General features: G+C 37.9%; 1 protein-coding gene across 1 annotated transcript; it reads right to left on the bottom strand.

Moving 5' to 3' along the window:
• Window positions 1-4,985: 4,985 nt before the first annotated feature.
• On the bottom strand, window positions 4,986-161,317 carry P3H2 (prolyl 3-hydroxylase 2). The gene is made up of 15 exons (XM_081235664.1): window positions 160,653-161,317; window positions 47,913-48,065; window positions 46,302-46,491; window positions 35,929-36,060; window positions 33,962-34,104; window positions 33,540-33,629; window positions 28,033-28,073; window positions 26,164-26,258; window positions 19,705-19,832; window positions 19,052-19,147; window positions 18,134-18,284; window positions 17,149-17,266; window positions 16,114-16,189; window positions 11,639-11,779; window positions 4,986-6,043 (listed from the first exon to the last, which is right to left on the bottom strand). Exons 1-15 carry the CDS (start codon window positions 161,124-161,126, stop codon window positions 5,951-5,953), a joined length of 2,121 nt encoding a protein of 706 aa, XP_081091790.1. The 5' UTR covers window positions 161,127-161,317; the 3' UTR covers window positions 4,986-5,950.
• Between the last annotated feature and the right edge of the window lie 127,041 nt (window positions 161,318-288,358).

Genomic DNA, 288,358 nt, shown 5'->3' on the forward strand with positions numbered 1-288,358 from the left:
TTCTTGGACCCACGGGCAGAGGGCAGTGCTGCTGGGTGAGCTCACCGCCCAGCACCTGAATGATGGGGTTCCCCTCAGCTTTTTCTGATGCCGGCTGGGGCTCTGCTTTTCAGCAGGAAGCCTGGTCCTCAGCGACTTCACTCCACCCACTTAAATAAACCTCCTCCCAAGGGAATAAAATAAAACTTTTAAATTGGTATTCATGTGGATTTTCACAGCATTCATTAACATGCTTTCCCAGAAAAATTCGTAGTAAAGATCCTACCCCACCCCACCTTCAAAACACCAACTGTAAAATAAACTCTCCAACTTTTCTGAAAATTTAATATTTTAGAACCCAAGAAACGATTGAGTTCAAATTCAACCACTTTCTCAATTGAGGACATTGTGGCTCATTTCTGCTTATTGGTGACAGACAGGCACTCAAGACCCAGCTTAACTGCCACCTTCTCTGCAAAGCCTTCCCTCTCTCCAGCCACTCCTTCTCTGAACTCACATGGCCTTTTTATTTTTTTTTTGTACCTGCCTCTATCATAACCCTTCTGTCAAAGCACTTACCTCATTTTATATTTTTCATCAGTTTACATCTACTTTTTCCACTGTACTTTGAATTTCTTAAAGGAAGGGATGAAATCATACTCATTTTGGAATCCCTCTCTAAACCCACTACTAAGTAACAAACCGTCTAAGGAATGAATTCAAAAATGACCAGAGCTTTCCTATATACCTTCTTCGCTGTGCCTGTTCCTTTTCTCTGTTTAAAAAATGAAGATTGCACTGATGTGTCTCTTAAGATAATTATGTACTTACATATGACTGCCAAGTGCTTCAAGATCATAAAAGAACTTTATAAATGCCAACCATGATTACAACCCTTTGAAACAATGGGATATATGATTTACAGATGGAAAAAGATGAGACATAACAGGTAATCCTTCTTGTCTGATCCCCACCCACCATCAGATAGTAATTCAGAGGTAACAACATCAGCTTGGGAAGAAGGAGGAGTGTTTAACTGGGGTCTAGATAGGATTTCCAGGGCCTTTTTAGGTACCTCTGTCATGAGGGAAGTTACCTGAACCTGACAAGAAGGACCAAGGGCAAGAGTTCCCAGAAAGATGGATGACACCCAATTCGCAATTTCAAGAGAGGACTCAGATAAAGAAGGCAGTTGGTTGGCCCTTCCAAAGCAGAAGATGGCTTAGAGAAGGACTATTAAGGTGGAAATGTTGTCAAACTCTGCTCTATCCTCAACCTCTGGTAACCTAACAGGGAAAGAAAGGGCAAGACTTACCTTGTTCACCCTCTCTCCAGGTGTATCATAGAAAGTGACCAGAAAAGGTGAGTTGTATATTGAATTAACAGTGCATTCATTTCCTCCCTAGCAATGTGTTTCAGGAGAAGAGGGGGCCGGAACATTGTGTTTGGCTATTTTTCTGGTGGGCTCTTCATAAGATCTTTCAATAAACTATTGCGTTCAAATGCTATAGATTCAGAGGTGAGTCACTGAAAAGCCAGCTTTTCACAGAGCTGATGCCATCCATTGTAGAGCAAGGCAAGATCAGTGATCAGATTGTTCCAGACTTGACGTTGTCTGGCCTCCGAGGTCAGAAGCAGGCACAGAAAACACCGTGATTTACCCGGGGATGTGGGAATGAGGAGACTCTGACAGCAAGAGCCTGCAGCTCCAACCCAGCAGTGAGCTCAAACGGTGGTGGATGTTACGTGTCTCAGTGTGCCTGAAGAAATCGCCCAGGTCTAAAACAGAACAGGCCCTTGTGTCTCATGTTGGAAACATCAAATTATCTGGGGTTAGAAGATTTGTGGGTGGGATGAGGGGCTGTGTCGGGAGGTCACTTCACATCACAGGCTTCTTGGCAGGGTTTAGCCAGGGATCATAACCATGGGCTCAATCAAACTTGCAATTTGGGAGTTTCTGCAAGTGTCTCCTGTCTCCCAGAAGAGTTTTGGATGTGGGAACAGTTCAACTTTTTCTCACTTCTCAGCCAAACCATTGTCAGTCACCTTGGGATGTTTCATTCTTTGGCATCAAGAACTAGTGAGGTGGCCCTCATTACCTCCTTTCTTGACGTCAGTGAGCGAGTTGTTCCCCATGGCTGTCTTATGTGAAATAATTCAGCATTTGTACTTCAATTAAAACTCATAGGTATATATTATTAAATGGTAATGACTCATTCCATGGTTTCTCCGCAGCTGAAGAAGTGCCAGAAAATGCTATGCACAAAGCAGTGATGAAGACTGCGTGTCTCATACATGCAAGGAGATCACTCTGTCCTGTGTCGGGGTTTTCTCAAGAAGAATTTGAAGTTCCAGATTCTTTCTGCCTTGGAGGGAGAGGAAAATGGCACCTGACTAGAACCTTCTTCCCTTCGTCGCTTTTGTGAGTTTCATAAAAGCAGGGTCAGGCACCAGGTATTTGCTTCATTGAATTAGGCAACCATAATCAAAACCTCTCAGAGGAGATAAGCACAGGAGATACGCCTTCACACATCAGCAGGAAAACAGAGGAGGAGAAAAAGTTTAGATTTTATAAAAACCTAACTCTGTTCTTTACATGAATGTGCCATTTTTATATTAAGTATGCCTGGGAGCAAACAAGCTGGCACTTTATTTCTTCCCTCCTGTTCAAAAGACTGTGCTTCTGCCTCAGACATAGACACTCCAAGCCCAGGGACCACAGGCTCTGACTTCTCTTCACTGCTCTCCGTTTCCTCATCTGCAAAATGGGCATCATAATCTGGGGCTGGAACAGCTCCTGGGGTTCCTAGTGTGAGAACCTGTTCTGCGTATAAACATTCAATACAACAATACAGGTGAAAAAAAAACTCCGTAAAACTGCAGGCTTTGGGTTTCCCTGGTGGTGCAGTGGTTGAGAATCTGCCTGCCAATGCAGGGGACACGGGTTCGATCCCTGGCCCAGTAAGATCCCACATGCCACGGAGCAACTGGGCCCGTGAGCCACAACTACTGAGCCCACGCGTCTGGAGCCTGTGCTCTGCAACAAGAGAGGCCGCGACAGTGAGAGGCCTGTGCACCGCGATGAAGAGTGGCCCCCTCTTGCCGCAACTAGAGAAAGCCCTCGTACAGAAACAAAGACCCAACACAGGCAAAAATAAATAAAATAAATTAATTAATTTAAAAAAAAAAAAAACACTGCAGGCTTTTTACACAAGAGATAGTCATCAAGACAAGTGGTTGTTCTCCAAGTGATATCGATGAAGAGTCCTAGACTGGGATTCATAAAAATTGGGCTTCTTAGCCTAGGCTGCCTCAAGCACATACAGTACTTTTAAGTGAATTAGAAAAAGGCACCCCTTATGACACAGTCCTGCAGGTCTGTGGATTGATGAGCAAGTAGCATTTTGGGGCCAAATAGAAAAAGGCACTCCTTCCTCTACTGGATGCTGCCCTGTGCCTGGATTCTTGTGTAACTCAATTCAGCAGCCCTGGCTCTTCCTGCTTAAATTCTGGAACCACACAATCATTTTTATTACCTCTGAGCCTCCTTTTCCTTCCAGACAGAAAGATAGAATTGAATTGTGATTTCTATGACCCCCTTGAGCTCTAAAAACTACAAAAATTCTAATGAGCTTTCCTATCCTTCTACACAAGGGACTAGACATCACATAGATTGAAATTTATGAGCTTGATCTTTTAAAAATCGTCTGATGACACTCCTTAATATTTGAATGAAATTGTGTATGGTTTGATGTGGGGCAGATTAAATTAAACATAAATGCTTGAACGTATACGTGATGTCCCAGGTAGAACCGGACATGGGTAGCCTGCCAAACAAGAATAATGACTCTGTGTTGTCAGCAAGGAAACAAGATGGGGATCTACCCCAATGCCCATCTACTGAGGTCTCTGCTCACTCTCTGTGGGGCTGAATGGCAGTCAGTGCTGGAGTCCTAGCCTCTCCCAGAGCACCCAGAGCATCCAGGAAGCATGGGCTGCAAGGAGCCAAAGACTGATTTCTTTGTTGACACCTTGTTGCCAGAAAACAGAAATTAGATCCTTGGCCAGAACCTCCTATCAGCAAATCTGAGTGCCAGCAAATGCTTCTCAGTAAGAGAGCAGACAAATAGCAACCTCCCTTTCCAAAGCTCAGGGATTTTCAGCCCTAAAATTAGGTTTCAAGTTTTAAAATCACACATACACATAATGGACCCATTCACAATTCTGAAAAAGTTGGTAGAAGTAAATTTGGTTGTGTTTGTGAATATTTCTAAAATCAGTTTTATGGTTTGTTTTGTTTTAGCTTTGTTTTGTATTTAGAGCAAAAGGGAGGGCTTTTGGAAACAATTACAGCCAATGATGTCATTTTCAGAGAAGGAAACTGAAGCCCAGAAAGGGAAAGAGAGTAGCTCCAGGTCACACAGCAGAGCATATTTGATCAGGCTGGGATTATAATCTGATGCTCTTTTCTCTGTCCCATGATGAAAATGAAACCAGAAGGTTGGGTGAAAAACGGATGGCACATAAATCATTATGACTCAATTTTTCAGTCTCAAAGGATGAACGTTCTTACCACTACCCAAGATCATAAATGGCAGAAAGTAAATGTGATTTTAAGAAAATGCTTTTATCTGTTGGTTTTCTTAAGGGCTACAACCTCTACCACTGCCCATCACAGAGGCAGATGATCTCCCATGGGTTAGTGGGGCAGACTCCCTCGGCTAGAACAACCTCAGTCCCCACCCCCCAAAACATTGTCTTTGCAGTGTCTTCCTTAGAATTCACACCAAGGACCAGATGTTCTCTGGGTTAACACCTGTTTGCTAACCATCTCTGTTTCTTCAGAAGTAATGCCCTCACCTTCCTTGCAGCCCCCAAGCACCTGCCAGCAAAACTAGCCATGGCCCAGTATTACCCCGGGTGGTCCCCAAAGCTCCTGAGGGATCACAAAACCATTACCTGGAGACAAACGAAACATTTGGGAGAAGAAAAATAAATGCCAAATATTAAAAGAAGGCTCCCTTTATTTAAAAAATCAGATACAAGCACTAAAATCCATGAGCTGGAGAGCACCAAAGGGAAGGGGCCCCCAAAATATATGCAGATGGAGAGTGGAATCCATCAGAAATCCATTTTCCTCTTCCTGAAGAACAAAACACACCTTCTCAACAGTGGAGCCCATTCTCACGCAACGTGGCCATGGTGCCCTGATTCAGGTGGGATTAAAGGTTTCCTTCCGAAGTCACTGGGATGAAGAGCCATTCCACTTCAACCCCTGTACAACATTTTTAAAGACACAACTCCTTGGACAGTCCTTTCTGGCACCCAGTTCGAGGGCAAATTGAAGTTTCCAGTGTAAGGGTGCTCTCTGCTGAAAACACCAGAGTCACAAACTCCACCCAGGCCCTGGGAAGGCTGAGCTCCCCCGTCTCACGCAGTCCTCATCAGAGTCATTCCTTTTCAGAGCTTGGGGGCCCTCAAGCCAGCAATACCTGAAGCAGTTCTGACCTCACCAGAGACTCCTCAGACTCAAACTCATGGCCATCAGCCCTGGGGGAGATTGTGGCTGAAAGGCACAGAGCCAGGAAGGCCTTCTGAGTCCAAATCACACACTAACTTTAGACGTGGGCATGTCTGGGAGCTGTTGTTTCACTAAGAATGGACTTACTCCTTCTGCTTGAGTTTTAGGATCTGCAGCAAATGAATTGTGTGTGTGTGTGTGTGTGTGTGTGTGTGTGTGTGTGTGTGTGTGTGGTGGGGAGGACATGACTGGGCTTTGAGAGATGACCTGCTGAAAAACCAAGACACAAAGACCGAGAGGGGCAAAGCAAGCATCCTTAGGCACAGAAGGGAGATCTGGTGACTCATATTAACCTGTTAATTTATACCGTGGCTCTGTACAAAAATAAAAAGGTTCTCATAAGATTAACAATTTAAATAAATATCTGATAGAATACTCTTTTTCTCATTTTTATAGCTCATCTTTGGGGTTGATATTTGGTTTGTGCTTCCCTCGCTGTTCTTGATCCAGGATCGCGATCACTTCATCAGCCTGTATTCGCTCCTGCAAAAAAGACAATTCACACATTGCTGTTACAAGCATAATAATCAGTGGCAGAAGTTTCCTCAACACTTCCAGTCATCCATCTGTACATGGATGGGTGCTAAATCTGGCTAAGAATGAAACCACATCTCCATCCCTACCCGGGTGCCTTCTCTTGACTTCCCTATGTCCTGAGCAATTACCTTCCAAGATTTCTCTCTTGCCAAGAAATCTTGTATATTCAACTGCTGACTTCCCTTGCTACTTTGCAGTCCCACAGAGATCTCCAGTTCACGTCTCCAGGTCAGTGTTCAAGCTGAATTCACCATTTTCTCCCCCCACAGGCCTACTCGGTCCTCTTCACATATTTCTTCTCTCAGTAAAGACCACCACTGCTCCCCCATTTGCCCCAAAAGCCTGACCAAGGTTTCTTGGATCTGATAAATCACCAGTCCTCTCTGTTCTGCCTCCTGTTTCTGCCCCCTTTTTTTTTTTTAGTGCACATACTGTTGCCTTACTTTAGGCCAGTGTTTCTCAACCTTAGCACAGCTGACGTCTTGGAGCAGATAACTCTCTGTTGGGTGGGTTGTCCTGTGCATTGTAGGATGTTTAGCAGCATCCCTGCCTTCTGCCTACTACAGGTAATCAGTGGCACATGCCTGGCCCCAAGTTGTGACAACCAAACGTATCTCTAAATGTTGCCAAATGTGCCCTATAGGACGCAAAATAGCTCCTGCTTGAGGACTATGGGTTTACACTCTCATTATCTCTTTTTTTTTATTTTTATTTTTTTTATTAGTTTCTGCTTTATAACAAAGTGAATCAGTCATACATATACGTCTGTTCCCACATCCCTTCCCTCATGCATCTCCCTCCCTCCCACCTTCCCCATCCCACCCCTCCAGGCGGTCACAAAGCACCGAGCTGATCTCCCTGTGCTCTGCGGCTGCTTCCCACTATCTATCTACCTTACGTTTGGTACTGTATATATGTCCATGCCTCTCTTTTGTTTTGTCACAGCTTACCCTTCCCCCTCCCCATATCCTCAAGTCCATTCTCAAGTAGGTCTGTGTCTTTATTCCTGTTTTACCCCTAGGTTCTTCATGACTTTTTAAAAAATTCCATATATATGTGTTAGCATACGGTATTTGTCTTTCTCAAGTATCTCTTAACTCAGTTACTGCGGCAGCCTCCAATTGATCTGTTTCACACCCCCTCCCACGTGCTTCTGATGGACTCTTTGCACTTGAATCATGATCTCCACCCTTTCCTGCTCACTGCTCACAACCCTCACTTGGGTTCCCATTGCTCCACGCTCCAGGTCCAACCTTTTTTTTTTTGTTTTAAAGAAGATATTGGGGGTAGGAGTTTATTATTTTATTTATTTATTTTTGCTGTGTTGGGTCTTTGTTTCCACGCGAGGGCTTTCTCTAGTTGCGGCAAGCAAGCGCCACTCTTCATTGCGGTGCGCGGGCCTCTCACTATCACGGCCTCTCTTGTTGTGGAGCACAGGCTCCAGACGCGCAGGCTCAGTAGTTGTGGCTCACGGGCCCAGTTGCTCCGCAGCATGTGGATCTTCCCAGACCAGGGCTCGAACTCATGTCCCCTGCATCGGCAGGCAGATTCTCAACCACTGAGCCACCAGGGAAGCCTCCAGATCTGACCTTCTTGATGAGCTTATACGGACTCTGACTTTTCTTTCTTCTTCAGCTCACCTTGTCTTCCCCTCTCGCCTCACCTTATATTCCACCTTCCTGACTTACCCCAAGGTTTCTGAATGCAGCACTCTGAGAAGGACTTCCTCATCCTAGTCCAGGTTAAGTGCCCCTAGGATTTAAAGGATGCTTCCATTGCATTCTATGCTTTCTCTTATCCCCACACCAATCCTTCAACAGGCCCAGCTGGTCTACCTCCAAATGGCATCTCCAATCGCCCACATCTTTTCACCGTCTTTATCATGACTCTAGTCTACGACGTGTTAGCTACAGTAATCTTTCCTCTCCTGTAACTCCTGGGGCTGGACGAGGTGAGGAAGGAATATGGCGTCCCCTCTATAGTTAGAGTAGAATTCATATTTCTTGAGCAGCTTGTCCATCTGATCACCGCCTCCTCTGTGTCTTCTTTTCAGCCCGCTCTCCGCCTTGCATGCCCTGTTCTGGCCACCCTAGCTTTCTTTGCTTCTTGACTGTTCTGTGCTCCCTCTTGTCTCTGGGCCTTTACAACCTCCTCTCCCCCTGGAATATTCCTCCCAAGGCCTTTACCATGGCTAGCTTCTTCTTGTCACTTGTCTGGAGGCCCCTCACACTTCACCCCTGGCTCTTTTTTACTCTCAGGTCAGTTGCCTTGTTCTCTTTCCCACACATCATTTTTCACTATCTGAAAATCCCCCAATTATTTATTCTTTTACTTATTTGTTGTCTTTTTTCACTAGAAGGTAAGCTCCATGAAAGCAGGGAGTCTTGTCATGTTTGGTCACTGTTGTATTTCCTGTGTCCAGAAAAGCTACGGACATTTGGCAAAGGAGTATTATAGTTGATGAATAAATACAGAAGTGGATGAAGGGCTGTCTCTGTCTAAAATGTCTCTCCCTAAAGAAATCATGCTCATCTTTTAAGGCTCATGTCAAATGCCATCTCCTCAATGAAGCCTTTCCTGGTTTCCTCTTTCTATCCTCTAAACACCATGCATTTTTTAAAATTAATTAATTTTATTTTTAGCTGTGTCTCGTCTTAGTTGCTGCGTGCAGGATCTTTCATTGCAGTGTGCCGGCTCTTCGTTGCGGCACACAAGGTTCACTAGTTGTGGCCCATGTGCTCAGTACTTGTGGCACATGGGCTTAGTTGCCCCGCGGCATGTGAGATCTTAGTTCCCCAGCTAAGGATTGAACCAGTGTCCCCTGCATTGCAGGACGGATTCTTAACCACTGGACCATGAGGGAAGTCCCCACCATACATGTTTGCATCTAATAATTCCTACTGAACTTTGCTATACTTTTATTACTCAGGCCCCTGTATTATCTCTTCATTTTGACTTTAAACTCCCTGAAAATAAAAGTTATGTCTTATCTAGTTTGTATGTCCTATAGGTAGTCCCTAGCACAATGTCCAGCATAGCAAGTTATATAAAAAACTATTTTATGACTTGAAAACAAAGCCTCTTGTATTCAAGAGCTTGTAATTAAGCATGATGTTGACCAAAAGACACCTACAAGGACCAAATATACTAAATAACAGAAAACTAAACTGTCTTGATGTCCAAATAAAATGGGTGAGTATTATTTTTATACTCATCCATCTTGGGAGAACATCTTGCTGATTAGCAAACTGATGTAGATACAAAATGTTGCAATCTGAATGCAGAGGAGACTGTTGTCATGTACGTCCTGAAAGGAAAGATGTTTAAGAGCTGCAAGTCTCTCTATACAAGGAACTCAAGCTTCTAATATTGGGCATCCTTACCGGTATATGTTGTTATATACTCCTTGAGAATTCAGTGCCTTTAAAGTAATCTATAATGAGCATGGAAGTCTGCCAGTTCTCATGATGTATTGATAGGCAGGCTTTCTTTGCCCAGGGATTCAACCTGAGAGCAGATGCCTAACTCAGGGACTCTGAAGTTCTTTTGCACATTGAAATCACCTGGGGAGCTTTTAAAACTTCTGACACTCAGGTTACAGCCCAAATCAATTAACCCAGAATTTCCAAGGGTGGTAGACAAAATGTCAATAGTTTTGTAAAGATCGCCAATTGATTCCAGTGTGGAGCAAAGTCTGGTAACCACGTCATAGGCAAGATTTTCTAGCAGTTGCCTCAGAGGCTCTGGTCATTTTCTTCTGTGACCACTAGATGTCGCCACAGCCTGGAGATTGAAGAATTTTCCTAACACTACTTTCCAGGTTAGCAAGGCTCAAAGAGATCTTTGTGTTAGCTTATTTTGATATAAAAAAATATATATATCTTGGAAGAGAGGGCTGAGGTAATGAATAATAAAACAGGTTAAATGTTTATTGAATTAAACATTAAAGAGAAAAAAGGGGGAGGCAATTTTTCAACAATGTGATAGCTGCACTGTGTACTCAGGTACCTAGCTAGGTTCCTTAGTCCAGAAGGAGTGATGTGGAGGAACGCTGACATTTTGGATGTGGAGACACAGGAGGAGAGAGGAATTACAGGTGGAGGAGACTGCTCAGTCCCCAGTGAAGTTTTCAGATCTCTCCCTGCTCAGCTCCTTCTGTCAGGACCATTCTTTTCTCTTTCTGTGCCTGGCTATCATCCTCTGCTCTCTTAGGATTGCACTGATATACGTAAGTCTTCCTTGCTATCCCCCTGCAAATGCAGACTGCTGTTTTCTCCCCATTTGCTTTACAGCCTTTCTAAGCTCCTCGTGGCCAAAGCTATGTTTTGTTCAACTGTGTACCCCCAGGGCCTACCTAGTGGAGTTTTCCAGGCACATAGTAGATCTTCCATAAACATTTGTGGAATATATGAAAGAATGCTTAGGGGATATGACCTAAAAACTGAGTCAGGTTTGAGGGCAAAAAGTATATGAGAAAGAGAAACTCATTTTAAAGTTTCTGATGAAATTGGATTCAATTTAGGGATGTAAAGAGGACATTTGGTTAGAATGCCATTTTCAAGACTAGAATTTCATAGCTTCATTAAGACTCAAGGCTGGAGGAGACTTTGAAGTCATCCGGTTTAGCCCTTGCCATGAAGGTTCAGGTTCAGGTTCAGCGTTCCATGCCAAGCAGTTGCTGAGGCTTTGACTGCAGCCATCCAGTGACAAGAAACTCAATACTTCCAAAGAAGACAAGTCCACCAAACAGTGCTGACGATTAGAAAGTTATTCCTTATGCTGAGCCTAGATTTTCCTCCCAGGGGCTTGTATCCAGAGGTCTTAATTCATCCCTCTGCAGCCTCACAGACAGACACCATAATCTCTAGACACCTTAATCTCTTCCCACAGCATCCAGAAGGATATGATCATGGTCTATCACCCAGGCTAAGCATCCTTAGCTACTTCCAATAGAATAATAACAATATTTTAATATTTAATTTAATAGTAGTAAATGATAAACTTTCAGGTCTCCTCACCTTCTTCTACCTATGTTTCATAAATTATTCAGTGAACCTTTTAAGGATTTGTTGAGAAAACAAATCAGTCTTCCCAGTGACCAGTAAAAAATGATTCCTCTCTCTTGATGCTACAGTTTATTAATAAACTCAAGACTAATTAGAGACTGCCAAATATCGTCATGATGTCTATTTCTGCAAACCTTCACTTCTAAGAACCCATCTGATTAAGAACTGCATTCATAGCCCTACTTTTCCTCAAACTCGTCCTACAAACATCAAATGCGTAATTGCTAGGTCATGGATCTGATTAACAAAGTTTGTTCTTGCTTAGAAAACAGAGCCAGTGTTGGAAACCAGACAGAAAGTTTTCTGTAGACGTTTTTGTTTGGTTTGGTTTTGGTTTTGGTTTGTTTTTTTTCCCCATGATCTCTAAGATCCCTGAAGGGTTATGGATCAACCCAAAGGACTCTTCCGATAAATCAGTTCATGAAGCAGGTCTATAGCATGTCTCAGTGGCTTACTGGGTGGGTCAGAAACTCACCAATTCTCTGTAGAGTGGGTCCAAGGTAAACCACAGGGCCACAGCACACCTCTGGCCCTTGGTGACTGCCTTCACCCCATGCGGGTTCTCTCCTCCAGATGAGAAGCTGATCATACGCCCACACTTTGGTTTTATAGAGGCCTGAGAAAGAGAGTGAAAATTTGACTCTCAATTCCTATACTGTTAACATTTCTACAATCCCCCTTCTCTATCCTTCTAATGGAGTCCTGGGGTCGAAAATTGCTTCAATTTCCTCATCTGTAAAACAAAGATAAGGTCAAAACAATACCTAATTCAGAAAATAAAGTTATCAGGTAAAACGGTTGGCACAGTCCATGGCAAATGGTAATCACTCAATACATACTATGTTGGTGGCTGGTAAACTCCATGAAGGCAAAGACTCTCTCTTTTAATTCACATCTCTAATTTTAGCACTAGCATAACATCTGGCCTAAGTAGGTGTATATTTAATATTTGTGGAATGACAAAAACAAATCAATGGGACATGTAGAGTGATGGTAAATTCTTATAATTGATCTAGGTAGTGGTTCCATGGATGCACCCTTTCTAATTCCTTATTGTGCATTTATGGTTTGTGAACTTCTCATAATACAAAATTATTTTTAAGTCAAGTCTAATCCCATGTGATACTTTAATTCCTGTTACAATATTCCTGCCCAGTAGTCCTTAGCCAATGTTTTCATACCTCCAGTGATGAGAACACACCACCCCTTCAGGTGACCAATTCCATGGCCTCCAGGGCTCTGGAATGATGGGCACAGTCCTTCCAAGCTTGGCTCAGATGGAGCTGTCCACTAATGATTAGGTAGGACAGGGTAGAAGGGAAAGAGGCACTGCTGGGGGCCCTGAGCCAGAGCATTAGATCAAACAAGCAGGCTCTCCAAACTGAGTAAGCTGAAGCAATGGAATATTAGGGGTCTTGCTTCCATGAATAAAGTGTCTGCTCTAAGCAAAGTTCATTTTTCTTTCTTGAGAAACACAGAAACCTGACTTATTCCATAGTACAGCTTAGAAATAAAAGCAAGAAAGTGGCACCAATCGTTGTACTATTTGATAAGATGGACCAGTTCTAACTAGCTATTTTCTGAATTGACTTGATACATGACCATTAGAAGAACCTTTGGTCCCCTTCACCATAAAATGGGATGGCTAAGTTTTTCCACTGCCAGCTTCAGGAGGAATATTTGGAAGATTTCTTGAAGTCCTTGGATGCTACTTAACGTAGGTATTCCCAGACTGTGTGACAAACTTGTGGAAAGTCAAAGGTAAATGGAGTAGTCAAAGATCCTGAGGTGAGTGTGTGTGTGTGTGTGTGTGGTGTGTGTGTGCATGTGTTAAAAGGAAGAGCAGAGAAAAGCAGTCACTTTCTGGGTTACTCTTCTGTTCACAATTTGTGTTTGCTAGAGAGAGTTGCTTTTCTCAAGCAGCTTTATCAAAGTGACTTTCTGATGTAAATCTAGGTTCCTAGTTACTGGTGCCTTCAGCATCAATCCGATTTTGTGTTTCTGGAGGAGGAATTTGTTGTGCATTTTCACACAGAAACAGCAAAATAATTAATACTAGAAGACATATGAAGCAGGACAGGAAAGCCTTCCTATACGCATGGCTTTAGGATCTAATTTCAAATTTTCTGAGCTGCTCACTCCCTGGTGCTGGTCAAGGGCTTACTTATCCACATGTGCTTGCCATTGCTTGTATGTGATTAGAGTCTTGGCATCAACATCTTACAATACTAAAGAGAGGCTGTGGGAACAATTTAATGTTTTGTCTCTGATGGAAGAATTGAAAATATGTGTACACATGAAGAACTCTGGGAAAAGAAGCTATCAATTGCCTGAAGCAGTTGGGATTGGTTATAGGTATGTGGAGTCACAAAGGACTAATCTTATCAAATGGAGAGCATCACCTCTCATATATCAGGTATGCGGAGGAATAAACAAGCTCCACTAAGGACATTGTTTCTAAGGGAAAATGTATTCTGAAGTTTAAATGATTGTAAACATACGTTTGGAACACAGCCCCACTGAGTTTAGTTTTTCATGAAGCAAATGGAACTCATTGGAGTTTATCTTTTTCAAACTTGCACAGAGAAACCAAAATAACTAAATATCCATGTTTCACAAATATGCTGCTGTCGAAAATAATCCATGGTTCTTCCAAGTATGATGAAAGAAAATTCCTTTTGATTTGCATGTGACTGATGATTAAAGTCAGAGAAGGCTGTGTGCTGTACTTGCCTTGAATAAATGTAAATCTTCTGCCACCATTCAGTAATTATACAATTTCCAGATTTTTCCAAAGTAAATAATTTAGGAGATTATTCTTCCTTGCATAGCACAAAGCTGGGGCATTTCCCTGCTCCAATTTTCCCTCCAGAATCAAGGGAGGGAAAACTGAAAAGGAAAACTATCCACTTCTCTTTCTTATTGGCACTGGTTAACTAAGAATTTTAATTATCTACAAAATACTCCCCAAACTCCACCATATGCATTAATGTGAAGTAGAACGAATTTTTGAAAATAGATCTCTCAACTTGGAGCTTTTTCATTAAAACATTGTTTAAATTAGTTTTTCTTTTACTTTTTTAGGGGATGGTGGTGGTTAGATTCAGTACTTTTAAAAATAGCTGCATCTTTATCTTAAAAGTATAAATCTCTTAAAGGGGAGTAGTATCTGCTTTCACATCTTTAAAAAGCAGAATTACAGTTAATTTGCATTCAAGAAATGGTGAATTCACACATATTTAATGATTCATTTAATTAATGATTCATGCATAGTATGAATTAATGATTCATACATATCAATAATATTCCCGCCTTACTTATTTTCAAACATTGAACATTTCCAAATATGGCCACTAGATGGCGTAGCAAATCTTTTCAACCACCTGCCTGATTTTCTTTCCAATTGTGTGAGATTCAAGCAGTTTTGAACCTGTTAGTAGAGCTCAGAAATCAAATGCTTTCTGTACAGAGGCTTTTCAAAAGTTGATATTTTTGTATTGGCATTTAAACTGAGCCTGGATCATCAGTCTTGATTTAATTTCCCAAATCATGAAGCATCAAAATACTCCCATGATAATATTTAAGCTTTTTACAAAAAAGAGTGTGGGGCAGGGCTTCCCTGGTGGAGCAGTGGTTGAGAGTCCGCCTGCCCATGCAGGAGACACGGGTTCGTGCCCCAGTCCGGGAAGATCCCACATGCCGCGGAGCAGCTGGGCCCGTGAGCCATGGCCGCTGAGCCTGCGCGTCCGGAGCCTGTGCTCCTCAATGGGAGAGGCCACAACAGTGAGAGGCCCCCGTACCGCAAAAAAAAAAAAAAAAAAAAAAAAAGAGAGTGTGGGGCATCATGACCTTTTAAATATACAGTATATTAAAGTGTATGAAATATTTTTCTTAATTATATCAATGTTTCTGGACAATTTTAACCAGAATTCCCATAGGTTTTCCCTTTAAATCCAGTAATACATCGTTTTTATATCATTTGCTTATACCCTGGTAGTATGCCATGAATGAGACCAAGAAAAGGGTACAAAATATGAGAGGAAAGACATAAACTCAGAAAAAAAGTTGTGGAAATAGCTTATATAATGCAAAATCCTTTAAGTTTATCACATACATGTCTCAACTGTTTTGATTTTGTATAGAGGAAAGAGATATCTCATAATCTACTTATAATTCAATTATCTCCTCAATCAGAAAACCTCTTTTTTCTACCATGGCATATGCTGTTCGGCTAAAAAACCAAAGATTCTGGCTATATGGTTTATATGTGTTCAGTAGGCTGGTTTTCCAAAGGCATTAGTTTGCTTAGGAAGATGGTGGTTGAGTTTAACTTTTGATTTTTGATCTACGAAGGTGTGTTTAGAATCTCATCCAAAGTATGAATATATAACACATGTGTGTCTGTGTGAATGTGTATATATCAAATTCCAAGTATAGGTTTACTTACCATTAGAATTATATATATATATATATATATATATATATATATATATATATATATATACACACACACACATATCACAATTTGGATAATGAGGGGTATGGAAGCCAATGCTCACCTAAACATACAGAGCACCAGGGTACTTGAAAGCCATTCTGTAGAGGCATTTGACTTGTCATAGTCGTGGGTGATTTAAGAATAGGTGTTTTTAGGTTCCCATCAGATTACTTGGCAAAGAATCAGAAGACCTAGGTTCTGGTTCGAAGTCTAGCACAAACTAACTATATGATCCTTAATATATATTCTTTAAATTACCCATCTATAAAAAGGAAAAGAAGATTTTTATTGATGATTTCATTTCTAACATTTTATAATGTATACATTTACTGGATCTCTCTCCACCTCATGAATTCTCAAGCTCAGAAATATTTGAAATCCAGCCGTCTTTGGAAAATGGCAAAATTGAGACTAAAAATGCTAGATAAATTTGCAAAAATAGGCTTGCTTACGGTCACAGTTTTGGCATCCATCTCAGTGAATATGAATTCTCCTCCTTCAAAGTCATCATTCATATATAGGAGAGCACTGTAAGAAGAAAGGGAAGCAATTTGTACTCTTATATGCCTACACAACATCACCGCAGAATACTGCAGACTGGGCATGAACTGACCAGCCTGATTAGTAAGTTTCCTCTGAACTAAACATTAAAATGATTGACCCTCCTAACCCTCAAGAGTAAGATCAGATGTAGGGTCATAACCCTGAAGTATTTATTTATTCCACCCAGGTTAAAGTTTTAATTATATGTCAGACTTCATCTCACATTTCACCTCCTCCAAATAAAACCTAGCTAGGTTTAATCTAGCCCTTTGATCTCGCCCACAGAATCTAAAACTCTGTTCTTTCCTTTTATACTAATAACTCGAAAGGATGTATTTTTTCCGTTAAGTAGCTGGAGAGATCTAAGGGGTGTATCCAAGTCTTGCAGATAGGGGGCGCTCAATAAACATGTTTGTATAGAGCACAGTGTAGTAATAATTAACACTATATACATGATGACTACAACTCCTGACTCTTTACACAGTAAAATATCATTCAATAAAAGAAAACTTTTTTGTCCTGAGTTTTCAGTTTCTTACTTACAAAATGCAGACATAGATAAATGATGTGATGAGATCCCTATGCCTGGTGAGATGCACACCCTGTGTTCTCAGACTGAGATATTAATACATATACCACAATGAATATGTTTAAATAAGAGCCAAGTGAGGAAAACAACCCATAAACTTTACTTTTTATATTAAAACAAAATGGGCATTCTGTGGAATAAAATGCAACAAATCGTACAGGGATTTTTAAGATAAAAATATGATATGCTGAAGTCACTTCTCAGTTGTGGCAGCTGCTTCAGAAGATTATTTGAGCATTTCTGCTTCATCGAGATGAATGTGATGACAAGCAAAACAGATCAGCTTTCTAGTTTCCATGGGGTTTTGATAACTGTTGGGCAAAAAGCTTGGTTCTGAATCAGATGCTGGCGGTACCTATAGTCCCGGAATGTGTAAGCAGGAGGCTCCTTCCAGCATTCATTGGCCTCTGGATCCAACAGGCAGTTATCAGCATGGATGGGATGACTGAGGTCATTTCTTCTATCCTGTTGACCTGCCAGAAAAGGGAACAGGGAAGCATGAGAAATTGAATGCTGCAACCTCCAAGAGCAAAGCTGGCAACCTGTCTTCTCTCATGGCTGGTGCCCCTTGAAAATTTGAGGATCAGAAGGCAGAGCAGGCTAAAGAACACTGGGCAAGCACCGTGAAGAGACTCTGGTCCTGCTTTGATATGAACTTGATGTAAAAAAACTGTAGGCAAGTCACACCTGTCTCTTCAGCTATAAAAGTTCTCTGATATAAATATACATGCAGAAATTCCATGCATTTCATGGGCTGTACTTTGTGTGGGGCAGTCAAAGGATGAGGATAAAATGCAAATGTCAAAAAAAAAAGATTTGATGCAGCTGAAGGTTCACAAGTGGAAAAGTCTACTTCTGTGACATTCTCTCTCCCCTCCTCCTCAGGAGGGTATAGAAGAGAAGATGTAGAGAAAAAAATAGTGATGCCAGGGAATGAGGAGGTCTCTGCCTTTTTAAGAACATTTCTTTCAACAATCCTTTTCATCTTCTATGCTTCCTCTCAATGCTGGTGGGCATAATGGTGACTGTAATTTCCAGGTTCTTGAACGCTGAAAAGTGAAACCTAGAGCAGAAAGGTATTCTTCTGTGTGATTGTAGCAAGCAGAAGAAATGGATTTGAAAGGGAAAATAGGCAGCGTGATGGTCTTCTAATACTTTAGGGGACCAGCAAAGTAGGAAAAGAGGGAAGGGAAAAATCAGAGTGAGTAAGCTTTTGTTTTAGAAATGTAGAACCCTTCTGAACCGTTAGACTGACATGTTCATAGAGCTTTGTTCTGCATTGTTTTCTTTCTCATTTCACTGTGGGTAAAAGGGAACACGTTCAGATTCTGGAATCTCACCAGACAGGGCTGTGCGGCAGACCATGTGTGTATAGGAAAAATACAGGGTTGAGTTCAGCATGAAATAGGATTCGACAATCTTTCGAGCCTTCTCGCTGATGTCATAAAACAGACGGGCACTCTTCAGGGAGACTCGGCCTTCATAACCAAACTGAAGAAAAAGAAGAACATTAGAAACCACTGGGTTGATTGGAACGCTTAAGGAAACCAGATGCTAAGTTTATTAAGCCAATATAGGATGCTCATCTCTCCGTTGGCTCGTGGGAATACTACTACAGACTTGTGGATTTGGTTTAGGAAAATGAGGGAAAGTTGAAAGCTAATTATTCCTCTCCTCTTCTCTCAAAACACTTTCCTCACTCTTCTACAAAAACAACTCTCAGGGCTTCCCTGGTGGTGCAGTGGTTGGGAGTCTGCCTGCCGATGCAGGGGACGCGGGTTCGTGCCCCGGTCTGGGAAGATTCCACATGCCGCAGAGCGGCTGGGCCTGTGAGCCATGGCCGCTGAGCCTGCACGTCCGGAGCCTGTGCTCCGCAACTGGAGAGACCACAGCAGTGAGAGCCCCGCATACCGCAAATAAAATAAAATTAAATAAAATTAAAAAAAAAAACACCTCTCACAGTACAGACTGATAATTTTTTGAGTACGTTTTCACCATTGGATCTTGAGCTTCTTGAGGACAAGGGGGTTGTGTATTATTTGTCAGATGCAAATCTAGGAAATAGAGTTTGATCAATTGATAACCAAATGGAGGAATGATGGAGTGATTAAAAACAATGAAGGTGCCATTTCATACTTGCTCCCTTCAATGACCTGTTAGGTCTATATCTTAAACCCTTCTCTTCCCTGTATCTGCCATTCCCAGAAGATCCTGGGTTGACAATTAGGAATTCAAATCCAAAAGAAGTTAAGTTTTACTTTGAGTGCTTTCAGGACAGTTGCACCTTCAAACTTTTCATTGGGTGTATGGGGTGAAGTTTTTCCTCTGTATCCATCACCAACAAGCATGATTCCCTAGAAGCAAAATACAAGGTGCTTTATTAATGAGGATTATGAATTCATCACATCTCCCTTTCTGCCTTGACTGCCAGAAAGCTGAGAACCAAAGTCAATACTCAGAACCATCTCCATTTTATTCTAGGATTCAGTATCATTAATTCTTCCAACCAAAAGAGGGATCTTTATTTAACTTTCACCCCGCATTTTCATTATAAAATGGTGCCACCATTTTCTGTAGAAATAGGTAGAACATAAATAATTAATATATTGATTAATTATTGATAAAAATAAAGAGACTTTTCCAGCGACTTTATATGATAGGCAGGGCACATGCTGGATACAGTTGTCCTAGGAATTAAGCCTCTAGCTCTTCCAGACCCAAGAGCTATGTCCAGAGCTGGACAAAACTACAATCACCCCAACCCAAAGGCTATGAAAGTGCCTCCACAATCAATGTCCTTGTCCTAAAGAAAGTAACGTTTCAGGCCTGGTTTCCTGGCTCCAAGTAAGTCCAGGACCAAAGCTCTTCCATGCTCAGGCCAGACCAGTGCAGTGGGGGTCCCGGTCCTCACACTAGCCACGCTGTGTAGCTCCCGGCACTGTTCTTCCGACAGGACGTTATCCAGGAGGACGCGCTGAGTCCCGTTCAGCTGCTTGGAGTTGTAGACGAACGTGATGTTCTCATAGAGCAGAGGGCCACCTGCGGGGACAAAACACATGGTTGTCCTTGTTACCTCTGTCCCCAAGGTGGGAAGCACAGAACACCCAACAGCTTTCAAATGTGCAGTTCAGGAGTCAGTTTCCTCACGAATATTTAGGAGTGCAAAGACAAATTACAAATCTGGAAGCCTGAGAAATGCAATATGGATTCAAGAAAAAGGCAGATGTCTGGCTACCAGGTTTCCCCATGATGTTGTAATTAATGTATTACATTTGTATAGGATTTGGGGATTGATAAACTATTTTTTTTCACTTGATTCCAGGGATGCTCCTGCAAAACAGACTGGGCATCTCATAGGATTCTTCTCAGTGAAGACTTTCCAGAATTTTCTCAGCAGTGGGCCCCTCCCTTCTCCACAGCCCTGGGTTCCTACCTCTGCCACAACATCTCATTCAATTACCGGATGACATGACATCACGTTAGGTAAAGACTTTTTAAAGAGATAGCAGGACAACCAAACAATTGAAAAAAAAAAAAAAAAGAAAGAAAGAAAGAGAAAAAAATTATTTGACGGCATGTTTGTGTCCTCAGTTCCAGCAGCATCCAGAGCAAAACCTTCACCAAGTAACTCGGGAATAAATGCCCATCAGGACAGTCATAACCAAGTCACCTGACTCCTTCCCAGTCTTCTTTCCACCACCTACTGACTCTGGATGGTCTGACTTTTGGAATAGCTCTTTTTCTCTGCTCTCTGGGCAAATTATATCGATATATATATATATATATATATATATATAATCTCCCCCACAGGAGAGTTTCCTGTAGGCATCTGCTCCCTCACTGGACAGAACTTACAACTTTATAAAATTAGCTCCATATTGGCTCTTCAAAGCATTATGCTTTGGGGCTATGTTTTAGGTGGCGAAATTACAAAATCTAGACCTGACATGGTTCTTTCCTCATAGAGAATAGGACTGAAGGACAAAGCCTCTGATGGTGAGGAAATCTTCCAATGTAGCAAAGTACAAACACCTTGAACCAGAAAACTGAATAGAAAAGCAAAACTTGTTTTTCTCCTCTTTATAATATTCCTCCTAAAGGACCTTATGCCTGTCAACAAGAGCAGCTCACCATGGAGGGCATGGGGGTGAGGAGGGCTCCTCCCATCCTCCTCAGTTGGGCAATGGTCACCAGCACACTGGTCTAAAACACATCATTGAAGGAGAAGGAGACAACTGAAGTGGATGTCTACTCTTTGGCTTTAAAACAGATTAGTCAAACTAGGGAACAGCACTGAATGTTATTAGCCCAGTTGGGATAAAAGAGTTACTACAGCCCATGATTAATGGAATATTAAAATAATGGGAGACTGTTTCTCAATCTTGAGTAGTGTATTGTTATGTGTTAAAGCAAAAGTTCCCTAAGAAGCTTCAGTGCTGACAAATTATTTGTACTGCAGTTTTACTTCCATGTTTGCAATCAAAAAACTGTAAGTACAGTATTTATTTTTATAGCTTCATACAACTGTCATACCCAAACCAATTTACAAGATTAAATAAAAGCAAGACCATAAAACCAGGTAAATTCAAATTAACAATATTAATAAAATGGTTAATGTTATTTTGTGGAAACTAAAAAGCAGTGTTCCACATGAATTTTCTAATGAGTGATCTGGCCCTGGTTCTTCTGAGCCAGCATTCCTCAGAGTGCTCTTGGTGAGTAATGACTCATTCTACTACAAGTTTTCTCTGTTGAAACTACTGTGAAATCTTAGTGGACCATGATGAATTTTGGCCTTCATCTGGTCTTAATACATTATTCATAAGTTTGTCCTATTTCAATTCTTATTAGTCTTTGACCACTGAAGTGTTATTAACCCATGCCAATGTGATGGTAACTGCATCCATACCCACTGAGGTATGAAATCTCATGGCAGTCCTTAGCTATAAGTGGTTATTCAGATGACCCACTAGTTGCCCTTCTTAATTTTTTTTCCTCTTAATTTTTTAAATGGCCATCAAAATTTATAAATACAGAATTTCTTGGATTCCAGGAATATATCCACAAGCTTCCAGTTTTAGTATCAATCTTTTGGATGAACAGAAAATACATACATAAATGTCTCTATCTATATCCATCTATATCTATATCTATATATCTCCTACAATTCAATGTTTTTCAAACTGTGTTCTACAGAAAAGTTTTTAATGAAAAAAGAGTTTATTGATCAAATATGTTTGGGAAGTACTGGAGTAAACAAAATTTAAGAGGACTTCTTGGAACTTTTAATATGTGAACAGACATTATGAATATCCTAAATATCAATATAATATGCAGCAGTTCTCACCCTTAAATAAACACAATACCCACCATTTCTTCCTTCCCTCTTTCCTCCCTCCCTTCCTCCCTCCATGCTTCCTCTCTCCTTCCCTCATTCCTTCCTTCCCCTCTTCCCCTTCTTTCCTCCTTCCCTCCCTCCCTCCCTCCTACCCTTCCACCCTCCCTCCCTCCCTCCTTCCTCCCTCCTTCCTTCCTATGGCAGAGAGACTCTAGGTTGGTCCCTAATGGTCACAACCTCCTGGTACTCATAGGTTTGTGTACTTTGCTCCCCTCAAGTGTGGGTGGCGCCTGGTGCTTGCCTGTAACTAATAGAATATGGCAAAGGTGATGGAATATCACGTCTTTGATTGGTTACATAACATTGCAACTCCTATTTTGCTGGTTGACTCAGTCTGTTGCTTTCTCAGCTTATAGTCTGATGAAACAAGTGGCTGTACTGGACGGGCTCACACGGCAAGGAATTGAGGGCATCCTCCAGCCAATAGTCAACCAGAAACTGAGAACCACAGTCCAATAGCCTTCAGGAACTGAATTCTGTCATCTGAGCTTGGAAGAAGATAGTTTCCCAGCTTTAGAAGAGACGTCAGCCCTGATCAACACTTGATGGAACCTTGTGACAGACCCTGAAGCAATGGACCCAGCTAAGCTACCCCCATAGTCCTGACCCACAGAAACTGTGAGATAGTAAGCGTATGTTATTGTAAGCTGCTACCTTTGTGCTAAATTTTTTCACAGCATGGAATGGACCTCTTAACAAAAAACACAGTTTGTTTGGGAAAGGTTGCTCTAATCTATATAGTTAAGATCCATAGCCACATTGAGACTCTCCCTCAAATATTCAAAAGTGAATGGCATATTCCATTTCCATTCAGAAACGTAGAGGGAGATGTTCCTTCAACAAGAAAGACAAGATACTTGTACGTTCACTGGAAAGAATTTTCTAGTATAAAATTTGAATAGAAATGGAAGACAGATCAAGGGTTTAGTGGACTAGGTTGGTTTGTACTTTGCCATGTTTTTCTCATTTTCTATATTGAGAGTGTATCACTTTAAATATATTAGTTTATTTTCAAAACATGTCTTCAAAAGTTATTTTAAAACATTCAGAAAAATGTCTACCATGCTTAAGCTCTGTATAAGTATTTTCCATTATTATGATGATCATTTTTGAATTGTTAAAATATGCCTGGTATATTGTGTTAAGTTTGAATGAGATATCTTAATAAGCATATGGCATAATGGATTATATTTAAAAGAGAGCTACTGGGATATTGACAATTCCCCCAACCATGGCATAAGCAATATACAAAGATCAGGTGAAGGGACAGAGAGCAACACAGAGTCTAAAATACCTAAATTCTAACAGGTTTGGGCAGAATCTGTACTAGACATCTGCCTTTCATGTAGTTCGCACAACCACAACTAAACCCAGAGCTTCATACAGAGGTTTCCCACATATCCATTTAACAAAAAACAGGCAACTACCTACCCACTAACCAAAAGGAAAACAAAAATATAAAAGGAAAAATAAATCCTGTCATTCAAAAATGCAAGTCTACCAGCCTATAAATGACTAGTAGCACAACAGACAGAGAAAAACATTAAAATAAAAATAAAAATGTAGTCCAATAAGTTGTGGCTCCTGGGATCTGATTTGACAGCTTCAGCCAACTCTTAACCACAGCCTAAGGAGATTTAGTTAAACAACTTAATTCTTCCCTCATTCATAAAGTATGTGCCTGGCTCTGACTCTCCATTTGCAATAAAGAGGAATCTTACAGGAAAATGCTCTTTTGTGTTCACTGCCTATGGCTCATGGCAAGAAGATATATTTTACCATAAATATGACAAGGTCATATAAGTTACGACGGGAGTGTGCTAACAAGCCCTTATATGAGCACTGCCCTTTACAGTTTACAAAAGACTTTCATATTCATCCTCTCCAAAGAGTTGCTATCCTTCTGTTACAGGTAAAGGACCATAAGGATCAGAGAGAGTGAGTCTCTAGTTACCCATCACTCTGGAGAACATCAGACTAAGATAGGCTTCCTGACTCCAAGTTCAAAGTTATTTCTACTCTACCCCTGCTGACTCTGGGATTATTACTGAGCAGGGCTTTTGGAAAACTGGTGGTTGAAAGAGGAATGGATAAGTGACAGATGTTTTTAATAAGATGACATGCATTTTCCAAGGACTGGAGTCGCTCTGGGGTGCAGTAGCCCTGAGTCACTCCCATCTTAATGCTCAGGAGACATCCAGTATGAATACTACTAAATATTGTTAGGTAACAGAGTAGATGGAAATCTCTTTGTGGAAGATGAGAAAAGCTGAAATATATTCTAATCTGGAAGCACGCATCCTTTCTTGCCTCCCTGACATCTGCTTTCAGCCAGACTAAGATGTTGAAAGTGTTTTCAAATTGGGAACTTTGCCTCTGTCTACCACTGTTCTTAATTTAGACCATATTTTGATCTCTAGTGACTGCACAGAAGGCTTTCCAGTAGGTTCCCAGGGAACATCCTATGATTCATTAGCCCATTCGATGGCAGAAATGATAGAATTTGGCAACCCAGTCAATCATGACCTTTCTCCATCCTGTGTAGTTTTCTGTTCTACTCTTCCCATTAGCCTTCTTAGTCATTTGCTGGACATCAGATCCCCTGGTAGCCAGGAAAAAAATGCTTTGAAATTTGGCAACTGTCCTGGAGCTTCCCAAACGTTTACAGCAAAGTGCCGGCTTACTGGCATGTACTTCCTGGGTGATTTCTCAGCTTAAAAAGCAACTTGAACTCTGGCTGACCATGAAGCTCTCTGGCACTTGTAAAATAGCTTGGGCTTTGTGACTACAAACTGAGGTCCAGGTCAGATTAGATGAGCATATTATCCTGTTTACTGCCTCAAACTGACTTGGAAGCTGAGGAAGGAAAGGGCTGGGAAATGTGAGAGCTGCAGAGAGCCAGAAGTTTTCAAATCAGCTAGAGGAATGTGCTGACATCTCTCTTGTTGGGGAAAGGGGGACTGTATTTATTCTCAATGAAGGTTTTTTAAAAACCTCTTCTTATCTTGCAATTATTTAATCAATAGGGGATACATTTCAGATATCTAGACACTGCTATGTTCCATCATCAGGTGAAGAACAGAAAAAAGGATTTGGATTCAAAAACCTGCTTAACCTATTACAAGCTCTGAGACTTTGGATAGGTCACTAAATCTCTGTGAGCCTCAGTTTTCTTACCTGTGAAGTGGGGGACACTTTTCTCACAGGAGACGCTGCCAGTATTAAAATGAACTGTGGATAAATTTGCTGGGAAAATTGTAAAACATATAGAAGTAATAATAATTGTTAAGGATTACTACTGTTGTTAGTACTACACTTGCTAATAAGTTATGATTACAAGAATGTTTGGCTCTATATAAAACCTACGTTGGCAACACTCCACCTATGACTCCAGTCATTTTGAGGTTATGTAAACAGGCATCTAATATCCTGCTGTCTCCATCTCTGAGCCTTTTGTGTCCTTTGTTTCATCCACTTGAATGGCTCCCTCCACACTTCTGTCAATCTAATCTAAATTCTACTGATTTCTCTAAGCCCTGATCAGATATGTGCCTCAAGGATCTTAAGTTAACTAATATCCCGTGTTACCTGTCTCTTCAAGTTTCCCCGATACACAGTCTATTCCATGCTCTCTAACACTCCCCTCCAATGTGAGAGAAGTAAGCCAGGTAACCTCTCCAAGCCTCGGGTACTCAGCTGAGGATGGCAATGATCATACAGTCCCTGCCTAGCTCACAGGACTCCTGTGAGTGAATTTGGTAGCACTTTTGTTGAAAACCAAAAGCAGTGATATACACAGCTGAGACATTCTTATTTTTGAGACTTGCTTTCAGAATTTTATGAACTGGAGTAGTTTAGTCCTATTCTTTATTTTTTAGTGAAAATGGGTTCTACCCTGATATGGGTAAGAACTGGCCAAGTCCCAGCCTCCCCTTCCCCTCCTTCTAAGAGTAAAAGTGCAATAATACTTACCCTCTCTTAGGTCTCGTTCTATCTTGGGTGATGACTTTTTCCGCGTTGATAATCCATGAACTGCTGTCCCCTCCACATTCACTCCTGAAGGAACCCTGCCCATTCAAAAAAAAAAAAAGTTGAAATAGCAATATCCCATTGAATAAAAATGTTCAAAGGCAAAGGATACGTTACTCAGGTAGTCTATGACTTCATATTGTATATTTTTGTGGTTCACAAGTCCACTTCTTTCAAGATCAAATTAGATGCCATTGCCTCCATGAAGCTCTTCTCTATTTTCCCAATGAGTGTGCTCTATTTCACTTCTCTAAATCTTCTTAGCAACCTTTATTACAGTTCATTGTATCCATAATGTAAACCCCTTGAGATTAGACTTTGAGTACCAACAGAGCATGAAACAATGATCACGTGCATGTTTACAATGCTCAGAGTGTTGTATTATAAGTGTTGAATAAAGCGCATCACTGAAAGATGGTTGAATTGAAATAAATCATGTCCGAGTGTAGTGATTCTCAACTATTCCAAGATAGAAGACATGAGTTTGTGTCAAACCTTGTGAACACACACAATAAACATGATACCCTTTCAATATATACAAACTGAGCAAATCCAAATATGCATATACATTCTTGGATCTCTTGAAATAATTTGAGGTCACCCAGGGGTTGAGCCCTTGAAGCTCAGTGAAAGACCACAAGATTTTGAATAAGAAGGTCTGGATCTGCCAGTCCTTCATGGTGAGATACTGAGTCCTTTGCCTTGTCAGGGCCTCAGTTTCTGATTTTGTTAATAACCTGGACCTCAAAATCTTGTGGACTAAGAATGTCACCTGCCATATCAGTAAATGAAGGACGTTGCGACCATCAAGCCATCAGCCACTACAGCCTCCCCTGATGGTGAGCCCTGAAGGAACTGAGGATGGAAAAAGGATACCCACCATCAAGGAGTCAGGCACTGCAACCTCCCCACAACGGTGCACCCTGAGGGGACTCAGAATGGGAAAACACAGGACACTGGCCCCAGAGAGCTGAGGTGCATATCAAAGGAATGATTTCAATGAGCCCAGGCTCTTGAAATCTTCCCATACATAGAAAAGTGTAAACCCTAAATTAACTAGGGATGTCTGGTTTTCTTTAATTAACAGTAATATTTTGCTATTCTGACTGTCTGCTTTTTGTTACAAAACTCCTATACATCCTGGCTCCTCCCTTAACTCTTGGGAGCAGTCCCTCAGAGCCATTTGAGAGGCTGTCTCCTGGGCTTGAAGTCTTCAGAAAATCCACTGAATAAAACATAACTCTCAGTTTTAGAGTGCATTTTTTTTCAGTTGACAACCTCAAACGTGTAACTCCAAGATTCTATGACTCCTTGAAATGCTCAGAACATGTAAACTGACTTTTGACATCTATCACTTAAAAAATTGAGTTTTCTTCAATTCTGATTGAGTTCATGACACTTAATATTTTAGCTTGCTGTGAAACTTTCTGAGCTTGATGCTTTCAAATAAATGCAGTAAGAAAATTTAGCATGAAAAAGATAATTTAATTGTTTTTTTCCTATTAAAAAATCAAAAACAGCATCCAACTTTCTCTGATTTAGAGTCACAGAACATTTAGCCATTAGAGATCACCTGATTCAACCCCTTGATGTGAGGAAAAGCATGAGACCCAGAGAGGAAGATAAATTATTTAAGGTGCCTTGGAAATAAGAGGAAGAGCTGGGACCAGAATGAAGAACTCCTAATTCCCATTTCAGAGCTCTTCTAATTATATCCTTTTGCCTATTTCATAGAGCCCAAGTTCTTTATAATAAATATGATTCTAAGTATTTCTTCTCATTACAAATAAACATTCTAAATGGAGAACTTACTGATTCTCATCCTGTCGTCCTCCATATTGAATCCAATAATTCTGTTTTAAATTAAAAAAAAAAAAAACTCAGTAGTTTTGTCACTAAAATTCCATGTACAGAAGTAAGATAAAACACTCAAAAGACCTAAAATATTAGAAAACTTGCATATTATATAAAGCTATAATATGGTATTTATTTTAAAATTTTAATAAAAAAGAAGGCTAAGGTTGGTGCAATTTTGGCTAAGACAAACTGGATTTAAAAAATAGCATGGAATTAGCCTGGGCATCCATCCTTTTGTCTAAGAAAGTGATTTAGAATTTGGTAACAAGAAGACACTTAGAAGATAATTAAGTATAACTCCTTTCACTTTTATAAATAAAACAAATAAACAAAAAGTCCAGTCTGGTTAATCATCTGTATAAGACCATAAAGTAAATGATTTTTTTCCCTAGGGTTATTTGGGATAACATAACTTTCAAAAATAGTAATACCGGATATAAACATATTAGAAATATTACACTAGAAATGTACATTAAAATTATCCTAATTTAAAAAGTGTCAATAAAAACATAACTAACAAAGAGACGAAAAATGTGTTATAAGTAGGATATATTATAATCAGTGCTTTTTATATTAACTATTAACATGTACAGTATATAAAGAACTTATATAGCAATGAACAGATAAATGAATAAAATACTTGTCCAGGTAAACCAAATGAGAGGACAAATACTTAATAATAATTTGTGAAAAGTTGATTTTTGCTAGTAATCAAAGGAATACAAATTAAAACAACAGTGGTGCACCATTTTGTACATAATATATTAGGCATATGAATGAGTTCAAGATGTTGCTTCTCATTGTTGAGACGTTGATGGTAAAACCATAAACCTTTATGAACCATTAGGAATAATGAAGGTACCAGAAAACTCTCCTAGAAAAAATATTTCAAAAATTTTAAACCTTCTCATATACTTTGATGGCAGAGTTAACCCACTTCTGGGAATTTATCCTATGGATATAGTTCAGTAGAAAGAAAAATGCTTAATGCATTCATCTGGGCACAAGAAAACAAAAATAAGTAAAACAAATGTTCAACAGCAGGAAAAGGATTAACTTATTTATTGTACGTCAACTATAGATGTAGCTAAAAGTAATTTTGAAAGCTGTAAAGATATAGAAATTGCTTATGCTATCCCAAATAAAAATCAATAAATAAAAATAGAAATCTATATATAGAGAGGTACTACTTCTACAAAAGGGATGTCTTCATATGAAGAACGTTTAAAAGACAACATGGGGGACTTCCCTGGTGACACACTGGTTAAGAATCCACCTGCCAACTAAAAGCTGACTCTTTGAGAAGATAAACAAAATTGATAAACCATTAGCCAGACTCATCAAGAAAAAAAGGGAGAAGACTCAAATCAACAGAATTAGAAATGAAAAAGGAGAAGTAACAACTGACACTGTAGAAATACAAAGGCTCATGAGAGATTACTACAAGCAACTATATACCAATAAAATGGACAACCTGGAAGAAATGTACATATTCTTAGAAAAGCACAATGTTCTGAGACTGAACCAGGAAGAAATAGATAATATAAACAGACCAATCACAAGCACTGAAATTGAAACTGTGATTAAAAATCTTCCAACAAACAAAAGCCCTGGACCAAATGGCTTCACAGGCAAATTCTAACAAACATGTAGCGAAGAGCTAACACCTATCCTTCTCAAACTCTTCCAAAACATAGCAGAGGGAGGAATACTCTTCATTCTATGAGGCCACCATCACCCTGATACCAAAACCAGACAAAGATGTCACAAAAAAAGAAAACTACAGACCAATATCACTGATGAACATAGATGCAAAAATCCTCAACAAAATACTAGCAAACAGAATCCAACAGCACATTAAAAGGATCATACACCATGATCAAGTGGGGTTTATCCCAGAAATGCAAGGATTCTTCAATATACATAAATCAATCAATGTGATACACCATATTAACAAATTGAAAGATAAAAACTATATGATAATCTCAATAGATGCAGAAAAAGCTTTTGACAAAATTCAACACCCATTTATGATAAAAACCCTCCAGAAACTAGGCATAGAGGGAATTTACCTCAACATAATAAAGGCAGTATATGACAAACCCACAGCCAACATTGCTCTCAATGGTGAAAAATGAAACCATTTCCACTAAGATCAGGAACAAAACAAGGTTGCCCACTCTCACCACTATTATTCAACATAGTTTTGGAAGTTTCAGCCACAGCAATCAGAGAAGAAAAAGAAATAAAAGAAATCCAAATTGGAAAAGAAGAAGTAAAACAGTCACTGTTTGCAGTTGACATGATACTATACATAGAGAATCCTAAAGATGCTACCAGAAAACTACTAGAGCTAAACAATGAATTTGGTAAAGTAGCAGGATACAAAATTAAGGCACAGAAATCTCTTGCATTCCTCTACACTAATGATGAAAAACCTGAAAGAGAAATTAAGGAAACACCTGACTTACCATTGAAACAAAAAGAATAAAATACCTAGGAATAAACCTACCTTAAGAGATGAAAGACCTGTATGCAGAAAACTATAAGACACTGATGAAAGAAACTAAAGATGATGCAAACAGATGGAGACATATACCATGTTCTTGGATTGGAAGAATCAACATTGTGAAAATGACTATACTACCCAAAGCAATCTACAGATTCAATGAAATCCCTATCAAACTACCACTGGCATTTTTCACAGAACTAGAACAAAAAAATTCACAATTTGTATGAAACACAAAAGACCCCGAATAACCAAAGCAAACTTGAGAAAGAAAAATGGAGCTGGAGGAATCAGGCTTCCTGACTTCAGACTATATATACTACAAAGCTAGAGTAATCAAGACAATATGGTACTGGCACAAAAACAGAAATATAGATGAATGGAACAGGATAGAAAGCCCAGAGATAAACCCACACACATATGGTCACCTTATCTTTGATAAAGGAGGCAAAAATATACAATGGAGAAAAGACAGCCTCTTCAATAAGTGGTACTGGGAAAACTGGACAGCTACATGGAAAAGAATGAAATTAGAACTCTTCCTAACACCATACACAAAAATAAACTCAAAATGGATTAAAGACCTAAATGTAAGGCCAGACACTATCAAACTCTTAGAGGAAAACACAGGCAGAACACTCTATGATATCAATCACAGCAAGATCCTTTTTGACACACCTCCTAGAGAAATGGAAATAAAAACAAAAATAAATAACTGGGACCTAATGAAACTTAAAAGCTTTTGCACAGCAAAGGAAGCCATAAACAAGATGAAAACACAACCCTCAGAATGGGAGAAAATATTTGCAAACGAAGCAACTGACAAATGATTAATCTCCAAAATATACAAGCAGCTCAAGCAGCTCAATATCATAAAAACAAACAACCCAATCAAAAAATGGGCAGAAGACCTAAATAGACATTTCTCCAAAGAAGATGTACAGATGGCCAACAAACACATGAAAGGATGCTAAACATCACTAATCATTAGAGAAATGCAAATCAAAACTCCAATGAGGTATCACCTCACACCAGTCAGAATGGCCATCATCAAAAAGTCTACAAGCAATAAATGCTGGACAGAGTGTGGAGAAAAGGGAACCCTCTTGCCCTGTTGGTTTGAATTAAATTGATAGAGCCACTATGGGGAACAGTATGGAGGCTCCTTAAAAAACTAAAAATAGAACTATCATATGACCTAGCAATCCCATTACTGGGCATATACCCTGAGAAAACCATAATTCAAAAAGAGACATGTACCACAATGTTCATTGCAGCACTTTTATTTATTTATTTATTTATTTATTTTTTTTTGCGGCATGCAGGTCTCTCACTGTTTTTGCCTCTCCCGTTGCGGAGCACCAGTCTCCGGATGTGCAGGCTCAGCAGCCATGGCTCACGGGCCCAGCCACTCCACGGCATGTGGGATCCTCCCAGACCGGGACACGAACCCGTGTCCCCTGCATCGGAAGGCAGACTCTCAACCACTGCGCCACCAGCGAAGCCCATTGCAGCACTATTTACAATAGCCAGGACATGGAAGCAACATAAGTGTCCATTGACAGATGAATGGATAAAGAAGATGTGGCACAAATATACAGTGGAATATTACTCAGCCATAAAAGGAAACAAAACTGAGTTATTTCTAGTGAGGTGGATGGACTTAGAGTCTGTCTGTCATACAGTGTGAAGTAAGTCAGAAAGAGAAAAACAAATACTGTATGCTAACACATATATATCGAATCTAAAAAAGAAAAAAATTGGTTCTGAAGAACCTAGGGGCAGGGGAGGAATAAAGACACAGATGTAGAGAGTGGATTTGAGGACACGAGGAGGGGGAAGAGTAAGCTGGGACGATGTGAGAGAGTGGCATGGACATATATACACTACCAAATGTAAAATGGATAGCTAGTGGGAAGCAGCCACATAGAACAGGGAGATCAACTTGGTGCTTTGTGTCCACCTAGAGGGTTTGGATGGGGAGGGTGGGAGGGAGACACAGAGGGAGGAGATATGGGGATATATGTATATGTATAACTGATTCACTTTGTTATACAGCAGAAACTAACACACCAGTGTAAAGCAATTATATGCCAATAAAGATGTTTAAAAAATTTTAAAAAAAGAATCCACCTGCCAGTGCAGGGGACATGGGTTCGATTCTTGGGCCAGGAAGATCCCACATGCTGGAGAGCACCTAAGCCTGTGTGCCACACCTACTGATCCTGCACTCGAGAGCCCATGAGTCACAACTACAGAGCCCACATGCCACAACTACTGAGCTCATGCTCTGCAGCTACTGAAACCCACATGGTCTAGGGCTCGTGTGTCGCAACAACTGAGCCTGTGTGCTGTAACTACTGAAGCCTGCGTACCTAGAGTCCATGTTCCACAACAAGAGAAGCCACCTCAATGAGAAGCACACGCACCGCAAAGAAGAATAGCCCCCGCTCGCCACAACTAGAGAAAGCCAGAAAGCCTGCACAGAGCAAGATCCAACGCAACCCAAAAAAATAAGAAAAAAGAAGGCAACAGAGACACGTGGAAAAAAGTAGTCAGCATGATAGGTAGTACGATTGTGACTGATTCTGTTCTTTTGAAGTCTTTTTATTGTTTAAAATGTTTAAGAGAAATGTTTAAAGAAAATACAAAATATTGCATACAGATATTAGGAAATAAAACAATCCTGAGGCAAACATATCATATTCAAAACATTTCTTTCCTATTCAAGTATATTTGCTTTTGACTTTAGCTCTCAGTGACATGGAAATCTGTTAAAGTCTTTTACAGTTCATCACATATACAGGGTAAACACACCCTCCCTCCAGTGTTTGTTTACAAAAGGCAGGGGATTATAATCTTCAACAAAAGGGGCTGGACAATACAATCATAAATAAGAAGTGCGCCGAATAGTTCCTTTAAAGACCTTTTCCTCTCTCCTCTTTGTTCTTACCGGCTCAGTGTATGAAAATCCCAGACCCTCTGCAGCTGATTTTATTAGTTCTGATTCCAGTTTATGATGCTTCACAAACATCGCCAAATCCTACAGAAAAAAAAAAAAAAGAAAATGTATACTTAAATAACAGTTAAAAGGTATGATTAATGTTCAAGTGGAAATAATTTTCTTTAGACAGTAACAAATGAGCTAAAAAATATTCACAGCTGCAAAAAATGTCTCTATCTCTGTAGATTTTCGCAAGCTAGCACATAGGTGAAAAACACGCTTTTAGCAATACTAATTAAAGTTGCAAAGAACTGAGTCCTAGAACTTTTACTAAATTGTTAGCTATCTTTAAGAGAAGTCTTATATTTTTACCAGCTCTCCCCAGAGCACTGAGCAGAATAATGAGTTTCTTCTCAGAACATGGGTCTTACCTCTCTGGCCTGGATAGATGCTGGGTCAGTGCTGTCATCCAACAGACTCTCATAGTAATCCACGTTGTCTCTGACATCCTCGTCATCTGGATGGAGTAGAAGATAGGCCTTGGCACACTCCAAGGCTTTCACATATTCGCCAACTGAAAAACCCAGGAGTTGGGGCATTAGAGTCAGCCTAGGTTGGTCTACAAAATTTTTAAAAGATATGTCAACATGTCCATGAGAGTCAGCATGAAATGATCAGTAAGAGGGAAGATGCTACCTACTGTATAGCACAGGGAACCCTACTCAATACTCTGTAATAACCAATATGGGGAAAGAACCTGAAAAAGAATGGATATATGTATATGTATAACTGAACCACTTTGCTTTACACCTGAAACTAACACAACATTGTCAATCAACTGTACTACAATATAAAATAAAAATTAAAGAAAAGAGGGATGATGCCATGAGGTTGAGTAGAAGCAGCAGAAATAGTTGTAGATGAAAGGAAGGACAGGATTTCAGGTATTCCAAAGGTACTAACTTCGGTCTGCTATGCTGCTAGATGTCTTCAACAAATTATCAAAAGCTCCACCTGAAGATATTTGCTGGCAACTTACATTATTTAATACAGAGTAGAATTTTTGAAGTTAATTCTGATTTTTGTACTGAATTTGAAAACATGATATCTAAGACCAATTTCAGCAATCCAAATTCTATTAATTGCTTTTAAACCTAAGATGCTCACTCTTTCTTTCTCAATGAGATAAATGGAAATTAAAACTTTATTGAGGGGCTTCCCTGGTGGCGCAGTGGTTGAGAGTCCACCTGCCGATGCAGGGGACACGGGTTCGTGGCCTGGTCTGGGAAGATCCCACATGCCGCGGAGCGGCTGGGCGTGTGAGCCATGGCCGCTGAGCCTGTGCGTCCGGAGCCTGTGCTCCGCAACGGGAGAGGCCACAGCAGTGAGAGGCCCGCGTACCGCAAAAGAAAAAAAAAACAACTTTATTGAGATATCAATTTTCACGTAATGATTTGGGAATATTTAAAATTTGATAATATATTCTATTGCTGTGCAATGAAAAGTGTACTCCGTGTGGAGAAAAAAATCGGCAACATCTGTCAAAATTACAAACAAATAAACCATTTGATGCAGCAACTGTACTTCCAGAAATTTATCCTATAGATATTTACATGCAAATGTAAATGACATACAGGAAATATTATTCATTTGATCACTGATTGTAATAGTAAAATATTATAAGCAACACAATGCTCATCAGTAAGGAGACACATTAAATAAATTATAGTATGGTGATATCTAGATATAAAGAAAAATTAATGAGGAGGATCTTTATGTACTGAAACAACTAGATTGAACCATATAAAACTGCCAAAATTTGACCATTTTTGACCAAGCAAAAGGGAATTTCATAGGTCCAACATACTAAAAACAATCTGATATGTATCATTAAGTGAAGAAAACAATGTGAGGAAGAGTGTAAATAATGTGCTATCTTCTATGTGTAAGAGGTAAAATAATTCAGAGACACTGTGTGTGTGTGTGTGTGTTGTTTCTGTATAAAATTTTGGAAGGGTAAATGAGAAACTGTGGATTTTAGGGCATGAAATTGGGTTGTGGGGAAAAGAAAGAGAGAGAGGTTTTTAAATATTTAGTCTTTAAACCTGTGAGTATATTATCTTTTCAAATTAAATCGAAAAATTAAATTTAAAAATCACATAAAATATCAATCTAGTATAACTTTCAGGGCATTGTCACAACATTTGCCCACTTGTGGTTTCACCTTCTGCTCTTGTTCTGAGCTGTAGTGATGTGAGGTGAGAGAGAAAATGCATACACCCCCGTAGCTTGATTACAACTGAGGAAGGCAGAGGACTAACCCACAAAAATTCGATGTCTGTTGTGATGAGCCACACCCCTTCCCCCCAAAGTTTTTCACAGATAATCCACGCTTTACCTCGATAGTAGGCAAACTGTAGGTAGTCATAATGTAGGGGAAGAAAGTTCTCGATTGGTGAGAGGCGGCCAGGGCGGGTGGCAAGTTCCCTCACGCATTCATGCTGACAAACCAGCACCTGCACATAGTGATCTGAAAAACAAGAGTCAAGAAGTGGGTCCCTCTCATCTGCTCAATGTCCAGACTTCAAAGTGAGAAACACGGTTACACAGGGCATCTCACCTCACCATACATTCTTAGAGAGATATCATTATTATCCTCATTCATGATCAGAAGTCCTTTTCACAAAGAAAGTAAGTGACTCACCAAGGCTTCCTAACCAGTGATCACTAGACTAATTACTAGTAGATTCTAAATGTATAGCACTCTTTCCTTCTGTGTATTCTTCTTCTACATCTCCTGAAAGTGACATAGGCCATCTCATCCCACCCATGCCCAGATGAGTAGATTACTTTCTTATTTAACAACTTGGGGGTCTCTTTTTGGACTTTAGATGGCCTGAAGCGTCCTGGAGTCAGGGTGGGAAGTTCAGATCCCAGTTATGTTAAGGACCGGTTGAGAAAAAGGAACTGCCATGTACGTGGGGAGTTCACGCAGAGAAGTGAAACCACAATGCTCTTTTTCCTTGTTAATATTTTCAAGCCACTTTTACTAAAGGGGAAATAAAAACAACATTCTCTTACATCTATTGATCAGGAACCTATTCTACCCAGTTACAAATTAGTCTATCACCTGGACATTATAAATCCTAATACTGAAGGGACTGGTAAAATAGGAGAAGGATGAAAGCTAAAGAACTTGAAGAAGGATTTTGCCTCTTTTTTTTTTGTTCCCCTTTCTTTGTTCCCATTCTTCTCACTTGCAAACAGGCGAGGATCCTGAAGTGCAGGAGTTTTCATGCTCCTTTTAGCTCTGGGTTCTATCTCATACAAGCATGAGCTGAGGAAACACAAGTGGCTAATATCCCAGAAAGAAAACCCTTCTTACATTTTGCCCCGACTCTGATTTTTACAATGAAGATAGAGGCAGTCTTTTCCATTAAGAGAATAGTCCATTCATGCTTGTGCAGAGCAAGTTCTCTTGAGAATAATGATAAAACCACCCGACTTCATGACTGTACAGTCTAATCCACAACTGCCTCTTTTCAAAAGGCTTTCTATTATGCAGAGTCTGGCTTGTATCTAGATGACCTTAAAGAGGGACCCCCAAAACACAACAGAAAGGAAACATCTGTTTCCTGCTGTGTAGGGAAATGTGCTAGTTCTCTTAAAACCTAGCTAACTCAATCTAATATAGTACAGCTAATAGGATCACTATCATACATTGGTTCTTAATTTCAGTTGGAAGACATGAGGAGAAGAATGGGTTATGTTTATTTGATTAGCATGTTATAAATAAATAGCTAGCTATTTTATTTCTTAAGAAAACAACAAACAACTCTCAAGCATTTCTCCTAGTTTCGCTGGCCATTTGCTTTCCTCTTTACCTTTTAATATGCACTACTAATTCAAAATGACAAGCAAAAGGAAAAGGTGGGAAACACACCCAACAGGAATCCACAATCTGAATGAGGTATTTTTCAAAGTACGACATTAATAGCAGCAAAATAAACGTGACAAAATGATATCCTTTAGGGCTTCATTGAGCATGGCTGGTAATAAATAACTGCATTCAGAAGCCATTTGTAGTTTTCTCCAATTGGTAATGTTCTTCCAACTTTAAAAGTAAAAAATTCTGGCTTTCTAAATACATTCTGTATTTTAAAAGCTGGACTCCTAATCGAGAATAGTTTTGAACCAGGCAGGAATTTACATAGTTAGAGGAATGATATCCCTTTTTATTAGTTGTATTCCTTGTCTCCTTTCTATATCAAAAGTTATTGTGAAATTATTATGTTTTAATAGGTTTGAGATTCAAGACACTCGCATGGGAATACTTTTAAAGATTTCCATCTCATAATGAATTGGATATGCTTCAAATTCCTGAGAAGACTTACCATATTCCTGTAACATATAATATTTGATTAAATTTGAGGGACTATGAATTTTTTATCACTTTTATTTACTGGAAGTGGGGTGATGGGGTGGTAGCTGTGTTAGTATTAGGAGCCTGATTTAGGAGACTTCTATTATTTTCCAGCAACCAACAGGCTGTGGTGACCTCAGAAAATTTTGAAATGTTAATTTGTGGGAATTTGTCAGTCAATTCTCTTAAACCAGATCTAGGACATTTGACAAAGCTGTTCAGTGGCCATTGGTAGAGGTAGGTATAGAGATGAATGTGGGAATGAAAGCAGGGAACCTATCCTTAAAAAAAACTACAAGATAGTAAACTGAAATAAGGGAAAAGCCTGCCCATTCTCAAATAAAAGATTAAGTTAAAGAAATATTCAGCAGTTGAAATGTGAAGCACACATAAAAGTGACATTCAAATGAGCAGTGTTTACAAAACTGCAAGTAAATGGCTCTGGTAGAGGCCCAACAAAATAAAACCTTATGGGAAAAAAATCCCCAATAATGCTGTATTGATTTTAAGTGAATTGAGTTGAACTTGGGTAATTGAATGTGTAGCAAATAAATCACTTGACAAATAATATATTTATAATAGCCAAGATATGGAAGCAGTCTAAGTGCCCATCAATAGATGAATGTATAAAGAAGATCTGATATATGTGCACACACAATAGAACAGTACTCAGCCCTCAGCCATAAAAAAGAATGAAATCTTGTTACTTGTGACAACATGGATGGACCTAGAAGGTATTATGCTAATAAGTCAGAAAGAGGAAGAAAAATACTATATGGTTTCACTTATCTGTGCAATCTAAAAACAAAACAAAGCAAAACCGAACAAATGAACAAACATAACAAAACAGAGACAGAGTTATAGATATAGAGAACAACTGGGCCAGAGGGGTAGGTGGTGGGGGAGGAATAAAATAGGTGAGGGAGCTTAAGACATACAAACTTCCAGTTGCAAATAAGTCATGGTTATGAAATGTACAGTGTGGAGAATATAGTCAATAACTATGTAATATCTTTGTATGGTGACATATTGTAACTAGATTTATTGTGGTGATCAGTTTGAAATGTATGGAAATATATATATTTCTAAAATGTAAAAAAAAAAGGCTAAAAGAAGGCACATCGATTTTCAGTTTACTTCTTAGTCTAAATTTTGATAGATATTTCCTAATTATCCCTCTAAAAAACCTCAACACAAACTTGCACAAGGCTCTTAGATAGCCTCATCCACCAGAGGGCAGACAGCAGAAGCAAGAAGAACTACAATCCTGCAGCCTGTGGAACAAAAACCACATTCACAGAAAGATAGACAAGATGAAAAGGCAGAGGGCTATGTATCAGATGAAGGGACAAGATAAAACCCCATAAAAACAACTAAATGAAGTGGAGGTAGGCAACCTTCCAGAAAAACAATTCAGAATGATAGTGAAGATGATCCAGCACCTCAGAAAAACAATGAATGCAAAGATCAAGTAGATGCAAGAAATGTTTAACAAAGACCTAGAAGAATTAAAGAACAAACAGAGATGAACAATACAATAACTGAAATGAAAAATACACTAGAAGGAATCAATAGCAGAATAACTGAGGCAGAAAAACAGATAAGTGACCTGAAAGGCAGAATGGTGGAATTCACTGCTGTGGAACAGAATAAAGAAAAAAGAATGAAAAGAAATGAAGACAGCCTAAGAGACCTCTGGGACAATATTAAATGCAAAAACATTCGCATTATAGGGGTCCCAGAAGCAGAAGAGAGAGAGAAAGGACCCGAGAAAATATCTGAAGATATTATAGTCAAAAACTTCCCTAACATGGGAAAGGAAATAGCCACCCAAGTCCAGAAAGCACAGAGAGTCCCATATAGGTTAAACCCAAGGAGAAACATGTGGAGACACATAGTAATCAAACTGGTAAAAATTAAAGACAAAGAAAAATTATTCAAAGCAGCAAGGGAAAAATGACAAATAACATACAAGGGAACTCCCATAAGGTTAACAGCTGATTTCTCAGAAGAAACTCTACAAGCCAGAGGGAGTGACATGACATATTTAAAGTTATAAAAGGGAAGGACCTACAACCAAGATTACTCTACCCAGCAAGGATCTCATTCATTTTCAATGGAGAAATCAGAAGATTTACAATCAAAAGCTAAGAGAATTCAGCACCACCAAACCAGCTCTACAACAAATGCTGAAGGAACTTCTCAAAGTGGGAAACACAAGAGAAGAAAAGGACCTACAAAAACAAACCCAAAACAATTAAGAAAATGGTCATAGGAACATACCTATTGATAATTACATTAAACATGAATGGATTAAATGCTCTAACCAAAAGACACAGGCTCGCTGAATGGATATAAAAACAAAACCCATATATATGCTATCTACAAAAGACCCACTTCAGACCTAGGGACACATACAGACTGAAAGTGAGGGGATGGAAAAAGATATTCCATGCAAACGGAAATCAAAAGAAAGTTGGAGTAGCAATACTCATATAAAATAAAATAGACTTTAAAATAAAGAATGTTACAAGAGACAAGGAAGGACACTACATAATGATCAAGGGATCAATCCAAGAAGAAGATATAACAATTATAAATATATACGTACACACCATAGGAGCACCTCAATACATAAGGCAACTGCTATCAGCTATAAAAGAGGAAATTGACAGTAACACAGTAACAGTGGGGGACCTTAAAACCTCACTTACACCAATGGACAGATCATCAAGACAGAATATTAATAAGGAAACACAAGCTTTAAATGACACAATAGACCAGATAGATTTAATTGATATTCATAGGACATTCCATCCAAAAACAGCAGATTCTTCTCAAGTGTGCACGGGACATTCTACAGGATAGATCACATCTTGGGTCACAAATCAAACCTCAGGAAATTTAAGAAAATTGAAATCATATCAAGCATCTTTTCTGACCACAATGTTATGATATTAGAAATTAATTAAAGGGGAAAAAATGTAAAAAACACAAATACATGGAGGATAAAAAATACGTGGCTAAAGAACCAAGAGATCACTGAAGAAATCAAAGAGGAAATCAAAAAATACTTAGAGACAAATGACAATGAAAACATGATGATCCAGAACCTATGGGACACAGCAAAAGTGGTTCTAAGAGGGAAGTTTATCACAATACAATCCTACCTCAAGAAACAACAAACATCTCAAATAACCAATCTAACCTTACACCTAAAGGAACTAGAGAAAGAAGAACGAACAAAACCCAAAGTTAGTAGAAGGAAAGAAATCATAAAGATCAGAGCAGAAATAAATGAAATAGAAACAAAGAAAACAATAACAAATGTCAATAAAACTAAAAGCTGGATCTTTGAGAAGATAAACAAAATTGATAAACCACTAGCCAGGCTCATGAAGAAAAGTAGGGAGAGAACTCAAATCAAAAAAATTAGAAATGAAAGAGAAGTTACAACAGACACCACAGAAATACAAAGCATCCTAAGAGACTACTACAAGAAACTCTATGCCAATAAAATGGACAACCTGGAAGAAATGGACAAATTCTTAGAAAGGTATAACCTTCCAATACTGAACCAGGAAAAAATAGAAAATATAAACAGACCAATCACAAGTAATGAAATTGAAACTGTGATCAAAAATCTTCCAACAAACAAAAGTCCAGGACCAGAATTCTATCAAACATTTAGAGAAGAGCTAACATCCATCCTTCTCAAACTCTTCCAAAAAATTGCAGAGGAAGGAGCACTCCCAATCACATTCTATGAGGCCACCATCACCCTGATACCAAAACCAGGCAAAGATACTATAAAAAAAATTATAGACCAATATCACTGATGAATATAGATGCAAAAATCCTCAACAAAATACTATCAAACAGAATCCAACAGCACATTAAAAGCATCATACACCATGATCAAGTGGGATTTATCCCAGGGATGCAAGGATTCTTTACTATATGCAAATCAATCAATGTGACACACCATATTAACAAATTGAAGAAGAAAAACCATATGATCATCTCAATAGATGCAGAAAAAGCTTTTGACAAAATTCAACACCCATTTATGATAAAAACTCTCCAGAAAGTGGACATACAGGGAACCTACCTCAACATAATAAAGGCCATATATGACAAACCCACAGCAAACATCATTCTCAATGGTGAAAAACTAAAAGCATTTGATCTAAGATCAGGAACAAGGCAAGGATGTCCACTCTCACCACTATTATTCAACATAGTTTTCGAGGTCCTAGCCATGGCAATCAGAGAAGAAAAAGAAATAAACTGAACACAAATTGGAAAAGAAGAAGTAAAACTGTCACTTCCTGCAGATGACATGATACTATACATAGAGAATCCTAAAAATGTCACCAGAAAACTAATAGAGCTAATCAATGAATTTGGTAATGTTGCAGGATACAAAATTAATGCACAGAAATCTCATGCATTCCTATACACTAATGATGAAAAATCTGAAAGGGAAATTAAGGAAACACTCCCATTTACCACTGTAACCAAAAGAATAAAATACCTAGGAACAAACTTACCTAGGCAGACAAAAGACCTGTATGCAGGAAACTATAAGACACTGATGAAAGAAATTAAAGGTGATACAAAGAGCTGGAGAGATATACCATGTTCTTGGATTGGAGAATCAATATTGTGAAAATGACTATACTACCCAAAGCAATCTACAGATTCAATGTAATCCCTATCAAATTACCAATGGCATTTTTTACAGAACTAGAACAAAAAACCTTAAAATTTGTATGGAGACACAAAAGACCCCAAATAGCCAACGTGGTCTTGGGGGAAAAAAACGGAGCTGGAGAAATCAGACTCCCTGACTTCAGACTATACTACAAAGCTACAGTAATCAAGAAATATGGTACTGGCACAAAAACATAAATATAGATCAATGGAACAGGATAGAAAGCCCAGAGATAAGCCCACGCACCCATGGTCAACTAATGTATGACAAAGGAGGGAAGGATATACAATGGAGAAAAGACAGTCTCTTCAGTAAGTGGTGCTGGAAAAACTGGACAGCTACATGTAAAAGAATGAAATTCAAACACTCCCTAACACCATTCACAAAAATAAACTCAAAATGGATTAGAGACCTAAATGTAAGACTGGACACTATAAAACTCTTAGAGGACAACATAGGAAGAACACTCTTTGACATAAATCACAGCAAGATCTTTTTTGATCCACTTCTTAGAGTAATGGATATAAAACAAAAATAAACAAATGGGACCTAATGAAACTTAAAAGCTTTTGCTCAGCAATGGAAACTACAAACACAATGAAAAGACAACCCTCAGAATGGGAGAAAATATTTGCAAACAAATCAATGGATAAAGGATTAATCTCCAAAATACATAAACAGCCCATGCAGCTCAATATTAAAAAAACACACAACCCAATCCAAAAATGGGCAGAATACCTAAATAGACATTTCTCCAAAGAAGACATACAGATGGCCAAGAAGCCCAGGAAAAGTTGCTCAACATCACTAATTATTAGAGAAATGCAAATCAAAACTCCAATGAGGTATCACCTCACACCAGTTAGAATGGGCATCAGCAGAAAATCTACAAACAACAAATGCTGGAGAGGGTGTGGAGAAAAGGGAACACTCTTGCACTGTTGGTGGGAATGTAAATTGATACAGCCACTTTGGAGAACAATATGGAGGTTCCTTAAAAAACTATGAATAGAATTACCATATGACCCAGCAATCCCACTACTGGGCATATAACAAGAGAAAACCATAATTCAAAAAGAGACATGCACCCCAATGTTCATTGAAGCACTATTTACAATAGCCAGAACATGGAAGCAGCCTAAATGCCCATCAACAGACAAATGGATAAAGAAGATGTGGTATATATATACAATGGAATATTACACAGCCACAAAAAGGAATGAAATTAGTTTATTTGTAGAGATGTGGATGGATCTAGAAACTGTCATACAGACTGAAGTAAGTTAGAAAGAGAAAAACAAATATTGTATATTAACGCATATATGTGGAACCTAGAAAAATGGTACAGGTGAACTGGTTTGCAGGGCAGAAATTGAGACACAGATGCACCAAGGGGGGAAAGCGGCAGAGGGGGGTGGTGGTGTGTTGAATTGGGAGATTGAGATTTACATATATACACTAATATGTATAAAATGGATAACTAATAAGAACCTGCTGTATAAAAAAATAAATAAAATAAAATTCAAAAAAATCTCAACAATTTAAGACCTATATTTTCACAAATATAGAGTATTGTTAACCCTTTTAATCTCTGCAGTGTGATTGATGGATATATCATCTCCTTCCTTCCTTCCTTCCCTCATCCTTTCTTCCTTCCACCCATTCATTTAACAGATATTCACTAAGCACCTGCTATTTGCCAGTCACTACAAGTAGGCAATGAGGATTAAGCACTTAACAAGATAGGGTAATAACCAAGTGAGAGAAGACAACATTTTCAAGTCTGTAAGTGGAAATGAGCCTGGTGTATCTTAGGAATTAAAATAAGTACAGTTGGAATGGATTAAAGGGATAGAAAAAGAGAGAGGATGAAAATGAACACTAGTATGCAGTCATGAAAGTCCTTGTTAAAGGTTTTGGGTTTTATTTCAAGTGCAATGGAAGCCAGTGGCGTGACAGGGGGGTGATTCAGCATATCTATGAGCAGACTTTCTGTTTTTTGGAAAACTGTTCTGTCTGCTTACAGAGTAAAACCTGATCAGAACATGAGGACCAGCAAGGAGCCTATCACAGTGAATTAGTTAAAATATAGTGTTGATTTGAACCAGGGTGGTAGCAAAAGGAGTGGAGGGAACCAGGAAATCTCAAATGCTATTAGGAAGTAGCATCTTTCAAAGTTTAGTAGCAAGTCGGAGGGGAATAAGAATTGAAGGAAATGTTGGATTGAAAGATAACTTCTAGGGATTTGGTTTTAGCTACTAGGTGAGTGATGCTTTTTATGAAGACAGAAAACATTGGAAGTTGGGGAAAGAAAACTGACTTCATTAATTTGCATTTCTATGAGTATATGAGAAGTTGAACATTGTTTTTCATGTTTTATAACTTGGAATACAATATGCACTCAACAAATATGTGTTAAACGTTTATTATTGAATAAATAAACTTTGCCCATTTTTCAACTGTGTAGATCTTCAAAGTATGGGCTCTAGAGCGAGAAAATCCTAGGTTTGATTCCCAGTTTCACCTTAATCCCATTACTTAATCTTTCTGAGGTCTAAATTCCTCATTTAAAAGGGGAGAAGAGGGTTAATAACAATACCTACAAGGAGTTGTTTATAGGATTAAAAGAGATATAACTATATAAAATGCTCTGTATATTTTAACTGTTAAATAAATTTTGCTTATTTTTATTACTACCAATAAATAAGAAATGAATTACCAGTACTACTAATAATTCACAGTCTGTGTTTAAGTATTAATGATATTAACTGTTTTCCTGTAAACATTCTGCAACTTTTTCCACTTGTTATTATAAATCAATTTGATTAAAGTATCTTTTATATTTACAAATCTTATGTAAAATCTTTTACTTAAAATTTCTTGTCTTTCATCATGCTAAGAAGAGCTTTCCTACTGTTATACAAATATTCTCTTGCATTTTCTTCTAACAGTTCTATTTTTACTCATATTATTAATATAATAGAATTTATTTCATGTATTTTTTCATATGCAGCGGAGAACTCAGTCCCCACCATACATGGTTAACTAGTCAACCTCCCCCATTAATGTATAATGAACTTTACGTACTATTTTAAATTGTGGTATATTAAATTCCCATATGTAACAAAATATTCATTTAAGTAATAGAAGAAGACTATCCAAAGGTATTCACTACTACTTATTAATCATAAGAAAAAACTGCAACTTCCTTAGTATTCATCAGTAAAGGACTGGTCACATAAATTATGCTTTCCCCATATAATGCAATAAGGTAGATCTACAGGTACTTACATGAGAAGTCCACAATATATTGTTAAGCATAAAATAAAACAAAAACAAAACATATACTGAAAATCAATATTTACAGTGTTGTCTTATTTTTATAAAAATGAAATAATAATTATAAATAAATACCTAAATATTTATGTATGTATCTGAAAAAGTTTGGAAGCATAATCAACAAAATTTAAGCTAGGGAAAGTAATCCGCAGGAGAGAGGATGGGATACATATATGAGAATTTTTTTACAATTATACTTTTTACAATATATACTTCTACATTTTTGGAATAGTTTTACAGATGGCATGTAGTATTTCTATAATCAGGAAATCAAGGGAAAAATAAACTTTACCTGCAATGGCTTCATAGAGACCAGCTTTATACCCTAAGTACTCATATTCCTCAAATCTCTGAGGCCCCTCACACAGGGCTCTGCACTCCGTATCTTCATTGAAATATTCTCTTAAAGCTTGTTCAAAGTACTTGATAGCTAGTTCAAAGTCATCTGCCTCATAATGTTTAACTCCTTCCCTGTAACTCTCCTGTAAAGAAACAGAGAAACATTTTTTTCAAAGAGCACCTAAGGGGCACTTGAATGGCAAAATGCAGGCAGACTCTGGATCACTTAGGTAGGTGGGTGTGGGACTCTTGCACTGTGGAAGATAAAGAAGGATCGCACTGGGAGATAAAGGGAAACTTCCCTGGCTTCAACTAATTGTAAATGAGAAGGGACTGACTGAGCAAGCCTACTGCTGTGGCATCAATCAATTTCATTTTCTTCCTGAGCTCACTCAAGACTATATTTTCTAACCCTTTTGAATGCAGGTAGGGCCATGCAACAAAGTGCAGGAAGATGGATGTGGGTGGATGTGACACTCAATTCCAGGCCTGGTTCAAATATTTCTTTTATGTGTGTGTGTGTGTGTATACTGCAATTTTATTTCAATTGCATAAACAAAGTTAGTGTGTAAGAAATTTAAATGAAACAGTATGGTAAAATTAGCAGAGAACCAAAAAATCTAAAAAGAAAGTACACCTAAAATATGAGAATTCAACATTCACTAATGTTTCATCTTCAGTTTTAATTGACACTTGATGCTTGTAAATTTTGAAACAAACTTTGAGATCATGATGACTATTTTGAATAGATTTCAGTACCAGCACTAAGATTTGTGCATTCAGTTGGTTTGCAGTTGACTTGTTAGCCATTTACATAGTGTATAGTACAGATTTGTCACAGATCAGATCACAGCATTGAAGGAAAGAAGTACCTTCCTGTAATTAGAAAGGATCCCCTAAGCTGCACTCAGCTTAAGACATCCAATGTACAAGAGCACGAAAACCATCATAATAATGTGGATCCAGGGAACATAGTTCATTTAAAAAAAAAAAAAAGGAGAAAAGACTTTCATCTAAAGTCTTCCTCTCTTAGCCTTTTCTTCAATCCTCTTGGAGGCCACACATTGAGAATGGTGATGTATCCAATTGAAAAAGAAGCCCTTTCAACACACTATGAATTTCAAGGAAGATTTCATTTAAAGGAATAATTATGTAGCTTAAAAAAATCAAAATTTGAAAAATACAGGTACTGTGGAAAAAGTCACTGGACTGGTTGCTGGGAAACCGTGGTGTGACCCTGAGCAATTCACATGGGCTTCAATTCCAGTGGGTAAAATTGAAGTGCTGGAGTGGGTGTTGAGGCTCAGAGAGGGTTACAGACATTTATGTCACATCTTACTTTTCACCATATCATACTGATTTTCTAAGTTAATTTTCTTTTTCTTTCAATTTTTCAACCCTGAATTACAATACTTCATCTTGGGAACTCTGAAAGTGTAAAAATGATACTGTATTAGACGTTGGAATCAAAGTGAGATATCCATTCATAGGAATTTGCTTTTTGTCCATTGAAAGTTAGGAGCACTAAGTTCCTCATGGTTAGGACAGGGTCCCCAAAGCTCACCAGGTGTGGTCTGGCATCCCGATCTACCAGCTGGAGGTCTTCAACGCCCGCCATCATTCTGTAATTCTTGATGTTCTGCTGCATTTCCATGTGCTCAGGGTTGGCCATGAAAAATGTGTGTGCTGCTTCCACTGCCTTTTCAAGTTGGTTAAGCTATAAAGAGAAAAAAAAGTGGATCAAATGAAGGCAAATATTTCTAAACTGGGTTCAGTACCGGTCCAAGTTCTCACAGACAGAAAGTGTCAGGGCTGAGTTCTAGTTCACATTCACCCTACCCAGCCTCCACACTAAAGGGCAAGAGGTTAATAAGCAGTGTTCCTAAAATGATATGTGGGTATTTTGGCATTGGTGAAAATGGATAAATGTGCTTTGTTCCAAGTTCGTTTTCTTTTCCCTCTGTTCTAAACCATCTGTGTTTTCTGGGAAATTGAATCTACATGCTTCTGTTTGTCTTATGATTGATCAAAATTAAAATCTGCCAATGCTGTGCCACCTCTAATTCACATTTTCTATATTTTTGTCTTTTATTTTCTCTTCTTTTCTTTTTGTTACTTTTGCCTTTAATCCTGACAATGGAAGAATAAACTGTGACTTTCTGAAGGATGAGATTAGGGATACCTCCCACTCCTCCAAATCTGTTTTCAGGCTTTAGAATGTGAAGAACACAAGGTTAAAAGGAATAAATTTTTCCAATCCATAAGAGATGCTAAATACAGCACACAAAATGTTAGACCACATTCCTTTGATTGAGAAATTGATTCCAAACTTACAAGTTGGATTCTCATTAATATAAAAGGAAGGATTTTTAATAAACTACAAAGACACTATAAATCTCCTCTTAAACCACTTAATAAGCTGCTCTCCATGTAACGTGCAATGATGCATTTTTTGGTAACAAAATGTAATTAAATTTACTTGATTTAATACATTTTGCCCTATGCTTTATTCATGGAGAATGTCTATAGACAGAACCTTTTGCCTCATTTCAGAAAAGTAAATATTCACACTAGTACTAGTCATTATCATGGTGAAAAACAAATTATGCTTGGTCTATTTTGAAGTATAAAGAAATAAAACTCACTGTTACTGAACAAATAAATATAAAATCATGGAAGGCATATAAGATTCAACTGATTAGGCTTCTGATAGTCTGGACACTCAAGTATTAGTAAGAAATAGAAAGTAGCAGTAGGTTCCTGAGTTCCCAGTCACTGCCTTCTCATGATGTATAAAGAATCTTATCCCTTACTACAGAAAACATAAACTGCCCTATTTTAAGATCTGATATCCTTAACTTTGTCTAATAATAGTAAAGCCTTCTCCTTTTCTTTTTAACTTGCATATTCTTAGCTACTGGCCTTCCTTCCATTAAATCTTGCCTGAAATCAGCTTTCCTTGCCACTTTTACCTTTGTTCTCCATTCTGTGGTTTCAGAATTATTTTTGCTGTCAAAATCATTAATTTTGAATTCCTGGTTTCTTTCTTAAATTCTCTCAATTTCTCATACACCAACACAGACAAATATGAGTTGTATGGATGTCTACATAGTGACAAGTATATAGCTATAGAGGAGAATGAATAGGTTCTAAATTGGGTAGGTGTCTACACTTACTGATCAAGTGAGCCTGGAAAAAGTCATTTAAACATTTGTGTCTTGGTTCTCCATTAAGAAACCGCCATACCACCACCTACTACATAGGATTTTGGAATGATTTAATTGTGTATTATATATAAATGTGCTTCAAAAATCACTAAAACCCTAAAAAAAAGGATACAATTTATATAAGATCTATTCATTTCAAGAATGTGAATATACTCTCATTAATGCTGGGCATGTATAGTCTACAACTCCCACAGACACATAATTTATGAGGATATAGTGAGGTACTTGCGGTTGGTGGAAACTGCCTCCAGTTAAGGGCCAAACTATAAGTTCTGAACACAGCACGTTAGTACTGACACACTCTAGTTTTATAACACCAGCCATTAACATTGAACGAAAATAGATAAATTTTTATAAATTTTGCACTTTCCTATCTTCATGTTTTGCTCAGACTGTTCCACTGACCTAGAGATCCTCTGACACTTGGATTTTCTTGTTGAAATCTAACATATCCTATAAGGCCAAGCTTAAATCTTGCCTTCTCTAAGAAATTTTTTCTCAACCCTAAAACTACAGTCAAGCACTGCAATATCATCGTATCCCTGTTCTTCTACTGGCACTTATCATACTCTACCATATGTGGCACCTACCTAAGTATATCTGTTACTCCTAGTAGAACTTTCTGAGGATAGGGACCACATGACTTATTTATTTATTTATTTATTTTGCGGTACGTGGGCCTCTCACTGCTGTGGCCTCTCTGGCTGCGGAGCACAGGCTCCGGACGTGCAGGCTCAGCGACCATGGCTGGCTCACGGGCCCAGCCGCTCTGCGGCGTGTGGGATCCCCCCAGACCGGGGCACAAACCCGCGTCCCCTGCATCGGCAGGCAGACTCTCAACCACTGTGCCACCAGGGAAGCCCACTTATTTATTTTTTTTGTTTTCCATCTACTTTACATATATATGATGTCTACGATATGTCTAAGAAAAGAGAAAAATAAATTATAAGAAGCAAACATTTACACACAAATCAAAAGGTATATTACATGTGAGTGTGCTTCATAAGCTATAATAGACTAGATGGATGTAAGTTTAATAACAACATCTCTAAAGTCATCATTCACACTGAGAGCTTCCAATACTGATTCAGTAGCTCTTGAAAACTGTTAGCCAACACTGACAAATTGGTTCCTTCTCTTAAATTTGACCACATTGGTTTTTTGCTTATTTGGTGCTTTCCCCATTTATAACCCAGTATTAAACATAATATCATGTTCCCCAATATAAATATAAAGAAGATTCCATGACTTAAGGTTAATCCATAAAACTTATTCATGAACTGGCTTTTAAATTATTGTGAACCAGTTCAGGAAACTAGAATTGGCTGCCAGAGATTATATATAAAACAGGCCATCATTTTAACTGGAAGCTTGATATCTTTGCAGTCCATTTTTGAAATTAGATACACACACCTGAAGTGGTAGGAAAAGTCCAGGTGAACATGTGTGTGCTACATATAAGCCTGTACTATTAGATGGAGATTATTATAAGGCCGTATAAGTACTAGGTTTCAGCTAAGGAAGGATCTACCTGCTACTCCATTGAAACAAACAAGAAGCTAACTGCCTTTAAAGGCTTCAAGCTGGGGCTTCCCTGGTGGTGTGGTGGTTGAGAGTCCGCCTGCCAATGCAGGGGACATGGGTTCGTGCCCTGGTCCGGGAAGATCCCACATGCCACATAGCGGCTGGGCCCGTGAGCCATGGCCGTTGAGCCTGCACGTCCGGAGCCTGTGCTCCACAGCGGGAGAGGCCACAACAGTGAGAGGCTCACATACCGCAAAAAAAAAAAAAAAAAAAAGGCTTCAAACTGGATTTCCTTTAAGACCAGACCAAATTAAAACATATCACAGGAGAAGGTAACTCTAATGTGAGGGTAACTCTATGCATTAGAAAAGTAAATTGTAAAATAAAGAACAACTGAGGAAAGGGGAATGATTCAACAAGATGGTATCATGCTTTGGGGGAGCTTGCTGCTCTACCGAGTAAGAAATGCCTTCAACAAGCACTGGTTCATTTCATCTCAGGCTGTGAAGAACTAAGGCAAAAATTTTCTCCTGCCAGCCATGCTGCATGAAAAAAGGCTGATTAAATCAACACCCTGCTGATGTTTGGAAGTTACTCAGTCAACTGGTGAGTGAACCAGACTCTACTGACACACAAATGGTTTTCCATAATGAATAATAAAGGAGCATTTCAAAAATGTACATTGACTACTTAAAAACTGTCAATAGGTATCCATTGACCACAGAGGTGATTCCAGAAACTATGTACCACGACATTCAGGAAACTGTAGGATTTGACCCCTGCCCTATCTTTCTAGCATAACTTCCTCCTATTTACCACTATGCAAACTTTTCCCAGGAAAGTTCTAGAAAAACTTCTAGAAGTTTTATAATTTACCATCGCCCATTCAAGAAAACACATGCTCAGTACTCCAGCCATACCAAATTCTTTATTTCACTCATTCATTTATTCAACAAATATTTATTTTGCATTAAATCCATGCCAGGCACTGTGAAAGTCTGAAAGTCGATGAGAATAGCTACATGGCCAAAACAGACAAAAACCCTGCTTTCCAGGTGTTTACAGTCTCTTCCAAGGGGACAAACCTCAAGTAAATAAATCATTAATGAAAATAAGTTTAGATTGCACTAAGTGCTATGAAGAAATAAATGAACAAACAATACAGTAAGAGCTGGCTGGGCTGGGTGAAAGCAGGACTCCTTTAGATAAATTAGTCAAGTAAGGTCTCTTCAATGTGATTTTTGAGCTGAGACTTAAATGTTGAAATCCAGTCATGAACAGAAGAGGAGGAAGAGTGTTCCAGGCAAAAGAAAGTCAAGCAAAAAGGCCCTGAAATGGAAAAAGTTTGACATGTTTTAAAAGCAGAGTAGAAACTAAGAAGAGAGATTTGAGAAGTTGGATAACAATCACTTGTGTGCTACAGTAAAGAGTTTGAACATTATTCTAAGTGCAAGAGGAAATCATTAAAGAATTTTAATTACCTGATACATATTTTCAAATGATAATTCAGACTGCTGTGTGGAGAACAGATCTTTGGTAGCAGGCAGGAGAACACTGCAGTAATCCAGGTCAGAGGTAATGCTTTTACATCACAAAATAAAAATGGGACAGCATAGGTTTGCCCCCTATTTTTCACCCCTCCCTCTTCCATTCCTTTCTCTTCCTTTCCATTTTTGCCCATCCTTGCCATAGCAAAGTTTCTCAATTCCGAAGGCGGACACATAGCCCAAAAGGAAACAATTCTAAAATTTCCAAATTTATTTTAGGAAAGATATACAAGTTCCCTCTCTTCTGAATTAGCATAAATATGAAGCTCAAATATTTTGAGTATGAGTTTAGAACAGCTTGTAAGACATGTGCAAGAATGGAAAGGGACTAATTCTAAAACACATTAAAACATGTAAAGAACACTGCATCCATATGGAAACATATGTATATGTATGACTGATTCACTTTGTTATAAAGCAGAAACTAACACACCATTGTAAAGCAATTTTACTCCAATAAAGATGTTAAAAAAAAAAGAACACTGCGTCCTTTTGAAAGAGAATATTTAAGATCACATTCCATTTTCTGAAGCCTTTTATACAACCAGTATAAAACATCAAGGCTGAAATAAGTAATTTCCATTCTTGTACTCAAACGACTTTTTCAATAAGGAAAGGAATTCTTTCTCTACTTTCCCTGCCCTAACTTTGGGAATTCATCCAATATCATGCATTTTAGTTTGATGCAGTGCTATATTTTTGCCTTGGCTCTTTACTTAAATTTCACAATGTAGCAACTTTAAAGAATTTTTAACCCCATATGAAGTTTCTTACCAACTGCCAAACATGTAAATGGACAGTGAAGACATCCTGTTTCTAAGCCACAGCAGAATTTTTAAGTTCTGATTAGCAACATAATCACACTAGATGCAGGGGGAAGGAAGTCATCAGATTACAGCATGTACATCAGCCTGAACACTAAAAATTCATGGGCTAAAAACTTTCTTTTATGAAGCAGGAGGACTATTTTTATTAATGGTGATACCCAATACCCAACATTTTTGTAGATACTTCAGCTCTTGCTAATGTTTCCAAATTTACCTCAAATTTTTGTCAACCCTAAGTTAATTTTCCTTCACAGAACCACATCAGTAAATAAATAAATAAACTTCAAATAACTGAACAACATATTGAAAGAATACTGTTGGGAATTTCCTGACAGTCCAGTGATTAGGACTCTGTGCTTTCACTGCCAGTGGTTAGGACTCCGTGCTTTCACTGCCGGGGGCCCAGGTTCAATCTCTGTTTGGGGGATTAAGAGCCTGCAAGCCATGGCACGGCCAAAAAAAAAAGAGAATACTGTTAAAATAAAGACCCATCCAATTTTGAAACAAAATTTGGAAACAGTTTGTTTGAACTACTGAATTAAACTAAATCCTACAAATTACAGTGTTCCAAATGTAATGACCAGGCTTTTTCATGAGAATTCAATCTTAGGAAATTCCTAAACATTTCCATATAATGGAGTCAGATTTTTAGAGAGTCCAAAAATAGCCATATGAAAAATAACTTTTCCTTCTTATGCCATAACTTCTGGCGATGTTACCGTCCTTTATGTTGTTAATATAATTTGCAAAAAGCCCCATATATTGAGCTCTTTTCATAATTCAGTTATAGTAAATAATTGGTTGATTTTCCTGATTAATTTATAAAATTAATTTCACCAGACATTGAGGACTACATGATAGACTGTGTTGTCCTTTTCGTCTTGACTACAAGGAAGCTCAGAACTAAACTGTATTTTCATTTACTGTAACTGTATCATGCTGGTTTATAGTATATCAAAGTGAAGCTAGTATATTTCCATTTTTTTCTTTGAGTTTTTTTTTTGTTTTTGCTCCCATTTCAAAAATCTAATTATACAAATAATTGCTTTCACAAGGTAACTCAAAGTTCTTTTGGATACAGAAAATGAGCAATTTACTCAAAAGATAAACCTCTGTAGTAAAGGAAATTTCTAGTCATTAAATTCTTTCCTACATGGCAAGGGAGAAAATTTAGAATTTTTTAGCTTTAAAAAACACATAGGGCTTCCCTGGTGGCGCAGTGGTTGAGAGTCCGCCTGCTGATGCAGGGGACACGGGTTCGTGCCCCGGTCCAGGAAGATTCCACATGCCGCGGAGCGGCTGGGCCCATGAGCCATGGCCGCTGAGCCTGCGCATCCGGAGCCCGTGCTCCACAGCGGGAGAGGCCACAACAGTGAGAGGACCGTGTACCGCAAAAAAAAAAAAAAAAAAAAAAAAAAAAAGAACCCATAGTAATTCACACATTAGTTGTTCATGCTAAATGAAGAAAATTAACTTATCTTTGCATTTACAGAATGTTAGTCTAAAGTGTAGTCATGGTTATAAGTAAATATTTGTAGCTTTCAAAATGCTATTTGGTAAGGATTAGATGAGAAATGACATATTTAAAGAGTAACATTTTCTCTGTGGAGTAAGCTGGAAAGGAAACATATGTCTTTTTAAAGCACTCTCTTCTGCCAACTGTTTGTATCCTTTTCTTCAATTACTTACTGTCCTGAGCCTGAATAATAGACTCCTGTCTTTTCTAAACGCTCTAAGTTTTAATCTGATGTTTACAACTGAACGTTAAACACTGATGGTGCCTTGCCACCGTCAAATGAGGTTACCCGTATGAACTCAGTGGAACGACAGATTCTATCAGTTAAGCTTTCAGGAAGATTTCTTATCTAAAGAAAAACCATCTCTCAGGGTAACAAAAACACTAAAGTGAAGGAGCAAAACTTTTAAACGTGCTACTTCATATTAGAGACTATTTAAAACAAAAAGTCCTTGAGTTTTTGAGAAGAAAAAAAAAAAAACAGTGAACTCAAAGTATTAGCCAAAAAATATGTGTGTGCTTAATTGGACACAGTCCCTCAGGCTGTCTGTGTATTGTCTAAGTCCTAACAAGAGAACAGAAAAGACTTGGATGGCTGCCGGGTAAGGAGAGAGTACTATCTCAGTGATGGAATGTGAGCAAGTCATATCTGCCACGGATCAAATGAAATTAGTGTACGGTTTATTGGTATGTTACTGTTATTTTTGGTTTTAAACATTAGGACAGGGTAGGACTGAACAACTGGGAAGGCATCTTAACCTCTGTGGTATTGTCCAGAAGTCTCCCTTGAGGTGTCAGAGAATGACTAACGTTACCGAAAAGAAAGTTTAGGCTGAGACCTCTCTGACCTTTGTTTCCTGCTACTGTTTTTTGAAACACAGCTTTCATCCTCTTTAAAAATGTCTTTGGAAGATGGCTGTCACTCATTTCATGTTCAGTTTTGCCAACATCCCATGACTGTTCCAGTAATCATCACTTTAACATGTAAAGAATCTTATTTGTGTCTGATTTTGAAAAATAAATAAATAGAAGTCCAATGTCCCTCTTTATGATCTCAGAATTGTACTCTCCTTTGTGACCCCCATATCATGTGAGCATAATTTTGTTTGTGAGCTTGTTAACAAGAATTTACACCCATATACTGTTGTGTAGATTGCAAAGCACTTTACAATACTACTAGTAAGAATTAAAATAATAAAAATGATCATTTATCGAGTGTATACACAATCCTTATTACAAAATTCTTCAAGAAGTTGGAAGATGAACCCCTATACCTCACCCCGGTCCCAGTGCAAAAGTAGTTGATCATTATTTACAAGAGCACATAATAATACAAACAATGAGCTACGGCACCATGGGGAAGCTAGTGCTGGCACAGACTGAGTGGCCCTTAATGAACCTGATGGTATGAAAACAAAGTTTGTTGTTCTAACTGTTCACGCATGCTTAGCTTCTGCCTGGCTTTCATTATGACAAATGGAGATGAATGTTGTCTATCCCTAGTGACCCATTAAAAAGTTCTAGCTGGCCATCACTTTGCTAGAGCCAACAGCCTAATTGCTCACTACCAGAGTTGTATCTCCTCAGCGATCAGCAGCCAGATCACATTCTTCACACCAAGCTGTACAAAGGTGCAATCATTTGAATTTATTGTCAAATACAATTGCAAAACGGCAAATAAACTGGATTGGGGCTTTCTGCTTCTAAGATACCCTTTAAAAATCAGCAGCGAAATAGCTTAATATAGATCTGGCACTGATTTTTCTGCTCTTGAGAATATAAAAAGCTTTTCAAAACTTTTTTGTACATCAGCCACATTGTTTTGTGAAATAACAAAGTGATGGGTATAAAATGCTCGTCATAGGTGAGAAGGAGCGGGAGAACCGAGGACTGAGAAACAAAGTTCGGGTTTAGTTCCTGTTTCTTTCATAAGCACCCACGTTTCCTGAGCGCATGACAGATGAAGGAATATGTGTCAGGGAAAAGAAGTAACACACTGGGCTTTGCCTTCTTAAAAATTGTAACAGTCCTAGGATAACGCTGGAGCTAGCTTGCCAAAATTGATGATTCGGGGAGGGGCTTTAGGGTTTAGTGAGCATATAGAAAAATGCTATCATTACCATTTCTACCATCTTCTTTTCATTTTGGTCTCCCTTCCATTTTGTGTTTATGAAACAAATTTAACATTCCACCCAAACCACTCCACTGTGAGAAATATAAGAAAAGCAAGCAAGCAAATCAAACGCTTTCCCACTTGTACCTTTTTGGTATAAATATGCCACATTCCTCTATGAAATATAAACTTTCTCTTGCTCTTATAAGGGTGGGGAGATTTACTTCAAAAAGTATTTCAAAACCTTCACTTCAGCTCATGTAAAAGAAAGCACCATGGCTGCAAGCCAAAAGGAGTTTCACTCCAAAGACCCCTCTTGGAGGGGACTTCAAGAAGAAACTAAGGTCCTTTCAGGTATTTAACCCATCAGGATGACTAATTGGTACTCTTAACCTGACAGGCTGCAGGATCTTATTAAAGAGGTGGGGGGTTTTTTTGTTTTGTTTTGTTTTTGTTTTTTGCGGTACGCGGGTCTCTCACTGTTGTGGCCTCTCCCGTTGCGGAGCACAGGCTCCGGACGCTCAGGCTCAGCGGCCATGGCTCATGGGCCCAGCCTCTCCACGGCACGTGGGATCCTCCCGGACTGGGGCACGAACCCGCGTCCCCTGCATCGGCAGGCGGACTCTCAACCACTGTGCCACCAGGGAAGCCCAAAGAGGTGGTTTTGATGATAGAGTTCTTTCAATGTTTCCTAAGCTCCTCTGGCATTACACCTGTACTTTGTGAAACATTCAGCCATAGCAATAACCTTAGGCTGTATTGTAAATTAAATATCCCTGCCATATACACAGGTTAAATATAAACCCAAACATTTCCTCAATACCTCAGTCAATAGACTGTATTGGAAAGAAGTTCCAGTCCACCTGAATTTCTGAGGAGGTTAAAGCTTGGAGAAAATCTGCTTACTTACTGAACATTTTTCTGTTACTTTGGTGGAACTTGCATTGGTCTTCTGAAAATTAACTTCCATTAACCAAGATAACCAGGGCTAGAAAGGCCCTTTAAATCATAAAGTACTAGTGTTTCACTTTACAGTGGATAAAACATTCGCATAGAAAATCAGTGGCAAGTCTATGGTTAGAATCTACATCTTTTCTTAAAACATTCACAAACATGTATTTGGGATTTTAATCCCTGTGATTTCAAAGTAGAGGTGAGTTCATGCATATCTGGTTCATGTAACAAGTGTTTCCTGCTCACCTCTGCCATAGAAAGAACTGTGATAGATGTTCTCTGAGGATATAAAATATTTACAATATAGTTCTTGACCTTTTATTAAATACAGTCCAACAGGGCAAGGAGACTTACCCGACTATTAATATCAAGAACAAAGTCTGTACAGGATTAGAGGGCAGAGTGAGTTACAGTCAACACGGTGCTATTGAAATTGAGAGAAATTTGAAACCACAGGAACCTGGAAGGTACAGGAAAGGCCTCATCGAGAACTGAGGACTGAGACTGGATCTTGAAGAATAGAAAACATGTGGATGTCTCAGATGCAGAATAAGGTGAGCAGGAAGAAATAGAAATGACTCAGATGTTTTTATAGAATAGTAATTTGGTTGAACTGGCTCATGTGGAAGGACTAGATTGCAGAGTAATGGAAAGCAAGGTTGAATGCAGCTGGAATTTGGGGACCTTTGAACACTAAACTGAGGTGTTTTTGACTTTTATTTTTGGAAAAAGAGACTCAGATATATCTATGTGTGCATGTATGTGAGTGTAGTTATGAAAATCACCCCTGTCTCATTTCAAAAATAATTCAAAAAATAAAAATTACAATATTTGAGGTAAGTATAAAAATGTTTTTCTTAAGACTTAATTACTTTATTTATTTTTGGAGCAATTTTAGGTTCAGAGCGAGATTGAGAAGAAAAACAGAGATTTCCAATATACCCCCACGTTGCCAAACAGGCATAACCTCTCCCGTTATCAACGTCCCTAATCACAGTGGTACATTTGTTACAACTGAGGAACCTACATCAACACACCATAATCACCCAAAGACCATAGCAATCACTACTGGTAGTATACATTCTATGGGTTTAGAGAAATGTATAATGACAAGTATATATCATTATAGTATCATACAGAGCATTTTCATGGCCTAAAAATCCTCTGTTCTCCATCTATTCATCACCCCCACCCCAACTCCTGGCAACTACTGATTTTTTTACTGTCTCCATAGCTTTGCCTTTTCCAGAATGTTATATAGTTATAATCACAGTATTGTGACTTTTCAGATTGGCTTCTTTCACTTAGTGATGTGCATTTGAGGTTTCTCTGTCTTTTCACTTGATAGCTCATTTCTTTTTAGCATTGAGTAATATTCCACTGTCTGATGTACCACAGTTTATTTATTTATTCACCTACAGTATGAATAAATACTGTAGGTATGTCAGTATTTATGAGCAGTATGTCATGGCTGTTTCCAAGTTTTGTAAATTATGAATAAAGCTGCTATAAACATCTGGGTGCAGATTATTGTGCTAACATGTTTTCAACTCCTTTAGAGAAAGACCAAGGAATGATATTGCTGGATGGTGTAGTAAGAGCAGTTTAGTTTTGTAAGAAACTGCTGTTCTGTCTTCTGGAGTGGCCTCACCATTTTGCATCCCCATCAGCAATGAATGAGAGTTCTTATTGCTCCACATCCTTGCCAGCATTTGATGTTGTCAGTGTTCTGGATATTGGTCTCATAGTTGTGTAGTATTATTTCATTTTTGCTTTAATTTGCATTTCCCTGCTGGAATACGATGTAGAGGATTTTTTCATATGCTTATTTACGATCTGTATATCTTCATTAGTGAGGTGTCTGTTAAGGTCTTTACTCATTTTTAAATTGGGTTGTTGGTTTTCTTATTTTTGAGTTTTAAGAGTTTTTTGTATGCTTTGGGTAACAGTTCTTTATCTCAAATGTGCCTTTTGTCAATATATTTTCCCTAGTCTGTTGCTTGTCTTCTAATTCTCTTCATATTGTCTTTTGTAGAACAGAAGCTTTTAATTTTAATTAAGCCCATCTTATCAGTTATTCCATTTATGGATGGTGCCTTTGGTGTTGTATCCAAAAAGCGACTGCCATATCCAAAGTCATCTATGTTATCTTCTAGAATTTTTATATTTGTGCAGTTTAATCAATTTTGAGTTAATTTTTGTGAAGGACATAATTTTTTATGTAGATTCCTTTTTTTGTTTGTTTGTTTTTTTTGCATGTGACTATCCAGTTGTTCCAGCACCATTTTGAAAAGACTGTCTTTGCTCCCTTGTATTGCCTTCACTCCTTTGTCAAAGATCAGTGAATATATTTATATGGGTCTATTTCTGGGCTCTTTACTCTGTTCCATTGATCTATATGTCTGTTTTTGTGCCAGTACCATACCGTTTTGATTGCTTTAGATTTGTAGTATAATTTCAAGCTCAGAAACATTTGTTTTGTTTTGTTTTGTTTGGTACCTTTCTCAAGATTGCTTTGGCTTTTTGGGGTCTTTTGTGGTTCCATACAAATTTTAGGAGTATTTGCTCTAGTTCTGTAAAAATCGCCCTTGATATTTTGATAGGCAGTGTATAAAACCAGAGATCAACTACAAGAACAAAACTGAAAAAAAAAGAAAAAAAGGAAACTAAATAACACGCTACTAAACACAAAATAGGATGATGAAGAATTCAAAGAAGAAATCAAAAAATACTTTGAGACAAATGAAAATGGAATCACAGCTGTCCAAAACCTATAGGATGCAGCAAAAGCAGTTCAAAGAGGGAAGTTTGTAGTCATACAGTCCTCTCTCAAGAAACAAGAAAAATCTCAGATAAACAATCTAAATGTACATTTAAAGGAATTCGAAAAAGAAGGACGAGTAAAGACCAAATTTAGTAGAAAGAAGGATATCATAAAGATCAGAGCAGAAATAAATAAAATAGACAAAAAAAAAAAAACAGAAAAGATCGGTGAAACTAAGATTTGGTTCTTTGAAAATATAAACAAAATTGACAAATCTTTAGCCAGACTCATCAAGAGAAAAAAAAAAAAAAAAAAGAGAGAGAGAGAGAGAGAAAGAGCCCAAAGAAATAAAATTAGAAATAAAAGAGGAGAAATTACAATGAATGCCACAGATATACAAAGGATCATAAGAGAATACTACAAACAATCATATGCCCATAAATTATAAAACTTAGAAGAAATGGGTAACTTCCATTGTATGTAGAAACATACAATCATCCAAGACTGAATTATGAATAAATAAAAAATGTGAATAGCCTGATTTGCTAGTAATGAAATTAAAAAGTAATTTTAAAAACTCCTCCCCCAAAAATGTCCAGGTCCAGAGGGCTTCACAGGTGAATTCTACCAAACATTTAAAAAGAAGTTAATACCTATCCTTCTCAAATGATTCCAAAAAATTGAAGAGGAAGAAACACTTCCAAATACCAAAACCAGACAAAGACACCACAAAAAAAGAAAATTACAGGCCACTATCCCTGGTGAACATAGATGTAAAAATCCACAACAAAATATTAGTAAACCAAATTTAACAGACATTAAAAGAATTATACACTATGGATCAAGTGGGATTTATTCCAGGGATGTAAGCATGGTTTAACATCCATAAATCAATCAATCTGATACACCACGTTAATAAAATGAAGAATAAAAATCATATGATTACCTCAACAGATGCAGAAAAAGCCTGTGACAAAATTCAACATCTATTTATGATAAAAGTTCTCAACAAAGCAGGCATAGAGGGAATGTACCTCAACATAATAAAGGCCATTTATGACAAACTCACAGCTAACATCATACTCAACCCTGAAAAGCTGAAAGCTTTTCCTCTAAGATCAGGAATAAGACAAGCATTTCACCTCACCACTTTTATTCAACACAGTATTGGGAGTCCTCACCATAGCAATTAGAAATAAAGAAATAAAAGGCATCCAAATTGTAAAGGAAGAAGTAAAACTGTCACTATTCTCAGATGACATGATACTATATATAGGAAACCCAAAAGACTCCACCAAAAAAAATTAGAACTAATAAATAAATTCATAAATTTGCAGATCCCTTCCTCCAGGTCAGTTAGTCTCTGATGTTACTACAGCAAGTTAGGTTCTGGTTAGCTAGTTTCTCCTGAGGGTAAGCCTTGTTAAGAAGAGCAAAGTTTCTCTGGTGTACTTCAAAATGGTTCCTTTTCCCCCTCCTTGCAGGAAGCACAAAGGGATTTTTCTCTAATATTTACTGTGAGAACCTGGTCGAGTTTCTAGAGGTAAATTTCACACTATTGAGTGTGCCTCTCTATGATTGGGTCCTCCACTGGAGTTCTTAACTCTCAGAATTGTCCATACTGAACCTAAAGCAATTTGTCAATTACAGTTTACGTTTTCCTACCCCTGCACTGGTCTCCTCAGTGGTTTCTCCTCATTAGTCTCTGCTTCATAAGCCAAGATGTATTCATCTGTCTATCTCTCCAATCTTGGGAGCAGTGGTTTGCCCTATAGTCTCAACCTCTTTTATGGATCCTAGAATAGTTGTTGATTTTTCAGGCTGTTTAGCTCTTTACTTGTTGCTAGGATGGTATGGCAACATCCAAGTTCCTTATATGCAGAACCAGAAACCAGAAGTCTGAAATACATTTCATTTCTCAGCAGGGGGAAGAGTATAAGAATGGCACTACATAACCAACTTGATATTCTTTCTCTTGTGGAAAAGTTAGCCTGGTGTTTGTAGGATAAACTGGGAGTAAAGGGAGACCGGAGAAGAGGCAAAATTCCTGGAAAACATTGTAATTTTTTTCTCACATAAAGAAGAAGTAAGTTGACTGTCTTAGTCACCTTAGGCTGCCATAATGAAATACATTGAATGGGTGGCTTAAACAAGAGATATTTATTTTCTCACAGTTCTGGAGTCTGGATATCTGAGATCAGGGTGCCAGCATGGCCAGGCTTTGGTAAAAGTCCTCTTCCTGGTTTGCAGATGGTCACCTTCTCCTTCTGTCCCCATATGTAGTGGGCCGCTCTCTGGTATGTACTCTTATAAGGGCATTAATCTTATCATGAGTGCCCCACTCTCATTACCTCATCTAAACCTAATAACCTCCCAAAGCTCTCACCTCCAAATGCCATCACATTGGTAGTTAAAGATTCAACATATTAATTTTGGGGGAACACAATTCTGTCCACTGCATTAGTCAAAGGAAATGTAAAAATTAAGGACATCCTTAAAATTTCAAAGCCAGTCAGTTGGAATATGATTGAAAGAGCAATGGAAATCAGTATTTTTAGGTGATTTCAAAATTTTGTTGTGGGTTGAAGAAAATAATCATTTCATTTTGAACTTGATTGTGTTTGATATAATGGGAGGAATGCAAAAGAATACATCTCCTAAGCAGTGAAGAATCTTGACTGGAGAACTGATCAATTAAGAGTTGGGCAAAGTCTTCACCTAAGGCACACTTGGGATCTTTGGTCTAGAGAAAGAGAAGACTTTCAAGGATGAAGCCATGATCAATTAGTATAAGTAACTCAGAGCAACCCAGAAGTGCAGGGAAAATGCCTTTGGGTCTGTGGTTAACCCTTATCTTGCTAAGAAGTGTATTCCCCTGGATGGTCATGAGAGTTATTATTTTTTAATGTTTTTATAGTTAATTAAGGACAAGATAAACTGTATTAAAATTAAATTTATATAGGGTAAGATTTTTAGAATCTTTAATATGCTACTATGATAGTTCATTTCTATAAATGGAATTTTTTTTCTACATTTTTCAAACTTTTTTGACCAAAGAACCCTCCTTCCTTTTTCAGAGTGACTCAAGGAACTAATCAGCCTTCTGAGACTCTACTTTGTTGGTATGAATATAGCAACCCACACTGTGGGTAAACTTCATTAACTGATGAAAGAATGGTTTAACTGTAAAATCATTACATAAGTCATCCCGGAATCCCAAAATGCAAATACTGAAATCGTCCTTAGACATCATTTGGTGTAAGACTCCCTCCTCGAATACTTATGTGAATAAGATAACTAAAATATAAAGTGAAAAATTGTTCTCAGGGTCACATAAATCCTGATAGAAATGCTAGATCCCACAACCTGGTCTTCTAATTCCAAAGTTAATGGTGTTTCACTACTTCAATGCATCTAAGACTAAGTGGCCAATCCTTTTTATTTAACAGGAAAATAAAGAATGTACCATTTTGGATAAGTACATATAAAAAAGTTACACCCAAAATATATCCCTCCAAAAGACATAAAAGAATAGTTTTCTCCATGCCACCCAGAGTAAGCAAAATTAAAGTTAAAAAGTGGCTGTTAATGACTACAGAAGAGAACTATAGCATTGGGTTCAAATGAAGAGACTGGTTTGAATTGAACCACAGCCTAGAAAAATCATATCAATAGACTATAAAATTATATTCAGTGGTTAAAAAAAAACTCAGGGTTTCTGATTTTAACTTTGCACATACTGTGGGTTTACATTGGCTTCCTTCCCCTTAAAATGCTATGTTGTGGCAGAGTTTAGCAGCTACATGTTTGGTTTATACTAAGAAAAGATTGCCATTATGATCTTCCACATATGGAGTTCAGTCCTCCCACTTTGTCTGCATAACATAATATAAGGTTTGTATTTCTAGGGAAACTGAGGTTCAGGCCACTCTACTTTGTCTTTCAGTTCAACCTGACCAACATTTAATGAGGGTCTTATGCTGGGTATTGGGTGGGTGGGGATGATAGGGAGGAATGTGAGTTAATTCCTGCTTTTTATTAGTAATCTGTGGGACGGGATGGGAAATCAGACAAATACCTATAATTCAGGGTTGAGTATGATTAAGAGAAGAGAAGTAAAAACAAATACTGTAAGAATTCAAAGTAGGAAAAAGCACTTCTAAATAGGTGGATTTGGGTCTAGAAAGTCTTCACGGAAATCTTATTATGAATATGGCATTTGTAATGGAACCTGAAAGATGGATGGAATTTCAACAGACAGAGTCACCAGGAAGGGCATCTCACAATTGGTAAGACACCAATAAAAAGTGTTATCCATATGTAAGGATTAGCTTGTTGGAAGTATGAGTATTGAGAGTGGCTTATAATATGTAAGAACACTTAAAAAGTAGGCTGGGGACAAAGTGGTATGGGTTTGAACCTAAGCACATATTGTATCACACTTGGGGGAACACTTGAAACTTTCAGAGCAAATGGAGTGACTTGAATCTTTTGAAACTCGCTTCCAGAAACATCTCAGTCTCATTGGAAAGGAGTAAGTCTAGGTTACTAGATTATACTAGGTCAGTCTGTAGTGAGGCAGCTTAGATCAATCCCACTGAGCTCCAGGGGCCAGTGTACCCTACTCCATCCAGTCAGGTCTCAACCTGGCCTTTCATCCCTAGCATTATGGAACCAAGCCACATAATCACACTCTGAAAGTTACAGCTGGTCAGGCATGCCAACAGAGTGCTAAACTGCCACATTTCCCATTGCTGGAAGACCCACTTTCTGTGAGTATAAAGCCTCTTTAAGGCTTTCAAAGATTGAAAGCCTTTTAAAGACTCCACTGCAAGTCTAATTTTCAATCAGAAAGAAATCCCAGCCAAGTTATTAAAATGAACATAGCCTTCCATCTGGGAGTTGCCATCTCTGCTCTCTTTACCCAGAACATGTGGTCCTGCTACAAAATAATATAAGCAGGGTTCATTCTTTTCACTTGAAAACACCCCCATGAGGCATTAAAGGAATTCTCACTTGCTTCCTCTCAGAGACAGTGAGGCAGAGAGATTCTGTTACACTTTTATTAATCTTTGCCTCATGCCCCATGTGAGCAGACGGAAGTCTTATAGAAAAGGCTATATGAATTACAATTATTAACCTTGTGCTTTCCTGTTCAGGAAGTGAAGATGTTGAAACCTATAAGAGTAAAAGGGAGAGGAATGGGATCCTAAATCCTACTTTTCCTACTCCAAGCTCTAGTGAAAAAGAAGCTCAGAGCAAATGTTCATATTCTTAAAGGGAAGAAAGTAAGTATGCATGTGAGTACTTAAGGTAAACAACAGTCTCCTACCACTTATTTTACGAAGAAATTTAACATAACTAATCTCAAGTCATTATCATATGTAGGCTGGGCAGATATTAATGTCCCAATTTCACAGTGACAAAAATGAAGCTCAGAGAAGCTAAATAATAATAGTTGCTACTATTATTGATGCCAGAGACGTGAAATAAATGTCTTATATGTATGACCACATGTTTATGAGCTGAATTGTATCCCCTAAGTCTCATAGGTGAATTTAGGTGAACTCTTACCCCAGGACCTAAGGATGTGACTGTATTTGGAGATAGGGCCTTTAAAGAGGTAATTAAGTTAAAATGAGGCCTCTCGGATTAGGCCTATCTGGCCCTAATCCAATCTCACTGGTGTTTTTATAAGAAAAAAAGATGAGGGCACAGAGAGAGACATCACTGACACTGGTGCATGGAGGAAAGGCCATGTGAAGACACAGGGAGAAGGTGACCACCTGCAAGCCAAGGGGAGAGGCCTCAGAAGAAACCATTCCTGCAGACACCTTGATCTTGAACTCCTAGTCTCCAGAACTGTGAGAAAATGAATGTCTGCTGTTTAAGCCCCACAGTCTGTGGTATTCTCTTATGCAAGCCTTAGCAAAGTAATATATAACATTTTTAAAATGAAAATAACAGTGAGGTAGGAATCCATAACTTCATTTACAATTGAGAAAACTAAAAAGCATAAGTATCTTAATCTGACTTTAAACCCAACGATGTCTTACACCAGAACTCATCTCACTGCTGTATTCTCCCAAGTGATAAGCTGATCAATGACAATGCTAACAACTAAATTAGGGGCATTGTAACTTTTAACTCAGTGTTCTTGCCATCAGAGTATCATGAAATTACCTTGGTAGGCCAGTTTTGACATTAAAACAGGGTGGGAAACAGGGTTAAGAAAAAAATAGAGTTCCAAATGAAAATTAAAATACCTGGTTTCCCTTATAATTTCTTAGGATAAGACCAAAATATTCAAGACAAATGAATCTTTTCTTCTAGGCATTCTGGAATGGTACATCTGTTTTTATTTATGGTACTTAAACCTCCCATTCTGAAAAGGAGTTTGATCAAAACTCTTCCTCTAAGCATCCTCTTTCACTTTATTGTAACCAAAAAGTTTTCCTAATGCAGAAAGCTCCCAAAGGGAAGATACTTTCCTGGTATTATTTTAATTAGCTGGTAAAGTTCCTGAAAAATGCTGAAAACTCATAATACCAGAGAACCAGACAGAGAAGTCTGCCTGGGAAATGTCATCACAGTTTTGTAAAGCAGAGTTTCTAAGACTCCATACTAACTCTGACATGATCAAATTAAAAGTGAAGTTTTTAACAATAGGTATGGACTAAATCACAGCATAATTATTTGGTAGAGTATTATATGCTCACTGAGACTAATGAGCCATGCTAAGATGCTCATGATACATTTGAAAGAAAAAAGCAGACTGGATGAAACTATGAATAGTATGTACCCATTTTTGTAATATAAATTCATTAAAAAATTTTATACACCAGATGTTAATAGCAGCTGTGTTCAAGTGGAGTCAGGGAACTTAACTTAGGACTTAATAATTAATCTCTATTTTTCATCTTGTTTTCTAATTTTCAAAAACAAATATATGGTATAGCTGTGTTATGAAGAAACAGAAATGGAAGTCAAATGGGAAAGTAAGCAAAAGTCAAGGTTTATTATGATTTCCTGAAAAAAGAAGTATACTAGTCAAAGAAGGACTTAATCTTGGAAGAAGCTCTTTTAATACCCTCAGTGAATTTGATTTCTAGAATTTAAGTAAGACAAATGAAATTCTGAGAAGCTGTGTGTGTGTGTGTGTGTGTGTGTGTGCATGAACACTCCTGTGTGCATAAGGGCATCATATTTAAATGCACAAAGGCAAACAGCTGTGGGGAACTTTCTTGTGAACTCCTGTTCCCCTTAATCTATTTAACACATTGAAGCCAGAATAATCTTTCTAAAATGCAAGTCTGATCTTATCCCTCCCTGACTGAAACTTTCAAAGGCTCCCCCCTGGTCTGAGGATAAATTCATATTCCTTAAGTGACTCCCAAGCTCCTGCCTAACTGGTCCTTGTTTACTGGCCCAGACTTTCTTCTCACTGTTCTCTGTTGCTATCTCAGCTATGGTCCTGTTGGATTTTGTCTCAGTTCCATTTACTCTCTCCTCTCTGAATATCTATGTTCTTTTTTTTTGAAAAAATGTCCTTCCAAATCTTTGCCTAATTATTTCTTACTCATCTTTAGTTGTTTGCTTAGACATCATTCCCTCATAGTGCCTCCCTCAAGGCATTACAATCATCCATTGACGTGCCTGAGTTCTCCATTGGTTCTCTTGGAGCAGAGTTCTGAAGATGTTGTTGTTTACAAGTATACAGAAAGTTATGAGGTTTTGCAAGTTAAAAAAATTGATGCAGGGCTTCCCTGGTGGCGCAGTGGTTGAGAGTCCGCCTGCGATTCAGGGGACACGGGTTTGTGCCCCGGTCCAGGAAGATCCCACATGCCACGGAGTGGCTGGGCCCGTGAGCCATGGCCGCTGAGCCTGCGCATCCGGAGCCTGTGCTCCGCAACGGGAGAGGCCACAACAGTGAGAGGCCCGTGTACCAAAAAAAAAAAAAAAAAAAAAAAAAAAAAAAATGTATCCGTAGAAAAAATAGAACAATATTCTCTCTTAATTTGAAGGTATAGTCAACTCACAAGGAGCTCTGTCTCTATGTGGCTCTGATTGGCTATTACATTGCTGGTGATTAACCCTCCTTGGCACATCTTGGGTTTTCAGTAACTGGATGAAAGGCTGTTCATGTAGCTGTCCACTCATCAAACACTGGAGAGTTTTGCTTAATGTGTCAGTGTAGGCTAGCCACCAATTATACGTGATAGGCACACAGGACATGAGTGTGTCCATCGCGATGTATCAATATCAACATAGTAAGAGATGACAGCATTGTGAGAGCTACAAAAAGTAGATAAACAATAATCAGGTGGTGAATTAAGTGCAAAAAAGAGTGATGTGGTTATGCAGAACACTTAACTCAAAACTGGTGGCATTTATTCTATCCCCAAGTTTTTCAAATTATGGAAGATGATTAAAAACTATAGCACTCTCCTGATAACTGTTTTCTGAAAGGAATTTGGTTAAACTGGAATTAGTAAGTCATTCTTGAGCAATTTTTAAAGATAAAAATAAACTAATGATAATGATGAGGATCTGTTAGCAAACTGACTAACTAAAAGACATTTACTTATAGACTTCAGCCAGCTACCTGATGACAGATTCATTGGTGGAAAGACAAGCAGGTCTGTCTTCTTGCCACATGGGATGGGGCAAGGGTGAAACATGTAAGAAGAGAAAAATATACAAATAAAACCTGTAAATTCCAAAGAGAAGACAGATTTTCCTTGTAAATATTTTCCCTTAGGACTTCTGACATCCTTTAGGGAAATGATGATTTTAACAACCCTGGCTTTGCATGCTGCTGGGTTTTCAAATATATTTTCCAGAACTGGAGGGTAAATGGAATGGTCCTGGCTGCCAAATGCTGATGGCTTCAAAATCCTCTATGAGAAAAGAAAATTGAGTCAATTAAATCATCACTTCATCATTTTCGCATATGATATATTGCACTGAGACCAAGAATTTGGTGTGGGTAAGATACCAGCAAATCTGATTTGATCACATTTTTTAAAAATAGGAAAAATTATTTATCTTTTTCTTTGTATTTGTCCTCAAGAAAAATACTTCTTTGGGAATTTACTGTCTACTAGGGAGAAAAAAACTTTCGGTGGCAAAATATAGACAATAGATAGCTGATTTATGAGGAGCACTTATTACTTACAGGTGAGGAATTAGGAAGAGATAATGTGAAGAATATAATACGTGCTGGTCTTTGAGGAAAAGCGTGATTTGGCTATGAGGAGTGGGTGCTCGGCAAAGGTTTGTTAAATTAAAAGAATGAATGGGTGAATGAATAAATACTTATTTCAGGTCTACATGAAATTGGAGAATTTTTTGAATTTTCTTTTCATTGAAATTCCATTCTCCAGTTGTATCCAAATAATTTTTATTCTTTCTGAGAGAAAAGTAAGTAGACAGGGGACCAAGAGGTACGGTTATGTGAGAAAGCATATCCCTGGGGAAAGAGAGGTAAAACTACATAAAGGAAGGGATACTTGGGCTCAGCCTTGACAGATGGATAGGGTTTAACAGCTGAAAATGGATAGAAAAATGTATTCTAGGAGAAGTAACTATAACTGAAAAAAGCATGCTATGTATTGACAAAGAAGTTCTAATTGGCTGCAGGTGAGGTTGATGATGGGGAGAGTGAAAAATTAGGCTGGAGGAGAGATTTTCATTGTGAATGTACTCAAAAGAATGAATGTAGACACCAACCTTAAGCCCACAACATCCTCTGTGGCTTAAGTCAAAATGAGGGGCTCACTGTTTTCTATGCCACTCATGGGGGTCTTGTGGATTCTCCAATGCCTTGGTCTTAGCATGAGAGCCTTCTTTATCTATCATTCTGATCTATATCACTCTTCACAATAGCCAACAACATGCTCTCAGGCTGATGTCTTCAGAACTGCAGAAAATTCTTTACTAGACTTGTGAGGAAGGAGACACTCAGGTAATGAAGAAAGTATGGGACCAGAACACAGGAGACATGGATTCTAGTTCTGGCAACTTGCTGAGTAAACTTAAGTAAGCCAATCAATATAGCTGAATCTGCCACTTCTGTAAAATGAAGGGGTTGGGCCAGGTGATTTTTAAGATGACTTCTAGCTTGCTGTGTTTACATATTTAGATCATATAAATTTTAAGAATGAAAGGCAAAAATAGTATAATCAACTTAATTCCTTTTAGAAACTTTTAAGAGTGTTTCAGTATATAACAAGTCTTACCCAGAGACCCTTTGGCTCACCCTCCCTTCACTCACTGAAGAATAATTCATTCCCATCCCAGGACCTTCCTTTCATGCCAATAAGAGACTGTATTCCACAGTAGAAATAGCACTTATCCAGGTAGGAGTTCACGATGAACTCTCCTTGTCTTTCTTACTCATCCCCTTTTGACCAGCCTAGACCTACTCCTCAAGATGAAAGATCTACTTGAGAATGGGTCCCACATTTCTGATCTTTCCTAAACTGGTATCTTTAGGATCAGGTTTAGTTTAGCATCATTGCACTCACTGGGCCCATGATACAGAGGGTAGATTGCAGCCCTCACTACTTTAGCCTTTTGGGTATTCCCGGAATGAGCCAGTATTCAGCCAGTACCTATGGAGAACCACTTCGGACAAATCATAATGGCTATATTCTTGCCTGGCCTTAAATTCTGCCTGAAGGATAGGACCGGAGATGAATGGTCCACTGGAAGTAAGCAGTTAGAAAAATCTGGATAGAGAAGTTTGTGTGTATGTGTGTGGTGGGAGGGAGCAGGGAGAGGAATTTGCATTCTGCTTTTTTATTATTTTTTTTAAGATGTTGGGGGTAGGAGTTAATTAATTAATTAATTAATTTTTGCTGTGTTGGCTCCTCATTTCTGTGCGAGGGCTTACCCTAGTTGTGGCAAGTGGGGACCACTCTTCATCGCGGTGCGTGGGCCTCTCACTATCGCGGCCTCTCTTGTTGCGGAGCACAAGCTCCAGACGTGCAGGCTCAGTAGTTGTGGCTCACGGGCCTAGTTGCTCTGTGGCACGTGGGATCTTCCCAGACCAGGGCTCGAACCCGTGTCCCCTGAATTGGCAGGCAGATTCTCAACCACTGCGCCACCAGGGAAGCCCACATTCTGCTTTTTGAATGAGTGTTTTCCCTGGGAATTCAGGCATGCTGGTAGGTCTCTAGTAAATACACTTGCTCTTTAGTTTGTTGTTCTCTCTCTCAATCCTCTTAGTCAATTATCAGTCACTCTATCTCTGGCTCATTTATCCTAAGGGAAAGAAATCCACAACAGAGTTCACTGGTGGGATTTCCTGTTCTTCTGCTGATTTCAGTGTGTGGTAAATCCTAATCTGTCTTAGTTTAGTTGCCTGGTGTGTTTAATGGGAAGAACAGTAATGCTTAATTTTTATTCAATGTATCTTATTTTTTCATCAAGAATATGATTTGTGGAAAGAATGACAAGTTCATAAGTTACAAATCTAACATAAATTTACTAGACTCCCACTGCTTTTTCCATTGAATCTCTGCGATGGAAAAGACCATAAGAGTCACTTGGCCAAAACTCCACCCTCTCTTCTGGTGCTTAAATCCTCTGCAAATTTCTGTCAATGGTCATGTGACTTCTTCTTGAATACCCCCAGTGACAGGAAACTCATAGTCTTCCAAAGCAGCCCATTCCAGCTTTGGACAGCTCTGGCCATTCTAGTGTCCTTTCTTATGTTGACTAGAATCTCTCTTAAAATGTCTACCAACTCAATCCACTAGCCACAGCCATTCCAAATAGGTCTAAGGTAGCCCTTCAAATGTGTGTACAAAATCAATGAGTTCTTTCAGTAAAAAATCTGGTTCCTTTAAGAATATTTTTTATCAGTGGCTACTGATATCTTAGATCTGAAGCCAGATGGGTGGCAGCACACTCTATCATGGGACCTGCCCCATCCTCTCTCTGTGTGTTCCCTTGAATTTGTTCTTTAGCCCCTTTCCAGCTATCCTGTCAGTCAGAAGTAGTCTTCTGTATCCTAAAGAATTTTGTTCAAGGAAGCAGTATATCATATGGCAATGTAATTTATTTTTCCTTCATAAATCAGGCAGCCATGGCTTGAGCAGTGAAGTGAAATTCTACTTACAAGTATACATTTAAGCCACCTCAGCTGCTCTCTCAGGAAAGAAAGAAAAAAAAAAACTATTTTACTGTTGGTTCTGCAGTTACCAAAGTTTGGGAATCATCCCAAAAAATATTTCAAAAGGAGGTATTATTTCCAGAGGCTAAATAGCACACACATGGGATGCAAAAGGTTTGTTGATTCTATGGAGCCAGTAACAGCATGGTAAATATATCAGACTCCTGACAATAACCAAAACAAGTCCCAGAGACAGCTTGGTTAATGGGAAATGGATTTAACAAGAAATTCTCCTCTGGCTTCCTCCTTAGCACATTTACTGCCAGCAGTACACAGTTATGTGTTTGCCATGGAGCTACACCCCTAAGCCACAATGCATTATACATGTGGTATGAGTTGTTGAGTGCTGTTGATACTACAGCCCCTGCTAGTCTTGGAACAGGAGGCAAGCTTTGTTTGTGGATTCACAAGCAAACAGATGAACATTATAACACTCCACAGTCTATCTCCTGAAAGGTTTCTCTCTTTCACTTGAATGATCTTGTCTTTGTGATTAAAGCCAAATTATTCGGGACATTGGAATGGTGAAAATTGGTCCCAAGTGGGCAGAAAATGCTTTAATGCCACAGAAAACTCTGTAATGCCATAGACACATATTCCCCCATATATACACATACATGTTACCCTAAGTATAACCGATTCGAACAAGTCAGTGAAAATGAAGGCGTTTAGCTGATCTTTCCCATGAGTTATCAGGTGAGTGAAGACACAGTGGTCAATTCCATAGCCTTTTATGAATTTATCCTTTTATTATGAAAGCTTTTACATGCAGCTGCTCATGAATTATATGAAACTTTAAAAGGAGGTGTTATTTTACTCACCAAAAATAATTTCTAATAAGAGGACATCTACTTTAAATTACTTTCTTAGCCATTGTGGTTAGTTTTGCTAAACAAATTATTCACATTTTCTCACCAGTTCAATCTCACTTGTACACAGATGCACATTTCTGCAAAATAATAATGATAATGGTAATAATAATAATAGTAATAGCTACCATGCATTGTACTGCTGTGCTAAACACTTTAAATATATTATCACATTAAGTCTTCTCAACATCACTATAAGGTGAGTGGTAAAAATCTCATTTTTACAGATGAGAAAAACAAGGCTTAAATGTTAAATATTTCAAGTACTTCTAACTCTACTACTTCACACTGGTAGTTTACCTTCACACTATAAGCATAAGGAGAAAATGAATTATAAGTGGTTGTGGATATATTTCCACATATTATCACTGGATTGTTACACTCCTCTCTTTAAACTGTTCACTATTCTAGGACAGACTAAATATTTCTGTCTTTCCCTCTAATACAGATGTCTGTAAGCTCCTTGTGTGGTAATGAGCCAGATTACTATGGAAATAGATGCAGAAACCTTAATGCCACTGTGACTAATGTAGGAAGAAACCACTGGATTCTATACCACTTGTTCCTATCCAAAATACACACAGGAGACTTAGAACACACAAGGAAATTTAGACTTAGCTTGACCAAGACCTCCCTTCAAAAAGTCAAGAGAATTGCCATTCATTCAGTAACTGGGAAGATTCAATACAGTCACTTTTTTGACCTGGCATTTAAGGAAAGTTTAGTCAGACAAACAGAAGAGAAAAATCCCCACGGGGAACTGGCCCTCTCAGAGTCTGTGAACACAGACTCCTCTCAGGCAAAGGAGGTTAATGACACTGATATTACTTTAACCATGTTTTTCCCTAGAATAGACACCTATTTTTATGCCAAAATACAAGGTATTTCTTTCTAATCCAGAAGTACAATGTGAGAATTTCATATTCAGAATGGTTGGAGAGGTTAAGCTTAGTTTCTGGAACTGAGAAATGGTCAAAATACTCAGTGGCATTGGTTCAATGATTTAATGATTTAGTCTTACATGAGAATGTCCCTCTATCCTTACACCCATAAATGGCAGGATGCTTACAGTCATTCCCAATTCACTTGACCCTTGAACAACACAGGGGTTGGGGACCCATCCTCCACACAATCAAAAATCCCATATAACTGTATAGTCAGCCCTCCATGCAGTTCCTCCATACCTGTGGTTCAGCATCCTGGGATTCAACTATTAAAAACAATGTGCGTATAAGTTGACCCATGCAGTTCAAAGTTCTATGGTCAATTGTATTGTTAATTTGACACTCTGTAATTGTAAGAAGACAGATGAGCTGGGTCTGTCTTCCATTTTGAGAACCTCAAACAAGTCACCACACTGCCCTCCTAGTTTGAATAAAGTCATTAATGAAATAGCAGTGATAATTCCTGCATGGTCTACCTCGAGGGGTTGCTGTAAGGAACAAATAGAAAAATCTATGTGACACTACTTAAAACTCACATACACAAATACATACACCAGCAAACCCACAATTGAGGTTGCTGCAATTATTTCTATTTAAGTATGTCTTCTCTCCATCGTGATGACAAGAACTTGCATATTTTCTTGTTATCTTGAGTATTTAGGACAGATAGGCATTTAGTGAATGTTAACGATAATGATGAGAATGAAATTTAACATGCCTTGCCCAGTGGACACAATTCTGCCAGTAGTCATGATTGCTGGCTGCAAGAGGTGGCACAAGCCTGAGGACTTTGATTAGAAATGTTCACAGTTGGTCTACTTCTGTAACAAAGTAGGAAGCTATGACATTTGTTCAAAGTTTCTTCCATTAACTGTGGTGACCACCACCTCCAGAAAGGCTAAGCCTTCAACATCAGGTTTCTAGTGCAAACAAAGGTAGTGATTCAAGAAACCTGTATCACATGTCTCCACACACCAGATGAAGTCAGCATGCAAGTGGGTCATCCAGATAATGTAAAAGTCAAAGAGATTTGGGAGAAAGTAAAATCAATTAAAAGTAAAATCAATCCCCAAAACATTCCTTTTGGGGAACACTGGGAGAACTTTCCTAAGAGCCAAGTTTGCCTTTTCTTTTCCATCTTAATCCAACCATCTTATCCGTTGTTTTTATTTTTTTTTAATTTAAGCAGTTTACTGGATCCCCAAATATAGTATCAGCCGTAACTTCAAAGAAGCCATGATGAGTCCTTCAAGGACTTTCCCTCATAAGCATCTTTTTTATGGTTGAACAGACCTGACCTCCAGGTCTCATCTTAAAAGTCAAAGCTTTCCCCTTTCATGAAAGCCTCCTATGTCTGATCAGTCCCAGCTACACAGCAAAGTTAAATAGGGTCACAGTTAAGTGTGGGTCTCTAGTGTGAAGGCCATCCAGGGGTGGGGTGATTTTTCCTGTGCGTGGTCTGGCTGGGCAGCTACCACAGACACATGTTGATTATTTTAAGCCCTCTGAAGTGCCTGAAGACTAACTGGCCTTTCAGAAAGGCTTCCTGAGGAGTCATTTTTCCAAGGAGGAGTGAACTCAGTCAAAAATGTAAAACAAAAGAAAGCAATGTCTACAAAATCCTAGTTAAAATGCTGGAGTGAAAACTAGCTGGTTCTGCAGTTGTAAGGAGCTTTTAGGCATACTTTAGTCCAAATCCCACAATTTTATAAAAGAAGAACCTGAGAACCATAAAACAGAAATGATTTTCCCAACGTCACTTGGGAAAACTCCATCCCCAAGGCCCTAACTAACCATCTTTGACTTATACTATGCTAGTCTTCCAGATGTTTAGTCTAAATAATGCCTAACTACAGACTTCTGGAAACCCATGCTCACGGAACACCCAACATGAAAAGTTTCCAAATAATCAAAAATTTGGATTGAAAAATTAATATAACAACAAAAAACATTTGAGCAATTTCAGAGATTTCACACCATTTATGTAAATGTTTTAATCTGGTGGAGAAGTAAACACATCAGAAAGTACAAAAATGTTTCCCTTTCTTATGCATCATTGTAGCTCATTAAAGTAATAATAATTTGCCTCTGCCTCTGCTTGTTTTTTAGTATTTCTTGAGCCTGGAAAGTGAAATTCAATTGGCCTGGTTCACTTTGTTTTTAAAGTCTTCCTTTTTTGATTTTTTTGGGATTTTCAACACTGCTATAATGCATAAATCCAAAACAAACACATTTTTTTTCACTTATAATTTCCTTTTTTTAAAAGGTAGCCTCCTCTTCTCTGCAAATATTTTATTCCTAGATTATGTAAACCTTTTCTCAACCAGTTTTTAAAAATAAAGTCCATACTTAAAGCTTAAATTGTACAAATTTGTAATATTCATACTATCAGATGCCTATCTACCTGGCTATCCATCAGCCAGCCCGTCTATCCATCCATCCATCCATCCATTGACTTCCTTTCTGTTAGCCTATTTACTTAAAAATGAGATTCTTTAGACTTCTTATAATGCCTTCCTCATAGTATTGTTATAACAATTAAACTGAAATGAGGAGAGCTTTGTAAACTGAACATATCATACAGATACTACTTGTTCTAATATTGCAGTCTGGTTTTCAATCAGTGAAATGCATGGTCCTTATTAGGAGCTCTGTGAAAATTTATTGGGTGTATAAAGCTATAAAATTAAAAGTTTAGGCAGGGGGGAAAATCTCTAAATTTTACTTAAAACATTAGGCTTTCTACAAGCCAAGCACTGTTTTAGGTGATTTACAAACATTAACTCATTTAATCCACATAACACTCTTATAAAGTAGGTACTATTGTCATTCTCATTTACATATGGGGAAACTGAGGCACTGAAAGTAGAAGGAACTTGCCCAAGTTCATAGAGTTGGAAATAAGGGAGAACATAATTCCAACCCAGGCAGTTTGGCTCTGAGGCATGTGATTTTAAGCTATGGTGTCTAATTCCTTGCCATTTAGCTCTGGAGAGAGAAAACCCCAAATAGATAATACCGTACTCTGAAGTACAGATGATATAAATTTACCTCTGTGTTCTATCCATAAGGACAACCAGAAAAGGGTGTCACAGCCAGCTAATTCCACCCCTATGTAAAATAACTAATGAGAGGAAGGATGGCTGGGTACCTGAAAAGTATGAAATTATTTCCATATTATGAAACATAGGATTATATAGACATAAATTATGGGAGATTATATGGACATAAATTATGTCCATATAATGAAACATAAGATTATAAAGAAGGAAGTCATTACTTAACCTATATTGTAAATATTTGTTGTATTTTCAGTAAGATAAAATTAAGTAGCTCTCTAAATAAAGTAGATGCTGTTAATATTACTGACCTTTAAATGAGTAATGGACTCAAACTACTAATTTCCAATCATTCCTTGCTCAGAATTTCATGTAGCCGTCTTCCCACTGGATGCTGGTACATGTGTTTTGCACACAGGACGTCCTCTGTTCTGGGTCTGAGCATTCACCCTCCTCCCTGTTATCACAGAATACAGTTCTAAAACCAGGCTTCTGCTCCCTGCTTTGCCTATATTGCTGCCTGAGCCCTCTGCACTCCATTCCTTGGCTTTTCATTTGAAGTGGCTCTCCTATTGCTAGCAACAAGTTCCCTCCATTTCCAGAAGAGTGACTGATAATCCCCATATCCTCCATGATTTGAAACCCAAATTTACAGTACCATGCCCAATAAGAGACAAATAATAAATGTTAGCCCTTTCCTTAAAGGGATAATTACCATATTTAGCAAAAGAATAGGAAAGCCACTCTCACCCAGAATACCCAGAATTAATCCGTTTGTGTCCTACTTTAACAGAGCGCAAAGTCAGGGTTAGGGGTTTAATGTAAAGTCAGAATTGGAAGGAACAGGGATACATGTTTAAAGAGCTATTCCAGCCAAGCCCTGGAGTCCAGAAACTCCACCTCTTCTTTTCAGTTGACACACTTGAAGGGGATGTTCCTTGCTAGATGTTTCCATGCTGAGAGGCTCTCATGGTGGTGCACCCAGATCAGCAGCCATAGCTCAAACCAAGGGTCTTTTGGACCATAGGTGTTTTGGCTTATTCTTTGTAGTGCCCTGCATAGGGTGTGATATGCAGTGAATGTTCCTAGAATTAACTAAAACTCTATGATTCTTAGAATGGAGACCCTGTGTTCTATTATGACGTTATTATTATTTGGGGTTTTGTTTGGGTTTTCTCTTAGTTTCCTTACAAAGTCAATTCTTTAAAAGCCCAAACACATCTCTGACGATATAAGAAAAGAAAATGATAATGTGTCACGACTTGGGCTAAGCGAATCTAGGGAGAGGAGAGTGAGGAAAGCAACAAGAAATTTCCAGGAGCCAAGATGGAGGTAGAAAGCCGTAAGTTACCACTAAATCACAATGTCACTTACAGGTCTCTTTGATTTCTATTAGGTTCTTGCCAACTCCTAGAAAGCTGGCCTGTGTTTCTTAAGTAAATATTTTATTACCTCTTAAGGACAGAGTGAGGGTGGTTAATATTTACTGAGTATCTATTGTGAATTTGGCATCTTGCTGACATCTCACATGTGTTATTTGATTTAATGGAGCTCTCAATAACTGCGTACCAGAAGCTGGTGATCCCAGCAGCTGAGACTATTGATTCAATTAACCATGGAGCCCTTGTATCAGAGATAAACCTTATTTAATCTCTTGCTGATAATTATTAACAAGAAAGTTTTAGGGGAGCAAAAATATCCAGGATTTTTAAAAACTGCAAACTGTTACCCATATTTATTCTTAAATAGCCCCCAACTTGACAATTTCATTTGGTGAGAATTGTATGTTTACATGTCAAATTGTGGTCAGTCCTTCACAACTGATAATCCTTTAGAAATGCCAATAGGCAATAGGAAATTGGTGACTTTCCATTTTTTCTTTTCTCTTTTTTCATTAAAGCATCTGATCTGTGTCTTGAATTCAACATAATTTTGGGCTCAGAATCATGTTTAATGACAAAATATTAGAGAATCATTATCCACAGTGCTATTTAACACTGTTCTGGAATTTTGATCAATAAATCAAGATATGACAAAAACTTATAAAAAAAGAGACAAAATTTATCATTACTTGAGGAACAAAAACAATTTGCTAAACTGTTAGATTTAATGAGTTCAATCAAGTAGCTATATAATAGATAATACAAAAATGTTTAGTTTTCCTGTATTCCTTTAGTAAACAATTTAAATATATAAAGATAAAAGATAACATCTACAGATTGAATATGCAAACCTTTAAAACAATGACTTTTGTAAATTATGTATTACAGCTATTTGAAGAAAACTAAAATTTCACCAAAAGATAGAAAATATCTAAATAATCAGAAAAACAATGTTTCTCTTAAACTTGACCAAATGATTCTGATGTTCCCTTGAAAAACTGAAAAGATCAAAGAGATAACATTTTGAAAATCAAAAGCAATGAGGGCAAATTTGCTATAATAAAGCCACAGTAATGAAAATAATCTATTAGTGAGAGAAAATTGGACAGAAAATCAGTGGAACAAATTAAATAGCCCATAAACAGATCTTAGAATATAAAGGAACTTAATATAGTAAGAATGAGGCAATACCAATCAATGAGAATAGCACATGAATTCAGTTAATGATATTCAAAAAACTATTGATTATTTAGAAAACATCACTTTGACCTTAGCCTGAGATCAAACTAAATAATAAACTGCAGATGGAGTAAAGAGTTATAGGCACTAAAATGCATTTCAAATTATATATTTTAAAAATCTAGAATAAAATGGATGCAAATCAATAAAATTAGAAATGAAAAAGGAGAAATCACAAGTGACACCTCAGAAATACAAAGGATTATAAGAGACTACTACAAATAACTATATACCAATAAAATGGACAACCATGAAGAAATGGACAAATTCTTGGAAATGTACAATTTTCCAAGACTGAACTAGGAAGAATTAGAAAATATAAACAGACCTATCACAAGTAATTAAATTGAAACTGTAATTTAAAATTTTCCAACAAACAAAAGTCCAGGTCTAGATGGCTTCACAGGTGAATTCAACCAAACATTTAGAGAAGAGCTAACACCAATGTTTCTCAAACTGTTCCAAAAAATTGCAGAGGGAGAAACACTCCCAAATTCATTCTACAAAGAAGCCACCATCACCCTGATACCAAAACCAAAAAAGATATCACAGAAAAAGAAAAATATACACCAGCATCACTGATGAACGTAGATGCAAAAATCCTCAACAAAATACTAGCAAACAGAATCCAACAACATATTAAAAGGATCATACACCATGATCAAGTGGGATTTATCCCAGAAATGCAAGGATTCTTCAATATATACATCAATCAGTGTGATACACCATAATAACAAATTAAGGAATAAAACCCATATGATCATCTCAACAGATGCAGAAAAAGCTTTTGACAAAATTCAACACCTATTTATGACAAAAACTCTCCAGAAAATGGGCATAGAGGGAACCTACCTCAACATAATAAAGGCCGTATATGACAAACCCACAGCAAACATCATACTCAATGGTGAAAAACTGAAAGCATTTCCACTAAGATCAGGAACAAGAAAAGGATGTTCACTCTCATCACTCTTATTCAACATAGTTTTGGAAGTCCTAGCTATGGCAATCGGAGAAGAAAAAGCAATAAAGGGAATACAAATTGGAAAGGAAGAAGTAAAACCATTACTATCTGCAGATGACATGATAATATATATAAAAAGTCCTTAAAATGTCACCAGAAAACCACTAGAACTAATCAATGAGTTTGGTAAGGTTGCAGGATACAAAATTAAACACAGAAATCTCTGGCATTCCTATACACTAATGATGAAAAATCAGAAAGAGAAATTAAGGAAACAATCTCATTTACCATTGCAAGAGAAAGAATGAAATACCTAGGAGTAAGCCTACCTAAGGAGGCAAAGGACTTGTACCCAGAAAACTATAAAACACTGATGAAAGAAATCAAAGATGACATAAAGAGATAGAGAAATGTACCATGTTCTTGGATTGGAATAATCAATATTGTGAAAATGACTATACTACCCAAAGCAATCTACAGATTTAGTGCAATCCCTATCAAACTACCAATGGCATTCTTCACAGAATTAGAACAAAAAATTTTACAATTTGTATGGAAACACAAAAGACCCTGAATAGTCAAATCAATCTTGAGAAAGAAAAATGGAGCTGGAGGAATCAGGCTCCCAGACTTCAAACTGTACTACAAAGCTACAGTAATCAAGACAGTATGGTACTCACACAAAAACAGAAATATAGATCAATGGTACAGGATAGAATGCCCAGAGATAAACCTATGCACATATGGTCACCTAATTTATGACAAAGGAGGCAAGAACATACAGTGGAGAAAAGACAGCCTCTTCAATAACTGGTGCTGAGAAAACTGGACAGCTACATGTAAAAGAATGAAATTAGAACACTAATGAACACCATACACAAAAATAAACTCCAAGTAGATTAAAGACCTAAATGTAAGGCCAGACAGTATAAAACTGTTAAAGGAAAATATAGGAAAAACACTCTTTGACATAAACCACAGCAAGATCTTTTTTGACCTACTCCCTAGAGTAATGAAAGTAAAAACAAAAATAAAAAAATGGGACCTAATGAAACTTAAAATCTTTTGCACAGCAAAGGAAACCATAAACAAGATGAACAGACAACCCTCAGAATGGGAGAAAATATTTGCAAATGAAACAAAAGACAAAGGATAAATCTCCAAAATATACAAACAGCTCATGGAGCTCAATATCAAAAAAATAAATAAATAAGTCCAATTTAAAAAATGGGTGGAAGACCTAAATAAACGTTTCTCCAAAGAAGACATACAGATGTCCAAGAGGCACATAAAAAGATGCTCAATATCACTAATTATTAAAGAAATGCAAATAAAAAGTACAATGAGGTATCACCTCACACCAGTCAGAATGGCCATTTATCAAAAAATCTAGAAACAACAAATGCTGGAAAGGGTGTGGCAAAAAGGGAACCTTCCTACACTGTTGGTAGGAATATAAATTGATACAACCACTATGGAGAACAGTATGGAGGTTCCTAAAAAACTAAAAATAGAACTACCATATGACCCAGCAATCCCACTACTGGGCATATACCCTGAGAAAACCATAATTCAAAAAAGACATGTACCACAGTGTTCACTGCAGAACTATTTACAATAGCCAGGATGTGGAAGCAACCTAAATGTCCATCGACAGATGAACGGATAAAGAAGATGTGGCACATATATACAATGGAATATTACTCAGCCATAAAAAGAAACGAAATTGAGTTATTTGTAGTGAGGTGGGTGGACCTAGAGTCTGTCATACAGAGTGAAGTTAAGTCAGAAAGAGAAAAACAAATACCATATGCTAAAAAAAAAAAATACCATATGCTAACACATATATATGGAATCTAAAAAAAAAAAAAAAGGTACTGATGAACCTAGTGGCAGGGTAGGAATAAAGACCTAGACATAGAGAATGGACTTGAGGACATGGTTGGGGAGGGGAAAGCTGGGGTTAAGTGAGAGTAGCAGCGACATATATACACTACCAAATGTAAAGTAGTTAGCTAGTGGGAAGCAGCAGCATAGCACAGGGAGATCAGCTCGGTGCGTTTCAAAGACCTAGAGGGGTGGGATACAGAGGGTGGGAGAGAGCTCAAGAGGGAGGGGATATGGGGATATATGTATGCATATGGCTGATTCACTTTGTTGTACAATAGAAACTACCACAGTATTGTGAAGCAATTATACTCCAGTAAAGATTTATTAAAAAAAAAAAAAAAGATTTTGAAAAAAATAAAATAAAATACATGTGAATATTTCTTATACCTACATAAGGATGATTTTATTATGCTTAGAAGTGATGGAAGACACAAGTAAACTGCAAATCAATTAAAATACTAAATACCCTAAAATAAACTATAAAACAACTAGAATAAAATATTTGTAGACATTTCTGATTTCTATAATGGAAGACATCAGTAGGAAAAGCTTGTCAATGTGAACATACACAAACTAGAAAAAATAAAACCAAAATAAACCCTTATGTATACCTAATAACATAATCATGTGGGAGAAATCTTTTTAAACAAATGTTAGCATCTTAATATACATGGAGTTTTTGTAACTTTTAAGCAAAAATCACTAAAACTCTAATAAATATGATCCTGTAACTCACAAAGAAACAAATGCAGGTTGGTAATAAGCATTTATAATTTCAGCTAAGATTTGTAACAAGCATTTTAAAAGTTTGACTAGAGATAGCTGACCAATACTAAAAGTGCCAAGATCATGAAAGACAAATACTGACTGAGAAGCTATCAAACTGGAAGAGACTAAAGGGACATACGAACTAATGCAATGTGTGATCTTGGACTGGATCTTGGAACAGAAAAATGACATTACTGGAAAAATTGATGAAATTGGAATAAGTCTGTAGTTAATAGTATGGCATCACATGTTAATTTCCTGGTTTTGACAATTGAATGTACCATGGTTATGTAAGTTGATAAGATTAGGAGAACTGGGTAAAGGATATCTTATTTTTGCAAGCTTTCTATAATTCTAATATTTTACTCAAAATAAGTTAAGAAGAATTAAGTCACCATGTAACTAAAGGGGAAGAAAGCATAATAAAAAGTGTTGTATGCTATCAATAAAAATAAACTGTAAAGTTTTTCTTGGGGAAAAAATAGCTCAATTACATAAGAAACAAAGAATTACAAACAAGAATTAACAAACCCTATGGTTTAAGAAGTTTACAAAAGAGTGCAGAAGCCCATCTAGCCTGAAATCCCATGTTTATGTTTCTTTTCCCAAGCAGGACGGAGTAACATTCATATTCTATCACTCAAGATAAAGAGGTTTTCCCCCCTTCAACAGTTTTGTTCTTTTATAGTCAAACATTCAATAAACAGAAATTTGCATACAACAGTTCCCTTGGCAACCAGGGAAGCTCATGTTTTCTGATTTTGGGTACATAGTTGATTTCCTAACATAGTTCTCCCTACAGTTTCAAGCTCATATTATGAAATACTTTTTAAAGCAATATTCAAACCGAACAAAATGTTCTAAAAAGATTTAATGTTTTTCCCCATCAAGTGGCAACATAAGACTCGGCATGATGTAAAAGCATGTAAAGGAATTTACATAGACTTCTAAGTAACAGTGCTGTGCAGAGGGATGATTAAAGAGGTAGCTGATATACCTAATCACATATCAATAATTATTCCTCATAATCTCAGTCAAAAGTCTGATTTAGTAATGATGGTGACACTCAAAAACGCTGACAGCCAGACTTGCATTTTCTGTGTTGGTATTCCCTCTAGGTATATTAGGTACAGCCATTAGTGTTATAATATGAACAATGATTTGCCTCAGAATTTGGACATCATCTTTCACAATAAACATGGGAATTCAGCGGTTTCTACAGGATTGCACAGTTTCAGATATAAACAAAAACATAGGGAAATATTCACATATTTTCCAGGTGATTCCAAGCACTCATATAAAAAATTTGAAAACAAAAATAAGCTAGACTCAAAGCTCCATACTGTTTGATTTCATTTATAGACATTCTTGAATTGGCAAAACTTGAGGAACAAAGAGATGAATGGTTGTTAGGGACTGGGGGCAAGGGAGGGGATGAATATAAAAGGTCAGCATGAGGAAATTTTGCGGGGTGATGGAACTGCTCTGTATCTTAAATTTTTTTTTGTTGTTGTTGGAGGGGTACGCAGGCCTCTCACTGTTGTGGCCTCTCCCGTTGCAGAGCACAGGCTCCGGATGCGCAGGCTTAGCAGCCATGGCTCACGGGGCCCAGCCGCTCCGCAGCATGTGGTATCTTCCTGGACCAGGGCACGAACCCACGTCCCCTGCATCGGCAGACAGACTCTCAACTACTGCGCCACCAGGGAAGCCCTGTATCTTAATTTTGAAGACAGTGATTACTTGACTCTATGCATTTGTCAAAAGTAATAGAACTGTACACCAAGAGTGAAGTTCACTGTATGAAAATTCAAAATAAATACATTTTAGATATTTGAAAATATCTGACTGAATTATATTTCTTTCTCTTCTCTTTCTCCTTCTCCTTGTTTTGTTTCTAATTTGCTTCTTTAGCCATTAGGAATAGTTGTCAAAACAAAGGACTTGGCATCAGAGGACCAGCATTTGAACTTTGACTCCTGCATTATTTGTTGCATGACTTTAGGAGAACATTTTAACTTCTCTGGTTCATTATATATAAAATGAGTATGAGAAGAATTGACACCCCACCCATCCCACTGTATTTAGGAACTGAGTGAGTTAATCAATATAACATCCTATAAACATTATCACATTTTATCTGAACATAAAGCTTATTACATAGGTAAAGTTTTAACTCACTAAAAATTACAGAGTCTTAAACAGTTAATTTATTCTCTATTTTGAAATTTTGATTCCATTTTGGGGGACATCATTTTTGTCATTCCGTTTTGATCCACCAGCTATGATCTATTTATCAATTCTCTGTCACCCATCAGGGAACCTATGGGTTTCCCTTTTACTTCTGCTATTTTGTTGATATTGTTAACATGCCCTTTGCCTTAATTTTCACTAAAAGGCAGCAGGGTTGGGGTGTTGCACTATTGATACCTCAAAGTTATTCTTATTTAAACAAAAGCAAGAACCATCTGTTGAGCTTGAGGGCATTTGGGAGATTTGAAGCAAACCCAGATCTCATGTAGGAATGTCTTCCCGGGCTTTCTTCCCCTAACATGTGCTGCTAATTAGCAGTGAGATTTGGAGTAGGGGAAGGGAACAAAAGGTATAAGCAGAATATGTGCTCAATTGTTAAGGAAGTTTAGTTTGTCATAGATGGGAAACTGCAGTGAAGAGTCCCTGGAAACTACCTACTAATAATTTTATTCTATTACAATCACTGTCTCTGCTACTGTTATACTTCTTTATCATTTGGCTTCCCATTTTTCCACTTTCAGAACAATATTTACCTCTGAAAGTCCTAGCGGTCACTATCACCTCCTTCCTACCTCTGTTCTTCTCTAATATGAAGTGGCAGTTTCTGTCTTTTTTACCACATGACTCTCCCTTTTCTTCCAAATTCCTTCTCACTGCTTTTTATGTCATCTTTGATTCCCACTTGAGAAGTTTGTTCTCAACTAATGATGCAGCCTACTTATTGCACGTGTACCCAAACAAATAGTAAATAATGAGTACACACAGACTACATATATATGTGTGTGTGTATATATATGTATATATTCAAATATATATATTTAAATAAATAAAATACTAGTTAAATCCCATCAGAACAAATGACAAGAGAGTGATCTAATCATTTTGCACTTTGGAGCTGTCTGGAAATGATTATTCCTTAATGACTAACAACATTTAAAGTAGTATATCACTTTATAGTTGACAAGCTGCAACCTACAGATATAATTGCATCATGCTTACTATAATCTTGTGAGATCATTCTCTTTTATATCCATTTTTAAAATAGTAACATTGAGTCTCAGAAAGAATATGAGAACTTACGATCGCATGGAGATAAGGTAGGGAATTCAACTCAAAATCTCATGTCAAAACACATGCATCTCTATTCTTTCTATTTCTTCCTCAACCTCATTCACTCAACCTACCATTGACCTTTATTCAAAGAAAACAAAAGTAGTTCTTCCAAGTTTCCTTTGTAGAATCTGACACAGGCTAGGGATATCCCCGGCTCTGCACTAGCACAGTGGTCACCCTGCTCCTGCCCTTACTATGATATAGACTAGACAGTTGTCATGGTGTATTAGATACTTACATTGATTCATTTAAAAGCAAAGGCCTTCAAAAACATGGAAAATCTGTGAACTCGGTAATCATTTTTTGAAAAATTAAGTTGACAACATTGGCAAGGTAGGAAGGATATATTTACTTGGTAATATAATAAAATTTTTAACTAACAAAAAAAAGTATCATGGATTGGCAGATGCAAAAGCCCAAATAACCTAAGATAAAAGTAATAATCTCTATGTGGTATATTTTTTATTGTTTATTTTAGCCAGTCACATAACCCATTTTATTTGACTCTCAGGTGAAAATGGAGTATCTGCCCATTTTAAAGATAAAGACACCATAGTTGAGTAATTTCTCTGAAGTCACACAGGTAGAAAGGAAAGAATTAAGGACTATAATTTATGCCTTTCCATCTTAATTCTAGGATCCTTCCACCAAACACACTGTCTTCCCTAAAAGGAGAAGTAAATTATAAGTCAAATATGCATTAGTGATTTTTCTTTCTTTTTTTTTTTTTTTTTTTTTGCGGTATGCGGGCCTCTCACTGTTGTGGCCTCTCCCGTTGCAGAGCACAGGCTCCGGATGCGCAGGCCCAGCGGCCATGGCTCACGGGCCCAGCCGCTCCGCGGCATATGGGATCCTCCCAGACCGGGGCACGAACCCGTATCCCCTGCATCGGCAGGCGGACTCTCAACCACTGTGCCACCAGGGAGGCCCAGTGATTTTTAATATTACTGGATTATTACTTTTAGAAATTAGTGTAAACTTTAGATTTCTCCCCAGAAGGATGCTCATGCGTACACAATTGTGCATACAATATTATGGATTTCATAGATCCCCAAGCCTCAATAAAAATATGGACTCTGAGGAAAAATCACTGCTCCAGATATAATCTTTAGAAAATAATAAGATACCGTGATCTGAGATTTTAGCAAATGGATTTTTAATATCAATCCTTTTCCGTCAGTCTCAATACCTCAATCTCCCGTACCTATGTATCCTATGCATTTGCATAGTATTGCTATTATTGCTATCTTCATATAGTTATTAATCAGCATGCTTTTTAAGGTTATTTTAAATTACTGATGCACATTAGTCATTTGAAGTATGAATGTTGATGAGTCTACAGTAAGGCATTTTGATAAAATCAAATCATAAGCAATTTAACTGTGGATGCTGTGTCTAATTCTTTGTTTTGTTTGTTTTGCTTTTTGCTTTTCTTCTGATGCCATATATTTCAGACATTCAATGTTTGTTACATGAAATCATGATTTAAAAAAAATAAGACAATGGATTATTCCCATTGCAGTAAATAAATAGAGGCCCTGAGCTTCTATACAGGTGGCATAAGGCTGGCCCTTGCCACAAGTACCCTTTCCTCCCTGCCCCTGACTGTGATTTAGTGACCTTCAAACACACCCAGAAAATCTTCTTGTGCCTTTTGCTTATGTACTCCACCTTGACCCCCAATAAAGGCACTTTCCCATGGGTCCTCTTTCTCTCTTGGCCACCCCAGCTTCTTGGTTGAGCTGGCCCCATTGATGCTCCCACTACATGACTCCCTCATGGCATGCAGTGCCTCTCTTTAGAAGCTGTGAATATAATAAATTTAGTCTTCCTGAACCTCTTTCTTGTCCCCTCTTGTGGCCACACCTGACTAACATCTCATGAAAGAATGCAAAACACACTCAAATGGTTTCACAAAATGCTTATCCACTGTACCTAATGACATAGCAAGTGAAGACCTGGCACTAACATGGAATCCTGATTGGTCCCAAGCCTCATGGAGGCCATGAGTGAGTAACAAGGTAAGACAACAGAACCTTTTGGCACTTGAGCTGCTGAGGTCTCTCCCAGCCTCCTGAGCATCCGCTCTACCTCCAAACCTTAGGCACAGCCCGGCATTATCTCTATCACCTCCCGTGTCCCCCTAGATAAAAACCTAGATATGCACAAGAAAAACTAACTCCAGAATGGAAAGAAAAATGTAAAAGACACAAGCAGGAGTCAAAGAAAAAAGTTATCTCAAATAAAAGCTAAATATTTTTCAGTTCACATTCCCTCTAAAACTCAAGGGATGGAATAAAGATAACAACTGCCATTGCAGCCTAAAGAAAGTTGTTCCTCTAGGATGCATTAATCATTGAAACCAGAGATGGAAGTGACTGCATAGGCCATTTATTTCTTCCTCAGGGCAAGCCAGAAACATACCTTATAGTTTCCTCCCGAAGTACATACAGCATTTATCATACCCTGAATAGAGCCATATACCACAATAATTCATATTTTATGGTCAAGACAGAGGTTAAGAGTTTGACGAATAAGCTATACTTAGTGCTTCATTAGAACCTACTTAATTTTTTTTTTAACAATTGAGCATTATAAGGAAGGATAATTTTATGGGACGTATGATGGTTGAGTTTTCCACTAATAGTAAGGTCCCTGAGATCCCTTCAAACATCATTGCCAGGTGTAGTTAAATGGCAACTGAGCGTTAAATGAAAGCATGTATTCCATTTTAATAAGAGTGATTCTTTTCATTGGTATAGTGTTTCACAGACTGCAAAATTTAATGCATCTAATTTTGATATCATAACTTTATAAGATGTATCATGCATTATCCTCAGCTCCTCACTTACAGATGAGGAAACAGGCCCCAGAGATACTAGATTACTAGTTAGAAGTCTTATAGATTGTTAGTGGCAAAATCATCAGATCATTCATTCATTTTTAAAACGTGTAAGTTCCTAATATACACTAGGAATAATAGTGGGAACCAGGGATACAAAGATGAGGAAGACACAGTCTTTGCTTCCAGGAGTTCCAAGTCCACCAAGAAGCATGCAAGGAACACACATAACATTCTAAAGATAGACTACACTATATCTCCAAGAAGGCCTCCAAAATAGCATGGGGACTCACAGGAGGGAGGGATCAATATGAGAGATTATTTGAGTTGATTTTCTACTTATAGTGAACTTGCTAAGGGTAGAAAATAGGACTTATTCATTCTTTTTTATTTATGTTTTTTTTGTATTTATTTATTTATTTTTGGCTGCATTGGGTCTTCGATGCTGCACGCGGGCTTTCTCTAGCTGTGGCACACAGGGGCTACTCTTTGTTATGGTGCACGGGCTTCTCACTGTGGTGGCTTCTCTTGTTGCAGAGCACAGGCTCTAGGCACCCGGGCTTCAGTACTTGTGGCGTGTGGGCTCAGTAGTTGTGGCTCATGGGCTCTAGAGCTCAGGCTCAGTAGTTGTGGTGCACGGCCTTAGTTGCTCCACGGCATGTGGGATCTTCCCGGACCAGGGCTTGAAGCCGTGTTCCCTGCTCTGGCAGGCGGATTCTTAACCACTGTGCGACCAGGGAAGTCCCAGGACTTATTCATTCTTGTTTCTCCTCAGAGTCTAGAACATCCTGTAGGTGTTGGATGGATGAAATAAATAAAATGAACGCATTAACCTGTCTGTTCCCTGTATTTCCTTTATGTGATATAGCTAAAATGATTACTGTACACTCTAGGATTAAGGCACAGAACAAAAACTCACTGGACTGTGGAGAAATGAGAAAGGTAACTATGGTTGCATTAGACATTTCTTAAAGGTATATTCAGCCTTATAATCCTTTTGCATGTAATGACACAGCATTTGTATACTGATGCCCATAGTAACTGGCACCACAGAAATTTACCTTACAGTTTATCACAAGCACGCAGGAGATCACCAGTTATGGGACAATGCACATTTGGCAACATAGATTCCAGGGGAGATTTGAAGGATCTGGGATGGGGATGTTTGCAAGGCACTGACAGAATATTTAAGTAGTTTTTATTGGGTCTATAGCATGATTGCATCTATGAATGATTACGTAGCTCATTTAATCCACAAACCTGAGTTCAAAAAAAGGTGATTTCAGGCTTGTAAGAGAGAATGCCAACTAATGGTTACTGAATCTGTCACTTGCAGAATAACTGGAAAATCAACCTGTTCCATCAGAGTCAAGACCTACAACTGGATCATCTTTTCATTAGACATGAATCTGATCTTAATGGTCATCCAAGGACAACTGATGTATGAACCAAAAAAAAAAAAAGTCATATCCATCATATCCATTCTCCATGAAGGCAATGCTTTCATCTTCATGATCAAGAACATGGAAAGTAGCATTTTTTGAGGTGTGGTGATGATTTTGACTTAAGACTTGTGCATCTTTTAGTTTGTTGGCCTTATACAAAGTAGCCTCAACTCAGAGCAAACTGAATTATTGTCTGGAAAGCTACTGGCCTTGCAGATAGACTGGATATATTTCTATCATACTATATGCAAAAACTGAGGTAACCAATATGTGGTCCAATATGTAACCAATATGTAACCAATATGTGGTCCATGTGTAGATATTGAGTATCTACACACAGCTTGTATGTAATTGTCATAAATTAAGTTCCATTTGGTGGCTTGTGTGACCTTTAGGGAAGCACTAAAATCTGTGTTCAACACAAGTTCTTCATTTGTTATTTTCATACCCCGTTTCCTTTCAGCTTATTAAGAGTGCATTTTCACCAAGAGGGTGGGAATAAAGAGAAGAAAACTTTACTGCCTACTCAGCAAAATGTTTAAAATTTCAGTCCAATAAAGGGTCCTGAGAGGCTCACAGCTGGCTTCTACTTAGTGCAATTACAGAATGAAAACCAGCACTTTTGTCAGAGCCTGCTTAAAAGTTTCCATGCCTGACTTGCAAATGCTTAAAGGAAGTAACAGCTATTCTGCAACGTGAAAGGCCCCAAAGACCTAGGTCAATAGCTCAGCATGTTTTGGTCACTGTTTACCCTCCATTAACATTTTAAAACTTAAATTAAGTAATTTCTCCCAATTGCTTTTATATGGCTTTATATGTCCCCAAGGACAGAGAGAGACAATCTGCCTTTATTGGCCATAAGGACAATTCTGAATTGTTAAGTGGAAAGTAATACCATAATACCATGAACAGAACTTAAAAATTCATGGTCATGGGAAGTTCAACTTTTTAAAATTTCTCAACATATCAGAAAGTAATTACTTCATTTTGGTTACCTAGTTTTTTACAGTTTAGAATCACATACACACACAAAACACATTCCTCTAAGGGAAATACATTAATGATTAAAGTCTATAATTGCCTGGATGTCATCTGGCAATTAGGTGCTTAGAGCACCTAAACTGGCCCCTATTTTCCCAGTGCAATGGTGGAGCAGTGGAGCGAGTGGGAGGAATAAAGTTATTTATTTTGTTGAAGACCCATCTGGAGTAGAGTCCTCTGATGCGTAACTAACCTAGTAGACATGAATAGGAATCTCAGATTATGTACTGTGTTGGGGGCTGGGGATCACTGGGTATTTGATGCTTTTTTTAAAAAACGGATCCAGTCCATAAAGTTTATTGCACGTGTCCACAAAATTTCAGTGTAGACAGCAGAAAGAGTACAGTATTAGGAATCAGATGATATGGTTCCAAAATTTTTTTTCACTTGTTTACTTTATCTCCTTGTCAGGACATCCTATGAATGTCATTGTGTGTGTGTGTGTGTGTGTGTGTGTGTGTGTGTGTGTGTGTGTATATATATATATATCTCCTGGCCATCTGTCTCACAGGAGTGTTGTGGGATATATCAAAATATATCAAAGTAGGTTACAAACTCTAAAGCTATATAGCAATGTAAGAGATTATCGTATTTAAGGAATGATTTTAAAGATTAATATGGCAACTTCCTTCAGAACAACCTACGAATAAAAATACCATATTTTCTATTTCACATCATCTCCAGTCCCAGTTTTAGTGTACTAAACCTTTTGGCCTGGATTCAAAGGAATGGTTCCTATTTCACATTGGCATAGTTACTGTTACCTTTTAAGGGTATGTGGGATTCCAGCATGTTGACTGTTCTTAGTAACAAGAGGCAGTGAAAATTTATCCCCAGAGCTCCACATTCTGGAGAAAACTGGTGAACACTTATGTTTGCTTTTCACAGAAATAAAAGAACACTTTGGTAGAAAGCCTGAGTAGGAAAAAAGGCTGATCGATTCTAATGCTAAAAATGAAGGCAGGTAGAGATTTTCATTTGAAATTTAACCATTAGAGATAGTCATTATATATTTTTCCCCTAAAATAATCTCCAGTAACAGAACAGAACCAGATACATGGCCTATTAGTGAAAGAAGAAATATAAGAAAGTGCTTGGAAATATATGGAAGGAAACAGAATTCCAAAATCACTTTTATAATATCACTATTATAAACGAATAGAGGTGTGTGTGTGTGTTTGAAGATGGAGCCTTACATTTATCACATTTCTAGTTAACTATAGTAAGATCTCATCTGAGACTTATTACATGCCTTCATGAAATGCAGGCAGTTCTCACCTGCTAAGAACCAGAGCAACAAATCAAAATTAAGGAACTAGTGTCTCTAATATCCAGAAGGCCATGAGGATCCCACAGACAAATGCAGACGATGAGGCCACAGAGTGATGAGTGGAAAGAGGGCTGATTTGCTACGGGTAATTCACAGCTTTCAGCAACTTTTCATTCTTCTTGAACTAGTACCTTATGCTGGTGGAAGGGAGAATGGCAACCTGTAAGATCTTTACTGGGAAAATATTATACCTCTATCAAACTCTTATCCTATTCTTGATATCAACCGAGTGTTTATGTCATGATTAGAAATGATAATGAGAATGATGATGATCAACCCCCAGCCGACATGTTCCACAAGTCCTCAGCAATGTTTCCCAGGGTTAGGTGGAGGAGGCTGAAGTCACAGAGTGACATGGTGTCGGGGCTGAAAGGAAGCACAGAGGCCACCCTCTCTGATCTTCTCAAGGGGACACTGCAGCTCAGGGATAAATGGGGTGAGGATGGAGGGTTTGTTCAAGGTCCTAAGGGTCAATAGCAGAATCGGAGCTAAAATTCAGGTTTCTCACTAAAATATTCTTTCCACTGTACTCACAGTCTCCCTTTTAGTTTTCTAGCAACTGCAGGAAGAGGAGAGAGATAAGGAAATATAACTAATTTGACTGCTAAGTCAGAAAGTTCATTTTTGATGGAAAAGGAAAAGAAATTAAACAACCAAAAAAGCTTTGAAGTCAATAAGGCTTTGAATCTCAGTTTTATCAACTACTGGGCAAAGTACTAAGCCTCTATGATTCTTACTTGCTTGTCTACAGTTTAACTAGGATATAATTTATGCTTATTTTCTCTTCCTAGTTTCTAGGACAATATTTTTCATTTAGTAAATACTCAGTAACTGGCAGTGCCTGAGGGAGGCATGATGCCTTAAAACAAATCTGGGGTTTTATAAAAACTCTAATCAATTTCCTCCTGTATGTCTGCATCTATACCACCACTGGACTGTCCAGGCTCTATGTGATCTCCTTCAGGGATAAGGAGCTCATTGGATTAGATTTGACTGTGCTGCACTGTGACTTTGTAAAATCCTCCCATTTGGAGTGGTTCTGACTTCTCCAGGCATTTCTAAGTAGTCTCACCTTATTTCTTCCTTACACTCATTCCAAAACTTGAACACAGCTCTCAAATTCCCATGTTATCTTTCCCCCCAAGTTAAATTTTCCCATTTCTTAGAGCTAAGTGAATTTCCTGTCTTTTTTTCATTGGCAACTATTATGACTTGTGTTTCATGTACAGTGTAGGACAGGACATGCTACTGATGACATGAAGCAGCCCATCTAAACACGAGGTGGTTAATCATTTGATGACTGTTTTTTATCCTGTCCAAAGGTGGTCCAAAAATTTGTATAAATAACGTGCTGCTAGTTGGACCTCCATTTGCAACATTCCTCTCATTTACTATTTTATGTTTACTAACTATTACTAACCAACTTCAGCTGGAGAAGACATTCTTTTTGTAATTTATGAACATTAGCAAAGCTACTGACTATGGGTCAAGGTCAATCATTTAAATAGTTAGCATATGTAAATAGAGTAACCTGACTTTATCTATGATGGTAAAGTTTTCTGGGAAGAAAAAATCCAGACAATAGAGTTATTTCATAATTCAAGTAATACTGACAATGTAGGTGATTTTAGCGCATTGAGGTACAAACAGAAAATTGCATTCTTGCACAAGGGACTTCATAAAAGCAAGTGACATTTGGGGAAACTTTCTCCTTCTGAAACTAGAACACTCACATCTGCAGAAGAACAATCATAAAGCACAAATATTATTTTTTGATAATCATGAAAATTATAATTTTCTCTTCTGAGTTCTATTTTTCTTGGTATATATTATCTATTCTATTATACACCCTTTTATGACTATCAGAGTAGGAATTGGTGAAATTCTATGTGGCACATTTCCAATTAAGAAATTCTTAGAGTGGGCATAATCATTAATCCATTACCAAAAACTGCGCTAATGATACCCTGATAATCTACATAAATTCACGTTCCTCCTACCAGATAACAATATAGGCAATAGAGAAAATAAAGTACAACATATTTCATAAAATATCTGCTAACTATGATATTCAAACTTTGAAATTATAATCTGCCCGTAAAATGATGCTATTTTTTGAACACACACAGTGAAGTAAAACATTTTTCTTTTCTAGCAAATCTGCCTTAAAATCAGGTCTTTGTTACTAAAATTGGAGTTTGGGAATGTTATCTGGATGAATTCCAGAGAGAAATCAAATCAAAACAACAGAAATATCTTGCTTTACAGGGTTTCCTAGGTAATAATAAATTCTTTGCAAATAAGTATAACATTAAAAAGAAAATTGTTTACATATTATTTTACTTTTAGCATATTGCACATCTGTTAAAGTATATGCAGGGTCAAAAAATGTTTTTAAAATAAAAGCAAAATAAAAGCACAAAGGAATGAATAGGTGTCCAACTCCTTTTTTGAAATATTTTGAAAATCATCAGCCAATCCTTCCTCAGCACTAGCTAAAGGTAGAAGTTATTCCCTAGATACTCACCACCTTCTCACCACACTTCATAATCACGACACATTACATATTAGTTTCGGCTGAACCAGATGCCAAATGGGAGAAATTTTACAGTTCAGAGGAGTCAGCGTGGTGGAATGATACAGAAAATTTCAGCCAAGGCACATTCCCTCGGTTCCCAATTCCCTTAGAGCTGCCATGAGGCTTCCTAGAATGCATCACACACAGCATACTGTTCTGACATCTGCCTCCCTGTGGTCCCAGTGAGAATTCTAAGAGGTTGATATATTATATTCCACTCAGGAGTGGAGAATGAGACACCTCACCAGGGACACTTGATTACCTCTGCAAAGGCACACATTTATCAACAGAGTGTATACACATAAAACTTCCAAAAATAATATTTATCGTAAGGCAACTTAAAATAAAAATGTATATAAAAGGAAAAGATAGTATTAGAAGGAAAGACCAAAAAAATACAGAAAGGAGTGATTAATTGTACCTGGAAAGTAAATTGGGAATCATTTATTCATTCCATAAGTATGGAGTAAAGCTCTACTAAATGTCAGGTAAGGCTCTTGTCACTATGATTTAGTGGAAAACAAAAAGTCTCTGTTCTCCAAAAGATGCAGATAAAGTGGAGATATATAATAACTAAGAAAACTGTTAAATCACTAAGATTATTATAGACATAACTTTTCAATATAAAAATTAAAATTGGATAGCGGGATAAAGTAATTTGGGGACGAGGGGACTCCTTTAGCTAGGGTGGCCAGGAAGCCCTCTCTGAGGGGGTAATATTTGAGCTGAGATGCCAATAGCAAGGCCAGGAAAGAGAGGACTTGGAGAAGGTGTTCAAGGCAAAGAGAAAAGAGCAAAGGTTCTTGGGAGAAGCTCTACGGTATTTTGACAAAAAAAAAAGAAAAAATGCTGTTTTGTCTGGAACTTAATAAACTGGGTAAGCAAAAAAGGCCCAGATCATCTAATACATTGCAGGCCAAGGAGCTTGGATTTATTGCTAAATGATGGGAAAATTAATGCAATTAAAATTAATGCAATTTACACTTAGATCTGAGCTTCCAAGCAGCTAAGATCTTTATACTTGTTTTTCCTTCAGCAAGGAAAAATAGGGCTGTCATTGTAAGAAAAGGCATCTGAAAAAAACAATCAACAAAAATATTCTTTTCTCCACTAACTTGGCTTCCTGTTTACTAGATTTTATTCTTGCCCATCCCCCTGCCCCAAAATTCTTTCATAAATCTTAGTTCCAATTATAGCAGAGAGAAAGAGAGAGACAGAGGGATAGAAAGACAGACACACAGAGAGAATGAAAACTAACTGCAGAAGTGTAATGGCCAGTTTCATGTGTCAACTTAGCTAGGCTACAGTCCCCAACCAAACATTAACCTAGATACTGCTGTGAAGGTATTTTGTAGATGTGATTTATGTCCATAATCAGTTTACTTAAGTAAAGGATATTATCCCAGATAGTCTGAGTGGGCCTGATTCAAGCAGTTGAAAGGCCTTAAAAAGAGAATCTCTTCTTCGCTAAAGAAAAATAACTTTCTTCAGTAGGTGGCAGCTTCAGCTCATGACCAAAAGTTCACATCTGCTCTTCCTGATGTCCTGTCCTATGGATGGATTTCACACTTACTAGCCAGCTCCCCAATCATGTAAGCCATTTCCTTACAATAAAGCTCTTAATATATATCTGGTTCTATTTTTCTCACTGAACCTCACTGATCCTGTCACACTTACTTTGAAGTAATGTCTTAAAGATAATCTGTGCCAAACACCAAAGGGGTAAAGATAAGCATAATTCTTTCACTCTATGACCACACTAAATGGATTTATTTATGTGGAAGACGAGGAAAAGAATAAGAGTCAACTTGTATAATGGGGCCAAATTCAAAATTCCATTGTTCTGAACACATGAAATCATGGTAGATGATGATGAAGACAGAATCAGGACTCTCACCCATTTTGGGTGTGAGGGTCACTCTAGTCCCTGATACCTTATCACAGTGACCAGTGATGGCAAAGAATTAAGAATAAATGTTTCAACACAAAAACCTCACAGATGAGAATTTACTTTGGAATTTACTGTAAATCTCATTGACAGATGAGAAACAATAAGATATGAATGAAAAAATTCATATAAAGGGATTTTCCTCAGTAAAATTTGCAATTAAACAAAAAGAGGATTAAACTAACCAAATGCCTATCATTAGTGTGAATTAAAGAAATTTGGGGTAATTTATATCATGAAACACTATTCAGCCATTCTAATTAGTGTTGTAGAAGAAGATTTAAGAATATTGAAAAACTTTATGATATATTGGAGGTAGAAAATATAGGTTACAAAAAGTATTAGCAAGGTGATACCAGTTTTGAAACAAATGCTCATAAGTTGGAAACAAAAAAGCCTTGGAAAAATACCTCATTGTGTTACCAACGACTATCCTTGGGCATTGAGATTTAATAATAAATCTAATAATTTTCAGTTACTTCCTTTTACTCATCTCTATCCTTTATTTTTCTTTGACAGTGAACACATATTATTAAAAGAGGAAAAACTATTCAAGTTATTTTAAGAACTGCATAGCCAAGAAGTGTCCTTCATTTTAAAATAAATATACTTTGCTTGAAGTTAAAAATCATTGTGGCTAAGAGTAAGTATGATGTCCCTATCACATCATCCAGCCATCTTTTGACCCATCAGAACTATCAGGTTGAGCCCATGCCTACCATACACTTTCTCACACCCACAGCATCTTCAGTCTTCCCAACCCACCACAGTTTCACCAGCTCAATGTCAATTAAGTATCCTCATCCCAACTGCATCTATTTATATCCCTGGATTCCTTCAACATTAATACAAACCTTCCTTCTATCATGTCTAACACGGCCATATCCCATTCATTTTCCTGGGGTATCAGTTTGCTCTCCCAAATGTTCACCACCTCCGTAACGGTGCATCTGCCTGAGACCTTCAAGAAGAACCCAAACTTGACTACAGTCACTCTTAAGGACCTTTTCTGCTCTTCTCTGACAAGGAGCTACATCAGCCTACTCATCACCTCCTAACAAGCTACAAACTTCCATTCATACTCATTAGGTTTTCTCTGCTTTAAACCCCTTTTTGAACCCATCCCCTTTGACACAGCACAGAATTCTACTCATATTCCAAGGAAGAACTCAATGATCACTTATTTCATATCCTTCTAATGCTTCGAATCACAGTCAATTCCACTGAGCTCTCATAGAATTGTGTTTTCCCTCCATTCTGGTACTTAAGGTAACACACTTCTTATTCTAGATAGTTGAATCCATTTTCCTCTTTAGAGCACACAGTTGCCTTATTTTTTTTTTTAATCTCATATAGTAGACATTGAAAAAAGTAGTGGACAGAATTGAAATGATCTAGAATGTGAAAGAAAAAAATCATAGACCTTAAGAATAAAAGGATAGATTAGACCTTCCATCTTTGATCTCTAGTATCAGCATCATGCTGGCAATCAAAAGTACTGACTGCACTGGGCTGAAAATCCAATGACTTTACGATTCTATCCTTTTGTGGGGAGCAGTAGTAGTTCCTAAACCTGGGGGAACAGAAGACTCACCTAGGTAGGTTTTATTAATTTATTTATTTTAATATTTTGGATGCAAATGCCAGAGCCTAACATAAGATCTACCAATTCAGACCTTCTAGGTCTGTGAGCCCAAAACCTGTGTTTTATAGAGCTTGAGATGATACTGAGGCATAGCATTGCTTGGGACATCTGACCTAAGAATATGTCTTTATGTTTCCCTGGTTTGGAATGCAATGACACTAAAAAAAACAAAATATAAGCTAGGCCATATTATTAAAAAGCAAGAGGGCTTCCCCAGTGGCGCAGTGGTTGAGAGTCTGCCTGCCAATGCAGGGGACGCGGGTTCGTGCCCCGGTCCAGGAAGATCCCACATGCTGCGGAGCGGCGGGGCCCGTGCGTCATGGCCGCTGAGCCTGTGCGTCCGGAGCCTGTGCTCCGCGGCGGGAGAGGCCACAACGGCGGGAGAGGCCACAACGGCGGGAGAGGCCACAACCGTGAGAGGCCCGCATACCGCAAAACAAACAAACAAACAAACAAACAAAAAACAAGAGGTAATTTTTTTGGCTATTGATCTAGACTTGCCTTACACTTAATCACAGAGAGATTATTTCATCCTTCCTGATTCATATGGGTCTTATGGTTTCCCATATTCTAGTAGTGGTTGTCACACCAAGTTTCTGGAGGTACCTCATGGACTGTAGGACACAGAAGAGACACAGTTTTACCAATAAAACTTTTCATTTATTGTTATATTTGTCTTCTTTTTTTAAATCAAAATCATTCAAGACTTTTCATTTGAAAAATGGCTTCTGCTAATTTTAAGAAAAACGGTTTGGAAATAATGACTCCAGATTTTGCTTCATTTTATTAGAGATCCTTTTTACTTAGGTTATTGATGAACTCTGACATTAATAACTAAATACTTTAAAAAGAGAAGGAGAGTGAGAGACAGAGAAAGGAAAACATAAGCTTGATATTATATCTTTGGCCTATTTCAAAGTTATTATTTTCCATTTCTTTGGCTAAAAGTATGTTATATAATATTTACATAAAATACTCATACACATATACTCCTGCAGCAGTTTACCCTATTTGAAGACTTACTATCTGATTGGACTATAGGGACAACAGCTGGAGATCAGCTGCAACATATTTTGGAAACACTGTTTCTTCTTGATCAGTATTAAATCACTCACAAGTTTAAAAAAAAGTCCTGCAAGAGACAGGAAAGGGATTCTCTTTACTGTTTTCTATCTATATGTCCTCCCAGTCCTAGAACCTTCCAGAGGAACAACAAAAAAAAAAATAGCTTTGCAGGTGTGTGCATATATGTGTGATTAGCATTTCAAGAGCTAAACAGCAGTATTGGAAATTGCTTCAGATTTTGGCTTCAAATTACAGAAGACGTGAGTAAAGGCATGTCCATGACTCAGTCCTCAACCCTTGCCAAAGTAGTAGTTTTCTAGAAAGAAAACTACAGGGGGGAAAGAGCCCAAAAAGTCAGAAAATAGACAAAGAAACTGCTATGCACATTCATAGCCTGTGCTCATAACTAAATCTTGACAGTGCCATAAGGAGCATAGGATCGGTGTTTAGGAAAGAGAAATATACATACATAAGGCCTACCCAACATTTCTGTAGACACACGGTTATTTTCAGTCACATTAATTAAGCTATGTGCATGGTGCTTGCACATAAATAAAACCAGATGTTTAAGTTGTGGTTCAACCCTGTATCCTCTCACATCTACTCCTGCCCCCCCTCACCACACTCAATAAATTGGCTTTTTGCCTAAACTGCAAAGGAGGGGAGGGGAAATTAAAAAAAAAAAAAAAGTTCTGGAGTTGCAGGCTTACTTTTCTCTTGATGAACAGTTGATAATGTGTGGTGACTATAACTGGCTTTCATGACCTCTCTGAGGGAAAGTGGAGAATTGTAGTCTTTTTGAGTCAGTTGGGATCCTAAGAGGATTATTTATTCATCATGCTATCAATTTATTAACCATTGAGACAACTGTGTTTCAATTTGGTCAGTTATATATGAGCATGCCTTCAAACTCACTCTCTGAGGGCATGATGCCAAGTGAAATAAATCAGACAGAGAAAGACAAATACTGCAGGACATGACTTATATGTGGAATCTAAAAAATACAACAACAAGTGAATATAACAGGAAAGAAGCAGACTCACAGATATAGAGAACAAGCTAGTGGTTAGTGGTGGGGAGAGGGGGGAGGGGCAATATAGGTGTAGGGGACTAAGAGGTACAAACTATTAGGTATAAAATAAGCTACAAAGCTATATTGTACAACATGGGGAATACTGCCAATATTTTATAACTATAAATGGAGAATAACCTTTAAAAATTGTGAATCACTATATTGTATACCTGGTACTTTTATATTACTATGCAGCAAATATTATATTTCAATAAAAACGAATTAAACCAAAGTCTAACAAATTATATTAAAATAAAAACTCACTCTCTGATACACAAGCACAGGAAACACACACACACACACAAATACAAGTGTTAGTTGACATGTGAATGTGTTAATAAATATGGAGAGAATGGTTTCATGGAATCAAAGTCGTTAGGTCTCCCTCCTCCAATGCATTTTTCCATATGTGTTCTGAAGCATATTTGTTCCACAAAATGTGACACATTTTTAGGATTTAAATTAATTTGAGAAATGATGGGTTACACAAAGTTAAACAGGTTTCTTTAATGTAGGACTTTCAGAGCATCTAATATGCTGATGCACACTGTGAATATTCAAGGAGCAATATCCTACATAGTCTCTCTCAAAGCTAGTTGACTCAGAGTCTTGTGGACTATCTTGTGAGGGTAGTGATCGTCAGGGCATGCTGTGAGAAATGCTAATCTAAATTAACTCAAGATATTTGTCCAGGCTCTGGTTGAATTTTTCCTGAGTGAAGAAAACCACTACTTTCCAAAAAAAGTCCATTCTGTCTACAAAACATCTAAGTCAAACATAATTTCTTTAACATTGAACCATAATCTACTTCCCTATAACTTCCACACTGCTCTTGGTTTTGTATTTTGGAGGAATAAAAACAGGCATAATGCAATACCTTTTTCTTATGATAGATCTTCAGGCATTTGAAGGCAACAATTATATTCCTACACAGCTTTCTATTGTGCAGAAAAAAAACTCCAGTTCTTAAATGAATGTGTTAAATTACATGCTCTAATCCTCTCTATTTGAATGTCTTCTTTAAGAGAAGGCACCAGAAATGAATATAAATTCAGATATGTTTCAATAGATGAAGTCCTAGATCTTATTAGTTTTTGTCTAGAAGACATATCTTATTGATTCCTATTAATTTACTAAAGCTTGTGAGTCCTTCTCATAAATTTTGTGGCAGCGCAGGAATGTATGTACAAGTTTTTTGAGGAATGTTGGGAGTACACAAGTCTGCTAGATTTCATTTGCCCTCCATCACAGAAACTCTTCTGTATAATAAATTGGTTCTCCTTTCTCAGTTATCTTACCTCAGTCTCATGCACATTTTATCATTTTAAGAGAATGGGGTGTAGTATCCTGGCACTTACTATCAAAGTCTTCTTTCCAGTTTAATACTAATTCATTATTTGACACCACGTAAATCCTTCCAAGCTATTACAAAGCCACATGATACCAATCAGAAAAAACTTCTCTAGCTGGTTATGAATATTAGAATATAATATGACACTGTCAAATGCCTTCTGAAATTAAGATATTAATCTGTAGCAATTTCCTGGTCTGCAAACCCAGGTAGCCAATCTCATAGCTGTAGATAATGTAGTTCTTGTTAATTCACCATCTATGTCATCAATAACAGTACCATCATATAATTTCATATGTTATGAATGTTGTGAGAATAAGACAATGTTAATTGCAGCTGGTGTAATTGCAGGTTAGGATCTGAATGAAGTAGGTTGTCAATAGCTGACAGGTCACTTTAAATGACAGGAGAGTGAGGAAACAAATGAAGAAAAAAATCACCATAGTCATGATGATAAGCAACCAGTACACAGGAAGGCTTTCGTTTTCGTTTTTGTTTTTTCTTTATAAAAAATGGGAATGGGAAAAGAGGTGACATAGAATTTTATAGCATTAAAATAAACAATGTCATTTCACTCTGTTCAAACAATGAACTTTAGTATGAAAGGGTTAAATAATTTGCTCAATCTTCTGTACCACTAGACTCAGACAAAAACAAAAACAAAAAAAACACTCAAATAGATAAAAATCCTGGGTACTTAGTAGCTGCAATAATAAGATTTTACCTAAAGAAGAGTTGATTTTGAAAAGTTATATAGCTTAGTCTACTTTTTCTTAAAAAATTAAAAGAAACAAAGGAAAACTGCCATTTGGCAAATTCAAGTGTCTTATTGAATTGTCTTAGGCCATACAAAGTCACTCATCTGTAAAATTCCCAATGATTTAATTGCAACATAGAAAATAATAAATATCTGCAATACGTATTTGTCATTTTAAGAAAAAAATATTACTTTCAAATCACTTTTTCTCCCCGGGATTTAATCTGCCAGGTTTCAGCCCACAGTGAAATCTTGCAGCTGGGTTAGGATCCCCCAAGAAAGGGCGTTCAAAACAGAAATGCTGAGGAAGGCATTTCAGCCATGGAAGGCATTTCAGCTGTGGAGGAGGATGGAAAGTTTCTGAGCACAAGGATTTCCCCTCTCAGGCCCGGGAATGCCATCTCACAAGGCTTCTTCACAACTTTTTCTGCTCATGCTTCCACAAGTCAGATCTTACAAAAAAAACCCCAAACCAAACAAAAAACCCTCTAGAAAATAGTTCTTGAGGGAACACAATTTTGTTCCTTGTAACAGACATTCTCAAAAATAAAAGAAAAACCGACAGGCAGAATAAACAAATCAGTAAGATTTAAAACGAAGTGAACTATTACCACAGGGTCATAATTTTAGCTAACATTTTTTGGGATCTTGCTCTGTGCCCAGCATTGTTGTTCTTCTTGAGGGAAATAACATTATATCACCATTTTAGACAAATATAAACTGAAGGCAGAGAGGTTATTCATTTGACTAAGAACACGTGACTGTGTGCATGGAAGTGTAATGAAAGTGTATATATGTGAGTATGCATATATATGTGTATGTATATGAGTACATGTGTGCATATACATGCATATATATAATCTTTACTGACATATAATTGGTGACCAATAAATTACACATATTAAAGAACACAATTTGGTGAATTTTAACATATGTATTCACCCACAAATGCCTATCATAATCAAGATAAGGAATATACCCATCACCCCTAAAAATTTCTTTGCAGCTCTTTGCAATCCCTCTCTTTCCCTTTGTACATTTGAGACTACTGATCTGCTTCCTAATCTATAGGTTAGTTTGCATTTTTAAAGAATTTTATAAAGAATTTTATAAAAGGAATTATAGAGCATATACTTTTTTAATCTGGCATCTTGCACTTAGCCAACACAGAGATTCAACTATGTTTTTGAACATATCATAGTTTATTCCTTTTTATTGCTAAGCAGTATTTCATTGTATGGCAATGCCACAATTTGTTTTGTCATATACTTGTTGATGGACATTTGTTTCCAATTTTTAACAATACATATAAAGCTGCTAAAAATATTCAGGTACCAGTTTTTAATTTCTCTAATGATGTTGAGTATATTTTCAAGTCCCTGTTTGCCATCTATATATCATCTTTGGTGAAGTATCTGTTCAATTTTTTTCCTGCTTTTTATTTTTAATTGGTTTATCTTCTTATTATTGAGTTGTAAGTGTTCTTTATATATTCTAGATATATGTCTTTGTCAGATACATATTTTGCAAATAATTTCCCCTGGGCCATAGCTGTCTTTCCAGCTACCTTTTTATTATAGTGTCTGTCTTTCCAGCTACTTTTTTATTACTTTTTTATTGCTCTTTTGAAGAGCAATCCTTATAAATTTCAATGGGGTCCAAGTTCTTCATATTTGTTTTCATAGCTTATGCATTCCATTCCCTATTTTAGAAATAACTACCAAATTCAAAGTTGCCAGGATTTTTCACCTATGTTTTCTTATATAAATTTTATATTTGTAATTCTTATACTTAGGTCTATAATCCATTAGAGTCAATTTTTGTATATGGTGTGAGGTAAGAATTGAGCTTCAGTTTTTTGCACATAGCTATCCAATTTTTCCATCACCTTTTTCTAAAAAGATTATTCTTTCTCCATTGAATTACCATGCTACCTTAGTTAAAAATCAATGGACTATATATGTAGGGGGTTATAACTGGACTCTATTATCTTATGCTTTTAATCACTACACAGCATTACACTACAAGGCCACTAGCTAAACACTGAGGTCACTGAAACAATACCTAATCAGATGCCCCCACCCCCACCTATACTTTAGTTTCCAAATGCCTAATTTACTATCAATGAAGTGATTTAGGCGATGACAGTATCTGGCTTATGTAATTATGGTGTTCAAAAGAAGATCATAATCCGAGGAACCTACATTTTGAATAATCTGCAGGTGGACTGACCTTGTCTCTCAGATCTATCAAAGTCATCACCTGCTATTCAAACTGACCTGAGAGCTCATACCAGAAAGGATATTCAACTTTGTCTTATCTTCGGGGTCTTGAGGGAGGTGCAGGGAGAAAGTCATAGAATCTCAGAACTGAGACAGAAAATACTGGGCTAGCAGGTCAGCTGTTTGACATCAGGATTATCTTTATCATGTATGATATCTTTACTCAGTTATCAAGGTTTGATTGGATTCCTACAGAGAGGCCAACATCTCTCCCTCCCCCTACCCAGAGCAGCCCATTCGTCTAAGGATAGTCTTCTTTCTCACACTGTACAAATCCTATGATCCTGAAACTCTCACCTATGAATCCAAGTTTTGTAGCCCCACATGGATTCTACCTGCCTGGCCATCAGTTGTATGAAGACACAATCAGGTACTGCCCTAATCTCCCCACCACACCCAGTGTTATGGGTGGGAATAAAGGAAACTAATCTTAATATTCCCCCTTCTTCACATTACAGAGATGTATGCCCCTTACCATCTTGTCCTCCACTTTGAGTAGCTCTCCTTTTACAATATTCTTCTTAAATGGTTAGCCCAAAACTGAACACAATTCTTCTACATGGGCATCCCATGGTAATGAGAATGCTGACCTCTGTGCCCATAAACAAGCTTTAATGGGGCATTTTAAAGTTAGGAATAATAACAAGGTGTGCATAACAAACAGTCTCATATTCAGTAGTCTCCTTCTTATTTATCTAAGTTTGTTTTAGTTTGGATAAAAACTAAACATTTTCAAGTTGATTTTTCAGTGACGTTATATTTAATTTTTGTAAATCTGAGTTTGAAAAATTGAAATTCAAATTAATGTGTTTTTAATTACACCCCTTTTACTTGAATAACAACCATGATAACAAACAATTTTTCAAATTTTATAACAAGGACCTTTAGATGCTAAACCAAATGTAAGCAAAATTCTGGGTTAGAAAGTCTTGCCAGATACAAAGTGTTATTTTTCTCTTTCTCTAGTTTCACTAAATACCAAAAGGCCTAGTACTTAGATGTGTAAGGTATCCACTAATTACATTTCAAGAGTCAGGCAATGGTCATAGTTATATTTCACAAAACTATCACATTCTCTTGAAGGAACTCAAAGATTATTATGTGGGCATTGAAGCAAGTATGAATAAAATAGACTCTGGTTTCCAAAAAGGGAATACAGAATACAATATCATTCTCAGTTTTATCCTCCTGGCTTTACTGATTGATACTTTTGGTGAATAATAAAAGTAATCTTTATAAAGCAATTCCAGGTAATACAGCTCTAAAAAGAACCTATATCTTTCTTCTTCCTAGAATGTATCATACTTTGTAATTAGGTATTATTTGTATGTTTAGTTGTGTTGTAGACAGAATGTTTGTGTTCCCCTCCCTAACCCCTAATTCATATGTTGAAGCCCTAACTCCAGTGTGGCTATATTTGGAGATAGGGCCTTTAAGAAAAAAATTAAGGTTGAATGAGGTCATTAGGGTGGGGCCCTGATTTGTAGGATTGGTGTCCTATGGATCAGGCTATAGAACAGAGGGCCTTACAACCCCCTCCTCAGATTTGATTAATTTGCTAGAGCAGCTCACAGAACTCAGGAAACCCATTTATTCACTAGAGTACTGATTTATTTTAAAAGGATACAACTCAGGAGCAGCCAGATGGAAGAGTGGTCCCAGGCAAGGTAGATGGGAAGAGGAACAGAGCTTCTGTGCCCTCTCCAGTCACACCACTCTCTCTTCATCTCCATGTTCTCACCCAGAAGCTCTCAGAACTCTGTCCTTTGTTTTTTTTAAGGAGGCTTCAGTGCATAAGCATGACTAACTAAATCATTGGCCATTGGCAGTTGAGCTCAGTCTGCAACCCCTCTCTCCACCCTGGAGGAGAGGTGGGAGCAGGGACTGAAAATTCCAATCCTCTAATAACCTAGTTGGTTCTTCAGGCAGCTAGCTCCCATCCTTAGGTTACATTAGGGCTTTCCAAGAATCGCCTCATTAACATAATAAAAGACCTGGGAAATTCCAAGGGTTTTGGGAGCTGTGAATCAGGACCCTGGAAAAACACCAACTATATATGAGAAATATATTCTGTTCATCAGAATGACCAAATACATATTTCTTATAAATCATAATATCACACTCTGAAAAGCCATATCAATAGGAAACATTATTTCACTGGGGTGTGGGTAATAATCTGGATGAATTCATCCGTATTTAAGAGTCTTACCCATGATCAAGCTTCTAAGCACTAACAGAAATGTCAGAGACTTTTTCCTAGCTCCAGGCCACTGGATGCCTTAAACATGCCAGCACAGAGTCTATTTCCATGAGTCCAGGAAACTGGATTAGAAAAGCACATGCAGCTGCTCAGGCTTCCCCACTTCCTCTGCCTGGGGAATGTCCTCAAATCCATGCCCTGCCCAGACCCTGCTTTGTCTTACACAGGCTACACTTCTCAGGCTTAACAGCCCAGACAGACTCTCTGCCTTCACCACAGCCTAGAAACCCATCTTTGGAAAATGTGATCTCATCCCAGGGTAACCTGGGTTCATTTATACTGGAGAGAACCCCATGAAGCTGCTGCCAACCTTCAGACAAAGGAGGAGGGATGCAGGGGAACAGAAAGTGATGTAGAACAGAAAGAGACAGAACTACCTATAAATCAATTTGGAAACATTTGGAAGATCTGACTTTAAATCTCCTCTTATCCTGCTGCCTTTTAAGTAGTGATGGGTAGCTTAGAGTGATGCAACCCAGGGTGTGATCCCCAGACCAGAAGCAAAGACATCAGCTAGCTAGGAACTTGTTAGAAATGCTAATCTCAGGCTTCACGCCAAACCTACTGAATAGAAACCACATTTTAACAAAATAGCCTAAGTGATTTGTATGCACATGAAAGTCTGAGAAGCACTGGTTTTCACGGTTTGGAGTAAGAGCTAGAGAAGCCTAAGTCCCCAGGGAAATATGTGAAACCTACTAGTTCTGATCCCTAGTCAGGTCCTAGACAAACTCTTTGCTCCCTCACAGCTCTCTTTTGAGGTCTCCTTCCATCAGCGCTAGCCCTTGTCTTGTCCCCTGGGAACAGAATCCTGCATCACTCTTCCATCTGAAGCAGGCATTTGGTCCTTTGAGGATTTCCCATAGGTGTCTATCCAGGTTAACGATGTGGATGCAGAGAAGGAAGAAAGAGGCTGCCATGCTTTTATACCTCACAGATCCTCCTGTAGGAGACAAAATTCAACCAAAGTTGCTAAAGGGTGGGGCAAATAGAGATGGTGTGGGGTGAGGTCTTTGTTTTAGGCAGAATATAACTTCCTCTACATTTCAGAAAACAAACAGAAAAAAAAACCTTTGGCTATCAAGAGCATCGTTCCATAAAAACATGGGAGTGAAGAGAGAGATGAAAGGAGAGGCACAAAACTACTTTCAGAGCATAAGGAAGACATGGGGGTTGGGGGATCACCATTAGAGGCTCTTCTCCCCTCTTCCCTTCTCTTTCTCAGTCACTCCCAGCACAAATGCATAGCTGACCTTCAACCTGAAATAGTCAGAAATGAGAAAAGAATCTGAGATCTGGCTATGGAAGATGCGGGTAGTTGAGATAGAGAAGCAGCTGGGGCAGATCAAAAATGGGATGACAGGCTATCCTGTCAGCAGCACCTCCCCCAAAATAAAAGAGTACAAGGGAGGGCATGGAAATTGCCAAGATCCCCTCAGCAGCTCTTGACTGAATAGAACTTAGGAGAGTGCATATTCTTCTACACGTATACTTAGGGAGCCAGCACAATGCCTTGTACATAGAAGATTTTAGTCCATGTCTCTGATAATTGCCTTTTTGAAGACCTAATCCTTTTCCAATAAGATAGGGATATGTCCTACTCTCCTGTGTACAGGTAAGCAGCACTTATCAAATATTTTATGAGTCAATTTTTTAATTTCACAGTGAAGATAATGGGTCCTGATGGCCCTCCAGGAGGTAAAAGTGTGCCTGAACCAAGGCGAAATCTGCTGGGATCCACAGGAACTACAAGAGACAAACTCCTGTTGTTTCAACCAGGGTCAAAGTTCTGAGATGGAATGGGGAGTAAATGATCCCAAGAATGCTGGAAAAACTTGGTAACAGAGTGGGAGTGAGGGCAAGAAGGGGAATGACCAGGAATGGAAAGGATGACCTGTTTATATCAACTTAAAAGAGCAAAAGAGACTTACTGCCTTGACAGGTTCAACAACATGCTGGAAGCTGGGGAGAGAAGGGGCCCCCTGCTTTGCTGATATAGGCAACAACTTACAGGAACTATGTAAAAAGGTCAGCAAATGTCAACCTTTATTTGAGCTACTGCTGTTATTTTAACCCTGTTGCAAAGGGTCACAGTGTTCCATCCCAGATAATGAAAGGATGTCGGGAAAATAGCAGAGAAAGCACAGAGAAAATGGAAATTCACCAAAGAAAGGTCAGATTTTGTTCAGGGAGAAATCAACTGGCTTCTGCTGGAGAGTTTTTGTAGTGATACACTGTGGCATCCTTTCTCCCCTGCTGTCCCACTAGCTTAATGGATTGGGGAAGGAGGACGTTATTATCAGCTACCAAGAAGGCACATCCAGTTGTGGAAGTTCTATTCTGATAACCACATTCCTGGATTGCCTCCTGGTACCCAGGACTGCCCTCAGACAAAGCCGGGCCAGAGAAGAAGCAGGCCCAGACAGGCGGCACCTGCTTCGTGGCAGCTGGCGAGGCTGCAGTGGCTTCCTACCTTGAGCTTCGGTAGCCCTGTGGGCATGCCTCATTATCTCCCAACCTGTGCCACAGAACATAACGATCTGTCTTCACATCTGTCTGCTCCACTGATTGTATGCTCCTTGAGCGGCAGTTCTGTGTACGTTCCACTTTTATAAAGCTGATGTACATCACAGGTGCTCAGGATGTGTTTGGCTAATGTATCACAGAAAGATGGAGTAAGGGACTCCGAGCTCAGCTGCACCGGACAGTGGCACTCTCAGCACAGCTGCACGAGGCAGTGTCAAAAGCACATAATTGTCATTCTAACACTGGAAAATGGAAAATTGAAAAGGTCACTGGTTTCCATCATGGAGCCCCTTACTTCCTCTGCATCTCCAGCCATAGTGGCATCTTGAAAGAAGCAAAGACCAAGGGAAGGAGAAAGCTGTGAACTGTCAGTACTGGAAAAAATGACATTTTCTTATTCATCCTCATATCCTCACTTCCCTGCTCTACTCGGCTCCCAGAACCGTTCACCTCCACTGTATCTGCCGCCAACACCTTCCAACATCTCTGGCCACTGCCCACTAATGCAGGCCTCCTGGTTCTGGGAGGTCTTTAGGATGTGGAAAACAAAGAAACAAACAAAACGGAACCACAACTAAGAAGTCCGCATGCCTCAACTAAAAGATCCCATATGCTGCTACTACAACCCAGCACAGCCAAAATAAATAGATAACTAAATAAAAGTAAATCTTAAAAAAGAAAGAAAGAAAGAAAGAAAAAACTGAATGCCAACTAAGGGACCAGAACAAATATATTCTTGAACTTTCTTTTGCATCCTGCAAGAAGCCTAACCATGCTCTCTTCACAGCACATACTGGTTTATAAGTCTGACTTCTTATTTCTCACACTGCGAAAGTGAGGGTGTTTGCTCATAACCTGAGATTTTGTAAGGCCAAGGAGTACCATCATGATTCTAAGTAAGTTACCCTGGGAAAACCTAACTATGAGAAACCATACTTAACCCTGAGTTGTGGTTCCATTTTTAAAAGAAAAGATAAGACATTTTTACCAATTGACAAGTTAATAAAGAAATTGAAAGTAATAATCTTGGATTGCTGAGATATTAAGGTTTTGGCCAAAATCAAGAATTTTTTAAAATAGGCTTTATATGTCACTTAAGCATTTTGAACGTTTTGATGAGAACATTTTGCTTCAATCTAATACAATGCCTGAGAAATACCTGAGTTTTTTAACAAATAGCTGGAAATGTTTGTCTTCAAGCAGCCTTTGGAGGGAGGCACTGAATTTACTGAAATTCACTGCTTTAGAAATTCCTAAAATGCGTGGAGGTTAAGGGAAAGAGGTAGCCATTAGAAAAATACAATGCCTGCCACTACAAATAAAGCATATGGCTAAATCCTAATCTAGGTATCTATTTTTATTTTATTTATTTATTTTTTGCGGTACGTGGGCCTCTCACTGCTGCAGCCTCTCCTGCTGCGGAGCACAGGCTCCGGACGCACAGGCTCAGCGGCCATGGCTCACGGGCCCAGCCGCTCCGCGGCATGTGGGATCTTCCCGGACCAGGGCACGAACGCGCGTCCCCTACATTGGCAAGCGGACTCTCAACCACTGCGCCACCAGGGAAGCCCTAGGTATCTATTTTTAAATTAAGTTTAAGATTTGTAAGGAAGTTCATATCTAAATTGTAACTCATTCAACAGCCAAAGCTACCAAGTTTCTGAAAGTTACAAATGAACACAAAATCTATTCAAGCTCACCTACTAATTTTGTGGGAATTAGAGGGACCATCAATGCCAAATAAGAAACAAATTCTGGATATTTTTAGCAGTCAGTGACTCATGGAAGTATTTCCCTCTTACTTGCTCTAATTCCAACTCTTTTTTTTTTTTTTAGTAGTTGTTCGTGCTTTTGTTCAAGTCATCATTTCTCTGTTTTTAAGTAACTGAATGATATACTGTATCTTATTTACAATAGCCTAATTTAGACTATGATCTCTACTTCCTGAGATGAAGTATATCCCCAAGGGACAAAGCAAAGATTTCACATCAAAGTATAATTTGGTGCTATTTTGTTCCACTATCTCATAAATGGGAGAAGCTGATTATAAAAACTTCAGAGAAATAAGAGTGGATTGTAAACTAAAATCCACCCATTAGCACACCAGAAATGTAGGGAAGCGGAGGTTGGGGTGGCAGGAATGACTACATGGTTTGCTTTATTTTGATTACCCTCATGTAACACCAAAAGCCTGCTTTATTCCTGTTGGTGGGGCTCTCAGCACAGCCAATGCTGTTGTTTCTGACCATGAAGCCTTTACAAAGTGAGACTGAGCTGGAATCAAAAACAAAACTAAAACATCTTCTTTCCCTACTTTCCCTTCTTCTTTCTTCCCCCATAATTGCCAGAGAATCCCTGCTCCAGTTTATTTTCCCTGGGCCTCACGACAGCATTCACAAAGTATGCTGTGTTTGGGAATTTACTGTGTACTAATCTCAACTGAGGGAGAACTGATGTCCCATAAGGCTGCACATTCCATTGTAAGGTTGATGTCACGAGCTTATGAGTGGACTTTATTTACTGCTACATGGTTCAATGTCTTTAATGAAAAGCTCTGATGATAAGGTAGAAGTGAGAACAAAGGCTCAAGGAAAGTTCGGGCATTACAAAGATCAGGAGCAGGGTGATGGGAATGTGGGTTTAACCACAGAACTCAGAGATAGAAATAATTCACCCAGTTTGTGTTTACCAAGCCCCTCCTACTGTATCTAAATAATAGTAAGCCTTGGGCTTCCCTGGTGGCGCAGTGGTTGAGAATCTGCCTGCCAATGCAGGGGACATGGGTTCGAGCCCTGGTCTGGGAAGATCCCACATGCCGTGGAGCAACTAGCCCCGTGAGCCACAGCTACTGAGCCTGCGCGTCTGGAGGCTGTGCTCTGCAACAAGAGAGGCCATAATAGTGAGAGGCCCATGCACCACGAGGAAGAGTGGTCCCCGCTTGCCACAACTAGGGGAAGCCCTCGCATAGAAACGAAGACCCAACACAGCAAAAAAATAAATTAATTAATTAATAAACTCCTACCCCCAACATCTTCTTTTAAAAAAAGAAAAAATAATAATAATAGTAAGCCTTGCAGATTTCAATTCCACAATATCCTACAGACTGTTTCTTATTCTCTATTCTTCTACCAATACCCTGCTTGAGGCCACCAGTACCTCTTAGTCTTGCCTTCTTCCTACTCAGTAAGCAAACTGATGCCTAAGAAGTAAATATACTCATGTATTCTTCTTTTAAGAAATTTTTAAGCGCTCCTCATTGCCTTCAGAAGAAACAGGGTATGATGGAGTGAAAAGAACATATGTTAGGCTCCATGCAAGCCTGGATTCCAATCCTAGTATATTTCCAGTTGACCTTGGGCAAGTTCCTTAGTCTGTCTAGGCTTCAGTTTTTCCCTTGGTAAAACAGAGAAAACAACAACTATTTGTGGTTGTGAGAATTACATGAGAAAAAGCATGTAAAATGCCTGGCACATATTAGGTACTCAATAAATGAGAGATGAACTTTCTCTCTTATCAAGTCCTCCATGATATACCATAATATACTTTACTAATCTCCTCAATGTGCAACAAACAGAAGGATATTCTTTCCCCAGCTTCCTGGACTGTCCTTTATGTTTCATCACAGTCACCCTACATCAATTGTATTCAAATGCTACCCATCCTTCAAAATTCAACCGGAATACCATCTCTTTGTTCTCAAATACAAAGGGAGTAGGGACTCCCTTCAACCTTCATATTTCCCTGTGAATCTCATAGCTCTTTATGTTTACCTGTCTTTTGGCACTTCCTAATCCTGTGCCCTGTACCATAAAGAGATGTATATGACATATCATATCCCCTTCTACTGCAGACCTTGATGCAAACATCATTTTATTTAACTCTCTAGTCTCAAGAGTGCCTTGCAAGAATAGTCCCATTTAACAAATTCAAATTGAATAAATGAATGAAATAATTTCTTATTCTCAAGAGCAAGCTCTGATAACTGAAACCCCATGTGCGATGTATTACCCATTGCTCTATCACTGAATGTTGGAAAACTATACTTGTATACTGTAGGCTTAATAGATGCCCAGTGAATACTTACCGGTTAATAATAACCCTGGCACTATTATCATGTGTGATAATAGTGCTTTGCTTTTCAAAGCAAAGCTACACTGCCTATGTTGAAATCCCAGCTCTTCTACTTACTAGCTTGGGTGAGTATCTTAAGTATCTTAAGCTCTCTGTGGCCTGGATTTATCATTTGTAAAATGGGGCTAATAATATCTTGCTTCAAAGTGAGTGATTTTTCCCTCATAAATATAAATATCTCATATCTGCAAATCCCATTCTCTACTCCAACTATCACCAAGGACTTCAATAGGGAGCAAGTTCCTGAGACAATGAACTGGTGAGAAGAGAAGGCTAAAGTGGTATAAAACCAGCATTGGGAGCAAGGATGAGAGTGTGGAGGCAGGGAGTAGTTGGGAGCCACATAAAAATTCTATGGGACAATTTTGTTTATGTTGAGTTCTAAGCTTCCATTACTTATGTTTCTTTTTTTTTTTTTTTCCAGTACTCGGGCCTCTCACTGCTGTGGCCTCTCCCGTTGCAGAACACAGGCTCCGGATGCGCAGGCTCAGCGGCCATGGCTCACGGGTCCAGCCGCTCCGTGGCATGTGGGATCTTCCCTGACCAGAGCACGAACCCATGTCCCCTGCATCGGCAGGCAGACTCTCAACCACTGTGCCACCAGGGAAGCCCTACTTTATGTATTTAAAGAAGTTATATCAAGCTATTTTTCTATTAAGCCAGTATACAGGCTCCAAACCAAATTCTCCAATAAATGGCTTCTGAGATGTTTTACTTCAAAGTTAAGAGTTCTACCTTTACAAGTTGCTTCAGAATGTATGAAAAATGTGCCACGTGTGGAATGCAGCTACTGGCAAAGGACAGGTTGCTTCTAGTTAGTCAGTGACGAATGGTCTGCAGATAGCATGAGCTGTGGGTTATTAAAACGTAAACAGTAATTCTGCCCTGGAGAGACTCAGAATTCATCATTTTCAAGCCCGAGCACAGAATCTTACTTCCCAGGATGCCAAAGCTAAAAGGCAATGTTCCTGGGACATAGATATTTTGCTAAACTCTCACACAGGTCAATGAATTTGGCTATTAGGGACAGACTGCAGTACTAATGGTTCTCTTTAAATAGGACAACTCCACCAGACACTGCTTGGTAAAAAAATTATTTTTAAAAGTCATATCTGCAGTTGCCTCCAAGACTTCTGTTTTGCATTTTTTGGTTTGAAAGGCTCTGTTTGAATTTTCTATGTTCTATTAAATACCAGGTATGTGCTTTGTCACAGATTCAGATGATAGTGCTTCAATAAAGTTTCCACCCCTGGTGTTCAGTGACATGTAAATGTGTCCAGTCTCCTCCTCTTCATTGTCATGGTTGTTGTGATTATAGTGAATATTATTCTTGGAGTGAGTGAAGCCTGTGGTGAACCAGCAGAGACCCTCTGAGCTGCCTCTGGAACTTAAGCTGTCACTCCAGATCTGCAGGGAAAGAACTGGGAAGAGAGAGGCAGAGGCCTTAAAGGGAACAGCTAATTTCTTTTCTTTTCTTTTCTTTTTTTTTTTTTTTGTGGTACAGGCCTCTCACTTTTGTGGCCTCTCCCGTTGCGGAGCACAGGCTCCGGACGCGCAGGCTCAGCGGCCATGGCTCATGGGCCCAGCTGCTCCGCGGCATGTGGGATCTTCCCGGACCGGGGCACGAACCCGTGTCCCCTGCATCGGCAGACGGACTCTCAACCACTGTGACACCAGGGAAGCCCCAGGAGCAGCTAATTTCTTAACTATTTTCTGCAAGGAAAGAAATTGAGGAGCCTCCATTCTCTTTTCCCTGATGAGTTAGATGTGAGATTGTTTATATTTAACTATGTATCTATGTAAACAGTTCAATTTAAACCAACCCTAATATAAAAGTAAAACAAAATAATTTTAGCATAAAAATTCTCAATAACAAAATTAGGTCATTTTATCTCTGATCTTTTCTGAGGAGTGAGTCAGGAGACAGGGCAAGGCTGAATGGACAAATGAATCATATTAGGACATGAATATTGAGAGACTAGAGCTGACAGGTTCAAGCAGGGGCTTATTCTGTAACTTGATATAAATACCATTAACATCTCACATTTCCAGTCTTTGTGAATTCACATATGTATTTATTGTTTTAACCTATTTTTATTGAGAGTCAGGGTGTGCAAGGCACTTTGGTAGGCACCAAGAATAGGTGCAGAGCAAATAATGGCATAGCTCCAGGCTTTACTGAAGTGATCCAATGGTCCAAATGTGCATATGTTAAAAATCAAAGATGCCCACATTTTAACATGATGAAATTTGAGTCATTCTGTATAATTTTGTAAATCTCCTTTAAATTAACAGAGCATCTTGAGCATGTTCCTGGAAAGGGAGCTAGCAGGATGACCTATTGGAGAACCATAAAGTAAGCCTTACTGTTTTGTGCCGGGCAAGATTCAGGCACAGAACAAAGCCTTCAGATACAGAACAAATTCAAAATGTAATGCAGGCATATTAGATACAAACAGGAGACTGAAGGGGCTGTTCAGCTAATTTCATCTTCAAGGTCAAGCCTGCTTTAGCACAGAGAGTCTGGGCTGTTGGTTTCTGGTAGCCTGGCTCACCGGAGTTGGAGGACTCCATGCCTAAAATCTCCTTGCCCCAGAATGCAAAATGTCCAAGGTCTCCAGGAGAGCACGGTCTCCATGGAAGAATCCAGTGTCTCCTAAGATCAGTGCAGACAATGACAGTATTTCAAAGTCTGTCTGGTTGTTCACTAAACCTGCTTTCCTTTCACCTTGAGCATGAAGCTAGAGCATATTTTCCAGCCCCTTTGCGTTAACTGTCACAATACTGAAACAGACAATGGAGTATGGATACAAGAGATATGTCATTTCCAGGTTTACCCAAAAGAATCTCCCGTGTAATGCTGCACTTTCTCTTCCCTTGCCTACCAGCTGGCTGACCAATGTCAATATCCAGGATTACTTTGGAAGCCATTTATTGAAGATGGTAGAGGAGCAGTACTTGCCACCACTCCCCACCACCACGTGGACTTTTTACGAGAAATAAACGTTTATTATGTTAAAGCTTGAGATTTAGGAGTTTATCTTTTTTTTCTTCTTTTTTTAAATTTATTTATTTCTGCTGTGTGTTGGGTCTTTGTTTCTGTGTGAGGGCTTTCTCTAGTTGTGGCAAGCGGGGACCACTCTTCATCGCGGTGCGCGGGCCTCTCACTATCGTAGCCTCTCTTGTTGCGGAGCACAGGCTCCAGATGCACAGGCTCAGTAGTTGTGGCTCACAGGCCTAGTTGCTCCGTGGCATGTGGGATCCTCCCAGACCAGGGCTCGAACCCGTGTCCCCTGCATCGGCAGGCGGACTCTCAACCACTACGCCACAAGGGAAGCCCAATATATTGATTCTTTTACATCCAAAAAAATGAAATTAAAGTATAATTTCTAAGACTTTTATTTTTAAAAAAGAGGTTGCAATTTGTTTTCAAAGACCAGACGTAATCCCCTATTATGACTCTCTAAACTCTTGCTACACATACAATTCCATGCCCAGTGGTATCCTGAGAAACCACGAAAAAATGCTTCATATTAATGAGGTCAGTATTTTCATCAGTGACACTTAAATTAGTTTCAACAAAAATTCTATTCTCTGATATATTTGTCCAAAACAGCCTCACGCATCAGTGCCTTCCACACAGTAGAAACTCAATAACTATTCGGGTAATTAAGGAATGAATGTTGGCCTCTATGTGGTTTAGCCCCAGGCCCTGGAGTTGTACCCTTTGGAGAGAGTATACCAAGAAAAACAAGAAAGTCTATGGTGACACACTTTTTGTTTCTCTTCTGGAGCATTGCTAAGACTTTGGTTTCCATGGTTTCCAATAAAAGGAAATTGCTACTTTCAATGTGTGGCTTAATTAGCTCACCAATCTCACTGGGTGTGAGCATCCTTGACTTTTCACTGACCTTCAGGGTTAAAAACAACTGAGGGTTCAAAGTCCCTAGAAACCTTTTTCTAGTCTCAAAGTAGATACAACATATTTGGTGGGACATTCTAAACTCCTTCTATAAATAAATCTCCTCTTCACCTACCCGAAGTTCCAGCCAAAGAAAACTCTCCTATAAAATTTAAACACGTTCACTTTTCCTCCTTTCCCAGTCCTCCCTATGTGTTAAAATTCTGCCTATCTCTTCAGTGACTGAAATGTCCAAGCACTCCAACACTCAGAGGTAAAGTAAAAATGAAGATCCAGCAAAGGAGATAGAAAACAGCCGGTTAAACAGAAGGAAGTCTAGCAAGAGTGAAGGAAAGAATGGCTAGAGAAGGGAGGGTTTCAAGATACAATGTGTGACATACTACTGAGAGGTCAAGAAGTTGAAGTCCGATAACTGATCATCAGTTCTAGCAAGGTGTAGACCACTGGGGACATTTATGAGTGCCATTTCAGTGCATGGTATAGATGGAAATCTAACATGAGTACTGAGGAAAGTGAGAGAGAAAGTAGAGACAGAAAGTCCAGACAAGTTTTTAAAGTTATAATAATGGAGGAAAAGTAAGGTCAAAGGTGGTTTATTTGTTTTAAGATGGGTGCATTCAGGTAGGTTTGTGAGCTGATGGCAATCATCCAGTGACTACAGAGAAAATGATGATGTAGGAGAGAAAAAAAGGATAATTGTAAGCATGAAATCCTTTGGAAGGCTAGAGGAAATGGGCTAGATCCGGGGTACTAGTAAAAAATCTTGATCTAATGTTGATTTTGTATAGAGATTTATTTTATTTCCTTTCATATTATTATTATCATTAGTATTGATATAGGAGGGAAAGAAGCAGTGTCTATCTACCTACAGAAACTGGTGGATTGATGGACTTGATTGTGACAAGATGGGATTGTTCTCATCTCATGGCCTCTATCTCATTCTCTTAGAAGTCATAGTACATTAGCAGATGTAGAAGGGGTTCTAAAAAGAATCTGGTTCAACTTTCTTCTCTTGCATTTAGGGTAACTGAGTTCTAGGAATGTCCAGTGAGTTTCTAGTTACAAAAAGCCATGTGTCCTCTGAAAGAGTATTGGGGATTTCTCTTAGTCATACTGCCTCTCCTTTTTCTCTCCAGCATTGTCAAGAGCACCCCATCCAAGGAGGGAGTGCTCACATTTACAGCAAGGAGGCAAGAGTTTATGGGACAATAAATCTTGACTATCTACATAGTCATTTCTCCTTCCCACATTAAACATTCTTATTTTTAACAAGACATATTCACAGCCAGCCTTCTCAAAAACTTATCTTTAGTAAAAACACATTGTCTGCCTGAAGCAGGAATTTCCATTACCTCAAACCTGCCTCAAATTCAAGACTCTTGCTACAGCTTCATCTTTCATGTTTATGTGTTGCCCTCACTTCATTAATTTCTGTTAGTTAAGCCCAAAATGTTGGTCTTTAAGTTGACCAGAGCAGAACATATTAAACACAGACTGCACTGGATCTTTTTCAATGATTTAAAAGCAGAATAAATTAAATCAAGGAAAATAATTTATTAGAGAAATTTTATAAAGTAAGATAACTTGGCTCCAATTCTGGATTCCGGAACATTTTTTTCCCACTAGCCTCCAAGAGATACATCAAATCTACGTACCTAATTTCCTCAATAAATACCAACGTGTTCCAGGATGACATCTTTGCACTGAAATTGATGAACTAAGCAAAGTTCCATGACCTTGGCTTTAGCTGTCATGATTTGTTTTAGACAGTAACCAAACTTTTGATTAGAAAAGTTAAAAATAATTCCTATTCAAATTATTCCAATGAGGATTTTTAAAAGCACTATTGGACTATTTCACTACTTTCTGTTCCAGAAAAGATCATACTCACTATCTTCTTGTACTATTCATGGGTCTCTCTAGGCACACACATGTTGAAATCAAAAAGAAAAAGTTGCAAATGTGAGAGTCCTCTGAGAGTGATTAAAAGGGGGATTTATTTTTCTAGTATTTAGGATTTATTTCAAATTAATGCTGGGTAAATCTTCTGATCTCACGTCTAAGTTTGGGTGATAATTCAAGAAACAATGACGAACTAAGAAAAATATGTGCAGGATTAATATCCTTAGTCATAAAGTAAATCCTATATAGCAACAAGAAAAATAACTGATACCTCAATAAAATGGACAAAAGGCATAAGCAATGATCAATAAACATTTTAAAAGATGTTTTATATTTAATAATCAACAATGCATATTAAAACAAGATGTACTTTTTATCCATCAAACAGTCATAGTTTCCTTTATTTAAGTATAATTTAGAAAGCTGGCAGTGGTTCTAGGAAACAGATACTCAGCCTCTTATATTTAGAGTATTAAGTGATACCAACTTTCTCAAGGGCAATTAGGCATTATATATCAAATGTCTTAAAGCATGCATACTATTTGATCTAGCAAGTCTACTCTTAGGAATGTATTTTAAAAAAATGATGACAAATGAATATTTAAATTAAATAATGAGCATCATGCAATATTTATGAGAGTGTAAAACTGTACACAGCTCAAATAACTAAGCAGGTATTTGTTAAATAGATTATAATATATTCATATAATAGTTACATTACAGCCATTTACAAATTTAAGAGGTCTATTTTATATTTTATAATTAATAAAAGTTACAGAACAACATGCACAATATGATTCAAATTTTGTTTAAGTATACATGAATATGCAGTGTGTGCATATCTGAAATGGTATACATTAAAGTGTTACAAATGGTTAGGCTTAGGGGATGAAGCTAAGTATTGATTACTTAGATTTAGATTTCTTATTTGTACTTTGCTTCTCTGTATTTTGCAAATTACCTGCAATGAGCATATATTATTCCAGCAAAATAAATATTGTTCTTAAACCACTTAAGAATAAGTATTATTCTTAAACTCCTATTGTAACAGCTTCATGTCATAGTTACTACCTTCCTGTACTGTTCTTAAACTGCATTTACATGACTACAAATAGCAAAATCACATGATTATATAAAAAGATGATATAAACAGTAGCATGTAATCAACCCTGTAAAAATGTTGATTATCAGAATTTGGCACTAATGAAACACAGGTATCTAATTTGGAATTTTGAATGGACTGCAGATGTTGGTAAACAGTCTTTGTTAAATAGATGTGCAGTTTGTGACTTACAACCTGTGCAATTTTTTGTGTGAATGTGAAAAAGATTAAAAGTGAATCCAGCCATTGACCCCGGGCTTGCTCCTACAGACTCACAGCAGAGCTAGAAGGAAATCTGAAAGGTCACTGAGGCTAACCTTTCACCCCACCTCCTGAGTGCTACAGATAATAAATGCTGCAATGACTTGGGTGTCATTCCAGTTTGAACAGCTCTGAGAAGACCTTATTCCTCACAATGAACCACAAACCATCTGCCTCCTTTCAACTTCCAGGCAAGTTTGAGCTAATCAGCTACAGGCATGCTTGAATGTAGACAGTAAAAAGATCATCAACCACTAAGGCCTAGAAGGCACCCTGTCATGTGGCCTGGGAACTGTGGCTGCCACTGCAACTCTGGCAGGCATGACTGAAGGAAAATGACAGCTGTGTGTCCAGAAACTACAGTGTGGTCAAAAAGTAGGACAAGTGCAAACAGCAGGGCCAGAATTTCTAAGGCTTGGCTGATGGCAACTGAATTTCTTTTTTCAAAGCCAGTGGTGCAGTGGGGTATGGATGCTTTCATAATCGTGAGCTAAAGGAAGAGATGTTTGTGATAATGGAAACAGACAGTCCAAGTGCAGCCAAAGACTTTTGTTCCTTTTGAACTAAAGCCATACCTCAAATGAGCTACAAATAAGACTGTTTGGTGAATCAGGACTTTGCCTGAATTTTTAAAATGATAAAGAGGACTTACAAAGAATGCTTTTGAGGGCAGTTTGCTTTTTTTGTGTAAGCATCAGCTATTGAAGCAGATCATTCAGTGAATGATTTGTCATTAGATTAAAAAATATCCCCATACCAAAAAAAAACAGGATACTTAACCTACACATCAGGACACTTGGATTTTACTTTTCAGTCTTTATAAAAAAGCTATGTGACTCTAACTAAATTACTTAATCTTGTACAGTTTCAACTGATTCATTAGTAAAGTGTCATTGAACCACTTAATATCTCATTTATCCCATTGAGTCTGAATCTAAACCTAGAACACTAGGATTCTAAATTTATAATCTCACAGCAAAGTTTTCTCTATAAAGAGAAAGTGACCCCCTAATTTTATAAAACACAATATAATTCCCACGTTTACAAAAGCTGTACTTGTATGAATATTATAGAACCAACCCCATCTCATTACAGCCACAAGGGGAAAGATAAAGAGAGAGGGGATGTGTGCACATGTAAACACAAGCCTATTGTCTCTGTACCCAACACTCTTGATTTTTAACTATTTGTTTCATGTCTTTTTCTCTCACTTTCTCATGCATCCTCTTAGTTCCCTCTAATACATTTTAGAGGGTTTTTAGCTCTGGTTGATTCTGACTCAGCCCCACTGGCATGTGTGATTCAATGGTTTGTGTCAAACATGAATTCCAGCCCAGTGCCCTCCATCCGACGTGTTCTCATTCCTGAGCCTGATGGCAGAACTGATCTCCTAGCAACACTGAACATTTTCTCTGCCTAGTCATCTGTAGCAACTGGCTCCTTTTCAATGTTCTTCGCTCCTTCCCTGTCCAGACAAACCAAAAACCTTTATGCCGTTAAAGGGATCTGAGGTCTGGATTCAGATCTGGAAAATCAGTTGAAACTGCATTTTTTCTCCCCCATGCTAGGTCTCCTTCTCCCCTTTTCGCTAATCTCTTTTCTGTCTCTCACTCAAATACACACACACATCAGCAAACAGAATGGTCTTGATATCTATTCTGAGTAATGGCAATATTGTCTAGTACAAACACATGGAATTCTCCTTATTAGTGGTAAACTTAGGAATCATCATCACCTCTTTAATTACATCATCACATAAAAGGGGGATGATAAATATCCACCTCACAGAGTTTGGGTGAGAATCCAAAGATACAATGAATAATAAAGGGTTTTGAAATAATAAAGGCTGCATAAACATTCGTTATTACATTAATTGAATTAATTTTAACAATAAGCAGAGGAAATGACCTTTACATACAGATTTAGGAAGAGAAACATGGGAACAAGGTTGTGAAAACTAGTCATTATTCACTTACTATCAAAGTTCTGATCATGACATGACCGGAATTTACCCTCTCTTTGTCATTCAAATTCCAAGTTTAATCAGAGCCTCCCAGAGAGGACTGATTGCAGCTGATGGGAATATGAGATGAGGAAAAGGGAAATGTCATTAAATATAGCAATTTTCAGATGGTTCACAATGCTCCTGTTGGCCCAAGGCAAATCTACAGAGGGCCCTTCCACCTGCTTCCAACACAGCTCAAACTAAAATGGAGGTACAGGAGCTACTCTGAACCCTCTCCATCCCCTTCCTCAAGAGACAATAAAGTAGAACTAGAGTTTGGAGGTAGGTAGGGTGGAAAAATACCTAAGGGGGAGACGAACTTGGTCAGTCTTCAAAATCCCTAAACTGTAAACTTCATAAGTCCAGAGAACAAAGGTTGTTTGTTTTATTCTTAAATTATCATTGTGTCTTCATTGCTCAGAATAGGGCCCAATATTTGGTAACCTTTGATAAACAGTTGTTGAAAGATGGAAGAATTCAGTAGTCATGGATATGAAACTGTTTATTTTAGCAGTTTTGCTTCCACTTATGATGAATTTGATTGAAACTAATATGATTACTACTATTAAACAAGAAAATATGTCACTCATTTGGCATTTAATAGGATCTCAATAAATGGGAGCTGCTGTTGTTTCATCTTCTACTACTATATAGTTCAACCATACTTTATTACCACCTGCTAAAGGTAAGTGATTAGAGGAAATTATGTACAAGGAGCTTTATAATTTAGCAAAGGAGAAGGACAAGCAGTAAGAGCCCCACGAGACAGAGAGCATATATTATACAAAGACCAATTGGCATACATGTCCACAGACTGGAAAGGGTTAGAGGTAGCAATGTCAAGTATTACCACCCTCACTCAATTTCATAGAGAAGATAAAACAGGCTCAGTTCCCTAGGCTCTGACTGTACATCTAGACTTGTCCTTTGTTTGTTTTTTATTTATTCTTTATAAGATTATCATTTACTTCCTACAAACGAAGACTTTGCACTTTCAGGGAAGCAGCAAAGAAAGCAGTGTGTATGCCTGCATATTCTTAGTCAAAGGATGCAAGAATCGTCAGACAGCTCCCTTGGACTCTCCATTAGAAGGTACAGGATGGTGAGAGGACTGTTTGCGTGGAGGCCATATGAACAGTGGTTGGAGGTGTGGGCTCTGGAGCCCAAATGCCCACCATGCTCCAGTCTGAGCTCAGTCACTCACTAGCTATGTGACCATGGACATCAACTTAACCATGCTGTACCTCAGCAGCCCAGTTTGTAACGTGGGGACATAACAGCACCTACCATAAAGGATAATTGTAAGAATCAAGTTAATACATGTAAGCACAAGTGAGCAATAAATAAATTTAAAATTTATTTTTATTAGGATATGATCTGGCAAGCATCCCTTTAGATATATGCCCACAGCTCATAACATCTTATTTCCTTAACAACAAGTTTTCCTGGGATTGACAGCCCACTAACATCCCAAAGACATAGAAAGACACTGCCAAGTGTGCATCTCTCTTTCCACCTTAACTGAGTATCCACCAACACCATGCACAGGGCTTGGAACTGGTATACAGAAATAAATAAGACATTGAACTTCCTCCTTCTTAATTCATAGACTTGAGGTAGTATGTTTACTGGTCAAAAGTCTGGGCTTTAAAGCAGATTGATCTGAATTTAAAATGCTGTCTGTCATTTACTAACTGTGTGCCCAGTTTTCTCATCTGTAGTGGGGAGGGAGAGTGTTAATAGCAATGTCAGATACTTATGATAGGCCATTTACATAGTGTATGAAAAGTGACTAGGACAGTGTTCAGATTAAAAAACAATTCAATAAATAACTTCACTGTTATTATATAGTAGAGAAAGGCAGGTTATACATTATAGTAAAGGCAGAAAAAACAAATAGAGAACCTACAGGCATGGACTAGTTAGGTAATTGGCTATACAGTCTTGAAAATCAGTTCAGGGGGTGGAATTAAGGCTTGAAAGGCAAAAAGAAGAGTATGGATAAAACCACAGATATGGGGGGGTGGATAAGTTGGGAGATTGGGATGGACATATACCCACTACTATATATAAAATAGATAGCGAATAAGAACCTACTGTGTAGCACAGAGAACTCTAGTCGATACTCTGTAATGACTTATATGGGGAAAGAAACTGAAAAAGAGTGGATGTATGTATATGTATAACTGATTCACTTTGCTGTACAGCAGAAACTAACACAACATCGTAAATCAACTATACTCCAACAAAAATTAATTTAAAAAACACAGATATATAACTAAGCACGATGAATTCAAGAAGCTGTAGGCATAAATAGTGGGCAATGAGGCTGAAAAGAAAGCAAGGTTACATTATGTGAAGGACCTTGGGTGTTGCGTTAAGAGTTTTAGTGTTTATCTCATTGTCTCCAGATGATCTTGATGATAAACCTGGAAAAGAATGAAATTTGAACAATTTTTATAACCTCCACTATAGGTGGGGGTAAAAGTTGAGGGAAAAATCATTTAAAAACCCACTAATCCAGGCAATGTCTGTGATGAAGTTAGGGAGAACAAAATTAAAATAATGGCCTTCCAATCTGCTAGATTCACAGACACCTTCTAGAACCTCTTAATTAAAGAAAAAGAAACATTCTGATGTTTCATTCCTAAACAGACAATAATTTATTTCAAAAGAAGTGCAAGGTTTAGATTACCATGCTCATGTGAACAGCTCTGGCTGACATTCACACCCAGTTAAACTATCTAATACTTACAGTGACACCAAGCAAACAAACGGCACTTCTGTGCCTCAGTGTCTGAGTTTCCTACATAATAGGAAAAGCATATATATCTTTTTCACAGGGCTATATAAATTATCAAGGATTAGATTATGATAAGTATTATACATTTAAATAAAAGTCTTTATGCTTTCTTATCTGATTTATTTTTTTTTACTTTGGTAAATAATTAATATATAAAAATATAGCTTCATGTTACCACTGACCCCAAATAGAAGGGCTTCCTACATTGAGTTGTATGCTATATGTTTACAAAACTGAAACTGAATATAAGTGGAAAGAAAAAGAGTGATTTGAAAAGGGAAAATGGCCTTCAAGCTTTTTCAGGGAAATGTGTCTGATTCCTAAAGTGAACTACCATCCAGTTTGACCGTCTTCTCTTCTTCAGGCCTAAGAACACAAGAAACACTTTCTAAGCCTATCATTCTAGTCTGGAGGAGAAGCACAGTGATACATCTGCCAGCACTGTGTCTATGCCTACCCTAGGTATTATCATTTTTCATTGCATTATTTTCCTCAAAATTTTAAAATGATCAATTTACTTTAAACCAACTCTACCTTAGAACAAAAACTAAGTTACAATATGAAATGCAGAAAAACTGAAGGGATTCAAAAAGTCAGTGATAGGACTGGAGCGGTAGGAAGAACATGAAAATACCCAGCCATTCATTCTAACAAAATTACAATTCATGGAGTTAAAAAATGTTCTGAATTTGTGAGGCACTCTGAGACATGAGACTCAAGGCACTCAGCTGAAGAGGCTAAACAAATTAATGGCTAAAACACTGGCCTTGTTGTGAGATGAACCTCAGATGTCAGTCCTGAATTTGTCTTCTTCTAATTGTATGAATGTGCAGAAGGCAGTCTTGATTTCTTTGTAGAAAAATGTCTACCTCAAGATTCTTATGAGGAACGAATGAGTATATTAAGGCATGTACTCAGCAGAGTGCTTTGCATAGAGGAAATGCTCAGAAAGGATTAACTACAAATCCTAATGTCTATAATAAGGGAAAATGGAGAATTACTTACAGGAAGAGACTATACACACACACATTTTTTGACAACAATTGAAATTTTATTGTAATCGTGTTTTGATTAAAGAACATAATACTCCAAGTTTAAGTGGGTGAATATGTATATATAACTAGAATTTCACAATGCAGAGAATCACGGAACTTACCTGCATCCACTCAAGGTCATCAAAACTGAGCAGCTAATAAGGGTGTCTAGCACTTTCTCTTAAGACAAAATTTATTTTCTGAAGTCTTGAAAACCCACTTATGAAAATATTTTGCAGTCCTCCTTCTTCAGTATAATTTATCCAAGATCACATTTGGCCTGAGAAATGCAAAACATTTTACATATTTTAAGGGAAAGACAGGGAGAAGAGATGAGATGCTCATGGCCAAGTCTGAACAGCATGAAACACTAAAGTCATCAGAAGTGTCAGGGAGGAGGTATGCCTCATGCATCTACATCAAAGGAAGAAAGCCCACACCCTTTCTATTTTGGATAAGGAAAAGGGATTAACTCCCTGGTGTGTTCTTTTCCAATAAAAACTACAGCCTGCATAAATATCCTCAAGACTCAAAAAAATTAACATGTGCAAAAAGGACCAAACCATTTTCAAAGGGTTTTTAAATGTTAATCTTTTAACTGGGGAAAAATGAGGGGGTAGAAATTACATCTGTCATCAAAGGATCCTCCCTTCTAAAAATGTGTAATTGTGGTGTGGCCTGCCCTATCACTGGCATAAAAGCAGCTCTAAATAAAAGTTCTTTCTAAAATCAACTGTGTATAAAAATTACCTAGGCACCCATAGAGACCAAATCCATCCTCAAATCATGTACAGCCTTTCAGGAACATTTCGGATTAACATCAAACATTTTTTCCCCTTTGCCAATTGCACTCAAGAGCAACCCTGGGCTCCATACAAGAGAATCCTGCCTTGTGGCTCCCACTGGGCTTGTATTTGTGTTCAGACAAAATAATTAGCTTGTTTAAAAATGAACAAATAAACAATAACCACAAACTTGGTTGGAATTTAAAAATGGGAATTTGGATGTTTTCATTATAGTAACAATTGATATGTAAAAAGCCTTTTAACGTGATCCATGCCCATTATTTTGAAAAAATATTACCTCAAAGGCAAAAGATATTTGTCAAAGCAAATTGAGTTGTTAGTGAGAAGATGATTTGAGGAGTAGTGTGATTCCTCAGTGACTTAGCTCAAGCCAAACAGCTATTAAAGGGCAGAGTCAGGATTTGAATCAATTCATGAGAAGCTTAGGACTCAAATGAGCTGATTGTGTATACTGTGTCTACTGTGTGTGTAGCTAGAATTCCTGAATCATTCCTCACTATTCAGTTCCTTGATCCTGCAGTAAAACATCCTCAATGTTTTTGCAGCTAACAAGCTTCAGGATGGGAAGATTTCATAAATAAGACTTCTCTACTAACCCTTTGAATGTGGATGACAGAGGATTTTTTTTAAACCAACCTTTGCCACGACTTAAAACAGCGTTTAAACAGCATTTTTCATCTAAAACATAAATAACATCATTTTGTGCCTAAATTATTCAGAAAGTTGTCCTAATTTTCTCCATCTCTTGGCCAGAAGATGTACCTTTAGTCTTAGGTCATGTTATTTACTTACAAGTCCTAAAAACATATTTGAAAAGGAGGGAAACTCAACTGTGAAGACTCTTTAAAAGCCAAACACCAATTGAATAAATGAATAATCATGGATGCTAAAAGTAGAGCTGTTATTCTAGCCAAAGGCCTTGCAGTTGTAAAATCGTATTAAATGTTAAAAAAATTAATATATAAAAATATGCCAACTCTATGAACTGCCTTTATTCCATTTCTTTATTTTTCCTTTAATGAGACAATATGAAATAACACGAAACACACAAGCTTTGGAGTCAAACAGACCCCATCTCCAAACTTTTCTCAACTGAACTTTTTGAGCCACAGTCTCCTCAGTCCTAGAGCAGACTTAATATCTATCTCACAGTTTTTTATTCAGATTAAAAAAAACACTATAGAGATTTTGGAGAAAAAAATTAGAACTATGTTCAACCCAAATGCTGAATTAGAGAGCACATGCAGGCTTGGATTAAAGAACTTTGTTTAGGGCTTAAAGAACTTAGATATGAATCATTCTTATGTTGCTCCTGGTGACACTCTCTCATTTCACAGATATAACAAATGAGGCTCAGAAAAGAATCGTGGCTTTTTCAGGGTCATAGTAAATGGGGGGAGGAAAAGGAGCTAGAACCTAGTGACCCTTTTGCTGCACAGCACTGTCTAATGATGCAACCATTTGTGATGTCTGCTGTTTTTACTGGGGGTTTTAGTATAACCAAGAGGGCCAAAATGTTGACATACCTATATTTGTAGTTGTAGACATACTTAAAGCTTGCTAACCCCCTGAGATGCTACAGGTCTCTGGATATATGCAGTTAAATATATAAGCTTTTAAATGGAGAACAGAAGTGTTGCCATAGCAGGAAAGTGATTGATTTCCCAATTGCTAGACAAGTGCCTGCACAGATTATCTAATCATGTGTAGCTCTGCACAATCTAATAGATTAAACACGTTTCTTGTAAATGAATGCCTCTTCAGAATTGTTACTCTTATTGGAGCTGACTACCTATTTACCTGTTCATTGTTCAGTAACAATTACTTTTAACCCTTTATTTGAAACAGATTAGAAAATCCAGAGGGAGAAAATACTAACGTTTACATATAGAACTGACTTTTGAATTAATGACATATTTAGTATGTTTGTGAACGTCCCCCTCCAAAAACATGGATTGTAAAAATGTGGCGTATTTTCACTTTGTTGAAAACTTCGTCCTTACCTTGCTTAGATCTCAAATTTAAAAATCCACACTTCTATATGTTCCCAGTAAGTTTACGAAATTAATAACATGTAATGGTTTGATTTTTACATTTTCCCTGGACAGGCAAAGAGAGATGAGAATAGTCTATTGAGTATAGCAAAGCGTATTAAAAAGACTTCAATAAAGTTCCTTCTCTATTAATGCAGAAGACTGCATGTTTGTGTTCCCTCCCAAGATTCATATGTTGAAACTCAATCCCCAATATTATGGTCTTTGGAGGTGGGAACTTTGGGAAGTAATTAGGTCATGAGGATGGAGCCCTCATGAATGGGATGAGTGCCCTTTGAAAAGAGACCCCAGAGAGCAACCTTGCTCCTTCTACCGTGTGAGGCAAGAAGACAAACATCGAAGAACCAAATTCAGGATCTGCCAGTGCCTTGATGCTGGACCTGACAGCCTCCAGAACTGTGAGAAATAAATCTTTTTTGATAAATAAATTTTTGTTGTTTCATAGGCCACTCAATCTATGGTATTCTGTTATAGCAACCCAAAGGGACTAAGAAAATTACCAAAAATAGCCTCACTAAATTTACTTCCAAACTCATTATATTGTTTATTTTGACTGATGGCATCACTAACTACATCATCACCCAAGCAACAAATGTTGATGTCATCTTCAACTACTCATCCACCAAATTCAAACTAAATCCGTATGACTCTAATCTTCCTAGTATATCTTGACCCCATTGTCTCCTCTTATTCTTCACCAAGTCTTCTAATTAGTGTCACTGGATAGTCTCTTCCTGGATGAGAAAAGAGGATGGACAGTGCAGAGAGGAACCCCTGGAGAAAGAATCAGACTTTTATGAAAGAACCTAAGTACCATAGCATGAGGTGTTGGCTTCCCTGGGTGTCACCTAGAGGTACCGCTGGCCCCCAGATGCCCAGCTTTTCCTTCTACCTCCCAACCAGCAGGGGCCTTCCTGGTTTCCTCAGCCTGCATATAGCCTGAAGTGGATCCAATCCTACAGCTTGCACAGGAGAAACTTTAGAATTGATACAATCATGGTTGTGCAGAGCCCTGAGGTCATGATGCAATGAGAGTGCAGTGTGTAAAGATTTCAGTTTCATAAATGGTTAGGACTAAGGAAATCATAAATCTGAACTCTTCTGCCCAAAATGTCAAGTGGGACCAACTGTACCTCAGTGAATGTCAGTCCAGGGGCCAGAGCCAAAGGACTCCATGAGGATCTGGGGAAATCTTCTCTCCTGATACCAAGAAGTTACATTAAACCCTTTTGAATACTTAGAAACAATTTCTATTATGTTGCAAAGGAGCATGGGGAAGAAACAGAAAATCTGAAAGACTGAGCATTTTCCCAAAAAGATTGAGTTATTTAAAACAGACAAGAGGGCTTCCCTGGTGGCTCAGTGGTTGAGAGTCCGCCTGCCAATGCAGGGGACATGGGTTCGTGCCCCGGTCTGGGAGGATCCCACATGCCGTGGAGTGGCTGGGCCGTGAGCCATGGCTGCTGAGCCTGGGCGTACGGAGCCTGTGCTCCACAACGGGAGAGGCCACAGCGGTGAGAGGCCTGCGTACTGCAAAAAAAAAAAAAAAAAAAAAAAAAACAGACAAGATGGACTTCCCTGGTGGTGCAGTGGTTAAGAGTCTGCCTGCCAGTGCAGGGGACATGGGTTCGAGCCCTGGTCTGGGAAGATCCCACATGCCGCGGAGCAACTAAGCCCATGTGCCACAACTACTGAGCCTGCTCTCTGGAGCCCACAAGCCACAACTACTGAAGCTCGTGCACCTAGAGCCTGTGCTCCACAACAAGAGAAGCCACGACAATGAGAAGCCCACACACCACAACGAAGAGTAGCCCCCACTCGACACAACTAGAGAAAGCCCACGCACAGCAACGAAGACCCAACATGGCCAAAAATAAATAAATTTATTTAAAAAAATTAAAAATAAAACAGACAAGACCATAAGGGGATGAGATGTCATTAACTGGCAAGTTAGAGTCCCTCTCCATAGCCCAGCCCCTGGCCCACTCACTACTCAGTAGGATAGAAGCTTATGAGAAAGGTTACATCTGTTGTGGAACATAAGCTTTAACTTATTTGCACATGTGAGTAGTAAGTAAATTTGCAACCCTTATGTGATTATCCATGCTATTGACTCTAACTTGAACTCTGCAAACTCTTACCCATCTACCCAGACCCAGTTAAGGTCACCTCCTCTTATAAGGTTGCAGCCTGACAAATGCCACCAGGTAGAACAAATTCCTTTCTATGCATATTCCACAACACTCTGCATGTACCTCTCTATAAAAGTATTTTTCAAATTCTATCACTACTCTTTCAACATCTGTATCACCTGCTTTAAGTTTCTTTAGGAAAAGGTCAATGTCTTATCAATCTACACTGCTCTACAATATAAATTAAAGATCTTAGTGCACCTCAGGAACTCAATATTTGCTGAAGAATTGATTAGTAATTCCAAATTCATATCTATAAAATTCCATAATGCTCCTAATTCTTGTGGGGTTTTGTTAGTTTGGTTTCTGATGAGTATTCTTGGGTAGAACATGAGTGGGAAGAAGAAGAGAAAGACAAAAATTGTCTGGATTACTGTAAATTAAAGGGAGAGTTGACTACTCTACAGTGTCCCAGATAACTAATCAGAAGGATGCCTTATTATATTTCATTGACAAATAAATATTAGAAATAAAGGCATTGGCCCAAGTTTTTAATAAATTATTGAAGTGATTGCCTTCTGACTCCTCAACACATGAATTACACTATTAAAGTTTTTCTTATCAAAATTACATGCTAGAGGGGGCTTCCCTGGTGGCGCAGTGGTTGAGAGTCCACCTGACGATGCAGGGGACACGAGTTCGTGCCCCGGTCCGGGGGGATCCCACATGCCGCAGAGCGGCTGGGCCCGTGGGCCATGGCTGCTGAGCCTGCGCGTCTGGAGCCTGTGCTCCACAACGGGAGAGGCAACAACAGTGAGGGGCCTGCGTGCTGCAAAGAAGAAGGAAAAAAAAAATTACATGCTAGATTTTTAACTTGACTTTAGTCAAGGTAAGTTTAACAGAGACCAAATAAAAAATTCCATCTGGAACACATGGAAACAATCTTCATTTCAATAGATCTAAAGTCTCAGTTGTTGATAAACATAAAAGTTAAAGCCTTTTTTAAAGGAGTTCTTTCTTAGGTCCTTAAAATGAATACCCCCTTTAAACATTTTTGGAATCATTAAAACGTTATTTCCTCAGAATATTAATATACCTAATATTGCATCTGTATAATCATGCCGTGGGGTAAAATCCCTTGGCAATACTGAGTGACAGAACTGTATTGGACTACATTAGAAGCTTCTGAGATGTCTTGGGTGGAAGGGAGAGAAGGCAGATTATTCATTAAGCTCAAAACTTCCATGTTTCTTTGTTGATCTGAAAACTAAATTTGTGCTTCTTTCTACACTGCTGATGGTAAAGAAAACATGTGGGTCTCTCTTGTGGCTGGACTGTCAGCAAAATGAGTCAGACTTGGGGATAGAAGGATAAAAATTGTGTCTAATATCATACCCTTCTCTTGGCTTATACTTGATAACTGCAATATTGGGGTGAACATTAACACAACCTAAGAGAGCAGATCAGAGGAAGGGTAAAGGAAAATTGTTTTTTCTCCCCTGACTAACAGCTATGGGCTTGTGAGAATGTCAAGGACTGATCTAAAGAAAGATCCTTGTGTTTGGATCTCTTCTCACTTAAAAAAAAAAAGAAACTAATTTTTTTTTTAAATTAATGAGATTCATTTTTATTAAAATGAAAAATTTTGCATAACATATTTACATATATGACTGCCAAGGAAACAGTCCCTGTAATACTTGGGGATATTCAGGAATGAACTTCCTTTCACCCATGGAACATGCAATATTTGACCCACCTCTAACCACCCTCCAGCTCCCCTGCACATACACCATCCTGATCACCCATGGTGTATGAGAGCCAGAGGGAATAAGAACTAGATCTAGTTTTGTTAGAAGTCTTCCCTGCAGCCCCTGGTGTCCTCAGGCAGATGCTGGGGGTTCCACAATCACACCACACGCTCTAGTCCTTTATCTCTTAGGACCCCTGCCCGCACCATCCACAGACAATGACCAGGGAAATTTCCAACGGAGTGAATCAGGGGTTGAAGTTAATTAAAAATCCCAAAGTAGTCATATGAAAGAAAAACAATGCAGGATGGGCCCCCCATGTCCTGAGGCCAGATTATCAAGAACTGCTTAATCTCTCCTTCCCTGTGATCTTCTCCCCCTGCCCTCCTAACCAGAGGCAGGACTGGGTGGATGCTCTCTACTGACTCTAGAGAGTAGTCACAAATGCTTGCCTTATATCCCATCCTCTACCTCCCCTCTTTGTGTATCTTGTCAGTGCATGGATGTACCTTTTATAGGAATAAGCCAGGGAGGCCTTTGAGACATTTGCAGGGAAATATGTCAGAAACTGGGAGACAAGTGTTTGGTTGTCATGCTGGGGCTTCCCAGCCCCATGGAGTCATAACAATCTGGGCAGGGCAAGATGGGTGTCCAATTTGTGAGGTCTGTTAAAAAAGACTTGGAAACCACAAGGCTACCACCCTAGTGCAATTTGGGTTTTCGATCCCATATTTAGCTCTAGTATTGCTTGCTTCCACATCACATTTCAGTCACAGAGTGAAGAAATGATGAATGGAGGCCTTTGTGGGGAAAGCTTTCTGGGCCTGGCACAGTCTCAGTGGTTGATGAGGTAAAGGACTTGTGGTCTGGTGTCTGTACCATAAAGTGAAAGGAATGTGAAGTCAGTGAGTCTCTCTGTAGGTAGATCATCGAAGACCTGGTGGGTAAGTCTTCACAACTGCTCCCTCCTTTCTGCTCCCACAGCATCTTTTCATTTCTCATTATGCATCAGGTCACACATGTTTCTTACCTAAATAAACATGGCTGTGTCCTCAAATAATTGGTTATTTCTTTAGAGGATAGTATTTGTTTCCTTTTCATTTCCCTTTCTTTCTGGGGTCTTCCAGATCATAGGCACTAAATATGTTGAGTTAAATGCTTAGTGAAAACAAAATATTAATCTGGCAAAAAGGCAAACATTTTAAAGATCTAATTTAGCACTTCTCACTGTGCAGATGAGAGATTTGAAAAATCTTTACCAACTATTACCTTAGAAAATGGACTGTATACCTAGTAGAATTCCTCATTGAGCACTTAGACACCTCCAAGGCTTTATACAGGATACTCCTCTTATTTGGATCCTGTTTCCTCTCTGTGAGGGCCTCTCACTCATTTGGAAGGCATAACTTCAATGTCAACTTCCCAGAGAAGTTTTCCTTCACTCACCCAGAGTTATACATCACTGATGAGTACTTTCATAGTCCTTTTCATGTACTATTTTTAATACTGAGTTATGTGTCTGTGTACCCCCTCCCAGAACTATAAACCTCTAAGACAGGTTGTGTCTTAGACATTCTGTTATGTTTACTATATGATGCTTGTTCTATAAATGAATTAAATACTGAAGCTAATTTCTTATTGTACAAATGAAGAGGAATATCAACCACAAATAAATCAAAAAGCAGGTAATCCTAAAGTTATGTGTGTTGATTTTCATATTAAGTCTATTTGAAGAGACAAATTTATCTTCTATGTAATGTTTGCCAAGGGATAATATCAAGCTTAAGTTTGCTGAATGCCTCGTGGTCTGAGGTAAAGCATCCAGATTAATGCAAGTGGTTCTAAGAGTCACATTGGCCATGTGGAAAAACAAAGTGGACACATTTGTTACCTTGATTTAATGGTAACTTAATTTAATGAATATAAACTCTCAATCTCATGCTTCTCCTTAATTCACAGTGAATGAAATAATATTATAGGCTCTCCCAGGCTGTTTCCCAGTTCAAGAAAAGAAACAGAGTGCTATTACAACAAGTGTGCAGCACCACTGACAACTTAGAAAAAGATGTACCTTGATGTCTGTAAATGGCTATTTGGCACTATTATATATATATATTTATGTTAGATAATTTTCTTAATGCCGATATATAAAAGTTTAAGGAAATATAGCAGAAGCCAGACCTCCAACAAATAGATAACTTGGGTAATTGTGAAAAGAATGAAGTTTTTAAGAATATATAGACTGGTAGAGGAAAAAGGCATTTGACATTACTAGAGGAAAAGGATGCTGGAAACTCAGTATCTGTTTCTTGTGTCTTGACATTCTCTATGAAGTGGGGAAGGTGGGATACAAAGAGACACACAGTAGAAAAGGAAGAGAGAAGCTGACCTGAGCTTTATGTGTCATCAAGGATGTGCAGCCACATTTCCCAGTAGGTCGTTGCCAGACTATATTTCTATCAAAGAGGAAATGTGTCAGCTGAAATAATACACAAGGGCCATGTAGGTAGATATTAGGGGCAACTTGCTACTAAAACAACTCCCGTGCCATGTGTCACTTGGCACCAACTCTGTCAATCTTTGACTTGCTAAAAAGCAAAACCCTCTGAGGAGAGAGTTGGCTCAGCAAAATAGCTGGTGCTTAAGAAAGACATAAAAATCTAGAAAATATTCCCATTAAGAGCTGCATCTCACTTACATAGCTATTTTTAAAAATAAGAGGAAGGGCAAAGGACTTAGGGCATTTTTCCAAAGACAGAATGCTGTTCTAGTTGTCTGACATTACAGAGCTTAAACTTGATTTATTAAAAAGATTATTCTTTCTGGAAGCCAGGACCTGAAATCTTTTTAGTCTTTCTGGTATGTGCCGTTTTATTTTGGCAGCTCATTTATTTGAAGTAATAAATTGTTCTATTTTATGTAAGGTAATTAAGCACAAATAATTAGTTTCTTAAAAAGGGCAAAGAGGAACAAAGTGGCAAGGGAAAGTCACTTCCTCTCTCCCTATTCTACTTTCTTTCTTATATTTGCTTTTGTTCATGGAATCACAATCCATCAGTTCCCCAGGCTCCAAATCTCTGGGTCAATTCTGATCTCCCTCTTTTACCTTTCCCTTCCTATTGACAAAAACAATATAAATGCTTATTAATTTCACTTTCTTAATGTCTCATACATGTGCCCTCTCTTCTCCTTTCCCAACACACCACACTAAATTCCGTCCGTTATCAAGGCTTGCCTTAGTAATGTGGGAGATAAAGTTATTCCTAGAATGAAGGATTATAGATCTGGGGACTATAAATGATTCTGGACATCAACTCACAGAAAAAATACTGAGCAACACCAGCAAAAAACTGCTAAACAACACTAAAACCCTAGCTATGAGCACACAGTGACAGTAAGTGGTAGACCTCAAAGGCATGGCTGTGTGACATTAGTCTGCAGTGTTCCACAAACAGGGGTTGAGCCTTGCAAAGCTTGACAAGATGGAAAGTTATGGAAGAGAGTGACTGCAATTCTTACTGCATTGCAATGCCCATAGGTCCCTATATAAGTGAATAGTTAAAGAAGCTGCTCATGGGGTTGGTTTGGACAGAAAGGTAAACAGAGGAGGAACAGACATCAAGGTAAGTTCTGAAATACTAGATAGTTAGGAAGGGCAAAATCAAGTAAAAAATTTGAGAAGTTTAAAGGAAAACTCTCAAAGCAATGTCCTCCTGATGGCTGAATTCACAGAGGCTGGTAGTTGACAAAAGAAAGTACAGCAATGAAACCACAAACCAGAAGCTGAAGCCATCAAGGAAGGTATCCAGAAGGGCAGGAGGGGGATCAGCAGACAGCACTGGTGAGAATGTGACAGGATGTGGGGATCAAAATAAGTGACTGTACAAAGACTGTTTGTTTCCTTTTGTTTTGGTTTGGTTTAATATCATTGTCACCAGGATTAGCAGTAGATACATTAGAAATAATTGAAAAATTGGTGGCTTTTATATAAGTTTTGCAAAACTCACCATATGAATCTTTAATGAAAATTCCATGAAAATAGAAGATTAAATGCTCTAAGTTTATACTGTTCACTGAAAGATTCTACTGAAGTTATTTAGGTTTCCTTTCACAAGATGAAAAATTCACAACCTTTTCCTATTATCACCTCTGCTTCCGAGAAGAAAAATGGTGCCGTGTAGCATAAACCAAAGTAACTTAGAATAATTCTGAGAATTTCACAAACATTTGTACAGAGCAATGGCTAACAATCTGATATACTGTTTAACCAAAATTGAGAATGTGCTGATCTGGCAAATTGATCTCTACTCTATTCCCTGCACCTTTGGGGTTACATACATTGCAAAACCCACTAAACGGCAATCTAATACTGATACTATTCCTTCCACCCAGGAAAGCTAACTCTTGGACCACATCCTCCCATCTACATCCACAATTGTTTTGAGTTGCAAGCAGGAAATCCCAAGCCTCGAGCTACATTTCTTATTTCGCTTTCTCCAACACTGCAGTCCTAGCCTTGGGATTCTTGCAGAAGGCATTACTTCGGGAAGTTATTTTCCATTTCTCTTGTATATCCAGTATCCTTCAATTCTATGACCCTGGTTGATGGTAGCAACGAGAACAATTCTAGATAAATTTGTCCTAATATATGAAACAGTGAACGAAATTTAGCAGCCAAGTCAAACAGCCTACTGATTCACGTTTTCCCTGCAATTTCCACAGAACCTAGGCACAGTGCCATAAGTATTGGGACAATGGTGGCCTTGGAAAGGCTGACTCAAGGTCAACAGCCCTGATGTAACAGTTTGGTTGTGCTTGAGTACATTTACCAACAACAGTAGAGTACTAGGTTCCTTTGACATTCTGCCCAGCCCAAAATAGGAACTGATAAAGCTGGGATAATAAGAAGCCACATGTACATAGTATTTTACAATATACAAAATACTTATACAACCAATACAAAGAAATGTCTCCCCAATAATCTTACAAAAGTAAGGACACCAAGTATAAGTATGCTCCTTTTCTTCACCATAAGAGAAATCTCATATTAAAGATGTAAAAATATTTGTCCAAAGTCATGCAACTAGAAAGGGAATGACCGGGACAATATCCAGACTTCCTGACTGGTCATCCACAATTGTTTGGTTATAGCAAGATAATTCTGCCATAGCCAAGCCAAACCTAATCAATACCACAAATCTGAAAACTTACTAAAAGAATAGAATCAGTATTTCCCAAAGTGTGATCCATTAGATTTAACAGAAAAGCTAACATGTGTTTCATGCTAATGACTTGTTAGGCATATCTAAGCACTTTATATGAATTAGCTCATTTAATTGTCATAATACTTCTAGGAGTTGCTCTTCTGACAGACAGGAAAACTGAGACTTATTATCATGCTCATTTTTCCAGATGATGATGGTGAGTCTTAGAGACATTAAATAACTTGCCCAAAGTTACAAAGCTATACACACACAGGAGCTTGAAGTTGATTTGTACCTTAAGTCCAAAGTCTATAAAATATAAAGAAATACTCCTGAGAAAGATACAGTGTTCAACATTTTGCTTATAATTCCCAATAGGAAAGAACAACAAATTCCATCCAACACTTTAAGAACAGGGATTTAAGTGGAAATTTCTCTTGGCCACATAGTGAGTAAGAACAAGAGGGGGCTAAGTCCATGAAGATATACCAACTTAGGGGAAAACTCAAAAACAAGTTGCTATTCTAACTTATTACAGCTCAAGGGAAAGACATGTAAATATATCATGAAAGGCAAAATCGAAACCAAAACAACAAAACCACGTGTAATTGTAAACCATCTCTTTCAATGTATTATTTTAGATTCTGAAAATCATGTAGTCTTCAGCTGATCAAAGAATGGAATCCACACAGTACATCAGTGTTTACACTGAGCACAAGTAGACTATTTACAAACTAAATCCAGACATAAACCAAGAACTCAACAAATATAATTGAGGAGCATACAACTGTTATTTCTTTTATGTGAAATGGACAGTTGGGACTATTACCCAGATGGCTCAAGGAAGAAGAGTGGGATGTAGATTCCATCTCAAATGGAAAAACTTTGGGGTAATCCCACATTCAGCTGTGCCACTGTGTAGCTGTTGGCTGGAAACAGTATTCTCATACCCAGTCCCTCCTATGCTGTCATAGGTCAATGAGCACAGACACCCAACAGGGCCAAAAGCGCCCATATATTAAAGAGGGGGCCAAATGACTGAATTACAATCTCTTTAGCTCAGAAGTACCACATATCAGAAAAGATAAAGATACAGAAGAACAGCATCATGAGGGCCTTGAAATGGAAACTTATTAGAATATATAGTTTTGTGGTTACAAAGAACTCTCCAAAGCTTAACAGAGAACAGCTGTGACATGTTGGCAAGAACGTTGGCCTTGGTCCACAAAAAGCTCCCGTGAGTCACAGTGGACATTCTCTCAGAGTCTGACTGGACAAATCATGAAACTTCAGCTTTCCTTCTCATAGGGCTCTCATGAGGAAGTGAGGACGTGTGTATGGATGTCCTTCACAAATTTCCAAGCATGATGCAAACATGAGCAGTGATTATCTTCATTTCCATTGTAATTGTCACCACTCAAAAACAAAGAGTACCCAGTTCAGGAAGCTGAGTGCTTGAGTGCTGGGATATATTATGCATGTCCTGACTCTGTCACTGATACACTGCATGACTTAAAGGAAGGAATTGCTCTGATTTTTCCAACACTGATTCTTTCCATGCATTTGCATATCAGAAATAATGATACTGGTTTCTCATGCACAGTTCGATAACGCAGTCAATAAGAGACTGACTCATAAACAAGCTACTAATAAGAAACAAAAATTTTTAAACCCTAAGAAGGCATAGCACTGACATAACTTCAGCCCTATGATCATGCCAGTTGAAAAGTAATGAGACCCCCACTTACTACACTATGGGGCCAACTCTGACCTCCCTCACGTGTTCACATTCCTTAGGTTCTTTCTAACCTCCTGTAACACATCTAGAAAGTCTTACTTGAAGGCCCAATTTTGACTGCTCCTAGACTTCCCACAAATTGCTAGATCATCTTTGGGAGCTGATGTTATCACAGGAATTCAAAACAAGAAGCTGCAAATATTCTAACCATTGGCCTTATCAAACAATTCCTGTCCCAAGTGTTGTTTCAAGCAACAGCTTCCACTCCCTACTCCCCAACCCCCAGGGACAAAAGCATGCATGGGTCTGGAATGTATGAAAGGAAGTCAGAGCTCTTAAAAATTTCAAGGACAAAAAGAAACCTCTACATATGCTCTCTTACATCTTCACGGCCCGTATTTGATTTATGTAAGCTCAAAAGCGTTCGGAAAAATTCTTTTAGGTCATATTATTAAACTTTATGGCCAGCATGGATGTTGTCATTGTGCAAGTAAAAATGAGCAGCTTACCAATCCAAAAATGGGCGGAAGACCTAAATAGACATTTCTCCAAAGAAGACATACATATGGCCAACAGATACCTGAAAAGATGCTCAACATCACTAATCATTAGAGAAATGCAAGTAAAAACCACAATGAGGTATCACCTCACACCAGTCAGAATGGCCATCATCAAAAAATCTACAAACAATAAATGCTGGAGAGGGTGTGGTGAAAAGGAAACCCTCCTGCACTGTTGGTGGGAATGTAAATTGATACATTACGAGATACGTTATATATTACGAGAATGTAAATTCTCCATTATGGAGAACAGTATGGAGGTTACTTAAAAAACTAAAACAGAACTAGCATATGACACAGCAATCCCACTACTGGGCATATACCCTGAGAAAACCATAATTCAAAAAGATACATGTACCACAATGTTCACTGCAGCACTATTTACAATAGCCAGGACACGGAACCAACCGAAATGTCCATCGACAGATGAATGGATAAAGAAGATGCGGCACATATATACAATGGAATATTACTCAGCCATAAAGAAGAATGAAATTGAGTTATTTGTACTGAGGTGGTTGGACCTAGAATCTGTCATACAGAGTGAAATAAGTCAGAAAGAGAAAAACAAATACCATATGCTAATGCATATATATGGAATCTAAAAAAAAAAAAAACGGTACTGATGAAACTAGTGGCATGGCAGGAATAAAGACGCAGATGTAGAGAATAGCCTTAAGGGCACGGGGGGCGGGGGGGGGAAACTGGGACGAAGTGAGAGAGTAGCACTGACATATATACACTACCAAATGCAAAATGGATGGCTAGTGGGAAGCTGCTGCATAACACAACTAACACAACATTGTAAAGCATTTATACTCCAATAAAAATATGAAAAAATAAAATAAAATTATCTATGAAAAAAATGAGCAGCTTAGTGTGGTAAAAAATGTAAGAGAAATTTTTATTACTATAGTAATCGTAATTTTTTTAACATCTTTATTGGAGTATAATTGCTTTACAATGGTATGTTAGTTTCTGCTGTATAACAAAGTGAATCAGCTATACATAAACAAGTAATAGTATTTTTATGACATAAAACAATTTAACAAATTATACATATTCTTATATGAATAAGAAATTACTTGCTTTTACATTACATTTGTATAGAACTTGAACATTTTTAAAATTCCTTCCTGGGTCCTTATAGTAAACTTGTTGCATAAATAGAGTAAATATTTGTAGCATATCCCCCATTTCAGAGAAAGGGAAATCGTTTCAAAGAAATTAAAGACTTTTTCAGGGATCTGTGGAATCAGTCTATTGTTTTGTAATCAGACTGTATACCATTTAGGATTTAAACAACACTACGGTAGAGTTAATCTCATGCTACAAAACTAAAAATTAAGAAGGTGAGTTCTGAAAATTAGAGTTGTCACAATTCTTCTTAAGTTATATAAGCAAGATGTAAGACAGAATAATAGATGATAGGGAGCCCATTAGAAAAATAATACTGATAATAATATAACATCAGCAACAATTATTATTTACTGAGTGCTTATACTATGAGCCAGGTGCTGTTCTAGGTGCCTGACAGGTACTCGCTCATGAAATCCTCACAACACCCCTATGGACTTAACCCTGTTTTAAAGACAGAGGCTTTAAGTAACTTGTGGAAGGTCATAAAACACCATCTCATTTACTTTCTAGAACAGTATTTCTTAAAATATATCCATTATCCATTGTCCATGGATTATTATACGGACCACCAACAGACTTTCAGACTTAAAAGTGATTCCGTTAAGGTATATTGCACTAATTGAAAATGTAGGTTCAATTAAACTACATTTAATTGCAAATGTAGATTTCAATTTTCATAGAAATCCCATGATGGTCTTAATAATCATGACATTTTTAAGGTCATACAAGTTCTTTGCTGCACTACTCTGGGTGTTTTCTGTCAGCTACCATTCAGTTATCAAGGTGCATTTAATCTTTCTTACTTTATAACATTTACAGGTTGTTTATTATTATTAAATTTGCAATTGTATTATCATTGCTATGTTTTGATAGAGTACCATTTTACAAAAAGAAAAAAAAGAAAAAGATACATGGTTCCTTAGTGGTTCACCAAAGGCTAATAGTAGAGGTAAAAACAGTAACAAACACCAGAACTAAAAATAATATAACTGATTTAAAAAAGACATTTTGCAAAGTTACCCTCCTTATAGCAAAAATAATTACACTGAATACTACTGCCTAGAAGCTTATAAAAAAGAGTCTAAAATTAATAACACATATTATGACTAGAAAGAAGGAAGAATGAGCTTCTGGAAAAATTCCATTTTTAAATGACTGCAAAATGTCACATGATAAAATGAGGAAGGACAATTACTATCATATGTTTTGATATAACTATATTTTACTGTATAGTTGGATAATCCAGTGGAGAAGAATCACATCTGGTCAACTGGTACATATGTAAGGGAAAAGTCAGGAGTAACTTGTTCATTTATCACTAAAAGCCCATGCATCATGAAAAGGACTTCAATGTTCTGGTTTAACTCATAATATTATGTGAATCAGAACATGGGTGTGTTGGAACAAGATGTGTTGAAATCCAAATGGATGATAGAGCACTGATTTTTTTTATGCAGCAAACAAAAAGTACATTTCAAATAAGAGGTCTTGCTTGAATGTCGATACTTAAAAACTGCTTTATTCATAGAGAACAGTTGGTATCAACATTTTATATCCTGATCTTGACATTGTCATTGTCGTTGTCCTTGTCATTACAGGAAATAACGAAAATGTTGAATAAAATTGAATCTTAACTATTAGCTTACAAATTTTCAGAAGGGAGTCTGCAGAACTGTGTAGTAAATACAACACTTTTTCTAACACTGAATTTAGAAAAGAGAGATACAGTTTTTGAATTGAGTGATGAGATCAAAATATTTCTTCAGGACACTGACACTGCTGAAAAAGACTATTTCTTTGATTGCAAAAAGCTTGCCTATTTGGCTTTCCTCTTCAATATATTCAGTATTTTATATTGCCTAAGCTTACCATTTTAGTGTCTAAATATCAAAATTTTTAATGTTGAGGGTAAGATACTAGTATTTACTGAGGCCATATTGAGGTGCAAACAGATTAATTTCTGAGAGTTTCACAGTTTATTAACATTTAATGACCTTGTTTTATCAAGGAAATATTCTGCCAAACATTAAAACATATTAAAGTTAATAGAGACTTTCAAGATTATACATTCCAATCACCTCATTTTATAAGTGAAGGAACTGAAGCCCAGAAAGGAGAAATTCATCATCTTATCACTGTAGAGAGTTAGTGCCAGAGTTACAGTTAGAGCCACTGTCTCCGAACTCATTACTCTAACTAGCACTGTTTCTAGGACATCGACCCAGCTTCACATTAATAATCGTAAATTGACCTATGAACTTGTCACCCTCATGAAAGAGCCCTCTTTAAAAGTGATGACCAAGTGCACAGAGTGGCATTTTTAAATGCCTAACTATATGGAGTATATTAAAGGGATAAATTCATGCCTTAGGATAATTGACAGTTCAGTTTCAACAAACAAGTATCAAGTTCCTACCAAGTGTAAAAAATCAGTGATGTTAGCCATGTGTGAATGTTGAGGTCAAAGACTTGCACATAATAATCTGGAACATAGGAAGTATTGATTATGGGACTGTCATATGGATTTTGGGACAGTGAGAAAGAGAAAAGAGAATTGTTACTTAGCGTTTTTCTTATTCTAAACCCTAAATTAAATTGGTTTCCCACATGTAACATGTTAAGTAAATCTTTATTAAATATCCTATTGGGAAAATGAACCAGAATGATCACATACTTATTTATTTATGAAGAGTTAAATCACAGTATTCCAGAGGAATCTCCTCTATGGACCTATAAATAAGTGAAAGGGCAGGCGGGTGGCAACTCAGCTATAAAGGGCTGGGATTTTTTACACCTCTAAGGAAAGACTTAACAACATTATATGAACCATAGCACAGTCCAGTTGATCTACTTAGGTTTGATTTAGTGGTGGTGAGATTTTTTTTGTTTAACTCACTAGATCACTGGCTTATGATAAAAGGATATAACTCAGGAACAACCAAATGGATGAGAGACAGAGGGCAAGGTACGTGGAAGGGGCTCAGAACTTCTAAGCCCTCTTCAAATGCCCTACTCTCCCAGCACCTTCACATGTTCACCAATCCAGAAGCCCTCCAAATCCCATTCATTTGAGGTTTTCTGGAGGCTTCATTGTGCAAGCATGATTGATTAGCTCATTGACCACTGGTGACTGATTCAACCTCTAGCCCCTCTCCCCTCCCTGGAAATCAGCTGGTGGGACTGAAAGTTCCAACCCCCCAATCAACGTTGGTTCCCCTGGCAACCAGCCCCCTCCTTAGGTGCTTTCCAAAGGTCACCTCATTAACATAAACCCAGCTGTGGTGGAAGTGGTGATGAGATTTGACTAGAGATTTTTATTAGAGATCAGAAAGGCTTTTCTGTAGCTTTTTGCAGTAAAGCATTGGTAACAAAGATTACCTCGAGTTTTTTTAAATAAAGTCCACTCAAATTGTATTCATCATCATCATCACTATAATTTAAAGATCATTTAAAGAATCTGCATGAAGACTTCTGATTCTGAACAAGACGGAGTAAATTCATTTCTCCCTAGACCTTCTCTTGAGCACACCTAAAAACTCCGGACAGACACAGGAAGATTCTGAACGGTGGCATGAAGAGGCAGACGGGCTAAGGACCTGCCCCTTGAACACAGAGGTGAATTTCCTGGGTTTTCTTTTTGTCTCCCTTATATCCCAGATTGGGCTCTGCCTGCAACCCGGACATACCAATGGGAGCAGACACAAAAAAGGCCCCCCCAAAGCTTGTTCCCTTTAGTTAAAGAGCCGAAATAGCGAGGCATAGCAGAATAGAAACATCTGTGATCATACTTGCCCAACTCCAGCCAAACACCAGGGGAAAAAAATCTTGCTGCCCCCTGCCTTTGGTCAGCTCCTAGGGCAGGGAGCCTGGACTTCTACTCCCCTCCTCCCCAAGGGGAGCAGGCACTCCTCCCCCTCCCAATTAGAGAGTAAGAAAATAATTTCAGAAGAGATGGAGCCAGACAAAGGGATTTTTTAAACATTCTTTAGGAACATTTAATAGCCTTAAATGTTCTTAAATATGATGATCTGGGCAGACCCCCTAGCAACTCATATGTAAAACTGACCAGAATGGATATTGGCAAAAGGTTTGATAACTGAACTACAGTGTGGAATACGGCAAGGTTTTCAGTTTAGCCTCTGGATAGCACACAAACGAAGCAAATTAGAATAGCAGCGCCAAGGCTCTGTGAATGAAATTGGGTTTTCTGGGTATACCATAGTACACTCGCTAAGAGAGGTGCACCCACTTTCAATTCCTAAGCATGTTTGTTCTGATCAGTTGTTACCCATTTAACCTACAACTCTCACTGGTACTATACAATTAAATCCTTTTCAGATGTTATCTCAGAGATACTTGAGCCAGAAATCAAAGGACTGATGCAGATCATACATATGGATACGGTTATTGCTAAATATTCCGTGTGTGTGTGTGTGTGTGTGTGTGTGTGTGTGTGTATTTCCGTGTGTGTTTTAAGGTCTTGGCACGTTTTTTTTTTTTTTTCTTTCCTTTTCTGCCTTATGTAAGTTATTTATAGGGAGTGTGCTGGTGACCATGGTCTAAGATTACATTAGCCAGAATTAAGAAGCAGGATAGAGAAAAAGCTGTAAGATTTTTTCCAATGAAAAAGTCTTTAATGATACACCATCTGTGGGTATAAGACATTTTTATTTCATAAGATCATGGAGTCTTAGTAACTCTGGATTGGAAAATATGTTAAATCTTATCTGTCTCAACATCACTTTAATGTTTAAACGTTAAATGCAACTTCCCTGTTTAAGCATTTGCCTGACTTATGTTTGAACACCTTATTTTTGGGCTATTTATTATATCTCACAGCTGTTAGTGTTAGGAAAGTCTTCCATATCTGAGCTAAGGTCCTGTTTTCTGTAACTTCTGTTACTTGGGCCTACTTGTTCAATTCCTAGGTGCCATAAAGATCAAGAACAATTGTCTCAGATAACGATCTTTTTAAAACCTCTTTTTTTATTTAGTCTACTCATCCCTATTTCAACTGTTTCTCATAAAACATAGTTTAGAGTCTTTTATCTATATCTTTTTGTCCTTCCTGAATGTGCCCTAGTTTATCTTGTACCTCTTAAAGTACCACCAAATTAAACATTAGTGTGTCCTTCTTCAAGCTTTACTTTAAAATGATTGATTGTCCAAAGGTGAGGACTAGCATCAGACACACTGAAAGTACCTCCTTTCTTTTGACCTTTTAAACTTCCTTTATCTCCATTAAACTGCTTTGTATTCCATTACCTTATCTCATCGTTTTTCTTTTCCATAGGTAGATGGTTGGCTCGCAGTGTACCAGTCAGCTAAAGTATTTTAGAATCTCAGGCAGAGGTAGCAGAGTTCTTATAAACCATCTGGTCCAACTGTGCCCTTGTCCAAATGGAGACCTCAAAGCATTAGTGCCACCATTGGAGACAGGGCCTAAATTTCTTGATTCCTGGACTCATAACTCACTATATTTTTATTTGAGCTACTCTTCCATTTGCCTGACTGTTATACAAGAAGCAGTCTTATTTTTGGTATCTGTGATGAGATATTTGTTGATTCCCACACCTAGGCCATCTCCCAAGGGTACCTGAGATCAGGGTGGCGAAGAGGCTTAAAGGGGTTGAAAATTTCCAAGATGTGTTGGTCTGTGGGAAGAGATCTTATCTGTTAATAGGAAACAGTGAAGGTGTGGAATGTGTTTGAACAGAGTCTATTTTTTGAAAAATACAAAGAAGAGACCACAGTCTCAGGAAATTGTGAAATCAGAGGGTTGGAGAATGTAATGGGGAGAGAGCAAAAGGACTTTTCTCAAAACAGCAAACAGCAGTCTCAAGTTCTCATTAAGAAGATGACTTGTTTTAGTCTGATGGTGAAAGGAGACTGCTAAGCATATGCTCTAATGTCTAGAGAATCAAACTTGAAGTCAGTAGCTCCAACTGAGCAGGTAAAGTTCCTGTTTTGTGTGTCCCCAAGTTTTCTCTACCTACTGTACATGTAATTATCGTCTCAGTTTATCATGATATATTCGCCTATCTATTCTCTTGCCTTTCATATTCCCTTACAAATTTTCTCTCTCCATAGCAGCTATGAGGCAAGGAATAAGTACAGTTGACCCTTGAACAACATGGGGGGATAGAAGCACCAACATCTCCGTGGTTGAAAATCACATATGATTTACAGTTGGTCCTCCTTATTCACGGTTCTGAATCTGTAGATTCAACAACTGGGGATCATGTAGTGCTGTAGTATTTACTACTGAAAAAATCATGGGCCCCCATAGCACAAACCCATGTCATTCAAGGGTCAACTGTACTTCTGTGTCAATGCTGACCTAAGTAAGCCCACAACAGTTTTTTTTTTAAATTAACTCCTCACAAGAAGCCAGTGAAGTAGGTACGATTATCCCCATTTTCCAGATAAGAAACTCAGGTTCATACATGTGAACTTTTCCAGTGTCACATAACTAATAAAAGGCAGGACTCTTTTGAATATAGGCCTGTTTCATGTCAAAACCCAAAGTGTGAGGAGTAAAAAAGAACTCCAGTTTTGTCATCAGAAAAACCTGGATTCACATTCTGACTCTATTACCGACTAGCTGTGTGATCTCAGACATACCATCTCACCATTTAATCAGTTTCCCTATTGCAAAATGAAGAAATGGGGAACATTTGGCTACACCTAGGATTTCAAAGAAACCTGAAATGGCAAAGTGGCATTTCCCTTAACAGTTGGTAAATATTCACTGTTTTTCATGTGGAATCTGCCCCAAAGCCATTCTTTCCTTCTCTGCTTCACCAGGAAACTGAGTGGCTCTGCTACCCTGGGCTGTATCAAGGCAGAAACATCTCAGCCAAGTATGGGGCCTTTGGCATTACAGGAGTGAAGAAAGACCAACATCTGCTTCCGGATGATTGGTTTTATTACAGAGACATGGATTTCAGAGGATGCAACATCCGTGTTTGTTTTTTGTTTATTTGTTTGCTTTTTAACATCTTTATTGGAGTATAATTGCTTTACAATGGTGTGTTCGTTTCTGCTGTATAACAAAGTGAATCAGCTCTGCATAAACATATAGCCCCATATCTCCTCCCCCATGTTTGTTTTGTGTAAACTCCCTTCACATGTGGGATCCTGCTTGAACTTTTTGATTTATTGTTCTTGCCTTCCTTTACCTAATTTTTGCTATCATCTCTTCATCTTTCTCCATCTATTTCTGCACCTCCCTCTGCTATGGTATGAATGTTTGTGTTCCCCCAACATTCATATGTTGAAATCTAGTCCCCAAGGTATTAGAAAGCAGGCATGTGGGAGCTGATTAGGTCATGAAGGCAGAGCCCTCATGAATGGAGTTCATGCCCTTATAAAAGAGGCTCCAGGGCTTCCCTGGTGGCGCAGTGGTTGAGAGTCCACCTGCCGATGCAGGGGACATGGGTTCGTGCCCCGGTCCGGGAAGATCCCACATGCCGCGGAGCAGCTGGGCCAATGAGCCATGGCCGCTGAGCCTGTGCGTCCAGAGCCTGTGCTCCGCAATTGGAGAGGCCACAACAGTGAGAGGCCTGTGTACCACAAAAAAAAAAAAAAAAAAGAGGCTCCAGAAACCTTCCTGCAATGTGAGGTCACAGCAAAGCAAGACTCTTACCAGACACGGTATCTCCAGGCACCATGATCTTCGCCTCCCAGCTTCCAGAACTCTGAGAATTAAATGTTTGTTGTTTATAAGCCACCAGCGTATGGTCTTCTGTTATACCAGCCCAAAAGGACTGAGACACCCGTTGACTCTCTCAATCTCACAATCATTTCTTCTATCCTCTGACCCCCTCCCATTTTCCCCATTTTCCAGCTTTCTATAAGATGGCATTTGGGGTTTGAGTCAAGCTGCTTTCTAAGAGTATATGTGATAAAGAACTAACCCCAAGAAAACCAAGAGTTGCAGTGGATTACTTTTACATGACTGAGTTTGGGTACTTTCTGAGTTGAATGAAAAACACATTAATTCTGGAGTTTGGAGTTCACAATTGAAAGGTGTTAGTTTGTATTGCTAAAGTAACCTGTCCTGTCATGTTCAGATAATAAGTAGAGAGAAGCCAGATACTCTGGTTTTTCCTACATACTGAATCAGCACAGCCACGGGCAGGACCAGCTAAGGGATATAAGCCCAGTGATTTGCATCTTGGAGAAAGAGGTTCTGTTTCCAATGGAATTCCCCCATAAAAGATATGAAACTATAGCCAAACTTTTTCATAAGTATCATGATTCATCAGTGGGTATACTGCCATCTAGCATATGGGTTGTCCAAAACTTGATTTGTACATGTCTAATGTCAATGCCCAGTTATCTTAAATATGGCTACATGTTTAAATCAGTGGTTCTCAATGTGGGGTGATTTTGACCCCAAGAGACATTTTGCAATGTATAGAGACATTTTTGGTTGTCACAGCTTAGAAGCAAGGTGAAGTGTGTTGCTACTGCTGTTGAGTAGGTAAAGGCCAGGGATGCTGCTAACCGTCCTAAAATGAACAGGACAGCCCATCACAACAAAGAATTATCCATCCCAAATAGCAATAAGCCAAAATTGAGAAACTCCAGTTTAAATGCCTACTGACCTGAATACCTGCAGATTCCACTGTGTAATTGAGCCCTTGATCATCCTATAGAAACAATAATTGTCTGTGAAAAGTCTCTGTCCCTGGTGGCATTTCTAAATGCCTTGTACTACAATCAAATGCTGATTGTTGATCCAGGATTCAATCTGAAAAATATTACTAAGAAATCATTCTTACTTCAGTGGGGAAATAATTTTTTTATGGTCTTCTGGATTAATCTTTGATACTATAATTTGAGATCATTTTTGAAAACAGCCAAATCTGGCTTTAAGGTAATTCACTGTGTCTGGTGTCCTAATTATGTGTTGATTTTCTTTTTGTGCAAGCCTATTAATCTTGGCGAAGTGAAAACTAAAAATTTAGCATTCAAGCAGAAAGAATAAATCAAAATTGGCTGAATTAACTTTCCTGTGATTCAGGGTTTGTTAACAATTTCTCTGTTTTGTTTTAGATTTATTCATTTTATTATATCTTTTGCTTTTCTCCATTCCTTTTCCAGAGTTCCAGTATAATTACACCGTAATCTTCAGCAGTGTCTCATTACTTGCACAAAAACTCAACCCATTATTTGTAGATAATGAATTCCAGCAGGATCATTCTGATAGCCCTGCACTTCTGGAAAATCTGACTTCTTGGATCTCCCTCCTTCTGGCTCTTATACCTTCATTTCCCTTCCAAAGAGGATTCTTTGCCTCATTCATTTTCATTAGAGTTATTGGGGGAATAGCATTAATCCAGGGGTCTGTTTATGAGTTTCCCAGGAATGGGCAGAATAGTAGTGCAAGGAATAACATTGCAGAAGGTAGCTTTTATTTTCAGGGTCTATCCCATTTGGCAAATAATGTAACTGGCATTCTATGTGTGTCAAATTAATTTTGTTAAGTTCGTGTTTTCACTGTGTGTCTTACAAATAGTGGTCATCAGCAATGTCACAGAGGTGGGAATTGGGGTTCTTAGATTCTAATCGTGGCTCTTCCATTAAATTGCTGGATACATTTGGACAACTTGACTCTTTTTCAGATTTTATTTTCCCATCTTTAAAATGGGAGGATGGGGACACAAATGTTCTATGAACGTGGCAGGGAGCAGTTGCAGAAAGATGGGGAGCCAAGAGGAGAGGGTAATGAATATCTTTCCCAACATATGCTCAACTCATGCACAGATCATATGGGGAAAAGAGACATAAAAAGAATTTCATAGAAGTAGATGCCTATGTCTGTGGAGCAAATTAAATAAGAGGCTGTATGGCCTTCATTTTATTAGAACCAAAGCCCTAACATTACCTCTACCACTAGCTACTTCTCTCCTCCCTTCATTGATCCCAACAACCCTCTCCTTTGAAGATGTAATTTCACTGTGTCGACCACTAGTAGAACACGGAATGTGAAAGGAGAGAGAGAAAGAGAAATAAGTATAGAAAACAAAGTAAAGCAGAGAGGGGTGTGGTCAAGTGAAATCAGCTTCTTCTGACTATAGCCTGCAGCTCTCCTCAGTACTAAACCCCAAAACTCATACACACGGCACTGAAACATACCATGCAGAAAGCTGACTACAAATAATTTTTTTAAAGATGTGTTTGGGCCATTTGGCAAATGAGGGCCAGCTCTCATGGAAATTACATAGCTAGGAAGTCAGACAGCAGGAAAGGAGGGATGCATAAAAGGACAGAAAAAGAATTATAGGAGAAAAGCTCAATGGAAAAAAAGACAGGAGAAATTATTTTTTCCTAATGAGAAATGCAAAATTTTCCACCAGACAACAGTGACTCTTGGCTAAGTGGCCAATATATCACGTGAATGAAAATGCAGGGTGGGTGGGGTAGTCCAGGAAGCAGGACCTTGTATCTGCACTGTCTCTGGAGGCACCAGGTCCACCGCAGTTCTCAGTGGCACCACTGATTCACCAGACTGCCCCTCAGGAGGTAGCAATACCCACTGCACAGAGTCTGGAAAAAGCACTGGACTATAAATGAAAATATCTACATTCCAACCCAGTTCCGCTTGCTGACCCTCCTCGATTTGTCATGGAACCTCTGAGGCCAGTGTCATCAGCTATTAAGTGACAGGGATAGACTTCTTCATGACTTCTGAGGTTCCTTCAAGCTGTAGCATTTTTACCGTTTTAATAATTATCACTCCTCACCCTTGCCTGACTGCATTTCTTAAGGAAAATACTTATCCCTCCCTCTCTCACCCCTGCTTCACTGCCCCAAACCAATTATTTAACTTGGAGAGAGAGGGTTGAACAAGATGCTCTCTTGGAGTTCCTTCCAGCTCTCTAAGATCTGGGATTCTAAGACACCCAAGTTTACTCAATTCCTTAGTAATACAAAAGAACCATTATTACACCAAATCCCATCAGTTTTCATTTTAGGTGAACCCATGCACTTTTCAGAATTTTCAAACTCCATCCACGAAGCAAACTGACATTTTATCAAACATTCCCAAAAGAATACCACACACCTATCCCTTTGGAGTTTATCACTGAGCAAATGATATTCGTGACAGAATACATTTGGTTCTCAGAGATGGGATCTGTGGAACAAGCAGTTTATTACTTTCTTTTATTAAAACTTGTAAAGGAATACCTGATTCGCCAGACTGAGATAGGAGAAAACCTGTAAGCAAGTGCTCCCCTCATCTAAATGAATTTTAAGCTGCTGTGGCACTGACTATTTGCAATCACAATGGATGACTGATAAAGAGCTGACTGGGCCTTCAAATGGTCAGCCTCCTGGAAGGAAACAATAGAAATTCTATCTCCTTAGCACACAGAAACTAAGAGCTGGCTACACAAAGAAGCTCCCAGATATCCTTCCTAAGGCGTGGGACAGAAAGATGATGACTAGTGGATTTTGATGATTCAAGCTCAAAAAAAAAAAAAAAAAAAAAAAACAAAAAGAAAAAGAAAAAGTCCAAATGTAAGAAGAAAAAAAAAAAAAGTCTCATCCTTTGAGGAAATAACCACTAGGAAACTTCAAAACAACTATTTCAAGAAGACAAAAAATCAACTTCCTATTTGAAATAATTTGGGGACAAAATGTACATAGTCTACATATAGTTAAAAAGAGATTTAAATATGGGATTTGGGAAAAGTTTTTATTCTGAACTAATAGAATATATATCATACACATGTCATGTGGCCTACATTTCAAACTTTTTTAAAGGCCTTCATCTAGAAAGAGAAAGAAGTTGATAAAGCAGAATAAGAGTGAGGAAAATCCTTGAACTTACTTTTTTTCTTTTCTAGAAACCACTAATAAAATAAATTATGGTCAAGAAAAAGGAAGTTTAGGGAGCTGACTCTAGGAGGGAGATAGAATTGCCTAACTTAATTGCATTTCCTTCCCCCCCGCCCCCAATCTTAAGAAGAAAAACAAAGGTCAAATAGCACAAAGCACCAACTTAGAAACAAAACATGGAGGGGCAAGCTTGTTTTAAGTAAAAAACATAAATAAGCAGCACTGGTTGTCTTTTTTTTTTTTTAATTTTTTTCCTTTTACTAGAACACTGAAAGAAAAACAGATACTGTCAAAGTATTCCTGATTATAAAGCTCACAGATAAAAAAAAAGAAAAGGATCTCGCTTACATTTGTTTAAATTCCACAAATGTACATAAAACAGGCACAGCGTGTCAAGAATTTTCCGAAGCATAGTTTTAGGAAATAAGGATTAAATTAGAAAAAAAAAATGGAGGGGGAGGGAAAGGAAGTTTGCAACATTAGCCGGAACTTGCAAGTAGAAGAGAATGAAAAGTCATGCAATCTACAGTCCTTCTATAACTTTCTCCCCCAACTGACCAGCCAGGAAACCAAATAACTAATTTGAGAAAACCTCCTGCCGCCACACAGAAATCTTTTTCAACAATATTTCATACACGAGCAACCAAACTATCATTCATTCAACATACACTGAGCATTTACTGCTACTGCCCCCTGTTTTAGGTATTTGGGGGGAATATAAATGCTGAGACCCAACTCAGACCTACTGAACCTAAATCTCCAATTTTAAATCACATTTTTAATGCCCAGGGGATTCATAATAATCATCCATCTGCTGATCTTCCAGATCTGGAAACTCCTACTTTAGGAGGTACAAAAATGACTGTGACCATTCTTGATCTCAAGGAGCTCACATAAGTGATGAACAAATATATGAATTTCTCCAAAACAAGGTTAAAAGTGAAACATGATATGAGAGGAACATATTCTTTACTGTGGACATTCAGAGGAGTGAGAAATGATGGATTGTTGGGGGTTGCAGAGGGAGTGAAAGAGGATCTCACAGAAATAGGTATATTTGTGCTAGTACACTTACCATTTGAACACATAGAGAAGAAGGTGGGAAAATCTACTGTTATAACTAATAATAATAAGAGATACATCTCCAGTGTTTCTGGAAACAGAAATGGGCCCTGTCCCCGCTGCTTTATATAAATACTCTCTTAAACCTAAACCAATCAGGTAGGTCCCATTATCTCCCCATTTTGCAGATGGGGGAAACTAAAGCTTAGAAAGTTTATGTGATTTGCTTGCAGTCACAGAGCTAGAGATTGAAGAGCTAAAGTTCAATCCCAGATTGATCTCATGCCAGAGTCTACATGCCTCCCAAAGAAGAATAAATAAACCCAGATGTGCAGAAGTGTCAGACACATAAGATTAAGTATCCATTGTTCCCTCTAGCTGAAGGATGGCAGAGTGGGAGGAGATTGGGTCTGTAAAGTTAAGGCACAGCCAGGCTGAGGGGTGCTGTATTCAACACTGTGGGCACTATGCAGAAGCAAGGGGAAACCAGTGAAGGTTTCCGAGCAGAGACTGCTCTGATACAAGCTTTATCTTAGGTTTTAGGCTGTGAATCATGAGTTATATCTTACAATCTGAAATAATAAAATTTGAAAGTTTAAAGAGTCTCACCCTGCCTTTAAACAAAAAAGTGTAGATAGGATCTAAGTGGAACTACCACCTTGTAGCTGTCCAGAGGAATTCTCAGCATGCCAGGGCTTAAGGAAGATTCTATAGAATAGCCCTTAAGATAAATGCAGTGAGTGTCTGTTACCCCACAGGACAAGGACTGACTCATTCCTGGAGCTGTCCAAATCTGGCAAAAGGATAGCCCTGGGGACTCAGCATTCCCTGGGACCTGAGGTGACTCCACGGGACAGTGGATGTGCACAGGCATGACCAATTATTGGCAGAGCCCAGACCCCTGACTCCCAGTCCTGTGCTCAATTCATCAAATTAAATCATATGTGACACTGGGTGAGCCCCTTCTCCTGTCTGGATTTCCCTTTCCTCATCTGTGAAATGAGAAATCCATCTCAACAGGCCTTAGATTTCACAATTCTCAATCTTTCCCTTCCAACACTCTAGCATAAAGAATTCGCTTCCATCAGTAGCTCACTAACTGGGATTTGGGGGAGGAACAGCATCTCCCAAGAGCTTCTACAGTTTGCAAACCCCTAGCTGAGAATAAATGTGTTTCCTTATCTCTAGGAAGTCTGCTAGTTCTGACCATATTACAGGATTCACAATTCTCAAATCTTGGCTACAAAGTCCTCACTGAATTCAATCTGGCCCAGGATTATTCTTTTCAAATGCACACTGGATCACTGATGTCCAAAGTAAGTAAGCAATACAAGGTACCATGATCATATGCAGGTATATGCAGGGAACCCCTCTATCATCAGGGAATGGACACTTTAGGATTCAAACCTGTCAGAGCCCAAAGATACTGTTATTTTGAGAGTTTTGTTTTGCTCTCAGAAGATTGTGTGTGTGTGTGTGTGTGTGTGTGCATTTATGAGTGAAATTCCCAAGAAGCCAAGCAAAGGCTAAAATTGTGGTGCTCTTGCGGGGAGGGAACACCTTATTCGATGTTCATAAAGATGCTCCTGTAAACTGCAACCCAATCAAAAATGAATTTCCAAAGGGGTAAGAAGATTTCCTCCTTAAGAGATTATCAATTATGTAGAAATTGTACCTATCGGAGTGGAGGTGAACAGGAAGCAGATGCAAGATTTGTTCTGCTCTCAGAAACATTGCCAGTAAAACAGAAATTAGCACATGAACTCACATATTTTTGAAAGGACTTCTTAAACTTCTTTGGCTCACCAGACCACAGCCAATAGTTCACTTCACAGAGCTACCTGTGAGTGACTATCTCCTGTCATCAATTCACTGAAAAAAACTGAGGCATGTTAAACCTATGGCTTCATCTTCTTTGACCTCCAACCAGGAGATGGGAGCAGGAGAATGATAAATGTTAACATTAGCAGTGAAGCAAGTGTAATTACAGAACCAAAGACACTCACATTTTGAGAGTTACCTCGTGGTTATTTATTTTTATAGGAGTGAAAATAAATATGCATTCCTTTTCCAGACCTGAGAAAGGAAAACGTGCCCAAGATGTGTGACAGAACAATCAGCAGGACTACCAACCTCACATCGGAGACTCCTGGGAAGACAGTATTACAGGGGGACCAAACTCGACCACCCACATTCTGCTCTGGGAACTAGCTTAGTATATCGTCGGCTGTCGGGTACTCACAGGCCCCTCTCTGCCTGCTATTGACTGATTTCTCTAAGACCACCAAAAACTGAGCCATTCATTTAAAGGAAAGCATTTATACTTAATACATGCCTCAGCAAATGCTTCAGGAGGCACAAGCAAGTAGAAGACAAATCCTGGAAAGGATTCAGGCTTTCTCCTTATTTCTTGCCCAAGATACTAAATCTAGCAACTTAGCCAGAGCACTGGGAGTTAAGAGTTAGTTACAGTTGTGATTTCCTGAACTCTACCCAAAACTGCAAATCTGCAGAGAGCCCTACCAACTGTGAGCTCAGAGACCTTGTGGGATGAGCTGCAAAAGACATTAGAATATCAGCACCTGGTGTGTATTTTCACCACTCCAGAAATGCAGCCTGGTCCATTGGCTGGCATGACAAACCAACCCCCAAAGCTGCCACTTCTCCAACAGCTGGAGAACAGACATGGATATACTGACATAGAAAGGCAGAAGGGGGAGAAAGTGTAAGTTCAGAGCAACATGGATGAGTGAGAGTGGGAGACTGAGGAACACAGGTTAAATTCTCCCTGCCGAAGCATTCACATAGATCTTCAAAACTGTGAATGTGGGGAAGATGTCAATATACACTGTCTGCCTCCTGGCACTAACTTCAGGCAAGTTGAATACACAAAAATAAAACCAGAAAGAGGGAGCATCTGGTGGTGAATAACTCAGTCCGATGCTTACCTCCAGAAACTGGAAGCCTTCTATCAAAGGAGAAAGAGTCAGCACTTCAGGTACTTTTAGTGAGACTGACCACACAGATTCACCTCTTCCATGCATACCTCCTCTTTAACCTTTGATCTTCCCTTTTTGTGCTAAGTGCAGGGGAAAAGACAGAGGGATGGGTTTCGGAGCAAGTCTACTTTTAACTCTGCTGTTTTGAGACCGCTCTCTTTTAAACTTCAAAGAAAAGGTGCAGACTTGTAGGAGGGATGAGGGAGCGGAGATGGGAGAGAAACTGGATGAAGCTAGACCAGGGAATGAAGCGAGAGGAGAACTTATACTAGGCCCGGCTCTACCAATGTTCAGACATTAGTGCTGAATGGGTACTTTAAACGTCTTATCAGTACAGTCCTCTTTTTGAGAGAGAAGTGGATGCCGAAAGAGCTAATGGCTTGCCCAAGTTCATCGAGTGTTGGTTACAGAGCTCGGGCCACCAGCTATGTAGGTCCACACATGAGACAGAACCGTTAAAGGAGACCCAGTCTGACTCGCTAAGGAGCAGCGCGCCGGCCAAGAGACGGGAGCCGCGGGGAGGGCTGGAGCGCATCCCAGGGCAGCGGGGGGCGTGAGGTGTGCGCTCTGGGTACCTTGATGTAGGCCCGCTGCAGGTAGTTGTAGGGCACTCGGCGCTGGAAGTCGCTGCGCACATCCTCGCTGGCGTGGTGGCGGGACGCGGGGCCCCCGAGGCGCTGGCTCTGGCAACTGCGGTAGCAGCGCGCCCGCTCAAGCAGGGCGCGGAAGAAGGGCAGCTCGGCCCCCGGGCCAGCGCCGGGGGGCACGAGCGGGCGGCGCGCGGCGCAGTGGCGGGCGCAGCGGGCGCGGATCTCCCGCAGGCGCCGGTGGCTGCGCAGCGCCGCTTCTAGGTCGCGCACGGCCACCTCGTAGTCCCCGCTGTAGTAGGCGGCCACGCCGCTGGCGTAGAGCAAGTCGAAGGGCTGCAGAGGCCCGGGCTCGGGCTCGCGCTCCGGGCACCGGCCGTCCGGGGGGCCGCCCCACAGCGGCGGCGGCAGCAGTAGCCAGGGCAGCAGCAGCGACAGCTGAGCCCAGATACGCTCCCGCATCCTCCGCCGCGGACGGGCGCCGGCCGGCCACGCTCGCAGTCGGCTCCGGGCACTTGGCGTCCAGGCCCCGTCTCCCGGCTCCGCGGGCGAGATCGCCGGCCCCGCCGCCAGCCGGTTGACCCGGGAGCCTCAGGTGACCGGCGGCGCTCGGCGGACTGAGAGGCGGAGGCCGGCTCGGACAGCCGCTCTTAAAGGGACGCCCACAGCTCACACGCTCCTCCTGCTGCCCGAGCCTCCGCGAGCCACTCGCCGGCGCTCAGCGCGCGCCCTGCAGGCTCCCGGCTGCAGCCGCCGGGAGGCCAGGGCCCTCACACACCAGTGCCAGCCAGAGAGCCAGCGCCGCTGGGGGCCAGCCCGCGGGGGGGCAGAGCCTGACGCGTGGGGTCCATTCGAGGTTGCGGAATGGACATGATTACTCCCTTTTTAGAGAGGAAGAAAAGCCGGCTTAGCGAGGATAGGGCTTTCATCATTTTCTGAAATTTGTCCGTGACCTCGCAGTTTGCAGCGTCCTTCACCTTCACATGGAAGCTCCCTCTCCGGCTGTGAGGAAAACCCTAGAGGGCCCGTTGGCCCCGTTGGGAGGCCTGAGGAGAAAAGTGATTAGTCCACGTTTATAGAACTGTGAAAAAGCGAAGGAAGGACTCAACCCTGGGCCTTTGGAATCAAAGCTTGCTTACTGCTCCTTCTCTTAGAGAAGGTCCCACCCTTGTTTCTCATCCCACTTTGTATGGGTGTGTGTCTGCGCATTGGGTCAGGGAGTAGGGACACGGGAACAGTGAATAGCCCACCTTTCTGTGCAGAGGAGGGCGTTACAGGACCCAGAGAACTGTTGGAATGGCTGTACTTACATTCTGCCTCGGTCAGTTTACCAACGCCGTAAACTTGCACAACTGAGCCTTAGGTTCCTCATCTACTATGGCAGACAAATATCCCAACACGTCAAACGGTTTTCAGATCTAAATTCCTTTTGCAAGAGTTGAACAAAGAGGCAATTTAATAAATCCAGTACTGGGCTCCCCTGGTGGCGCAGTGGTTGAGAGTCCTCCTGCCGATGCAGGGGACACGGGTTCGTGCCCCGGTCCGGGAAGATCCCACATGCCGCAGAGCGGCTGGGCCCGTGAGCCATGGCCGCTGAGCCTGCGCGTCCGGAGCCTGTGCTCTGCAACGGGAGAGGCCACAACAGTGAGAAGCCCATGTACCACAAAAAAAAATAATAATAATAAAATAAAATAAAATAAATCCAGTACTCCCAGGATTTAAGCAATGAGCATCAGTCTAGGACTGGGAAAGCTGACAGAAATGGGTGCCAGACTCCAAAGGACTAGCTGGAGGCTTTCCTGTTCCTCTGTTTCTCCTCCCTCTTGAATACCTTCTGAGCCAAGGTGTTCTCTTCTTTCCTGTTCCTTGGCTTCACACTCTCACAAGGATTCCTGAGAGCTTATGCACTGGACCCTTGACTCCAGCCTGCCTCCTGGAAACATTCCTGTGGTCTCCTAGTGCTTGTAGCAATCTCACCCAAGTCTCCCTGGCCACTGGGATGGTGAGCAAGAGGGAAGGGCAACAGGAAAGAACACTTATGGTGTAGCTGATATGAATTCCCCAAAGAAGGTTTTTCTGTAGAATCACCACTAGGCCCAGGAGGCTGCCAGAGTTTCATGCTCATTCCTTCACTCATTTTGTTGGGTTTGACCACTCTGGCCGTAAACAGCCTTGGCTCTGTAACTCCAAGGGACCCCAAAGAATCATGCTCTTATTACTTTTCTCCACCAAACCTCACTTATTTGGCTTATTCCACTGATGGAAAAGCTTCACCTTGGAGCTATGTCCTTAATACTTTGGATGTTCAGTATTCCAGAATTTGCACTTAGGTCATCTGCCCAGACTTTTGCTCTAAGGATTTGTCTCTCTTTTCAGATAAAGACTTTGGAGGCCGGAGTTATTAATCCACTTGTGGAAGGTTTTGAAGCATATTGGCTAGAAGTCCTGCTGTGGGACTGAGGGCAAAGTGCCAGGATGCTTTGCTATGGATTATCTCTACATTCCATGACATTTCCACATCATTTAATATATGTCAATTATATTTATATCTTTGGATACCTACTCTCAAAGTAAGTATTGTGGGGGAAAGGGCTATAATACAAGGGCTAGTCTAACATCTACTATATTATAGAAATGGCAGATTTTAGATTAGATTCAAAGTGCTATAGAAATGCGGAGCTTGCAAAGATGGCCTCTGGTTGAAGGATCTAAGAAACCTTAGGGGACAAATTGGCACTGGCACAGAATCAAAAGCTTACAGGTTGTAGCCATACCAAACTTTATGCTGATTACCAAACTGACATTTGCTTTCAAACCTTCTGCATGTCCTATTACCTTTTCTCCCTCTGTACAAGCCCTATCTGACTTTATAGAAAGTGTTCAATTGGCATCTCAAATGTGCTTGAAGATTGGAATCATTTGAGAAGGCAAAAATACTGATAACTGGTTCTCACTCTGAGAGATTCTGATTTAATTGGTCTGGGGTTTGGCCTGAGCATTGAGATTTTTAAATGTTCCCTAAGTGATTCTAACAGGAAGCCAAGTTTGAGAACCACTGGTCTAGAGTCAATGCCATAGCCCAAAGAGTAGGTCTATGAGTCAGGGCCCAGGTGCATAGAGGATTTGTGAGTCTGAGATGTGCCATGCCTCAGATCTCCCCTCCCCAAGAAGGAAAATCTGATCTGCCTTTTAAGGCTGAGCCAGAACAAAATTCATGACCATATGGTGACAGAAGCCACACAGGGTGGAGCAACTGATTCCAGGCAATACTCTACTTAATGGTATCAATTCTGTGTTGAGAAAGTCCTCTCTCACATTTCTGAATGTCTTTCTGGGTTTACTAAGAATGCACTTCTTCTTTACCTGGGCCATTTCTTAGACAACTGGGTCCCATCTCAGAGATTATGATTCACCAAGCCTGGGGTGGAGCCCAAAAATGTGCATTTCTAACAAATTCCTTGGTGATGCTGAGGCTCTTGGTGCAAGAATCATATTTTGAGAACCGTTTCATCAACACAATTCCTCATGAACAGTGGTACTCAAACTTTGTTGTGTATTCAAAAGCTAATTTAAAAACAAACTAACAAACAAAAAAGCCCAGAGGCCCTGGCTTTGTAATTGAATCCAGTCTGGGCCTTTATGTTTTTACCAAGTTCCCCAGGGGTTTTGATACCCACCAAAGTTTGAGAACCATTGCTTTAATTAGTGACTTTTTCAGCCCAGGAGTCATTTGGCAATTGTTGGTTTTCACAACCAGGGGAGAGAGTATAGTTGTACTGCAGGCATCTAATGGGTAGAGGCCAGGGGTGATGCTAACCATCCCTTGATGAACAGGACAGCCTCCCACTACAAAGAATTATCCAGCCTAATTTATCAACAGTGTACAAATTGAGGAACCCTGGGATAGAACATAGTTTGAGCACTGCAAGTCTTACTCAGTTCCCTTATTTTACAAATGAGGAAACTTAGGCCTACAGGTCACATAGATAGGCAGTGGCAGGAGTAGTATGCTTAATTTTATACACCAAAGTATAAAACATGTATGCTGAATGTCATGGAGCACTGGATGATAGTAGCTTTGCAAAATTCTTTTAAAAGAGAAAGAAAACAAAAATGCATGAAAGTAAGAAAGAAACAAATGATGATTTGAGAAAAGGAGCCATGGGAAGCATAAGATGTTGAAATTGCTGCTAAGGTGGGTATGAACTGGGAGCCTGCAATTTCGCTTTTGTTCTCCATTCCTTACAAATTCAGAGAACAGCCAAAGCACAAGAGAATCCATCCAAAAGCTCTAAAAGGGATTCAATCATTTCCTTTTTTTATTATCTTTGGAATGAATCTTGACAGAGGCTTGAATTTCCTTTTGACTTCTGTTTACAAGTCAACAGCATCATCATTGCACCCCTTGCTTTAGGGAACCTCCAGCAGGAATGAATTCAGAAAAGGGAAGATCTTCAAATGCTTCTTGTTTTCCCCAAATCAGCTTAGTTTTTGTTTTTGTTTTTGTTTTTATTTGTTTGTTTGTTTTTTTCCATAGGTGACTTCTCTCTTTCCTGCAAAATCTTTAGGGAACAATAAAAAAGTGTACTCAGACTTTAGCAATAGACTCAACTGACACTTTCCATAAGCAAATCTAACACTCGTTTATTTTGATCATGTGTAACCAGGGCTCTTGCTGACTCCAAACATCTTTGATTCCCTTGAAATGAAAGGAATAATTCTCACTATGCAACAACCCAGGCTGTTTAGCTGCTGTTGATGTGGCGGCAAGGGAGCTGTTTGGAAGACTTTTTTTCTTAGTCAAATAGGGTCACCTGAAGACTTTTCTCCTCCAAATAAGTTAGTGTGAAAGGCAAGCCACCAACAATCTGTCAACATAAGAGAGAGAGAGAGAAAAGGGCCTCCCTGGAAGGAAGAGGGATTTTTTTTTTTAAGAAAAATTAATATTTAACTTACATTTAAAATCAAACAGGAGCTGCCACATTCCAGGACTGTCTGTTCCTTTCCAACTGCCTTAATAGCTCTGCCCCTGTGCTTACCTTAATTCCTGATTGAGCTCTAAAATTCCAAATCAAATAAAACATTTGCAAACACTCTGTCCCCACACTCTTCTCATGGAGGCATTCCAACTCCATTCCTCAGGAGACTCACATTCTAGCTGAACAAGAAAAAGAAGTGAAATAAAGAATGATAATTATTCCCTAAATAATTTAAGCTAAAAACACAACTTAGATTGAAATTCGGAGAATCCAGTGGGCCCACCCTTATCCAGTGGGCTTGGTTGGTATCATGCCAGTTCTTCTCACAAACATGTAGTCATTTGACTTGCAAGGAAGGGTCTCTCTGAGTAAGGCATTCGTACTGTAATTTTACCAGTGAGAAAGCTGAGGTTTATAAATGAAGGATGACTTACCAAAGGTTAGTTTGCAAGTTACAGGGTCAGGACTGAAGCCTATTTATTCTTTCTCCCACTGCACCTCACTGCCTCTTTCTAGGCCTTAAATATCTTCATAGCCCCTGTCAAAATTCTGCTTGGGGGCTTCCCTGGTGGCGCAGTGGTTGAGAGTCCGCCTGCCCATGCAGGGGACGCGGGTTCGTGCCCCGGTCCGGGAGGATCCCACGTGCCGCGGAGCGGCTGGGCCCCGGAGCCATGGCCTCTGAGCCTGCGCGTCCGGAGCCTGTGCTCCGCAACGGGAGAGGCCACAACAGTGAGAGGCCCGCGTATCGCAAAAAACAAACAAACAAACAAAAAACCCTATCAGTGAGTGGCAAGTGAAAATAAGCTCAGGGCTCCCACTGATTCTGCATTATGGTGAGTTGTATAATTATTTTATTATATAGTACAATGTAATAATAATAGAAATAAAGTGCACAATAAGTGTAATGTGCTTGAATCATCCCCAAACCATCCCCCCACCGCCCCAGGTCTGTGGAAAAGTTGTCTTTCACGAAAACTGTTCCTGGTGCCAAAAAGGTTGGGGACTGCTGAGCTAGAGTCACAGAATCATAAAATTTTTCTGCAGAATAAATGTGGACAAGGTGTGTGTATCTGTGTGTAAAACCATATGTATTGGACAGAGCCTGAACATGACTGTGAACTCAACTTGATAGGTGATCTAATGCCTGTCGAAACAGTCATGACCATGAGAGTAAATAGGTTTAATTCATTCCTACATTAGAGATGTCAGATCACTGTTTGTGGATGCAAAGAAAAACCTTACCCATCAGAAATTCTGGGAGAGATGAGACTGTATGCCTGAGTGATACATCATTCTGAGGTTACCCTCATGCCTTTCCTATCTTTAAGACCCACCCTCCCATCTCCATCCTTGAATTCTTCACGTGAAACACCACATTTCAGGCTCAGCCCTGCTGTAGTAGCTGGAGGAGGTTTTCTCCCATGGCAAAGACAGCTTCACTGTTCCTCAACTGGCCTGCTCTGCCCTTGAAATCTGATTTAGAAACTGAAACCCATGTCTTCTCCTGTTTGAAGATATTTGGGTTGATAATCACTTCTCTTTTTCCAACTTCAATTTTGAAACCATTTGAAAAGACTCAGAAATGGAAACAATAAATACCCAAATATTACTTTGTTGCTGAAAAGCAGGTTTGGAGAATATGGGTTTTAATACGCAGTAAATGACCTTTCTGTTCCTTCTGCCACCCACGCCCTGAAATCAAACTACCTGCCTATGCTCAGGCCAAGCTGGTCAACTTCTGAAATATTAATCTAGAAATTTTCTTATCATGACAAATAAGGAGAATAGGGGCTCCCCTCCAACACTCTACTTATCTAAATAGAATAATTATCACCCCGTTTCTTCTGAAATGGGGCCCCGCTTGTTCCTGCTTGTTCTAACTGAGGCTATTTTCAAACCAGTCCCCTATTCCCAGCTTTTGGACATCACCAACGGCAGTAAGCTGTCTGGACCAGTGCCTAGTTCTTGTTGACGGTATCCTTAGGTCTGCCGTGGTACCCATCCTCTGTCTCTTACAGTCACCCCTGATGTGGACTGCTTTGCTTTTGGACACCTGGCTGAATTTCATCCTGTTGCTTACTGATTCTGTATTTCTAAGCCTGGCCTACTAAAGTGTTTCCATTCTGTTGTCAGACCTTCCCTCTGTATCTGTTTTACCCTGCCTGTGACTGGTTCCCAAGCTGACACTGGGGCCTTTCCTGGCTACAGCAGAACTGTAGGTATTCTCATCTCTCTGGCCTCAGCTTCATAGGGAAAGGATGGAGGAGACCACTTCAAAATGAAACATATCAATTTCCAGCAGAAACAGACTGTTGCAATTTCCACATTTTGTTGGGGACCTAGATGGAGAGCTAAATGTAGAGAGCACAGGAAGGAATATAAAGGTATCATTTGTTTGGTAAAGAATTTACATTAAATTTGCTCATAGCATTAAACTTTTATCTTTGTTCAGGTTCAGCTAATGCTAATTGAGGATTCTGAGCTGGAAATATTTTGTGATTTTATTTGATCCTTGGAGTTGGAAGTTGGGGAGAAGTTTTGGATATGTGATTATATAAACTTTACAAATAAAGAAATTTGGGTAGAAAAAGTTAAAAGTTCACAGACCAAATAAGTTAGGGAGTTACGACTTGAGTGAGTCCAGAGCCCACTTTCCTGAAGCTCTCTTCCTTCTCCTGTTAGGGTCTCTAGACAGGAATTTCTTTTAGTACCTTCTGACAGAGGCTTTGTTCTAGACAACTTCTCCAGCCTTCTGGTAGCCATCAGATTCAGCTTCTGGTGGGATCATAGGGAAATAAAAAAGAGCCAAATATTTGGGCAATAAAGCCTCAGCTACTAAGACACCCTGAATTCTAGAGCTGGGTGCCTGCCTCTCTCACACTGTCTGCTTTGCCCACTGTTATCACCATTTCCTTCTTTTTGGACCATTTCCAACAATGTCCATGTCAGGTATCGTCCAGCCTATGGTACTCTGCGTGCTGGCGTCCCTGCTTCTCTGGAGAGCATTTAGATGTACCTCTGCCAGGACTGCTGAGCCTTCTCCCCGGTTCTGTTCTCCAAGGTCTGATAGGTATTAGCAGCCCTACCAAACTGCTGGAGGATGAGTTATCTCCAAGTCTCAAGGAGATGTATAGTCCTTCCCCGCCAGCCCCAGAAATTTCAGCATCTCATTAATAGCTTTGTCTGTGGCAAAACTAGGATAAATTGCTTTTGAAGTAATAAAATAATATATAATTTTTATCTTAAATATCTATAAAACATAATTGCCCCATCTTTTACGAAAATTTCATTTGTAGACACAAAGATTAACAACCTATATGATTTACTACCAACTATAGAATAAAAGGAAATTAAGTAAAGAGGCAACATATACCATATATATATATGGGAAACTTGAGAGGAAAGAGAAACAATTTCGTTTTCCTTTTGAATAAAGAAAAGTATCCTCTGCAGAATTTTTCAAACTGTTCAATAAAACTTCGTGATCAAAATAAAATTATCAAAGCTAAAATACCAAAATCCATGTTTTTAAAATAGATTATTTTGCTTACCACATTGATTTTAAAGAATTCATTCAAACAAAAGCATTGGCAGAACTCACCATAAAACACACCAATGTGGCTCTGCTGGAAACCTTGTCATGCATTGTAACTGACTATTTTAGGTTCTGACTTCACTACTCATTTTGGCTCCCCTGAAAATAGACTCCAGCTTCCTGATTACCTGACCACCTGTTCCTCCTCGCCAGCCTGGCTGGGGGCCTGCCTGTGGTTTCTTTAACCATGCTGCCTCATACACCAGCCCACTCCTGCTGGTTCTCTTCCAAATCACCTTTCATTAGCAGGACCTGACCATGTGCAGATTACCCAAATGGAAACTTATTTTAATAATAGCTAATGAACATCATCCTCTTAGCCTTTTGGGAAGAAAGAGATTTACTACATCTTAACACTGTCTGTGTTCTAGAAAATACTATTTGAATGAGTGAATGAAATAAGTGTATTTCAAAAGAGACAGGCACATAATATAACCCTGGACAGGAAATCAGAATGCCCTGGATCTTGTTCTGGCTCAGTCATGATACCCTAGGCAAGACATTCCTTCCTGGGCCTCCTTTACCCCCAGTCAGGAAAGGAAGTTGTGGAACTGGACTTCTGAGATCTATTCCAGCTTTAAGTAATTTTTGATTCTTTCATTTTAAAAGTGTAATGTTATCACATTCTTAGTGGTTTTGCAAAGAATTACTCCCCCTCTTCCTACATTTATCTCTGGGATGAAGCTAAACTTAGATTCCCAAGCAAATTTCAAAGCTCCCTCTGGGGTCGTTAAAAGTCTCATCTTACTTCAGAGCTTGTTGGTTTTGCCTTGAAATATCAGCCAGCCTTAGACAGTAGAGCAGGAGACGAGTTATTGTTTTGAGGTAACCCGAGGCATAGTAACAATTCCAGGCACTGAAGAGTTGATCCATATGCCCGCACTCCCTGGGGAACCTCCAACTTCAGTATATCCAGCATATGTATTCTCCTTCTGTCTCTCTGACTTTACCGGCAGGAAAGACTCATGAAAGGAATCCAGGACTTAGGGAAAATAATGAGTAGAGGTACTGCTACCCTCTTCTCCCATCCCAGTTGATAAATGGAGAAGGTAAGACCCAAATGCAGCGATGAAGTGGCTCAACTGAAAAAAACTTAATAAATAATTGGCAAAAGCAATATCTTAACTCCTCTCTTCCATTGAATCTGACACCCTTATCATCTTACCCTTGGAAGAGGTCAGAATGTAAGTAGTATACTGACTTGTGTCAATTTACTTTTGGAGGAAGGGACAATTTGTATTTACAATTTAACTTAATTACCTCCAAACCACTTTCAGATTTTTAATCAGAACTTTTAAGGTACTGTAGAATATATCCATATACATATGATGTGTATATATGCTTAAAAACTTTTTAGATAACTTTTTCTTCTTAGTTCCAATGGGGTAAGTTAAATAAATAAAATCTCCATTTTTTCCCACTTCAGTCCTAATACAACTACAGAAAAACATGGGACACTAACTTGAACTTCTGCATCTCAAAGACTGCCAGACCTTTGATTCTGCCATGCAAAATGTAACCATATGTCTGTTTGTTAAAATAAACATAGAATAAATTGTATGGTTGGTTGCCTTCAAAGTAGACACCCTGGATGCCATATGCTAATTCCATTTATGATACCAATACTTTGGGAAGGATTTGTAGAGAAATTTTGCATATTATTTTATAATCAAAACTAAATTTTTACAAAGAAAGGGTCTTCCTTAACTTATTTTCCAGAATCAACTTCAAGTGACATTTAGATGTTTCCTGGAGTCAAGTGTGCTTTGAAAAGATAAAGAATTACTATCATTAAAAATATTGCAGGGCTTCCCTGGTGGCGCAGTGGTTGAGAGTCCGCCTGCCGATGCAGGGGACACGGGTTCGTGCCCCTATCCCGGAAGATCCCACATGCCGCGGAGCGGCTGGGCCCGCGAGCCATGGCCGCGGAGCCTGTGTGTCCGGAGCCTGTGCTCCGCAACGGGAGAAGCCACAGCAGTGAGAGGCCCGCGTACAGCAAAAAAAAAAAAAAAAAAAAAATATTGCAGTCGGGCTTCCCTGGTGGGGCAGTGGTTGAGAGTCCGCCTGCCGATGCAGGGGACATGGGTTCGTGCCCCGGTCCAGGAAGATCCCATATGCCGCGGAGCGGCTGGGTCCGTGAGCCATGGCCGCTGAGCCTGCGCGTCCGGAGCCTGTGCTCTGCAACGGGAGAGGCCAAGGCAGTGAGAGGCCCGCGTGCCGCAAAAAAAAAATATATCTATATATATATCTATATATATATATATATAGATATATATAGATTGCAATGACTGAAGCCAAACTCCTAATGAGTCAGAGGTTTTCATTTTGATTCATGAATAATCATTTAATATATAATAATATTACTTTTAATAAATGGCATCATCTTAATTTTTATAGTACTTGATCATTTTCAAAGCCCTTCTACACATGCAAAATGATAGATTCTCTCTCCCTGCCTGGTCTGTTCTCCTAGGCATTCCCTGTACAAAGGATTTGGGTTATATTGCAAAGCAAGGGAAAAACAAAATCTCACTCAGCCGCTAAGACTGCTTTTAGCACACGCTCATCCATTTCCAGGGACTGAATACTCCAAAGCGATCCATTCCTCTTCTTTTTCCAAAACCACATTCAATCTCCCTCACTGAAAACTTTAGCCAGGAGGGAAACAATTTTATTAAAACAATATACTTAACTTTCTGAAGGTGTTGCTGCATTTTGAGAGTTAAACTTAACCAAAATGATTCCCAAAATTTAGGATATATGAAATAGTTACTATTGAATGTCCTATTCCTTTATTTTTTCCCCCACTTCATTCCTGATATATCCACAAGAAAACAAGACTGACTTCCACACTCTGCATCTGAAAGACTGCCAGATCTCTCAGATTCTATCACTCAATATTGGAAATTCTCTAGGAGTCTGCTTCTGTATTACTGCAGGATAACAGGAAAGAACAGATGAAAATAGGAGCTTTTCCTCACTGCCTCATTTTAATCAGCAAAACTTATAACCGTTTTCTTGGAAGATTATGCCATAATTGACAAAGGCTTTCTGACAACCCTGAAGGACATTAAAAGCCAGAGATAATTTTTTTTCATTTATTCATTTTTTTCCACAGTGACATTCCTCTTAAGAGGGTCAGTCATCTAACATTTTAAGAACAGATCAATGAAGCCAAATTATGTAATTATTCATAATCTCTATTCTTTTTCCATGAGTATAAATCAAAACTTCTCAAATTTTCCTGAAAATGAAACAGATCAAGACCTGGGGATTTCCCTCATCCTAAATCCCACAGTGAGTCTGGAACTAAGTCAGCGAATGAAGTTTGGTAACTAGCTTTCTGATGGTGGTAGGCCAAATCACCAGCCTCCTACTGCATACTTGTCCAAGTTTCCCACTACCTTCCCTTCCCCCCACAATCACACACTGACCTACCATTCAGAGAGCAAGTTGAAGAGGTTATCATGAGCATCAGTCTCAACAGAGACAAGCTTGAATAGTTAAGCTCATAGGATGTCCTGGGATGAGAAAAGCTTTTAAGATCATCTAGAGCTTTTAAGATCTCTGATTCAGCTGAAGACCTCCAGGCCTAGATTGGAAAGTTAACACACAAGCATACAATGATTTCGTGGCTAACCTAGCATGAAAAAAATACTTTGGTAGACAGAGCTTTTTCTTGGGAGAAAGAATTTATCAAGATTGAGGTTTGAACTCTTCCTAGCTAATTTGCTTAATCATTAGACTGCAATCATTGAGATGCTTAGAGGTACTTAGAGTCCTTGAGACCTTTTGGAACCCCTGCTTCCACTTCAGCCAGAGCTCTTGGATTTTATTTGCATATAATGCATTAGAAAAGAAAGGTGCTGTGGTTTTGAAACTTGGAAAAACCCTCATGTCAAATAGGCCAAACTTTCAACCAACATACCCTCATACAAGTCCAGGCAGGATCAGGGGAGGAGAACTTCCTAAGGACAAAGAAAACATATACATAATTTCTCAATTTCTCAATACTGATGTTCAAAGTTGAAAACATCAATATTGTTCAATTGCACGAGACTTTATAAATTGCTTTTGCTTTTATTTTACATTACATTTGTGATATGCTCAGATTTCTGTGGAAGAGAATATTATTTACTTCTAGGCTACAGGTCAAAATGTCCAGGGAAACAAAACAAGCATACTGTAGTCAGCAGTTCTGAATCTGAATCCATCAGATCTACAGTCTGAAGACGGATCCAAACACAATGGAAATTCAATGAAGGGTCAGGGATGAACTCTGAAAAATAATTTTGCTTCCGAAAGGCAAGCTGGAGAAACTCGGGAAAACAAAGACAGAGCCACTTGGTAAATCCAACCAATTTTCTCTGGTAATACTAGACAAGAGAAAATATTTCTTGGGACTTCCCTGGTGGCGCAGTGGTTAAGAATCCACCTGCCAGTGTAGGGGACACGGGTTCGAGCCCTGGTCAGGGAAGATCCCACATGCCACGGAGCAACTAAGCCCGTGCACCACAACTACTGAGCCTGTGCTCTAGAGCCCGCGAGCCACAACTACTGGTTTGTGCTGCAACTACTGAAGTCCACACACCTAGACCCGTGCTCCTCAGCAAGAGAAGCCACTGCAATGAGAAGCTCGTGCACCGAGACGAAGAGTAGCCCCTGTTTGGCACAGCTAGAGAAAGCCCATGTGCAGCAACGAAGACCCAACACAGACAAAAAAAAAACAAAAAACAACAAAAAAAAGAGAAGATATTTATTTATCAAGTCTCTTCCCTCGATTTCATTTTTTCTTTTCTAGTCTTCCCCATATCATTAAATTCACCAATATCCACCTAGTTGCTCAAACCAAAAAATCGAAAATTATTCTTGAGATCTAGTTTTCCTCATACTCAATAGCTAATCACTCAAATTAAAAAATATATTTGTCTATTCAAATTTAAAAATACAGCTCTAACTCATTCCCTTTGTCTCCAATCCAGTCCACCACTCTAGAGCAAATCACCATAATCTGTCACTTGGTAAACCAAAATAGCCCTTTTTCTGGTCTCCCACTTTTCATGATTGTCCTTCTCCAATTTATTCTCCATACAACAGCAAAAGGATCTATTAAATTCATGTAAATATGATTGTGTCATTCCCCATCTTAATATTCTTCAATGATTTCCTACTGCAGTTGAGATAAAATGCAAAATCCTTAATTTTTCTACAAGGTAATGCATGATCTAGCCAATGACAAACTCAGTCTTACTTCTTGTAAATTTCTTACTTCTTGTAAATTTCTTCCTACTTCCTACTCTCTATTTTTACTGGACACCTTTCATTTTCATAAATGTGCCCCAATATTTCACACCTCAGATCCTTTCCACGTGTTACTCTCTGTTTTTAGAATTCTCCCCATTTTTTGGTTATCAACCTATATATTACTTTCTCAGAGGGATTTTTGTTACCCCTACAATACTAAATCCCTCTCATAATCTATTGCACAGTACACTCTCATTTTTCTTCATGGCACTGAGCACAATGTATATATTTGTGTTTCGTTTTTGTTGTTCTCCTTTAATAAATCACAAGCTCTATGAAGGCAGGAATCAGTTATTTTGTTCACCATCGTGTACCCAGCAACTAAAACAGTGCCTGACGTTTACCAATACTGTCAATTGACTAGTCAACTGAAAGAACCAATGAATGACTAAGTGAAGTAATAGAAAGATAACAAATATTCAGCTGATATACACCATGAAAAACTCAGGGAAAGCTTCTTTTTTCAATCTCTATGGTCTCTGCAACTTCCATCAATTTGTTTTCATCATCCCCCATGATGAACAGTAGAAAACAGTTAAGTGAATTCACTTGGCATCTCTTTAGATATTTGAAACAACTCTTGTTTCTGAATTCTTTTAAATTATTTCATCTTTCATAAGATACATAATAATTGCATGAATTTAATATGTATCTTTTATGCTTCTGTTATGTTCAAGGGACTTGCCTGATTTAATGGAGAATGCACGAGTAGATAATAGACCTGTCCTCAAAAAGGACAATCTAGGGGATGTAGAAATGAACACAACTCAAAGTATTAATACAAGGTGACTTTTGTTTTAAGAAACTTCAAAAGACTTTAATACTTCTAGCTTCTGAGAACTTTATGGAAGAGCTAGTAGTTGAGCTGAACTTTATAGGACAGGTAGGATTTCAATAGAGCAACATGGGGAAGATATAATGGCATTCCAGGGAGAGAAAAAAGTATTAAAATATGCACACCTTTAGAAAACATAGAACATGTTTTGGAAAGAGAAAGGAGCCCAGTTTTCTTGGAGCATATGTTATAAGAAGCAGCTACATTATGACCCCACAATTCCTCTCCTGTGTATATATCTGAAAAAAATAAAAATATTAATTCAAAAAGATACATGACCCCAATGTTTACAGCAGCATTATTACAATTCCCAAGACACGGAAGCAACCTAAGTGTCCATAAACAGATAAATGGATAAACAAGATGTGGTATATATAAACAATGGAATGCTATTCACACATAAAAAAGATCAAAATTTTGCCATTTGCAGAAACCTGGATGGACGTGGAGGGCATTATGCTAAGTGAAATAAGCCAGACAGAGAAAGAGAAATACTGTATGATATCACTTATATGTGGAATCAAAAGAAATACAATAAACTAGTGAATAAAACAAAAATAGAAACACAGACATAGAGAACAAGCTAGTGGTTACTAGTGGGGAGAGGGAAGGGGGAGGGGCAATATAGGGGTAGGGAAAAAAAGATTAATATGGGACTACGTGAAACCATGTGTATGAAACTTTTGAAAATTGTAAAGCACTATAGAATTTAAAGAATTTTTCATTCAATTAAAGAAGCAGCAGCAAGATATAACTGGAAAGGAGGGAAGACAACAATTTTTGGAGGCCATTTACTCCCTGGATTTAGTTCTACTTATAGAGAAGTACCATCTATTGAAACTCTTTTGCACATGGCAAAAGATTAGGCTGGAGCATGAGAAACAATTGTATTATGTAAGGGGACCCTGTACCCCTAGTTGAGGGGATATTAGTGAGATGGTTACTACAATTGCTTAGGAAATAGCACTACAGACGACAAGTAGGATGTGGTGGAGGGAATGGAAAGAAGAGTAATGTTAGCCATTGGTTGTGATAAACAAACTCAGGCATGTTGTATATTCTGTGAGATTTCTCCAGTGGAGTTGAGCCTCAATTGCTCACAGCAGTACTATGCCCCCTAACACACCTTCACTGGCTTTCTTCCCTTTTCTGTTTCACTTTCTCACTTCCTTTCCAGTTCTTCCTGGAATCACCTTCCAAATATGCTCCTTGCACTCACATCCTTGATTCAGAGTCTGTTTCTGGGAAAACTCAACCTAAGTCAGATGATATTAATAATAATACAAAACACAAAATTAGGGCAAGTTGAGGGTAGGGGTTGGAAGGAAAGGATCAACATTGATTTTGACATTTTCGGTGAAGCTGGAATTTGTATTATTAGCTGAATCAAATCCATGCAAAGCATAAAGTATAACTTGAATTGATAAAATAGGCAAATATTTGTAAATGATGCCAAATTGTGAGAATTTACATCTGCAAATATTTTACATCTGCATCTTCAAGTTTCATTATTAAACATTCTTTTTCCAGCAAACTGATTAAAAATCAAAGCACCTGAGGGCTGTGGTTTACACACACACCAAACAGCCCAAGGTTGAATTCCAAAAATCCTCTGAAAAAGCTCCATTAAAAAAAAAATATTTTTGATTGCATTGGGTCTTCGTTGCTGCACGTGGGCTTTCTCTAGTTGCGGCGAGTGGGGGCTACTCTTCATTGCAGTGTGCGGGCTTCTCATCCCGGTGGCTTCTCTTGTTGCAGAGCATGGGCTCTAGGCACACAGGCTTCAGTAGTTGTGGCTCGCGGGCTCTAGAGTGCAGTCTCAGGAGTTGTGGCACATGGGCTTAGTTGCTCCGCGGCATGTGGGATCCTCCCGGACCAGGGCTCAAACCCGTGTCCCCTGAATTGGTAGGCGGATTCTTAACCACTGTGCCACCAGGGAAGTCCCAAAAGTCTCCATTTTTAATAGAGAAAAAAGGAAAATAAAATCCCTCACTTTTATTCAACATATACCAAATAAAATTCCAACAGAATCTAAGTTAAATATAAAATCTGTAGTCATGAGGGAATAGGAAAAAATAAATGTCAATATTTGATGTATAAGTGAGGGAGGAATTTCTGAAACATAGAAACAAACAACTCAGTTACAAAGTAAGAGATTAATAGATTTAACTACATATTTTTAAATGTTAAAATTAAATATAAATTATTAACTGTGAAAAATTTTAAGTATATTATATACAAAGGGTTATTATCTTTAATATAAAGAATTATTGTAAATAATAAGCTGAATACTTCAAATGTTAAAGAACAAAAGACATCCTAGTGATACCAAGAGAAAGAAAATACAAATAAATAGCATACGAAGAAGTGTTAGACTTTTTGACATATTTCATTTTCACTTATCAAACTGGTAAAATTTTAAAATAATAGTTGCTAACAATTCTATGAGTTACTTTTCTCATCTGCTCTGGGAAGGAGTATAAATTGGTCTGGATCTGCAGTCTCTTATCCACACTTCCAAAGTTCAAAGGCTTTTCATAGCTCATTTGGTGGCAAAACCAGACTTGAACTGATATGAGGTTACTGAAAATTTTTATTTATTCTACTTAGTGAGAATATTAATACATTTTGCTAAAGAAATATTAATGTATTTGATTGAAGGTGTTTCTCTATACCTAAAGAAGGATGTTATCTTATGTAAGGTGAATGCAACATACTATCTTTCTAAAATCCTAAAATTTCTAAATTCCAAAACACATATGACTCTAGGGATAAGGGGTTGTGGACCTAGACTTTAATTTTTGGGAGAGGAGCAATTTTTCAGCAGTTTGGCTAGTGTCTTAGAGAAGTTCTACATTTGGCCTAAAAATAATAATATACTTAGGAACTTATTCTAAGTAGAAGTCCTCAATAACATGCAGAAATACTTATACATAAGGATATTCACAGGAGTGTTATATCTAATATTAACAAATTGAAAATAACCTTTATGTTCATCAAAAGGAGAATGTAAGATAAACAGTGGTGCCAACAGATGCTGAATACCATAGTAAAAGCATACATTCAAGGAAATTGGATGACAGGTACCAGAGTTGAGGTAAGAACAAGACACAGAAGTATGCATGAAATAATAATACCAACTGTATATTTATAGAAAAAAAAATACCTGAAGGAAATTATTAACTCTGGAAAGTGGAATTATGGGTTGTTTTAATTTTTTTAAATTTCACTCTTATAAATAAATCCTCCACAAATTATGTGTGACATTTACAAGTAGAAAAAATACGAGTAATTTAATTTTAAAATTTGAGATTCTTTCAATTATTTAATCTCAGAAAGAGCTTTCAAAAATAGAGGCCCACCTTAGACATCTGGAGTAATATTTACATGGCCCAGACTCCCTGGTGTGATTAAATCACAGGTCACATATTCGCTTTTGTAACTAAAAGAAAATACTTTTCATCCAGCAATTATTAACTCACTCAAGCATATATTTCAGGGTATTTGTTATTATTTGTCATTTAGTATAATAGAATGTAAAAAAGGGTTAGACACGCTTCAAACCTCAAAATTAAATGTTACAATAGGTTAGAAACATCATCTTATGTTTCTATAGCATCTTACAGTTTGTCGAGCATTTTCACGTATGTTTTCTAATTTGCTCTTTATGTGTATTTCTGTGGTTCTGCATTTTATAAAAATAAGGTTGCAAAAATGCAAAAAAGCAGAAAGAATAACAAATTTCTGAGTTTTCAAAATCTGGTATTAATAACCATTAATATTTCCATTTTTATAAATAAGAATGAACATTCTCTGGATAAAACTGAAGTCCTACATTCTCACAGGTATCTCAAATGTATGTTCATATATGTATATACACATATCTCTCCATGAACAATATGTAGTATTCTTTTGTTTTGTGTATAGGGGTTATTTTAAATTTTATACAAATTTATACTGTACATAGTGTTCTGCCCCTTATCTTTATTTCAGTATTATAAGTTCTATCCATATTATACACACATACACACCATTTGTGTAAACTACCAAATTTTATTGTCATTTGCTCTTCAAAATAACACTATAAGGTAGACAAGGCAGGGATTTTCATCCTACTTTACAGATGAGATGTTAAGTGAGTTACCAAGATGTATAAGAGGCTTAATTGGAATTGTTCTAACCTTAGTCCAGTGTTCAGTATTTCTTCTCTGATAAAAAGCAACTTTAGACAGAAAAACCAGACTTACAGAAACATGGAAATTTACTGCTAGTTACAATTGATGTTACCTCAGAGAACATCTGGAGATTTGTCTCTTTTTCACTGACTAAAAGAGTTGGAAACAATGACTTCAAGTTTTACTAGTATAACTCGTATGTTGAATTCATAACATAAATGATACATAACTGTATGTGATTCTTTAACTGTCCTTTAAATTTTAATCAATGGGAGTAAGTCTTCCCAGGCCCTGGATAACAGATCCATAGGTCTCATTGTTTCAATTCTTAGGTTATAGCCTTATGGTTACTTTAAACGTAAATAAAGTCTGAATTTAGATGTTGTTCTGTCCAAGATACTAGCCAAATCTGTGAACCAAATTTCTGCTTCTTGACAAAGCAGCTAATTGTTCCCTAGCCAAGTTTGGGTCTATTTCAGGCTGAAGGCCTGCAGTGGGGAAGGCGGGAGACTCAGCATGGCAAGGTCCTTCTGCTTTCTGCTCCCTCCCTGCTTGCTTTTCTGCCCACTCACCAGCTATTTTCAGATTTCCTTCTACCAGAGTGGCAGCAGGAAAAGAAGGAAAGATAAAGGGTAGTACATTTCTAACCGCATGGGGTGGCTATCATTCATGGGGTGAATGGTAAGAGCCAAATCTTTCTCTTGGTGAAGTTTTTATGAGTTCTGCAGACATTCTTTGCTGGATCGCTCATTTAAATTTTCTGGATAACTCTATTCCAGGTAGCTACTGTATTTGTCATTCTTTCTTCAGTACCTGGTTCTCCAGGTTACACACACAGACTCTTCCTTGAGGTCCTCTTGCCCCTCCAGGCAACCCTTTTAGAGAGGATCAAGAAGACCTTAACTGACATTCTCTCATAGGACCTTTACTTGAACCTTGGAAAATATTCAAGCAACCCTTAGCCACTGGTGATGGATCCCAATGCAGAAGCCCTTTCCAGGCCCTCCCCCCCGAAAACCGGACTGTTTTTGTCCTTTAAAATTCCTTGTTTGCAACCTGATAAAGCTTTCTGTGGAAAGAGGCAGGCATAGTGCTTTATACTGCCCAATTTTGGGGAACACATTTCAAAGCTCTTTCAGGGGTTGGCTTGAAACGCTTCTCCCTATGTTTGGGATAAAACATTAACTGTGTCCCTCCCCCAAAATGGATGGGGTGAAGATTTAGAGCATAACAACATGTTTCCAAAGAAAAGTCTTTGCAAATCCTCTGATCACACCTTCTCTTCTAGTCTTTGTTTTTATTCTTCATCTGCCTGAGAGATTCCATAGCCCTAGTATCATTTCATATAAAAAAATTGTGTTGTTAAGAAGGGGTTTGTTTTACACTGTGGTAACCAATATTTACACTATTGGCCCCTCAGTCAAAATGAAGAGGGAAAATCTCATTCTGATTTCCTGTGTTACCTGACCAATGACACAGGGCTAATTATTTAACCACTCTGCAATTTCCCCCTCATTTAAAATGAAGAATAAATGAGGTAATGGGATAATCGTAGTATTTAATTAATAGGATTGTTGTGATGATTAAATGAGTTAATACATGTAAAGTATTAAAACATGTCTGACTTGTCATAAGAACTCTGTAAATGCTATTATTTATCTTTCAAACTTCCAGGTATAAAATAAATGTCATAGAGATATAATGTACTGCATGATGACTATAGCCAATAATGCCTTTTGCATGTTTGAAAGTTGCTAAGAGAGTAGATCTTAAAAGTTCTCATAACAAGAAAAAATTGTAACTGTATATCATGGTGGATATTAACTAGATCTACTGTGGTGATCATTTCAAAATATATACAAATATCGAATCATTATGTTGTATGCCTGAAACTAATATAATGTTATATGTCAGTTTTACCTCAAAAGATAAAAAACAAAACAAAACAAAAAATTTTAACTCAATTGGCATTTCCCTAACAAGCTTTTCTTAATTTATTCTGTCGGTGTTACATGCCTTCCTCAGTGTTCCCAGAAAAACTTAGGTGAGTTCTGTCTCTTTGTGTTTTCAAATTCATGTATCACATTCCTATAAATAGGTGTTTATATTCATGGTTTCCCCCATAACCATTTAAGTCAGGGATTTTGATTTATTTATTTTAGTTTCTTAAGCATGTTTTATGGTTATACAAGTGAACACGAAATATATGATGGTGAGACTCAAGAGGGAGGGGATATGGGGACATAAGTATGCATATGGCTGATTCACTTTGTTGTACAACAGAAACTAACACAGTTTTGTAACGCAATTATACTCCAATAAAGATCTGTTTTAAAATAAATAAATAAATAGATTGAATTGCTTAATAGTGTCAGTAGATAATCAACTGCTGAGGTAGACAAATGAATAAATAAAGCCTGAATAGCAAACAAGTCTCTGAAAGCTCTAAAAAATCACAGAAACATACACAGTTTACACATGATGGTGCCAATATTTTCCTATTAAAACCATAAGAATTTGTAACAAAAACAGACTAAGGAAGCATTGGATCTTACCAGATGTTTAATGATACCAGGCTGTGTTCAGAAAGGAAAGCATGTATTTTATAATAATCCCATGTGGTAATTTGTTGAAAGAAATATAAGTCTAAAAAATAGAGATAGCCATTGTTCCCTGTTGCTATTGGGTAATTCTAGCTGATCATTATGCTTTAAACCTCAAGGAGAGAAAATGAAACTCACAACTGATCAAAGTAGCTAGGTGATGAAACTATTGAGTATTAACACTGAAAAGTCTGATAAAATTAGAAACAATATTTAATTATAATCACCTTGTAATTATAATGACTATGGATAAGAGACTACAATAAATACAGAGTTAAATGTAGAACAATTACATTCTTTTTCTTTTGATTCATAAATAATTTTTAGTATTAAATTAATTCTTTAATAATATTATAAGGTTAATTGAGACTGAAAGGCACCCAAACAGAAATAAAATTGATTTCCTTGATATTCAAAAATAATTTAATTATTTTTCAATATTTTTCATTTTTTCAAATGGATACTTTCCTCAATGGTAGAAGGCAGATGCTAAAAACATTAGCAATCATTAAGAGAAAATAATAGTGAAGAAAAGTCTTGCTCTTTTATGTGTTATTCCTCTTTAAGCCAAAATATTCCACCTATTTAGTTCCATCAGATCTGAAACTTGGGAATGTTTTGAGCCATAAAAAATAAAGTTATATTAACCCTTATAATGTTCCATGAATTCCTCTCGATAGCATGGAGAACTACTCTGGAAGCTATGTTGAAACTTTGGGTATGTCCTCTTGTGGAATTGTTATCCTGCCTACTTCAGTCCAAGTAAGTCCTGGTAAGTCCCTGGAAAGGTTTGGATTCTAATATGGAAAATGGGGAATGAGTTAGACTCATTCTGCCTTTGCTTTGCTATTTCTCTTTGGGCAAGTTATTCAAGCTCAGCTCTAGCTATAAAATAGGACATCTGTTTAATTATTGGTAAAGTGGAGATGAGTACATTTCTTTCCCAGGGTTATTTTAAAGCCTTAGGTCAATCTTTATTCTGTGCCTTAGAAATTCCCACATACCCTATAACAACAAGGTTATTATGTTAGTAATAGGTTTTGATTCCAAGGAACAGAAACTAGTTCAAATAGAGGAGGGATGGGTGGGCAATATTCTTCATGGCAGAAGTGGAGCGGGTCCACCTTCCTCTGTTCTCAACTTGGGATGTACTCATATATTCAGTCCTGCTCAGGGAGGTTCACCCCTTATCTCAGCAGGTGTAAGCACACTTATTTGGTATATGAAAACTGGAAGCTCAGGGAGGGTATTTAATGCACTCACAGTTTTGACTAGATATTTAAATCAGAAGGACAGGCAGGATGATGTTACTCTTTACACTAGGGCAGCTCTTCCTAAGAGATCATCAGCTGGCCAAGGCGCAGAGTCAGTTCTGTGGAAAACAGCTCTGAACACTTGGATCATCTTTCTCCAGGTCCTCAGGTCCTGCTGGGTTATAAGCCACAGACCACCTATGGACCACTCTAAAGGTTGGAGCCCATGAAGCATCCTTGTCCCCTTGTCCCATTTCTGCTTTCATAACCCCTCCTCTTTAGACTTTCTCTTTCAGAAGTTCTCCTTCAGTTTCTTATCCTGCATGGGCTTAATAACTAATCAGAAAGCGTTTAATCAACAATCAGATGGAGCCTTAGGACCTAGTGACACAAAATACACTTTATACCCTCATTGAATACATGAGGTCAGATCATTAGAAATATAACTGCTGCTCTTTGTCATCTGTGAGGAAAAGAGAGTGATTCATTTCCTTCTTAATACATCAGGAGCTGACAACTGGGGCTTCTTGATAAAGCAACAAAAATAAGTAAATACATAAAAGTCCAAAGCACAAGCAGTTTCCCAGCCTTGTCACAACATCATAGGTACTCAAACAGATTTTCAAGTGAGGAAATAAAGTACTGTACTCAGGCCTCACAGGCAGTAGAATTCCAGGTACTGAGAAGACTACCTCTCAGAGGCCACACCATTTTTCCTACTGCTCTTTCTCTCTGCACATTTTGGCTCCATTCTCCCCTTTATTATCCAGCTTCCTTAATATATTCATCTTGTACATAATCATTATTATGATTATGATCATTATAGTATGATCATTATTCTCAGATATACATTATGACTTCTTAGGTCTGGCACCTTCAGCTGGCAACGGTCTCTGTGTCTCTTAGATCAGATAGACAATTAGATTAGCCCAGATTAGTATCAATTCTCTGAAAATACCAGCAAGATAACCCAATGACCACCAAAGTAACCTCTTGATAAGGGAGAGTTTATTGCTCAGTAGCATCTCAAAACAAAGGAATAGAAAGGGTGGGATATATATGAGGATTTGGAGGTCTAGCTCAAAGTCTTTCAATGCTGGAGCCAACTTGAGATTGAACAAGTTTGTGACTTAACAGTTTAGGGTTGGTGGACACAGAGAAGCAAGGGTTTCTAAGGGTGTTGAGAAAACAGTCTGCTGATGAGCCTACTGAAGTTACCTATTGTCCTGAGAAGGAGTAAGAGTAGTTGAGTAGTCAGTTGTTCAGATAAATGGATTCGGAGGGTAGTTATTGAAACAAACACTAAAGTCACTTGGAACTTCATCTTCTTGGGCTAGACTTTCCCAAAGTCATGTTAATTTAGACAGTAACCTGTGTGTTTTAGATAGTTTTCTGCTCTCAAGTCTCAATGCTGACTGTGATTAGAATCATTTGGAAGGGAGGGCATTAAAAAAATACACATCATCCCACACTGGGACGTTTAAATGTTTATCTTCAGGGGAGGTGCTTGGACATCAGTAAATTTTTAAGAAAATTCCCAGGTGATTCTAATGTTCAGGTGTGTGGTAAACCAATGGCCTAGATAATCTTTTGAAGCCAGGCCATAAAAGTCATATATATATGGCCACTCAGTGGTTTTGCCATGTTTGATCAGCTATCCATCAGTGGTGGTGAGGGAGGAGGGGGAGAAGGAAGCTGGGACATGAGAAATATAAGATTGCTCCTTCTAGGGACAGTGGGTGTGGCAGGTAACTGGAAACTTGTCTACCAGAGGTATTTATTACCCCTAGGGAGTGCCTGCTCTGAGATGAACCATGGTATGTGCACTCCACCCACATTTTTTATCCAGGTGTTAAAAGACCAACACCCCTGGAAGTCATAAGGGTCTGAACTGCCAGGACATGAATATGTCAGGAGCCTGTGTAGGCTGGATACGCAAGGTGCCATGATTGCTACTGATGACTAGAAATGGGTGGAGAAAGCAGAGGGAATCTTGTTTTGTTCCTAGGCCATGGCCCAGAGGTTCCAAAGAACAGACACTGAAAAGATGATGAATCAGCTAATCAGTGTGGGAGTGCCAGATTATGGTCAGAAAAAGGCTGTTCGAAACAGGGGGATGGAGAAGTGGGGGAATGGCTAGAGGTCTATTAGGGCAGAGAAGGGAGTTGACAGGGATTTAAACTAGTGTCCCATGGTAATTTTTTTTTTTGCGGTACGTGGGCCTCTCACTGTTGTAGTCTCTCCCGTTGTGGAGCACAGGCTCCGGATGCGCAGGCTCAGTGGCCATGGCTCACGGGCCCAGCTGCTCTGCAGCATGTGGGATCCTCCCGGATCGGAACACGAACCCATGTCCCCTGCATCGGCAGGCGAACTCTCAACCACTGCGTCACCAGGGAAGCCCCTATCGTATTCTTGGTGGAGGAGAGTAACGAAAGCAGGAACTAGAGGTGAGGCACTAGAGAGAGCAGCGGAAAGAGTCTGGCCACACAGTAGCAGAGAAGAAAAAGGATTCAGTCTGAGGATAGTTCTGTTGGTGTTTTGATCTCAGGCTACTTGACAAAGGTAGAATTGTAAAGATTATCTACAATGACCTACCACAGCAAGCAGAAAATGGGAAGGGACAATCTTTCAGTGTTTTCCCCAGTGAGACAAAAAACAGATGAATGAAGAATACCTCAGAGAATCATTGTTCTCAGGGAGGATGGCATCAGATCCATAAGTTACTTACTAATGGACCAGAAAAATTGGAAGGGAAGAAAAGCAGCCATAATACTGAATAATAAGGCAAAAACTAGTTTGGCAAGATTATGGAAACACAACTATGTCATATACTATTAGTTTATGAAATCCCTATGAAGAGCAAGTTGTTCTCAGAAAATGATTTAACAATGCTGTTTCTAAGTATAACTCTTAGAGAAATTCTCACAGAAGCAGATATTCACAAGGATGCTCAAAAAGTGTTGATTGTAAAGACCCATAATTAGAAATAGTCCCAATGGTTGAAGACGGACTAAATTAATTATGATACTTTAATATCAAGGAATACAGTATGTAAATTAAAATAAATAACTTTGACTCTAAGAATTGACATTTATAGATAATAAATGAAAAAGTAAGTTGAAAAGGAATACATGTGGTGTAGTAGTACTTATATTTATATATATTTAAATATATAGACAAGTAACATATTTCATTTATTGATACATACACATATTTAGGAAAGATATAAAAATATAGATTGCATATGCACTAAAGCCACGAGAACAGTTGCCTCTGGAGGAGGAAATGAGGTTTGGAATTGTAGCACTACTTGCTGTGTAATAATTTATTTTTAAAAGTCTGAAGCATATACGATATATTATTATCAGATTGGTAGGCTCATGGGTGTTGTCTACATTTTCATTTGGCTTTACTGATCTTAAAACAAACTAACCAAAAATAAGTATACAAACAACAAAAAGCTCAATCACTAGGTGCTTTTCATAATATGTGGTGAATTTTATTAGTTCAATTTATCAAATACCATATAGGGAATTGAAAATGTAAGGACAATAAGATTTAGTCCATGCTCCCAAGACTCTCGCAATATCTAAAGACACACACACAATTATTCAATATAAAGAAAACACACACACAATTATAAAGGTAAGTATAAACTTTTATGGAAAGACATATAAAGAAGATATTAATTTTTGTTAAGAAATGGGAATTTAAAAAACTACAATGTGGATAGAACATTTTAGATTGGCCACTAGGAAAAATAATTTTTACAGCAGGGCAGGGAAGAAATGGTGTTCAGAAAGGTGGAAGAGCACAAATAAAAAGGCAAAGAGATGCAACATGAAGATAGTTTTAATAATAATACTTAGTATTGTGTGATTGGATCATATGGATTGTGGAGGTAAATGGCAGAAAATGGACCTAGAAATTGGGGATAGTTAGTAAAGAGCCCAGAATGCCATATTAAGAAGTTTGGGGTCCAAGGTGCATCGCAGTAAAACAATGCTGCTGGCGATATGGAAGATGGATTGAATTGATGTTAATCTGGAGACAGGAATATAAGAATACAAGTAATAGCTACCCATCATGCATTACTAGATGATGAACAATGTTTAGATGGAGTCTCTTCCATGTCAGTCACTACAAATAGAGCCTCATGGCTTTAGAGGTGAGCTGATGGTCAGAGCTGGAAGGATTATCTTGCTCGTGGCAACCCCAGAGAGAAGCCAATATTGAGGCTCAAAATAACCAGAAAAGTAGAACAAAAAGTTGCTCTTCATCCAGTGGAGAAAGCTTTCTGTTGACTCTTTTTCATTATAAAGAATAAATAAATATGTTTTGCAAAGCAAAACTGGCTTTCTTGAATGGTTCCACTGTAAACAGGAGCCCTTTATAACTGCACCCTTAAGATTCTGTTCAACCTGCCAAAGGGTGGGTCCCCTTGGCTGGAGTAGTAACACAGATTGGCTCCTTCACAGGAACATTGAGAATTTGCAATAAACCATCAAGGACCCTGAAAGCACTTGTTTGAGTGATATTGGTGCTTGTGGTTGGAGTAACATTCTGGCTGAGACAGAATTTTTTCTTTAACTACCACCCTACTATCCCCATACCTTAGAAAGAATACTGTTTTGTATGTCAGAGGACTTTGAACTTACCTCAGTGAAACCCTTTCATCCTGTGAGTTATTTATAAAGTTGCTTTACCTGTCTGGGTTCCAGACCCCTCATCTGAAAGTAAATTTTATTTCTCTCAACTAATTCCATCTTTGTCTGTGTGTATGGAATACAATAACCAAATTACTCAGTAGCTGGGCTTGACTTCCTCATTTGGTGTCCTTCAAATTCCTTCCACTAATAAAAGTGAAGGGAGTGGAATGTTTTGGACATGTCTCAAAAACATTCCTGTGTGTCATCTAGACTATGAGGGGAATGATGATCCAAATGTGGTTCCCGATCCATAGAGGATTTGGCACAGAGCAGTAAGTATCAGTAGTTCAAGGCCAAGCAGATGAAGATGGGTGTAATTCAGCTGATCCCAAAGGATCTCAGAACCTGGCACCAGGTGACTCTCCCATAAGTGTGTGTGGACTCTGGCCTTTTCAGGCTTCCTGGAGAATTCCTTTGGGGACAAGTTATGTGCTTGGCTCTACCTTGGACTATTTTTATGGTTCTTATTTTTGTTGCTGACATTTGGCCCAGTCAGAGAGTCTCTCTCTTATGATGAGGTTGAAGTCCTTACCCATCTTACACTTCAGGGTTTTGTTAGTGAATTCAAAGTAACGTCTGTGCTTTTCTTCTAAAGAAGGAATTTGAAACTGGTAATCTAAAGGCCGTTTCAAAAGCAATATTCTTAGTCTTGCCCAGGTTCAGCACTGGGCTTAGGGTATGCAAGGCAGTGTAGAAAAAGCTTTGATAATGTTCTTTTACTAGCTGTGAAACGTTGGGCAAATTATTTACCACCCAGGATCTTCAATTTATTTGTAATTAAAGTCAGGAACACAATGTCCATGTATAAAAATTTTTACAATGGTCACTTGAAGGAGAAGATTCACTTAAGAAATCTTGGAGCCAAGGAGGTGTTCAGCACAGATTAGTTCAAGTTACTACTCTATTCAGCGTAATCAACCAAAAAAAAAAAAAAGAAAGAAAGAAAGAAAATGCTGTTGCTTTCTAATAGCAACCTTGAATTTCAAAAATGCATTTTCGTAGGTTATTTTTTTCAGTTTCATTTTAAGATTAAAATAATGTTATTATAAATAGGTTACAGCAGTGAGAATGTGATAGAAGTGGGAGGTAGGATGGTGATTTAACTTTCTGATATACTCATCTTCTCAACTGGCTCCACCACTGCTGACTGTTGTCATGCCTTACAAACTAATGTATTTCTCTGGGACTTCTTTATACCTCTCTTTCCATTGATCTTTTTGGGTAAAAGCCAAGTTTCTGATTACTCTGAGTTGACACCTTAGTAGTCAAACGTAGCTGGAGTAAAACAGATAAGTATGCTATGATTTACAGCTCACTTTATTTATTTATTTATGTGTTTGTTTTAAAATTTTTATTGGAGTATATTTGATTTACAATGTTGTGTTAGTTTCAGGTATACAGCAAAGTGAATCAGTTATACATGTACATATATCCACTTTTTTTTTAAGATTCTTTTCCGATATAGGACATTACAGAGCATTGAGTAGAGTTCCCTGTGCTATATAGCAGGTTATTCGTTATCTATTTTATATACAGTAGTGTGTATATATCAATCCCAGTCTCCCAATTTATCCCTCCCTCCCTTATCCCCTGGTAACCATAAGTTTGTTTTCTACATCCATGACTCTACTTCAGTTTTGGAAATAAGTTCATTTGTACCCTTTTTTTTTAGATTCCACATGTAAGCGATATCATATTTGTCTTTGTGTGTCTGACTTACTTCACTCAGTATGACAATCTCTAGGTCCATGCATGTTGCTGCAAATGGCATTATTTTGTTCTTTTTTATGGCTGAGTAATATCCCATTGTATATATGTACCACATCTTCTTTATTCATTCCTCTTTTGATGGACATTTAGGTTGCTTCCATGTCCTGGCTATTGTAAATAGTGCTGCAATGAACATTGGGGTACACGTATCATTTCGAATTATGGTTTTCTCCAGATATATGCCCACAAGTGGGATTGCTGGGTCATACGGTAGTTCTATTTTCAGTTTTTTAAGGAACCTTCATACTGTTCTTTAGATTTACAACACAAACCTCAGATGTGACCTCAGGGCTACTGAGCAATCCAACTACACCGCCTGTGTCAATATACCCTTCTCCTCTCTTTGGACACCTAGTTTATGCCTTTTCCCATATCTGAAAACCTCTCTTACATCCTTACTGATGCATATAAGTTTGCTTTTTATATTCACCTGAAAACCAAAAAAAAAAAAAAAAGCCATCAAAATAGAGATTCGACATTCTCCCTCCAACAAACTAAACCTGAGCTGCATTAGAATCTGTATTTTGTGCTATCTTTTCTGTTAAAATGATGAACTATTCCTGTTCCTATTTAAAGTCAGGATTTTCACTTGTGTACTGAACCCTATTTCCTCTTAACTTCTCAAGGACATTACTCCTACATCATAAATTTTACACTTTCTGCCAAAGTATTCTGACATCGCAAACCTGCTATAATATATTTTTTCATAAGACAACAACAACAAACGTTTATAGATCCCATGCTTTTGGCTCCTTAGAAATTAGTCTGTACATGCTGCCCTCATCTCTTCCCTTCCATTTGTTCCTCAACACATTCTAATCAGGAGCCCATTCCTCCGCTCCACTGAAACTACTTGTCAGGGACACCAACAAGCCTCATTAACCAAATTCAATCATCAGTTCTGTCTTTATATTATTTAACTTAGAAGCATCATTACCAGAGTTATTGCTTCTTTTTGAAATGCTTCTATTTTTGGTTTTCAGTACCTTCTCGGTTAGACAAAGGCATTTTACATTTGTGAAGGGCACCGTCCCACAGCAGCTTCACATGTAGATAAGAATAGAGAGAGACTTTTCTCAAAAAATTTGTGGATGTGGCATTTTGGGTAGGCAGTGACATCCAATCAGTTTCATGGGAAATGTATAAAGTTTAAGAGGGATATGCTGAGAAAAATACCACCAACTTTGATTAAAGGAGACTAAGAGAGTCTAAAAGGAAAAACAAATGTCTTTGGACTCAAATTTCTATGGGTAGGCAGTAGGCTGAGGAAACTTCTCAGCTACAAACACAGGCCATTTTTTGATGAAAAGGAAAGACGTCTTAGAGGCAGAGCTGAGAAAGAGAAAAACATTGGATTGAATATGACAAAGAAAAAAAAAGAAAAGTTATGTATATATATATATGTGTATATATATATGTATATATATGTATATGTGTATATATATGTATATATATATATGTATATATATGTGTGTGTGTATATATATATATATATATATGTATATATATAGCTGAATCACTTTGCTGTACACCAGAAACTAACACAATATTGTAAATCAACTATACTTCAATAAAAAGAATCTGAAAAACATTGGATTAAAGAACAACTCTAATTGGTTGGACTGGAAACATTGGATTAAGGGATTTAATTTAAAAACTATTCCCTGCTTCTAGAATAGGGGGTTCTGACACCACATGCTAGCTGTATTTCAGAATTGCTTAGAGACAATGATTGCTGTGTCACTCCCCGCCCATCCCCATTTTGACTGAGAGTGTCTATAGCTGTTTTCCTGGCTTTGTAACTTTATTGTTGGATAACTTCCTTTTTTAAAAATAGCTCCCTGGACTGGAGCTTCGTCCGCTACTGACAAGCTTCATCTATATCCCAAAAGGATGCAGATCACAAGATTTAGCACTCTGAGCCTAATATTATTGGATGATATTTGGGAATCTTGGTATGGTTGAGTGTAATCTGCCTGTGGGAGGGACAGAAATTTTACAGGGATTGTTACAGTAATAGGCTCCCATGAATTTTGCCTCCACGTATCTGTGTCCTTGTGTTGTTTTCTGCCATATTAACTCTGGCACAGAGACTTTGAAAAGGGTTCATGCACTGGGGCTCACTTCTTGTAATACTTTACCACGCTGTAAAGAAACCCTGGCGGGAATGACCATGTGGAGGGAGAGGCCAAGCATTGCCGCTATGACAGCTAAGTCTATCCCGCAACCATCCCGCCAACTGCATATAGCTACATAAGTGAGCCCAGATGAGATGGACAGAATAAACACCCATTCAACCTATAGAATCATGAAAAATAATAAGTCATTATTGTTTTAAGCCATTGTGTTTGAAGGTAATTTGTTATGCATCAATAGGTAACTGATACAATATATTCTTGGTTTCTAGAGAGCAAAGTAGCAGCTATATCTTTATTAACTGGGACTAAATGTCCAATATCCCATGTAGTCAAATACTTGACAGAAGAATCTTTATGTGTTCATGGTCCTTGGCCAGAATATCAGGTGATGGAGAATGGCAAAATAGTCTTAAGAGAGCTGAAAGCAGTTAAGAAAAAGATATTAACAAATGCTAATATAATACTTGATTTTATTACTATTTATGGTTTAATTGGCTGTCTTTTCAACACATCCTTATCTATACACCTCAGACAACATATGTGTATTTGGGGAAACATAGCATGCTTAGAAGTTAATAATGTAAGTTTGGTCACTTACTAGTTGGGTGATATCTGAAAAGTTAATTTAAACCTCTTTGTATCTGTCACCTCACAGGTAAAGAGAGAAATAATAATGGTGTGTCTACCTCATGGGGTTATTGTGAAGATTCACGAAATTAATACAAGTAAAAACCTTAAAAATCTGCTCAGTGTAGTAAACACTACATGTACATTAGCTCTAATTACTAGTGGAGAGAGCACAAGTCTTCTGATCTTAGCTGTGCTGAGTATGTGACTACCTACTGCTCTCCGATTATGTATGATGTTGAGCAATACATTTTAATCTCTTGAAGCAGCCTCCATTTTCTGTTCTGTAAAATGTGATATTTCTTTATGATGTTTTAGCAAGATAATGAATATAAAAGCATACTTTAAAAAGACAAAATTTTACGTCATTTATTTTTAAAGTATTTATGGCATAGGGTAAGAATAGTGGGTGAAAATTATGAAGAAAACAAAACAAACAAAAAAAGAATCCCCTAACACTCAATGAACAGTCCAAACCCAAAGATGGTACAGTCTGGTTTGAGATAGTTTTATTCCATTCTGGTAATCCTTCCTTCCTTCTTGATGTATTCAGTCATTTATCACACATTTGCTGAGTATCTACTCTTTAACAGGCCAGTGATATTTAGAAAAGCATTCTCTATCAGGGGAGGTATTCAAGCGGAGATAAAGGTCCACTTCATACCGAACATCCATTGGTGAATGGGTCACATAAGGAATTCAGTCTTCAGATGGGTGGTTGAACTAGATTAGAGATTCCACAAACTAGGTAGCCTTTTTTTCCTTCCTTTTTTAAATTGAAATATAGTTGATTTACAATGTTTCATGTGTATAGCAAAGTGATTCAGTTATATATATATATTTTTTCACATTATTTTTCATTATTGGTTATTACAAGATATTGAAAGTTTCCTATGCTATACAGTAGGTCATTGTTGTTTATCTATTTTATATACAGTAGTGTATATCTATTTATCCCAAATTCCCAATTTATTCCTCCCCACCCATTTCCCCTTTGGTAACCATAAGTTTGTTGTCTATGTCTGTGAGTCTATTTCTGTTTTGTATATAAATTCATTTGTATCATTTTTTTAGATTCCACATATAAGTGATATCATATGATATTTGTCTTTCCCTTTCTGACTTACTTCACTTAGTATGATAATCTCTATGTCCATCCATGTTGCTGCAAATGGCATTATTTCATTCTTTTTTTAATAGCTGAGTAATATTCCATATATATATATATATATATATATATATATATATATATATATATATATATATCACATCTTCTTTATCCATTCATCTGTCAGTGGACTTTTAGGTTGCTCCATGTATAAAGAAAATGTGGTATAGGTAACATTTTAAAAATACAGATTTCTAGAACCTAGTTCTTGATTCTACTGAATAAGAATCTAGAAAATGAGGGAGGGATATTGCAAAGAGAAGGAATCTAAAAATTTCACCAAAAATTCTAATGTAAACAGTCCATAGACATTGACCAATTTAAAAATGGATTAAAAGTCCTCTTAGTTCTTTCCAATCTAAAAATATAATAAATCATTTAAAAGGACAATCATATAAAACAAATGAATGTTATTGCTTTCTTAATTTTGACATTTGAGGATTGTGATACATGCCCCCTTCAGAATTTTCTAAAGAGAACGTTATCATTCAGAGAGTGATAATACTAATCAGGATGGTAGAAAAAACCACACTCCAACACCTCTTATACCAAGATCCAGAGTGTTTGTCCAGTGGTACTAAGTATCTTGCTTAACAGATCTAGGTTAGAGACAAATCCTCTTTTTGAGCTTAGGTAGTTTTGCTCCATTTTTACCCCATGTTCGAGTCACTCCAAAATGTTGATAACAAAAAGGAAAGAGGTGAGGAAACATAACTGGATCAGCCTGAACCCATTTCTACTATGAGAAACAGCATGTTATCTGTGGGCAATGGTTACCGTCATCATCGTCACTCACAATAAAGGACTAATTGTAAGTATTTTTATTTCAGGCTTCAAAGTTTAGAAAGAAATAGTAATAAAATATTGGATTTTTTATTGTTATATTAAACAGTTTCTGGTTTTCTAACGGCTTATATGTCAATGTCTTGTTAATGCCTAATAAAAATGAGAATACCGTGTTCTCTTTTAGAAGCAGAAAATAACATCATTTTGAAACACACATCATTAAAAATGGAGGTATTTTAGATTTATCTGTTTTATTTTCTCATTTAACATGTGTTTTCCCTATGTCCTGGAGAGGTAAGTGATCATGTATCATTGGCAGAAATGGGAGCTAGAACTTGTCTTCAAATTCCACTCTGGTGGGACTTCCCTGGTGGTGCAGCGGTTAAGCATCTGCCTGCCAATGCAGAGGGCACGGGCTCAATCCCTGGTCTGGGAAGATCCCACATATCGTGGAGCAACTAAGCCCGTGTGCCACAACTACTGAGCCGGTGCTCTAGAACCCATGAGCCACAACTGCTGAGCCTGAATGCCACAACTGTTGAAGTCCACGCACCCTAGAGCCCACGTGCTGCAACTACTGAGTCCACACACCACAACTACTCAAGCCCACATGCTCTAGGTCCTGTGTGACACAACTACTGAGCCCACGAGACACAACTACTGAAGCCCGTGCACCTAGAGCCCATGCTCCGCAACAAGAGAAGCCACCACAGTGAGAAGCCCATGCACAGCAATGAAGACCAATGCAGCCAATAAATAAATAAATAAATAAATACATAAATAAATAAATACATAAATAAATAAAATTAAAAAATAAAAAATCCAGTCCGGTGATTTTGTTGTTGTTGTTAAGTCACACCTATGCCAATTAGAAGTCTACACACTATTTCTAGTCATAAGATTACCTTATATGGATTTCAGAGCAGGCACCATAAATGTATAAATATCTATATATTTATTTTAAATTTCTTGAATACTAAATTTAGTATGTGAGCATCATGGTCTCACATTTAGTCAAGAATATCTTTCCACTGTTTGTGCATTGAACACTAACAAGTAGATTCCTTTGGAAATTTGGCATTGCTTCCTGAACTAGAATTAAAGTTTTCTCCTGAAACAGCTGGAAACATAGTACATGTTCTATTCATTGCTTCATACCAAAGCCAGCCTTATAATTCCTTTTCTGATTTTGTCTGGACAAGCCCAAATTAACTACTACATGACTAGCCCAGATACCCTTTCATAATCAAAGTTGGTTGGCAAATGGCAAGAACTTTGGCAAAAGCTGTGTTTTCCTGTGCTCTTATAAACTGCTTAGTTTAGAGGGAAGTGAAAGTTAGACAATTGCTATTTTGCTAATGAACCGTCTTAGAATCATACAGTGGTAGTCTTTATTAGAACAAAAAGGCACTTTGGGGATCATTTGGTTCTGTTTCTGTGAAAAGGACCAGGTATTTGCTTCTTTCACTCCACCACCCATCTGTCAAATATTGATACTTTTAGAAAAACAAAATTAAAATTAATTAGTAGTAAAAAAGATAAGCAAAATATAGGCCTTATGTTTTATCAGGTTTCCAAAAGAAGTAAAGTGACCCTGTCAGAATGTGATGGAATGTTTTAAAATATTTAATTTCTAAATTTCTCTCTCAATTTCTGTACTCATCTCAGAGCAGTAACAAAAATTTTAAGAACTGACACTAGTCTGAGGGACCTGCACCAATACAATTACCTCCTTCATTTTATACATAACATCCCTGAGACTCCTGGACTGACTTTCTCAAGATCACAGAACCAGTCATCATCAGAGATAGGATCTGATCCCATGACCTTCGATGTGTAAGTCAATGCCCTTGGTAACAGAGGGCTGCCTGCACTAGTAACTTTTAATGGGGACATAAGGAAATCTTACAAGATGTCTGTGCAATTCAGGTACCTGTGCAAGTCACCACCAGAGTTCAAATTGATTTAAAATATGTCACTTTTATATAAATTCTAAAATATTTAGGAGTTAGGTTCTTTAACATTTCCCTCATAGATGAGAAAGGTTAAGAAACTTTTAATGTAGCTTTTATATTTTTATTTTAAAACATAAGAGTATTAGCTTTGTTAAATAATTAAATTGAATATAACAATTTTAATATTTGACTTTACCTAAGAGTTCAAATCATAACAAGTCCATGTGATTTATGCATTTCTTTTTTCTTATTTTTTTCTGGATGCAGAATGATATTCAAACAGATGACACTTATTTTTGCCTTCGTAATTAAATTCTCCCTGGGGAATAGACTACCTAACTGACCTTGATAGTTTTTATAAGTGTCACAAGTGACTCATAGAAGAAGATAAAATACCAGAAAAAACAAAAACCAAAAATTTCACAGATAAGTTTGCATGTTGAAAATGTGGTCCCTCTTAGATACCCAGTAAAACTTCCTAGTTCTTAAGTTTTATTTTGGTTTACATGTTACTGATTGTTAGATGAGAACAGTTAAGTTAATAATATTGTAGACATTTTATTAAGTGTTCATAAAATTATGTACAGTATAAATAGTCAGTTTCTAACTTATCAATTGGTTGGTACATTAATGATCCAAATGTTAATTTCTAGATAAGACTTTTCTAACTTACTTTTTTAATTTTCCAGAAAAAAAAAATCTATAAATTCTTTCAAAGTACTCCAGCTATTATATAGATTTACTTTGTATATAAGATTCCTGGATTATAATATAATACTTTCCTAGCAGAATGATAGAACCTTAAAGTTATGTTTAGATATGTGTTAATTTTTTAAATGTGTACAGAATTCCAGGGAAACAAGAATAAACCTGAGTCATCCTTGATTAAACAAGTCACCACATCACTCTAACAGCCAATACCTTCCCATTAAAGAATAATGGATTCTCCTCTAGTTCCATAACAAAGGCAGTACCTATCACCTTGAAGGCTCTAGAGGGCAAAGAGATAGACATCTTAGCCAGGCACTCTAGGCCTTGAACTACGTACTTCCAATTAGCTGTAGTTCTTCAATTGTTCAAAGGCTTCCTTGATCCCAAATATTGTGCTCAGAAACATAAAAGCATATTTTTACATAATGGGGTTGAAATGAAATAATTTCAAGTCATATATCTTCTCTAAGTAATTTTGAACACACAAGAGTCAATAAAACAATGGAATGAAAAGTGACCCATTGGGAAAATTCAAGATGGTGGCCTGTAAAAAGATGTTGAAGAGTTTAAAGAAATTCACAAATGTTGAATAAAAAACTTTCATAAAATCCCAATTAATTTACCTAGTTTAGTTGGTTCTGAAAGAGCTTCTTGTTATTGACAGCCTCCTCCCACATAATAAGGGATGAAATCAACTCTTCAGTAGACTAAAGCAGATTTAACATGGAGCTAATGAATGTAGACTTTCTGTAGACCCTTCCTGAGGTCTGGTAGGAGCCCTTGCATTGTATCCCTATGGTCTTATACTGTTATAAAGTTTACATATTTTTCTTTTCACTCCAACTTCCTTCTGTCACACTTCCATTCATGAAGTGTGGCCTTGGAGTGACCACAGGGAGGTTACATTTAGTTTGAATTCAATGGACTATCTATATAGATATAGCATACAAATATTTAAGCTAAAGTATTTAAGTTTTACAAAGCAGTTGCAATGAGCACACTTAGTACATAAATCTTGGTCTCTAGTACCATATCCACTGACAGGAATTGGGGCTCCTAAAGTTATGAATGGTACCAGTATTAGGGCAGGTCAAAGTGAGCCTGCTGAAGAACTCATTAGTCCAGAAAGTGAAAGTGCTCAAGAAAGTATAAGGGACATAGAAACTAGCTTGAAGCAACTAGCTTGAAGGAGCTTCCAGTGACAACATATGGTACAATATGATGACCAAAATAATTAAACACAGTAATTAATTATAAACCATTGAATAAATATAAATTCATGAGTCCACTAATAAATAAGCAAGTAAGTAATCAGAAGAAAAAAGAGAAAGCAAGCAAAGATAAAGTAAATGGAGTAAAATATTAGCAATAGGGGAATACTGGTGAAGGGTATATACAGTTGTTCTTTTACCACCTGAAGGGATTAGTACTGTTATTACAGTACTTGGGGCTCACAGAAGGCCAAGAAGAGTGCCTCTTCCCACACAGCCAGACAAGAAAAAACCCTAATTTATGGAGATTTTGTGTAGAGTGCTCAGAATAAGGGCATTGTCTCAGTAGCAGTGTAAAAAGAGCCCTAGAATAAATACTACGGTATACAATCTTAGAAAAGCTTAAAAGCAAGACACAAAAGGAACAAACTGTTCCCAAGTAATTTATCATCATACCAGAGCAAAGATCAAGAATCTTTATAAGAATACAAAAATATCCAGCAGTATATTAATTCCCTAGCTTCCATATAAAGTACCAAAAACTATGTGGCTTAAAACAACAGAAATTCATTGTTCTGGAGCCCAGAAGTCTGAAATCAAGGTGTCATCAGGGTCATGCTCCCTATGAAGGTACTAGAGAAGACTCTATTCCATGCCTCTTTCTTCACCTCTGGTAGCCTCAGGCATTCCTTTTTTGTAGATGCATCACTCCAATCTTCTGTCTTCATATAGTGTTCTCCCTGTGTGTCTTCACATTGTCTTCCCTCTGTGTGTTTCTCTTTCTGTGTTAAAATTTCCTTTTTTAATAAGGACACTAGTCACATTGCATTAAAGCCCACATTAATGACCTCACTTCAACTTGATTACCTCTGTAAAGACTCTTTTTCCAAATACGGTTACATTCTGAAGTAATGGGGGTTAGACTTTAACGTATCTTTTTGGGAGGAACATGATTCAGGTCATAACAAGCACCCAACAATGTAAAATTCACAATGTCTGGCATCTAGTCAAAATTACCTGGCATACAAAAAAAAAACCAAGAAATATGATATATAATAAAGAAAAAAATCCATCAATCATAAAGAAAACCCAGAACTATCACAGGTTTTAGAATTTCTAGAAAGGACATTAAAATAGTTACCATAATTATATTTATATGTTCAAAAAGATAGAGGAAATGTTGGTTATATTAAGTAGAGACATTGTAGATATTTTTAAAAGACCCAATCAAATTTCTACAAATGAAAATTACATTGTCTGAGATGAAAAATACATCCTCTGGTTTAATGAGAGATTAGATACAGCAGAAGGAAAGATTAGTGAATTGAAGTCATAAGAATAGAGAAACTATCAAAATGAAATGAAAAGATTAAAAAGAAAAGACTCAGAATCAGTGAGCTGTAGGAGAATAGCAAGCTCCTTGCATATACTCAAGTCCCTGAAAGAGAAGAAAGGCAGGACAAAAAAGCATATTTGAAGAAATAATAATCAAATTTGATGGAAACTATAAGCTTACAGATTAAAACAACAGAAAATATGCAGAAAACTTGAACAACATTATCAACCAACTTGATCTAATTAACATTTATAGAACACTCTACCTAACAAGTACAGAATGTACATTATTTTTAAGTGTACACAGGAAATTAACCAAAATACATTATATTCTGGGTCATATCAATAAAAAGCAATATCAATAAATTTAAAAGGATTCAAGCCTTACAGTGTATGTTCTTTATCAATAATGGAATTAAATTAGATGTTAATTAGTGAACCTCATATTTGGAAACTAATCAATATACTTCTAAATATATGAGTCAAAGAAGATTTCAAAAAGGAAATTAGAAATTATTTTGAATTGGGTGAAAATGAAGGTATCCTCAAAATTTGTGAGATGCTACTAAAGCAATATTTAAAGGGAATTTTATAGCACTAAACATCTATATCAGAAGGAAATATAGACATATGAGCTGGTGACACTAGAAAGCCTTGGATATGTTACTAACAAAGATCTTCCACCTTTATACCCTACAACATGGTTATAAAACCATATAAAATTGATCCAGGTGGACACTGATACTTCTTAGTAAATGTTTAAAAACATGACTGTATCAGAACTTTCAACCTACTTTCATATACACTTTTTCCCTAAATGTTGTAAGATATTATTGTTTCCTTTAACATATGAGGAAATTAACTCAGAGAGTTAAAGTGAATTTGAGGTCACGTACCCTGTGAGTAGCAACCAACATCTAAGACTTTGGAATTATAACTTACTCTTTTTCTTATCTTAGATACAAGAAGCTCTATATGACTGTGAAGCATATATAGCACCAAGGCATTGCACAGATGGACAACTGTCAAAAGTAGGAACCTGGCCCATTTCCCTTTGGGAATTCTAATACTGTCCAGAATACACATTCTGAGACCAATACAATGCATTTATTGGGGGCTTTATTGGAGACATGACCAGGAACATTCACCACCGAGGCATTTTACAAGGTTTAGTCAGGAGATTCTGGTGCCTTTTTCCATGTGATACATTTTTTAACTGAGGATGTGGTTTGAGGATTTAATCTCTCTCAGCAGTTACTGCTTGCTAAACTACTTTACTTTCATCTTTTGAAAGGCTTATGGAATTAAGTGGTGGTAACTTGTAGTGAAATACAGAATAGAGAAAAACAAACCACTTGAAGTGGGCTATATACCGAAGAAAAACACATTTTATTATCTTAGTCAAGGATGCCATTGACTGGAAGAAGATGACTTAAAGAGGTTGCTGTCTGCCAGGCCACAGCACGTGGCAGAAAAACAGAAAACAGTGAGGTCATAGAAGTAGCTCATTATCCCTAACACAATATCTATTTTAACAGAAGCCTGGTTGGGGCTTGGTGTCATGTTGAAAAGCACTGGATGGGAAGTCAAGACATGTGGGTTCTAGTTCTAGTTTGACTAGTAACCGGTTGTATGATTTTAGTCAATTCCTTTTTTTTGCCTCAGTTTCACTATTTGTGAACAAATAATGAAGGGATAAGTTTAGATGATACGTAGGACATTTTCCAGATTGGCAATCAATCAATATATGTTTATTTAACACCAATATGTGTCAGGAACTTTAGTATGTGCTGGGAATGCATTAATAAACAAAATAGACTTGATGTTTCTCTTTACTTGAACATGAAGAAAGAGCCAACAAATTGATGTAGAAGAACTTTCTTTACAAGGCCTTAAATATTCCTGAGAATTAAGAAAGCCCCAGGAGTTCTACTGCTGTGCTGGAAAGGGACTATATATTTGTATTAAAATTTTACTGCAGCTCCCCACTTTATCCTCTCATTACTTTTTGCTGGAATCATTGCAAACACCTCCTCACTAGTGTCTTTGTCTCCATTCTCAGTCCCTCCATACAACCATACAAATTGCTATCAGAAGTTGCTATCAGTGTCCCAAGAAATGATTAATATCATTCCCTTTTTAAAATATTTTGCTTTCCCATGACCAACAAAAGCATGCACAGATTCCTTAAGATGAGATTTAAAACCCTTCATGCTCTGGTCTGAAATTTTCTTTCTTATTTTTGCCCAGCACATACGTTAGTTTGTGCTCTAGAGGAGCTGAACCACTTATGTGGACAACCATAGTATGTACTATCTCTCTTACCAGTGTTAATTTCTGCCACTACACCAGGGGCTCTAGGAGAACAGAGATAGTGTCATATTAATATCTGAATCCCGGTGTATAGGCCGGCACTTGGTGGCACTGTAGGTACTCAATAAATATTTGTGGAATTGATCAGATACCATTTTGGCAGGATCTTTCCCTACCCGTTGTGGCTTTCACACTACAAGCTCTCAATAAATAACTGTTGATTGTTGCTCCACTAGTGCTAGGCCATGGTCTGTGAACTGCCAGCATCAGCTACAGCTGGGAACTTATAAGAAATGCAAATTCTTGAGACATGTCCCAAGTGTCTTTGAAGGTGGGAACTACAGAAACACCAGGCCTCTCCAGAATTCTTATGCATGATAAGTTTGAACAGTGCCCCACTAAACCATTACCAGAGACTAATTTATAGACTGACTCATTTTTCATTTGATAAAACTGTGGTATTTAACCAGTGCCAAAACACTTTGGCCAGGAGTTCCAGTAGTAGTTATAAATCTAAAGACAAAGCCAGAATAAGGCATGAGCATTGGCAAAGTTGAGACAAATGTCAAGATTTTTTAAGCTACTTTGCTTATCACAGCTCCATTGTAATCTTTAGCTCTACTCCCAATAAGAAAACAGCAAAAATAAACACTTGCAAAAGTTGTATAATGTGATCAAACTCCCCTAAGTGTCCATCAACAGATGAATGGATAAAGAAGATGTGGCACATATATACAATGGAATATTACTCAGCTATAAAAAGAAATGAAATTGAGTTATTTGTGGTGAGGTGGATGGACCTAGAGTCTGTCCTACAGAGTGAAGTAAGTCAGAAGGAGAAAAACAAATACCTTATGCTAACAAATATATATAGAATCTTAAAAAAAAAAAAGTCATGAAGAACCTCGGGGCAAGATGGGAATAAAGACACAGACCTACTAGAGAATGGACTTGAGGATATGGGGAGGGGAAAGGGTAAGCTGTGACAAAGTGAGAGAGTGGCATGGACATATATACACTACCAAACGTAAAATAAATATCTAGTGGGAAGCAGCCGCATACCACAGGGAGATCAGATCCGTGCTTTGTGACCACCTAGAGGGGTGGGATTGGGAGGGTGGGAGGGAGGGAGATGCAAGAGGGAAGAGATATGGGAACATATGTATATGTATAACTGATTCATTTTGTTGTAAAGCAGAAACTAACACACCATTGTAAAGCTATTATACTCCAATAAAGATGTAAAAAAAAAAAGTGATGTGTGTTAGGTAAGGACTAGGGAGGTGTTAATATGCTAATCTTTCTTGATAACACAACTTGAATTTACAAAGGCCTCCATGATATCAATCCTCTATTCACTAATGAGATCCTTTATTCTTTCAACTAACATTTATTGAAGGCCTACTATGTGTAATTATTATGCCAATTATTGTAGAGTTGCACAAAGGCACAGTCTTTGCACTCGAATTGCTGACTATAATTGAGGAAATACCCAATAAATGTGCAGTTTTAAAATGATGCCATGTGTGTTAATTAGAAGTAAACACCAGGTGTCAACCAGCCCAGCACATGAGCCCTAACTCAGCTTCCAGGGCTTGGGAGGCTTCCTGAGGGACTGGCATGTCGGCTGAGGTCAGAAGCACAAGTGTGAGCCATTCAGGCTGAGTGTGCAATAAGAAGCGATAAAGAGGAGGACAGGGTGAAAAGATGTTCCAGCTGGAGGAAGTCACATGTCCATCGGCCACAGAACAGTGTGGAAGAGCAGCAAGGTGCCTTCATGGGACTGTAAGTGGCTCAGTTTGGATGGAGCATAGAATACAAAAAAAGGGTAAGGAGAGATGAGGGTGGTAAGACATGGACAAATCATGAAAACCTCCCAAGCCATATTAAGGTGTTTGAAACTTAATCCTTGAGAAGGGGTGAAAGGAATGAGGGTGAAGAGGTGAGGAGAGGAGCCAAAGGTCAGCCAAAAAGAGCAGAAAAGGTTTAAAGCATTGAAAAAGCCACAGTCTAATTTCTGTTTTGGAAGAACAGTCTGGCTGGACTGTGCGTAACACAGGATTGGAACGGGACAAGACTGGATGGAGGGAGGTCCAACAGATGTATTATGACCTGACCTGACCCAAGTCACAGTGAGGAAGGGAGAAAGGATAGCTGCAAGAGGCAGAGTGCCAAGAAGCAACAGGCTTGATGTAATGTTGGATGTGGGATGGGAAAACTAGTCTAAGACAGTACCTAAGTTGGTAACTGGTGGGTATGTGTTCACTGAGAAAGAGAATTTAAGAGGAGGGAATCAGGGAGTAGACAGAAGTAGTCGTGAGAATAATGAGGAAGATGTAACCTCAAAGTAAGGATGTTTTTTGAAAGCTGGAAATCTGTTGTTCTTCAAAGGCACACTGTGAGACCACCAGCTCTGCTCTGGACATTCCACAGATACCTCTGAATAAATACACTCCATTGCACAGAGCAAGGGTCTGCTGAGCACTCTGGATTGAAGAGGAGGTGTAGCCATGAAACAGCCCTTTGTCCCATTATTCAGTTCAGTGACCTAAGGAAAGGTCTGAAGATCGAAGACTCTGCCCCTAAGTTGCTCATAACCTCCGTATTTTACTTTTTTCATTTGAGAAGTGGGAAAAATATTATATCAACCTACTTTGCACAGCTACCCTAAGGAATTTCCACTTAAAATACACACAAAGTATTCTATAAATTGAACACAATCATAAATGTGTAACAACTGACTTGTGCAACTTAAAAAAAAATGTTTCCTAATCTGTGAAACTTTTCACCAGTCTGGAACTTCTTTGAAGTCACAAGTCCTGAGTCTTTTAAACTGAGTATTTACTACCCCACCCCTGGGCATAAGCTCAGGGAGAATATAATATTTCCTCTGATCTAATTAAAAGCAAGAATAATTTTAATCTTAAAAACTTTTGCTCTGGGATTAGAGACTCAGAACACTTCATGCACTGCTGCTAAGCTTTGGGTCACTGGTTCTTTATGACTATCATGTTTAAGTATTCTATTACCTCATTTTGATTAGAAGATGATATTTTTAAGGGAAAAATATCTCATGATTAGTTTCAAAGAATTTGAACTTGAGTCCCAGACTTGATATTGCCTAGCTTGGTGACCTTGGACAGTCCTCTTTGTCTCTTACACTTCAATCACTTCCTCTGTTCTATGGAATGAAGGTGATAGCTTTTGTTTTGCTTTCCTCACTGGCATCACTAAATTTTTATTTAGGAAGAGTTTACTTAGGGCTTACTATATGCAGGGAAGTTTGCTAGCTTTGGTGAAGCAGAGGAAATGCATAGTATGGCTGTGGAGATGAATATTTATTCAGAAACATTACAAAACAACAAGGCACTTACTATTCATTTCTTCAAACAACTATAGGAGGACAAAGAACAGAACTAACAGCCTGGGCAAATCAAGGAAGGTTTCATAAAGGAGGTAATATTCAAGCTCTAATCTTGAAGGGTCTGGTTGAGTAAATAGGTGGTTGAAGGCCGTTGCATTCTGAATAGCATGTAATAAAAACATAGGGTCATGCTCGGGAACTAAGACAGATAATTATTACTATTAAGAGTATTTATATGTCCAAGTACTACTGAAAAAGAGATGCAAAGCTCAGATAATCTTTTCCATCTACAAGGCCCCTACCTTTACCCATCATTACCTCTTTTACTCAGACTTGCAGCACCCCAGTGTACATGCTGCACACAAACTTTGTGCTCTGAAATAAGGGAAAGGTTATGGCCCAAAGGATATTACCCAAGGGATCCAAGAGCAATGCATTGGAAAGGTGAGTATGAGTTAAAGTCTTCAGCATTCAACAAAGTTCAAAGCCAAGGAATCCAAGTACCCATGCCAAGTCCAAAGGGCAAAAGGGAGGCCACAAGATGGAAACGAAATCAAGGGATAAGCCCAGGATGGAAAGTGGCATGGCATCAGCTCCTGAAAAGAGGGAAGTTCCTGGAATCTAGCACTGAGATATGGTAACTTTCTTTTACTGGTCATTGGGCACACGGGATGAGTTGTATATGGTCAGTTTTATTTATTTTTTCCTAATTCTACTTTTGCATTTCCTTAATTACACTTCTTGCATTATTATATGATCTGTATCTTGGTTTAAAAAGAGTTCTGGCTTTTAAATCCCACTTGAACTTCCCATCTATCTTTATCTTCACCCTATCTTCCCCAGACATTAATTCATTCTGCAGATAGTCTGATTCTCACCCTTTTTATTTATTGTAAGTTAATTTTTAGAAAGGCTTATCCAAATTTTATTCAAATACCTACTAATGAAAAGAAGTAAGCTCTTTTTTTTTTTTCTTTTAAGTTTCTCTTTTTAAGATTTGAGGTGAGGGTTGGAAAATATAATACTTAGGATGCAGGAAAACAGACACTTTCACATCATTTGCAAGGGGGTGAGAATATGTGTAAATATCTTATAAATGAAGAATGTGAAAGCCCACTGATCAAATAATTTTATTTAGATCATTAAGTAAAATTCTTAGGACCAAAATTTCAGTTATCTATGTTCAAAGAAATATAAAATATAATAGTAAGATACAGTTTATACGCTAGTAGATTTTAAAACTCTAAAGAAAGTTTTTGAATATCACATGTTGGCAAGTACCCAGGTTTCCCCAAGGCAGTGGGAAAACGGACGTTTTTTAGGAGCGCTAATGAGCATTAAAAATAGTGAAACCTCTCTAGTGCGCAGTTTGACAATGTATGCAAAAATTTAATAAATGTCTCATTCTATTTGTCTCGGAAGATCCGCTTCCAGACGTTTAGCTTCTAGACAGAAAGCATTATGTCTCCATGTTCTGACTGTCCCAGAAACTCATTTCACAGTGAAGAAGGTACAGCAGTGAATGTCTGTCCCTGGAATAGAAAGGCTTCTAATGTTAATTTTAAATACGTTTTGAACTCTAGCCTCTTCCCTTCTCTCATCAGGAAAATAATCCTAAATACTAAGTCTCAATTTGTGCAAGAACTATACATTGGGCATTTCTAACCCTGTGTTTGGTTCAATCTCTTGTGCGATGCCATCAATTCATGCTCCTCTTTTCTTCTTTTCTTAATTATTAAATTATGTCTTTAGTTGAGATTTGTCTTGCTTTTCAAATAGGAATTTTCTTTTAATTTCATTGGAAAGGGACTATAGGAGTTCAAGATAAAATCTGGGTACCTTAGAGCCTAGAAAACCAATGTGCTCCAAACCCCACAGACATATTTATAGTTAAAAAATTAAAACAAAATTAATCATTTCCAGTTTTTAATAGATTTTTTAAATTGACTTCTCTGGTCTGCCACTTATATTTTATGTATTATATTTTGTATAATACCTTAAATTCCATAGAAGTGTTTTAAGATGCAATATTATTTCTTTCTCACAACAACCTTATGAAGAAGGCTCTAACTTTATTCCATTTTTCAGCTGATGAAAATGAGTCTCAGGGTGGTGAAGTATCTTGTAGAAGATTCAGCTAATAGTTACTAGCTGGGCCTCAGAGCCAAGTCTTCTGCCTCCTGGACCCAGGCTCTTTATATAACAGTAGATGCCTTTCTGGTTTCCTCAAGAAGACCTCTCAGAACTGCCTCAGAATCTTGGCAATGTCTCCCTCCTGAACTGTACATTTTTTCCAAAGGTCTTCTCAGCAGGACCCTCTGGCTGCGTCTGAGACCAGAACACTCAATAGCACAGTTGCTTTCTCAAGATCATCACCGCGTTCACCTCAGAGTCCTGTGTCACTCAGCGCAACTTTGCCAAGGCCATGTGCTTGGTCCTCGAGACTCTTGTTGTTGTGACTATCTCACTTTCCCACCCCTTGCATACACAAGCTGCATGGCTGGACTGCTACATATCATAGTCTGGAAAATTTTAAGATAGTTCTAAATTTAGCCTAACATTTATATTTCTTTTTGTATACCTTAAAAATGTTACTGCATCTGTTAAACAGCTTTCTGGAGCCCAACTTCAAATCAGGAATACTTGGAAACTGAAGAAATATTTAAACTGCTCCCAAATCAGTTGTGAAAACAGCAGCATATAACCAGTTATTATTTATAGAAGCTTTATAGATATTACCAGATGCTATAGAGTTCCCCAGAGAATACTGGTTCTTGCTCTGGTGTCATTAGTAAAGACGCATAATCTACATTGGGAGACCTGCCTATTAAGTTCAGTAAGCTCTTACCTCTAGTATTTAAGACTCCCAACCATACTGCTTAAATGTAGTTTTCAGTCTCCTCTTGCATCAAATTTCAAGGCTCCAGCTAATATGGATTATTTGCTTTCTTGAACATGTCTTTTTTGCTCACATTTCATGACTTTACTCATGCTGATCCTTTGACCTGGCAGAATAATAGTCCAGTTATTATGGAAAGCCTACATTTGCACAAGCATCTCCATATATATTATGTTTTATGGCCTTTACAATAGCCCATTGCCATTTTACAAGTGAAGAAAATGAAAATTTGTGAGAGAAATGCTTTGTTGAATGTCTTACTCTTGAAATCTAGGCTTCAAAGCTTCACCATGCCAGACTGCCTTTCCTGGTACAATTTAATTAAAATTCAGAGAAAGGTACTTTCAAAAAATATAACCACATATTTATGATGTAGTTTAATAAAATTATATATTAACAAACCGATATAAATGACATTGGGATAAAAGAGTAAAGAAAATAAAAGAATTTAGACTTAAAAACAGCAAAAAATTAAGAGAAGAATCCTTCACACATAGTATTCCCTCAGAGTAGAACATTCTTTCCCCTTGTCTTTTTCTAATTCTTACTCATCAGTGAGATCTTAGCTTAAGTGTCACTTCCTGTAGGGAGCTTTTTCTGACCTGCCCTTTGGAGACTGGGATAAATGGTCTTGCCATGGGACCCTGTGGCCCTGTGATTTCTCGATCATAGCAGTTAACACATTGTTACTCCTTGTTTAATTTTCTATTTTGCTATTAGATTGAAAGCTCCATAAGGGACAAAGACTGTACTGTCTCTTCTTTACTCTAATGTATAGCAGCACCATACATATCTCCTGGAACATGGTAGCCACTTATATTTGATGAATGAAAGAAAGGAGAGACAGAGAGAGATAAAGGGGTAATAGAAAGCCCTTAGACTCTAGAGTGTAACCAAACTTATCCATTTAAGAGTTTTTTACTTTGAACAGTTACTCAACTTCTCTCAGTGTACAGTTTCTCACCAGTAAAGGGGTCATACTAGCTAGAATAACAGCTATTTATAAGAGGTCTTATGAGATGCTTGGAACATAATAAAAAAATGAAAAGAATTTCTTTTTGATATCCAATTACATGACATTCTCTCATTCTCAGTTATAGTGTGACTCTGGAGAACCTCTGTTTCTATTCTTTTGGTAGCAGTTCCTCTGATAACACCCCGTGTTCTAATCATGCAGAGAGCCCTTGGATATTTCAAAATCAACACTGAAAGCTTGAATTCATTGTCTTTCCTCTCAAGACTTTTCTCTCCCTTTATTTCCGGTTCCTGTTAAATGTACCACAATCCACACAAAAGATGAAATCAGAGCCGGAAACCTTGTCTCCTACTCTCGCCACTCTCATTGTCTCCCTTAGTCTAGAGCGTTGCTTCTCAGTTAGACATAATTTTGCCTTTGAGGGGACGTTTGGTGATGTCTGGAGACATTTTTAGTTGTCACAATAGGGAAGATGTGGTAGCACCTCGTGGGTAGAGGCCAAAGACGCTGTGAAAACTCCTACAATGCATAAGACAGCTCACTACAGCAAAGTATTCCACTCAAGGTATTATTAGGAGTGCTGAGGTTGAGAAAACTTAATTTAGAGTGGGAGGTTAGTAAATTTCAAAACTGGCATTCTAATCATTGGTCTTTGAAACTACTGACAGTACTGCATACTTTACTGGTGGAAAAAAAGGGATGACTTCCTCCAGAAGGTGCTGTAATTACCCCAAATGTCAGTAGAATTGGTGAGATCCGAGGCTGACTGTTTTGGAAGGAATTATATAGATTCTCTAGATTTTCTCTAGAACAGCAGTCTCAAAGTGTGGTCCTGAGACCTCTGGAGGCCCCTGAGACATTTTCAGGGAGTATTCAAAATTAGAATTATTTTTACAATAATATTAAGATATTATTTGCCCTTTTCACCCTTTATCTTACGAGAGTAGAGTGGAATTTTCCAGGGTCTATATGACATACATTATTGCCACATGTTAAATTCAGAAATAAGTGAGTACCCACCTGTGTTATATTAAACCAGACATTAAAGAGATTTGGGGGCTTCCCTGGTGGCGCAGTGGTTGAGAGTCCGCCTGTCGATGCAGGGGACACGGGTTCGTGCCCCGGTCTGGGAAGATCCCACATGCCACGGAGCGGCTGGGCCCGTGGCCCATGGCCGCTGAGCCTGCGCGTCCGGAGCCTGTGCTCCGCAACGGGAGAGGCCACAGCAGTGAGAGGCCCGCATACCGCAAAAAAAAAAAAAAAAAAAGAGATTTGGAAAATTGTATAATAATGCTATTCTTCTCACAACTTTTTGTCTTTAAAATATATGGTTATTTTTCATGAAAATGTTATTTATGTTAGCATATAATGGGTTTATTATTGTAATTTAAACTAATTAATAAATATTTTGAAAGTCCTCAGTTTTCATTTCTAATATAGGAAATATTGATAGATATAGCCTATATAAACAGAAATACTTTGGGATGCTCAATAATTTTTAAGAATGTGAAAGGGGTCAATAGAACCAAAAATTTTGAGAATTGTTATTGCAGTGCAGTGTTTCTCATACTTTATTACTTCTATACATATGTATATATAATATATTAAAACACATATTCTGATTCAGTAGATATGATGCTTAAGTTTTTGTGTCAACTTGAATGGGTCATGTATCCACGCATTCGGTCAAATATTATTCTGGGCATGTCATGGTGTTTCTGGATGTGACTAACACTTGAATCTGTAGACTGAGTAAAGCAGATTGCCCTCCCTAATGTGGGTGGACCCCATCCAATCATGTGAAGACATGAATAGAAAAAGACTTATCTGCCTAGAGTTAGAGGGAACTCCTCCAGCTTTGACTGCCTTGAGCTGGGACACTGGCTTTTCCCCTACCTTCTGACTCAAACTGAAACATCAGCTTTCATTGAGTCTCAAGCTTGCTGCCATTTAGAATAGAACTATGCCATCTGCAATCCTGGTTCTCAGGCCCTGCGAGTCAGATTGGAACTATACTATCAGCTCTCCTAGGTCTCCAGCTTGCCTACTGCATGGGACTTGTCACTCTCCATAATCACATGAGTCAATGCCTTATAATTAACTTCATTATATGTATTTATCTCCGATTGGATCTGTTTATCTCCAGAACCCTAATATAGTAGGTCTGGGGTGGGGCCTGAGATTCTGCATTCTAACATTCTCCCAGAAGATGCTAATGTTGCTGACCCATGGACCACACTTCTAGTGGCAAGGGTCAAAGCATCAACATAACTTGGGAGTTTAGGGAGTTTATTAGAAATATAAAATCTCAGACCCTGCTTAAGAACTATGGGATCAGAATCTGCATTTTACAAGATCCCCAGGTGATTCATGTGCACATCAAAATTTAAGAGACGCTGCTCTAGTCAACCCTGACTACTTAGTAGAATCACTTGGATAGCTTTAAAAAAGAGATGCCTGGACTCCACCTTGATCAAGTCAGACCAATGAAATCGGAATCTCAGAGAATGGGGCCTAGACATCCTCACATTTTAAAAGCTGCACAGGTGACATTAATGTGCAGTCATGAATGAAAACCACTGGTCTAAAGAAAAGGCTGAAGATCAACAATTGCAATCTTTGAGGCTTTTAAAAAAAGAAAATTAATTACCCAGGGTATGGGATGAGAGTAAAAGATGGCAACTAGCCATTTGGTGTTTTGGATATGTAGCTCTCAAATAAGATATTCATGGAAATTATGGCATTACTGTCTGTAAGAAGAGATCATACAATTTCTTGTGTGTTTGATGTTATTTTTTTCTGGAGTGGGGACTTAAGATTGAGTGTTTACAGAAAATTATTTCTAAGTCTAGAGTTTCTTAAATTGTTATGTGCTGTACTATATAGAAGTAAACTCACAGAGCTGGAAGGTGTCTCGGGGATTATCTAATCTAACTGCTTCATTTATAGATGGGGAAACTGAGGCTCAGAGAGACCAATTCACTCATCATAAGGGCAGCATTGTATCGTGGAAGCAACAGACCTGAGTTCAACTCAAAGCTCTTATACCTCCTCTGGAGTCATTTTCTTGTTCCAAGTTACACACTATGGCTAGCACCACTGGAAGTCTAGAAATACCACGATCAGATCAGTGCAGTGATGCGTTCATTGAAATTTTGCTTATTACCGAGTGTTTTACACTCACTTCTTATAATTCAGCAACTGTTTAGTGAGCTTGTGCCAAGTGGTGCTAGAAATTTAGTAGATATCATTAAAAGAGTTATTTTTTCATACTACTATTATCTGTAGAATTATTTAATAGAACCCAAATCTCTTGATTCCCACTTCAGTATTTGTTTAACTTCATGTCATTCTGCCCTCCTTGGCAGATGAAGAGGGCTGAAAAACTGAACTATTCACCCAGCTGAAAAAGTCGGATTGGGATTTTGATTCTGGACTGATTGAACTGCTGTCTGCAAACAGACTGGCATCTGAAGAGCAGAAACTGATGCTGGAAATCCTTGGTAACTAAAAGCTCCTCCCAGCTGTTCCTCCTTTCTCTGAAACTAGAACTACTTAAAAAGAGAGAGATGGGCTTCCCTGGTGGCGCAGTGGTTGGGAGTCCACCTGCCAATGCAGGGGACACGGGTTCCTGCCCCGGTCTGGGAGGATCCTACATGCAGCAGAGCAGCTGGGCCCGTGAGCCATGGCTGCTGGGCCTGCGTGTCCGGAGCCTGTGCTCCTCAACGGGAGAGGCCGCGGCAGTGAGAGGCCCGCATACCGGGAAAAAAAAGAGAGAGGGGAATAAAGGAAAGAAAAGAAAAGACATACTGTTTGATGTACTGTATGTTGGAGGGTTCTGGAAAAATTTATAATGTGTTCTGTACTCAGAGACAAAATTTTCCAAAAGGACATTTATACTAATTCCTTCCAAGAATCTGCATCCTGTTATACTCTGGAAGAAGTGACCTCATGGTGTTTGTATTTGTCTCTGTCACAAAACCTCTTTTATAGTATTAATGCATGCGCAGCTCTTAAGATATGTAATACATGAGGCTCTGACTTTGGCAGGTCATTCAAAGAACATGCTGCTACTTTCATGCTGGTGTCATCTTGTTTTACAGTGGCAGAGGGTCTGGGAGAAGGAGATCTGGATAGGAGGAAGTTCTATGCCAAGTTACTTGGAAAATATATGCCACAGAAATCTAAGGAACCTAATAAAAGTGAAAGGATATTAACTAGTGATACTTGTTATTAGTCTCAGAGGAACTGACGGTAATCACTATAATCCTTTACAGCCTATTAGAATTATAAGGTGATTGCTTGCACATTACCTCATTTGTACAGTACTTTACAGTTTATAAAGTACTTCCTCATAGGTCATCTTGGTTGTTTCCAACATCCATGTGAGTTATTCAGGACCACTATTTCCCAAATTTATAGGTACAACAACTGAGGCTTTGAAATAAAAAAAAATATGTAAATTCTTTGATGTAGAATTTAACAACATCAGAAACTCTTTGTATACACATGAATTCATTTGGTTTCCACAACAAATATCTGTAGTACATCATTTGCTTATAAGGAAGCCAAGAAACAGAGTAAATGACTTAACTGAGATTTCGCGGCAAATTAAGTGGCAGAATGAGACGTTAGCTCCAGACTCCTTAAAAAGTGCTCTTTCCACTACATAAAACTGCCTCTTTACAGAGCATGGGCTTGGAGTCAGCCAGACCCATGTCTAAACCTTGGCTCTTGAACAGGTGGACTGTAGGGTGAAGTCTGAGAAACTACTTAACCTCACTAAACACAGCTTTCTAATCGGTAAAATAGGAAAAGTAATCCCTACCTCATGGGATTACTGTGAGGAAAAAATGAGCTAATGTTTCTAAAACGGTTAGCATAGTGCTTGACACGCAGAAAGGGCCCAATGACTGTCATTGTAATAAATTGTATCGCTAGCCCCTGCTAGCAGACAAGCCCATCAGATCCCAACTTTAGTCCCACCAGCGCTGATCTACAGTGTTGGAAAATGTCACTTGTTTTTTTCCAACTGAAGCTGTGGACTCCCCTCTGAGCAGTGCGGGAAGATCTCTGAACAGAAGTCAAGATTCAAAGTGCTGACGCTTTCATCTCCCTCCTTTTCTGTCTCCTAGAACTCAGGCAAGCCCTCATGTTTCCAGCTTCTGTTCCCAGATGTAGGTCAGAGTGAACAGGATAAAGTGAGAACCACGCTCAGAAGGAAAACAAACTGAGGCTGTGTCCAAACATCTGGTTAAAATTCCAGAGCCCAGGACCCCACACTAGGAGGATCCTGCTATTTTATGGGGCATCCCGTCAACCTCAGCTGTCTCCACTGCACCTCTAAGAAATCAAACATCTGATACTTAAGGGAGTTTGAGGCAAAGCAGCCCTTATGGTCAGGGAATAATGAAGGTGTGTAAAGATCAGCCCTGAACACTTATTTGTTAGACATGCTGCTCATTCTCATGGGAAATAGATCCTTCCCAAGACTTTTCTGCTCGCGGATTCAGCACCTTACTGCGGCAGTGATCTTCATGACGTTGCCCCACTGGCTTTGAGCCTCAGTCTCTGACACTCGCTGACATACACCTTGCTTTCCACTTGTTCTGAACTGCTTTGAGTTCTCCAAATGCACCTTGCCTCTCACATTGTAGTGCTTTTGCACAAGTTATTCTTTTTACCAGGAAATCTCACTCATTTGTTGAACTGCTGTTGCAAGGTGAGTCCCTATTCATCTTGAAGATGTAGCTCAAGTAGCTCTTCTTTGAAGAAAGGTCTCCTGGTGGCCTCTCTCCCTGAGGAGCTGTTTGGGGTAAAGTTGGTGATTTTATCTTTTTTCTCTCACCACCTTTCTTGTGGTCTTTAAATGCCATATATATATATATATATATATATATATATATATATATATATATATATATATTAATGTTCACATGTCAATTTCCTTTGCGATTCTCTGAGCTCCCTAAGGGTAATTTTTTTCTGTTGATTTATGAAACCCAGTGCTAGGCACATGGTAGGAATGACTTCTGTGAGATGAAGTATGGAAGTTTTTGAATCTTAACCTTTTCAATATGCTGGCTACTTTTGGCTGCCTTGGGCCTCCAATGCTACTGTGATTTTTCTTTTTGGTCACTATTCATTGTTAAAAAAAATGTTAAATTTCAGTTAAAAACTAGTATGAAAATGGCTTTTTATTTGGTTCCAGATTAATGAGCCCCTTGAATTCTATTTTCACATCCCTGGTTAAGAAGCCCTAGTACAGGATTTACAATCGGACTGAGATTCAATTATCAGCATCTCTTAACACCAAATAAATATGAGCTGACATTCCTTTTCTGATTTTTATAATACTTACCTGTGTGTGAAGTAATGTGAAAAAAAAGAATCAGACACTATCTATAATGATGTCTAACATGTGGCCACTGCTAAGTAAGTGCTATTTAGCAGCATTATTATGAATAAGTGTTATTAGTTTATTGAGACATCATGAGACAACGAGAGAAGCCCAAATACTCTGGATTTCAATCCCAGCTTTACCTTTTATTCGTTATGTGACATGGGCCCCTTTAAATGTCCGTTAATTCATGTGGAATATAGGGCTAACAATACCTACTATAGAGCCTTTTTATAACAAGTAATACAGTAAGAAATGTGCTAGCAAAGGCTTGGAAAATAGGAAATGCTCAATAAACAATCAACTGAATGAATGAGTGACTGATATTTTAAAACATAATTAATTCTACTTCTTTCAGTCTGACAAATTTTACTTCTCAAATTAAACATTCTCTCTCTCTTTCTTTTTTTGGCTTCAATTTTTCTTTTTTTTCTGTTTATAGTTCTTTTACTTAGGTAAACTTTACATAAAATATAATGCACAAATCTTAAGTGTACAACTTGCAGAGTTTTGACAAATGCATATAACCAGGTAACTCATGCTCCATCAAGATATAGAACATTTCCATCATCCCAGAAAATTCCTAATTGCTTTTTTCTCAGTGAACACTTCTCAGAGGCAATCATTTAAAATTCTTTTCATTAGTTTAGTTTCACTGTTCTTGAACTTTATATAAATGAAATCCATATTACAGTGATTCTTTTGTGTCCATTTTCTTTCTCAGCATAATGTCTGTGAGATTAATGCACAGGCATACCTCATTTTATTGTTTCACTTTATTGCACTTCACAGATACTGTATTTTTTTTTACAAATTGAAGGTTTGTGGCAATCCTGCATGGAGCTAGACTATTGGTGCCATTTTTCCAACAGCACTTGCTTAATTAGTGTCTGTGTCACATTTTTTTTTTTGAATTGTATTTTATTTATTTTTTTATACAGTAGGTTCTTATTAGTCATCAGTTTTATACACATCAGTGTATACATGTCAATCCTAATCTCCCAATTCATCACACCACCATCCCCGCCCCCCCACCATCGCTTTCCCCCCTTGGTGTCCTTACGTTTGTTCTCTACATCTGTGTCTCTGTTTCTGCCCTGTAAACCAGTTCATCTGTACCATTTTTTAGGTTTCACATTGACAAATTTCACTTCTCAATGAAATTAAACATTCTCAAAAAGATAATACCGATTGTATCTACTCATTCAAAATCAGTTAAAGTTATGAAAAACTGTTGATTATTTTAAAATTGAAAAGTTAAAATTTAATGATGAGATCAACTCTACTTGTCTCTTTTTTTTTTACAAACACATTTTTACCAGATGCCAAGATTTTTCTGCAATCTGAAGAAAAAATCTGAAGTGGGGAGCTGCTTAAATAAACAAAACATATTTCAGTTAAGAGATTAATAGAATTACAAGAAAATAAAATTTTACATGAAGTTTACTTATTAGTAAACTATTTTTATGTATAAAACTGTTTTAATATGTTACTTAGGGACACATATTATAAATAATGGAGATAAATACAAGTAAATATGAAATACTTTGAAAAAACAGTTAATAAGATATCTAAATACTTAATGAACACAAAGGCTAAATATTTATTGAACACAGATACCGGTGGCATACAGAGACATGGAGCCAGTTAGATTCCACAATCTGATTGCTCAGAAGAGATGCCCAGATCCTGAACCACACTGCAGATTTGCCCTTCGATTAACTGCTGACTCTTGCATTTTCCCCAGCTGCCCATCTGTGCTCCAGTATCTCAAAGGCCAGAGTGAATGGCAAGTGTTGCATGTGAGCTGCACAACTCTAGCCTCCCCAGAGGGCTTGTCCTAAGTCTCTAGCTGATGTTTAACATGAGAGGAAAACATTAACAGATGCCATGTCTTAACTTTGCCTGCTGTCTGACTGTCTTCTCCAGTGGGTCCCTCTTGGCCAATGAGCAGCTTGGAAAAGCTGCTTTGTAGAGTAAAGGGAGGGAGAGAGAGAGAGAGAGGAAGAGGGGGAGGCAAAGAAAAATATTTGTGTTGTGCTGAGAAACTAAGAAATCTGGAATGTAGCTCCACTGCAGCCATGAACTTGTGGGAACTTGGTAAAGATACTCTCCTTTCCCATGCCTCAGTTTCCTCATCTATAATGAAGCAATAGGATAAGATGGTCTGAAATCCTTTCTAGAGTTAGCAATAATATTTACTGCTTAAATTACCATTTTAAATTACCACCTATCCTATACAGTAATAGCCCTACCAAAACTATAAAATCTCTATAATAGAATAACCTGAGCATTTGGATAAATCAGTTTTATTATTCCAACAATAAAAGGGAGGAGGAAACCAATACACAGCATGTTTACTATCTGTCATACACTTTCATAAATTCCTCATTTTATATGATCACAAAAATGTAAGTAGACTTTCCATATTTTAGAGAAGAGTAAAATTAAGTTCTAGAGGTAAATAACTTGACTAAGGTCAGGATATTAATTAGCAAAGTCAGGATTTGATTCCTTGTATTCGTTTATTCATTCCTTCAGTAAATATTGTTGAGCAACACGCCAGGCACTGAATTAGGTATAGGGTTAGAACAGGGAACAGTGTCTCCAAAGATCATATTACTTTTTCGGCGACAGTGAAGGTATACACTTGCCAGAATATGCTGAGAATGTCAATCTTTGGTGTTCTGAGACTCAATTTCCAATACGGGCAATAGGACAGGGGGAAAGATGAGGACCACCACAACTCAAAAAGCAATTCTTAGAACACTAGATGGGTGTCCCAGAAGTCAACTCAATTCTGACACTATCTACCCAGAGATAGCATCAGATTCCATAGTTTGAGGGCTCAGTCCTACAAGACTGCCTGCCCACCCCCCTCACTTCAAAGGCCAGTCAAAAGTCCAGGCTGTTATCTGTGCTTCTGACTCACTGGCTTATAAATCAGAGATTCCCACAACCCCCTTTCCTTTCATTCGAATAATTTGCTGCAGTGGCTTACAGAACTCCGAGAAACATGTTACTTACTAGATCACCATTTTATTTTAAAAGGACGTAACAGGATCAGCCAGCTGGAGGAGATGCATAGGGCAAGGTATGGGGAAAGACCGTGGAGCTTCCATGTCCTCTCAGTACACACCATTCTCTCCATATCTTGATTGTTCACAAACCTGGAAGCTCTCCAAATCCTATCCTCTTGGGTTTTTATGAAGGCTTCATTAATAGTCATGATTGATTAAATCATTGGACATTGTGGATTGATTCAACCTCTAGTCCCTCTCCCTTTCCAGGAGATGAAAGGTACTATCTCGAGTTCCAACCCTGGATTCCAAAAGTCACCTCATTCACATAACAAAGACACCTTTATCACTTCCAACACTTAGAAAATGCCAAGTTTTGAGAGCTGTGAGTCAAGAACTGTGGACAAAGACCACATATATATATGATAAATACATTCTGGTCATCTAAATGAGCAAATATATATTTCTTATAAATCACAATATCACAGTCAATGAGCCAGATAATTTAAATTTTCCAAAGTACATCAAATATTTGAGAAAAGAAATCCTCAAGCCACTGTTGAGTAGTTTTCCAACATTTAGGCTCTGACTCTTCCTGTTTTACATTTGAAACATAGAATTCATAATGAGGAAAAATGGATTTTATTAATCTCATCTCTATAAATGCAAAGCATACATGTAGTTCTCTTTTTTAAAAAAGGAACATGGGGCTTCCCTGCTGGCTCAGTGGTTAAGAATCTGCCTGCCAATGCAGGGAACACGGGTTAGATCCCTGGTTCGGGAAGATCCCACATGCCATGGAGCAACGAAGCCTGTGCACCACAATTACTGAGCCTGTGCTCTAGAGCCCGTGAGCTACAACTACTGAGCCCACGTGCCACAACTACTGAAGCCAGCACACCTAGAGCCTGTGCTCTGCAACAAGAGAAGCCACTGCAATGAGAAGCCCGTGCGCCGCAACTAGAGAAAGCCCACGTGCAACAATGAAGACCCAATGCAGCCAATAAATAAATAAATTTATTTTCAAAAAAGGAACAGCACTAATATCTCAAAATTTTCACTACAAAATTGTAGAGCATAAGAAACATTTTTAGAAAAAAAAGAGATTCTCTAATATAGAATACAAATATAAGCACTTAAGGAAAATAATATTAAAAGATTAGTTACATAACTAAAAAGAATAATTAGAGAATATTAAGATAAAATATTTATCCCAGGCACACCCTATTATGGAGTGCATTCCATGTACTTCACATTAAGCTATGTACTATGGAGGAGAAAAACTCAAGGGGATCCAGATCATACCAAAGTGAATGATCATACCAAAGGCTTGACGAGTTCTGTTGATTTCTTTCAGGATTGTTGATGCTGCTGCTACTACTATTAAAAACAATAATCCACATTTTTTGTTTTCTTACTATTTGTCAGACACTGTGTTAAGTGCTTTGAAAGTATTATACCATTAATCTTCTTAGTGACTCTTTAACATAGGTATTATCATTATTTCCATTTTATAGATGAGGAAGTCTGAGAATTGGAAATGTTAAGTAACTTGCATAAAGACACACAGAGAAAAAGTTGTTAAGCTGATATTCAAAGACATATTCTCCTGAGTTAAAGCTTTTATCATCTAACCTAATATATATACTTTTTTTTTTTGGCGGTATGCGGGCTTTTCACTGTTGTGGCCTCTCCCGTTGCGGAGCACAGGCTCCGGACGCGCAGGCTCAGCGGCCATGGCTCACGGGCCCAGCCGCTCCGTGGCATGTGGGATCTTCCAGGACCGGGGCACGAACCCGTGTTCCCTGCATCAGCAGGTGGACTCTCAACCACTGTGCCACCAGGGAAGCTCTAACCGAATACTCATTTTAAGATCTCAAGCCTAAGTAATTAACAGATAGATAAAATTGTGAATACCATACAAATTAAGATATGAGCTGATTTGAAACAGAGAAAAAGAGTTAAGTTTCAAATGTGTTCACCTTTAAATGACAGTGCGACTTACATGTATACTTCCTATGGAATTTCAGCATGAATAGGGTTTAGACCCACTCTTCCAAAAAAGTCAGGCAAGGATAGAGTGTACAGCAAGGCTTAGAAGACAGCAAGCTGGAACTCCGAAACTAATTATGGTAGGACAGATGGGAGAGCTCATATACCTAAGCACCTATGGAAAGGCTAGGACTTCTGTGACTTTTAAGAGACATCTAAGTAGATTTCACAGTCTGATGCACCTAGAAGCATAGAGTAGGATATTTGTGCAAATATATTCAATATTTGTGCAAAGACCGAGGGTTAGCATATAAAGTGACATGGTATATTTTGGAAAGTGGAACCTAAGGATCCTCCATTATATTAGGTAAGATGGAGTCTGAGAGATTCTATTAGGGCATATTTTTTTTTCTTTTTCAAGCTTTTTTGACTATGATCCACAGTAAAAAATACATTTTTATCACAATCCAGTACACATATTCATATAGATGCATATATTTAGCTGACACAAGTATCTTGCAGAATGAATATTTGCCCTTACTATGGGCATTGCACTCTGACATTTTTCTACTGCATTATTTTATATATTACTGGATGCAAATAACTTAATTGATTTCACAGCCTACTAATGGGATGCAATTTGTTGCTTGAAACGAATCAGCCAAGAGGTCCCTGGAGGAGGTAAATGCTAGCAACCTATGTGTCCTAGAGGAAGAGAAAGACTCAGGTAGCCTATGGGACATGTCGGTCCATTATTAAAAAAATATGATATTTGAGGATGAATTTGAGTTCAAAGTCATGAATGCAGTTCAGGAGTTCTGGGCACAGAGACGATGATGGTTGCAACCTTGCAGTAGATAAGTTATTTAGATGGACTAAAACAAAAGGAACAAAGCAAAGCAGAAGATCAAAAATTGAATTCTACAGAATACCCACAGTTCTGCAGTGGAATAAGGAAGAATAATTCGAGGAAGAATAAAAAACGTATGTTTACATAAATAATTTAATAAAGTATAATTTATGGCAATTGTTTTGAAGTAGGGATCATTGATCTATTTAATATTGACTTTTTTTAGGTCAATATTATTGCCAGTGTATGCTGGTGTGTTGTGGACTATAAAATAATTTATTCTTTCCAGCGGCGTTGTTTCTTTTCTAAAAAAGCGTCATACAGAGTGAAGTTAGTCAGAAAGAGAAAGACAAATACCGTATGCTAACACATATATACGGAATTTAAAAAAAAAAATGTCATGAAGAACCTAGGGGCAAAACGGGAATGAAGACGCAGACCTACTTGAGAATGGACTTGAGGATATGGGGAGGGGGAAGGGTGGGCTGTGACAAGGCGAAAGAGAGGCATGGACGTGTATACACTACCAAACGTAAGGTAGATAGATAGTGGGAAGCAGCCGCAGAGCACAGGGAGATCAGCTCGGTGCTTTGTGACCGCCTGGAGGGGTGGGATGGGGAGGGTGGGAGGGAGGGAGATGCATGAGGGAAGGGATGTGGGAACAGATGTATATGTATGACTGATTCACTTTGTTATAAAGCAGAAACTAATTTAAAAAATAAATAAATAAACTTAAAAAAAAAATGGGGCTTCCCTGGTGGCGCAGTGGTTGAGAGTCCGCCTGCCGATGCAGGGGACACGGGTTCGTGCCCCTATCCCGGAAGATCCCACGTGCCGCGCAGCGGCTGGGCCCGCGAGCCATGGCCGCGGAGCCTGTGTGTCCGGAGCCTGTGCTCCGCAACGGGAGAGGCCACAGCAGTGAGAGGCCCGCGTACAGCAAAAAAAAAAAAAAAAAAAAAAATGGATAACCAGTGGACCTACTATATAGCACAGGGGACTCTGCTCAATGTTATGTGGCAGCCTGGATGGGAGGGGAGTTTGGGGGAGAATGGGTACATGCATATGTATAGCCGAGTCCCTTTGCTGTGCATCTGAAACTATCACAACATTGTTAATCGGCTATACTCCAATATAAAATAAAAAGTAAAAAAAAAAAAAAAAAAAAAAAAAAAAAAGCGTACCCCAGTCCAGAAAAGATGGCTTCTTCTGCCATCTAGTGGTCTATTTTATTACATTATCATCTATAAATTGACAAGTACTGAGCTGGGAAAAACAAAACCAAAATTAACCTGAAGACATATTTTAATTATGGTGTATGCTAGGTGAATATTGGAGGCCAGTGAATAGAGCTAGAAATATTAAAATCTGAGGTAGGCCGTCCTCTTGGGCACCCTTTCAATATATTCTTCCTCACAAAATTCGAGGAAAACCCATAAATTAACTAGGAGTAAGCCTAACATGAAGAAAGTTGTAGAACCCTACCAAGGCATACAGAAGAAGGAAAAGGTATACTGTACTTTTTAAGAGAAGTGCAGTATATTATTATTATAAATATGCATACTGTTCCCAAATTTAGCTACAAATCCAACAAAATCCCATGAAAAATCCCAAAAGATTTTTGTTTGTTGTATACTGGAACACTTATAAATAGGTTCTAATATTTAAATTAAAAAAAAGTGAAATAATACCCCCCAATAAGATAAAGGACCTGCTTAAGATATACAAAAATCATAAAATAATAGTCATTAAAAGATGTCAAATTATGCAGAAATAAATAAGTAGGCTCATTGAGTAGCACACAGAGTCCAGAAACAGAATTATGAAAAGATGTTGAAGTTCAGCTGTTAATTAAGGTGACAGTTCAACTCAGTGGGAAGAAAGAGAGCAAGTCAGTATTCAATGAACAGCGTTGCCAAAATGTGTTATGCATTTGGAAAAAAAATAGTTATTTTCAGCTTCGAGCCATCTACCAGTATAAATTCCTTATGGCTTAGAGAGGTAAATGTAAAAAGCAAACTATAAAAGTATTAAGGAGGAAATGCACAGTAATTTTTATAAACATATGGTGGGGAAAATCTAAGCAAAACACAACCCCAGAACCATAAAGAAAATGTTTGAAACACTTGACTACATAAAAATTTTCAATTTCTCTGTGATGAAGGACACCATAAACAAAGTTAAACAGCAAGTGACAGACTGGAAATTACATTCTGAACATAAAAATGCTTCTACATCTACACATCATTAAGAAAACAGGTCAATAGAAAAATGGGGAAATGATTTGTATCAGGATTCACTTAGGATTTATAAATGGCCAATAAACTGATAAAAAGATGCTCAAACTTAACATTAAGAAAAATGCAAGTTAAAATCAAAATAAGATATTTGTATGCATTTTTAAAGTTTAGTATTATCAAGAGTGTGTAATAATATGGGGAAACAGGCACTCTCAAACACTCTTGAAGGGTGATTAAATTGGTGAAGCAGTTTTGGAAGGCAATTTGGCAGAATCTATAAAAGTTTTAAATGTGCACATCTTTAGCATAGCAATTCTACTTCTGGAATCAATCCTTAGGAAATATTTACATATGTGCACAAAGATATATGTCCATTGCCTAATTTTTTAAAAAATACTGAAAATGCGGAACATGTTAAAGTGAAATCACTTTCCTCTCTTGCTTTCCAAAATGTCATGCTCTCCTGGCTTTCTCTCTTCTTCAATGGCCTCTGAGACTGAGTCCCTTTTCTTGGTTCCTCCTCATCTGCCTCACCTCCTCCTGTTGGAGTTCCCCAGTACTTGGTCCTAAGAGCTCTTCTCCATCTATACTCACTTCCTTGGTACCCTCCTCTGGTGTCTGATTCTCTGATTCAACATCCATTACTCTACACTTGACAATTTATATTTCTAGCTCAAATTTCCCCTCTGACCTCCACACTCATGCATCCATCTGCCTACTCTTCCATATCTAATATACACTTCACACATAACTTGAAAAACAAACTCTTGTTCTTGTCTTCCAAACCCGTTCTTATCTTGGTCTTCTAGAGCTCAATAAATAGAAACCTCATCATTCCAGTAGCTTAAGCCAAAATCCTAGAAGTCACTATTTGAAACCACTTTCTCTCATATCCTCCATCCCATTTGTCAGTAATTTGTACAATCCTATTATTGCTATACTTTAGAGATATATGAAGAATCAAATCATCTTTCACCTCCTCTATTCTTACTTTGGTCTGAGCCATCATCATTTCTTACCTGAATGCCTAAAACAGTGCCTAATCTAGTCTCTCAACTTTCAGTCTTATGCCCCTGTGGTCTATTTTCAATAGAGCCAGTAGAATGATGAATCCTGTCTCTCTCCTGCTTAGAATCCTCCACTGGATTCCCATTTCACTCAGAGTAGAAGCCAGGATTTTCACAATAACTTGTAAGGCTTAACATAATTTTAGCCCTCACTTCTTTCCTCCCAGTGCTCTCTCCTCTTACACTTCTCACCTCACCTACCAACACTCTCCTGGATCACTCTTCTCAAGACTCTCTACCCTCCTTTTAAATCTTCAAAATGCCCAGACATAACCTTGGCATAGGGGCCTGTGCACTTACTGTTCCCTCTGCCTGTACTTCCTCATATATCCCCTGAGCTATTTCAAGCCTTTACTCAAATCTCACCTCATTGAGCCTTTCCTGAGCAGCCTATTTAAAAGTGTACACTTTACATCACCATCTGACATAGTGTATATTTTATGTTTTTATGAAGTTGTGTTCTTATTTTCTATCTCCTTCAACTGGATTGTTTTCTGACTGGGTTTTGGTTTGGTTACTTGGATGATTTTGTTTATTATGATCCACTGGGGCACCTCCACATCTTAAAATAGTTACTCGGCACACAGTAGGTGCTCAGAAGCATCAGTTGAGTGAGGAATGATAAAAGTCCATCAATAGGAGAGTATCAGAAGACTATCATCTTTAAAATTTTTGTTCAGGGACTTCCGGGTAAGATGGCGGAAGAGTAAGACGCGGAGATCACCTTCCTCCCCACGGATACACCAGAAATAGAGCTACACGTGGAACAACTCCTACAGAACACCTACTGAACGCTGGCAGAAGACCCCAGACCTCCCAAAAGGCAAGAAATTCCCCACATACCTGGGTAGGGCAAAGCGGAGAGATTCCCGCACAGAGGATCGGTGCCGAGCGGCACTCACCAGCCCGAGAGGCTTGTCTGCTTGCCCACTGGGGCGGGCGGCGCTGGAAGCTGAGGTTCGGGCTTCGGTCAGAGCGCAGGGAGAGGACTGGGGCTGGCGGCGAGAACTCAGCCTGAAGGGGGCTAATGTGCCACAGCTAGCCGGCAGGGAGTCCGGGAAAACTCTGGAGCTGCCGAAGAGGCAAGAGACTTTTTCTTCCCTCTTGGTTTCCTGGTGCGCGAGGAGAGGGGATTAAGAGCGCTGCTTAAAGGGGCTCCACAGACGGGCGCGAGTCGCGGCTGAAAGCGCGGAGCCCAGTGACGGGCGTGGGACGCTGGGGCTGCTGCTGCTGCCGCCAAGAAGCCTGTGTGCGAGCGCAGGTCACTGTCCACACCGCCCTTCCGGGAGCCTGTGCAGCCCGCCACTGCCGGGGTCCCGGGATCCAGGGGCGGCTTCCCTGGGAGAACGCACGGCGTGCCTCGGGCTGGTGCAACGTCACGTCGGCCTCTGCCGCTGCAGGCTCGCCCCTCACTCCGTGCCCCTCCCTCCCGCCCGGCCTGAGTGAGCCACAGTCCCCGAAGAGGCTGCTCCTTTAACCCTGTCCTGTCTAAGCGAAGAACAGATGCCCTCCGGCGACCTACACGCAGAGGCGGGGCCAAATCCAAAGCTGAGACCCAGGAGCTGTGAGAACAAAGAAGAGAAAGGGAAACCTCTCCCAGCAGCCTCAGAAGCAGCGGATTAAAGCTCCACAATCAACTTGATGTACCCTGCATCTGTGGAATACATGAATAGACAACAAATCATCCCAAATTGAGGAGCCCGGAGTCAGTGCTGTGCCTCTGAGGTGGGAGAGCCAACTTTAGGACACTGGTCCACAAGAGACCTCCCAGCTCCACATAATATCAAACGGCGAAAATCTTCCAGAGATCTCCATCTCAACACCAGCACCCAGCTTCACTCAACGACCAGCAAGCTACAGTGCTGGAAACCCTATGCCAGACAACTAGCAAGACAGGAACACAACACCACCCATTAGCAGAGAGGCTGCCTAAAATCATAAAAAGTCCGCAGACACCCCAAAACACACCACCAGACGTGGACCTGCCCACCAGAAAGACAAGATCCAGCCTCACCCACCAGAACACAGGCACTAGTCCCCTCCACCAGGAAGCCTACACAACCCACTAAACCAACTGTAGCCACTGAGGACAGACACCAAAAACAATGGGAACTACGAACCTGCAGCCTGCCAAAAGGAGACCCCAAACACAGTAAGATAAGCAAAATGAGAAGACAGAAAAACACACAGCAGGAGAAGGAGCAAGATAAAAACCCACCAGACCTAACAAATGAAGAGGTAATAGGCAGTCTACCTGAAAAAGAATTCAGAATAATGATGGTAAAGATGATCCAAGATTCTATTTCCCAGATCCAAAATCTTGGAAATAGAATAGACAAAATGCAAGAAACAGTTAACAAGGACCTAGAAGAACTAAAGATGAATCAAGCATCAATTGAAAACACAATAAATGAAATAAAAAATACTCTAGATGGGATCAATAGCAGAATAACTGAGGCAGAAGAACGGATAAGTGAGGTGGAAGATAAAATAGTGGAAATAACTGCTGCAGAGCAAAATAAAGAAAAAAGAATGAAAAGAACAGAGGACAGTCTCAGAGACCTCTGGGACAACATTAAACGCACCAACATTCGAATTATAGGGGTTCCAGAAGAAGAAGAGAAAAAGAAAGGGACTGAGAAAATATTTGAAGAGATTATAGTTGAAAACTTCCCTAATATGGGAAAGGAAATAGTGAATCAAGTCCAGGAGGCACAGAGAGTCCCATACAGAATAAATCCAAGGAGAAATACGCCAAGACACATACTAATCAAACTGTCAAAAATTAAACACAAAGAAATCATATTAAAAGCAGCAAGGCAAAAACAACAAATAACACACAAGGGAATCCCCATCAGGATAACAGCTGATCTCTCAGCAGAAACTCTACAAGCCAGAAGGGAGTGGCAGGACATAATTAAAGTGATGAAGGAGAAAAACCTGCAACCAAGATTACTCTACCCAGCAAGGATCTCATTCAGATTTGATGGAGAAATTAAAACGTTTACAGACAAGCAAAAGCTGAGAGAGTTCAGCACCACCAAACCAGCTTTACAACAAATGCTAAAGGAACTTCTCTAGGCAAGAAACACAACATAAGGAAAAGACCTACAATAATGAACCCAAAACAATTAAGAAAATGGGAATAGGAACATACATATCGATAATTACCTTAAATGTAAATGGACTAAATGCTCCCACCAAAAGACACAGATTGGCTGAATGGATACAAAAACAAGACCCATATATATGCTGTCTACAAGAGACCCACTTCAGACCTAGAGACACATACAGACTGAAAGTAAGGGGATGGAAAAAGATATTCCATGCAAATGGAAACCAAAAGAAAGCTGGAGTAGCAATTCTCATATCAGACAAAATAGACTTTAAAATAAAGACTACTAGAAGAGACAAAGAAGGACACTACATAATGATCAAGGGATCGATCCAAGAAGAAGATATAACAATTGTAAATATTTATGCACCAAACATTGGAGCACCTCAATACATAAGGCAAATACTAACAGCCATAAAAGGAGAAATCGACAGTAACACAATCATAGTAGGGGACTTTAACACCCCACTTTCACCAACGGACAGATCATCCAAAATGAAAATAAATAAGGAAACACAAGCTTTAAATGATACATTAAAGAAGATGGAATTAATTGACATTTATAGGACATTCCATCCAAAAACAACAGAATACACATTTTTCTCAAGTGCTCATGGAACATTCTCCAGGAGAGATCATATCTTGGGTCACAAATCAAGCCTTGGTAAATTTAAGAAAATTGAAATTGTATCAAGTATCTTTTCCGACCACAGTACTATGAGACTAGATATCAATTACAGGAAAAGAGCTGTAAAAAATACAAACACATGGAGGCTAAACAATACACTACTTAATAACGAAGGGATCACTGAAGAAATCAAAGAGGAAATTAAAAAATACCTAGAAACAAATGACAATGGAGACACGATGACCCAAAACCTATGGGATGCAGCAAAAGCAGTTCTAAGAGGGAAGTTTATAGCAATACAATCCCACCTTAAGAAACAGGAAACATCTCGAATAAACAACCTAATCTTGCACCTAAAGCAATTAGAGAAAGAAGAACAAAAACATCCCAAAGTTAGCAGAAGGAAATAAATCATAAAAATCAGATCAGAAATAAATGAAGAAGAAATGAAGGAAACGATAGCAAAGATCAGTAAAACTAAAGGCTGGTTCTTTGAGAAGATAAACAAAATTGATAAACCATTAGCCAGAATCATCAAGGAAAAGAGGGAGGAGAATCAAATCAATAGAATTAGAAATGAAAAAGGAGAAGTAACAACTGACACTGCAGAAATACAAAAGATGATGAGAGATTACTACAAGAAACTCTATGCCAATAAAATGGACAACCTGGAAGAAATAGACAAATTCTTAGAAATGCACAACTTGCCAAGACTGAATCAGGAAGAAATAGAAAATATGAACAGACCAATCACAAGCACTGAAATTGAAACTGTGATTAAAAATCTTCCAACAAACAAAAGCCCAGGACCAGATGGCTTCACAGGCGAATTCTATCAAGCATTTAGAGAAGAGCTAACACCTATCCTTCTCAAACTCTTCCAAAATATAGCAGTGGGAGGAACACTCCCAAACTCATTCTACGAGGCCACCATCACCTTGATACCAAAACCAGACAAGGATGTCACAAAGAAAGAAAACTACAGGCCAATATCACTGATGAACATAGATGCAAAAATCCTCAACAAAATACTAGCAAACAGAATCCAACAACACATTAAAAGGATCATACACCATGATCAAGTGGGGTTTATTCCAGGAATGCAAGGATTCTTCAATATATGCAAATCAATCAACGTGATACACCATATTAACAAATTGAAGGAGAAAAACCATATGATCATCTCAATAGATGCAGAGAAAGCTTTTGACAAAATTCAACACCCATTTATGATAAAAAACCTGCAGAAAGTAGGCATAGAGGGAACTTTCCTCAACATAATAAAGGCCATATATGACAAACCCACAGCCAACATCGTCCTCAATGGTGAAAAACTGAAACCATTTCCACTAAGATCAGGAACAAGACAAGGTTGCCCACTCTCACCACTCTTATTCAACCTAGTTTTGGAAGTTTTAGCCACAGCAATCAGAGAAGAAAAGGAAATAAAAGGAATCCAAATTGGAAAAGAAGAAGTAAAGCTGTCACTGTTTGCAGATGACATGATACTATACATAGAGAATCCTAAAGATGCTACCAGAAAACTACTAGAGCTAATCAATGAATTTGGTAAAGTTGCAGGATACAAAATTAATGCACAGAAATCTCTGGCATTCCTATATACTAATGATGAAAAATCTGAAACTGAAATCAAGGAAACACTCCCATTTACCATTGCAACAAAAAGAATACAATATCTAGGAATAAACCTAACTAAGGAGACAAAAGACCTGTATGCAGAAAATTATAAGACACTGATGAAAGAAATTAAAGATGATACAAATAGATGGAGAGATGTACCATGTTCTTGGATTGGAAGAATCAACATTGTGAAAATGACTCTACTACCCAAAGCAATCTACAGATTCAATGCAATCCCTATCAAACTACCACTGGCATTTTTCACAGAACTAGAGCAAAAAATTTCACAATTTGTATGGAACCACAAAAGACCCCGAATAGCCAAAGCAATCTTGAGAACGAAAAATGGAGCTGGAGGAATCAGGCTCCCTGACTTCAGACTATACTACAAAGCTACAGTAATCAAGACAGTATGGTACTGGCACAAAAACAGAAATATAGATGAATGGAACAGGATAGAAAGCCCAGAGATAAACCCACGGACATATGGTCACCTTATCTTTGATAAAGGAGGCAGGAATATACAGTGGAGAAAGGACAGTCTCTTCAATAAGTGGTGCTGGGAAAACTGGATAGGGACATGTAAATGTATGAGATTAGATCACTCCCTAACACCATACACAAAAATAAGCTCAAAATGGATTAAAGACCTAAATGTAAGGCCAGACACTATCAAACTCTTAGAGGAAAACATAGGCAGAACATTCTATGACATAAATCACAGCAAGATCCTTTTTGACCCACCTCCTAGAGAAATGGAAATAAAGACAAAAATAAACACATGGGACCTAATGAAACTTAAAAGCTTTTGCATAGCAAAGGAAACCATAAAGAAGACCAAAAGACAACCCTCAGAATGGGAGAAAATATTTGCAAATGAAGCAACTGACAAAGGATTAATCTCCAAAATTTATAAGCAGTTCATGCAGCTCAATAACAAAAAAACAAACAACCCAATCCAAAAATGGCCAGAAGACCTAAATAGACATTTCTCCACAGAAGATATACAGACTCCCAACAAACACATGAAAGGATGCTCAACATCTTTACTCATTAGAGAAATGCAAATCAAAACTACAATGAGATATCATCTCACACCAGTCAGAATGTCCATCATCAAAAAATCTAGAAACAATAAACGCTGGAGTGGGTGTGGAAAAAAGGGAACACTCTTGCACTGCTGGTGGGAATGTGAATTGGTACCGCCACTATGGAGAACGGTATGGAGGTTCCTTAAAAAACTACAAATAGAACTACCATATGACCCAGCAATCCCACTACTAGGCATATACCCTGAGAAAACCATAATTCAAAAAGAGACATGTACACATGTTCATAGCAGCCCTATTTACAATAGCCCGGAGATGGAAATAACCGGTGTCCATCATCGGATGAATGGGTAAAGATGATGTGGCACATATATACAATGGAATATTACTCAGCCATAAAAAGAAACGAAATTGAGCTATTTGTAATGAGGTGGATGGATCTAGAGCCTGTCATACAGAGTGAAGTAAGTCAGAAAGAGAAAGACAAATACTGTATGCTGACACATATGTATGGAATTAAAAAAAATGTCATGAAGAACATATGGGTAATACAGGAATAAAGACACAGACCTAAAAAAAAATATTTGTTCATTTATTCCTCAAAAGAATTTTGAGAAACTATGACATTGACTTTATTTTAATCATAATGTTTTATTGCAAAGATGTGATCTCTGATGTTCTTAAATTGTGCATATGCTTTAAATATATTTTCATCCAAGTCTAAGTGCTATAAATTCACTCACTCAATTTATGGAGAAAGTCTGCCATATAATCTAAAAAGCAAAGATAGCTCTCATGTTTATGTCAAAAATAGTTGACTTCATTTTCAATTCAAACAGACATATAAATACCTGTTCCAGGGACAACCATCTCACTTTCGAATTCCAGTGCTAAGCTATTCCAGTTGCCTGAGTGAAATCAATGTTACATTGCCAATGTTTAAACTTTCTGTGCCTTATTTTTCCTGGCCCCTTTCCCCAGAAGCTATGCATTCTCCAAGGGTCCTTTGATTTGCCAAAAGTGCTCTATATCTTGAGGCAATTACATCATAGTAAACAATAGGGATTGGTGAGAGATATGTTTTTCTGCTGTTAAATAGGAGAGTGGTGATTGATTGATTGTGAAAGTGGAGAGAGGAAACAAGACCAAACTGATCATAGGAGCATTCTCAGGCAAATCAATTTTGGGGCCGAGTACAATGGAAAGTTGAAGAATCTGGAAATCAATTGATTTCTTCATTCTCATATGTTCCTGGAAAGTCTATGAGCAACCCTGGGTACTCAGGCACTGAAACTTTATTCTAAAGAGTAATTATACTGTGGAATTTTATGCAATAATAATTTAAAAAGAAGTGCATCTGTATGAAATGATACAGAATTTTTAAAGAAATAATTTTAATTGAAAAGACAAATTGCATGACAATGTTTCCCGTTTGTTTTTGAAATATGTAATTATCTGTGTATGAATGTCAATTCATAGAAGGGGACTGCAAGAACACAGACAAATCTATTAGTGGCAGGTGCCTCTGAGGAATGATGGAGGAGTGGTGGAGGGGACATGGAATAAGAGATTCACATTTTACTCAGCTAATGTTGTATACTTAAATTTTTTTTCTTAATTTTACATGTTTGTTAAGAAAGGTTAAGATTAATTAAAAATTAATTAAGAAAAATACTAACAGACTCTGATTAATAGTGCTGAGGTAATCTTAGACATTTTTTGCCTTACAGCAGTTTGTAAATACTAAATAATATTATCAATAGCTTTCCAAAAGTATAAGTCAGTTACAACAGCTCCTACTTCTCTCTTCCCTTCTTACACTGATATTTTCCTATTCCATACCCTTGGTATTCACGTTAAGCCTCCATCATGTCATGTGCTCTGCTATAGCTCTTTGTGCCTATAACTATTGTGTCTATAACTATAATAAGAAATATCAGTTATATTCCTTTTTAAGTTCAAGGTGGCACATGAGAAATATGATAAAATACCTCCTTTCTACACAAAACCCATTAAAATGATATATACATTTTTTTAATGAACAAATTTTTAGCCACACTCAAAAACAAGTAAGAGAAAGTTTCATGAACCAGAATTGAAGAAGTATTTCTAAAAGAGTAAAACAGAGCTTCCCTGGTGGCACAGTGGTTGAGAGTCCACCTGCCGACGCAGGGGACATGGGTTCGTGTCCCAGTCTGGAAAGATCCCACATGCCGCGGAGCGGCTGGGCCCGTGAGCCATGGACGCTGAGCCTGCGCGTCCGGAGCCTGTGCTCCGCAACGGGAGAGGCCACAGCGGTGAGAGACCCATGTACCGCAATAAATAAATAAATAAATAAATAAATAAATAAAATAAAAGAGTAAAAAAACCAAACTCGAAACCACCACAGAGTCTGCTGCTTTACTATCATGAAGCTGGAACATGAAGCTGGAACTAAGGCTGTGTTGCTTTGAAACAAATTCTGATATGTCTCTACCCAGCAGCCAAATCTAAAGCTAAGCCATCTTCAAGGTTAGTATCTACACAATTGTGAAGCCACTACACTAGGAGAAATTCTCCCCACAGAATGTGGAAAGAATTCCTGTACAATCAGCTAAGAATGACAAAACCGCTAAGTAACACCAACATCTTTACATAAACACAGATAAACTCAACCACCAAAGGAACATATAACCAAGGAAGTAAAGGTCATAATGCAGCCTACAAAGGATTTTAAAGTAATATTTAATAAGCTCAAAGAGCCAAAGGAGGTAACTTCTTCCAAAAACTAGCTTCAAAGAGTTAGACCCAAACATTATGATAAAGAACAGGTGCTTATGAAGAAGCACAAAATAAAAATTCTAGTAAATAAAAAACAGTATTTTAATTAAAAAAACAAAGGGATTAAAAAATGTGCCAGAAAACGGAGCTGAGAAACTTCCCTGAAAGTGTCCCAAAATACCGAAAATATTAAAGAAAAGTCAAAGATAAGAATAGGTCCAGAATCTAAATATTCAGTTAAAAGAAGTTTCAGAAGGAAAAAAGGGAGAGAATAGGGGGGAGATAATATTAAAGAAATATGACCAAGAATTTTCCAAAAGTCAAAAAAACATGACTCCTAAGTTTAAAGGTTTCTCTAGTTGCCAAGCAAGATTAAAAAACAAACAGAAAAACAAACACCCATAACTAGAAACAACAAAATGAAACTTAAGAAAATAATGGAAAGAAATTCACTTCTGAGGAGAAATTTTATATATAAAAAAATAAACTACAGACGAATGAGAAATAGAATAACATAGTAATACTGTTTTTGAGAAGAGAAAATAGCAATATCTTCATATAATTAAGATAAAATAAACTTGAATGTAGAATTCTATACTCAGCTAACCTATTTTAGCTGGGCAAACAATTTTAGACCTAGACGATTCATAAAGTTTATAACCCACAGATTCTCTTTGAAAGGGCAAGTAACAAATATAGTCTATCAAGAAGAAAAATTAAGTTAATAGTATATACTAAGATGCAATAAGGAATCACAACCAAAGAAATCAGTAAATGAGATTAGTAAATTTAAGTATTGTTTGATTAAAAATTAGCTTTAAATGACAAGGGAGAAGTAAACTTTTAGATATTATCAACATGGAGGTTGGATAAACCTAGTGATACAATTTTGTTAAAATAATTTTAAAGTGTATGTCAGATATTTAAGGCATCACTAGATGATAGAAAAGAAAACATTTATCTTTCAAAATTTAACAAAAAATGAAAAGGAGCACTAATCAACTAGAAAGCTACAGAGAAAAAAATATAAGCTAGGAGAGAAAACATGGCAATTCATAGTTTTTTTCTATATCCAAGTTTTAAATTTTGATGTAAATTTATCAGTCTTTAAAGCATTTATTTTTGTGTCTATTTAGGAAGATTTTATACCCCCAGGCTATGATAAATTTCACTATAATTTTGTTAATAATTTGGAATTTTTTTTTGTTACCGCCATTTGAGTGTTAGTTCCATTTGGAATTTGTTTTTGAGAATAAAATTAAGTGTGAAAATATTTTTCTACATAGATAATCAGTATTTTTGAGTAGTCCACACTTTCTTCACTGATTTAAAAATGCTAATACATGAGTCTTTTTTCTGATCTCGCTGGTGCATTTAATTGATCTATTTGTTTTTTCTTGTAAAAAATATTACACATTTCTGATAAGTTGGAGATGGACAAACTGAAAGTTGGGAGACTAACTAGGGGAACATATCCAGGCATAAGATGGTGGTAGCCTGGACTAAGATGATGGTAGTAGAAATTGAAGCAGGTAGCTTTGAAGATAAGAACTAGCATGGCCTGATGATTAATCAGAAAAAGAGGAAGAGAGGCTCTATAGATTTTAGGATTGAGAAACTGTCTGGGGTGATGTGATTTACTTTGATAGGAAAAAATAGAGGAGAAACAAGTTAAGGGCATGGGAAATCAAGAGTTCGATTTGGGACCTATTAATATGGAGATATTTATTAGACACTAAGAGGCATTTTTTTTTTTTTTTTTTTTTGCGGTACGTGGGCCTCTCACTGTTGTGGCCTCTCCTGTTGCGGAGCACAGGCTCCGGACGTGCAGGCTCAGCGGCCATGGCTCACGGGCCCAGCCGTTCCGCTGCATGTGGGATCCTCCGGGACCGGGGCACGAACCCATGTCTCCTGCATCAGCAGGTGGACTCTCAACCACTGCGCCATCAGGGAAGCCCAAGAGGCAATATTTTGATTCATTATGTTGATCCAAGGCTAAAACGGACTGCCGCCAAACAACTGACTCACTCAGTGGTAGAGAGTGGAACTTTTTAGAGCCTTTATTCTTTAGAATAATTTTGGACTTTCAACAAAATGATGGGGTCATGCTGCATAGTGCTTGAGTGAAAGAATGTGCCTACTGGTCCAGATCCTTCACAACCTGGCTCAAATCGGACCTACACTCTAAATAAACTGACACCTATTTCTGTCACACCTTCACATAGTGTTCCTTTAGCACTGAGTTCTACTTAATTTATACAACATTGCTTTATGTTTCTTTGACCTATGTTTCGTTCTAGGGGTCTTAAATTGCTTTGCGCTTGAACTTTGCTGAAACTATTACTTCATGGGTTTATTTATTCACTTATCAGCGGTTATTCAATTCATTTATCGAAAACACTTATTTGGGATTTTACCATCCTATGCTAGGCACTGTATATTTTTACACATATAGTTAGTTAATTGATTATACCCCGCTTCATCCCAGTGAAAATTTGGGACAGCAAAGAAATAAGAACAGTGTCTTTTGTCCACATGGAGATCACAGTATAGATATAAATTAAATCATTATCACATAAATATTAAAAGGCTTATAAAGAGGTACAGGTAAAATGTGACAGGAGTATAGAATTGTAAATGTTACTTCCTGAGTCTGAAAATGAGGGAAACATGATGGAAGGGATGTCATTTATTTGTACCTTGATGTATCATCATAATTTTCAGAGGCAGAAATCAGAGAAAAACATTGTCATTCTGCAAGCCTAAGGAAATTGATTCTTGACCTGCAAATTCTTCAGCTCCGCGTCAATATGATGCCTGAATCTCAGTCACTAATTTGCATTCAAATTAGTACACTGGTCTTTTTTTATACCTTAGTTTTGACATTTATGCATTTGGAAGGATGGTGATATTTTAATTCTGCCCTATTTGAAGGATTAACTAATAAAAAATGGCTTCATAAGATCTTAATTCCATAAAAGATGTTATTTTGTTGTAAATATTTATGATTACTGGTTATTTTCAGCAAAGCTTAAAATGGACACCAAAGAAATCATAACAAAAATTGTATTTTCATATGGTCTCTAGATGCATGGATTTGTTAAATTTTTATTACCATGACTCAGTAATACATGGTCCTTTAATGTAGCTCTTAAAAATAAAATCAGTAGTGATTTTAAAGATCTCCAATATTTATAAGCTAAGTAGTTCATCTTATTATTCATGGCAAAGAACACATTTCCCTGTGAGAATATAACCCTCTCAGCTCTGCTCCAGAAACCAACTGCTGCTTGAAAAGCCTTCAGTGACTTGAGGATCTGAAAAACAAATTTTCTGCCCATAGGGGGAGCTACATGAACACAAGTTAAATAAATAGTTAATTAATAAAACTTTAAATCATCACTCAAAGCTGATACCTTTCTTTTCTTTCTTTCTTTTCTCTTCTTTCTTTTTCTTTTCTTTTCTTTCTTTTTCTTTCTTTCTTTCTTTCTTTCTTTCTTTCTTTCTTTCTTTCTTTCTTTCTTTCTTTCTTTCTTCTTTCTTTCTTCCTTCTTTCCTTCCTTCCTTCCTTCCTTCTTTCTTTCTTTCTTTCTTTCATCTTTCAGAGGAGCCAAATTTTCTTTACCATCCTTTGGTTATTTCTTCTTCTTTCATTTTTTTCCTTTCCTTGTTTCTTCCTCCATCTTTTCCTTCCTTCTTCTTTCTATCTCCTTTCTTCCTTCTTAATTAAAAGAAAAATTACAGAACTATATGCATTTTTTATACCAAAATGTTAGAGAAGTTTTGTACTTGAAGGGGCCCTTGCTGATGTTCTAGTCTAGTCCCTCTGCCTGGGTTTTCAGGACCACAGTCTTAGGGATTTCAGGGTTCATCAGAAATCTTGCTTTCCCAACTGACTACATATGTAGCAGGAGGCTTGAGAAAGAGAGGTTTTCTTTTTTTCCTTTTAAGAACTATGTCCACAGCTTCCCGCCCCCTCAAGAGGGTGATTTTTCTCTCTATAATCAGCACACAGAACATCCTTTCCTCAAAGAAAAAAATAATTTTTGGCTGAAGCAGTGGTGATGGTAATTCAATTTTTTTTTTTTTTTTTTTTTTTTTTTTTTTTGCGGTATGTGGGCCTCTCACTGTTGTGGCCTCTCCCATTGTGGAGCACAGGCTCCGGACGCGCAGGCTCAGTGGCCATGGCTCATGGGCCTAGCCACTCCACGGCATGTGGGATCTTCCCGGACTGGGGCACGAACCCGCATCCCCTGCATCGGCAGGCAGACTCTCAACCACTGCGCCACCAGAGAAGCCCGGTAATTCAATTATTTGCTCAGCAAATACTTCTTAAGCACATTCAAGTTGTTAGTATTTTATGTTAGATATTCCTCTCCTTTCTCTGCTAATAGCCATTAATGTAGCTGCAGCATCAGTGGGAGGCAAAAATAAAGGACTGTAGTAGTGAGAGAGGATCAAAAACAAATACCCACACTTAAAGTAAAAAGAAGGATGAAGTCAGAAAATGTTCTTTCTCACCTAAGCTGTCCAGATATCAGACCCCTCAACATTGCTTATGCCCTGGCCTTAATTATATGAAATTTGTCACCCTGGTCTCCCAGAAAATTCATACGATCTTTCAGATCTTCCAACAGAAAAATATTTTCTAATTCACATGCCCCAAAGGCTCACATTGCAGAAGACACTGCTTCTGATTTTGTGGCAAATTATTAAGGAAGTGGAATTATTAAGGAATTATTAAAAGTTCCTCATCTTTGTTCTTGAGGAACTTAAAATTAAAGTGATGCTGGAAAAAAACCCGTTGGAAAAACAAAAAAACTCAAAGGCTATTACAGAAACATTGGACACACCCTTACACAATTGTGGTTGCACAGAGATAGACTTAATACACAGGATTCACTTAAAATTCTTTATGGAAGAAACAGCTATTATCATTGGTCAGGAGAAAAGCGACTCTGTTCATTGGACAGGAATTTGGGCAGCAGGCCATGCAAAAGGGAAGGAATATGTGTAAGCTCCAGAGACAAATCAACTGCTTTGTTTACCTATGAAGGTTAATAATTTTTCTGGTCAGAATAGAGACTACAAGTTGGGGCAAAGCAAGCTATTTGAAGATAGATGGTAGGAGGTAAAAGATAAGGAGAAACAATTGTAGTTTTAGAGTCATCCAAGTGGTAATTTGGAAAACTATAAAAGAAAATCTTCCTTTTACATTTTGCTAGGGAAATTTTCAAACCTACATCAAAGTAGACTGGGATCAGCCTACGGACATTTAGGTTGCTTCCATGTCTTAGCTATTTTAAATAGTGTTGCAATGAATATTGGGATGTATGCATCTTTTCAAATTATGGTTTTCTCTGGATATATGATCGGAAGTGGGATTGCTGGATCATATAGCAGATTTATTTTTACTTTTTTAAGGAACCTCCAAACTGTTCTCCATAGTGACTGCACCAATTTACATTCCCACCAACAGTGTAGGAGGATTCCTTTTTCTCCACACCCTTTCCAGCAGTTATTATTCGAATGGATAAAGAAGATGTGGTATATTTATACAATGGAGTATTGCTCAGCCCTAGAAAAGAATGAAATAATGCCATCTGCAGCAACATGTATGGACCTAGAGTTTATCATACCAAGTGAAGTAAGCCAGACAGAGAAAGACAAATATCATATGATATCACTTATATGTGGAATCTAAAAAAAAGATACAAATGAACTTATTTACAAGACAGAAATAGGCCTACAGACATAGAAAACAAATTTATTGTTACCAAAGTGGAAAGGGAGGAGGAATAAATTAGGAGTTTGGGCTTAACATATACACACTATTATATATAAAATAGATAACCAACAAGGACCTACATAGCACAGAGAACTATATTCAATATTTTGTAACAACCTATAAAGGAAAATAATCTGAAAAAAATAGATATATATGTGTGTATAACTGAATCACTTTGCTGTACACCTGAAACTAACACAACATTGTAAATCAACTATACTTCTATAAAAAAATAAAAAATGTAAAAAAAAACACGAAAAGAAAACCCAAAGTAGAGTGGAATCATGAACCCCTCTGTGTCTGTTACATATCTGTTGATAAATATCAACATTTTGCTAAATATTTGAATAAGTGAACATGTAAATTATTTTGTCTCTTATGGGTGGAAGTGACTGAATACTTACATAGGTTATCAGAAAAAAAATCACGGATTTTCAAGCCAGAAAGCATTTAAACATTCAGAGTAAGTCAAATCGGTTCTGCTTTTAAATTAGCTTCCCACAGGCCAAGCACAAGAACAAAATGGGAAGTCCCTCAGAAGTCAGGTTTTTTTTTTTTTTTTTTGCGGTATGCGGGCCTCTCACTGTTGTGGCCTCTCCCGTTGCGGAGCACAGGCTCCGGATGCGCAGGCCCAGCGGCCATGGCTCACGGGCCCAGCCGCTCCACGGCATATGGGATCCTCCCAGACCGGGGCACGAACCCGTATCCCCTGCATCGGCAGGCGGACTCTCAACCACTGCGCCACCAGGGAGGCCCCGAGAAGTCAGGTTTTTGATATGACAGTCTTGCCAAAGGAGCTGATGTGAGGTAGAGAGGCCTTCATGGGGACAGTGTGTCTCACTGGGCACAAATAGAAATATAGTTTAAGTGTACCTAAAGAAGCCAAGTATTCTTACAGACTAGGACCAACAATAACCTCCAGGTAATAACTGTGTTTCAGATACCAGAAGTGGAAATGACATTTGATAAGAATGCTGCCAAATACTATGCTGGATATTTTACCCACATTACCTCATTTAAATCTCATAAAAATCACTCTTTAAAATTGTTTTCCTATTTTGCACATAAATGAACTGGGACATAGAGCTCTTCAGTCACTTATTCATCACTTAAGACCAGTAAGTGGTAGATCTAGGACTGCAGCCCAGTTCAGTCTAACTTCCAGTTGTGTTTGCTCCCCCGTTACAGTCAAGAAACCAGAGAGGAAAAAACAAAAACAAAACAAAAACAAAAACGAAACAAAACAACAATAAAAAAGTGGTTTTGCTCAAGGTCATTGCTGCTCAGGGACCCAAAGAAAGAATGATCTCTAAGAGGGTCAGATGGACCACGCTGAGCAGTTCAGGGTGTTCTGATACCCAGAAGGAGAATATGCAGTTCAGCTAAGCAAGTATGTTCTTTGTCAAGGAGATGGTGCACTGGGAACAACTAAAACTATGTTATTTTAAGTCACTACCTATTGTGCCTTTTTGTCTTTTATGTGTTTGTGGTGAAAGGAGATTTGTCTACCCATAGGACACACAAAAGGACTCAGAAATGTGAGGCCCAGTGGTGGTAGAAGATTTCAGGATGGAGTAAGTAAATGAGTCAACCTGGTGAATTGGACAGGTATTGAGAAAGCACCTGAGAGGTGGAGAAGGAGGGCAGTCAAGGGTACTGGCTCCATTTCCAGCTGGACTTTCCCTCACAGCTTGCCTTTGTCTTCTCTGAGATTAGGGCAAGTTTCTTTGTGGAGTCCCAAAGGAAAATTTGAGTTTCCCAAGGTATGATTTCTTTACAATGGATGATATACAAGATTTTGGGTTCAGGGGTAAAAGAAAATTTTAGGTTATCCATGAAATTCCATGAGTATTAGAAAAAAATTTTTTCTAAATGTATGAATTCATAGACATGATTAATTAGAACAAAGTTAACGTTTTGCAAATTAATTTAGAGAATAATATTAAGTTAAAATAGTATGGGCATTGTGGTGGTAGATTAATATTATAAAGTATGTCTGAGCAAGATAGTAATTGCCGAGTAAGCCTAGACTGGAAAAAGAGGAAAGACATGACAAGGACGTGTGGGTAGAAAGGTAGGGGATAAAGCTGGGCAAGCTAATGCCACAGGACAGTTGGCTGTACATCAGTGACACACTTCATAGAACTTCATCATGTCAAAAATGGGAAATCTGAGGTTTGGAGGAAAAGATAATTACCAACTATCTCACAGAAAGTCAGTTATAGAGCAACGACTGGAACCTGGGGTTTTGCTTCATAACCCAGTTTTTTTTGTTTTTTTTGTTTTTTTTTTTTTTTTTTTTAACTAAACCAGTCCCTTCTTAAAAAATGGTGGTGGGATGAATTGGGAGATTGGGATTGACATATATACACTAATATGTATAAAATAGATAACTAATAAGAACCTGCTGTATAAAAAAATAAATACAATTCAAAAAAATATTTTGATTACATATGAAGAATGTCACTACTCAGTTTATCATGTTGTATGTTCTTATTCATACCTTTATTTTTATATTATCTGGTGTCTCCAATTTAATTTAAAAAGTATTAGTCTGGAGGATGGTCATATCTTCATGAACATCCTCCAGACAAAAGATGTTCATCTTTTACCTGTTTGCAAGATGTCTACAGGTAGATCCCAGTGATTGAAAACCTTTTTTAAATTGCCTAGGTTATTAACGTAAAACATTTTGAAAGAAAAAAAGTTGAGACTTGGACAGTTCTGCTGATTGGTAAGAGCAGGGGCAAAGCACTACAGTGCTTTGAATTCTACCAGTTTGAATCCTTTGAATGACAAATGCCTCTTTGAATTCAAACTAGAATTCTACCAGTTTGAATTCTGGTCCCCTGATCCACAGAAGGACTGTAAGCAATGCACTTAAGATTCTTGGGATCTTGATTTCTATAACATGGGAACAAAAACCTTCTTAAAAGATGTATTTGAAAGTTATAGACAATAAAGAGCACTGATACAGCTCCCAACACCTAGCAGGTATTAAATAGGTAACAGCTATTATTAAGTGTGTGATAGGGTAAGAAAGAGGAGAAGGAATGCTATGGAAGGGTCTTGGGGCCAGAAACCGGAAGTATTTTGATGTGGTACCAGCAGAAAGTGGATAAATAGGAAGAGAATGATGGGTTTGGGTTTTACAATCACTTTCAGAAGAGCTGGTAGGTATGCAAGTACTGCTTACATTAGCATCCTCATTCTAGAGAGTGAATCATTTTCCTACCCTTAGAGGTTTTGGCAGTTATGCTGTTTCACTTAATATTTCTGCAAAATAATGAGAATTTAAAAGGGAATTTCCTAAGCCAAAACTTAACTCCTACTATCTGGATTCCAGGAAACTACAGTGTTGACAGCTCTTAATGAACATTTTTAGCATCTGGATTATATCAACTTTCCTTGACTCATAAATCTTTTATCTTTCCCACTTTTGCAAAAGCAAATTAATAATATTGCTTCCATGTGGCTATATTTCTTTGCATAGCAAGACATAGAGTTATACAATGTTTTGGGGGTGAAACAAATACGTTTGTATATGACTGGTCTTACCAGCAGACTCCTCAGATTTAATCTACATTATTTTTAAAGTAAATACAAATACATGCTTTACATTTACACAGCTCTTATGAGTTTGCAAAGTACTTGTGTTTACACACATATTAACTCATTTACTTTTCATGACAATAGTATAAGTACTAATATTCTAAGTTTCTAGATGAGGCAGCAAAAGCCCAAAGTTTCAACGCCTTGTTAAGGGTCATATGGCTCATGAGAAATTGATCCAGATAATCTGACTCCAAATTCAATATAGTTTTCATTCTGTACCTCCATTTCTTATTTCCACCATTTAATATAAGATGAAACATGAAACATATTTGTCCCCACCCTCAAAGAATTCCCGATTTCATTTGGCAAGGAACACACACACACACACACCCCTGAGTGAAACATCACTACAGGCAAAACAGTATATGTTGCCAGATGCCAAATGCCTCATTACTCACAGGGTTGTTAACACAAACAGGGAAAGAGAGATTGAGATCGCTATGAGATGGAGTGCTCAGGGGTATATCGTAGAGGAAGTAAGAAAGGCAAGAAGAATATTTTCTGAGAGTAGAAAACAAAGCACCCATTTGGGATGACTGTAGTAATCAAGTTGTCCTCCACCCCAAAGCTCTAACTCTCATCTGTAAACATTCCAAAAGGAGTAAGACATTGCATTCTTGGCTGGAAATTAAACAAGCAAATGAATCATGTGAAAATTCAGAGTTGCAGCAGGTTTTCATCTGATCACTATGAGAGATAGCCACGTTGATGGGCTCCCTGTTGACAATGTACCCACAATAACCAACTCTGTGATGTCTGGTACTTTTTACATGCTGCTACCTTACTAAAAACCAGGTTTCAACAAACCAAACCATAACTTTTTTGTCAGTATGGTAAGCACTGTGGACAGGGAGACAAAGGAAAGATCACTGAATTAGGAATCAGAAAAACTGGGCTTTGTCTTAGTGTTGCGGCAACTGTACAAGCACGACCTTGAGCAACTCCCTTCATCTCTCTGTGTTCCAGTTTCGTCATCAGTAAAATGGGCCAAATGATACCTGCCCAGCCTACTTTTCTGCAAAGGATTAATGGGGTGACACATGTGGAAGTGTCCTGAAAATGGTAAATTATATAAAATATTACACAAATGTTCACATTATACAGACATACACTATATGCAAATATTATATACTGATTTCCAAGGGATCCTTTTATAAAATCCCCTCCAATTTTCTTTTGCAACTTATCAAGCACTTAATTTTTTTGCATCATCACAATTCCCATATATCTGATGTACACAGAGATAACTGTGAAATCATTGTACATAAAGACTGAGTGAAAAAATCATTTTCCCATAAGTCTACTCTTCAGTGAAACTGTTGATTGCTATTTTGAGCAGGATTCACTATATTAAGTGAGCTTTTGTAGAATTATTAGCTGTGTGGGTTGATGTGGAGGGTTCTGGTAGGAGTTAGTGAATTAAAAAAAAAGTAAATGTAAAGACTAAACAATATCCTTCTCTGAAAACTTGTTGAAATAGGCTAATAACAACAACCAATTACTATGTGACACTTCACTCTCTACCACTGTGCTATTAGAAAGGGTCTCTAGGGACCAACCACAAGGGAGTATCACACAGAAACTTGTTAGAAATGCAGACTTCCCTGCCCTGCCCCAGATCTACCACAGAATCTGCATTTTAACAAGATCCTGGGTGATTTGTATGCATACTAAAATTTGAGACTCACTAGCCTATGAGACAATTTCAGATACATTATAGCATTTGATTCTTGAGACTGTTGTGTTAAAAACAGTATTAGTACCTTGTCCTCCCAAACCCCATATTCCAGTGTAACTCAGAGAAGTTAAGGCAGTGACATGGCTAGATGTGGTAGCTGAGGGATTTAAGTGTGGACTTCCTGATTCTAATGCTTGTGCTTCTCCCACCATAGGTCTCTTTTGCTGCATGTCTCTCTCTCTCTGATATTTTATATGAGGACCCACCTTGAAATTGGATATGACCTCCAGCAATCCTTTTTGACTTAAAGATCCACTAATTTATCTACGGTACCCCACTCATGAAACCCTGCCTCATGATGCAGGAAACGTCACACTAGTAGAGGAAGAACTGCTTCATTTTGTAGCACAGTAAGACCTTTTGGATCTGTGCCAAGCTGATGATGGGGGAAATTCCCTGTCATCAGGGAATTTGTTATTAGCCTATTTCAAAAAGTTTTCAGAGAAGGATATTCTTTAGTCTTTACATTTACATATTTTTTTATCCAAGTAACTGAAATTCTTCTTCATTTACTTGGATAATTGAGGTCTTAAATGACATCAGACTTCCTGAGATCTTTCTGGGAGCTCATTCTTGGCTGATGCCATCATCAGGATACCACTATTATAGGGTGCCACCCCTGGAATTGCTCAAACCCAGTGGCTGACTGGGCTTCTTTTGGATGTCTCAATGGAGCTCCTTGGAGTACAGAGTTTGCTTGCACTATAAGATTCAATTGGGTACTAGAAGTGCTTGAAATATGCTGTTGGATGTCCTTCAGCTGTCCCTTTCTTAAAAGATTCCCAACCTTGTCACAGAAATCATAAGGTAAGCAGTCAACAGGTAGTGGTTTGAAAAGTTTCACCAACAGTGATTTATATACAGCTGAGAACTGGGGAATTAACTACACTCCATGAAATATAATATCTATGGGCAAAAAATTTAAAAATGAAAGAAAACAAACCAAAAATGAAAAATTCAAGGAATAATAAAGACACTAAGATTGTGCTTGGAAGCTTTCTAATACCAAGTGTGACAACTGTAGTCCTATACAGAGTTGAGGCTTTTATTGTCTTCCTTAAGAGTGAACTCAATGGGCTTTCCAGGGTGGAGAGACCTGGGCTTACTATATATTACCCGCTTCCTGTTGACCTTAGGATGTAACACAAAAGACACCAACAGATTCTAGAGAGCTTTAAGATAAGAGTCAGTAATTCTCAAAATGAGAACTTATACCCAGATGGCTGTTTCTGTTTAGCTCAAGTCAGTGAGCTATTTATTCCCTGTTTATTCCCCATAAGTCTTTCTATTCATCACTGGATCACCAGCAGCTCTACAAGATGTACCTTTAAGTCTTGCACTATTGTTACACCTGTCTACAGATGTCCAAAGATTTTTGCTAATATTGTTCTTTCAGCCTGAAATGCTCCTTATCAACTCAACTATTTCAAATCCCAGGCACCATTCAATGCTATTCCTTTCTGAATCCTCCTGTGATTGTTCAAATAACCACAGATCACAACTTATATCTCTACTAGAGCACTTGGGTTTTCTGCCTGTTTTAGAGTTATTTGTGTAATCATCAATTTCTCCTACTAGGCACATCTCAGTCTGTTTTACTAGATCATGTTTTTCTTGTTTGTGTGATTTTATAATGCCTATTTCTGATCCTGAAACACATGAGTGCAACAATAAATCACCATTTGAATGGGAACATCTCTCTCAGGTTTAGAAAGAAATGACAGGCCTTGCTCCTGCCCTTTGGAGTAAGCAAGTTATGTTTATAACCCTCAAACCCTGTGGGTCTTTGAAGTCACCTGTGTGCCCCAGGGGCTGAATCCAAACCCGTAGAACTTGTTCTCCAGCCTGGATGAAAATACATCTTCACTTCAAAATGAGGTTCCACCCTTTCTCGTTTCAGAAAACCTAATATCCTCTTCTAACATAACACAGATATGTGCACTAGACTTTAAGAAGTTTTTAAAAAATCCTTAAGAAATTACTATTGTGGCATAAGGAGCATAAGAAAAAAATCATGGACATTATAAGAATAAATATTATTATAAAGTCTATTATTGTCTCCAAATGAATATGCCTTAGCTTATTTTTATATTGCTATAGAAATAAAGACATTTCAAACAATCCTGAAAAAAAAAAACTAGTAATTACTCCATGATTGAGACTTACAAGGATGATGGCTTTAGGGTAGGTACCTTCAAAGCAAAACTCTTAAATGTGTAAAAAATCTGTAAAGATTCCAATGAGAAAGAACTGGAGGTATAATCTTTTAAGGGATCTATAGTATCTTGAGATTTAAAAGGCAGATGAAAAAAAAATTAGAAAGAGAAATTTTAGATGACAAAATATTGTGGGTAGGAGATTAGATAGTGGTATAAGGGGTATCTGGGAAATCTAGGTATCTTCCTCTCAATTTTGCTGTGAACCTAAAACTGCTCCAAGAAAATAACGCCTTCAAATAAATCTCCAGACACTGCCAAAGGTCCTCTAGAAGGCAAATTCTCCCTGGCTGAGAACCACTGCCTTAGTACTTGTTAAAAATGTAAACTGTGGGCTCCAGCCCAAACCCACTGAATGAGGAATTCTAGGGGTGAGGACCAGCAGTCAATCTGTGTTTTAACATGCCTGTCTTGCAGTTTATTCTGATGCAGCTTAAGTTTGAGAACAACACAGGTCTTATCTACTCCTCCAAGCAACTGTATCCCAGAGGATGTAGACTAGTATTCCTTAGTGTGGGGACCATGAATTATCTACATCAGACTCCTGTTGGCTGTTTCTTGAAGCAGCATTTGGGGCCCACCCTAGAGTTCTTTAATCAGAATCTTATAGGGGATGGGAAAGATGAGAGTGAAGTAGAAAACAGGGGTCCAGTGTTTTCCTTTTTCTTTTTTTTTTTAAGTATGTATACCCCAATTTCTCTTATGTATGCAGAAGTTTGAAAACCACTGACTGATACAGATTGTGCAGATGTTCTTTATTTGTATCACTGACATGGCAAATTCTGGTTTTGTGTGTCCGAAACAACTTTCTGATGAGAAATTGGCTTCTGATTTAGATCTACCTACAGCAGTGTTTCTCAGCCCTGGTTGCATTTTTGAAACACCTGGGGAGCTTTTAAAAACCACCAATGCCTAGTCCCCACCCAAGACCAATTAAATCAGAATCTCTGGGGGTGGTATTTTTTTAAGAGTTCCAGATAATTCTAAAATGCAGCTAGGCTTGGAAACCACTGGCTGGTCAAGGAAAACATTTTAGTTAGTTTAATGCTTCATATCTCATTACAAATTATGAAAGTAATATTCTGGTTTTTATTTCATTCCTCTGTGTCTCTAAATCCACTCAAGTTCTGAGGATCACAGCTAAATAACAGATCCTGGAACGCAGTCATGTAATTGGGATATTCTTCTTTCCACACCACATGCTGGCATTACCTGTATTCTCCCTTCCATCTCTTGTAAGTCAATCTTCAGGGTTTTGTGAAGTTAATTATACTAGAGAAATGGCTGCCAATTTCTATCTTCAAAAATAGAGGCATTTTAATGTTGATGTAATCAAGCCTTTATATCTTACTTCCAATTCACAGGGAGTGGGGGTGGGTGGTGGGTAGAAGAACAAAACAAATACCCATAAAGAAGGATTTAGACTAACCCAAAAGGTGAACATTTTATAGAATAACTTTCCTGTCTCTTCAAATAATCAATATTATGAAAAAACTAAATAAATAAAATTAAATAATATGATATTAGAAGAAAGAATATCGTAAATTGAAAGAGACTTAAGAGACATAACTATCAAAGGCAATGTATGGGCCTTGACTGGATCCTAGTTAGATGAAACAGCTATAACTTAAATTATGACAGTATTTGGAAGAATTTGAATATGATTTGGGTATTAGATGATGCTAAGAAATTATTCTTGATTTTGATTGGTATGATGGTATTGTGCTTACGTAGGGAAATATCCTTATTTTTTAGAAATGCGTAACAGGGACAAAATGCCACGCTATCTGTAGTTTAAACTACTTTAGTAAAAAAGACAGATGATACAAATGTAGCAAAATATTAACAATTGTCCAATCTAATCTGGGTTATAGACATATAACATTATACTGTTTTCTCTTCTTTTTATTCATTTCTTGAAATTTTTCATAATGAAAACTGGGGTTGCAAAAAGATAAAAAAAGCATATAAAGGCAGTTTAGATAGTGGAGAAACCTCTGGAATATGAATAATACCACCTGGGTCTGGTCTTGACTTTGAGTGGTACCCTCTTTGGGCCTCAGGTTTTCCTGTGCTGAAGGAGGGTGTTAGACCAGGGTCTTCCCTGCTGTAATCCTGGGGTAAATGTCCTCATGTACAATTTTATTAGAACCTGAAACAGTAACTGGCATTTCTAAAAGCAAGATATTGCCCCCAAATATGATTTAAAACCTCTCTGGGTAATAGCAATTGTGGATGGAGAGATGGGTTTTTTTTGTTGTTGTTCGTTTGTTTGTTTTGGGTTTTTCTGTTTTTGGCAAAGATTTTCTGTTACTAATATTTCAATAGTGAAGAGTTTACCATTTCTCTTTGAAGTTTATGGAAAACTCGAGTTCTGTAACCTACAGTAGAAAAGCCTCAGATCAAAATTCTTTTAAATTATTTTTTCTTTTTCTTCTAAAGTAAAGTATAGTTGATTTACCATGTTGTATTAGTTTCTGGTGTACAGCAAAGTGATTTAGTTTTATACATATATATATATATATATATATATATATATATATATATATATATGTATATATATATATTCTTTTTCATATTCTTTTCCATTATGGCTTGTCACTGGATATTGAATATAGTTCCCTGTGCTATACTTGTTGTTTATCCATTCTATATATAATACATTGCATCTGCTAACCCCAAACTCCCACTCCATTTCTCACTCACCTCCCTCCCCCTTGGCCACCACAGGTCTTTTCTCTATGTCTGTGAGTCTGTTTCTGTTTCTCAGATAAGTTTATTTGTGTCATATTTTAGATTCCACATATAAGTGATGTCATATGGTATTTGTCTTTCTCTGTCTGACTTATTTCATTTAGTATGATGACCCCTGGCCATTCATGTTGCTGTAAATGGCATTATTTCATTCTTTTTTTATGGCTGAGTAATATTTCATTGTGTATATATACCACATCTTCTTTATCCATTCATCTGTTGATGGACATTTAGGCTGTTTCCATGTTTTGGCTATTATAAATAGTGCTGCTATGCACATAGGGGTGCATGTATCAGATCAAAGTTCTTATGTGGAATTCTTGGTAGTGGAAAACACTCAGGGCTCAATCATGTCTAAAGTTGAAAAAATAAAAACCTCAGCATTTTATTTTATTCCAGATTTGACTATGGAAAGGATACAATTCTAATGGGGTCAGTGTGCTCTATCAGGGAATCACGAACAGGCTGTTTTAAAGAAGTTCTCAAGGTATAAGCTTCCTCTAAAGTCGGAAAGTATAATAAAAAAAATATTTCAATGCCATTCATTTGAGCAAATCCTGACTGAGCCCCTCCTAAATGATCTCACCTTAACTAATTGCATCTGCAATAACCTTATTTCCAAATAAAGTTACGTTCTGAAGTTTGGAGACTAGGACTTAAGCGTATGAATTTTGGGGGGGACACAATTCAACTTTCTTTCTAAGAGGAGAATTGAATGAGATTCTATACTAAAGTGCTTTACTGAGGAACTAAGACATGATAGTTACTTAACAGGCAGAGTTTCCTTCCTTTTGTATGATGAAACCCTTACTGTTAATTTTTTCCCCAAACACTCCATTCTGTTACTCTTTGCTATGATTCTTTCTTTCTTTACCTTTACCCTTCGCCTCCTATTATGACCTGTTGAGGCTAATTGCCTCTTCTGTTCATTCCCAGAGGAATTTCTGAATCCTAGTATGGAGTTATGTAGGTCCCAAGCTGCACCTTTTATGGGAGTGTGCCCTAGGAATGAGCTCCAGACTATTTTTTCAAGGTCTTCCTAATTCCTCCAGTTCTTTTTAAAAAGTGGAGATTGATCACCTTGACCTCAATCACAGAAGTGTCTGAAGGAGGACCTGATGCCTAAAAGAGTAGTTGTGAATTCATTGACTTGGCTGCAAGGAAAAGCTCCTGACAAAATGTCCCAGAGAGGTACTGTTAGAACTTTCTGAGAAAAGTTCATAAACGTGTCCAAGCATTAGGGGGTGGTTTGAGCAGCAGATGCCAGATTCTGAAGAAAGAACAGTTCTGATGGAACAAAAGTTCACTGGGGCAAACAAAGGAAGGGAAATACAACTGCATCTTTTTCAATTCAAGTTTGTCTAAAACCAAGATGTCAGAAGTGCCTCCTCCGGTCTTTAGCTAGTTATTCCTCACCTGGGAGGTTGAAATATGGTTATAACTCGTACAACAATCTGACATGCCCTCTGGGGACTGTGAAATATTATTTACCGAGGGGATTGCTTTAAAGCAACAGGCTTTAAAACTTCTATGGGTATTTAGAAGTAGAACTTCTCTCAAAATCGCTGCACAGACTATACACTAAAATATGAAAATTAGAGTCCAGAGGCTGGGCAGATCCCAGGCCTGCCTTTGATTTGCTGAATACACCTGACACATATCAAATAGCCAGACAGAAGCATTTCATTATGAGTGACGGAATTCTTTTTTGCATGTAATACGTACAGGCTGCCCCACGGCAGAGAGGCAGAGGTTAATTCTGGGGTAGATGTATTCGCAAGATTAGAGACAGACAGTGAGGAACACGTACATTCCCTAAACCTAAGCTCAGGCTGCTGTTTGAAAAACTTGGGTCGCTGGATTGGGAATACTTTTTATAAGCCTGTCCTTGGGGTCTCGAAACCTGCATGTCTACATCTAGATATCTGTGGATGGGACTGGGAGCATTGGAAAGGCAAGGAAAGCTCTTTTTGATGAAGGGGTTCAGTGGGTGGAGTTGAAGTTGGAGGCTAACTCTCTTGGTGCAGGTGTGTGTGTGTGCATGTGTGTGTGCATGTGTGTATGCTGACCTGGGCTTGGCTAGCTCAGCTGTTATTTGGGAGGGCCAAACAACAGCCTAATTCCCTAGTGCACCATCAGCTGGTGTTCCAGCCCCACAGTGCTGGTGGTCTTGGGGATCACAGCAGACCACCCACACAGAAAAGAAATGAAAACAATATCTAGCCCCTCAAGCAGGTTTTGAACTTTTAATCTCAAAGTATTCAGTAGCTGGAAATCTTTTACAGTTTATTATCATGAAGTCCCTGGAACAGGCATCAGCATTTTAGAAGGAGGGAACCTAAGTCAACATGAGACATAATAATATCAATAGTGTATAGCAATAACAATGGTAATTCATACTTTACATCCCTCTTTGAAGAATTTTTTCCCATGGAGATTCCTTGCAGAAGAAAATGCCCTTGGTTTGGAGTGACCTGAATTACTGTTTTGACTCTAGCATTAGCTCCATTACTTTGTGCAATTACCTTATCTGTGCAGTTAACTTAACTGAGCCATATTGTCTCTTCAGCAAAAATGAGGAGAATACTGCCCACAGAAGGCAGCCCTCATGACTGGCTAATCACACACACATATATGATATACACTCATATATATATATATATATATATATATATATATTAAACTAAATAATTGGAAAAGTAAATTGTACTATCAACTATCACTCTGCTTATTTTGCAAAAGCCATGAAGAATTTCATGAAAACAGAAGAGTTATATCCCACTTTAATTCAGTTTTTGAAAATTAAGACTCTCTACTTTAAAGTATACTTTACCCAAAATGCAACTGGCTTTTCATAATCAGCATTAACAAAACAAGTAAATTAGTGTATTTCACTACACTAGAGCTTGGAAGAGTCACAAAAGATTAATGGAAGATGGGCTAGCTGGAGAGGCAGGAGTCAGGCAGGAAGGAGTAATTAATGTGTAAACTCCTAATATCTTAATTAAGAACATCCCTCATGTATGATTTTGGATTCATTTCTAGACCCTGAAGACACTATGGCCCCCTATGTCTCATCCCATAGGCACCTCCTTTTGTACATTTCAGAGAGTTTTTGAGGATTTATGGCTTCTACATTGCAGTATCTTCCTCACTGATCAAGGTGATGATTTTTTTTTTTTTTTTTTTTTTTTTTTTTTTTGCGTTATGCGGGCCTCTCACTGTTGTGGCCTCTCCCCTTGCGGAGCGCAGGCTCCGGACGCACAGGCTCAGCGGCCATGGCTCACGGGCCTAGCCGCTCCGCGGCATGTGGGATCTTCCCAGACCGGGGCACGAACCCGTGTCCCCTGCATCGGCAGGCGGACTCTCAACCACTGCGCCACCAGGGAAGCCCCAAGGTGATGATTTTTTTACTGGCATTGTTCTCTTCAATAAACGTTCCTCAGTGGCTCAGTGAGGTATACTAGTTCCCCTTGATCTAGTTTTGGAGAAAGCACTTATGGCAGGAATAGCCCAGGAGGATGGTAACAACATAGCTGCAGAGACTTTGGAACAGGGAGAAGAGATGTTATTTAGAAATTTGGGCAGCCTTGCTACAAAACAAGAAGTTCTGAGATTTTAAATCTTCATGTATCCTCAGTATCTCTAAACATAAATGTGGAAAATAACAAAAACACTCCATGTTCCAATTGTACCAAAAACTTGATTCAAGCCATCCTGTACAGTGTCAAAATAGCCAAGTACAACCCCCTCAAAGTATACAAGCCCCAGTAACCTTTGGTTGCAGTTGTCACCATGTGACAGCACTCATGGTGTGCAGTGAAACTAAAGATTTTCCACACCCTTCCCTCCCCCTTATACAAGTGTTTGAGAGGGAGGATAGAAGAGTGAAGTGGTCCTCAAACCTTAGTGGTCCAAATGAAAACTTGTTCCAAATGAAGATGCCTGGCCATATCTCCAGAAATTCCCATTCAGTAGTCTTGGGGAAAGGTCCAGGAAACTGATTTATTGATACATACCTCAGGTAATCTAATGCAGGTGGTCTGGACACCCTACTTCAAGAAATACTAACATAGGATCTAAGAGCTCAAGATTTCAAGTCAGAAAAATCTAGTTTTAAATCCCAGAGCCTGAAGTTCATTGCTATTTACTATTGGATGAGTTGTTCAACTGTTTAAGCCTTAGTTTTCTCAACTATAAAACTATGGGAGGTAGAGTATAAAGAACTTGGCTCAGTGTCTGCCACATAGTAGGCATTAAATCAACTGTGGCTATTATTTGACATGACTCCATGCCTAAATAAACTCTGGCAACTCTTTAAAAGGTTTGACATCTTGGAGGATCCAAGTTTATTCTTGAGATGAAAAAAATAATAGTGGAAACAAAAAATAAATTCTTCACAATGATGGTGAAGCACAACAGTACAATGAGTTTGTGCCTTTTTTTTCTAGTCAACTCCAAAAACCTGCATTGAAGTATAACAAGTCAATTTGGACATCAGGGCATGATACGTTCATCTTTGAGGAAACTGTCACATTGTAAGTCAAGTGCTGATAAAGGGTTTTGAGACAGTCATATGAGGGTATTGAAAAATATTTTGGTAGTCATCATGGTTTGAAGTAGTAAACATAATCTTGGACTAGGGATCCAGGTGGCTGTTCTCCTGGTGATATGTGATAATACCAGTTTGTCTTCACAGGAATGTAAGAATCATGGAAATGCAAGAAAAAACAATCTGAAAATTGTGCAACACTAAAATGATAGGATGGTTATGATGAGGCCTCTGCTCTAAAAACGAGAAAAGTTAACACACAAAATAAGTACTAAGTCTCCTTCATAAAGAAAGCCCAGTATTATGGGCTGATCATAAGTATAGTTGCATGCCACTATTGTGCAACCAGAAGACTAGATATCCACATGGTAAGAATGACGAAGAGTTGATTCAAGAATCAGATAGGAGGTCCAGATTAAATCATTTCAAGATCTGCTTCTGTGTAGATATTAGAAGATTTTAATCAATACCCCATCTAATTAGACACTCAAAAAAATAGAGAGGGAAAATTTATTCCAAATTTTGCCAGTTAAGCTGACACAATTTCTAGAGAAAAATGTAAATTAAAATAAGTATTTTTAAAAGCCTGTAGTTTTGAGGCAATAGCTCAATCAAGTAAGAAAACAAAACCAAATTACAGACCAGGTGTTTACTAAATGAAAATTCTGGCCTTCATTATGGTTGTGGGATTTGGATGTCCCAGAGCTATCACACCTGGCTTGTTGAGCAATAAATACCTGTGGCACCATGAGTCAGATCATGCATTAACTGGCAAGCTGAGAGAATCAGGACACAGTCCTAAAATGACATCTTTCCACCTGTATGGGAACAACACTTGCTACCCCACAGTGATACAGCTTAATGTGGATGGGAAAAGGGAAGGAAGAGGAGGGAAGAGGCCCAGGATTGGGAATTACCCTGAGGAAGATATCATTTCTGTTGACAAACCTTCAGGAAATCAGGCTCCTCTTTCTGTGTTCTCTCTATGCTTTGTATTTATCTGCATTACATTTTATTTATTCATATAAATTGATCCTTCCAACTAGATTTGAGGTCCTAGAAAAAAAGATTGATATTTGATTTATTTTTAGTCTCATCTTCTCAGTGCCTGATATTTGGTGCATGCACAATGAGTATTTGTTGAATTATTTAAACTATCAAGTTCTAGGCTCTTTACATTTATTGTCCCCAGTTAGTATAGCAGGAAGTTGCTTAATCTAGATAAGAAAATGGAATTCTATATTTTTCATAGGGTTATAATTGGGAATGGAAGATCTAGTGTCCCTAAGACATGCAGAAGGAAAAGAAAAGAAGCAGATTCTATTCAGCTTCTGGGAGAGCCACAGACTCAAGAAAGTAGGGCTGCAACCACTGATGCAAGGGCAGGGCCCTTTTGCTATCTGCCTTGGTTTTATGATCTGTACTGAGAATAACTGAGCAATGACTCATGGTTATTTGCCAGATGACAGAGAGAGGTTGAAGCAGAGAACAAATCTTAACCTGGAGTCCTGGCACATTCCATGACATGCTTTTCTGGGCTCCTTGCTGTGGCTAGATACCTGCAGGGCAGGGATGCTGTAGGGGGAAACTTAGATGCTGAGTCTTAGGTAGAATTGAATCAGGTGGGCTTTTAGTTCTTAATTATTATATGTTTTTCCAACTATTTAAAAAATACAAGCTATATCATTTATTGAGCATTGGGTTAGGTACTGAGCAAGGTACTTATTATATATATAATTATAGCCAACAGTTGCATAGAACTTGCTATGTGCTGAATAGAGTTCTTTGTGTATATGTATTTCATATACCTTCACACAAGCCTATGAAGTGGGTATTGTTTTAAGTTTCATCCTACAGTTGAGGAAACTGAGGCACGTGTGGTTCAGCAACTTGCACAAGGATATTCAGCTAGTAAGTAGGAGAGTTGGGATTTTAACCCTTAGAGTCTGGTTTTTGACTCTACTCATATCCACCATTCTATACTGCTGCTCTGAGGTTTAACTGTGTGACAATAGGATTGTTACCTTTTCTTTATAGATGAGAAACTGAGGTGTTATATGTCATGTACTTTTGATCAATATGGGGTCCTCTGCAACTTCCCCATTGCCCCTACCTGGTTCTAGTGCTGCTCACTCCAAGCCTGAGATCCTGCAAAGGCTTTTTATCTCTCTTTCCAACCTCTCTCCCCTCCCACTCACCCTTTAGATTGCTGCATGATGTCATTCAAGAATCTCCATTGGCTTCTCCTTGTCTGTGGCATCATGTTTAAATATGTCAATTTTTTGTGACATTTTGTAACCTGCCTCCCTTACCTTTTGCAAACTTATCTCTGACTCTTTAAAATATAGACTCTATTCCTATTAGACTTATAATTGTCCTACTCATATTTGTGAGTAGAAACAATAATACTAATATGTCCTTGTTAGGGAACATATTCAGTTTTTATAGTCCTCAAATATGAGTGTCTCTCTCTGTCTCTCACCTACATTCATTTTGGCCCCATGTCCCTACCTGTTCATCAATATACTCTTTTACTTGACATCACCATAGTCTTAGTTCAGACCCTCATCACTTTCAAATGAATTAATTATATATTTCCTGAATGTTCTGCTGCAGTCTTGTTTCTCTAAAAGCCACTCTCAATAATGCTAATAAAAAAAAAACCTTTTAATTATACTAACTTTCTAGATAAACAAAACAAAACAAAACAAACAAAAAACATTTAGCCTAGTGGGCCTTGAAAGCCAGGCTGGGGATTGGATACAGAAAATTTTTATATAGAACATAATAATATTGGAAAAATTTATGCGTTCTTCTGGACAGTATGGCACAGGATTGTGTTATAAACCAAGCACAGGACTTTGAAGATGCTTGAGAAAGGGCCAAAGAAGATTGTTGTTGCTATAGCTTCTTTTATTCCTCATCCCTGCTGTGATTCTGTCTCTGGAGAAGATTGGTTTGATAGGGAAAAGTCAAGGGAAACAGAAGAGAATACTGTGGATGGCAAGGTGGTAGCACAAACAGAGCTGCAAAGCTGTGGCCCTAACCTGTCTGAGATGACCTTTAAATATCATGATGAGAGCTTCTGACTCTTACTGTAAGAGGATCCTACAGCCACCCAGTTACAGGAAAATTCAGATCTTGGAATACACTGAAAAATGAAGAAATCTGATCAGTTCTCTTGATCTTATTTCTGATCTGTTAAATCTTATTTCTGTTTCATTAAGGTCCTGTGGTTTCCTCTTGGCTCCACAGTGGATCTTCATATACTTCCTCAGACATAAAGTACTTGTACCTTTCCTGCTAGATCATAATTTGAACCCCTCAACTCCATTTTCTCTTACTTCTCCTTTTGGTATTAAAATTACAAGTTAAACCTTCTGAAAAATTTCCACAGTTCTTGGATATTCTGGAGTTGTTGTTATTGTTATTGTTGTTGTTTTTTCTGTTCAGTTTGGGAAGTTTCCATTTATTTATCTATCTTCAAGCTCACTGATTCTTCCCTCAGCCATGTCCAGTCTACTGATATGCCCATCAAAGACATTCTTCATTTCCATTACAGCATTTTTTTTATTTCTAGTACAGTTAGCCATCCATAACTGCAGTTCTGCATCTATGGATTCAACCAACCATGAATTGATCAGCAGTTGGTTGAATCCACAAATGCAGAACCTGTGGATACAAAACCTGTGGATATGGGGGGCAAACTGTACTATGCCATTTACAAAGGACTTGAGCATCTACAGATTTTGGTATCCATGGGGAGTCCTGAAACCAATCCCCATGGATACTGAGGCATGACTGTCTTTACTTTTGAATCTTTCTTAGAATTTCCATATTTCTGTTTACATTACCTATCTGTTCTTTCATGTTGTTCACTTTTTTCATTAAATTTCTAATATAGTAACCATAGTTATTTTAAATTCTCGGATACTTTCAAATCTGTGTTACATCTGAGTCTGTTCTGATACTTGCTTTATTTCTTTAGCCTGTGCACTTCCTCACTGTGGCATGTCATTTTTTTAAAAGCTGGATATGACATATCACATAATAGGAATTAAGGTAAATAGGACTTTATTGTAATGATTTATGTTAATCTGCCTAAGAATTGGGTTGTTTTTAATATTTGCTGTAGTTGTAGGTGTCAGAGGCTTCCAATTCCTGTACCATCCTTGTTTTTGTCTCCTGTCTTGACTTTGGGTTTCCCTTAGTACTCTTTCTCCAAGAAGGTCTGTCTTATAGCTCTTTCAGCTGTAATCTGTTATAATGCTGGAAACTGTTGGTACAGTGGGAAAGTGTGGGGGAAGGGAAGAATTCTATAATCCTATGATTAAATCTCGGTCTTTCAGTGTGTCTTTGTCTCTGGTGACGACCTTCACAATAGTTTCTTCAGTGATATAGCCCATCATTTCCTCAGGTGATACAGGAAGGTTAGAGGGAACTGAAGTTGGAGACATGTCCTTCCCCCAATTGGAATAAAACTCTGGTAGTCTTTTTCCCTTGAGAGTAGGCCTCTGTCATGGAGAATACTTGTATATTTCACAATGATTATACCCTAGCTTCCCCCTTCCCCACCAGAGACATGAAACCATTTTCTTGGGTCTTTAATTTTATAATCTTATGGGACTCCTGGAGGTAAAACCCACAAAACTGTGGGAATCTTTCTAAGACTGCAGCCTGCATTTTTCACATCCCCATGGTAGTCTGTACTCAGCCTCTAACATTCATCAAAATCACCATTCAATTTTTCCTATCAGTTTATATCTTTAATGCCTTTTGCTCTAGGTAAGTGGATCTCAGCTGTGTCTCTCTGAATTCCTGTCTCTGTAGGGTGGTGGTTTGCCCTGCAATCTCACTTCTCTGATGGGTCAAAGAAAAGTCATTGATTTTCAATTTGTTCAGCTTCCTCTTGTTGTAAGGACAGGAGTGATGACTTCTAAGCTCTTTACACCATTGGCACTGAAGTCAGAAGTTGGCTGTGAAATGGTAAAAGAAAGAGACATATATATACTGTACCTTATTCAACTTTGCCTTAAGCTTTAAGCCCTGGAGAATAGAGTAGGAAGCTCAACAGATTGTAAAGTATTAGTGTTGAGTCAACAGAAAGGGACAAACTGTCTCAAACATCAGGAAACTAGTATACTTAACAGAGTCAGTGAATATTCCTAAGTGTAATAATTACATAAATCATAGAAGAGATGTACAATACAAAATAATATTTTGCAGTGTTAGACGTGTATTCTTGAATAAAATTACCATCTTATACCAAGCAGGTTATTATTCATGCTGCTTATAAATCTGAAACTTAAAAGGGAAACCTGTAAATTTTCACCAAACAAGAGCACCCACACAGTTAATTCACATGTCTGCTGGTTCCCAAGCACCAGATTTTACACAGCTGCCTGGAATTTTGACAGAGAACATCCCAGATGCTGCCAAGATTGTGAAAGAGGAAATTAGTCTTAACCTAGCTGATTCCAAATTTTAGGAGGCAAGATTGTACGTTTCTGAGTGTTTAGCAAATGTAGAGTTGGGAGGTGAGAACAATGGGTGAGGAGGAGAAAATTTCTATATGATTGAGACTAAATTCTTAATAAGTACTCATTAATAGAATGTAGGTTTAAGTTATAGTCCTATGTTCAATAATAAATCAAATAAATATTTTATATGGGTTTAATTGTGTGGTTCTGCTTTATATTTGCCTTCCTTTTCTACTGGCAAACTTTTCACAGGATAACTATCCTTTTCCCACCCAAGCTATGCAAAACCTGACCATTTCCTTCAGTAGTGTTGACTTTTGAAGCTCTATGTTTTTCTTTACATTAATGTAAAGAGCTCCTCTGCCATTAAAATCTTACCATTTTTTTCAGGAAGATTAGAATGAACCTTGGGATAGTGGATTATAATCAGAGATACTAGTATAAACTCCTGGTTTTCATGCAGACACACAAATAGATACAGAAATGAAAATAGATGTGTGTATACACTTGGTCAGTTTATATACATATATTTCTAAGGTGTTAACATCAGGGAATGCTGAATGTAGTTATGTGAGAAGTCTACTATTTTTGCAACTTTCCTGTAAGTCTAAAATTATTTCAATATAAATAAAGGAAAAGAGAAGAGCTCTAAGAGTCCATATAACATGTAAAAATGTTTAAACAAACTAAAAAACATGCTATGACTTTAAAGCCTAAGTCAGCGTGACCTTCACCAACATCCCCAGAAGTCATCTGTCCTTTACCCCATAAGACTAGAGGCTTGAACATCTATGATACAATTTCAGAGATATTTTTTCTTATTCCTAATGGGATGAGTTAAGAAAGAGGTTAGATGTGAAGGAGAAACCTGGTAACGCTCTAACAAGTAACTCCTTATTCCTTCCCTGCTGCATTCATGGACTAGAATTCCATTAGGAATCCAATTGAGTCTCAGAACAAGTATGCTAAGTGGTCATTCTTTCCCAGCAGCTGTGGAGCAGAAAAACCTGGCTGTAGTTGTAGGAGATGCACAAACCTGGCTGGAGGTAGGAATTTAGAGTGGATTTTATTTATTTATTTATTTATTTATTTATTTGTTGTTGTTTTTTGCGATACGCGGGCCTCTCACTGTTGTGGCCTCTCCCGTTGCGGAGCACAGGCTCTGGATGCGCAGGCTCTGGACGCACAGGCTCAGCGGCCATGGCTCATGGGCCCAGACGCTCCGCGGCATGTGGGATCTTCCCAGACCGGGGCACGAACCCGTGTCCCCTGCATCAGCAGGTGGACTCTCAACCACTGCGCCACCAGGGAAGCCCTAGGAGTAGATTTTAAAGGGACCTCATGCTCCCAGGAAAGAATTTTTTTCTCAGTCACACAGAAATTGTAAGTATCCCAAAACTCTTACACTCAGACTTTAAGTTCAGTAAATAATTGTGATGTTTATCCTGGGAAAGGAATATATTATAGCAGAGGAGTCTGGATTGAGAATCGAGAAAAACCCATGTAACTCCAATCAGGTCTATAATACCAAATGTGGGCATGCTACAATCCCCCTGTATGCCCATTTCTAATAATTATAAATACCCTTTTCCTGAAAGGAAGATGTATCCACGTTGCTGTTTATAGCTATAATGTGTTAATTTTTCATTGTTTCAAGGTTTTCCATTGTATAACTATACCACAATTTATTTGTCCTTTATTGATGGACATTTGCCTATCATAAATTGTGTCACAATTAATATTCTTGTACATGTAGCCTATTGCACACATGCAATAATTTCTTAAATCCTAGTTTTTGTTAGATTTTATGGAAATAAATAAAGACCAGCTAAATGAGAAAAGCAAAACTTGTTTACCGAGAACTTGCTACAGCAAAAGTGTCAGTCACTGTCACATGCATTTTGGCAAAGATTCAAAGGCAGGAAGAGGAGTGGGAAAGTTTTACAGTAGAAAAAAAGGAAAGGCTACAACGTGTACCATGATTAGAGGCTGTTGATGTGGGGAAGATATAGGGGTGCATATTTGACTTTCTCTTGTTGATCCTAAGTTGGAATTGGGGAGTATTAAGGAGGCTGTCAGTTAATAATCAAGTCCTGATCATCTGGAGTAATTATTACAAGAATTACTGTTCAGCTTACTGTATTGTTACTAGAGAAAAAATCTGGCTTCCTACAAGTCCTAATTATAGAAGGCTGGCTTCCTGGACTGTTTCTTGTAAATAAAAAGTTGATTTTCTGGGCAGGTTGCTTCAGGTAGTGGGTCAGAGTTCTATTTTTATGTATGGTCTAACCATTGTCTATTTGTATATCCAGTCTCTCACTTTAGTGATTTCTGTCAATTATCTAGTTTACTTGAGCTTCAGAGCATAATAATAAAAATAAATTTTATATTTTTGTCAAAGCAGAATAATATGTTGAATACCTACCTTGCTCTTTGACACGTATAAATATTCTCTCTTCTTTACATCTCTTTCAATTCAATAGATGCTTGAGTGTCTATCAGTGAACTTCAAGCAGCATTGCCTGAAGTGTAGATGTTAAAAAAATTCAAACATCAAAGTGTTGGAATAGTTATCTTGATAATCTTTCCAATTCCAAGCATCCATGGAAGTGCTCCCAGTTGTAGCATCTTTGTGTTCTTTGTAAAGATAAAGATCATTGGGTAAGGGCCAAGGACCTTGCCCAAGGTCATATAGCTAGTAAGTAGAATTGAGATTTAAATCTTGTTCTGATTCCAAATTATATGCATAATTATTTTCCTTCCTATATATAAATGCCTCCCAATACTTTAGATATTTTCTTAACTCATCAGACCACAGGAATACTTGTAAGGTTATAATGTATTAATGGAAATCCAACAGAGAATCATGAGCAATAATAAGCAATTTGGGTACAATGGATAGCTAAAAATGATTTCACAACTGAATTTTTGCCAGCAATGATACACATTCATTTTTCTAATGAGTTGCTTTTAACTTTATAACAGATAAGAATAGAGAATTCAAGTTATTTTATACTTTGTATTTTAGTTTGAGTATGACTTAACATGAAAATCCTATTTTATACATATCCATTGTAGTAAACAGAAGATGAACCACCCAGTAATAAGCTGATAGTCTTGAATTAGGATATTCTAAACATTATTAAGGCTTATATCTTGGAAAGATTATCACTTTTTTAAAAATAAAGGCTATGTTTGTTTAATTTATTTTGAGGAAATCTGAATTTTTGCTTATTTCACTCAGTCATAGTTTGAGAACCTCAAGATTTTGTTTTGTTTTGTTTTCTCCTCTTAGCCACAGAATCTGTTTTTGTATAACTTAGTTATTCAGAATAAACATGTAAGGCATTGCATTTTAAATAATGAAAGGATACACAATATGTTTGATATTTCTTAACATATTAAAATTAAATTATGGAAGGAGATATTTCTTTCATTATTTTTTCATAAAAACACCTATTAGCATTTTCTCAAGGACTTTTTAGGAAATATTCTTGTGTTAAAGCTACAGGGACTAAGCACTCAGCATAAGTGACAATTAGAATGCATTGAAATTTTCCAACTTTGCCACGCTTTTTATAGTTGATTTCACTCTCCTCTTATCCTACCAGCTGTTACTGAGAAGTTGGATTTTTAAAATAGTACTAAACTATAAAGAAAGAGACATTCAATGTTTGAAATATTCCAACCGGAACATCAGTTTGTTTATACATCTAACATAGAGTAGTGCTGAAGTTAGCTGATACTTATCACGGAAGGTTTTCTCCACCACGACTTTTAGAAAATAATTTTGTGCATGTCGGATCCATGGAAATTATAAGGTATGGAATTATGGAATCCTTTCTACAGCTTAGTAAAACTTTCCACCTTGTTACTGTCCTTTCAGAAAAGTCTAGGCCAGCTTCTGTCCAGCCCCCGCGGAATCAGGCTGGCTCGTTCCAGTCACCTGGCAAGAAAAAAAAAAAAGAAAGCCTGGCAAATGCTGCAGCTCAGAAAGGTTTTATTCTGTTTACAAGAGACACGTTTACAACATAAGGATATAGAAAGAATGAAAGCAGATGGATAGAGACAAATATACCAGGCAAATAATAACCAAAAGAAAACCAGTGTAGCTATTGTAATATCAGACAAGATTTTTAACAAAAGAATTTCTAGAAATAAATAGGGTCACCTCAAAATGATTAAATACTTAATTTATAAAGAAGATATAATTCTAAATTGTATGCAAATAATAATGCAGACAACTAATAACACAGACTCAAACTACATACGATAAAATAAAAGTTACATAACAAAACAACAAAAGTCAATTTCTCAATGAATCTTTGAAAAATATAAATGAAAACTTGATCTAATTGACATATAAAATACTATACTCCAAACTTTAGAATATACATTTTTTTTCAATTACTGAAGGAGCATTTACAATAATTGACCAATTCTATACCATAAGGCAAATCTCAGCACATTTCAATGGACTGAGATCACAGTTTGTGTCTTTTAACAAAAACACAATTAAATAGAAATTAATGATTTAAAAAAAAGATAAGGCTTCCCTGGTGGCACAGTGGTTGAGAGTTCGCCTGCCGACGCAGGGGACACGGGTTCGTGCCCCGGTCTGGGAAGATCCCACATGCCGCGGAGCGGCTAGGCCCATGAGTCATGTCCGCTGAGCCTGCACGTCTGGAGCCTGTGCTCCGCAACAGAAGAGGCCACAACAGTGAGAGGCCTGAGTACCGCAAAAAAAAAATAATAATAATAAGAAAAGATAGATAGAACAAAAATGTTTACTTTTTAAAAATTATGGTATGAACTTTAAAATAGCCTATGGATCAATGAAATAACAATGGAAGTTAGAACAAGCGTTTAACTTGATGCTAACACAAGTATGACATTTCAAAACCTACAGATTGCAGGGTAAGCTGTTCTTAGAGGAAAATTTTTATCTTTAAATTCATATTTGAGAAAAGAAATGAGACAGAAAACTCAATCTTAGCTCATCTATCTCAATAAGTTTTTTTAATAACAGCAAATTAAATTCAAATAAAATAGAATGAAAGACATAGAGAATATAGATACCAATGAAATAAACAAATATCCTGTAGAGAAGATCCAAAAAAAAGTCAAATGTTGATTGCTGGAAAAGGCAAATAAAATTGCAAATTCTTGGTGAAATTATCAAGGGAAGAAAAAGGCAAGAAGGAAAACAGATTTGTTTCACTTTAATGATGGAGTGCCGGTAGAATGAAGAAAAGAGATTGTACTTTGCAAAGCAGCTGTTTATAAATGATCCACTTTTATCCACAGGGATTTACTATGCCAGCTGGATTTTCCTTATGAGACTACTTATAAAACTCTCAATTGCTGATTTAAAAAAATAGGTATTGTATCTAACGTGCTAACGCAATGCAGAGCATAGCCTCTTTTCCTCCTTGAAGTTCTATACAAAAAATTCCTCAACTCTATAGGTGAATGGAACCAAAACACTTGAATTTCTCTCTATGTTTACAATAGGCAAGAGAATGTGATTTGAGTTATTTGTTTTGACATGTCTTGTGGCTTGTAATGAAACCAAGCAACTATGAAAACACACTTCTTATGAATATGTTTACTTTTGTGCCCCAAAAATTTAAAGCATAAGAAACAATGATTCCTGAAATCTTTTAGTAATAACCTAACTATCTGTACTTTAAGTAGAGGAATTGGATAGATCTTATGCTTGGATTTTGAGTGTCGTTACGTTTTTTTGTCTAAATATTCTAGAATCTGAAACTGGGCAGCAAAATATATGGAAAGATATAAAAATACAATAGTAAACACTGCTGTCAAAGATTTCCTTATTGGCTGTCAAATCAGGTGTACATTGTTCATTCTGATGTTCTAAACATTCCACAAAATATTTCCAATCCCTTTCTCCCTCTTAGTTACTACTACTATTTACAAGAATCCTAAGCACAATCAGACTATTCCATGTTACCCACAAATATCTCTGACATTCCTGGGATACCTTTGCTCAGACAGTTCATGATGAAACCATATTATCTTTCAAGTCTCCTCCATAATCTCTTTCCTTAATTCCCTAACAAGATGTGATCTTTCAACTCTGCAACATTATAATACCTTTCTTATATTTCTTGGGTAACTGTTTTTTTTTTTTAAATTGGACATCATCATTTGAGAACTTGTCTAATTTTTAATTTCTTAAGGGCTGGACTGTGTCTTCAAGATATTTATATCTTTATTATCATGACTTTCACTGAATTGAATCAAGTTGTTTGGAACTAAAAAGACAGTAAATGAGAAGTGAGCAAATGGGAGATGGTGAGGAAAAAAACGTTGAAAAAACATGTGGCTGGTTGAGAGGGTGGAGTTTGCCTGGTGTGGGGGAGGGAGAATGAGAAAGAAAAGTTTAGTTTTTCTTGGCTGCTCTCATGTATATCAGATCACAAAGGGGACTTGAAAGAACCTGAATTTTGGAAGCAGAAGACCTTGGTTTGAACAACATACCTTCCTGAAAACTTGGTTTCTGTATTTGCAGAAGAGGACTAATAATTTCTTCCTTGTTTGATTCTATACATATGACCTTAATGAAATCATTACATATTCAGTTATTTATTATAGAAAGCTTGATTCTCATTTTATGCCTCGTACTCGACAGAGGAATATTTTTGATATGGGGGAAGACATTTTCTAATAAAAGTCATAGAACATAAGTAGACATATTATGAATAAAAATGATAATGAGAAGAGAATAACTAGCATATATCAAACTCCTTAGGTACCAAACATTGTGGTAAGGATTTCACACAAATATGTCATTAATCCTTACAATAATTTGATTGTTATTCCTGCTGTAGAGAGGAAGAAACTGAGGCACTGAGAATTCAATTTACCCAAGTTTACACTGCTGGTCAGTGTTGGAGCCAGGACTCAAATCCAGATCTCTCAAACTCAGAGGTCATGCTCTAACCACTCTCCTGTATTACCACACCAGAGGCAACACTGAGATTGATTTACTTGTACCTAGAAAAGTTATGGCAAAAGCACATCTTGGACAAATCATTTCTTTCTCTGAAAACCTCAGCTTGAAATGAAGATAGGTAGTGGTAGAATCAGAGCCTCAATTAAAAAAAGACTGTTTTCCCCTCATAAGTATCAAATTATAAACATTATGGTGAATCTAACTGAATACAGTTTGGGGCCTTTTTGCTTCTTTCTAATTTAGTTGTAATGAGTTTACAGCAAATTAAGTCTGTAAGGAAGGGAGACCTAGCCAGATCCAAAGTATGCTTTCCATGGGATATAAGATAAAACCCTGCATATTTTAAAATTATGCTGTGGTTCAAAGTGTTTGGACTGTACAGGGATTTTTGACCACCAGCATTGTTGAGAAACTGCTAAGACTGCAGAAAAGGAATTGTGTTACTGCAGAGAAATCTGGCAATTAAAAATGAAGCACATACTGGTACCCTTAGCTCAGTAATTGTACAATCATAGAACAAAAAAAGGAGTCTTCTCCCTGGAGACTTTCATCTTAACAGCATTTGTGTATTGCTGCATCTGTACCTACCCTCATGTCATCTGTCTAGCCAGGGGCAGGTGCTCCCACCAATTACAATATTCAAAAAGAAAAAAATTAAACAGCTAGAGAGAATCCACATGATAAACAATCATTAGTGGTCTATGTGTGGAGGAAACAATTCATATCACGGTTTTTATTTATTTGTTTGTTTTTGGTGTATGTTGCCAATTTTTCCTTCTAAACAGTCCTTATTCAGTGTCAGTGGTGTGCTTGTATTCTTAGCTCTTGCAAAGAACATTCAGCAACAAATCTATGATAATAGGTTTGTTATTTTGTGCCCCTAGAATTAATCTTGGTCTTAAGTAGGAGAGCAGTGCTGAACCCTAAACTTCCTTGGTTATAGTTGTATAATTTTTTTCTCTAACAATTTCCTGTCTGGTAAGAGTCAGCTGACAGTTAACAAATGGAGTGGACTAAAAGTCAACAGGTAACAGCAAAGTAACCCAGAGTTAGTAACAGCTGGAATTGTCTAACACACCAAGGCTGGAGGGACCAAGGAAGGAGGTGGCAAACTTGTGCTTGGGGTCCAGGGTCTCCTAGCAGAAGCTGGAACCATGGGGGATGATAGCTAAAACCCAGAAGTGATGGAGATAATGCCAGAGATGATTCACAAGGTAGGGCAGGAAACAGGGAATATTAATAGCTGGTGTCTCCCTTCTTATATCCTCCCATTTCCTGCCAATGTCCCCCATTAGCAAAAAGTCTACAGACCCATAACCTGGTTATCACAGTCTGCAAGTGTTAGCCTCCTTACAATGTCAAGCAGCACATGGGAAGAGAGAGGGATTGATCTGAGGAGAATAGGCCCAGGACTGGCAAGGAACATGGAAATAGATGGAAGGGAGGGATCTTTTTGGAGACATTGAAATAGTTCAGTGGCTTAGACCAAGATAGTGGCAGAGAAAATGGAGAGAAACAGATGATTTGAGGTGTATTTAGGAAAAAAATAACCCTTAGCATGACTTAGTGACAGATTAGGTTTGAGAATTAAGGGAAAAGAAAGTACTGTGAACAACTTCAACCATTTTCATAGACTGGGTTAGTTTTGTAGTTTCTGCAGAACGATAAGGCTGATGCTTAAAATAATCCCTGAGTGTTTAGCCAAACTGTTCCTCCAATTATTAATAAGTAAGAAAGGGTAGTCAGCAATTGGCTAGAAGTTAGACAACAGAGAACGAAGGAGATTGGCTGCTGCCATGGGTTGCCATGGTTATTGTTGTTGGTTATTGCTATCAGGAAGCAAAGGAGAGAACAGAAAGTTATATAACCAAGGAACAGAGGATTTATGGAATAACTCAGCTTCTTGATATCACTTGAGGCTGAAAAGGAGTATTGTTTTACAGTATTCAGTTACAAAGATTAACTCACTAGAGAAATGAGACAGCTACTATAGTAAGCAGTTATGGTAATAATTGCCAGATGTGTGTGTGTGTATGTGTGTGTGTTTGTGTGTGTGTGTGTGTTAAGTACTTGAAAAATACTTTGAGGATATCTACAAAGAGACAATTAGCCAGTCCAAAAATAAGGCTTTAAATTCAACATATCAGAACGAAGGTGGAGACTAAGGTGTGGTATAGAGGAATTTTAGCTAAAACAAATGGCTGCTGACTTGTCCAACGCAGTTGCCCCTGCATTAAAGTGGGGTGAAGTGGAGAGGACAAGAGGGCTCAGTAGTCACTAGACCTGCCCTTGGCAGCCGTTGCCTGTAAACCATTAGCACAGAGCCAGAACCTTGACACCAGATGCTTCTGTTACCATTAGTTTATAACATTTTAACTTTAGTAACAATGTGAGAAAAAGATAGCAAAATCAATTTTATTAAAAATAATCCAACTCTATAATGATAAAGTACCTCTGCAGCCCAATAAATCAACATTACCTAAGTGCTTACCATATGTATGGCTTTGTGCTAGTTCCTGAAAGGACTACAGAGAAATATAGGGCACACTTCAGCACAATCACAAGATCCTTTCATTTTTAATTTTAGTAACACAATTAATTAGCTCTAGCAACACTGAATTCCAAGCAAATTCACTTTCCTGGTACATATTGACATTTTGCATACACTAAAACCTCTAACTAAATTTGTGGGGAAAAAGTTTACTTCAAGAAAAAGAAAAATTTAATATATAGGATTTGAATAGATAGTTGAAATGTGAATATTATCAAACTAGTATGGAATGAGAATTTGATATAGACTTAAGAGTTATTAAACAGGTTGTATCAGAGAAGCCCTCAAGTGTCATCTTGACCTACATACAATCTCTGAAAACTGACAAGAAAACTATTAGAAGCTACATTCCTGTACCAAGAATAAAAAAAATCACAGGACTAATAAAGTAACAGTGCAGAAAAGAAAAAGAAAAGTATCAAATGTTCTGCATAGGAAAATAATTGAAAACCAGTTAGGAAACAATCAGATGACTTGCCAGAGCTGGGGACCTGAAGAGCAGGGTGCAAATAACATTATAGAAAATATATAATGGCAAATTGACCAAACTATTGAGATTGATTGAGCAATCCCACTTTTTGGTAGTTATCCAAGGAGCTGAAATCAGGATCTCAAAGAGACAGATGCGCTACCATGTTTATTGTAGCATTATTCATAATACTCAAGATAGAAACAACCAAAATGTCCATCAATAGGTGAATTGATAAAGAACGTATGGTGTGTACATAAAATGGAATATCTTGCATTTTGTGTTTTTTATTAATTTTTTATTGGAGTATAGTTGATTTACAATATTGTGTTAATTTCTGCTGTACAGCAAAGTAAATCAGCCATACATAGACATATATCCAGTCTCTTCTAGACTCCATTCCCATATAGGTCATTACAGAGCACCCAATAGAGTTTCCTGTGCTATACAGTAGGTTCTTATTAGTTACCTTTTATATGCAGAAGTGTGTATATGTCAATCCCGATCTCCCAATTTATCCCCCCCCAATTTCCCCCTTGGTAACCATAGTTTGTTTTCTACATCTGTTACTCAATTTCTGTTTTGTAAATAGGTTCATTTGTACCATTTCTTTAGATTCCACATATAAGCAATATCATATGATATTTGTCTTTCTCTGACTTACTTCACTGAGTATGACAATCTCTAGGTCCATCCATGCTGCTGCAAATGGCGTTATTTTGTTCATTTTTATGGCTGAGTAATATTCCATGGTTTATATGTACCACATCTTCTTTATCCATTCCTCCATCTATAGACATTTAGGTTGCTTCCATATCCTGGACATTGTAAATAGTGCTGCAATGAACACTGGGATACATGTATCCTTTCAAATTATGGTTTTCTCCGAATATATGCCCAGGAATGGGATTGCTGGATCAATTTTAGTTTTTTAAGGAATGGTAGCTATATTTTTAGTTTTTTAAGGAACCTCCATGCTGTTCCTGTATTGGTAATGGCTGTACAAATTTACATTCCCACCAACAGTGTAGGAGGGTTCCATTTTCTCTACACTCTCTCCAGCATTTATTGTTTGCAGATTTTTTGATGATGGACTTTCTAACCGGTGTGAGGTGATAACCTCATTGTATCAAAACTATCTTGCATTTTGAATCAGTATTTTATCCATGCATGATTTTGTAATATTATGCACTGATTGTTTGTAAAATATTAGTTCACTAAGTTATACAGATTTTCCAAATGAATGGTACTATCTTTCCACAATATTAACAAATCAGCTTTGTTAACATCACCAATCTCAAAAAGAAAAATCTTTAAAAATTTTTTTATTGAAGTATAATTTACAATGTTGTGTTACTTTCTGGTGTATAGCAAAGTGATTCAGTTACAATGGACATTTAGATTGCTTCCATGTTTTAACTATTGTAAATAGTGCTACTATGAGCATTGGGGTACATGTATCTTTTCTATTAGAATTTTCTCTGTATATATGCCCATGGGTGGGATTTCTAGATCATACGTGAACTCTATTTTTAGGTTTGTAAGGAACCTCCATGCTGCTTTCCATAGTGGTTGCACTAATTTACATTGCCACTAACAGTGTAGGAGGGTTGCCTTTTCTCCACACCCTTTCCAGCATTTATTATTTGTAGACTTTTTTTTTCTTTTTTCTTTTTGCGGTACGCGGGCCTCTCACTGCTGTGGCCTCTCCCGTTGCGGAGCACAGGCTCTGGACACGCAGGGTCAGCGGCCATGGCTCATGGGCCCAGCCGCTCCGCGGCATGTGGGATCTTCCCGGACCGGGGCACGAACCCGCATCCCCTGCATCGGCAGGCGGACTCTCAACCACTGCACCACCAGGGAAGCCCTTGTAGACTTTTTAATGATGGCCATTCTGACTGGTGTAAGGTGATATCTCATTATAGTTTTGAGTTTCATTTCTCTAAAAATTAACGATGTTGAGCATCTTTCCATGTGCTTATTGGCCATCTGTATGTCTTCTTTGGAAAAAAGGTTTATTTAACTCTTCTGTCCATTTTTTAAATTAAGGTGTGGGTTTTTTTTTGTTGTTGTTGTTATTGAGTTGTATGAGCCGTTTGTATATTTTGGAAATTAAGCCCTTGTCGGTCACATCCTAAAAAATCTTTAAACACTAGAAAGTTATCAAGTTAATAATAGCAGATACATGTTTTCCAAGTTGCAAATAGATATACATTTTCATTTGAAAGTACACATTTTTACCATTGGCAACAAATATTCTCAGCTGTTTTCCTTGGAGTGACAGCCTCACTTCTTTTATTTTCAAGAAAATGTTTGCCTAATACCCAAGGTTTATTAACCATAGTTTGTCTTTCAATCAACCTTTCAAGTAAAAATGGTGTTCCATGAAAAAAGCAGCTGGTTCAGTTTGCAACTCAAATAATACAAGTACTTTTCCTTGAAACAGCTATCACACTTCAGTATGACAGGGAAGTACTTTATGCATATGTCTCACTTTGTCACAGGGAATATTGACAAAGCCTGTAGTCAAGGGCTGTGATCTAATAAAATTAATAATTCTTAGTGTTTCATGAAGGACATTATTTGATGAATTAGTTACACTGATGTGGCAGAGAAGAATATTATATAATTACAAATACACTGTGGTGTCAAAGCCTTGATTCATGTTTAGGTACCAGAAGTTTCACCAGCCAGTGCTTTTTCACCATCAGTGGAAATGGCACATAACATCTGAGTAGTGTTATAAAAATAGTTTTGATTTCAGAAAACTCCGGAATAAGTCTCAGTGTTCCCCAGAAGATTGAACATCAAACTTTGAAAACCACTAAATTTGGTGATTTTGCTGCAGAACCGGAAAAAATTAATTTTATGATTCACTCTATCACATTGACAAGACCCAACCCATTTGTCCCCAAATCCAATCTCATATCTGAGATACCCATGAAGGGTAAATGTTTATATTAATACTGAAGTTATCAAATTGTCTAGATAATTGAATAAAAATATTTTATCTGATTATTGTACTATTATTTAAGTGGAATGTCTTCAAGTGCCTGATTACCTTTTACTAGAAGCATATTTGCAAACTATTTTATAAAAATTCTATTTGAATGATCAATAACTCAAAATTTTATACTAATTCTAAGAAGTCTCACCTTTTACTTTCACTTCTAAGTGAGAACTTTCACTGGATAGATAGCAAAGAATTCTAGAAGATAAACCTATATCCCATTTTTTTCCCATATCATTATCAAGAAAAGAATAACTAATAGTAGGTAATGTCACTGAGTGACTACAAGGACCAGGAAGTATAACTATTTATTTAATACTAACAACAACCCAGTGAATTAGGTAGTTATTATTCCCAAGTAAAGCTGAGGAAATTAAGTCTTAGAGAGAATTAATGACCTCACCAATGTCACAGAAGTAGTAAGTGAAAGACAACTTAATCATGAAGCTATTTAAGTGTCAGTGTGAATCCCTGATTGGTTAGAGTCAAGAAAGCTCATGTTAAAGTAGGTGGCTTCTCATTTATGGAACTGTTAAGTGGCTTTACTATTCATCAGCACTGATAAGCCTCTCATATAATCTAGTCCTGGTATAAATTCATGATAAAAGAATCTCTCTTGGGAGGCTCTCAATCTCTCTTTGCTATGATCTGTGAGCTGAATCACAGTTACAGAAAGCCTGACAACATTGCCTCAAGGTCTGGAGGCTTGGCAGAGAAAACAGGACCTGATGTTGAGCTTCAGAAATTATAACAGATTTTACACTTGGTTAGGACTGAGACTGAAAGAGGATCTGGAAGTTAGTTCTTTGGGGGACTTAACAGGAAAAATTCTCTAGTGATAAATGGAATATAAACTCTGAAAGATACTCCAGAGGATGGAGCTTACTTGGGAGAAGTATGTGACTTATGAAATCTGTGGCCCTGCATCAGTGAGTATCTTGTTTTTGGATGTAGATAGGGTGACCACTTGTCTAGGATGCTAGAAAAAGGATTCAGCCTAGGCTGCGTTGTCCCATTTGACTTCTAGGACCTTATTTAGTCCTGGGTGGAAGAGAATTTTGAACAAAGGAAAAACACTGTCTTTGTCCTCACATTTTCATTTCTACAGCTCCTTTCCTGTCAGCCTTCATCCTTGGAGTTCTACAAAGGTGTAACTAAGGAGGTATTTCATCTTTTATTCTACATCTCTGCCGCCTTACAATGAGTGTGGAAAAATGAGAAATAAAGAATTCTCCTTTTTTAAGAAGCTGTGAAGCACACTGTAATGACAATGTTAAAGTAAAAGAAGAAAAGTTTATTATTAATTAATCAAGAAGTTTTTGATTGTCTACTCTGAGCCAGGCACGGTTATTGAAACTGGAGATACAGCAGTGAACAAAACAGAAAAATTCTCCACTTTCATGGAGCTTATATTCCACTGCAGAGATGAAAGATATGCACATAAACAAAGAAACCCCAAATATGTATAATATATAAAATAGATATTATTATTTTTATAGAAATATGTAATATGCACATTGTATATTTAGATATATATGTCATGATAAGAATTATAAATAAAAAGCAGGTAAGATGTTAGAGAGTAATGAGGGGTTGGGTTATATGTTGTTTTATTTAGGTTGGTCAGGGAGGATTTTTGGACAGGGTGACATTTGAGCAAAAATCTGAATGCAGTGAGGGAATAAACCATATGAATATCTGGGGGAGGAGCTATCTACTCAGACGGTATGACAAATACAAATGTCCTCAATTGGGAATATGATTTTCATAACTGAGGACTAGCAAGGAGATCATTGTGGCTGACAAAGAATATGCCAGGGAGAGGAGATGATATCAGACAGGTAAATGAGGGTCAGATAATATGGTAGGGCCTTACAGGCAATGGGTCAAGGTGTGGGATTTGAATTTTATTCTGAGTGAGATGTAAAAGCCTTGGATGGTTTTGAGCAGAAGAGTAACGTCATATGAATTGGGTTTTAAATAATCAAGCTGTTGTGTGGAAATTAGACCGTGAGTGAACGAGGATTGAAGCCCAGTGACCAATGAAATATCAGTAATCCAAATGAGAGACTATGTGACTTGGAGGAAGATGGTGAGAAGTGATTAGATTTGAGATAACTTTTGAACTACAGCTGACAGGTTTTGATAATGGATGGATGGAGTGCATGAGATAAAGAATAAGGCCACTGATATTGTCAAGGCTTTGGCCCAGAGCACTGAAGAAACAGAGTTGTAGTTAAACTGAGGAGACAGAGACCTTCTCAAGTTTCTGTTTTGTTTGCTTTGTATCAAGAATTTGGTTTTTCCATTTTGTAGTTTGAGATTCCTGTTAGACATCCTATTATTGGGTAAGTAGCTGTGTATCAAGTCTGGAGTTCTCAGAATACATTGAGCCTGGAGTTTTAAATTTGAGATGGCTTTTAGTTGAGAGGGAAGTAACAGCAAATCATGAAGGAGAACCAAAGGAAGCTGCATATTGTTTTCAGAGTTGTTTCCTGTTAAGATTTACCCCAGTCTGGGGGATTGTTTAGCCAAGGCAGTTTTTCAGCTGAAAACACTGCCCTCTAAGATACTTGAAGTTTCAAACCATGTCTCACCATCTTTACAAAGCTAAGTGCTGGCCTTATGACTGTGCCAGAGTAGACATCGGTTCACTTCAAAAAAACTTTTTAAAAAAGTTGCTAGTATTAGGTAAGTGTTCAGCGCATACTATACATAGATTATTGTGATCACTTAATTCATAATCTTGGCTGAATGAGAGGCTGATTGGTATAAAAGGACAATGTATTAATAGTTAAAGTGAAATCATGTGCTTCAAAATTTCAACATAGAATATAAATTAATTTAATTTTTTAAAATTTTCTGAACAACACATGCTTTTAGTTTGTTTTTTTTAAATTTTTTAATTTTAATTTTCTTTTTACATCTTTATTGGAGTATAATTGCTTTACAATGTTGTGTTATTTTCTGCTGTATAACAAAGTAAATCAGCAACATGTATACATATATCCCCATATTCCCTCCTTATTGAGCCTCCTTCCCATCCTCCCTATCCCACCCCTCTAGGTGGTCACAAAGCACCGAGCTGATCTCCCTGTGCTATGCAGCTGCTTCTCACTAGCTATCTATTTTACATTTGGTAGGGTACACATGCCAATGCTACTCTCTCACTTCTTCCCAGCTTCCCTTTCCCCACCCATGTCTTCAAGTCCATTTTCTACATCTTTGTCATTATTCCTGTCCTGCCACTAGGTTCATCAGAGCCATTTTTTTTTTTTTTTTAGATTCCATATATATATGTGTTAGCATACAGTATTTGTTTTTCTCTTTCTGACTTACTTCACTCTATATGACAGACTCTAGGTCCATCTACCTCACTACAAATAACTCAATTTCATTTCCTTTTATGGCCGAGTAATATTCCATTGTATATATGTGCCACATCTTCTTTATCCATTCATTTGTTGATGGACGCTTAGGTTGCTTCCATGTCTGGCTATTGTAAATAGTGCTGCAATGAATATTATGGTGCATTTCTCTTTTTTAATTATGTTTTTCTCAGGGTATATGCCCAGTAGTGGGATTGCTGGGTCGTATGATAGTTCTATTTTTAGTTAAGGAACATCCATACTGTTTTCCATAGTGTCTGTATCAATTTAAATTACCACCAATAGTGCAGGAGGGTTCCCTTTTCACTACACCCTCTCCAGCATTTAATGTTTGTAGATTTTTTGATGATGGCCATCCTGACCAGTGTTAAGTGATACCTCATTGTGGTTTTGATTCGCATTTCTTTAATGATTAGTGATGTAGAGCATCCTTTCATGTATTTGTTGGCAATCTGTATATCTTCTTTGGAGAAATGTCTATTTAGGTCTTCTGCCCATTTTTAGATTGGACTGTTTGTTTTTTTGATATTGAGCTTCATGAGCCACTCATATATTTTGGAGATTAATCCTTTGTCAGTTGCTTTGTTTGCAAATATTTTCTCCCATTCTAAAGGTTGTCTTTTCGTCTTGTTTATGGTTTCCTTTGCTGTGCAAAAGCTTTTAAGTTTCATTAGGTCCCATTTGTTTATTTTTGTTTTTAATTTCATTTCTCTAGGAGGTGGGTCAAAAAGGATCTTGCTGTAATTTATGTCATAGAGTGTTCTTCCTATGTTTTTCTCTAAGAGTTTTATAGTGTCTGGCCTTACATTTAGGTCTTTAATCCATTTTGAGTTTATTTTTGTGTATGGTGTTAGGAAGTGTTCTAATTTCATTCTTTTACATGTAGCTGTCTAGTTTTCCCAATCTCAAGAAACAAGAAAAATCTCAAATAAACAACCTAACCTTACACTTAAAGTAATTAGAGAAAGAAGAGCAAAAAACCCCAAGTTAGCAGAAGGAAAGAAATCATAAAGATCAGAGAAGAAATAAATGAAAAAGAAATGAAGGAAAAAATAGCAAGACCAATAAAGCTAAAAGCTGGTTCTTTATGAAGATAAACAAAATTGATAAACCATTAGCCAGACTCATCAAGAAAAAAGGGAGAAGACTCAAATCAACAGAATTAGAAATGAAAAAGGAGAAGTAACAAATGACACTGCAGAAATGCAAAGGTTCATGAGAGACTACAGTAAGCAACTATATGCCAATAAAATGGACAACCTGGAAGAAATGGAAAAATTCTTAGAAAAGTACAAACTTCTCAGACTGAACAAGGAAGAAATAGAAAATATGAACAGACAAATCACAAGCACTGAAATTGAAACTGTGATTAAAAATATTCCAACAAACAAAAGCCCAGGACCAGATGGCTTCACAGGTGAATTCTATCAAACACTTTGAGAAGAGTTAACACCTACCCTTCTCAAACTCTTCCAAAATATAGTAGAGGGAGGAACACTCCCAAACTCATTCTATGAGGCCACCATCACCCTGATACCAAAACCAGACAAAGATGTCATAAGAAAAGAAAACTACAGGGCAATATCACTGATGAACATAGATGCAAAAATCCTCAACAAAATGCTAGCAAACAGAATCCAACAGCACATTTAAAGGATCATACACAATGATCAAGTGGGGTTTATTCCAGGAATGCAAGGATTCTTCAGTATATGCAAATCAGTCATTGTGTTACACCATATTAACAAATTGAAGGATAAAAACCATATGATAATCTCAATAGATGCAGAAAAAGCTTTCAACAAAATTTAGTTGTTTTGTTTTTTTTAAAGAAAGAGAGTTCAAAAGCCATTAATAGTAAAAACAAATTTCAACACACCCTGTTGAAATTGGTGAATAAATAAGCTCCTTCAAGAGTTAAATAATGCCATTTTCATACAAATGATACATTCAATAAACATTACTTTTATCTCTTAATTTTAAAAAATCTCTAATGTCCATCTGAAGAACATATTTTTAATCTAATTTTATCCCAAGGAGAAAGTCATTTGTTCTTACAGATTCAGGATTTACTCACATTGTTCCTATCACAATAAATAGTTTAATATAAACCATAAAGCCCATTGCTTATAAAAATGGATTAGAGTTTTTGAAAATATCTTTAAACAAATCATTAAAAAGTAATAAATATGAGAATAAAAACATAAAGTCTATCAGAAAATTTCATGTTTTCTCTTCTCCAGTAAAATCAAAATATAATGTGGAGGCTGCTCTTTTCTAACTTTATTTTAATCATCTTCTGATATATTTTAAAAACATGGGAATCCAATAGAGGTGATTGTCTCAGATCTTGAAAATTATAAAAATTAAGAAAACTCCCCTACAATATTTTACAGTACTCTACACAAGACACGTTAATGTTTGTATGTAAAGAATAGAAGATATCAAATATCTGCTGTGTTCCAGGTACTGAGCTAGACATTTTCTTATAATTTTCTGACAGTCCCATGATTGAGCTCATGGGGTTTGTCAGGTCCACAGTAGTGCACAGAAACAATGATTGGGTTACATTCACCAGGTTGCAGGGAATTAAAAGATTTATGACTTGCAATAAACTGTGGGAGGAAAGGCATGAATGCTACAAGCCTTATGAGGAAAAACAAATCTTTATAAAAGTAATTTTTCTTTCTCTAGAAAACCTATAGCTTAAGTTAGATTTAGAGGATTAATCCTGATATTTTCTTTAGAAGATATTTTTTTTTCTTTTTTTATTCTGAGCTGGACTCCCCTACAGTGAGGTAGCAGTTTAAATTTAAAAAGATTAAATAGCCCAGGAACTTCATCTCAACCTACTTAATTTCCTAGGATTCCTGGCCTGAATACTAGGCGGTTTTATAAATATACAACAACCTAAGATCGTGGGAGGGTTTGAATATATTTGTGCAGCAGCTAAGCAATAGTGTGCAAAAAGACCAGGATTTGGGTTCAGAAGATCCAAAGTTAAGTCTTGGCTTCAACGTAATTTTGTGAGTTTGGTTAAAACTCTTCCTTTTTCCAGATCTCAATTTACCTATTTGTGTATGAGGAGATTGAGGATTATACTCGTTAGGACTTTTTCAGAAGCAAATGTCAGAAATTCAAGTTGAAGTGCATTTAGAAAATAAGAAATTTTTTGGTACACATAACTGAAAAGTCCAGAGTTACAACTAGCTCTAGGTATGGCTGGATCTAGGGGCTGGAATAATGTTGTCAGGTTCTGTTTTTCTACATCTTGCTGCCCTACTTTCCTCATAGAGTTGGCTTTATTTATTCAGTTATTTTTGGCTGTAGGCTTTACTCTTTTCATCTAGCAACTTCTATAGAAAGAGAGTTTCCTTTCCTAATAATAATTACAATAAAAAGATGGAATCTCTTTGGTCCAACTTGTTTCATATGCTCTGCCTTAAATTAATCACAATTTATTTGTTTAACTTATTTACTAATTATTATTTGAGCTCTACAATGGAATAGGTACTGTGGTCCTAGACATCTGTGATACAATTATGAACAAACATAAAAAATATGTAAATATATAAATACCCCACCTCCAGAGTGGGACAGCTAGGCAATACACTAATACATGAATAAATATGTAATTTTCTGCCATGCTTGTCATGTTTTAAGGAAAAATAAAGCAGGACAAGGGAATAGAGAATGATAGGGCCTATTTTGTATATGGTGATCAGAAAAGTCTTTTCTGATACAGTGATATTTGTGATTCTTCTGGGAGAAAAGTGACTCTGGAAGAAAACAATAAATTCAAGAAGCTTGTTTATTCTGTCACGGAATAGCAAGGAGTCTAGAGTGGAAGGAGCAGGATAATTTAGGAGGAGAGTCGTAAGGTATGAGGATAGGAAGGTGGTGTCAGGTTTTATCCTCAGTTAGAAATTCTGGAGGATTGAGAACAGTAGAGAGACAGGAGAATTATCTAACCTATGTCTTCAAAGGATGACTCCTGTTAGCATTTGGAGAATAGACTGTAAGACACAGGACTGGAAGCAAGGGATCTTTTGGGAGGTTATTTCATGGGTATTGGTAGGAGATGCTTGTGGCTTAAACTACAGTAGCCGGTGGAGAGAAATGGTCAGATTCAAGACAAATTTTGAAGGTAGAGTTGACAGGATTCACTGATAGATTTAAAAATCTTCCTTCAAGAGAAAGACCAAAAATCATAAGACAGGAAGAACTCATCAGACACTCCAGTCTTCCTTGGCATGTACTGTAAATATACAATTGGATATGCATGTCTAAGGGATTCTTGGCTATTTTTCTCTATAATCTATAATAACATTTGTAATGATATTTACAGCTCTGGCATGATCATGGAATATACTGATGTTCCTTGCCATTGGAAGTGGATGTTAGGGTAGGCCATTTGAACCACACCTATTGAGAATCATGTAGGATATTTCTCTGAAACAAACCTTTATGCTGTTACTAAGGGAGAGTGAATATTGGACATAAAAAAAGTCACAGAATATGTCTAGTATAAAAAGATGTTTAGTGTAAAATTGTCATAAACTGTAGAGTTTTACCATACCTTCCTGTTAATTCTCAGAAAAAAAAGTTGTTTTAATCTTTGTAGATAGCGAAGCACCTACCAGATTCCTTAATCTGAAATTTGAATCTTTGCATATGCATCATCTCCATTACACTTTCTCTTTGCTTCAAGTACAGTGGGTCACTTCCCATAACTTACACATTTTGTTCACTGCACTGCTCGACCCTTACACCTCTGCACACTCTGCTCTCTACTGGGAATGCTTTTCTTTCTTCTGCCCACCTGGTAGATTCTTGACCATTCCTCAATGTTTCCCTCTCTATCAGCTTTCTCAGACTAAGTCTCCTCCTGCCTCTGGGCTCCACTCAGTACTTTAACATCAATAGTTTCACTTCTATTATTACACTTATAAATGAGGGTGAGCACTCCTTTCTTCATATCTAAGCCAACCCTTGGCATATTTAGATTTTAAGATTTTTACCAATCTGAAGAATATGAAATTAATCATTTTCCTGATTATTAGTGGTCATTCAAGTTTCTTACCACAAACCTGATTCGTATCGTATTTGATTTACTTTTATGTTTCTTTTTATCCATTATTTCTGTTTTTGTGGCCTGAGCTATACACTGCACATCTTATAGGGGGCATCATTCATGTAGACTACTGTGAGAATGGTGTCAGTTTGGGTTTTTGCAAAAAGATGGCCCTGAGGCAAAGACTATGTTTTACTCATCTTTCTACAGCAATTCTGTTTAGGTCAAGATTTGGCACAGAGTAAGCACTAAATAAATGTGGCATTGAATAGAGGATAGTTTCACTGAACATTCCAGCAAAATTGATTTGTTTCCAACATCTTATGAAGAAGTAAAATATGTAGTAATGTGGCTGCATCTAGACATTATTTTTATTGTATCTACATTTTCTGTTTTATCCTTTTTTTTTAAGAAGGTACATAATCAGAAAATGTGCATGTCTGTATGATACATTATGATAACTTGGCTTCTTAATTTTCTAATGAGACTCTCAATGCTGAGTCTATATATATTCTATATAGTATTATTTGCCCACGTACCACAAAAAAAAACAAAAAAAACCCACATCCATTTTATGTACATCTATATTCTATCTATTTTTACTGCCATAAGATATTCCATTGTGTGAATATACCACAAATTATTTACCATTCCCTTACCAATGGATATTTGAAAGGATTCCAATTTTTTCACTCTTACAATTACTACAGTTGTTATTCTTATATGTGTATCCTTGTATATATGTAAGAGTTTCTCCAGTAGTGAACTTTTATATGAATTTGGGTGTTTAAATTTACAGTGTAATGCAATTTTTCAAAATTTGTTGGACCAATTGAGAGAGACCTACCACCATTGATCCACATTCCCTTCAACACTTGTATTATTAGACTTCTTAAATGTTGCCAATCTAGAGAATATTATTGAGTCTAAATTTGCATTTTTATTAATTTTATTAATAATCTTTTATTATTAAGTTTATTAATAAGGTTGAGCATATTTTCATACTTTTAATGACTTTGCATCATTTATCTTTTGTGAAATGACTTTGCATGACTTTTGCTCATCTTTCTATTGAGCTGTGTTTTTTAATTGATTTATTGGTGTTTCTTTTAGATCTGGGTATTAAATCTTTGTTTATTATATACTATGTGGTGGCTATCTCCTCCCCATTATAGATTGTCTTCTTATGTTCTTATTATGTCTTTGATGATTATATTCCTATTATGTTTTTTTGTTTGTTTGTTTGTTTGTTTTTTTGTGGTATGCAGGCCTCTCACTGTTGTGGCCTCTCCCGTTGCAGAGCACAGACTCCAGACATGCAGGCTCAGCGGCCATGGCTCACGGGCCCAGCCACTCCGCGGCATGTGGGATCTTCCCGGACCAGGGCACGAACCCGTGTCCCTTGCATCGGTAGGCAGACTCTCAACCACTGCGCCACCAGGGAAGCCCCTTATTATGTCTTTGATGAACAGAAGTTCTTCAGTTTAATGTAGTTGTATATATCCTTTTTTAAAAATATGGTTTGCTTTTTGTGTCTTATTTAATAATTTAAAAAAATCCTGTAATTCATGGTAAAGAATTCATTCTCCTATTTTTTTATTCTGACATTTTTTTAAGTTTTGGTTTTCATATTCAAGTTTTTAATCCATATGGAATTGACTTTTGTATATGGTAGGAGTTAGAGATTATTTTTCCCCCACATGGATACCCAATTTCCCCACAACATATATTGAAGCATCCCTCATATCTCCACTGATCTGCAATATTGTCATGTCTTAATCATGGTTTTACATATGCTCGAGCTATTTTGGACTGTTCATCCCACTGTTCCCACCTCACTGTTAAGTTAGTTTTTCCTTCAACTGGGGATTTCTGCGAAAGTTTTGATTTTCTGATATACGTGCTATTATTTTCTACCTTTCTCTTTCTTCCTCTTTTTCTTCTTCATCTTTGTATGTTGAATAAGGCAATGAGGGTGAAGGAAGAGTAGAAGTCTTGAAGCCATAAAGTAGCTATGAGAATGGAAGCCACATACTGAGAATGGAAGCCACATTCTAAGAATGATAAAGTATGAAGATAGAATATACCTTGTTATTTGGCGGTATTACAGATTTTTCATGCCACATTTGGATTGCCTACCTCTGGATGACTTATTATATGACACAAACAAAACTCTATGTGGTTAATTCTCTGTACTTTTATGTGAAATTCAGGAGGTGCACTATTTATGTTTCTCTTCAAATAAGAATCTGCCATAGTGGGGACAGTTTGCCAACGGCTTTCAGCTGCACTGCCATTGGGATCTGCTGCAGCCTTCCAGCTGAAGCCACACTTTTGCTGGACAGCTCCCAGATAATGACTAAGTGCAGCAGGGGTGCTAGAGCCTGTCCATTTCTGCCCAGTGCAGGACTCTTCTATGGACATCCTTTAAACCATAGCTCCCCATGGACTGGCCCCAAGACTTTCTCAGAGCTGCACATCAGGTTGAGGCTTTTCCTGCAGAATTATCCTCCCTTCCCTCTCTCTTTTCACAAGTGTTAGACCAGGCTGTGTTGACTAACTATGGCCCATGGACCAAATTTGGGCCACATCCTTTTTTTTTTTTTTTTTTTTTTTGTATGCTCTGTAAGCAAAGAATATTTTTTTGCATTTTAGACAGTTGTAAAACAAACAAAAAAAAAGCAAAGAAGAATATGTAACAGAGACTATATGTATCCCATAAAGCCTAAAATATTTACTATCTGGCCCTTTACAGAAAGTTTGCCAACCCCTGTAAAGGCTTTCCTGTCTATTCCTGCTTTCTTTACCCTTGCTCTTCCACGGGAGTTAGCATTCCACCTCTTGCAGTTCTAACCTTGTCTTGACGTTCTGCCTCCCAGAATACTTAAACTGAGACATTTGGTCTCTGCTACTACAGTAAATTATTAAAATGTAATCATTAAAAAGTAGATTAGTAAAGGGCAGAATCAGGACGAAAATCCAGGGCAGGCTTATGACTCTAATACATCAGACTTTTTGAGGATACTTTTGAGAACACTAGAATGACAAATTTGGAAGATAATAAAATATTCAATAATGGGTAAAATAGATTTGGCTTCTACTTTTATTGACCTTTTAACATAGTGATTATAGGTATCAACTTAAATGTCCAAAGACTGGGACATATTTTCAACTTGGTAAGTCATATGAAACTAATGTTTAACTTCTCCCTTCTTTTGAAAACACTTTCTTCACTCTAGATTTCCACACTCCTGCCTTTTCCCACTGTCTACTGGTCATCTCTACTTGGATGGACAATAAGCATCGTAAACTTAACATGTCCAAAATAAAACTTCTGATTTTCTCTTCATACCTACTCTCCTGTAGTCTTCCCTCTCTGGTTTTTGGCAGCTCCATCCTATCAATTGCTTGGGCCAAAAATCTTGGTGTCATCTTTGACTCTTATTTTAACATGACATCTCACATCCAGTCAATCAGCAAAACTGGCTGGCTCTACTTTAGAATGTTACCCAGATTATAACCACTTCTTACTACCCACTACTATCACCAAGCCACCTCTTGCCAGAATTATTGGTAATATCCTTCTATCTGAACTCACTGCTTTTCTCCTTGCCCTCCTATAGTCTATTCTTAACACAACAGAAAAAAATACATCTTAATTTAGATCTTGTGCCTTCTCGGGTCAAAACCTAACACTATTTGTTCCCTTTACTTAATAGTAGATGAAGTCCTTACAATGGTCCACCATGCCCTATATGGTTTAGATTCCCCTTCTCTTCAAGCCTTCATCTCTTTTTACTCTCTTCTAGCTTAAAGCATTCCAACTACACTGGCCTCCTTACTCTTTTTTGAACATTTTATGTATAATTCCACTTTTGAGCATTTAAACCTGCTTTTTTTTTAATGTTCTTTCCCCTAGATAATTGATTTGCTTCTTATTCTCCTTGATATTGTTTCTTAAACATCACCTTTTCATTGAGGACTTCCATGACCTTATTATTTTAAATTGTTACCCTCTTCCAACCTTCTGAGTCTTGCCTACTTTAGTTTTTATCTATATGGTTTATCATCATCTAATATACTATATATTTAGCATGTTTATTTTACTGTCTATATTCCCATATACAATGTAAGTTCCAGGAGCAAAGGGTTTTTTGTCTGTTTTATTCGTGGTGGCTACGTTGCACAAATCCAGGGCCACCATTTCCTTTGTGGCAGAAAATACTTGGTGAATATTATCTTCTTAAAAATATTACTGAATGAATGAATGAATGTTTATGAACTCTGCATGGTAACAGTATATTACTATACACTTGAAAGGAAAACAAAAAAGAAATCAAAATTATTTTTACTATGTGATACTATGAAAAAAAAGTAAAAAATAAAAACAGGGCTTCCCTGGTGGCGCAGTGGTTGAGAGTCCGCCTGCCAATGCAGGAGACACGGGTTTGTGCCCCAGGCTGGGAAGATCCCACATGCCGTGGAGCGGCTGGGACCATGAGCCATGGCCGCTGAGCCTGAGCATATGGAGCCTGTGCTCTGCAACGGGAGAGGCCACAAGAGTGAGAGGCCCGCATACCGCAAAACAAAACAAAACAGAACAAAACAGAACAAAACAAAAAAACCCAACAAACTCCAAAGCTTATCTTTGGGAAAGAAAATGCAGCTAGAGAAGATCACATCAAATTATTAATAGTTTTGCTTTTGAATAATATGGCTATTACAATCTTTAAAATAATTATTTCTACTTTTCTATATTTTTCTACTGTATTATTAATACATTTTAATTTTATTATCAGGAAAAATAAATATTGTGGTAAAAATAATTTTCAAAAATAAATTCCCTTTTCCTTGCTGTATTAGAGGTCATTTTTCTTTCATGTATTCCACTCCCATCTCCAAGGAAATATTTTCTGCTACCCCTGACCCTTGTTTCAGCTGTCTGCTTATTTCAGGTCTCTTATAGGCTGTTGGACTTTTTATAGTTAGGCAGCAGCAATAGACACCTGGAGAAAGCACAACGTTAATGGAAACAGGAAACTTAATGGACAAAAATGATTAAAAGGAAAAAAGCCCCATTGGGAGAAGAAAGTGCTCTGGTCCAGGTCATCTCAGTTAAGAAATACTTGTCCAGTTTTCAAACTTTATCTTTCCCCACCTGGTTAGAGAGAGAGAGAGAGAGAGAGAGAGCGTGTGTGTGTGTGTGTGTGTGTGTGTGTGTGTTTACTTTTTCTTTTTGGGGGAACAGAGAAAAAAAGCAATAAATCATGGAAATTATTACATAAATAAAATCAAATCACAGAAATGTTATTCAATTAAAAATAAATGTAGCAAGATTATACTTTGGCTAAGGACTTTCCTGAAATTCTCATATAACAAAGGAAAATAGCTCAGTGATTATAATACGATAAACACATACTCTTGGGCTAATATTATTTGTTAAACAGAAGGCTGTTTTTTAAACAAGAATTTGCTTTGTATTAATGACTACTGGTGGTGACCTAAAAAATTATAGAAAATGACAAGAAAGAAGGTTATTTACCAAAGAAATATGACAACAGCTTCTGAAGACCATCTTCTTCCCTCCTCTTACCAAAACAAACAAACAAAAAAACCCCTAAAACCAGAAAATAGAACCATAGTGTTAGAGAAAGGGTAAATAAACAACATTTCATCTATGAAGTGCCTGGATGTGGTTTATATAGAAAATTTTTTGAGGAAGCTTGGTCCTGAGAGATGACATAGCCCAGTGATGTGCAATTCAGAACGTGCAGTGGAATCCACTGGGAAACTCATACCTGATACCCTCCTCTCAGAGATTCTGATTTCTGTAACCTGGGTTTAAATCCTTGGAATTGGGAAGTTTCAATAACCTCCAATGTTCAAATGCTTCCATGTTGTTATGGATAAGAACCACTGCATGGGGCCAAGCTCTTCCTTTTACAAATGAGAAAATAGTGGATGGATATCTCCATAGCTCACAATGCTGATCAATAGCATAGCCCAGTGCTAGATTTCAAATTCATTTTTCTTCCCACTTAACACTCTTCACCCTCCTGGGGCCCAGGAAAGGGTCTTATTTATTTACTATATCCTTTATCCTTGTCAACATTTAATGGCACTGGCCCATGGTAGGTGTTCAGTAAATATTAATTGAATAAAGTCATATCTCTTGTCTAATTGCTGATATTGGCCATGTGGGAAAAACCTGTCAGTGGAAGATGGGTATTAAAAATACCGAGAGTTCTGCAGAGTTTGAGCATTGAGAACGTTTCTGTGTTTTTAAACTCAACAGTCTGTCCCCACATAATCCTGGAACCTGCAGTGACTTCTGCCAGTTTCCATGGTACCAGCTAGTTACAGAGATTTTAGGGCAGGTTGCGGGTACCTGGGTTATATCTGGGGTGGGGGAGGAGGAGACTGCAGAAATCTTATACCTGAGCCACACTCAAAAGGAAGGAAAAAAAAAAAAACCATTATCAGATTTTACTAGGATTAACAACAGGCTTTAAAAGGTTGGAATGTGGGAATGGTATGAAGTTTTCCCTGGACCTGGGCACAGATCCACATAGTAAGTACTAATTGATGAGTAGGAGAAACGACATGGTTTG

Source organism: Mesoplodon bidens (assembly GCF_964165515.1).
Source record: "Mesoplodon bidens genome assembly, chromosome: 5".
Lineage (NCBI taxonomy): Eukaryota > Metazoa > Chordata > Mammalia > Artiodactyla > Ziphiidae > Mesoplodon > Mesoplodon bidens.

Excerpts from the sequence above, each read along its gene's own strand:
- P3H2 (XM_081235664.1), bottom strand. The coding sequence starts at position 161,126 with ATGCGGGAGCGTATCTGGGCTCAGCTGTCGCTGCTGCTGCCCTGGCTA. Across the intron at positions 48,066-160,652 it reads TGCAGCGGGCCTACATCAAG|CTTAACCAACTTGAAAAGGC; the intron begins GTACCCAGAGCG and ends TTCTCTTTATAG. Across the intron at positions 16,190-17,148 it reads TACACATTCCGGGACTATAG|TGCTCTCCTATATATGAATG; the intron begins GTACCGCCAGCA and ends TTCTTCTTACAG.